This window comes from Mya arenaria, chromosome 10 (genome assembly GCF_026914265.1).
Source record: "Mya arenaria isolate MELC-2E11 chromosome 10, ASM2691426v1".
Taxonomy (NCBI): Eukaryota; Metazoa; Mollusca; class Bivalvia; order Myida; family Myidae; genus Mya; species Mya arenaria.
The window spans coordinates 11,763,834-11,973,983 of record NC_069131.1 but is presented as its reverse complement, the minus strand read 5'-3'; the positions used below and the strand labels follow the sequence as shown (position 1 = coordinate 11,973,983).

The window sequence follows — 210,150 nt, the reverse complement described above, 5'->3', positions numbered from 1 at the left end:
AGACTTTCTTTTAAGTCTTTACTGATTCTAACCACATTTCTTACACTTGTATAGATCCTGAGTTTTATCTGTAGACTTCAAATCAAACAACTTTTTTTTCATAGTTTTCCAAACATAACATGACCTCTTTGCTCCTCAAGTGTATCCAGGTGAACATCCAATTTCAAGTCATGATTCCAGGTGATCAGTTGATAAACTGCATTGCTTAAGATTTAGAACTTCACATCAGCTGTCACCGCCATAACTACTCATATGAAGCATTGAAGGCTGGGGCGTAGCCAGCATTATGCACTTACGCATGTGTGTAACATCAATTTGAAAAATGAAAAAATAAATATGGGAAAAAATGGCATCAAATTCAAGGGCTAAGCTAAATATTGATATCAGAATAAAGGGAAGATCAGCTATAGTAAGCATTTTTTCTCTGTGTTGGATAGCTTACTGAGCCTAAATCAATCACTTGGTTACTACAAGGTCGGCGGCCCCGAACCTATATATCCCTCCAATTACACATCAGTGCCCAACATGTTAGTTCTATATTTCATTTTTTTTCCTTGGGGAGCCCCCCTACAGCTACAGGGATATTCCTCCTTCAACACCATCCCCCTTTCGTGCGTAACATTCAGTAAAGCCTGACTACGCATCTGGAAGGCATATACCAAGTAAACTGAATGCAGTACTTAAAAGTGACTCGCTTTTGTTTTTGGACCAAATATTAGTTTTCACGGTAATGCATCTGAAAAAAACTATTTTTATCATTTTTTTATGTTATGAATAATGCAGAAAAAATTCCAGTGCATAAAAATTTATTTTGGTTTTTGTGGGGTTCAAACCCACGCCAGGAAAAACCAAAGTGAACAGTAAAAAAAAACAGCCGGCTAGTCAACACAGCCACCGGGACTTTAACAAAAATGGTGGATATGTTGGCCCCTTATGGAAACATTCATTATATCACATGATACATTGTCAATCAACCAATCAAACAACACATCAGCCGTAATTAATTTTGAATACACGTTTGAAATTGTGGTCTTCAACATTATTTTGCTAAAGGGTTCCAGCTTTTGCTATTTTTGTTTTAACACTCCTTTCCTTATGATTTAACACTTAACAAATTACGTGTCCCCCAGCTATGACTACCAGTATAAAGATATATGGTCATTTGATAAACTACAGTGCTTTAGAACGTGTCCCCCAGCTATGACCACCAGCATAGAGATATATGGTCATTTGATAAACTACAGTGCTTTAGAACGTGTCCCCCAGCTATGATCACCTGTATAGAGATATATGGTCATTTGATAAACTACAGTGCTTAAGAACGTGTCCCCCAGCTATGACCACCTGTATAAAGATATATGGTCATTTGATAAACTACAGTGCTTTAGAACGTGTCCCCCAGCTATGACCACCTGTATAAAGATATATGGTCATTTGATAAACTACAGTGCTTTAGAACGTGTCCCCGAGCTATGACTACCTGTATAAAGATATATGGTCATTTGATAAACTACAGTGCTTTAGAACGTGTCCCCCAGCTATGATCACCAGCATAAAGATATATGGTCATTTGATAAACTACAGTGCTTTAGAACGTGTAACCCAGCTATGATCACCAGCATAAAGATATATGGTTATTTGATAAACTACAGTGCTTTAGAACGTGTCCCCCAGCTATGACCACCAGCATAGAGATATATGGTCATTTGATAAACTACAGTGCTTTAGGATGTGTCCCCCAGCTATGACTACCAGTATAAAGATATATGGTCATTTGATAAACTACAGTGCTTTAGAACGTGTCCCCCAGCTATGACCACCAGCATAGAGATATATGGTCATTTGATAAACTACAGTGCTTTAGAACGTGTCCCAAAGCTATTACTACCAGTATAAAGATATATGGTCATTTGATAAACTACAGTGCTTTAGAACGTGTTCCCCAGCTATGATCACCAGTATAGAGATATATGGTCATTTGATAAACTACAGTGCTTTAGAACGTGTCCCCGAGCTATTACTACCAGTATAAAGATATATGGTCATTTGATAAACTACAGTGCTTTAGAATGTGTCCCCCAGCTATGATCACCAGTATAAAGATATATGGTCATTTGATAAACTACAGTGCTTTAGAATGTGTCCCCGAGCTATGACTACCTGTATAAAGATATATGGTCATTTGATAAACTACAGTGCTTTAGAACGTGTCCCCCAGCTATGATCACCTGTATAAAGATATATGGTCATTTGATAAACTACAGTGCTTTAGAACGTGTCCCAAAGCTATATGATAACTAGTATAGAGATATATGGTCATTTGATAAACTACAGTGCTTTAGAACGTGTCCCCCAGCTATGACCACCAGTATAAAGATATATGGTCAACTGTTAAACTACAGTGCTTTAGAACGTGTCCCCCAGCTATGACCACCAGCATAGAGATATATGGTCATTTGATAAACTACAGTGCTTTTGAACGTGTTCCAAAGCAATGATTGCTACAGTCATATGATTTACAGTCAAAATACTTCAAAACGTAATGGATGTCTTAAATTTCAGTGTCAAAGTTGGATGCTTTTCATGATGAACATAAATAAAGGATTGATAGGTATTAAAATTAAAGGCATGGACCTTTGTTTACACCTTCTAAAATACTAGGCACAATAATGCGATTATAGGGAACTTTCGCCTATTCAAAAACCGTTAAAGACTCAGAAGCAGCTGTTTATATGGAGTACTAAAATACTAAATTATACTGTATTAGCTAAATCTAAATCAAAGATAAAGTACAGTGTAGATCTTCCTTTATTTCTTAATTGTTTGATTTACCCAAATTATTTCATAAAATAATCATGGGAAAATGTGGCAACTACTTACATTATTATTTTATATAAACACAATCAAAATTGAGTTCATTTTGACAAGAGAAATTTATGATAAACATTGTCAACCTTAATACTTTGCTGCAAAGGCAAATTTTTCTATTTACACAAATATCTATGACGTAAATAGACCATCCAAGCACCTGCTGAAATCCGTACTGTCGTTTATCTGGCAATACTACAATCCGTACTGTACCTTAGGCTAACCTTCGAGTGTGACATGTATTTTTGATATAGTCAAAACGGACACTTTACAGACGGCGTGTCTCATTTTCTTTATCCCCAAACTCGAATACGACGCAGGCCGAGCTTAGAAAACAAACATGTGCAAGAATTCAAATTATCCCAGAAATTTTGTAAAAGGAAATTTAAGAAAGTTGAAATGAATTACACTTACCGTGCCATACAAATGCCATTCTTATTAGGCCATTGAACTTCAAATCGTCCCACCAGGGAGTAGGATAAATTGGTGGTCGTAAATTGGTCCCAGGTCGCACTAGTTAACATAACTTGTGTGAACATGATATTGAAAGAATCCAGATCTAGAAATAAACATTTCCCAAGATCCCAAATAGCCATCTTATATCAATTAATTCATCCAAAGGGTTAATTTGACCATGTTTTTAGAAGGAAGACTTGCCTATTCGACTGCATGAAGACAGCATATATACCTCTAGGTAGATCATTCTTGGGCAGTATATCCATCACCTGGGACCCATATCTAGGCAAACCCTGAATGTGTCCAGAGACAAGCCGTAATATTCATAACTTAGCACGACAGAAGTATGAAACCTATGATGAATGAAAATGGGAGCCGGGCGGGGAAACAAAGATGCTTGCCAAACTGAAACTGCCTCGACTCCAAAACTAGCGTAGACAGAAACATACTGATCTTGTTCATAAAGGTGGTCGAGGGACTGGTGCTATCTTGGATCAATAACAAATACTCCTACTCCTACAAATGTAGGTGCCATCTATATATTTATGCATCATCAAACATTCTGAGCCGATAACCGTATTTATCTTGATCATACAAATGGTTAAGAAAGACCGTAATTTCCGACTTGAAAGTCTTCAACACCATATAAATTATAATATATATTATATGAAATAGTTCAAGTGTATGTGCATTGTATTAAGTGGCCACCTGCGGGAGAAGGTCGAAGTGGCTCCTTAAGACAGGTGACCACTTAGTCCAGGTGGGAATTTTCCGCCACCGAGGCTTTGTTTTAACACTGGAGGTCGATCAGATATCTTAACAACCACCCCACACCACCATCTGATGATCATTATCATGATAGCTGTTTAAATCCAACATTTATGTGAACAAATACAGAAACAAACTCAGTAGCCAAATGTTTAAACATAAACCCCATTTAATGCCACCGGGTAAACGCCAAAGACATAGAACACAAGAACAAAAATAATCACAAACAAGAAACATGGAACAAAAGCACAAAACTCCACAAACAACACAGTGCATATATATTATATTAAAAAAACTAGGTATGTTTATTAAAGAGTTGAGGTGCCGCCTTGGAGCGGTCAATAAAATGTAAACCAAGTCAAATGTAGATAAAAATAACTTTAGTCCAAAATTATAAAAGTAGGATGTAGTAGATAAATGTTTATACGCAATTGATAACAAAAAAATCACTAATTAAGCCCACGAATACAAGCACAACTACATCAACAAGTTCACTTTTTAAAGTATTCCGTCATTTTCATTTGCTTCAAACCAGTCCCTAATCTAAAGTGCATGAATTTAACAGAGCCTATGCCGACATTATCGTTTTCAGCATTTCACTCTGAGAGCGTTGTAAGGCAAATGTTTTAAGTAGTGACCATAAAATAAAATAAAATGTCCTGCCGTCTTCTAATAATTGAATACACTCGATACGTTCTTTCACAGTCAGACACTAACGATTTGTTGTATTATCACCCATAATCAAAATTAAAAAAATCACGCACAATGAAATGTCAATATTTGTTCGCAAAAAAATATGAAGAATTAAAATGAATACAATTCGTAACTTTATTCATCCCTTCAAGTGGCAATGCAAACTATCGAGTGTATTTAATAATTGGTTAAACGTTATGATTTTAATTTTTAATAATTAATTACCCTTCTTTAGATGAAGATGTTCCTAGTTCACCATCATATGGTGTTTTTATTGCACAGTTGATAACATTCGCTAGATCAGTAAACTTATGTCGAAATAACTTTCTAGAGCAGGGTTTCAGATATCATAAATAGTTTCTTCTTTCTACTATCAAAATACTTGAACTTGGAAACCCACACATTTTAAAAAGGCACCTTTAAGTGACAATACCCGAGCAATAAACGGTAGCGGCCTCTTTTAAAAGAGATGACAGACACGCCTGACAACAGTAGCCAATAGACAGCGGCGGAACAGTTTCATAATTATTAATCATAGTCTCGGATGACATCATTTATTTAATAAATTCGTCTTATTCTTAGGTAAATTTTGAAGCGCTTCACCATTTTTACATGTATTCCTATATGTATGCAAAACATTTTTTTGCGCATTGTATCTATTTTTTTTCTCAATATCTTATTTTCACTAAAAAAAGCTTAAAACGTTTTATTTTCTTGATACCAATGATCACATTATAGAGTGTTAATCCAGTTTCATCAGTGTATTGAATAACAATTATAAACATGAACTCAGGTCACTTCTTTTATTTCTTGAATATTTCGCGTAATAAGTAATGCAAATTTTAAAACTTGCTATATAACTTTTATAAATGGAAAATGCTAACCTTATTTTCGCCGACGATACAGGGCAAACTTTGTACGGAACATACTGTTAAAACTGAATGCTTAAATGTAAGTATTCACTAAAAAATCAAACCTTATTTATTTATCAATCTTCAACTTGACTCTCTTTCAAGATGAATTTTTTAAATACATGAGACATGTTTTAGCTTATTTTCGCTCAAAATACCCTCATTTTCACTAAAATAGTCTTTAAAATAGCTGTCTTTATAAAGCTTAATAATTATCATCTTTATATCGACTAATTTCGAAAATGATATATTTCAATTTTTACTATTATTAAAAGAAAAATAGACTGTCAATAATACCAAACATCGGCAACAAAATCCTTTGCCTGAAGCTATAAGTTATTTCATTACCTAGGGACCGGGAATTAGGAGACCGGAAGAGACCGGATAATACGGTGGGAGATCGGGAAATAGTATCGCCCGCATTCGAGACCATGCGGTGGCGTATTTTAGAATAAGTTAAGCACGCGCGATCATTCGAGTTATGTAAACAAACAAAACTTTACACTTTAGTATTTATCGAAATTACAATGTGACCAGATAATACCTGCCGTCGCAGGTTAAAAATGTGTACTATTAATGAAATTTAGTCTGGGGTGATGTGCTGATACCGCCTACTGGCTATTCTCTAGTTCAGGTGATTGTATCAGGTCAGGGTGCTACTATAAAAAAGGCCATATCACATGATATGTTTATGGAGTATGGACTATGGGCAGATACATTTGACACAATATTCACACCACCAGCATTCAACACTAGAAATCTCGCGATTTATTTTTTTTGCCATTTTTTTCAATGAATATTCAAACAGCTTTTTTAACATCATTGAAAGTTATGACTTGTGTATCTTTTGGACCATTCCTTATTTGTTTGCAATCTCATTAGGCTGTAACGATTCATCGTTGCATCGTGAAATCACGATTCAGTACCCGACGATATACTGTTGTATCGCATTGTAAAAAATCATGTGTATCACGTATCATTAGATTCGTTACCTCGACTTAAGATTTGTATGCTAACAACACTTTCGCTGTTTTGACAGTTTTCAGTCGTCTGCAAAGTCAAGAATGGCGGAAGGAAATACTACCTGAGTAAAGAGAACAAAAGACAAATAAATAATACTCATTTAATAACAATAATAGGCTCAACAATTAACATTTAACAAAGAGGCAAAACTAAATGAACAATTTTCATTTAATAAAAATATGATCAATGGCAAACATTAACAAATAATATTCATTTAATAATATAGCAAACAATTTACAAAATAATAAAAAACATTAAAAAAATAGTTTTGGTAAGGATATGCTCAAAAATTTACAAAATAAGCAAACATTAAAGTCCTACATAATATATATATATTTATAAGCGTATCGTGATATATCGTGAATCGCGTACTCCGTATCGTGATACGTATCGTATCGTGAGTTGAGTGACGATACACAGCCCTAATTAGTAGATACTGGTACCACTAAAAAATATTATAACAGACTGTGTAATGGTTTAACTGAAAGAATTGCTGAGTATAATTTTTATTTAAACATGAATATTGAATAATATTCAACTGTTATAAATTTCAAATGTTTAACTTGTTTCAAGTCCCTTTCAATAATGAAATATTAGGTACAGTTAAAGTAGACAACAGGAATATTCCTTGTGGGCCCTCTTTCAGATTGCTTCAATAAAATTGGTTTCATGCAGAAGTTTGATTGCAATGGCAACCAAAAGGAAATATTTTCAAAATCTTCTCAAAGGCCACCAGCCTAATTTTCAAAAAATTAAACAAAAATGTTTCTTAGGTGATCATTAGCCAAAATAATGCACATTTAGGGAACTTTATTTAACATTTGGATATTCATTTTGTTCCCTAAATGCCACAAGTCGACTGATCCATACCAATGTAAAATATATTCTTCAATTGTAACTCCACAATATTTAACATTGCATTGTTTAATAAAAACACAAAAGTTACCGTACACATTATTTATTTTAAGCCAATACCTTTCTCTTATTACACTTCGTTGATTCATGAAATACAAATTCAGTTCATTATCTTTGCGCTCAATATACTTAGCACTGGGATCTGTCATTCTTGGCTAGGAAAACAACAAGTGGAAAATGGACGCGTAGACTCGCCAAAACAATTAAATCAAAGTCTGTATGAAATTCCTTCTACCCACGTTGATTCATAAAAAAAAACATGGCTGCCAGGAGTGCTGCTTCTTTTCACTACAAGTCTATTTAAGTAAAAGTTTGAAAATCTTTTCATCAGAAACTATGTGCTAGATTCAAAATAATTTCAGTGACCCTCTGTCAAATTTCTTCACCCCATTGTGATTCATAAAGAAAACGTGGCCGGGGAAGCTAGTTTTCACTATACGTCTATAATTTATGGAAAACTTTGAAAATCATTTCTACAGAAACAATTGGTCCGATTTCAAAAAAACAACACAGAAATGTCCAATTTTTAAAGTTATCAACTATAAACTTCATGAACTTATTCACAGTAATAGTAGTAATAATGTGCTCATTTGTGACAAGTAATATAACTCCAACTTAAATATTGTAAGAGTTATGAGTTATGGCCCTTTGTATCATTTAGACAAAAATATTTTTAATGTAATTATACGCCCATTTAAAGAATGGGACATACTTATAGTTTTACGTGCGGTGTACAGAAGGGTGGTGTCCAGTATGTTGACCGATTTATAACTTTAGGACCCTTTATCCAATCAAGTGAGCAATAGTGGGTAATCTTGGCCCTCTTGCTAAACTTTTGCAATGTGTGGACTGGCATATTATGCATACGTTTGATGAATTAAGATGAACAATCTACTTAAGCGCATAAAAAGTCTACTGCCTTGCATGATAAAAACCCCAGATCTATATTTAAAAATTTCATGGACCAAATACTGTTTGATTGTTTATGAAAACATATTGATATCTTATGAGCTGCTGAATACCTACATACATGTATATCAATGCTGTGTAAATAAGATGTTGATTCTTTATTACAAATAATGTGCGAGGTCATGGAACATTATGTGAGTGGCAGGACTTTGTGGTAAAATAGTTGTTGCAATCTTACTCTGAATGCCTGTAATTCATTAAAAATGATACTTGATTGACATTAAATTGGAAAACAGCACCATAATTTAGGTAAATGAAGTCATTGCTGAAATGATGACATTGATTTAATTTCTCGCCTGGTTGTAAAAGTCTAAAGGGCTAAAATGTTAAAACCAAGAAATTGTATTATGATAAACTGATTCAAATGATATTAAAAAAAGAGAGAAAACATTGTAATAACTGTTTCTAATTTTAGATAATCAAGGGCAGACCAGTACCACTATGTCTCAATTTGATGTGCTGGATGTGGCATTAAAGCGACTTAGTCATGTGCCAAGCATTTTTTCAAACCATCAAAAATTGGCTGCTTGGACTGACATAAAAGAAGTGTTCCTTTGGTGCCCATACTCCAAGTGTAAGGTCGTCCTGACAGCTCTAAAATGTCTCCTGAGGTTTCCTGACTCAGAGAGGTGCATGCATGCCTGTACACAGTTGGAACACGTCTTGTTTCTGAGACAGTACATGATTGTCCCAACTGGCACGCTCCTAGTTGATGTAAATGCTCTGAAGAATCTCGAAGTCGTTGCTACCTTGCATGAAATGGTGCGACGGAAACATGCAGCCTCGTCTAACTCTGTGATTGTCACTTGTGGCAAGCAGAGAAAAGACATGGTGTCAAGATATGCACATACAAGTTTCAAAGTGCCAGTAGATGATGTGTTGAAGAAGTCTTTGCTACCTGCAGTGCAACAACAAATACCAAGCCATGACTTAGATGTGAGTAATGCTAATGTTTCTAGAATATAACAAACCATGGCTTTGCTTAATTTAACTAAAATACTTTTTTATTTCTAACTTTAAAAAAAAAAAAAAAATGATAACAAGCAATAAGAGCATCATTTTCCCAATTCCCTGACATTTGAGGCCCTGTGAGTAAAAGATTTTATCCAGATTTATGTTATTAGTGCATTGATGAATGCTATAAATAATTTGGATTTAGATAATTTATCGACATCTAGACATTTCATTGTGGCCTCATGAAGTGTGCCATAGGTCGGCACGTGGACCTTGTGCTTTAAGCAGTAAAAACTATGCATTATCTCATTAGATATAGAAGGAAAACAACTCTAAGAGATAAAAACTTTTGAAAAGTAATTTTTTAATAGAAGACAACTTTGTGATCAATGGTTTCCTATTGCTAGTCTAAGAGTTTATTTTCAACTTTTTTCAGTCCTCTGACCTAGGAGAAAATGATTCACAGAAAAAGCAGATGTCAAATGTTCTTGTTCCATTAGCAGTTTTACAGGTGGGTAGGATTTCAAATCAAAGTACAAAATATATCTTTGTCAGAGATTCTTTTTACAGATTCACTAATTATGAAGATGTTTAGTGTATGGTTCGTCTTGATTAGACATGTCTGTATTTTAACAAATGCAACTTTAATTTTATACCTGTTTTACCATCAAATTTAAATTCTTTAACATGAGGAAGAAGAATGAACCATTAGTTACTCACCTGAGCACAAAGTGCTCAGAATGCTCAGAAGGAGAGCTCTATTAGGATCTCCCTGTGTCAGGCGTAATGCAACTTTCATTCATGAACACTTTGTTTCAAATGAAATTCCCCTTTTAAACCACTGGATGGATTTAATTTTGATGGATTTCAACCAAAATTAACATTAATCCTTGGATGGTCTCCATTTTAAAATAGCGAAAATAATTGAATTTCATGCAAAACTCTGGAAAACAGGAAAATCTGTGAGAATCTTTTTGCCCAATATCATTAGACCAAGAGCTTAGATATTCCGTATGTAGCATCTAGACAAGTGGTCCTCTATCAGGTTTGCTCCTAATGTACCCAAGGCGTCATAAATTTGCTGAAAACATGCTTGTACAGGGAAAAAAAAAATGTCCAAACCTACTAGGCATAGAGCTTAGATTTTGGTATGTAGCATTGACTAGTGGTCCATTTGTGTTTGCTCATATCCTGCCCCAAAGGTCAAAACTGGCCACATCCTGGGGGTCACTTATTAAGTTGTTTTCCAAAGTCTTTTTAGGGAAAAAACGTATACATTGCCTAGAGATTAAATATGAGCGATGCCTAACTATCAGAAAAATATACAATAAATATCCAATTTAACATGCAGGCCTGATAGATTTTGTGGGTCTATTTTTCAAATCTCCGACTTTAATGTTTCAGACAGTGGTTCCGGGTTGTGCAGGATTCCTGTCCGAGTTGACTGAACAATACATGCTGGGACGAGCAACACCAGGCTGTCCGTCCGTGTTTCTGTGTGCAGTGATAGAGGGACTACAGCTTACCAGGTTTCTCGCCAGCCAGTATGGTTATGGTATGGAACAAGAGAAAAAATTAAGTTATTTCTCAAAAAAACATTATGTAGCCTTAGTATCAGGGTCAGTGATGTTGTGCAATTGTTTACACCTTGGCCATTCATTTAAATGAAATATATTACACATATTAATTATGGCTGCACAAAAATATGTACAGCAAGGCCAGTAACTCTAGCTTTGATAATTGTCGAGTTATGCCCCGTGATGAGCAAAGTAATTAAAGTTGTGGTGCTTTCGTTATAACATTGTTTGTGGTTTTAGATTGATAATTTATACATGATATCTAAATGGGAATTTTCTCATTTACTTTGTAATGTAATTTCATGATATGCGTTTAGCATAGATACCAAGTTTCAATATCAATTAATGAAAAAATATTTTCAATATCAATTAATGAAAAAATATTATTAAAGGGTACTGGTACTGGCATAAGTCTCTGGTCAGTGAATGGTTAGATCCATGTAAATTTCCACTAGTTTACAAAACAAGGATTTAAAGCAGTTGTATATTTATTGTTTTGATATTGAAGCTGATCAGTGGCGTTGTGTCACATCAAGCTGCCTGCTGGTGGAGTGGGGCGGGTTTTGGCTGGCTTTCCAGGAGAAACACGGCCTAGTAGAGTCACCTGACTTCTCCATTGTCACACTCGACTGTCAGGTATGGTACATGCTTCAGGTGATCACTTACAAGTACAGCTTTGTTGTTTGTGGTTACCTAGGACGACAAGTGGGTTTCCTCCTGGTACTCCTGTTATCCTTCAATACACATGACCACACCCTGGCTTAAAAACAAGAGTGATTTATATAATGTTGTAATGAGTTGTTTCACTATCATTGTAAAATAAATAATTTTAAACTAAACTATGTGGTCAGTAAGTGTCTTTGCTGAATGGAATATCGTGTGCATTTAAATGTATCTGAGGGTGTATGGGATATACACCTTCAGTGGTTTCATACCATGTGAGATGGAACCTTTTATTTCAAGAATGTCATAGAAAGAAATATTTTCACAAGTGTGGAAAAATATTGTTTTTCTTTTATATCATGATTCTTATTTTTGGAGATGTATTGGTAGTTTTATCTGTTTTCTAAATACTTTCTTTATTGTATACCCCCTTGCTACCCAGCTACGCACTGGACATGAATCATGCACAGTTTTGATTGCTGATGACCAAGATTTATTCGTACGCCAGCTTGTAAAAAAATACTTCTCCTAGAATCTTTATTTAATGCATGTTGATTTGTGGCTGCCCATTTAGCAACTGTGTGATTTTGAATTAGAAAATGCAACGTTAAATATGGTAACCCTTTGCTCAGATGTTGATATTTTTTTTTTAAATCATTCAATATTTTAGACAGAAATTTAACATCTATGAAAAATAAAGTATTAATATTCAAACAGGTGCACGATGTTAAACAAGTTCCAGCAGGAAAGTCAATGTCTGCGGAGATGAAAAAAGACATCAGTCTAGCTAGTCTGGAGATCAAACAAGAACCAAGTGAGACAAGGAAACATGAAAAAGAGATTTTGGTAAGAGGTGGAAAACAAGCAGAAAAGGCCAAATCTGATAGTAAGGTAACTGTCACTTTTGATAAGACTATGAAGAGAGACATCAACACCCATAAGATTAAAGAGACAATTAAACCATTGAAAAGAAACATAGTAAGCAAACCATCCAAAATTTCTGTGCAAAGTAAGCCACTAGAAACTGAGAAGAAACAAGTTGGAGGCAAAGTACCAAAGTCAAAGACAGAATGTACAGAAACAAAAACGACACTTGAGACAAAAAATGTTTCCAAAACATCTGCTACTTATAGCAAAAAAGATGGAACCAAGAAGCAATCAAGCAAAATTGTTAAAAGTGCTAATGGTTGTCCAAGTGGTGACAGTTCAAAAAGGAAAACACTGAAACAAAAGACCAAAGTGAAAGACAATGATCAGGAAATAAGTACAAACAAGCCAGAACATGTGAATGAGACAAACACAATAACACAAGCTAATAAAACTAATAATGCTAGTGAACAGGACAGTTCTAAGGCTACCAATACTAAAAGGGATTCCAAAAATTCAGCTGTTTTGGTTGACAGTGTCAAGTCTGCATCAGAGGACTGTACTGTTTTGGGCAAAGTTGAGGAGAAACTAAAGGGGACAAGAAGTATTCCAACAAAGAATCATTTGCCAGATGTCAGTGGTGTAATATGTATTGGCGTGTCTAGTAGGCAAACAGGGGATAGATATAATAAAAATATTAATGATGTTCACTCGACAAACAAATACCAATCCGTTGATGTGCCTGAACAATTACCACAGAATCAATTGATGGAATCATTTAGACATGAAGGTATTGAGGTTTCTATGACGTCAAAACATTTGGAAAAAACACAAATGGTCAAGGAGCCAGATCACAGTGTTGAAAATCCCATTTCACATAAAAGAACAAATCTGAATGCAGTAAATAGCAGTGAAAGACAGGTTTTAAAGCTGAATTATCCTCAAATAAATGATGGCATACCTCATGCACTCAAAAATAATGAACTCTTGAAACAGCAAACTAAACAATTTGTGAAGAAAATAAAACCAAAGAAAGAAATGGTGCAAGTTTTTCATGGAAAAAATATTGAATCAAACAATAAGATTGTTTTCTCGGCAGATAATGAATCAGAAGAGACCGAAAGCATTGGTAAAAACACTGAGAATGGTGCTAATTATGCCAAAGTTGTTCCTATTCAACTAGATTTAGATGAACCATCTTCAATATTGCCAGCAGTTTATAGGAAAGAACATGATGTTTTCCCTTACAAGGCAATGAGAAACCTAAACACACATGCACTTAGTAGTTATAGTAATTTATCTCCATTAAGCCCAAGAAAAAGTGCAAAACCATCAGTGTCAAGTGATAGTGACTACCCTGTAGTTGAAGGTAGCTCCATTCCTAATAAACAAAATCCAGAGAAGGTTTGGAGTCCAGCACAATCCACACAGATTCCAAGCAAGAATGCCAAAGTGTTTGTTTCCCCGAAATCAACATCACCAAATAAGTCAGGATCTGTAACCCAGATAAGTGGATTAACGGAAGAAATCGTTACAAACCAAAATGAAAGAGCTGCCAACTCCATCAACAATATACAGGGTAACTCAGACATGACAGTGGTCAAGGATATTTCAGTCAGAGGTAAATTGTTCACAGCTAAGAGAGAGAGTGATGAAGCCTCCACAGAGTTCCTTAATGAGAGAATCACAATGTGGAAAGAGAGAACAGTGCAGACACCAGGTCCGGAAAGACAGGCAAAGTCAGCAGATATAAGCAGGAGAAAAGAAAAACGGACAGAGTACATACCAAAGTCAAGTATTTACACCTTGAACAGGCTAGATTATGAGAACAGATTTAACAGTCCAACTTTCAATGCAGCAATTGCGGCAATCTATTCAAGAGACAAATCTTGTCAAAAATCAACTGAATTTGTGACTGAAAGTCCTTGCAGACCATTGTCATTAACACCAAAATATTTGCCCTCAATCCTGAATGTACAGAGTTATGGTTCATCATCGTCAACCACACCTGACATTTATGATGAGTTTGCTAGAAAGAGGAAACCAAAGCAACCAAAGACTGAAACTTCTCCAAATTCTAAATCATTAACCAAGCCAGTAGCACCGAACCTTCACCAGACCAGGAAGACAGTTCAAAGTCCCCTCACAGTGGTTTTTAAACCAGTATCTCCAAATTTTCATAATGTTGGATACTCATCAACAACAAAGCAATGGTATCCGGATGAACAGGTTGTAAAGTTATGTAACCCAGAGCGGAAGGTGAAACAAATATATCAACATTCAACTAAACCTTCAAAGAACAATTTGCCTTCATGTTCAATACTTGACACAGTAAATCAGACTTCCCAGAAATTGTCTGCATGTGTAGACACACATTCAAACAAAAATGCCTCATCATCATGTCCTATGTGTGTAGACCAAGTTGGAACACAAGCCCACTATCTACTCCAAAGGCCAGGAAGTACAAACAATGAGAGAAAATCATTTGTGCCAGAATTTCCTCAATTTGCAGCTGCTCGGAAAGTAAAACATTTGATAAGTGCATCACCTTGTGAAACAGAATCTTCCTCATCCCTTTCTTCAGGAGTATCCAATATTCCAGCTGCCAGGCCAGAAACAACCTATCCAGAGAGTCAGAACCAATTAGTTAGTTCAACTGATAATTCAAAAGATGGTGACAAGAAGATTTCATTGCTTGACAAAATGACAAAGTTTGCTGAAGGTGTTGTAGAACCAAGGCAATCAGATTCACTTGACAGTGTTGATAATATAAGAAAGATTCTCCAAACAGATCCTCTACAGACTGCAACGTATGTACAAACCATTGGCCCCTATCAAACTGTGAGGAACAGAGGAAGGTCTGCTGAATATCCAAACAGAAGTACTAATGCAAAGAATGTTGAAAAACAAAGACCAATTTCTCAAACTTTGTCACGTATTAACTCTCAGATGTACTTCCAGCTTCCTGGAAGTAACAGCTTGTACCCTGTATTTGGCAATATGTTGATTCCAGGGAATGCCCAGTTCTTTATGCCAACTGATGATCATGGCATTAAAAACCAGCATATGACACACACTGTAACAGAGGCAAGTAATCTCAGTGGAATACAAACAAGTACAAGCTATAATGGCTCAATTGTAAACAGACCTCAAGAAAACTTACCTGAGGAGAATGTGCATGAAGGAAAATCCACATGTAATGTGCAGTCTGAACATAACACAGAAGATATAGCTCTTGATGATCTTTTGAAAGCAAAAGCCAACTATCTTGATATGTATAAGGTTGTAAGAAAACTTGACAGTCATCATGATATTTTTCTGCAAACAACAAAACTAAAAGAACTAGCAATTAATTATCTTGAAAGAAAACAACAAGAAGGCACAGAAAGGTTTTCTGAAGAATTTGTTGATAGAAGCAGTTTACAAGTTGCTGATGAGAAGGTTGAGTCATATTGTGTTTTGAAACCATCACAATATGTTATAAATGCCAGTAAGTGTACAAGTCCTAGGAAGTGTTTTAAAGAAGTTGTTGAGGAGAAAAGAGCACTTAATAGAAGAGAAGAAAAAGAAGCCTCAGACAAGACATTTTGGGAATCTGCACAGAAAAATAGTTTGACACAAGCCAGAGGATCTTTCTCAGATGTGGATGGAGCTTCTGTGAGAAAGAAAAACCAAGTTGCTGAGTATCTGATTGAAACAGGAGAATCAAAGATTGCGGAAAGTAGAGACAACACTAAGGGTAAAATACAAAATGTTGACAGAACAAGACCAAAAACAACTGGAAGTGTCATACCTCGAAAGCCATCAACCACAAGGAAAACTGGGAGACCAAAAACTAGTGTTTGCAAAAATTTGGTTAAAGAACAAAATGAAGGTGTGAAAAATCTACCAAATAAAAGAGGATGCTCAAAAGCATTAAGGGTTAGGGGTAATCGAAAAATATCAAATCTTAGTAACAAAGAAAGCATGTTTCCAAAACAGCATATCAGACAAGCCGAGAGCAATGACTGCAGCTACAAAATAATCTCTGCATTGAGAAGACTTGCAATTGAAAAACCCGAACAGAACATATCTCATTCTGAAAGAAGTTGTTCAAGACAAAGGCTTCTTCGATCTCATGTCAGTAGGAACACTTCTACGAATACAAGGTTAGCAGAAATGTGTTTAGAAGGTACATGTATTAGAAAACCAGAGGAAGAAGTAAATGAAGCAATGAACATACAACATGGTAAGATTCATCAGAAGGTTGAGAGTAGTAAAGACATTCAAGCAATTGAAGAAACTAATGACGGAGATGCTTCAAAGTTTGAGTCAGGAACTGAAGTGGTCATTGAAGAAACATTAATCCCACCTTCTGATTGTTATGTTCTTCTTGAGAAACTTGATGAACAGGGCACTGATGTTGATTATACAGATTGTGAAGATGAAAATACAAATGGGGAGCAGCAAGGTGGTGAGAATAGCAAAGAGAAGAAAAAAATAAATGATGATGAAAATTCCCAGAATGATTCAGAAGGGTCAAAACATTCATATTGCAATGATTATAAACAGAGAACATTTATTACCCAGACAAGCAGTCAGCTGCTGAAAGAAGTTTCCAATGAATTTGAAAGTGTTAGGTCCCTGCATGAGAATGTATTGGAGGTTATAGCAAGGCTGAAGCAGCAGATATTGATTGACCATCCGGATGAAAACTTTAATATGAATAACCAAGGTTCAGTGAGAAGATGTCAAGAAAAAGTAAAAGGTCATAATATATTTGAGTTTGCTTTAGGAATGCTGGAGAACTTAGCTGTGAATGGCATACCAGAGCATATGTATAGCAATGTACTAAATCTTCTGGAATTGCTTGAAGAAGTTTTAGCTGGAAAACCAATCACAGTGAACCTTGAACAGATGTTAGGAAATGTTTTAAATCAGAGCATTGACCAACAAAGTCAGATAGAGAATAGCAAGGATGGTTCTATAGTAAGAGAAGAGTATCCATTGGGTGGTGACATTAATGAGCTTGCTCCATCCACTGATGTTGAAACTGAAACTGATGAAAATCAGATAGCTGTAGTATCAATAGCATGCCTTGCATTAGATAATTCAGAAGAGGGTCAGATCATGGACATAACAGATGAGAAGGGTCAAACATATAATGTACATGAAAGTGATCCTTTGTTTCCAACATTGCTGACATTGTATCAAAGCTCTGTTGAGACTGAGGAGGATAAATCAGATTTCTCCCTTGAACCACACTCTCAGGAATATGGAACTGAAGAAGTGAGTCAAAAAGAAATGGACAAAGTTCCATTTGAATGCCCCAGGATAAGCGATGATACTGGAGGAAGTTCTAAAAAGGAAATTACTTTTGTAAATGTTTTAAATGAAGATGGGTATGACTTAGATGAAAAGACTCTAGTCATTGATGAATCGAGTGGAAACAAAGAAATTGCCACTGAAAGAATTGTTCCAAACGAGCCATGTCATAGTACACTAAAAGATATTGAACAACTAAAGACAAAGGCTACCAAAACAAAGTCACAGAAACCTGGTAAAATATTAAAGTCCTCAACAAAAAGATCAGGAAAAACAACAAAAGTTAACACAACAAAACTGAAGAAAAGTGAAAGTTCATATAAAACTGTGAGTTCTAATCTGAACTCTTCAGGTTTGATTGAAAATAAGAAAAAAGAGGATAGTCACAAGAAAAACAAAGCTGAAGAACTGCAGGTGAAGGTTGATGACAAGGAAATTAAACAGAGCCAAGTTCCATCAGTAGCTATGAACTTTTACAGGGAGACATTAAATTCAGAAAATGTTTTGTCCAAAAAAAAGTCACATGAACATAATTCTGTTGACATTGTAGCTTCCAATGAAATGCTGTGTGGAACAAGTGATGATGGAAAGAAGACATTGAGTGCAAATGAAAGCTTACAAATCAAAAACTCTAAAAATATTGAGAAATTGATGGAAACAGATTTAGCTGAACCGAGTGAGCCGAACAAAAAGGAAATTAACAAAATGATTGATTCCCTTTTAGTTATGTTGCCAAAAGAACAAACACTTACAAATACTGTGGCATCAATGCTTCAAGATTACAAATCTGTTTTGTCTAACCTGTCATCAATGGATACAAAAGCTTGCTTTGAAAACATCAAGAATCAGAATGATAGTAGCAAAACAGGTGTTGACAATGAAAAAACTGAAAAAATACACACAAAACCCAAGAAACTTGGTAAGTCTGGAAAAATGAAATGGAATGATGGCAAAGTTTGCAAACTGACTTGCAAACCAATAAATGATGATATTATCATGAAAGGCAAAACACAAACAATTGTCAATTGTCAATTATCTGATATTGAAGACAGTGAGGCTCCAGTCTCTTCAGGTTCTAGTTATAGTCAAAGTTCAGATGAAGATTATAAACCTTCCGATGAAGAAGGACCTGAATCTGATACAACTGACACAGAAGGTGAAGTGGAGACAGAGTTTGATATTGGTGGCATATATGATGATGTTGCAAAAATAAGAGAATCCCTAGGATTACCAGTCCAAAAGAAGTTGACCAAGACAAAGCGGAACAATTCCACTTCATTGAACAACAATTCCACTTCATTGGGGAAATTACGGAGGCAGCTACAAAAGAAATATGATGTTAGAAATACAAGTACAGTAAAACAAAGACACAAGATATTTAGTGGACATATTTCAGATGTGAAAAATTTAAACAAAAATGAACAAAGAAGACTAGTAGTTAGTCAACATGCCAAAAGTCACAACAAAATAGTCAATAAAGAAATCAAAGATGGGCAGGACCGGGTTAGAACTAAAATATGTTCAGAGAAGGCAATATGCCACAAAGGAAAGACCTCTTTAAAAAGTGACATGAGAAAAGAAATGAAAAGCGAATCAAATACTAACATGCAAAAAAGAATCATTGGTCTTGATTTAAAAAGTGTTCCAGAAGAGGCAAAAGAGAAGAAAATTGATGATCCGTTGAGACAGAATAGCAGCAGAAGCTTGAGTAATATCATTGCAGAAGAAAAGTCAGTTGATTTAAACAACAACCAATTAAAAGAACATGACTGGGAACAAAGAAAACAAAGGACTGGTGGTCTTAAGAATAATGCCTCAAAAGTAAAATCCAATGAAAGTGTGTATATTAACTCTAGTGAGAATGAAGGTAATGGTGAATGGAGTGATGGCTCACTAAGATTTGAAAATAACAGATTGATAACTAAACGAAAAAAGCCAAAGAAAAAGAAGTCTGTCAAGATTACAAAGAAAGATGGCAATGAATCTGATGAAGATAAGAATGGAAAGGAAGAAAGTGTAGCTGCAGAAGGTTTTATTAAAACACAGATGAAGTACTATGACATAATAAGAAGCGCTTCGAAAGTGGTAACTAAGCCTAATGATACCAATGCACTGGAAGAAATCCACAGGAGGTATTTGATTTGTTAATTGATTCTTTTATGCTATAGCCTGATTTCACCCATTGAGCCGTGAATATACTTTTCTATTTATAGATATTCGTGGGTTTCCATAGAATGGGTTATTTGCTTATTTCAATCATTGCTCATGATGGTAAAATTAAACCTATCAGGCACAAGGTGTCATAGCTGTGGCAATAGCGCGCTGGATTTCCAATTATATGTTATGTATAAGGGTTGTGAGTTTGAAATTCAGTTGTTTCTTCCATTTTTTAATGTCCTATTTTCATATGTACATGTAGACATATTACAAAATGCCTGTGAAAGGTGTGTAAAGTTGCCAGTTAGTTTTTATCAAACATAGAGACCATTTGAAGTTCAAGTCATTAGTGCTAAAATATCGCTAGGGATGCTTATTTAAAAATATTATTTTATAATTCATTAAATTCATAGATTTACATTACTATGATAAATGGATGAAGATGGAAAAATAAATAGCATTTTAAAAAAGGAAGAAAAATTGTTTTGAATAAAAAAGCATTTGTTTTAAACTAAATTGAAATTATGAAAATCAAAGAAACGAAAAAAAAAAACATGATTAAAATGTTACCCTAAACAGATTCTACCTCACAACCTTTCGTATAACAGCGTGACATGTTACCTCCTGCACTATTTGTCCTATCTAAGTAACTACTGCGTTAAGCAGTGTAATAATGTAGCTGTATACTATAAGGAAAGTAACTCTGAAAAGGTAACTCTTAATTGACACACACTACCTATTAAGGAAAATGTGGACTTACAAGGCCAAAAGGTCACGGGTCAAAATCGGACTATACTTTGTTTCTTGAATAAACTGTTGGTTTAGCAAGCTTAAGCTTTTCAATATTTTGCTTCATTTTGCTTTTGATGTTACTTGATGGTTTATTTAATCTAATATTTGGTTAATTTCACATACTGCATATCTTATCATTACAAATATCGATCTAATGTAGTTTGTTAGTAATGTTGTAATTGATGATTTATTAAGTAATTCATAAATTGCGCATGATTCAAAGACTTTATTAAACATTTACAGTAACAAAAGAAGAGACAGTAACAATTTTGAAAACTGTATGTGGTTCTCTGATTTGATTTTAGATAAAATATTTTGTTATACAGTCATCGAAATTAGACTTTTGGATGAACAAGCCCGAATTCTTATACTATTGCTTGGCATCAATTTATTTAACAAGCCCTGCTATATAAAATTCAGAATTTGAGCAAGCCCTGAAGACATTTTACCAGTGCAGGGCTTGCGGGCTTGTGCTAATTTCGTCCACTGGTTATACAATGCTAGAAAATATAAATTTAGTCTTCTTAGCTTGTCTGATTTTCTTTAATGAAAAAAGTAATGTTATTTCTTTGTCAACTTAATAGTACGAAACTTGGCCATGTCTAAAGTAATAATCAAGAAACTTGGTACATACATTACCAACTTGAAAATACTCACATGTGTAGCAAGGCCCATCACTCTCTCTGGCTTAATAGTTATCAAGTTATCCTTAATAGCTGAAAAGATTCTGGTCCATAATAATTAACTCAAAAACTATCAAAGGATATTTAAACTTATAACACATTTTATACTTTTCCAATACCCACATGCATATCAAGGCCTACAACTCTGGCTTTCCTAATTTTCTTTTGTGGCCCTTTACCAACAGAGAGTAATGGACATGCATTGCATAGATGGATATGGTTATCTTGTTCTGGTAAAGTTTTAAGTTGAATTCTACAGGCCACCATCCCTGAATCTTGGCGAGGTTCCTACCGGTGTGCCTGTGCGTGGGGAGCGATTGATTACAAGGGCCTTAGCTGATGCTGAGAAGGCACTGGAGGGTACTGGTGGAAAGACTGGAGATGGAAGTGATGACAACCATGATGATAATGATGATGATGATGAAGATGATGGTGTGGTAATTGAGGACCTCATCAACAGCTGCACGTAGGTGTATAGACAGTATAATAATACAAAAATAAATCTTTTTACTTATATTTATGACCTTTTGTATGATGAAATGATCAGGTACTCAGGTAGAGAAGACCAAATAATAAATGATTTTATTTTTTTCCCTTAAATTTGGACAGTAATTATTTCAGTAAAAAATTTATATTATAATTGTTTTCCACACAGCAATGTGCTGAATGTATGGTCAAAGTATTTTGAAAGCATATAAAATGAGGAGGAGTTACAACAGTCCTGCTTTTCCATTTGTTTTCTTCTTTAGAGTTCCTTAATATAAAGGCCTTAGATTGCTTTCGAAGGATCATCCTTCCAGAATCTATTTACATCAGAATTGTTCATATTATTGGGTTGTTCAATTGACATGATGCGTTACTACCCTGATATGACAATTACAACCATTTAGTTGTTATAAGGCTTACGGCTATTAAAACCAGTGGTGAGATTTACTAGTCACATGAACATGAGCACAATCATGGACTTATCAATTGGCAGGTACAAGCTGATAGAAGATGAAGACAAATTGCAGCTGGGTGGTATTGCCTACTTCAAGGAGTTTGTTCTGCCGTTTGTGTACATCAACGGATACAAGTACACTCCCCTGAAGGATGTTCTCCCCATGTTCCAACCAGAGTACTGTAGCAAGCAGTGCACAATTCCCAGGAGTGTTCTTCAAAAGCACAAACCTCTGGTGAAAACTTTCAGTACATGGGAACAGGTACAATACAGCTTTGGTTATGTTCAATGAAAGTGATGTTTTGTTGGCAGTGGTTTTATTATATTGTCTGTTTTTCTAAGGTACTGTCATTGTATGGCAGTGTTCACATGCAAAAAAATAAGTTTCACATGAAACTTGGTACACAAGTCCACTATGACTCTATGCACAATTATGTATTATAAGAAAGTGCTGTAACTCTGAAGCGTTTGTTCAGTTATGTCCCTTGATAGACTGAGGAAGAAAGATAAGCCCATTTGTCTCTGTTTCAAGTCCTCTGGCCCCAATTTCTCGAAACTTCTTAAGTCTCTTATAACAGGATTAAGCTAATCTCACTATTTTTGTTGCTCTATAAAATGCGTATTATTTACTTTTTAAAGAGTTTTTGGAAATTATGTAGGAATATTCTAAATAATAATGACAATAAGATAGTTCTCATTTATCAAAATTCATTTTTAGTATGTATTTTGGCTCATTGAAATAAGCTACTTAAGCCTGTTAAGCTTAAGAAGTTTCGAGAAATTGGGGCCTGTTCTGTATCCTCTTCAGGCCATTATAAATTAATTGCTAGATTTTCATCCATTTCTTTTTTTAAATGGGAGCAGGAGGTAGCATTTTATTTTTTTAAGATTACTGTTGAAAATGTGTTCATGCTCTTTCTGATTGCATAAGGGATCATACACATGTGTTTCTAGATGAACCACGATCACGATTGTAACAATTCACCTTTCTTACGTGTGAATGTTATACATCGACACCGTATGAAGGTGTGAATAAACGCCGCTCCCGGACAGTACCAGCTTGATATGCGAATACAGATCCCAGTTCGTTATTCTTATTTGAGTCAGTATTCTTTAAGGGGCAAACCACAAATAAGATTTTGTAACAATTCACCTTTTTAACATGTGAATGTTATACATTGACACCGTATGAAGGTGTGAATAAACGCAGCCCCCGGACAGTACTGGCTTGATATGCAAATACAGATCCCAGTTTGACATTTTTATTTGGGTCAGTATTATTTAAGGGACAGGGATGAAAATCTAGCAATTAATTTGGGGGGTCGCCTTAGCATCTCCATTCAGAGTATAAATGTTTTCACTTTTAACAATATCTGATAGTTATTCAATAACTTAACATCTTATATAATGTTTTCTAGGTGTACAAGATTGAGCTGATCAAGATGAAGAAAGGTCCACCAATCACAACTGGGGACACACTCCTGAAGCTGGACTCTGTGATTGGAGAGTTACACGAGCTCATTGACAATATAGTTGAACTGCACAAAAATACCAAGCTCAAACGCAGTCAACAGTGTAATGTTAAAGCATATAAACTGTTAAAAGAAAAACTGACCTGAGCTTAGTGGTGCCAAGCATTTCAGACAATGAATTAAAACCTAAGAAGTGCATGGTTTATTCCTTATTTAGGAAAATTTAGCATGCAAAAACTAGTTATGATGTTATCAATACTATGTACATAGAAGTTATAAATTGTTTAACACACAGTGATAGCTTTCTGTGATGTGTTTAAGTTTTTATTGTATCAATATTTTGCTAAATCCTTTTCAAAGATCTGTGATAATTTCATGTTATATGTACGGTATGTGTCACACTATGTGCTTTGTTTAAATATTTTATTGTTCCATTATAAAATATGTTTGTTAATTATACTTATGATTGAAATTTGTATTAATGTGCTATTATCCTGTGAACCAATTGTATTTACTTTCTAGTCAATAACTATATGACTGTGAAAAATATATATGTTATGTTTTAAATATGGCTTCAGTCCTTGTTTCTAGTTAATGCAAGCTGTTCTACTCACCAGAGCATAGACATTATCGTCTGGATTGTTATGGAACAGCCCCTTGTAATGTTCATTCCTTTCAGCTATTTTGTTTTTCTAAGACAAAATGTCAGGATAATGTGACAGCCTTGGTCTCCTTGGCATTAGTGTCATCAATGTAATGCAAAATCATTAAACTTGGCCTAAACTCAAGAATATCAAAACATACAAAAAAATAAATGTGTTTCCAGCGACAACACACATTATGTAAGTGTTCTCTCCACTGTGCTCGAAGTACTGTCAACGAAATTTCAATTCAAGCGAGCCTGCTGTTCTCATACTTTGGACAGAGTTTGTGCTTTCTCACAATCTCTCCTCCCTGACCAATTTAAAACTATATACTCTGTGCTCTTGTATTTTGTAACACAAATTCAAATCAAATTCATTTTTCAAAATAATTTCACAGAACTGTTCCTTAGGTGACCATATATCAAATTTCTTTACTCTATAGTGATTCATAAAACTTCATAAACTAATTCACAGTAACAATGTGCTCTTTAGTGACAAGTTATATAACTCCAACTTAAATATTGTAAGAGCTTTGGCCCTTTGTAACATTTTAAACAAATGCGTATTTTTCATGTTTATATAAGCCTGTCTCATAGTTTCAACTGCGGCATACGAACGGGAGGCGTCAAGTATGTTTTTCGATCAATAACTGTCGAGTCCTTTGTCCAATCAGGTGAGCAATATAGTTCCATCTTGGCCCTCTTGTTTGATAATAACAACAACAAAGAATGAAATTTATCTAAACGTTTTATTTGTTTTATAATAAATAAGGCATATATGGTAAAACAAATATAAAATCATTGTATATAAATAAATTCAAAAACTGATGGCAATGTCAATGCATGGTTTATACTATTAAATAGTATAAGTTAACCTCATATCACAATCAATTATCACAATCAACAGATTCATTCATTAATAAATAGACTGTCATACCACATAAGCAATATGGGCTACCTAGTGGTAGACAAACAATCAGCAACACTGTACGAGGAAAATATACAAAACATATATATATATATCGGCAATATAATACAAAAATTGTTCCATACACATACCATACCATATATTATATGTGGATTTAAATCAAATCAAACTTCCGCAAATTTGTTAAATGCACTAACTGATAATTACAATACATGTATATGTATCACAAGAATGAATGAACAAATGTACCGACGGAAGAAGAATAGCAATAAACAATGACAACCTTGTATGAAAATACCCCTGCACATTGTGTAGTTACCAAAGACAAAGATACAAAGTCAGTTTAAAATTACAATGATACATAAATGTACCACATGATGTGCTGCATTTTGGAGGGAAGAGGGGGAGGGGGGAGATACAGTCATACTTTATTACAGCTAAAATGCAGCTTTAAATTGGTTTTCAAATAAAACAGTTTTACCAATAACAGCACAGGGAAGCATCAAGCTTGTCTTAAATTAACAAAATTGACACCCTACATCTCTCTACATATTTGTTAAACATCAATCATGAAATTGAAAAAATAGTCATCAACATAAAGTCATTCTGCATTTAATTTTTATTGATTGTATTTAATTAACACCTTTTTAATTAATTTGCTACATTTAAGAAATAGTATGCCTAAATCAAATGAGACAGGGTTGGATGAATATAGAATAACAGTCCAATAATCATAAATTATTTTTATATATAACTGAAAAATATAAAGGCTAAACTCAGCATTTTATATTGGAAGATCAAGTGTCCAGAGAAAAAAAGCTGTATGTGAAAGAATTGTGATCATCTGGAATAGTCTTGACAGCTGCAGTCAATTGTATAAAACTTTGATAAGTTGTCCTCAGGTTATCTTTTGACTAATTGACTGATAACACTATTTGATTGGTTAGTAATAATTCTTAGATAATAACTGACCAATCATTAAACAATTTGGATAACTTTGACCAAACAGAAAACTTAATCGGTACTATACAATTGGATGCCAAGTTTAAAAAAAAGGCTACACCAATAAGCACTAATATTGTGTAAATTTACATTACTGTATGTTTCATCATTATAACAATTGCATAGTTTTATCATGAACTATCATTATTAAGTTTCCATGCATTTTAGATTCATGAAATCACTGGGTATAAGACCTTTCTTTTCAATGTTCAGAGTTATAGACTCCATTATAGCCAGTCAGCTCTCAAGGAAAGCAGCTTTTAGGCCTTCAAGGAAAGCAGATGGTCAAAATAGTCCATTTAATCATGTATGAAGTCTGCTGAAACCCAGAGAATATCCCATACGTCCATGGCTAGAATGTTCCATATTTCCATGGCTAGAGTGGTCCATACATCCATGGCTAGAATGTTCCATATTTCCATGGCTAGAATGTTCCATACATCTATGGCTAGAATGTTCCATACATCCATGGCTAAAATGTTCCATATTTCCATGGCTAGAATGTTCCATGGCTAGAATGTTCCATACATCCATGGCTAAAATGTTCCATATTTCCATGGCTAGAATGTTCCATGGCTAGAATGTTCCATACATCCAAGGCTAGAATGTTCCATATTTCCATGGCTAGAATGTTCCATACATCCATGGCTAGAATGTTCCATGGCTAGAATGTTCCATACATCCATGGCTAGAATGTTCCATACATCCAAGGCTAGAATGTTCCATGGCTAGAATGTTCCATACATCCATGGCTAGAATGTTCCATGGCTAGAATGTTCCATACATCCATGGCTAAAATGTTCCATATTTCCATGGCTAAAATGTTCCATATTTCCATGGCTAGAATGTTCCAAGGCTAGAATGTTCCATATTTCCATGGCTAGAATGTTCCATACATCCATGGCTAGAATGTTCCCTACGTCCACGGTTAGAATGTTCCCTACGTCCACGGTTAGAATGTTCAAAACATCCATGGCTAAAATGTTCCATTCCAATTCTTTATAAATGAAGTTGTTTGAATCTCAAGGTCAGAAGAAGGTCATTCCCCGTGTCCAGGCACTTTGAGTCCTCTTATCTGGAACATGTCAAACCTTTTATAACAAACAGTGACTTAAGCTACAAATTATGATAATCTTATATCTAATAAATAACACTTACTAACAAACATGAAAATCATGACATCTCTTTAGTTAGTTATACTCAATATTTTAATTTGGAACGCTAAGAATGTTCTAAATCTACTGAGGTACTGCAAGTAAGTCCTTTGATAATCCTGATTGTAGTATTTAATTAACAATCCATGAATTAACATGATTTTATATTGAAGTTATATCCGCATTTCGAAAATAAAAGTAGGATGTCTTATAGAATGGGTCATCAAAATCATGGATGCCAACACCACAAGTTGACCATTCGTGAACAATCTGCCACACCACAGCAAAAAAACAACAATCTCCACAACACAAGGCTTAAGTTAAACATTTACATCATATTAATGATAAGTCTACATGTAATGTATAAATATTTCTTATTGAAATTTATGCATTTATATACTTATATTGACACTTTATGAGCCAAACACTTTTTGATTGGACAAAGGCATTGACTTTAAGGCAGAGTGGCTTTAAAAAAACACCAAGCCAACCATCACCGCGAGTGCTTTGATTTTTCAACACCAGTGCAATATTTGCTTGTGCAGTTTTTTACGTTATATCATTGGGTTGTTCTTTATTCGCTCAAGGAGGATTTTCATGTAATCTTTGGAAAGGTTCAGGTCCGACCTTGACCTCTGGATTCTTGGAAAAGGGGAGGGTGAGGTCAACTTTATCTCCTCCTTGGGTGGGGTGAAAAACTGGTGGCAAATGGAAAGAACTTGTTATCCTTTCGTAACTCAGCAGAAATCGTACTTATCTTAACTTTAAATTATGATGAAAGACATGATAAAACAACGCCAGTATTTGGGTAACTTTGAATTATAATGAAAAACAACATAACGTTTTAAATCATAATTATATATACATGTTTGTACACATTTACATGATCTTATACGACATTTATTTGAAATGAAGACTGAAGATTGAGTGCAAGATAGAGAAGTTAATCTGTAATAAAGTCATTGAAAATATTATTATAAATACAGCATTTAAAAGGAAAATGAAATATGAATAGTTCCAGGTTACATAGCTTTGACAGAAACAATGCATTGTTACGATGGATGCATCATACATTTTGAGGGTTCTTCAAAAAATATGTTATAAGGGCTATAACATGCTTAAATTCAACACATCCTCAAAACTTCTATGACAACATATTGGTCAAGCCTGTTTATACAAAAAAACATTTTATAAAAATTGAGTGAGAAATGATTTTTTTTAGATTTTTTTACATACCCTTGCGAATATTTGGACTTTGTTCTGATGTGCCAGTAAGCACTTGTAGTTAAATCAAAAATCAAATTGCAAAGCTATGCATATATGGAAGGTGTACTAGTGTTGTTTCAATGATATTGACACTATAACAGACTATTTTGAAGGACCCTCCTTCGTGGATAACTATGAATTGACCTAAGCCACTCAAGTAATTTATCCTATTACTCAATTTAAATCTTTTATTACACTATACTATATTGCTGTTATAATAAATGCATCTTATAATATATAATTAAAGAATTTTTTTTTTAATAAAATTGCTATGATAATTGTTCAATCTAATATTACCAAACCATGAGCTATGAGTGGTCACATATTATGTATTTTAGTATGCATTACTCAAACATTTTAGGTGAAGTGATAACATATTGCTACTATGTACTACTAAATTAAGAAGTATTTATAGTAGGGATGGCACCGAGTAGTAAAATTGGTACTCAAGTACTCGGACTATCTTCCGATCGAGTACTCGGGTACTCGATTACTCGGATAACTTGAATTGGTTTTTGGGAAAGAAAAGTTCATGTATAAATGTATAGTTCATGTATATTGTGTGTTGGTCGTAATATTGGCCCTTTTCATCTTTTAATAAGACTGTCATTATGTACCTTAACAGAGAATCAATAAAAAGGAAACAAATGTTGTTTCATGCTTTTAATTTGTCCTTTTCATTTCGTATTATACATACACATGTACTTCAATATAAATGGAAAGGGAAACATATTCAAGCGTCAAAATGATCAGGAATAACTCAATAATGAACAACAAACAGAATTACAATGAATGAAAATTATTTATAAATTTGTTAAAGTTGTTTTCTCTACAAAATAATATTTCAAAATGACAGTTTTTCATACTGAAATATTGTTGTTCGCTTCATTAATACGCATCATTCCTGAATCAAGATATCCAACAATCAATTGTGATAAGCATTGCAAAAATATGCCCATTCAGGAATCATTGCTCATAACGGTCGTTACTAATTGCCTCGTCAACATCCATTGTTTGGTGAAAACACAATTGTGTAGGAGAGGTACCTTTTATCAAAACTGCATTATTTGACATCAGTGCTATTTGAAAATAAGGGCTGTTTGTTTGCAACTCTCACAACAACTGTCAATTAATTTATTAGGGTCAATTAAGTACACAGTAAGGAATAAGTGGGACCGTCAATTGTCGTCTTGGAAACACACCAGATCTGATACTTACATCTGTAAATCGTGTATTTTTATTTTTTTCGAGTACTCGAGTAGTCATTTGCTACTCCGGTACTCGGTCGATTGATCGTGTACTCGGGTACTCGTTGCCATCCCTAATTTATAGTGACAAGTGTAACCAAATATTAGTATGAGGTGAAGTGGTAACATATAACATATTACCAAACTACTACAAGTTGTAGGTGACATGGTCAAATCCATACATTGTAAAACCCATACTGTAGGTGAATACATGATATAACCCGTATTTTATTACATAGTAAAACCCATACTGTATGTGATAACATGGTAAAACCCATACTGTATAACATGGTAAAACCCATACTGTATAACATGGTAAACCCATACTGTAGGTTAATACATGGAATAACCTGTATTGTATATGAAATTAAACATGGTAAAACCCAAACAATAGGACTGGTAAATACAAGGAATAACCCATATTGTATTGTAAAACCCATACTTAAATACATTGTAAAACCCATGCTGTATTACATTGTTAAACCCATATTGTATTTCATTGTAAAACCCATACTTAAATACATTGTAAAACGCATACTGTTACCACATGGTAAAACCCATACTGAAGGTGATAACATGGTGAAACCCATACTGAAGGTGATTACATGGTAAAACCCATACTTAGGTGATAACATGGTAAAACCCATACTTAGGTGATAACATGGTAAAACCCATACTGAAGGTGATTACATGGTGAAACCCATACATAGGTGATTACGTGGTAAAGCCTATACTGCAGGTGAATATGGTGGTAGAACATTGAAGCAAAAAGTCTCAAACATGTAAACCATACTCTATACATTTTTAATCTTAATGTATCAATTAAGACATATACATTATCTATATTACAAATTTATAAATCAGTACATGGAAATGAATATCCTTTGCAAAATTAGAAGCTTTTGAAATCACTTATACAGTGGCAGTACTTTTTGACATTCATATATTTATATTAGGGATGCAAACAAATATTTGAGTTTTGTTGGTGAATAAAAAGAATAATAAAAATTCTGCCCACAACTCTGTTTTTGTATATACAGTTAGTTTGACTTGTTTTTACAACGATTGGTCCATAATTCCAGAGGTGTGAATATGATGACAGTAAACTAAACACGCGTCGTATGTCATTTAGGGACATATCGTCTGGCCATTCTTATTTTACAATATTTGGCTATTAGACAAGTAACATAAAAAATTTCAATCATTTTCGGTAAATTTAAATGCCTTTGCCAAATAAGGATTCTAGGAATCGGCCTTCACATCAATGTGTTGTCGTCTGTGCAACATTGCTCAAATTGCATTTCAGTGGCCTTTCCATAGTTATATTTAGTATATAGAGGTCAATCTGAGAAGGAGGCTGCTCGTCCTACCGAAAGACCTTCTATTGCCGCATACCGCCATTTGGCTACGACGAAGTAGGGTTAAAATGTCTCGGCTATTAACTTTAGCAAATGAAAATGATAGTTTACTATAACTTCTAAAATATGTATTTTGGTAATTGAATATTCGATCAAAACAATTACCGAATATTCGAATATCAGTTTTGCCATTCATTTGCATCCCTAATTTATATATAGAGAGATCAGGGGGGTATTATCACCATACACCTACAGTCATTATGTTGAATTTGTTTGTGGAATATTCTATGTTATGCATACTACTTGATACACAATGTTGCCAAACATTTTACCTTAAATTTGTTAAAAAGTGATAGTGGCTGAAAAGTGGTAAAAATCAAAAACAAAATATTAGTATGAGAAAAATAATTGCTGAAAAAATGGAAAAAATCAAAACATTAGTATCAGAAATAATTAATAATTATTCACAACAAAGAAAGAGGGGCAGATCCAGGAAGGGCTGTTTATAAAGGGGGGAGGGCTGACAGGGGTCTGGGAGTGGTGCCGTCTTTAGTTGGACAACAAAAACTCTATGTAACAGTACAGGTTCCTGTTCCTGTCTAATATGGGAAAAAATGTATGGGAATTTTAGGGCTCAGCCCTTAAAAAAAGAAAAGTACCAGCCCCGCCCTGTAAAGTGACTCTAGGCTTTGTTTGGGGCACTGCATACCTGAAGCCCCGGTCTGGATCCGCCACTGGAAAAACAATGACACAAAAACACTTGCTAGACATCTATTTCTGACTTGCCCTCAATTAAGAAGGTAAAGTGAAAGCCATTAAAGTTGACTAAACACCAAATAAAACTACAAAGTCAGAAACTGTGAACCATATAGTTTCACTAAAACCTCTTCCATTTATAAATATTATATGCTCATATACCTGTCCTGTTTTCGAAATGTTTTCACAATCATAGATCATTTGTCCTGCCAGGAGACCATAGTTTTATTGGATGGCCCCTATTGGTTGAGAAAGACCCGGGATTTGACTTTCCGCCAAATTTGGCACTTAATAGTTGCCTTTCCACAACGTCTTCGTTACCATTGGTACAATTAATTTCGGTCCTTACAGCTAATTGGTCTGATTTGATATGTGAAATTTCATTTTTCAAACTTATGGTCTTGCTTTCTTGTCCGGGAGCTTTTGCCAGTAATGTACTAGTCTCCCTTGGAAGCAATAACCGTTCAGTATTTGATAAGCCAAAATCAGGCTGAGACCTTAAAGGTTGAACTCCAATGTTTGATTTGGGCAACCAAAACTTAGTCAAGTTAGTATTTATCACTGTTTGTTCGCTTTTTCTTGAATCGTTCAAAACAATGATTTTCTGGCTCCATGTATCTGCTGTCGAACCTAGACACCATTTTGTTTCCCCTAATTTTTGACCATGTTTTTGCTGCAACCAAAATTTTAACTCCTGTTAATGTCACACAAACATGTTACGGTACTCAAACTGTTAAATATCCAGTTAGTATTGTGAACAACGCAGAATAAAGAAGTAGTTTTTATCCAAAGTTGTGTTAAATGGGGTGTGCATGTTTTTCATAAGATACCTTTGGAATCGGGTCATGATCACCAAAAAGGGTCTGAAATTTAGAAATGCTTTTTTTGTATTCTAATTCCTTTTTTATCATTTCATTTTACTTTGATTTGAAAGTAGAAACACACTTTCTTTACATTTTGTTATACTTTGGGGCATCATTAATAATAATAATAATAATAATAATAATAATAATAATAATAATCATTATAATAATTAAATTGATAATAATAATAATAATAATAATAATAATAATTATAATAAAAATAATTATAATAATAAAATCCCCTATTTCTTCTTCCCCCCCCCCTTATAAAGGGCAAAATCCCCTGGTTTTCTTTGAAAATCCTCCCAATGATATGGCATATAATGATTTTGATCATGTCCAAATCCCCTGGTGTTCTGAACAAAATCCCTTGGTGTTCAGAACAAAATCCCCTGGCATTCTGAACAAAATCCCCTGGTGTTCTGAACAAAATCCCCTGGTGTTCTGAACAAAATCCTGTGGTGTTCTGAACAAAATCCCTCGGTGTTCTGAACAAAATCCTCTGGTGTTCTGAACACTGTGTTCTGAACAAAATTCCTTGGTGTTCTGAACAAAATCCTGTGGTGTTCTGAACAAAATCCCTCGGTGTTCTGAACGAAATCCTCTGGTGTTCTGAACACTGTGTTCTGAACAAAATACCCTGGTGTTCTGAACAAAATTCCTTGGGTGTTCTGAACAAAATCTTCTGGGGAGATCTCCAGAAATATCACATGTATGCAACAATAAATTTGATTATGCAGCAAAAAGTTATTTTTACAAAAGCCATGCAAGCGAACACACATATTTGTATGAATCCACAGCAATTTCAGCATACTGTATTCAAATAGTTAAGTAAAAGCTGTCTCCTTGTTCAAAAAAGTGTAAAAAGAGACATTTCTGGTCTACGATTATCTTTATTTTTTGTAATATCTTATTCATTGAATAACATTGAAGCAGAATTAGTGTTGTGCAACGATACATGATCTTTAAACATTTAGCAGAACTTAAACACGGCAAAATGACATAACACAAATTGTACAACATTTCATCTAAAACTGACGCTGACTACATTTGAACAAGGACATTTTCATACTAACAGAAGCATGCACATGCCACAATATCAAACACTCCATATTCAATCTTACCCTTCGGACTTATATCAATTTGTGACTGATCGACCGACAGATTCTGTCTAGGCATTTGATACTAAAATATAGTGTAGTACACATTACTTCCTGTTACTTTCTAATTTGCATTCTATTGCTGCAAATTCATATGTAATTTTTAAACTTGTCAATTATTGTCGAAATATGCTCAACTCCACTCTGAATACATGTTCAAAACTAAAAAGCAAGAATTATTCATAACTGATAACTGAATATCATATACTCGGTCACATCACAAGATATCTGGCTCAGAGTCAAAGCTTGACTTGGATTTTTTTTTAGACACTGAATTTTCACTCATAACAAATTTTGGGCCAAACACCTTGTTATGTGACACTATAGAGATGCACGTAAGCCGTCCTTTACCTTTCCAAAATTAACAGGACATGATATGCTCAGAAGATGTGTAATCATAAAGTAACAAAAAACAAATCAATCAATATCATACCAGGGGTCCGGGTGCACGTTTTTTGTCCTCATATTTCCGCTGGGAGTCATTTGCCGGGGACATGTCACTTCTCGTAAGCTGTGTGGCTGCATGGTGGCCGTAGTTTAAGCTTCCCTGGGCGCTGTTGGTTACCTGACGACCCATTGATGATTTCATGGACGGCCCTCGTAAACTGAACATACATGTTTTAATTATTATAGAACAAATTATTTACAGTCCTGTTCAGCGTTATTCTTGTAATCAGCTGCAAATCATCTCCATTTTTGAATGATTGGTTTTATAGGCTTTGGGCTCAAGTAACAAGCCAACAATATTTAAATAGCTTGGCAACAGCAGAAGCATTTAGTCAGTTAGTGTCTCTGTAAAATATTAGCAGAATCAAAACAAAACAACAGGAATAAGCAAAAGAAACAGACAATATGATGTCAACAAAACACTTGAATAATCTAACATTCTGTTGTCAATAGTAACTGAATTTATTTTTGGATATGGCATAAAGTCCAAGACATCTTGATCACCGCCATTTTTTACTAATATATTTGTCTTATTATTAATTTACCTAAGATGCTTTTTGAATATATGGTGAGCGTGTGTGGACGTAGTATGTTGGAAAGGGTGAGTTGAGGCAATCATGGTAGCATTCTCGTGTTGGAAAGGCGTGGCCCGCGCGCTCACCGGTATGGAGTTATGTACCAGGTTTTCGTTTTCACTATCGCTAGGCTCTGAGCTGCTGTTAGAAAAGTTAGAGCAACATGTCAAGCGCAACATCATGTCAATACAGCAGAAAAGCAATGTTAATCTAGTTCGTCAATTTCAGCACTGTTAGTAGAGCCAAATTATATGTTATATACTACAAAACACTGCCTGGCAATACTACAATGTAAGTAACTTTAATCCACATCACTCAAATAATATCCACAGTAAAATCCATCACCATTAAAAGAATACTCTTGTAATATCTGAAACTATTCACTATTTATTGGGACAAACTTGAGGTTATAAAATCAAACCTTTTTGAACAACTATTACAAGAGTAACCTTATGCTACAAACTAATTAAAGTCTTAGTAAAATTAAAGTCTTAGTATTTAAGACAACGAAGGTCAGTATCAAATGCTGCAATGTCATTTTTGTTAAGCATCAATCATTTTATGATCATAATGAAAATAACAGAAGATTGTAACTAATATTGTTTTAAATAAATTAACAAATTCAAACAAACCAACAACACAATATAAAGAATTTACATGCAACAAGGACAAAATTAAAAATATGATATTTGAAATTTTACTTGTTTATTTAAAGTAGATTTACCTCTATATTGAAGATTTTCCTCTGTATTGTGGATTTATCTCTGTATTGTAGATTTACCTCTGTATTGTAGATTTACCACTGTATTGTGGATTTATCTCTGTATTGTAGATTTATCTCTGTATTGTAGATTTAACTCTATTGTGGAATAATCTCTGTACTGTGGATTTACCTCCCTATTGTTGACTCACCTCCCTATTGTTGTGTTGATTTAATTCCATATTGTGGACTCACCTCCATATTGTGGACTCACCTCCCTATTGTGGACTCACCTCCCTATTGTTGACTCACCTCCCTATTGTTGTGTTGATTTAATTCCATATTGTGGATTTAATTCCATATTGTGGATTTAATTCCATATTGTGGATTTAATTCCATATTGTGGATTTAATTCCATATTGTGAATTTAATTCCATATTGTGAATTTAATTCCATATTGTGGATTCACCTCCATATTGTGGATTTACCTCCGTATTATGGATTCACCTCCATATTGTGGATTTACCTCTGTATTGTGGATTTACTTCTGTATTGTGGATTTACCTCTGTATTGTCGATTTCTCTGTTATTTACCTGACTATATGTTAGTTTTGTATAATGATAATGTTTCATGTGCTGTGTGGCCTTACCTGTTATTATTATTTTGTGGGGCAGTGGCTGGCAAGACAGCGGGGGCTAAGTCTCGGAACGAATCTGGAAGACAAGATAATATATAAAATCATGTTTTTTCTCATGAAACATGTCCAATAATAGCATACCGTTCATGCAAATAACTGTGTCAGGGTAATTGTGTTTCATGGTAGCTGTGTGTCAGGGTAATTGTGTATTGGTTATTTTGTGTCAAGGTAATTAATTGTCAGGGTTATTGTTTGTCATGGTAACTGTGTGTCCTGGTACTGTACGTGTGCTTGGGTAACTGTCTGTCATTGTAATAGTGTGTCAGGGTAACTTTGTATCAGGGTAACAGTGTGTCAGGGTAACCCTTTGTTTGGGTTGTCAGGGAAATTGTGTGTCAGGGTAACTTTGTGTCAGGGTAACAGTGTGTCAGGGTAACCCTTTGTCTGGGTTGTCAGGAAAATTATGTGTCAGGGTAAGTGTGTGTCAGGGTAACTGTGTCAGGATGATTGTGTGTCAGGGTAACTGTGTGTCAGGACAACTGTGTTTCAGGGTAACTTTGTGTCGGGGAAACTGTGTGTTTCAGGGTTACTTTGTGTCAGGGTAACAGTGTGTGTCAGGACAACTGTGTTCAGGGTAACTTTGTGTCAGGGTAACTGTGTGTTTTAGGGTTACTTTGTGTCAGGGTAACAGTGTGTCAGGGTAACCGTTTGTCCGGTTAACTGTGTGTCAGGGTAACGGTGTTTCAGGGTAACTTTGTGTAAGAGTAATTGTCATCAAGGCAACTGTATGTCAGGGAAATATCCTGGCCCAAGTTTCTCGAAAACACTTAAGATGACATTTAAAATGTTTTTACTCCATTAGAAACATATTCTCTCATTGATTATATCAATATAGATTTTGAGCCTATTCTTGTTTTAAAGTAAGGAATGTACAAGAGTTATTCAATGCTTAAAATATATTTAATAACAGTATAAACAAGGGGCCGATTGTTCAGAACTTTGTAAAAGTTAATGTTGTTAACGTCATTGTTGTTCTTTATAAATTGTTACTGCTCTGGAATTTTAATGGATACCCTTTGACCTGCTGTATTTCTAACAAGATTTGAGACAACCATTTCAGTCGTACTTGTTTATATTTAAATATGTCAGCGCACCATCAAATTGTTCACATTTGAAAGTTAACAACAATGTTGCTAATCATGCTGTTAACTTTAACAAAGTTCTGAACAATCAGCCCAAGGTAAGATAAAATTAGGTTAAAATATAAATAAAACAATAATCAAAATATTAATGCACCAGAATGAATTTTCTTTTTATTTAATATGTAAACAGGATTTGAATAGTGTCCCCAGTTGAGTAAGAACTTTTATTGATTTTTGAGAAATTGGGGCCAGGTTTTTAAACAGTAAGTCCCATTATATTTTATTTTTATATCGTACAATATTTATAATTATATTTTGGCCTCTGTATTGTTTGCTTTTTAATAGCATGTTGATCAGGAAAAGTTACTAACATACATGTATATACAATTTTAGTATGTTATGATCAACATTAAAGATTTCCCATAATGCAACTGCAACAACAAAAACAAAACACAAAGCATACTCGCCAAAAAAGATAGAGTTAAAATTAAATGTAGAGCAATTATCTGCAGAAAAATAAACATATTTACTGAATGGCATCACAATTATACAAAAGGCATACTCAAAATACATAAAAGGAAGGTTTTTGTCACTAAATCTTAGTAACCATAAAATATTGTTCATTATAACTCTAATTACTTGTACTGGTAAATGTTGGTAGCAAATTATAATGAAGTTCTTTTAAACTGAATTTATACGGTAATCACACATTTTTTTAAAGCCACAACAGAACTTTACTTCAGCTACATTAAACAGCACAATCATCACTTTAAAACACAAAGCATGCATGTTATAATCTATGACTTGCAAAGACAGAATAGGCAAATAGAAATGTTTTATTGTCTTTCAATCAATTAACTTCCGTGGGAAAACATGCAAATTATCTATTAAAACACAACATTAAATAAACAACATTCAAACTTAACATCCTTAAATCATGGTTTTAGCAAAGGTATAGCATCAACCAGAGCATCGCTGAATGAAAGCATAACGCTTGTTTGGTAGGAGCAGTCAAACATGGGGGATAACTATATTAAAACCAGAGTTATGGGCCTTGATACATGTGAGCACATTTTTTCTTCAACATTTGTTCCATTGTAAGTAACTTCTATTTTGGCCAAGGTTAAAAACTTTCCACATCAATGGCACCATTTCAGCTATGACAATACCTCTACTTTCTTCATTCAAACCAGATAAGCTAAAAAAATGGCGAGTCTTTTCTTAAAATGAGCAAGAAATGCATTTTGTTATCTAAAAAACAAAGTTGTTCTTAAAATACCGGAACTATATAGTCCTATACATTATGTATTTTTACAACCTTTTTTATTCTCTTTTTTATTCTATGCTCTTTTATCACTAAGAATAAAAATATTTCATCTTTAGTATTTAAAAATGTAAAGTGTGACAATCATACACTTTAAAGTAAAACAAGTTGTCATAGCAACAGAAATAATATGTTTACAGCAATGACTCTGTAGCAATCTATGCCAAAACAAGGAAACAGAATATATCTTATTTTACGATAGCTCCTTTTTACCGAAGAATTTTCCAAATATTGGAATCTTATCCGGATGAAACGGTAACCCTGAAATATATTTATTTTATTTACTGAAGAAAATTTTATTTTCATATTATTTGCAAAATATAACAGAAAACAAAGTTCTGATTTTGTTGATCAATATTTTCATATCAAAAGTAGACAAATAGACATAAGCAAATTAGCTTGCAATGAAATTCTTTTTATACCATTATATATCCAGAAGTTATATCAACACCTTGCAGATTTAAACAATATTTAAAAATTGGTTTTATTTCCATAAACATTGAGCTTACCATATAATTATGACTAAATATTTCAAGCTACAACATTAATCACAAATTCTGTATTCTATGTGAATCATTCATTGTTAAATAATTGCTAGATTTTCATCCATTTTTTGTTTTTAAATGGGGGAGGCTGAGCTGACTTTTTTTCTTAGATGACTGTTTCACTGTTAAATATTTACACCTCAACTTCCATTCCTTAAATGAACTGCCTTTCGGCAATTGCGTTCATCAATCGATGAACGCAACATCTTCGGATATGTTCGGATAGCAATTCATCGCATAACAATATACATGAAAATTATTGATCTTGTTATTGTTTATATTTTGTCAGCAGATCCCGTAAAATATAAATCAACATTTTAGAAAGTGCTAAGTTATTATATTTTAAACATTTTGTTGCCAAAAGTGTTTCAATTTTACGTTTAAAAGTGATTCCAAGTGGTTGATCTTTTCCCGCGTTATTGTGACGTCATTTGAAAAAAAATGTTTCCGGTAACAGTCGGGTCGTCCTATTTAAAGAATGGTTAAGAAAGGAATACTAAAAGGTAATCCGAAATGAAATTAAGTATTTTTTAGCATTTCTTGAATAAAATAATGAACCATTGGTGTAAATATAAGGAATGAATTGCGGGGGTTAATGTCGGGATATGAACGCAATTGGGCTGGTCAAAGTACGCGTGGAGTCCGAAGGACCAACCCAATTGCGTTCATACCCCAATAATGACATCAACGCCGCAATTCATTCCTTAAATATATGTTCTTGCCCTTATTGCATAAGGGGCCATATACGTGTGTTAAGATGAATCACAAACACCATCTAACAATTCTCCTTTTTTATAGGTGAATGTTTACATTGTCACCAGCTGGTTTGAATAAACCCTTTTCCTGGACAGCACCGAACTGATACCCAAATAAAGAGCCAAGTTCAACATTTTTTTTATTTGAGTCAATAAAATTTCAGGGGTGGCCAAAAAACGAGGGGGCAGGAGGGATGAACTTCAGCAATTAATTTTAAAAAGGAAAACAACATGCAGAAAATAGTTTTCATGCGATTGAAGTTTAAATGTTTACGAGTGTTTAGATCATTAAATCTGAACTACTTTCAATCTTTTTACTACAAAAGTCTTATTAATAACAGTTATTTTTTACATTCTTACCAATGTGATCAATATCTATAGGTCCGAAGTCTAAAATAGGCATTAACATAGTGTTTTATCATTTGTTCACTTCTTAAGTTGTAGAAAATTTATATTTTCTTTTACAAACATCACAAACTACTTGCGGTTGCATTGTATATTATTATATGTTATAAAATTCAAACACAAAAATAACAATATCTGGCAGAATATAACTACATGCATTATATATTTTTCTTAAATTGAACTGTTATGATTCAATTAAAATCAACATGTAAAATAAAAATACAATTAAATTGTAGTGAAAATGAAAAATTGTTAAATTTCCTGAGATAACCAGTTGTAATTAACTCCTGGAAAATTGAAATAAGAATATATCACACCTCCAACATGAATGACGTGACTCAATTGGTCAAGGACTAGTCATGCGGTGACCATGACTGCATATTTTTGCATATTGGGTCTCTAATCTTGAAGTCGTACCAAAATGGCATTTTTCTCCGATTCCGATGAATAAATCAAACATTTACCAATTTAAAGAGGTTGTCGATGTGATATATACATTATGGGGTTAGTAGGTGACCCTAAATGAAATATATGGTGCGCAGGAAAACATATGGATTCCTTTGCCTTATATATCCCATATTGTCTCACCTTCTAACCCCTTAACTTATGCACCAGTCAATTGTAACCACGACCCCCCCAGGTCCGGGGGTATACTGGGGAAAGGGGCCATGTTTTTACCTTCCAGGTGGCCCCGCAGTGCCGGGTGAATGTGGTGGTTTTGTCTTCGCGCCAAATATAGCAGGGAATTTGCCTTACTTAGGGTCCATGGGGTGCGGGGGCATTTGGCGGGGTTTTACCACCAGTTTGTCCCCGCAGGGCGGGGATTTTGCCCGGGCTTTGCTGGACCGAAAGTCAAAGTCCCCGCTTTTCCCTGGAACTGGGGGGCTGTGGTTACAATTGACTGGTGCATTATAATATAAAGGCCATGACTTTTATACTGTACAATCCACCTTTTACCTACAAGCCAGCCATATTATCAACAATCATATCATACGATCAATTTTTCAAGTTGTAATTGCGACATATTTTAAAACAAATTCTTTGGTCGAAATAATGACTTTCGACTTATTTAGACAAACAAGTAAAAATTTCAAATTTGCTTTCAGACACTTATTCTATTAAAATTCACAATCTTAAGATATTTCGATGGACGATAATTAAATAAGATGGCCCCAGTGAGTGTGGATAAACCTATACAAACAGTCATCAATAAAACAAAGCAGTTTCTGTTTTTCTTTATTTTCTTTATCATCAAAATAGCACACTTACTCTAAACAAATACACATACATTTCAGGGAATCTGAACAGACTTCTAAAAAATATCTTGTCTTGAAGACTTAATGATAAAGTTTCCTACAGAAGCTGGAGATGAAATGTGGTTATGCAAACAAATAACTGATACAGAAAACATTGAGCAAGTACATCATAACTCAATAAACACTTACAAGAAAGAATAACATTGTTTTGTTAACACAGTAGCTAGGTTATAGCTTTTGAAACATTTTCAGTACAGCTTATTAGTCAAAACTCACTGGCATATTGTTATATCTGTTCTATCCTATCTATAATTTGGTTAATATATCTATGGGCTGAATTTCATTTGTTTACTTTATTAATTAGCGACTAAGACCCTTACAAGAATAGTAAGTACAGGTTTTCTAGTTTCTTTACTTACGAGGAATTCTAACGTTTGGCACATAACATGTCCCTAGAATAAATATATCATCATTTCAGAAAAGCTAAAACTTCTGCTGAGGACTACATTAATCATTCTCTTTTAGGTTAATTGATTAGCAACCATAGATTTGAAATATTCATCATGATTTAATAATAGTAATCATAGAAACAATGAAACATGAATTTCTAAATTAAGTTTCCAAGGTCTTATAATGCAACTTAATCATTCACTTCTAAAACATCAAGCAGCTGCTGAAAAATTAATAAAGCAAAACAATCAAAATTAGTCATTGCAAAATATTAATTTTCCAGCATCCAGCTAACAATAACACATATAAATCCATTTAAAATTGTGTCCATGGAAACACTTTTAAGAACACCTATGGTAACCTATGTTTCCATGTCAACATAACTTACAAGCATTCCCCAGTGTCACAGAATGGTATGCCCTAGGCTTCATTTTTGCCAAAGTTTCAACAATTGTTGGCATGCGCATACTTTCACCATACGACTTTGGCAATGGCCTGGAGGGAAGCTCATTTCGAATAATAGGGGAGACAGACTTTGGTAGATCAAGTGGTTCGATTGGTTGAGGAGTGACACAACCCTGGACAGACACAACTCCTCGCACAGTCCTACAGCCCTCCATAAAGAATTCTTCATCTTCGTCCGTCTGTGTTTCAGAATGAAGTTGTTAGATTTACTTTGTGTTATTAACTGGCTTTTATTTGACGTGGAATAGTCATGTCATTCCTGAAACCATCTAGCAGCTCCTGTACACAAAACTTACCTTTAAGCTGGAAGTTAAGAGATAATTAATACATGAACTAAAGTACAAAGAATATAAGCAAAAGATAGAGGGAAATGAAATCATAAAAATATTTCCCTATTACCATAAAAGTTTAAGTCATATTCTTTGTACCTTTATCAAGCAAGTGTAACCATGGTGATGGTAGTGACATTTAAGACAATGGTTACACACAATACGTTCCATGATCCACAAGGGTACACACACATATATAAATATATCTATATATATATATACATGCATTTTTTTTTGATGCATTATGATGTTAACAAGCTTTTTTGAAAACAAATACTCAGCTCAAATTTAAATTGCAGTCGATTGTATAAAACCCATTTTCACTTTGGTCATCATCCAAAGTTTTCATTGATTGGTCATTATTTATCCAATCATAACTACTAACCAATTAAATTGTTTTAATGAGTCAACATGTCAAAAGATAACCTGTGAATAACGTATCAAAGTTTTATACAATAGGCTGCCGAGCGGTACACATGACTGAAAATGAATGAAGATGACTCGTAACTTCTTGTCCCTACAATTATTCATATATGTAACTGTATGCCCCCTGTGGGTCAGGGATACTAATATCTAGCTATTCTACCCTGTACATTGTGTACATACCAGCATGGGTGTATCCAGTTCTAACATTAAGACCAACGAGCGTCTGAGCTATATTTGACGTGCCTTCATTGAGCGCAACCTGCAGACGACGTTGCAATTCATCATTGGTTAGTGAGCGTCTCAGGGTGGGCATGCCGGCGGGTCGGTTCGGCCCACATTGACATATGCCCGCCTCCTCAACACACTGCAAGCCCCAGCAGGACAGAAAAACAAACAAGCTCCGGTTATACAGCGGTCTAATTAGCAACAGCAAACAATTCAAGCAAACTAATAAACATACAATATAATAATGTTTTATCTGGAATATTTGAATTTTGTGGCATTAACCATGCAGAGCACTTTTAACATTAGATTTTTGTCAGGGATATGATCTTTTTCAAAGTGCATTTAAATAAATATTTACTTAAAAATTAACACCATTGGAGCATAAATAAAATTACAGGGACATGCCCAGAAAAAGGTTGAAAACCAAACAAATATACTTAACCATATAAAATATAATTTATTAAAGAATATTTATTAACAGTTTTCAAATATCAAGTCTTCAAAAAATGCTCTGATAAAAAAGCCACAAATTTATAACCACAAAGTTGTTGTTGGTGTTTTTTCTTCAAATTTACTTTTTGTGGCAGTTTTATATTCAATTTATACTTTATTATTATCACTTGGTTGATTTTTTTGTTTTTGAAACAAGTACATAAATGTCAAATATTTGTTTATCACTGATTTTATCAGAAATACGTCCAATCACAGAGTAATTTATTGTCCAAGAGCATTGTCCAATCAGGTGGCTGGATTTCCAAGAAATAAAAATAGATAACTATATGTGCCCTGTCAAGCTGATATTATAGAACTTTTTCTTTTCTCTGCCTATGTAAAATCAATATTTTTGGTTAACATCTAAATGGGTTAGAACTCACATAGAAAATATCAGAATGAGTTCTGATCTGTATGTGGACTAGATTTGTTAAATATTAATAGAAATTACCCATTAATACAAGTGGTGTTATTCATTTCAGACAACCAGGGTACAACATAGATTATTAAGTGGCAAACAGTTAATTATGATAGTGATAGAATCAGCAGTATTGTAACAATTCTTAGTATTCAACACGCTATGTATTCATTTAAAAGCAACTTAAACAAAATATAGCGAACACTGAATGTAAACACAATTAATGGCTTTTAAACTGCAACTCAGAGCAAAGGTACTAGCTATCAAAAAGCTTAAGATTTTAAGAATGTTACATCTTCTGCAATGAACAAAACATTTTACCCTACATGGTACTTATTAATCCAACATCAAAATCATGATTTTTTTGTGTACTATATAAAACACTGCGTGAATAATAAAATGTGACCAAAACTTTGCATAAAAGTTTGGATGAATGAGTTTGCTTTCAAAAGAAAATTCTTAAGTTCAGACTTAAATAATTCTGAAAATTATTCAAAACTTACATATCAAAATACATGATTCTTTAAAAGCCATTTGTAAAACTACATTTACTAATTAATGAAACAGGTATAATTCATTTCAAACAAACCAACACTATTTTAACATTTATTAAACAATTAACATAAAACTACATTATCCATAAGTTATCAAAGTAATTCACAGACATACAATTCAATTCTATAACAGTTAAACATAAATGAAAATCTGCCAAGCTAAGGTCACAATTTTTTTTCTACGATTGTTACAAACGAATACCTTTTCATAACTTCTTAACCTATGCAAATCAGGCAGGTCCAGAAAGTCTTCCAAATTGCAGTAGGACTAGAAGATATTTAAATGATAGGCGTGCAATAAGTTAACATGTTAATCTGAAGCAGCTTTTGTATTAGAACTGGATACAATTTCAATAAAATATCATTTTTACGTAATAGCTTTTCTGTTGATATAGGTCTTCATTTGCTATATTGAACATCACCTACTGACTTATAAGTATGATGTTTTGAGCCATCCCTACTGTTTCAAAACTAAAAAATTCTTAAAAAATTATGCACATTTTTTTTTTAATGAAAGCTATGTCATACATTTTAAGTGTGAAACAGGAAGTTATGTTCATAGTTGTGAATTCATATGGTATAACATTCAACCAGTGTGTGATTTTAATCCACATATAATTGTATTTTTCACATCACATTTTACCAACCGGAAATAAATCACAACTAGGATTTGAGCTAGAAAGTTTTCTTCCAGGAAAACGGTCAAATTCATAACAGCTTTTGGATGTCTGGGAAAACAGAAACAGTTAGAGTCAAATTAAGGTAAAGTTTAACAAAACATTTCTCTCAGTATTTTCTGCCAAAGAAAACAAGAACTCTGTTATGAGTGCCAACACTCATCCTTTGTTTGTTATGGGGCGTAACTCAAGTTATATTTTAAACAGAGTTGTGGAACTTGCTACAAATCTACGCATTGGCATTGATAACACATGCACCAAGTTTAACTTGAATATCTGCATAAACTTCTTAGTAATGTCATAGTCAATATTAAAGCGTATGCATGATGCTAACAGCCATGACAACATTTTGCCACCATTGGTCAGACACCAAATCTATGATAATACATCAACTTTCTTCAAAAAACAAAGAGGCTAAGTATAACTTTAAGAAAAAATACTATTTTCAATAATAATTTGACATTGATTCAATAATATCGTAATATCTGAAATTTGTACGGCAATACAAAATGTGCATTATGAGAGAAAGGTTTAGAAATCCATATTGCTTTTGTAAGGCAACTTCACAATGGTTTATTTTCTTGTTGGGTGATTACATCTGTAGGAAAGATGAAAGCTCTAGGAAAGTTTAGTTATTATAATATTCCATGCTGTAAGATGAAGATGAAGAGACCAAACAAACAACATGTAAGTATGATCAATATAGTTTTATTGATTTGGCAAATGTACAGATCTAGCCATTTTTATATTTAGCATTATTTGTTTTAAAATGCACATACATGAACTGACAATTTATATAAACAAGAGCCCTCGTAAGACAGCGCGCTCGACTATGACACTTTGACTTAGAATACAATAACGATGTAATAATACCAAGTTTGGTCTATTTATGTCAAACCTAACTAAAATTATTGGATACATAATGCTGCCCTCCCACCAGCCCGCCCAAACAATGATGCAAGTCATTCAAATAACTTGATTTCCCATTCTGAAAATGTGGTTAAGAATATACAAATATGCCTTTCAAAGGATATTAAAAAAAATAAATCAAGGGCCATAATTTGTATTTAGACTTAAAACGGAGTTATGTTTCTTGTTGTAAGATGGTCATGCAGATGTAAGTGCATTTATTAAATGGTATAGAAGTTTTTTTATTAAAATCCCAACTTGCCCTTAACTTTTACTTGCCTAAAACTTTAACCTAAGTCAATCAGGGGCCATACCTTGTATGAAGGATATGGTGTTATGTAACCTCATTGGGTGATGGTCCTGAACAATTGTGTGAAGTATTAAGTCAATTGAATGAAGGGTATAGAAGTTATTAAACAATATCCCAACCTGCCCTAAAACTTTAACCTAAGTTCAATAGTCAATCAGGGGCCATAATTTGTATAAAAGATAATATGGAGTTATCTAACCTCATTAAGTGATGGCTCTGAACATCTGTGTGAAGTATTAAGTCAATTGAATGAATGGTATTGGAGTTTTAAGTGAAAATCCCAACTTGCCCTAAAACTTTTACCTGCCCTAAAATTTTAACCTAAGTCAATCAGGGGCCATAACTTGTATTTAGGATAATATGGAGTTATGTAACCTCATTGTGTGATGGTCCTGAACAACTGTGTGAAGTATTAAGTCAATTGAACAAAGGATATAGAAGTTATTAATAAATATTCCAACTTGCCCTAAAACTTTAACCTAAGTTCCATAGTCAATCAAGGGCCAAAATCTGTGTAAAGAATAATTTGGAGTTATCTAACCTCATCATGTGATGGCCCTGAACAACTGTGTGAAGTATTAAGTCAATTGAATGTAGGGTACTGGATTTATAAGTGAAAATCCCAACATTCCCTAAAACTTTAACCAGACGCCGACGCTGGGGCGAGTAGTATAGCCCACCTATTCTTCCAATAGTCTAGCTAATAATGGTTATTTTAAACAAACCATTTGCCAAATAAATGGGTCTATTGAAAATAAGTTAATTTATTAATCCATTCATGAAATACAGAAATGATACATTTTGATATGTTGCAGGCCAAAACATTGTTTTGAACACAGACATATTGTTATTGTTACAAAAGGTAGAAATATAGAATAATTTTAGAGTTTTTTTAACTAAAATAAGTTATATATAATTAATGTATAATCATTCACATTATAACCCCTCTCAAAGTATTAATAAAAAGAGTTGTGCATATTCTCAATTTAGTCTACATTTCATCTACCCCAGAGTTCACATCCATAATTCAGTCAAAAATGGATTAATTAAACACCATGTATCGATAAAATATCATTTCCACACTAGGTGCCATCATGCAGGAGATTGCATTAGGAGTTGAGCATTTTAACCAAACATGGTACATGCACATACACAATGACCATGTCTGGTTTGTAGATTATACCTTAACGTGTACTTGTGGCATTGCAATTTGGGCAGTAGAACTTGGAATCTCTATTTCCATTTTTGTATCATTCAGATATTCCTTCATCTGTATCAGGTACCAAATTCCAAATTTAGAAATACATCTAATTATATAAATTAAGTTTTGCTATTATGTTTCTTAAGCAGAGGAAAAAAAACAGCATTGTTCTATATATAATGTACATATATTGATTAAACACATCTATAAAATCTAATAATATACATACTGGCCAAAGAATTGATATGTTAAACAGTTGTGTGCATTCTACTTGGCATATTTGTTTTGTTCACATAATTATCAGGCAGTAAAACATCTGCGAAGTTGAAACTATTGGACTGGAGCCTAATAAAATGCACACTCTACCATATCATAAATAATTATTACAAAAAACATAAAATATATATGAGAACAAATAATGTAAAAATATATCATAGGATGAAAAAAGGCAGAAAAGCTGAAATTTTATTTATGTATACAAAGGTCTTAAAATATTCACTTGAGAAATATTTTAACTCTATATTTACTTAAATCGAACTCTCATAAATAGCTTGCAATCACCAACTTTATTAAATAAGTTCAAAGAAGAAAAAAGATGAACAGAGTAAATAGCATAAAATAAGAACTATATATTCAACCTTTAATATACTAAAAAAACAAAAACATTTCTTAATACAAATGTATACTTACGAAGAAAGCCATTTCTCGTTGCTTTTCTTCTTCTCCCCTTTTCTTCATTTCAGCCATTCTCTGTTAAAAAGAAGAAAATATAATACAGAGAAATGATATACCAATGAAGATGTTATTTATCTTATTAGGCAAATACCAAATATATGCATAACATAAGGCTTGTGTACACATCAGCATTGACTGTCACATATTTCCATGTACTTTGAACAAGATACCATGAGGAGTGTTGCAACCTCTTTCTATGAGCATCTGAAGAGCCAAACAATAAATCATGAACTATTATGTGAAGCCAAGAATGTGTTCTACCTTAGCTGCACGTTCTACACTCCTCTCCTCCGCAAAGCAAGGAATTCCGCCATTTTTCCTTCCCACATACTTGCTTACAAAATGTGCGTTGTCCTTTTTCTCTTTCAAATATCTGTCTTTGCTGCTACCCTGCAATGTGTTGAATGTTCAACATGAAAAAATGTTCACTTGTAACAGTTTAAATGAGTACAGTATTGTTAGACCAAACTTGACACCTTTGTGCACTTGTAGTGCACTTCCAGTGCACTACTAGTACCATAGTACATGCTACCATGTAACATTTCTTTCTTGACTTGCAAAAAGGCAACATAGAAGCTGTTGCCTTGTATATTGTAAAGATGGCAATGTAGATCATGTTTAATATTGTCTAAAATTGAAAAAAGGGCAAGATGAAACAGGGTTTCCCCCATTATTTATGACAACATTTTTTTCTGTTTATTTTATGTAAATTGTACAATTTCCTGTTTTTTAGCAATTTTTAAGCAAGGTTTTCAGATTTCAGATAGACAGCATGTAACATTGTGTCACAGCTTGTAGATCAGTATATACGCATATATTTTGGGCGACAAATGAAACAGTCAAGTATCAATGTCTTTAATACTCAACTGACAGATTGTTAAATTTAGTTCAGAAAGTTCTATCTATAAAAATATTTGTAAAAAACAGCTATTCTTTTGGTTAAAATCATTTTGAAATCTAGTTTTAACTTATGTTAGTTAAACAGATTGTAACTGTAAAATAAAAAAAGTAGTAGCAAGTCTTGTAAATAAATGTTAGGATAGGAAATAAAAACGTAAGAAGATAAAAGAAATTTATCTGAGAAAACAGTTTTTAAACAAAAGATCAAAAAAATAAAATATGACTGACAAAAAAGATGTTAATTATTACCTCTGCAAAAACATCATCACACTTGGTTTAAAGGTTCATTAATATGATGAGAAAGTTTTATGACTCATTTAATTCACTCAATATTAATACGATCTTCTACATTAAACACAATAAGGGCACAATCCATAATAACACTTCACAAAAAATGTTGAGATCGTTGCAAAACTGTTCTACCAATAGATGTCTCCAATAGCTCATACTATACTAACTGAAATATAAATGAGTTTTGCACCAATCCCAATATTTAGAGATACAACATTACAACATGTGAACGCACCTGTCCCCTACTGTTTGCGCCATCATTACGAGGGTCCATCCCCTGATTGGCCGAAATTGTGGGTAGAGCCTAGGAGACAGAGGGACACACAGTAAGGAATAAATCCAGTCTAGATCCGAGACTAATTTCTGAGACACAACATCAAACAGGAAAGATCAAAAATTATAAAAAATATTTCAGTCAGTCAAATTTTAATAATGCTGTCACTTTAAAAAGAAATCGCCATGTAAACTGTAAGAGCCTTATGTATTTTGTTACCGTGATTGTTGTGTATTCTTACATCGTTAGCATTATAAATTATTTTCATATTACAGTTACCACTTTTGTAGCCTAACATTCATAAATAACAACTTTGAAATGCTACAGTGTTTTCTTATTAATAATTTGATGATGCTTTCTAACACTAGTTGCTGGTGAATCGCTGGTGCACACTATAAGCTAATGGTATGTGGAGTGTTTGCTTCTGAGCTAAATAGACAATGATGTACATGTACTTCTTCCATGAACAATAACAGGCAAATGTTTAACATGGTTATTTAATATAAAATATAAAATGTACAATTATAATTTGTACAAAAATGTATAGATGAGCAGCACATGTATTTCTTTAAGTATCTAGCATTACATATAAGACTAGCTGACAAACAAATGAGTCTCACCGTGAGTTGGATTGCATGGTAACACAGACACAGGACACATACAAAGCGAGACATACTCAGTTGCAACAAGGTATAAGAAACAATGACGGGAACTAAGCAGGATTCTCTTTCTTTTAAACCATTCCAATAAAATGAATCATTTGAATGTTCATGATTTTTTTTAATCTTCAAAAATAGCATATTAATGAAAATTGTTATTAATACCAGGGCTGTCACTAGGCTGAATTTTTTTAAGAAGTGACTTCTCCCTCCAGTCAAATTAAGGAGAAGTGGCGATACTTTTAGGAGAAGTGGCGATACTTTTAGGAGAAGTGATACTTTTCATATTATACTATCATCTGAATATCATTTTTGTTTCAAAGTCAACTACTGTATGTTCCTGATTTATTTACTGTGTATGTGGAGGTGTTTTTCGAATTTTGTTTCATTCTAAAACCTGAACGTTTTGGAATCATGTCAATGCATCAATAGCTGTATGTTCATGATTATGTCAATGTATCAATAACAGTATGTTCATGATTTATGTCAATGTATCAACTTATTGTATGTTCATGAATTATGTCAATGTATCAATTAATTGTATGTTCATGAATTATGTCAATGGTTTAACACCTATAAGTTCATGAGTTGTGTTACTGTACCAATACCTGCATGATAATGAATTGTGTTTTTAACCAATATCTGTATGTTCATGAATTGCGTTACTGTACAAATACTTGTAAGTTCATGAATTATGTTATTTTAACAGTAACAGTATGTTGCTGAATTGTGTAACTGTATCAATTATGTTCATCCATTGTGATACTATACCAAAACCAATATGTAGAGGAATAATGTTCATGTATCTGTTACTATTATGTTCATGAATTGTGCAACTACAACAATACCTGCATGTTCGCAAATTCTGTTAATGTATCTGTCATTTCTAAGTTCATGCATTATGTTTACACATTAGTAACTGTATGTTCATGAGTTGCCTGTAGCAAAGCCTGTATGTTCATGAATTATGTTGATGTTCTGACATCCACATGTTTATGAGCTTTGATCCTACTTCGATACAATGTTAATGATACTGTCAGATGCAATTTCATATCTGCTGAAATATTATGTGATCATAAATGTTGCTTTAGTAAAGAATCTCTTTACTGATTTAGAATGTTTTACTGTTTTAATGACATAATCTTGTTATTTCTTTTGGAATTTCCATTCTCCTTGAACCTACCATTAATGCTTTATTCATTTGCCCCTTCTAAGACTAGCCAGGGAAGGATTTTATGCCTAACAAAGTGTTTGGTTGGTTGGCTTGTAGAATAAATATCTAAATAATTAATACTTTCTTAATTCCATTCTAAAGTATTACCTTAAGAAAAGAGTTGCAATAAAATGCAAAGCAGAACAAAACGCCAAACAACCTTACTTTTTACACCAGTTAACTTTGTTAAGAATAAAACCACAAAATTGACAGGGACCCCTTCCTGATTAAAAACTTACCGAATGACACTTGGATGTGGTGCATTGGAAACAATTTGTCTAGTTTAAAGAACAAGAATTGAGATAGAATTTAGTAATCTAGCAAAATAATAATAATAATAATATATAAGTAATTGTGTCATAAATAAATGTCCCTACAGAGAACTAGTATTTGAGAGTTGATATATTATATGTTTCTGAGAAAATATCCTAGGACAGAGTTGCGAAATGTTATTTATCTAGAGAAGTATACAGGCTGTTAATTGCAAACAGTGAAAGCTTCTACTGCAGATAAACATGCAAAACAAATGTAAGAATATGTAATAAAATGTAAAAAAAAGAGTAAAAAAATCAATAAATTCAGAAAAATCCAAGTCTTTACCAGGGGCCATATCCAATAAGCATCTTCGTGAGAATTTCGTAATTTTTGACATCAATTATTTTAAATACTTTTCATCAGATTTATTCATATGCATATGTTGTTTAGCTTAATTTCATATTTTTAGGGTACAAAACATTGTTCCTTTTCTTAAAATTCAAATTAGAAAAAATTTTTTTTTTTAACTTAGCTGAAAATTGTTACTAAGATGCTTATTGAATACGGACGGCCCCAGAAAGACAACAAATATAATATCAACATGTAAGTAAAAGATGTAATCGGTTAAGTATTTTGTATGTGAGTTAAAGTGAAACATTTCTTAAAGAATACTGTAAAAGATACACTGAGGGCTGATTGTTTAGAACTAACAACATTGTTTACTTCATTATTGTTAACTTTCAAATCATTACTGCTCTGGAAACATTGTTAACTTAAACCTTGTTCTGAACAATCAGCCAATTGAAAGTGACAAAATACAAGGTGTATAAGGTTAAAAAAAAAAATATGTTTGTTTCAGGGTTTTTTCGTCCAAAATAAAGGGTAGGTATGCTGGAATATATATATATATATTTATTTTTAATCAATTTATTAGGCAAATTGTTTCTTGAGATTTTTCAGTTAAATACTAAAAACTTTAATTATATGCTTAAGTGTTTTGATTACAATCAGTATAAGCACCACTGGTATTGTAAAGCCCAAAACATTGAACAATTGATAAAAAAAATATTTCTCAAGGCAATAAAATTGTCGTGGTTCAAGGCCAAAAAATTGGTTAGGTCTGGAAACCTTAAACAAACATTTTTTATGCCTAAGGTAAAAAATAGTTCTATCACACCATGTATTAAAACTTACGCTCATTCTCCGCTCCTCTTTCTTATCGGAACCTCCTGACCCCCCTTTTCGATCCTGCTGCTCTTTGTCACGTTGCTTCTTTGATTTACGTTTCTTCTTTTTCTGTTTCGGTTCTGGCGGTGGTTTCAGTTCAGGCTCAGATTCTGAGTCCGAGTCACTTGAGCTGGAATGGGATCATGTTCTAGGATTATATATGTGGATAAAGCTAATCTAAAAGGAAAACAAGGATTGCTACTTCAGGAGACAATTGAAGAACTTAAGTATTACAGCTACCATTGGCAACCCTTGTGCTAGTTATAAAAATACATGCCTTCTTAATTAACATAATGCTAGAATGACATACATTTTTCAAATCTAGAACAGGATTATAATCTAAATTTTAAAGATATCCACTAAAAATGATATAAATAGACACAATTCTGTTGTAAAAAAGGGGTATGATTAAAATGTAAAATAACAAATTGGTCATAAATTGAGCACAGATTATTAACATCCATTAAATGATGAGAAAAAAATAATTACTACCTCTTAAAGCAGTTATTTCCCTTTCATACTTTAATGACAGAGACTACTAAATAAATGTTCTATATATTCTATCGACAATAATTATTGACAAATTTGCATTTCAAATAATACTGATTTCATGTGCTTCACAACCTCCAACACCATAAAAAAATTTTTATATGGGGAGGAAGTTCCACATTTGCACTAAACATTAAAAAAACGTTACATTTCTTATAATAAAAATAAAATTGGCTTAACATCACCACCTTGTAGTTGACAAAGTAACCAAATCCGGAGTAGGAGTACAAATGGAGTACGAACAATATGGTAAAAATTAAAAAAGAAAAAGATCAAGAAGATCAAGCATGTTCAGTCGGTTCTTTGAAATCACAAACCATTCAGCTACAAAACCTATTAAGATGGTAGGTAGCCAAGTCTGTGATGGTATAACCATGAATTGATTCACTGTCTTGTATTTATTAAAAGAAATAAGGCATGAAACAATGAGTAGTCACTTCAGAATTAGTGTTATTTGCCCTTGAGCCGTTCTTTATTTTTAAATTTAAAGCAACTATTTCCCTTTAATTATTAAAGCAGTTATTTCCCTTTAATTCTTAAAACAGTTATTTCCCTTTAATTCCTAAATCAATTATTTCCCTTAAATTCTTAAAGCAGTAATTTCCCTTTAATTCCTAAGACAATTATTTCCCTAAAATTCTTAAAGCAGTTATTTCCCTTTAATTCCTAAAGCTGTTATTTCTGTTCAATTCTTAAAGCAGTTATTTCTCTTTATTTCACTTACTCTGATTCCTCTAAGGCTTCTGACACATTCAACTGAGCTAGAATTTTCAAACAACCATCCATTGTCTTCATATTCTCCGTATCTAACAAGTTTTCTACATCTAATTTGCTGAGATTATTAACACCATTGTTTGTATTGCGACTTTCAACTCTCCTGTCTCGTCTTTTAACTTTTTCGTCTCGATCACTCAACACAGGATCTACAGTTTCCATGGCAACAATAGAATTGTCTTCATTTGGAACACTTCTACTCCTCTCTTCATCCATCGCCTGATCTTGACTAGATGTATTCTTGTCTGGAAATATAATCACATTTTCTTTTTCTTAAAGAGACTTAAACATTATACAAATGTTTTTCATCCTTTTAGATGAAGTATTACTGTATGATTTAAACTCAATAATAATAGCATTTTCAAAAGAAACTTGAGACATTTTTCCACTTGTATGAAGGCTTTCAGATGCAACATTTTTACCTGGGCCATAATTCATAGTTTGTTTGGAATTTCCTGATCAACTCACATAAATTACCATGACCCTTTCTTTTTCATTGTCTTCAGTAGTCAAAGTTATGTTTTTTCCATTTTTCAATGGTAAACAACAAACAATTTTACCTATTAAAACATCTTTGAAATGCTAGCCAAACTGTTTATTAGTTTTGTCTGTGCTAACTTACAATTATCTTTAAGTTGATCATACTAACCTTCCTGTATACAAACCTTCAAGAGCTCTGTCAGCTGTATCAAGAACACATTTAAGTTCAACATCTCGTACAAGACCCCTTGCTTTACCTTGTTATGTTTAATTTAGTATTGGACATGAACCTCAAGAGTATCTACAAACCTTCTTCTATTGCCTTCCTGTTGTTAGCTTCCTGCTGCTTGAAGAAGTCTTTTAGGTTTGGGATATTCAATGAGACACCTTGCTTTACCTTGTTTTGTTTAAACTCATATTGGACAAAAATTCAGGAGTATCTACCAACCTTCCTCTAATGCCCTGTTAGCCTTCTGCTGCTTGATGTAGGCCTTCAGGTTCGGCATCATGTACAACTTTGTTTAGTTCAATTCCATATTGGACAAGACCTTCAAGAGTATCTACTTACCTTCCTCTATTGCCCTGGTAGCCTCCTGCTGCTTGATGAAGGCCTTCAGGTTCGGCATCTTATACGAGACCCCTCTCCTTCTTTCCAGCACCTGGCAAGTCAGGTATCGAGTCATCTCCAAAACAATCTCCGTCTGACGCCTGCAAAAACACATGGACATGCAGTGAAGTTATTTCAGCCAATGGATTTTTTAGTAATTTATATACACATAATAGTAAATGCATCATATTGACTGCAGATGGATATATGGGTAACTCTAATTGTCAGTAAATGTCTAGCAACATTAACAAACATTAAGCAAAGTGGTGAATCTTGCTTCTGTATCAATCAATAAATTTGAACATCTGTATTTCATCAATCAACCTCTTACAGGATAGCAACCTGGGCCTGTTGTAAATTGATTTACAAGTACATCAGTTAAAATTGCATTCAACAAACTCATGATAAAATGAGCATTAATATGAACATATCATGCATACAAAGGCATGGAAAAATATGACTTGCAACTAAAGCTCCTCATAAATAAGTGCTGTTCAAAAAAGTAGTATATATATTAAATAAATTTGTAGGCTGGCAAACTAACATTTAAGATAATGAACAGTATGTGATACCATATGCTGGCAAAATCTTTCTCCACTTTCACTTGTCAGAACCTACGGACTTCTACTTGTCAGAACCATGCGGCTTACACCTTGTCAAAAACTAGTGACTTGTGCCTTGTCATAAGCTAGTGACTTCTACTGGCTGTATACTAGTGACGTATACATATCATGAACTAGTGACTTCTTCTTGTCAAAAACTAGTGACTTCTACCTGTCAAAAACTAGTGACTAATGCCCCTTGTTAGGAACTAATGACTTACACCTTGTACAACACTAGTGATTCACTCCTTGTCAGAAACAAGTGACTTGTGCCTTTTCAGAAACTAGTGATTTCTTCTTGTTAGAAACTAGTGACATCTAATTGTAAGAAACTAGCGACTTATGGCTTGTCAGAAAGTAGTGACTTCTACTTGTCATAAACTAGTGACTTCTACTTGTCATAAACTAGTGACTTCTACCTGTCATAAACTAGCGACATCTCCTTATCATAAACTAGTGATTTCTCCTTGTCATAAACTAGTGATCTCTACCTGTCAGAACCTGTGACTTCTACTTATAAACTAGTGATATATGGCTTATTAAAAACTAGTGACTTACGCCTTGTTTTCCTGAGTATTATGGTATTCTAGCACACACTGACAGAGTATATGGCCCATCTCCATGTAGTCTGATATGTTGAAGTGCCTACACTCATCCCTGGAAAAAGACATATAAGTTATTTCATTTAGCATTGAAGAGACATCAGTCTATTTAGGATTAAATGGTTATAATGGAATACAATACATTTGGTATATATAATTGGTTTAAGGTTGTTTATCTAAATTGTTAACATTTTTTATAAATATGAAATTATACAGAAACTGTATAACAAATATCATTTTGTATTGAGATAGACATAAAAGGGTCACATGCATAAATAGCCGCATCGCATAATTTTGGGAAGAGAAGTTAAATTATTCTTTTTTTTGCATTTTTAAACAACCGGGCCATTAAGCATGCAGTCAATTAACTTATTGGGACAAAATTTGTTGCTAGTAAGGAAAAACATGAGTAAATTAATTGTCATATTAATCGTCAAGAAAATGATGAGCCAATGACAATCCATAAGAAAGAAGTATTTTAAACATATTTTTTTTGTTGACTTAAGACCCCAAAATCATGCAAATGTGGCTTGTTTTATACACCATAATCCTTATTCACACAAAGGAAAGGAGTGACCAAATAATGAATTTAAAAAAAACAATGAGATGGTATATCATTTTACAATGTACATTAAATTTTACACGTATAGATCATGCCGGTGAAAAATGAAACATAGCCTAGTAATTAAGAACCCATAGAACTTTAGGTTAATTAGTCTTTAAGCATTCAAAATTAGTCAAGCAAACATAAAGATAAAACCTGTATCTTAACCCAACAAGCACTATAGTTTAGGGAAAGCATGTTTTAAAGGCACTAAAATGAAATCGAAGATTAACTTAAAACAGATATTCAATTTAAAATCACAGGCATTCAAATTAAATAAAGATTATCAAAATTAAAAACCAGAAACACTTATTGTTAACAATATGTGAAAAACAATCATAAAGTATTTTATTTGCAAAGCATTGATTACAAAGCATAGGATATAAAAATTATGCCATTCATATGAAAAAGCATAAGGACCATAAATAAAAACATACAATAGTAACATGTATATTATGCAGGGATCAAACAGTTATAAATGAGGAATACAACTAGCTTAACCCTTTGCATGCTGGGTAAATTGTCGTCTGCTCAAAAATGTCGTCTGGTTTATTCTAAATTTCTTTCAATTTACTTAAAACTTTGGGGATATATTGACTGAGTGGCAAACAGCTTGGAACCTGACCAGGCGCCGAGTTACTTGGTGTCTGGTCTGGTTCCAAGCTGTTTGCAAAGCCTTTAAAATTGCCATCAGCAGCTTAAGGGTTAAGATGTTTTAGTTTTATCGTTATAAGCAAACCATGGACACATACATTCATTCATGAATTTAGCATTGTTACCATGGAGATTAAACTTTTATCTCAGACGATACATTGGGCAGATTGTTCAGAACTATGTTTAAGTTAACAACATCGTTGTTAACATTCAATTGTGAACTATTTGATGATGTGCTCAAATATTTAAATAAAAGCAGTACAGCTGAAACAATGATGGCAATTTTAAAGGCTTTGCAAACAGCTTGGAACCAGACCAGACACCAAGTAACTCGGCGCCTGGTCAGGTTCCAAGCTGTTTGCCACTCAGTCAATATATCCCCAAAGTTTTAAGTCAATTGAAAGAAATTTAGAATAAACCAGACGACATTTTTGAGCAGACGACAATTTACCCAGCATGCAAAGGGTTAAGTTAACAACATCGTTGTTAACATTTAATTGTGAACTAGTTGATGATATGCTCATGTATTTAATAAAAGCAGTACAGCTGAAACAGTTGTGTCAACTCTTGTTAGGAATATTGCAGATCATAAGACTAAGTGTATCAGTGAAACTTATTTATGAATAATGATTTGAAAGTTAACAATGATGACGTTAACAACGTTGTAAACTTAAACAAAGTTCCAAACAACCGGCCTCATAATGGTCTACACACAAAAGTATATAGCGTACATGCACAGTCATTCACTTACGCATCTAAATTTCTGCCATGTAAATTAAAAAGCAAAAGAGATTTATTATAGATTGTTTCTACAAACTATAAAGTGCAAATTAACAAACTAAATGTAAAGGAAATCATAACAGTTCATTGAAGATTGCCTTACAATGGAATTCTTCGACAGCTACAAAAATGAAGAATTGAAAATTGTACATGGTCTGATTCAATATTTCAACATCTTAATTAAATAAGTAGACTACAGCTTTATACCGCATACTTTTTTAAAACATATCTTTATAAGCAATCGACTCAAGCTCTGTTTTGAATCAAAGAAACATCTTTCATATCTTGTTCTTTTCATTTTGATAATTACAGAAATGAACTAGATTAAGCACCAATAATTTTACAGAAATCCTGTTTTTTACCAACAAATACATTTATCAACTCATTATCAGTGAACAAAGGACTGACCACTTACCCCCCCCCCCCCCTTAACCCCCCGACCCCTAAGGGTGACACAAATGTCTTCCCTAAAATAAAATAATAAACTCATCCATTTTAGCTTTGGACTGAACCATTTATCCTAATATGGGGGATACCTACTTGTTCATGGCAGTTCCACTGAATGTGGCCTCAAGCGTGAAGCTGTTGAGGATTCTCATCTGACGCCACATGACAACACGACCTGTCGCCTCCTTGCAGCGCTTGATGTTGAACTTACAGAATGGGAATGAGAACTTCTCTGGCGACTGCAGTATAAGAATATTTTAATGTGAAACAGGCATAAACTCTGGTAAAACTGGGCTGATTCAGCTCCCGATAGAACTTGTCAACATTTTACCCGCAAACCATTGTCGCCAAGTTTCATCGGGATTGGGTAAGAAATATTTAAGTTAAGGTCTCCTCAAAATATAAACAAACAATATTTAGATAAAAATTAGGGGATTTATCTCCCTATCAAAATAAAAAGTCAATATGTCCAGGAACATTGTCACCAAATTTCATCGTAATTGGGTTAACAAATACTGAAGTTGTTGTCTGAACAAGGATCAATTCAGACTCCCTGCTGCAAGAAGCTATCTAAATGCCGTGTACAAAGTGTACAAAAAAAACACAAAAAAACAAACCTTTTGAGCCATAAGCCAGGGAAACAGCCTCTCGTTGAGGAACCCTCGAGCACCAACAACACCATTGCCGTTTGTGTTGTTGTCTGGGTCGTCCGTCGACGTGTTGTTGCCATACATAAACACATTGTGTTTTCGACTGTGCCCGTGGAGGTCACAATACAATGCAACCTGGAAATTATTAAAAATGTAACTAACAGACATACCAGGGAAATGAACAGCACTGAAGCTTGAAATTTCATTTTTTTTTGCAATAACTACCTGAATACACAAAGTTACAAGGAGTTATTGAGGACTTTCTAATGTTTCAAAGGAGTGCAATAACATTTTTTTAAAATATCATCCGATTTGTTGTCCTTATCAAATGTCAGTGCGCACATAGATGGGACCAAACGACAATGATATCATGTCCCAAGTTGATTTTGCTCCCTTCAGATTAAATATTATCTATGTTATTTTATATGTTTCTGCATATAATAAAAAGAAATTTTGTTTACTTTAGTGGGAAAGAAGATACATTTCATCTTGTGAAGACCAAAAGTTGATATTTTAGAATGTATGTACCACATTTAAATGTTAGATTATAAATCATTTGTTACAATGAGTTACATAATGAAGTATATCTCTCATTCCTTTTCATACGTTCTTTCAACTTTCAGAAATTCCGAATAAAGTGGACTAGTGGTAAAGAAGTCTGCCCCTCAGGTACCACTATGGGTCCTTTCTCACAGTCTCAAAATGGACACATTAGTAATGATCTCTACCCAGGAACCAGACAGGAGAGTGGTACATATCAACCTTCAGCTGTCTTCATAATGGGGCTAGAATGATTTAGTACGAACTAATGATATTCCATTATTAAGAGACTTTAATCACATCTCTATGTAAGTCTTTAGCGTAACTGTACAAACCTCATGTTTTTCCATCACTTTCTCTATCATATCCTTCGTACTCCATACCGTCGGAAAACTTTCTTTTCTCGGACGTCGATAATTCCGATTTAAATCCCTAGCGGCGAGAGAGCACCGGTAATTCCCCACAATTACACCATCAGGGTTCAACATAGGCACAATTTTAAATATAAACTTGTCTCTGAGTTCCTGTGCGGCCAGGGATGGCCCTGTGATATAGTCTAACACGCCACGCATCATCCATGAGGCTTGTGATTCCCCAGGATGTACACGCCCAGTTATCACAACAGCCTTTTTCTCTTCCTGTATAGACTCTGGTTGGTCTGAAATGGCAGATAATGGAATAACTTGAGGTTATTAAAAGTGCAAATTTTATTACTAAATAACATATAATGTCTTATTCTTATACAATCATGTTGTTGTATTGGTGTCATCATTGTCATCATCATCATCATCATCATCAATCATCATCATCATCATCATCATCATCATCATCATCATCATCATCATCATCATCATCTTCGGCGTCATCAATATCATCCATCGTCATTGTCTGCATCATCATCATCATCATCATCATCATCATCATCATCATCATCATCATCATCATCATCATCATCATCATCATCATCGTCATTACCTTTTAACCCCTCCAATGAACATTAAAATAATCAATATAAAACGCTGCAATGTAACGAAACCAGGTTTTTGGTGATTGACAGAAGAACTTCAGCATGTGTTGCGAGGGTGCATAAAGGATATTTGTTTGTTTAATTTGTTTTATAAGATTTCAATATATTTCCCCTCATGAACTCCAAAGTCAGTATTTCTATAATTGCTACAACACTCGTAAAATATAGGGTGTTGTGAAGGGTGCCAAATGGTCTTCTGGCTACATAAATGTATTGAAGCATACACTTATTGAAGATTTTGCAATCAATTAACATTAGTGTTCGAAAATCGGACTCCATTTGCTATCGATAATCGAATCGAATCGGACCAAGCATTTCGATTTACTATCGCAAAATAATCGAAAGTTAATAATATCAGTAAGGAATACATTCGTTATACATCATCATCATCATCATCATCATCATCATCATCATCATCATCATCATCATCATTTAATTGGTTAAACCTGGAATCAGTACATGTGATACTATAGTCCTGCTTTTATCAACAGTAAGTAAATTTCCAAAACCCTGTCAATAATAACTCAATGAAAAAACATAGCAACACAACACATACTTCATAATTGCACATCGATTGCAAAATGATGAACACCGCATCAAATAAGTTTTTTTCGCATTTTATCCATATAAAAGCATATTAAATATTTGTGAACTTGCTTAACATTTAATAACCTGTTATATTGAACATTTCATTAGAATATCTTAATTTCATAAAACTTTCACAAAAAAAGTAAATTAGTTGAATACAAACGATACCAAAAGAGGTTTCAAAAACAGAATGCATCGACCCGGGATCCCCGGTATTTGCAGGTAGGAACGAACCCACTACACCATAGAGACAGGTTATTGAGGATGGTGTTATGAAATATATTAACAATTAAAATTAATTTGTAATTTTGGGAAAGTTGGGAAGCAAAAAGGTTTACATTTACCGCATTTGTGTAAGAGAGTGACCTACTTTGTTTAAATGAACTCAACGAGAATTTACTGATATGAAAAATTGACATTTACTTGACTTTTACCACAAAACGAAAAAATATTTAGTTACCGGAAGTAACATTACCGACATCGATTTTGGACAACCACTATCGATTGTCGCCGACATTGCATTGACTCGATATTCGTTTCATCACTAATTAACATTATGTCGTCAATCATCAATACTGCAAGGCCACCTCAACATAAGGAAAATGCTTTTGTAAAATCTCAAACAACTGACAGTCAAAACATTCGCTTACCAAAATTCGTAACTGTGACTAGAAAACAACTATTGCCTGCCCTCGTCTCACACAGCACCTCCCTCTGCATGTAGTGCTGGCGTGCAGAGTCATTCAGGAGGTTTTCAAGGTCGTCCTTTAGGTCAGTGAACGTGTAAGGGTAGCAGTGGGCGAGGTAGTAGGTGTCATCTGCATTCGGGAAGTCCTGAAAACACAGCCACACAATAATACTAATCATTTGTTTGTATTTTATGTTACACAAAAATTTGATTATTATGGCACATTATATTTTTATTTCAGTAATCCCCCACATATAATTGCTCTTCATGTAACAGTCATACTAGGAATCTTAATGCCTCTTAATGATAATTATGCAACACATATGTTTTAAAATTTCCATATTTGTTATCAAGTCCTTATTTATTGCCTTGTATTACATACTCATGTATCTTACACTAGCACGCCCCCTCCCCCCTCCCCCCTCCCTAAAATCATCAAAGTTTACTTTTTATTTCAATGTGGGAGAAAAAAGTTATACAGTAATGCCCAAAATGCCCGATTTCAGACTAGAAATTGATAAAATTTTGTGGTGGAGTAACCCACATGCCCCCTGCAAAAACTATTAAACAAATAGATTTTGTTCTGAGGGAGGGGCGCAAGTCAAAAGGTTACGCTCCTAAGTTATGTCCCCTCTAATGTCAAATCCTGGATCCACCCCTGTCTTACCATTTGGAACTCCAGCTCGTAGAAGGGCACACCTCTCATTAGTAATGGGCAGTGTAAATGCATGATATTGCGCGAGTAACTGGAATAGAGAACAATGTAACAATGTAACAGAGGGTGGGAGTTGTGTGATGGTTAATTTGTCCACCTCTCACGCAAGAAGTTGTGGGTTCGAGCCCCACCAGGGGATACTTTCTCATGGCCTCTGAAAATGGACGCCAGTACTGGTTTCTACCCTGGAAACAGACTTAGGGTCACAATTGGGCTAAAGGGAATTAGTATAAACTAATGTAACTTCAACAGTCATTTAATTTATGTAGATACATGGATTATTATCAAATATTTTCGGTGTACAAAGCTTTGAAATAAACCCTTTCTCTTTGTCTCCTGTATCTCGTTATAATCTGTGGTGATTGCATGGTTAGGGTACCAACTCTGGATCAGAGGGTCTGTGGTTCAATCCACAAGTGTCATCAGTTCTCTCTAGTTATTCATTACATGTATATGGCAGATTGAAACACTATGACAGTTGTAAAGTTGCTGTTAAAGTGTATGTTACTTGTCTGAAGCATTGCAACATTACGACCATATTACCTTTACCTTTGGCAGAGTCAAAAAGCCACAAGAAAATAAATGTAACTCAGACCTGGAACATTTAAAGTACAAGATTACATGTATATGTTCAGCTAATGCTAATTTTTAGTCTCATTGTGCAAGGGATTGCTTTCAATGATCATTCATATCATTCGGAACACCTGGACCATTTTCCATCGAAAACAACCTTAGATGTATGCCGGTACATCAGAAGAAGTAGTTTGTGAAATTTTAAATAACAGTATTAATAAATTGAAGTGTTTTAACATGTATTCTGTATTATTAAATTTAAATTGATTGCCAATGAAGTATACTATTGCATAAATTAAGATTCCCAAGAGTAATGTCGTTCAAAGTTTGACTTAACTGCAATTACTAAGCGATCTTTTTGCAGTGTATAGTTAAGTATAAAGATTTCTGAAATTGTAAACCGCCCATATACATCCGAGGTTGTTTTCGATAAAAAAATGGCAGAGGTGCTGCAAAAGCATTCATCTAGAGTTTTGAAGGATAACGTTACCTTATATGGTGTCCTGTGCGTCCCCATCCCACACCCTTATTTTTGGCATCAAGTTCTGAGTACAGTAGAGGTCGCATACCTGGAATGAAAGGTTTCCTTTTTTTAAAAATGTGAAAAGTATCAAATATATATTTTCACAGCTTCAAACAGTGAAATATTACTTTTATTTCACTGATAAATCTCTACAAACAACCGGAAAGCAAATAATTAAATTATTTATATGTAAAATCAAAGGAAAGAATAAATTAACTCATCTCACCATAGTTGTACAGACTGTCCCTCTTGAGTAGATTAACAATTCTGAATCTGTATGTGACGCCCGGCACAGCGTTCTGGACCCGGAAGTAGTACCATTGGGTGTGTCTGTTCGTGTACAGGTCCGTCTTCAGGACAAGCTCATACTCAAACTGACCCCTGGAATATACACAAAAAACGAATGAATCATTCATATTTTAAATTTGGTATTGCATTAAAATTTAAAACATAACTGTGCCCTTGGACAAAATCTCCCCAGCATTTTAGCAATATTGGACAAATTCCCCCTACCCCCGTTTTTTGCAAAACAGACAAATTCCCCCTACCCCCGTTTTTTTGCAAAACAGACAAAAAAACCTATGATAATTAAACTACCCTTTATGTTGTTTTTTTTCTGAGTAAAAATCTTGATTAATTTAGAAAAGAAAAACTATTTGACATAAACTATATGCATACATGGTAAATAACTGACAAAAAAAGAGAAAAATTGAATATCATATCGGGAGGAAATTTTTCCATCTATTCAAAAATTGCCTATTATAACATAACAACCATTATTCATTTAAGGTCATCTCTATGAAAATCAAGTTACATGATTTTGACTTAAAGTCTGAAAATATTGATCAATAAAAAAATATTCGCTGTTTAAATTAGTTTTAGATGATCTATACAAGTGCATTAAGAAAATCCTGTCATCCACATAGTCATTTGATTGCAAAAGGCCGACCATGTCTTTGATTTGTTGATATTTCTGTTGATTTCCCATTGACTGAGATGACTTTAATTATAGAGTCTTAACTGCTTTTCATTAATAAATTCTAACGTTTTGAAAATCTTTGAATCTCAAATCATTATTTTTATAAGCCTGACTCAACTTTCTTCCTCTTATTTTGTATTTTCATTCTCATGTCACATTGCTAAGTTTATTTATTTATTCAGGTGCTGCATTGTACCACACACACACTTGGCCTATACAATGAGGCATTAGAAATTATACATTTTAAATATGTTTCTAATGAAGAGCAATAATTAAAGTTCCTGGTGCTTAATCAGTAGACAAACCAATCTAAAATATATTTTTTTATAAAGAACTCATTTTGAAATAAAAAAATCTGATTAAAGATTGAAAGTCAATCACATTTCAAAGATGTTATTTTTACTTTTCAATTATGTTTCCTTACTTTTAACTTTTCAAAATAAATCGATCTCCATGGGGTCTCATTACATCATGATGAATGCAATTTATATTTAATAGATCATCAATTAAATCGGAAAATAATAAATTTGATTTTTTTTTTCCAATCTCCAAAATCTTTCCAGCTGCCAAATGACTCCATATAACAATGGATTTCAAGCTTTTGTTAAATTGTCAAAGAAAAGTGAGAGCAGAAATTTTAAGTGGATTTTCATTTAAATTAATACTACCAGCAAACAATGCAACAACTTCAATTGGTATATAAATTAATAAAATAATTGCAAATTTAAATACATAAAATAATTGCAAATTAAAATACAATAAATTATTGCAAATTCAAATAAAGAAAGTGATTCCTTTAACTAAGTCATTGCAAAAACCCATATTTACTTTTTTTACAATGTCATGAAGACCTTTAACTGCACTGCAGATATTAAGAGATTTATGAAATGAACAGCGGTGTAGCTTCTGTTAGGCCATTATAAAGGCCTAGGCATTTTTTAAGCCTTTTTTCCCTCTTGTTACACGGCAAAATGCACCAGTTGCAAGCTACGCTTTCAAAGTTTTCAGGGGGGGGGGGGGCAAATTTTCTGGGGGCCATGCCTATGACCATGACACCCCTACTTTTGTGCCTGCCCATCAAACTGGCTCTTCCTACGCTACTGATAAATATCTAAATTTCGGAAAAAAATACTGACTTTAAATTTCAACTTTTTTCTGGCAGTTTTCATTTCAACATTAATTCTATAAGATTTTTTTTAAATTTATACTCTATAATGTAATCTTCATTAAATAAACTGCTATCTTATATGTTTGAACATGGATCAAATATGCATTTTCACTTCTATATATTACTTAATTTTTAATGTATTCTTCAATATCTTTTTTCAGTTTTTTCATCTTCTCCATAAAATTAACGGATTAAACTCACTTGCCCCATCTCCTGTGCAAAGAAAGTTGAGAATCAATGGAGTTATTGCCGGGTATCGATTTCGAAGCTCAATCTTAAACAAATAAGAATGAGAATAATACCCTGGTCTTTCGCTTTCATCCACCTTTATCAACCAGAAAAGGACGATATCATTTCATAAATCAGCGGATTGAATGCAGTTATTGAGTTTGAAACAGAATACAATTCTCGAGTGTTGGTGCCATTATATTAAGACAAATGATCTTTGCAGGGATTCGCCATATTGTACGAGAAATTGTGATAACTATTCATAGCCATGTTCCAAATCCCGTCACATGCGTTTGTTAATCCGCACAATTTAATAGCAATGTCAATATTTATTTATAAGATAATAAATGATTCGATTTTATTAGCCCTTGAAAATGAAAGTATTATACTCTTGAGGAACATTTATTTATTTCTTAAATTGATTGCATTGTTGTAAGGATTTTATTTCCATTTGTTTTGCCATTAGTCTTGTTATTTTTCAACCAGTGTCTAAATAAACAGTTTCATTACTAGGTGACTAGTGAAAGAAAAATGAACAATAAAACAGATTGAAGTAGATTGTATTAACTTGTTACATTGAACCATCAGTATATATATATCTATTCAGAATACAATCTATATTTTCAGCCAATGAAATTGCAGATAGGCAATCCTTTAGTACTAGGCTTAATAATTAAGAATTTAAACTTTCGCGGATGTTAAAAGGTGCGCCTACTGCCTGGACTCATGCGATACACATTCCCTGCTTTATAGGCAATGTGTCAGCTAGCAAATGAGGTTGTATTCCAAGTCAATTAGATGACCTGAAGTAGTATCTAAATGATTAAGAAGTGCTAGTTTACTACAATCACTCTGCCCATTCTTAATCATTAAGATACTGCTTCTTGTCTTCTTACTATAATATATATATATAGAGATAGATTTACTTTCATTGGTTGAAACTGTTTGATATAAAAGACGAATCCGATCCAGACAACAACATTTTTCCATTTAGTCTTTATTCATGGCATATGACGACATTCATGACAAACACATTCAATTGCCAACAACAATTTTGATAGAAGATTAATTCAACCACAAAATATAAATAGTCTTTTACAAACAGTGGTCATTTTAATCAAAATATTTATGATTTTATGACATCATGATTTTTAACTTACTTTAATCTTATGATAATCTTTTAAAAGATTAATCGTCTGAAATAAGGAGTGGAACCCAAGGACTCTTAGTGTGATTTTGACCTTTGAAGTACAGACTTTTCACCACCCATGGGATGATATTAATTTCCTTCTTTATGGGTAGAATACATTTGAGCGAAGCTACCATAAAATACCCCCACCCCCTCCCCAAACACACAAACTGATGCAGGACAGAGATACGTTAATCATAAAATACCCCCACCCCCACCCCAAACACACAAACTGATGCAGGACAGAGATATGTTAACATGAAATACCCCCACCCCCACCCCAAACCAATGCAGGACAGAGATATGTTACCATAAAATACCCCCACCCCCTCCTCAAACACACAAACCGATGCAGGACAGAGATATGTTACCATAAAATACCCCCACCCCCACCCCAAACACACAAACCAATGCAGAACAGAGATATGTTACCATAAAATCCCTCCACCCCCTCCCCAAACACACAAACCGATGCAGGACAGAGATATGTTAGCATAAAATACCCCCACCCCCTTCCCAAACACACAAACCGATGCAGGACAGAGATATGTTAGCATAAAATACCCCCACCCCCTCCCCAAACACACAAACCGATGCAGGACAGAGATATGTTAGCATAAAATACCCCCACCCCCTTCCCAAACACACAAACCGATGCAGGATGGAGATAAAATGATGACATTATGACACTTAGCATGTTTGCACCATTGCATGGTGATTTTCCTTGTAATAAGAGATATGGCTCCTTCCCATGCCAACACTTCTGGCTAAAATCTGATGCCAAGGTCACATATTAAGGCATCCCCACACAAGGAATCTTCCAAACTCCTAAATGCATGCACGCCCTTCTGAGCTGTGATGAAACATTACCACAATGGACATGAGCATGTAGGCTCAAATGCCTTCAAGAACCAAATGGTTTATCAGTGGAAAAAAACCCACCTTCATCCACATTAACCATGAGACATGTCAGGTACATGTTTTCTAATAAATTATTCTCTGGTTAAATACTTCATGTACATACATTTTTTCTTTTGATCTACGAAGACACTGGGAGAAAATAGTTCACAGACATGATTTATGCCAACAGCCCAAGAGACATGCAGGACATTTTTTTTATAGAATTTATGATTGTTGTTTTTTTATTGTTTTTTTTATAGTTAAGATCTGCCTCAATTCCATTATGACCAAACAAAATAGAATCCAATGCAAGGGAATGGTGATGCTTACTTCCGTCAAGGCATATAACTCAACAACAGTTAACATTAAAACAGGAGTTATGGGCCTTGCGAAATATGTGTGCACAGTTATCATACCCTGGCAATGATAATACCTCAATATATAGTTTTTATAAAAAAAAAAACTCAAGATGAAAATGTAAAACCAGGGAATGTATGTGTGAAGTGTTGCATTCATTGCGCTTAACCCCATTGGCGTTCTTCTATGCCATTCTCCTAAGAAAACATTGAATTTAATATTCATAAACAAATTCAGAATTCAATAAACTGAATTCACTTTCATCTTAAAAAAAATGTGTTTATCTAGCCCACTATTCATGTTTGTTCACAATAATAACGACAAACAAACGTTGTGGAAATACATTATTAGGTATTAATAACTACTTTTACCTACAGTCTTTGTATATCTCCTATCATTTGACTTGATTGCTCTACTCTCTGGGTTCAGTATAAATGTTTCAAAGTGCAGGGAGGCAATATGATTTATGTTTATTTAACCCACTCTGTGACATTCGGTGAATAATTACATCCCACCACATTGCATAACATGTCTTTGAATGCATTAAAGGTATTTAAAGATAAATAAATTTTCATTGCATGTCCAATTCACACGGCTTAAATACAGTTGAGAAAGTCTGTGGACTCGTTAAAGCTATTTATTCATTCCTCACAACTAAAGAAGTACTTTATTACAAATATAATCAAAGATGAAATCTTTTTTTGGAAAAGTGAAAATAAGTAAATCTTGTATACGATTGATTTTCATGAAACTGTTCATAATAGAAAAGATTGCATTTGAATTTTATTAAAAAGAATGTATCAGGAGGTTTGAAATTTAAATCCACTATGATAAAAACTTCAAGAGCATGTTAAGTGATTTATGAGTGATAGCTTCACTTCATAATCCAAGGTATTACTTATTATTTATCCAGCCTTAAGCCCAAGTTTTGTGTGTATAGAAACACAAATTGCGGTAGGTTTTGCCTAGGACAATACCTGAAACAAGAGCTGTAACCGCGGACCAAATATCAATGATTTCAATGGGAAAAGAGCAAAACTTTAACTATTAAGGCAGAGTTATGGTCCTTGGTGTACATTTTCCAATGCCCAAAATTCCAAATATATCTGGTAACATCTGTATTAAATTTCAATTGAATTTTTTGAAATTTTTTTAGTTATCTTTTTGCATGCCGACAGGCCGCCAAACTATTTGACAGCAATGCAACCAAGGTTGTTGAGCTATGAATAAGCTTAGCATTTCAAATTAGAATTATAGTCCATTTAAAAAACAACACCTTTTAAATATTAAAATATTTTTCCATCATTACAATAGATACATACACTCTACGAGCCTGTCGAAGGTTCCCACACTCAAATCGAGACTCGAACAGCAGACTAGGACAACAGCCCTGGGGGACCGGATTCGGAAAGTGGTCTCGGCTGCTCCGCTCCGAGTCGAACACGATCAACACGCCTCTCCATTTTGACGTGTACGAGGTGACTTGACTCTCCACGGTTGGGTAGTTTTGGTCTAAAAAGTGAAATGAAATGGAGCATATTATGCAATTGTTGATAAATAATATGTATGGTCCAAACTTGGGGACAAATAGCCATCAAAGATGATTCTCCTTTGCTGAAGTCACTAAGTTTCTGAATCAAATAGTTTATAATAATTCCATTTCATGTCTTTTTAATTGCTATACATTTTTTACACTTAATATACATTAATTGCAGATCAAAACATTATTTTTGAGCAAAATGAACACTTTGATCTTTTTTCTGAAAAAGACAAGACAAGTTGATTTTTTAACAGAGCAGAGCAACCTTTTTTGTGTCTTATCCTGAAGAAACCATTAAATGCATGGAACTATCTGAATATATACATTTTCTAAATAATCTGCGCTGCAAAAAAGAAACTTGATCAGTGCCCAAATAACAAAGGGTTCAATTAATCGTAAAGTGTGAAATGCGTTAGTGATTGATTTATTAACGAGCATTAAGTAAATGTCAATAATTGTAAATAAAACACCTTTGACAGACATACCCATACAAAATATTTGAACAATGATATCTTGAAAACAATGCATCTAAAATCTGAGGTAGCTGCATTTATTTCACAACAGAATCAAGATAAATAGTCTGAAAAATATACCATTCGTCTGCTCAATAAGAAATGTAGTTCAATAAGGAATATTGGATGATGATTTTAAAGGAGAAAGCATATACCGGTGTCTCTGAAATAGGAGTAGCTATTCAAACGACAAGAAGTCATTTCTCAGCCAACTGAGGAAGTTGACAAGTGGTTGAAAGAATACCAGATTTTCTTTTCACTTTCTTGTTAAGTCGTCAAATGTGAATGTTTCTTTCGTATGCTTCTTTTCAAAATGCAAATAATGGATGCAATATGAATGGCTATTTTTTATGCTTATACAAATTGTTCCCCACTTTTCAACACCTGCCGATAATGTTACACAAAAAATAACTGGATGATATTATTTCCCTAAATAAGTATGGTACTAAAAAGTACACAAATACAATATACCCTTGTGAATTTAAACTACGGTAAGTTTTTGGCCATTTTCAATCATCATTTGCATTACCATTTTGGTTTCTATTGACAACATATTTTGTCCTTGAAAATTACATCAGCTAGGAAATGTAAAATCAAAAAGATATAATTATTCTAAATTTTCATCACTTACCATTGAACCTAAAGTGGAATTTTTCCTTTTCATCTGGGCAAGTATTAATTAATTTTGGTGTTTCTAGAATCTCACTTTCGAAATATTGCGGCCAATATGGCCCATACGGCCAGAATTTAATATCCCTCGGCCTCGTCTTGTACTTTGTAATAAATTCCTCGAGCTGTTTTGAGTAGTTTATAAAGCTCGTGAGAGATCGTTGTGGTCGTTGCTGTATGTCCAATGATGGAAACCGCAATTTCAAAGTTTGCGTTGCCATGGTTTCTGATATTGCTGTTGTCAAGGCAACCTTTCATTTTCATACTTCACATTTTTCTGCATGGAGATCATTTACCAAAACGTTTATCCACTTACAATGTGATCACCAAGTGCTTCTACTATGTCTTTAAATTCTTACAAATATCCAGTATTTTGCGATCATAATTAAAATAATCGTCGATTTATTTTTTATTTATGTCATTCAATCAAATACTAAAAATCCTACAAAACTCCAATCTCAGCTAGAACAAATCTTTTATTCCTCAATGTTTATTCCCAGTCATCACAATGCACAATCAGCTCACATGCTCTAATTCTTCTGCAAATATGAATATTTAATACCAGTTTCCCATTATCACCGCAATTTCATAGTAGAATTTTCAATTTCCTTTCAACAGAGCTTTCTCAATATAGCAAAAGGGTGCCTTAAACCTAACGAGAAATAAATACTCTCTACATAGGTTAACATGATCTCCAAATGTATCACCATATTTAGCACTATACATTACAATAAAACTTTCTAAAACATTTTCATTCTAGACGTTTTTAAATATCTATGTTAGTTTACTTGATCAAACATTGATTGTTAGCGTTCAAATATTTGCTTTTAGCGTCGGTTCATTCCTTTACTAACAGAATCTTTCTATCATACGGTCCAAAAATCGTTGTTTCTACTATACTCTGTGCAGTATCTGTACAAACTGTAGATATATCCGTTATTAACAAAAGATTTTCTTTATCTCTTTTTGTAACCTACGAAAGTAAAATTAAATTCTACCGAGTAACACATGTCAAACACACGAACGCCTTTGTTTGGCGACAAAACAGCGCTGTCAAAAGAAAGTGTGTAACATTATCTGAATGTCTTGGGCCATTAATTTCAAACCATTGTTTTCCACTGCCAAATTGTTACTTTTGAGTAAATACTACAAACAGCTTGAGATATTGCTTTTACAAAGCAAATCAGAGAGAAGTAAGGAATTATCTTCTGGTAGAACAAGCTTCATATAGGTCTGTTATGCATTAGCTGTTATTGCAACGATAATAGCAATAATATTAGTATTACCTATCACATTTATGTTTACATTATTTACTCTTCAATTACAGTAATTGCAATTAATATAATAAATATCTCATTCTTTGCAATAATTAAAAATATAAATTCATTAAAATTACTATGGTAACCATGGAATTCTTAGGGAGATTCATATTTAAGCAACAAATGGACTTGATTTCTTCTTAACACATATTTTGTTTATAAACAATAACAAATTTAAAAGTCAGTACAACCTTAGGTAAATTATGCAAAAGAGAGCTTTTAACAAGTTGTGATCCTTAATTAGTTTTCAAAGAAGCCTTACCTCCCATGCACCTACCCCAGGGTGGAGTTGTTATCCCCACATGCAAAGATCATTATTGCCACATTCTTTAAACACAGTAAGAGATCATTAACCCCATACACCTACCCTGGAGACCTTGCTGATTCTCCTCTCCCACATGCCTTCCTAGGTGACCTTGCTGACCCTCTTCCACTACATATTTACCCTGGTGACCTTGCTGACCCTCTTCCACTACATATTTACCCTGGTGACATTGCTGACCCTCTTCCACTACATATTTACCCTGGTGACCTTGCTGACCCTCTTCCACTACATATTTACCCTGGTGACCTTGCTGACCCTCTTCCACTACATATTTACCCTGGTGACATTGCTGACCCTCTTCCACTACATATTTACCCTGGTGACCTTGCTGACCCTCTTCCACTACATATTTACCCTGGTGACCTTTCTGACCCTCATCCACTACATATTTACCCTCGTGACCTTTCTGACCCACTTCCACTACATATTTACCCTGGATACCTTTCTGACCCTCTTCCATTACATATTTACCCTTGTGACCTTTCTGACTTAGATTGAATGGTGTAAGACTGAGATTGAATGGTGTAAAACTGAGATTGAATGGTGTAAGACTTAGATTGAATGGTGTAAGACTAAGACTGGATGGTGTAAGACTGAGATTGAATGGTGTAAGACTAAGACTGAATGGTGTAAGACTAAGATTGAATGGTGTAAGACTTAGATTTAATGGTGTAAGACTAAGACTGAATGGTGTAATACTGAGATTGAATGGTGTAAGACTGAGACTGAATGGTGTAAGACTGAGATTGAATGGTGTAAGACTAAGATTGAATGGTGTAAGACTTAGATTGAATGGTGTAAGACTAAGACTGAATGGTGTAAGACTGAGATTGAATGGTGTAAGACTAAGACTGAACAGTGTAAGACTGAGATTGAATGGTGTAAGACTTAGATTGAATGGTGTAAGACTAAGACTGAATGGTGTAAGACTGAGATTGAATGGGGTAAGACTAAGAATGAATGGTGTAAGACTGAGACTGAATGGTGTAAGGCTTTGATATTCCAATTGCGAGAGTATACTTTATATATATTTATATATATGCAATACTCTGCAATAATTATTTGTGATCAAAACAATGTCAAAGTAAGACAATTATACCATGCATCCATGATCAAATGGAATTTTATAATGTTTTCAAAAACAGTAATTTCAGAAGAATGACGAATGAAGTCTTTACAAATCTTGAAATTGCTGATGATAATGGCCGGTGCTAATATCACTTTCAAAGCTGCAATAATTACAACAAATAGCTGGCATATAAAAGACAAGACATAATTTATGCAGAACAATTATTTTGAAATTAACCATACTTTAGATTTAATTTTTTACCAAAACACTAACTAGCCCGTTTATTTCTTTTGACGTATGTTTTTGATAATTATGACTAATTATGAAATAACTTGCGTCATACTGATCAGTATATATTTATTTGAGGGCCAAAAAGTCACCAGTCAAAATTAAAGTTGACTGTCTTATGCATTAATGTCTTTCGAAATGCCGTCTGTTGGGATTTAATAGCTAGTCCCTTTTACGCCCTGCCCAAAGACACAAAAAATAGTAGTTACTGAATTGTGTTTATTTAACAGATTCCTAGTTCAGAATAACTGGGAAATAAACGGCAAGAAGTCAGATTGTATAGTATAACGGCATTCACAAAATCATGATATAAGTCTGATGTGACAATCATGAAATCAAATGAAAAATGTAACGAGAAAGTACAACAATCATTTTCTTTAATCCTCGTTTCATTAAGGGTCGTTACGCTCGTTCCTTGAGCAAATATTTATGTTTGATATCAATGATGAATATTTGACTTTGGTTTTAATGTATCATTTGAATATTTATTGTTCAGATCAACTATGTCATAATGATTAAACGTCAACCTTTTAACTAACAATGTATCCGCTAAAATTTAGTTTGAAGTAGACTGATTAAATATGAAAGTCACTTTTACGATGCACTTAGAGTCTATTGTAAATTTTGAAACTCTATTCAAATCTGTGTACCTACAGGACTTGAGATTTACAAACATGGCTCCTGTTTCTGGACATTAGTAACTGTTGTCAATTGGATATTATTTTTGTTTGTCTTCAAAATACCCTCAATGAGACTGAATTGTTATCCCCTTGTTGGTATGCATTATGAAGAATTATAAAGGGATGTTTGTTAAGCAAGAGTTTAGTACAAGGTTCACACAGGAACTATACAAGAGCGGAACGCTGACTCTAGTTTGTTTTAATTTCAGTTAGAAAATTTCAATAAGGCCACAGTTAGTTCCCTTGTCATTTATGTGTATTTCATCTCTGGTAATGTGTGTACCATACAAATTTCATCAACAAAAAAATTGAACATTTTTTTGTGTGTGTTATATTGGCATGATAAAAAAAATATGTAAAAATTGGGCAGTATTTGATATGCAAACTATTTTTTTTCAGAATTACGGTATTCAGATGGACTTATGGAGAAACTCTTTAACCAGAGAGAGAGAGAGAGGGGATTTACACAGTGTGTGAACCAAAATGAAAAATTTGCAATTAAAGGCTTATTAAGGTTGATTTTCAAAACTAATTTTGAATTTTAATGTATTTTCATGTAAAACTCAATTGACTTTAATGATAAAAACAAGAGGCACATCAGTGCCTGTGCTCCACTGGCCAAAAGGTTCAAGCAAAGACCACCTAACGAACATTTTCGTCAAGTTTCATAGAAATACAATCATCAATTTTTAAGGAGAAGTTATTAAAAATTTTTTTTTACTTTAATAGCTCTGGCTGCCATGTTGTGCAGTGGACCGAAATGATTTGGGCAATTTGAGTAAAGGAGCACCAAACAAACATTTCTGTCAAGTTTTATCGAAAAAAGGTCATCGGTTTCGACGACAAGTCGTATAAAGTTTTTTTTATTTTTTAGCTCTGGCAGCCATGGTGTGCAGTGGACTGGAACCATTTAACAAATTTTGGTTAATGACCATCCAAGGAACATTTCTGTTAAGTTTATCAAAATCTGATCATCGGTTTCTGAGAAGATGTTCTTTAAAGGTTTTTCTATTTTTTTGCCCTGGCAGCCATGTTGTGCAGCGGACCGGAACCATTTGAGCAATTTTGGTTAAGGACCACCCAAGGAACAATTCTGTCAAGTTTCATCAAAATCTGCCTATCCGTTTCAGAGGAGATGTCGTTTAAAGATTTTGCTATTTTTAGCTCTGGCGGCCATATTGTGCAATGGACCGGAACCATTTGAGCAATTTTGGTAAAGGACCATCCAAGGAACATTTCTGTTAAGTTTCATCAAAATCTGATCATCGGTTTCTATGAAGATGTTCTTTAAAGGTTTTTCTATTTTTTTGCCCTGGCAGCCATGTTGTGCAGCTGACCGGAACCATTTGAGCAATTTTGGTTAAGGACCACCCAAGGAACAATTCTGTCAAGTTTCATCAAAATCTGCCTATCCGTTTCAGAGGAGATGTCGTTTAAAGATTTTGCTATTTTTAGCTGTGGCGGCCATATTGTGCAATGGACCAGAACCATTTGAGCAATTTTAATAAAGGACCACCCAAGGAACATTACTGTCAAGTTTCATCAAAATCTGCCGAACCGTTTCAGAGGAGATGTCGTTTAAAGATTTTGCTATTTTTAGCTCTGGCGGCCATATTGTGCAATGGACCGGAACCATTTGAGCAATTTTGGTAAAGGACCATCCAAGGAACATTTCTGTTAAGTTTCATCAAAATCTGATCATCGGTTTCTGAGAAGATGTTCTTTAAAGGTTTTTCTATTTTTTTGCCCTGGCAGCCATGTTGTGCAGCGGACCGGAACCATTTGAGCAATTTTGGTTAAGGACCACCCAAGGAACAATTCTGTCAAGTTTCATCAAAATCTGCCTATCCGTTTCAGAGGAGATGTCGTTTAAAGATTTTGCTATTTTTAGCTGTGGCGGCCATATTGTGCAATGGACCAGAACCATTTGAGCAATTTTAATAAAGGACCACCCAAGGAACATTACTGTCAAGTTTCATCAAAATCTGCCGAACCGTTTCAGAGGAGATGTCGTTTAAAGATTTTGCTATTTTTAGCTCTGGCGGCCATATTGTGCAATGGACCGGAACCATTTGAGCAATTTTGGTAAAGGACCACCAAAGGAACATTCCTGTGAAGTTTTGTCAAAATCCGCTTATCAGTTTCAGAGGAGATGTCGTTTAAAGTAAAAGTTCACGCACGCACGCACGCATGCACGCACGCACGCACGCACGCACGTACTCACGACGGACAATCTGTGACGACATAAGCTCCATGGCCTTTGGCCAGTGGAGCTAACAATACAGCATACCATTCTGGTACAGATGAACAAATAGTAACCTTTATAAATGTTTCCTTTTGTTAATGAATAGCTATGTGGCCACAAAATACCCAGTAAAAAAAGCGCCAAAGCATATAAAAACATGGATTAAAGAATAATGTAAATATAAGAATTGTTTCTTAAATTTTGAGCGTTCATGCAAGACTCTGGGCCTTGATTTTGTAAATTTTCCAAGAAGCCCTAGCACGCTAAACAGATTTGCAAACAAAGCGTTAATACTGCATTACACATGATAAATTAGAATCAATCCTTGAATAGTAAAATTTGCACAGATATCTTTTAGTCCTATCATGGACTCTATTATTACAATATAATTAAGTCTTATCAATGAAAAATACAAAAAATGGAAAGTCACAATAGTTTAAAACAAACCACTGCATTGAATAACCTAGTGCATATTACTTCATATATTATATCATTAATGAATATATGGTAATGGAAACCACAAAGGGGAACAACTGTGGTAGATTAGTGCCTGTGGTAAGAGGGAGAGTTATATTTTCCTTATACAGAGAATTGTTCTTTTATCTTTAAATTATATAAAAACACTTGACCTGGCTGTTAAAAAGAAATTGGATCAGGTTAGAGTGATATTGTAAGTTTTAGAATGAAAGCTTGAACTAAGCCTTAAATTCCTCTGTCTAAAGGTTTTTATACATGCTTTAAACGTTATAACATTATTTAAAAACATACGAAAGGGCTTGCTTCATTATAAACTATCGAAAACAATATTATTTGAAGTTAGAGGCAAACAACGACTATTACATATGATTATCAACCCACACACATATTTACCAATTGCCATTTGAATAATCATCAGAAATTTGCGAAGATTTTGTAATTCTAATAATCCATCCAACAGACATTTCGAAGTGTACTCCATGTGTATAATTCACATATGAAAAATCATAAGTTTTCATTCAAAAAGGAAAACAGAAAGTGTGTAAATATATTTTCACATGCTTCCTTTCAGGAATGAGTATAAGTATAATGCTTTCTCTTTACGAGCTTTTGTTTTCATTTTCACTATTTATGTCTGAGTCTCTCAAAATGGACGGCTCACGAACAAAAGATGCCGGCTTGAGATACAAATGCGCCATAGCGTAATAGCTTCCCCTCCGAGACTGAAATCGCGAGGTGACGTCGTTCAGCGTTTGTACTTGAATAAACTGCTTCTTAGGTTTCATGTCTTCAGGAGTCAGCGAAAGTTTTCTGTCTGCTTGGCGGCTTTCAACTTTGTCTTGTTTATGTTCCCGCGACATTTTTGTTTGTTTCAATATTTGTTTTATCAATAGTCATTTATTCTTTAAAACAACGTACAATTTTTTCCATTAAACTTCACAATAAGTATATACGAAATCTCTAATCTTAAACAATCTGTAGCATCATATTAAAACTGCACACAACTTTCATTTTAATATTTCACATTCATTTTTTTTTCATTTTACCTCACAACATAGGTGTCTGATTAAGCTCATTTATTAATGTTTTTGAATTTTCCATTGCCATATTGTATGATTATAAAGGGAGCGTTCTAAAGTGCGCACTATTCTTTTCAGAACCCACACTGTGAGAGACATTTCGTATCCATCGAATATTACTTGAAAGTATTCATCAATTATTTTAATCTGTTCTTTGTTCACTTTCAAACGGTCTCAGCTTAACAGACACTTGTCATTATCTGTGTCTGAACTAAAAAATGAAATTTCACAAACAAATTCAATACATAGTTAAATCTATGAATAACGAAAACAAGTAAATGGTACTCTATTTACAATATTACATTGATAATATTTAAGCACAGGATTTGACATAACAGATTTTTGTTGTATTAAAAAGTCATTTAAGATTAATTTAGTGTTTATTAGTAAAACTTAGGTCAAAAATAAATTTCACTTTAAGAACCTAAGGTTATATTAATATTGCCATTTGTTGAAGCACACTAAATTAGAATTTTAGAATACCCAGAACAGTTCAACATGACAAAAGCATAGTGAAAAATAAACTGATTTTTTTATTGTTTTCTCCCATAATCATGTCACTATTCAATGTTTATGTTTGCTTCCAAGCATCGAAATCCATTTTTTACTTAATTTCACTTTTATAATTTGTATACACTGTAAATTAATGAAATATTTCCTCTATAAAACTGCTTTCAAAAATGATTAAATTTGATATAATCACAATTAATGAACAGTATGAAAACATTTTTTACTTAATTTCACTTTTAACATTTTTATAAACTGTAATTTAATGAAATATTCCCTCTATAAAACGGCTTTCAAATATAATCAAATTTGAAATAATCACAATTAATGCCGATAATTGAACAGTATGAAAAAAAAAACGAGAATGAAAGCAAGTTCAATATTTTATGAACCTGGAGGATCAGTATGTCTGTTTATTTAAACAAATCTAATGGTCTCATAAAGTCTTGAAAGTGAATTTAATGACATCCACTTCATGTTCGCCATAGATATCACTTTCAAGACAAACAGTAATATTAAAATTGCTATTGATATATCTGCTTATGAATGAACCCTGTTTAAGCATCAAAGGAGCTATAAGCACCAAATCATAGAAATGAACAGTTTTGGACATGATTTGTTTCTTGCTGAATTTCATGGAGTCATGGCAATATCATGTTATTCACTTTTTAATTGCTTAATGTTTCATTTCAAATCAATTTCCATAACGAATAATATTATCATTGTCCAGTATTGTACTTTCATCAGTGGCAAAATCTATGTCAACTTTATTTAGATTTTTATCATTGCTTTTAGAATACAATGTATTTATAGTTTAGTCGATGGTAATACAATGCTGTCATGGTTTAGTCGATGGTAATGCAATAGTGTTGTGGTAATGTCAATGGTAATGCAATGCTGTTATGGTTAGGTCAATGGTAATGCAATGCTGGCATGGTTTTGCCAATAGTAATGTAATGTTGTCATGATTTAGCCAATAGTAATGTTATATGCTGTCATGTTTAGCCAATGGTAATGCAATGCTGTTATGGTTAGGTCAATGGTAATGCAATGTTGTCATGGTTTAGCCAATGGTAATGCAATGCTGTCATGGTTTAGTCAATGGTAATGCAGTGCTGTCATGGTTTAGCCAATGGTAATGCAATGCTGTCATGGTTTAACCAATGGTTATGCAATTCTGTCATGGTTTAGCCAATGGTAATGCAATGCTGTCATGGTTTAGCCAATGGTTATGCAATTCTGTCATGGTTTATCCAATGGTAATGCAATGCTGTCATGGTTTAACCAATGGTCATGCAATTATGTCATGGTTTAGCCAATGGTTAGCCAATGGTAATGCAATGTTGTCATGGTTTAGCCAATGGTAATGCAATGCTGTCATGGTTTAGTCAATGGTAATGCAGTGCTGTTGTAATTTAGCCAATGGTAATGCAATGCTGTCATGGTTTAGCCAATGGTTTTTCAATGTTGTCATGGTTTAGCCAATGGTAATGCAATGTTGTCATGGTTTAGCCAATGGCTATGCAATGCTGACATGGTTTAGCCAATAGTAATGCAATGTTGTCATGTTTTTGTCAATGGTTATGTAATGTTGTCATGGTTTAGCCAATAGTTATGCAATGTTGTCATGGTTTAGCTAATGGTTATGCAATGCTGTCATGGTTTAGCCAATAGTTATGCAATGCTGTCATGGTTTAGCCAATGGTTATTTTATGCTGTCATGGTTTAGCCAATAGCAATGATATATATTCATGGTGAAGTCAATGGTAATGCAATGCTGTCACGGTTCACCCAAAAGTAACGCAATTTTGTCATGGTGAAGTCAATCGTAATGCAATGCTGTCATGTTTTAGCCAATGCTAATTAAATGCTGTCATAGTTTCGCCAATAGTAATGCAATGTTCTCATGGTTAAGTCAATGGTACTGTTTAGCCAATGATTATGCAACGCTTTCATGGTTAAGCCAATGGTAATGCAATGCCTTCATGGTTTAGCCAATGATTATGCAATGCTTTTATGGTTTAGCCAATGATTATGCAATGCTTTTATGGTTTAGCCAATGATTATGCAATGCTTTTTATGGTTAAGCCAATGGTAATGCAATGCCTTCCTGGTTTAGCCAATGTTTATGCAATGCTTTTATGGTTTAGCCAATGATTATGCAATGCTTTTATGGTTTAGCCAATGGTTATGCAATGCTTTTATGGTTTAGCCAATGATTATGCATTGCTTTTATGGTTTAGCCAATGGTAATGCAGTGCTTTCATTGTGTTATGGTGAAGCCAATGGTTATGCGATGCTGTCATGGTTAAGCCAATTGTTATGCAATGCTGTCTTGGTTTAGTCAATGGCAAAGCCAATGCTGTCATGGTTAAGTCAATGCTGACATGGTTTAGCCAATGCTGTCATTATTTATCATACGATTATGCCAATTTCTGAATGGTTATGGAATGCCTTCATGCTTAAGCCATTGCAAATATATAGTCTAGCCAAAATGTAGAGCCAAAGCATTTATGGTTTAACCAATGCTTATGCAATTGCCTTCATGGTTTAGCCAATGGAAATTAAATGGTTTCATGATATACCCAATGGTTATGGCAAAACCTTCATGGTTTAGCCAAAAGGTAAAGCCAATGCCTTTATGGTTAGCCAATGGCAAGACATTGCCTTCATGTTTAGCCAGTAGTAATGTAAATGATTTCCACAAACTATCCTATGGCAAAGCAAATGCCTTTATGGTTAGCCAGTGGCAATACATTGCCTTCATGTTTAGCCAGAGGTAATGTAAATGATTTCACAAACTCATATGGCAAAGCAAATGCCTTTATGGTTTACTCAATACTAATACTGATTCCATCATGGTTCAGACAAAGATTATGGAGTGCATATACATTATTATCAGTAACTTTTTGTGTTTAAACTTCTGCTGTCAATGCTCACTAATTGCCGTTATCCTATACTCATGTCATTTTTTTAAGATTCTCACATGATTGCCAATATTTTCATTTTTCGTCAACTCAATAAGCAAAGACCTTGGTATATATCTGATCTAACAGAAAAATGTCTGTATTCCACCATGTCTGTCAATGGGCGGCTTTCAATGTTTGTTTTTCATAAAGTTAAAGTACCAGAAGCCAGTGAGTCTCCGCTAATGAGCCTCATTCTAGTGTAAGACAATCTCCTCAAGTAGTGTAAGTGGTTTTCTAGATTACACTCAAGACTGATTTTACTGGTACATGGTAATGCAATAGTTAAATGTTTGCTTTTGAGAACAGCTTGAGAGATTCTCTTTAAATATCATGAAGTCATCCCACCCAACAAAAAAGGACACCAAGTCAACTTAATCATACTGGGTTCGACAATGACTTGAGACTATTCATGAGGTCGTTCTACCAACGGAAAAAGACCCCTAAGTCAACTTAAACATACTGGGTTCCACTACGATTTGAGACTATTCATAAAGGCCATTTCATCCAAGGGAAAAGACCACTAAGTCAACATAATCATACTGTATTCCACGATGACTTGAGACAATTCATGAAGTTATCCCATCCAAGGAAAAAGACAACTCAGTCTGAGCTGAACTTCATTATACTGGATTACACTATGACTTGATACTACATATGTTTGGCTAGGAGGGTGTATACACATATGGTTCATACAGACTTGTCATCATCAAATTCCAGGCCTTTCCAGGACTTAAAATATTTTTTCCAGGAGTGTATACCATGTTCGATATAAAGGTGCTAGTGTTGGTTACTTACCCTGCCTAACATTGTTTAAGAGCTGTTATAGACCCTTGAGTTTGTATCTGATTTGTGGGTGGGGGAGGCACGGTTAGTTCACTTACAGTATCACCAGCCTGTGGCGCTTCATCCTTGGAAAACTTGTAAAATGAAGTGATCTTTGATGAAACATTGTTATTTTGATCCCTCGACATGTTATTTACATGCTTATCTCCCTTCGCATGCGATTTCAGTGCAGCTTCTCCCATATTTGATATGTCAAACAGTTTATCGCAAACAATACAAAGCACTTTTGTCTTGTCGGTCTTAAATGGACGAAGCCATCGTCTATAGTTTTCATTCACCTCCCATTCACTTCTAAACACACATTTTCCTCACGAAGACATTTTTATCGGATTATCGGAAGTAAACAACCGGAGACATGCTATTCTGCGCGCGGCACTATAAAGGCAGTGTTAAAAAATGGGTTTAAGACCGGGAAATCACTGCGCTTTTTACGGCGTCTATTTCGTCGATGAAATTTGACTTCCGATGGTCAGAAATGTAAATATTCATGATTATTTTGAATAGACAGTGTTTGTCCGACCAATTTCAAGGAAAATTATAAATTTTCATGGGAAATTTTTATTATTCCAGGACATTTCAAGGATATTTCTGACAATGTAATTTTCAAGGAGTTTTCCAGGACTGATGCCAAATTCAAGGAGTTTTCCAGGACTTTTCCTATCCTGTGCGGACCTTGACACATGCAACTTTTCATTGGTTAAAGTTTGTCGTAATTTCACTGACTGACAGGCAGGTTCCAGAATCATGAGAATGCTTGAAAGTGGTTCCTTCATAACATTTAATTCTTAAACAAAAATCCTGCAGGAGGGGACCTCCTCCAACAGCCACACAATTCAACTTATCCAGACCAAACTATTGAAGTTAACTGATGAATAACCTCCAAGTGTTGACACCTCACTTACTTTCAATAGAAATATGGATGAGAGCAAATATTGAAGACAGTTGGGTCACGTTCTGTGACACGCCAAGTCAACACTAATTCTTTGAGCTTAATTGTGACTAAGGTTTGTAACAGAATCAGCCTTAAGTCCCTAATATCCCTAACATACGATTTGCATTTACCGAAAGCAAGCATGCAATATAGTCTGATTGACAGAGTCTGATATGCATTTATAAACAATACTATATCCCGTAGGGATGATGCGAAATGGTCCAAGACTTATATAAGAGTTATAGCTGTACGAACAAGGAATCTGTTCTTCAAGATAATGTATTGATGCCTTTTTCTTATTCTCCATGTAGAACAGTAGCTGACAGCTTAAGAATTTCCAACATATGTTCAAGGGTTCAGCACACCATGATATATTTAAACAAGCATTGTGATCAATACAGAAACAATATAAATGACAATTTTATGAGGAAAGAAAACAAACCCACCCGTGAACCTATCATATAAGGACTGTCAATGTTTACTTGATAATATGGATACATGGCAAAAATCAATCACGGACCCCATGAGTTATTCTCTGAAAAATAATCACTGGAATAAATGGCTCAAAAAAGTAAATACTTGATACACCCAGATAAGACACATAAACCCATTATATCCAACCTGTTCTTATGGACATGTATTTCCTATTCATTTCTGCTCAATTCACCAACGGTGCTTTGGTTAAATCTTTCGATGCAATATTGTCCAGCGCAACAACAAGTCATGCATCGGAAGAGGCATACCTTTATTAAAGTCTCAGGGGCATGCTAAAATTGAGGACACTTATATTCGGTTTATTTTCACAAAGTTTTTTTTTATTTTTATATATCATTTATGATGCAATATACAAATCAGCCATATGAACATTACATTTGAACCATTTATCAATCCTGGACAATAATCATGGAGGCTACAAGCAGGGATTAAAACCAAGCCCGTCTGATACAAAGTCTAAATTTTAAGCACAGCTTAATTATAAAAATTGCTACCAAAAAGACAACCTAAAAACATACAGGCAAGCTTATCTTTTTAGAAAAACTACATTCATAATTTAAAAGTTATACTTTTATAAATTTGTATTTAACCTACTTTAAAATATGTTAAATGTCAAATCCTTTCAAAGTTAAATAAAATCTTCTCAGACCTATTTTGTTAACATCCTCAAAGCTAATATTTATTTAATGAGAGTTCACTTAACGAAATAACTCATATTTTTGGAATACATTAGGAAAGAGCTAAATAAATATGACTTTAAAATGAACACAAAGCTGTTATTCATTGAAGTATTTGCGTCTTAAGGTACAGCTTAACCTATTTACAACTACATGTATTTATAAAACTAATAAATGACAATGGAAGTTTGGTCCCCTAGATACAATGTGACAGGGAAAAAGTACCCCAATCAGTGGTTAGTCCTCATCAAGTTTAAACAGATTTGCTTAATATGTTTTTGGACCGGTTATGCATCTGAAAACACTTTTTTACTCTTATGATACCGGTATCTAAATTGCTGGAAAAATACAAATAAAGCATAATTTTTTTTTTTGGTTTTATTGAGGTGCAAACCCTTTCCGGTAAAGTCATTGAGAAATATTTAGACCTTTTCACAATACATTGATAACATGACGTTATCATGTCAATCAACCAATCTTGTGACAACAAAGCTGTAATTAAGTGACCATAAGCGTTATTAATGCTAATGAAAATTATGGTCTTTAAATACCATATTTGAGCATATATCAACATTTGCCTAAGGGCTCCAGCTTTTGGTATTTTAGTTTTGAAACTCCTAATTATTTATTCAAAAAAATTAATTGCATTTTACAATAACATGAGCAAGTCCCTTTAAGATAAATAAAAAATGGATTGTTAATCATTGATTTATTCAATAATGCAAATCAAATTTTAAGATTAGCTTAAGAGAAATTCTGATCAAAAGAACACCTACAAATTTCAACCCAAGACACAATCATAAACACATTTAAAGATGAATCTTCAAAAAATGTTTAACTGTAAATGTAATTTTGTATATTTTTATAGCAGCCAAGCAGACTAGCAAACATCTAAGGGAAGTAACTGCTATAACTGTTATACGAAAGTTTTCATGCACTTAACTGCCCCTTGAAAGGCAAAGGGAGAGAATTTGGTTTGTTCAGTGATAACATTCATAATCAGTTCTCCACAAATATGTTATGAAACTATGAAGAAGTTGTGATAAAGTTACTAAGTGAGGTTAGTTACAATAGAAGTCGGGTATTCCCGATTTAAGTACTTCAGCTCAAATTTGTAATGTTTGTGCATACAAACTCAAAACCTACCTTTGTATAATTTTTTAAAGGTATTATAGATAGAAAGATAGATTTCAGTAAGGAATGCACATACATGGATGTTTAAAATAAACAACATGTATAGTAAATAACATAATATATACATGATATTATTATTATGATAGGCACACTGAACCAAGGATGACACAAAAAAGAGAAAACTATTAAATATTTTTAAAATATATCATTCAAACTACAGGCCCCTTCAAAAGAAGGAGTTTGTTTTTCAAGAGCTGAAAAGGAAACGAGAATCTCTGAGCACAAATTCTGCTGCTCTATAACAAAACAAAAAAAAAAGCTGGGGAAAATTCTGAAAATACAACAACAAAAGGTGAATACAGTGAATGAACGCTTAAATTTACAATGACTGTGTAATTAAGTTCTAAAAATAACTGTTAAGGGATGATGGGAAATGAAGGAGGGGTTTCCATGCAGTACCTATTTCCCGCATGTGTTTCATGTACTCCCGTCGTCTTCCAGTAACGAGATCCCCTATACAAGACAAAAACTTCTACATATAAAAGGCCATAAAACTGTTTCAATAAAGTATAAGTCGTAAAGAGAAATAGTAATCTCAGCGTCATGTCATATTTTCATACTTTTCATATAATTTTTTATATATCAGTAATAAATGAACTTTATCCAGTATAAAAGATGACACATGTATCTTTATAATCTGGAGAGAAAGACATTATTCATTTTCTGAACAAAATGCAAAACACTTCATTGGACTTGCTAATGATGGAACTGAAGCAGTTTATGGGGATGAATATAATGACAGTAAAGTGCAAAAGCTAAGCAGTGAGACTTTCTCAAGAATCAAATCCACAAGCTCGAGGCTAACAATGGAGAAATTATGCCAAAATTTATCGTTTCTTATTACTCTTTCCTTTTTTTAAAACACTCTATCTTTCTGCAAAATGGTCAGACATAGTATAGACAGATATCCTACCAATTTAATTTGGTTGATAAATTGGTGAAATATTGCTGAAATTATGGGAAAAGCTCTTTATGGACTCTTTCACATAGATATTTGAATTAGACCAGGGGACAACCAGCTGTGCATATAAGCATGTCTATAGGAACTCACATTTGGTAATATAGGGAGTAGGTTTTTAGTTGATCTTTTTTATATTTTTTACAACACATTTTTTTTCAAGATATCATCTTGGAATATGGTTTTCCTGTTTAATCAACACTCAGCGTGCAAACAGTCTGCCAACAATCTATTTTTCGCATTGGAGGCTATGCACACGTGATTTAGTGTAACATAACCTAAGCAGCTTTGACACTTCAAATGTGCTTCAAAATATCCAGATTAAACAATAGAGAAGTTCTACACTAATTATGGGCAAAAAGAAAACTATCAGATTTGTGAAGGGAAAATCTACCCTGTTTCTACTTCGGGAAGGATAATATCTACTATATTTCTACTGCAATGGCAGGAGCTTTTCACTTGCCTGTAAATTTTTGTTCTTCAATCAACCTGTCAGCAGGTTCAGCTAGTATAAACAAGTGAAAATATGTCAATTCTAAGATGAATAACTCCTAGCTTTCATCTGTTTTTTAAGATGAAGTTTTCTCCCTTGAAATAGTCATGATGCAAAGGGAGACAAATTTGCTAACTGCCTCAGGCTATCAAGGGAGACTATTTGATTTTAAAATTCTTATGTTTGAACAAAACCATATTTATTCTGATTTTTCAAGATGAATATATAATACACTTTTTAATTAAATGTGTGATAATTGACTCAAATTGCTCAGGTATTTATCAAGAGCAAAAAGCATACTTACTTTTGAAAAAATAGTACAATGGCTCTACAGGGGTATCTGTGTTCCAAAGAAACTTAGGTGCTGGATATAAAGGTCCCCAGTCATTTGGCCAGAAAGGTCCATGTTGATTTCGCACAACACCAAATTTATCCTCATACGACCCATCAGCATCCCTATCTAAAACCGTACCATCGGAAAACTTCCCATTTCTAGATGCTGTCAAATAACCTTCCTTCGTGTAATACTGTTTATGAAGCTGACGTATGGTGGGGTATTTATCAAACTGTTTTCTATGAATTTCATTTAAATCTTTCACACCTTCTGAGAAGGAATTTAATCCAAACACTCCAGGATATTCATCCTGATTTGACTTTGACAACTCATCTCGAAAGACCACTTCTATCCGAGACGAATTCGTCGGATGTCCATAATTCATGCTCAGAAACTTCTGCATCTGACGCTTGGCTTGTATTGCTTTCCAGCGTCTCGATTTCAAATAATTCCTCTCTTTATCAGATAAATCCAATAGCACATGTGCATTTAGATTCTCAAGTTCACGATTAGAGTTGTTGTTCCTACCGTTGTCGCCGTTAGCATGTCCATGTGGGCGTTCAGGAGGCGGAGTTTCAAGCGCGTCGCGAACACGTTGGTCCAGCTCGGCCTCCATCTGTTCTCGTATAGAGTCCCGCCATCGCTGATCGTCAGAACCTGGAACATGTGATAATAAGATTATTTATTATTTAATATGAACTATAATCATGTAAACATTTGAACTTAACAATGTTCTAACTAAATACCTGTGCTGTGTTATGTTACTTCCACAAATAACCTAAATATACAACAGAAAAAATGTTCACAATAAATAGCCTCAATAATGTATGTGTTTTCTTCAATAAATCAAATTGGTTGCAATAAATGTAGAATCTATAGCATGTAATAAATCGTGATTTAATCATTATCCATTGGTACATACAAAAGTAAACGGAATGACATTGCGAGCAATGTGCTTCATGTTACAGTATTAAGGACAAGACAGAACAGAACAGAACAGAACAAAAACTTTATCAAAACATGAGGTTTAAATAGATGTTAAGAAGATCAAGTGCAGGTTGTTTTTTCTATTTTTCAAGACGATATTATTCAAATTCAAGAAGTTTCTGCCTTATACACTTGTAAGCTAACATAAAAATATCAACAAACAATCCACACAATTTCTCCAATAAATTAATTAAATATATTTTCATTACATTCAAGTATCCAAATAAAAAAAAAATGTGTAAAAATCACTCACACTCTAAAAGCTTGTCAATGAATGAATAATAGCCTTACATTCATTTACAAGGTAAATATACAAAGAACAAAGTATGGGAATTATAAAGTCTGGGAATATGAGGTCCACCCATGAACCAGTTTGACAGGCATTTAAACAAGCATTTTGAACCTTGCAAATAATCTTGTCTATAAAAACATTCATAATCGTCTGCCAAAACACTAATATTAATTACGAAATAAATGATCTTGGCTGACAATAAGTAATCTCTTTGTAAAATCTGTGTGTCAAAACGGAAGGAACCACTGGTTTCATACTTTGCATGTTGGTGTCAAACATAGTTGATCAAAATTTGAACAATAGTTGTATAAATTTTTTCTGGTCACAATGTTTGACAGTCAAAACAACTGTCTACAAAATATATATAGATATAAAATTTCGATTATATACACACATCATTCATTCATTTTTAGGCTGTGGTTTAGCGTTGCAACGGCTTCTCTCCTCAGTGACTCAAGTTTGATTCAATGCCTAAGCACATGTGAGTTTGACTTATATTCACCAAGCCAGAAAAGTGGGTTTCCCCCGGGTATTCTGGTTTCCCTGACAACAAAAGACCAACTTTTGCATTACATCGCGCCAACAAGACGGATTAGAATGACGTGTAATATTAACTTGTTTCACAATTGCTGTAAAATAAATAAGTTTAAAACTAAACATTTTTCATATGTATTGTGCATATTTAATTGTAACCATTATTTCTGCTTTTAAATTAGTATGATGGTTATTATTTTGAAGTTTTTTATATCAACAAGAGATTGTTTGTTTTTATGTTAAAAGCTATGTTTTAATTTTATTTGCCAGTTCCATATTCCTGCTCCAAACTGGGATTGAATGAAGGGCAGCTATTCAATGTTACAGTAATGGCAATCAGATTTAGGCTCGAACCCGAATATGTTTTCCTGCGCCCCGTATATCCCACATGGGGTCACCTACTAACCCTGTAACGTATATATCACGTTGACAACCTGTTTATATGTTTAAATGTTTCATTTATTCGTCGGAATATTCATCGTAATTAGAAATTAGATGCAAATTTGGTACAATATAAATTTGGTGATCCAATATGGAAAAATATGGTGTCACTGCGTGACTAGTCCTGGACCAATGGCATTGCATCATTTATGTTGGAGGCATAATATAGGCCCTTTCACACCCTATTTCAATTAGAATTAAACGGAAAAAAATCACAAAATGTAATAATTTTTATCAAAAATGCATTTTTGGTATTTCATGATTGTGACATATTAAAAATCAGCAAGCGATATTCTTACCAATGATACCAAAACTTTAAAGGGTCACCAACCATGAACATATGACATAATGCCAACTTCATCTGGGGCCATATATTCATAAAGCATCTTAGTGAAAAAATCAACTTAGTGAAACAAATTTAGTCTATAAAGTTAAATTTAAGAAAAAAATATTATTATTTTTTACACTAAATACGTTTAAATAATTAAGCAAGAAATCCATAAGGCATAAGAATAAATTTGTTGAAAAATATGTGTATTTTTGGATAATTAAAATATAAACTGTTAAAAATTTGACTAAGTTGAACATTTTTTATAAGAAGCTACCGAGTATATGAATACGGCCTGAGGACCAAATTAGTCAATATAATTCTTATCTTTATTCTTACATTGAATGAGCAGTAATTCAGCAAATCAAGCTTTGTCCAACATGGTTGCAACTCAGTATAGTTATAGAAGGTATCACAACAGTCTTGTGCAAGCCCTTGAAATATTTTCGCCAAATAAATCATTGAATAAGCAGTATTGCATAGGCCCCTATTTCTCGAAAGTTCTTAAGCATATCAAGGTTGAGTAACTTATTTAATTAATCCACATTTTTTACTTAATTTTATTTTGTTCTAAATAAATTTAGTTTATAGTATAAAGAAAATTTAAAGAAACAGTCCCAAAACTCTTTTAAAGGTAAATGTTACACAAATTGTACCAAAACAAAAGAGTTAGGTTAGCTTAATCCTGTTCTAAGGGACTACCAGAAATTGGGGCTTGCTGAATAGTCATCCTTTAAGACTTAACAATTATTTATTTATCACAAAAATAGTTTAGCTTGAAGTTGAAAGACCACAAGAAAGCCATCACAAGACCTCTACTTATATATTTTGGTATACAGACATTCTAAAATCAGAAGCACATATTTACCATAACGACGCCGAGAGTGAATTGGCGCCAATTTTGCCATATTTTGTTGATTTAAGTCCATCTTTCATAATAGCACTAATTTCATACTATCAACTTTTTCCAAAATAAATTTTGCCCACTTCTTTCCCATATTACATAGCACTTTGTTTAACACATTGTTTTTGTTTTATTTATCATTATTTGATTTCCAGCCTTCTCTGTAAATGCATTTCTTCATTCTTATTCAGTAAGTTCCATTTTTTTTTAAACCATTACCAAAAGCTATGGTAGAATTGTAATGTCATCTTATTCCGAATGAAAAGTATATAAATTAAAAAGAAGTCCGAAAATTAAAGCTAAACTTCCACGATATACTCGAGCACAAACTTGAGCTAATCCTGGATGTCAATGATAGTTTTCATCATTTATTCACATCAGAAAAGAGAACAAGAGGAATTTTATACCCCACTCTTGTATTTTGTTTATTTAGTCACATTTTATAGCCACATATCTATCATACACACAACTTCACTCCATGTTTATAGTTTCTTAAGTATTAAGGATGGCTCTTTAAATATCCTTCCTGATTTCTTATCATATTTCAAAAGAATTTGATGCTTCTGGCTTTGTTCTCATTGTAAGGTATAGACTACTCCAGAATTTTCAAACATTTTTCTTGTAATAGCTAAGAATCCAAGCATATTAGAAAAACATATAGCACAAAGGAACAATATTATAATATATCACTCCGAAATTTTAACAAATTGTAACACATGAACTTATACTGACATCGAACTTGTGAAATAAATCAGCTAAATTGCACACTTATTCAGCCGTTCTGATTTAAAAATCATAAATCTAATGCCATTTCCTAATCTGCCTATACATTCTACCACTGCCAGAACATTAGCATTAAAAAAGGAAAAACTATTAAATCTCAGTAGTTTTAAAGCATATAAATTTAAATGCTGGCCAATTTATTATAACACAAATTAAAGAGCATTGCCTTCCATATAATATGACTACCATTTGTTATTTTTGAATATATCTTTAAATGATCTGAACGAAGATTATTTGTAAAAAGGTTTATTTAAAATGTTGTATCAATTCATTTGTAAATAATATACAAAAGTCTATAGCCAGGTTGAAACTTGAGGAGCTACGATCACCTAATCAGGTTTTGATTAGATTAACAATTTACATTGATCTACAATCGTGAGGTTGCGATTTGATTATACACGCCAATAAATCACAGATTAACAATATTAATGTCTGAGTAGAAATATTGCTGCGAGTTGGCTGCACTTTTAATCCATACTTTAACAAACAACCTTTACAAACATTTTAACAAGATGGGCGGTGAAATATAGTGAGGTTCCAAAAAATGTGAATGCGGCCTCAGAAAATGGAACTGTGGAGAATGAATGGCAGGTAATTTCCTGCAAATCAATGGATTAAAAAGCAACATGTTTTCCGCAAAGTTCACATGAGCACATTTTACAGAGTCAATGGTGATATTATATCAAGTAAAGTCCAATACCTTTAATAATATCATAAGCCTACTTTTATCATTTTAAAAAACTGGAATAGACTTCTAGTTTGACATATTTGTCTGGTGGGAATGCTGCTCTAGAAAAACAGAACAAGCCCTGTGTGGGGTTTGAACCTTCAATCTCACACTTCAAAGGCACCCTGCAGTCGGCTTAACCACCAAACCACGGAGGCATTATTATGAGTTAAGTGTGCACAACTGTTTATATTACTAACCTATGTGCACAAATTAACTATTGTTTGTGCATGTGGACAAACCCTAGTATGACATACTCATATATGACTTTTACGTGTGCATTTATTAGCTTATGTAATGTGTGCAGATACTAGTGGTATATGTGGCTGCTCCTGCTGCTGCTGCTACAACAACCACTATACTGCTGCAGGCTCCTGCTGCTTCTAGTTTAGTTAATAAGAGAAATTAGTCAAATACTGTAAACTTTAAACTTATACAAACCTTGGCACAAAACCAAAGCTTAATTGTCAAGGTCAGGCTTAGAGACCAAAATTCAAACCTGCATACAGAATCTAGAGAGAAACATACAAATATTGAGCTTAAAGGGTCTCACTTGGGGGATGTAGCTTGGCATATGAGACCTGACACACCCCTGGAACTGAACAAAATAGGCTCAAAACGTGGTACCTTAATTTTACCATGGTATTTGTAATTGCAAAAAAACATTTTGTTATTTTGGTGAAATATGATGCATTCTGGTGTAATTTATGCATGATCTTTTCACCATATTGACATGAAAAATTCACCATGGCAACTCTAAGGAGGGCATGCACCCAAAAGGTGCCAGGTATAATAGATGAAGCAGGCATGATCAAAAAGTACATCAAGGCTGTTCACTTATTATGATCATGATTCTTGAAAAAGCACGGCCTATAGTCATCACTGAATATTGGTACATAGATCCTGCTGATCTTCCCATATAAAATAGAGATTACATTCAGATGTCTATGATTAGCCAGGAAAGTGTGGGGGGAGGATGTTGAATGGGGGTGCATATCAGCGTGCGCCTGCTCCTCCCCCCAAAATACATATGTTCGATATTGTGCGTTTGGCATTCCTCCCTCAAGAAAAAATGGCATATAGCAGTCAATAAGTGTGTATTTTGGTGTATTGTATGCATATTCTTAGATGCCAAAGAAGATATTCCTGATACACATGCCAGATGCAAACCTCTTATTGCTGATCCACCCCCCTATTTCCTGTGATGGATATGATAATATGTATAATATTCTCATTTTGAAGAGTTCTAAGATTTTTAAGGGAACTTGTTTTTATGATACTAATGAAACACCTATTCCATTTGGTAAAATCAAGTTTTAGTTAGTAGTTGGCTAATTATGAAATTAGATCTAAGCTTTAGATGTTTAAAAAAACTGGGGCAGTCCAGAACCAGATGTTACCCTCCTCCTCCCCACCCCCACCCCTGCATTTTTGTTTGTGAATTATACATCTATAAGGATTTAGAATAATAAACAGGCTACAAAATAATACTCGTAGTGTATAATTTGATTTTTAAGTGCTACATCATCAAGGTATGAGTAACTTTGTTGAAATTAATGGCTTATGGTATGATCTTGGACACATGACAATTTGTGAACTACAAGGATGAGTATTATGGTAGGCTCCTGCATGGTAGCCTCAGAAATAATGACAAAATCTCTGAGAAACGTTTTTTGCAAGGTTCTGTCAGTGTACTCCTTCATATGAAAAGATGTGAAAGAAAAGGCTTCACAAACATTCTCATGGCCAACTGCATTACTTCTGCTTGTACAGCTACACATACAAGTAGTGTTTCACAAACATTCTCATGGCCAACTACATAACTTCTGCTTGTACAGCTACACATACAAGTAGTGTTTCATAAACATTCTCATGGCCAACTGCATTACTTCTGCTTGTACAGCTACACATACAAGAAGCGTTTCACAAACATTCTCACGGCTAACTGCATAACTTCTGCTTCTACAGCTACACATACAATTAGTGTTTCACAAACATTCTTACGGCCAACTACATAACTTCTGCTTCTACAGCTACACATACAAGTTGTGTTTCACAAACATTCTCACGGCCACTTGCATAACTTTTTCTTGTACAGCTACACATACAAGTAGTGTTTCACAAACATTCTCACGGCCAACTACATAACTTCTGCTTGTACAGCTACACATACAATTAGTGTTTCACAAACATTCTCACAGCCAACTACATAACTTCTGCTTGTACAGCTACACATACAAGAAGCGTTTCACAAACATTCTCACGGCCAACTACATAACTTTTGCTTGTACAGCTACACATACAAGTAGTGTTTCACAAACATTCTCATGGCCAACTACATAACTTCTGCTTGTACAGCTACACATACAAGTAGTGTTTCACAAACATTCTCACGGCCAACTACATAACTTCTGCTTGTACAGCTACACATACAAGAAGCGTTTCACAAACATTCTCACGGCTAACTACATAACTTCTGCTTGTACAGCTACACATACAAGTAGTGTTTCACAAACATTCTCATGGCCAACTGCATTACTTCTGCTTGTACAGCTACACATACAAGAAGCGTTTCACAAACATTCTCACGGCTAACTGCATAACTTCTGCTTCTACAGCTACACATACAATTAGTGTTTCACAAACATTCTTACGGCCAACTACATAACTTCTGCTTGTACAGCTACACATACAAGTAGTGTTTCACAAACATTCTTACGGCCAACTGCATAACTTCTGCTTGTACAGCTACACATACAAGTAGTGTTTCACAAACATTCTCACGGCCACCTAAAGAACTTCTGCTTCTACAGCTACACATACAAGTAGTGTTTCACAAACATTCTCACGGCCACCTACATAACTTCTGCTTCTACAGCTACACATACAATTAGTGTTTCACAAACATTCTTACGGCCAACTACATAACTTCTGCTTCTACAGCTACACATACAAGTAGTGTTTCACAAACATTCTTACGGCCACCTACAGAACTTCTGCTTCTACAGCTACACATACAAGTAGTGTTTCACAAATATTCTCACGGCCACCTACAGAACTTCTGCTTCTACAGCTACACATACAAGTAGTGTTTCACAAACATTCTTACGGCCAACTACATAACTTCTGCTTCTACAGCTACACATACAAGTAGTGTTTCACAAACATTCCCACGGCCAACTACATAACTCCTGCTTCTACAGCTACATATACAAGTAGTGTTTCACAAACATTCTTACGGCCAACTACATAACTTCTGCTTCTACAGCTACACATACAAGTAGTGTTTCACAAACATTCTTACGGCCAACTACATAACTTCTGCTTGTACAGCTACACATACAAGTAGTGTTTCACAAACATTCTTACGGCCAACTGCATAACTTCTGCTTGTACAGCTACACATACAAGTAGTGTTTCACAAACATTCTCACGGCCACCTACAGAACTTCTGCTTCTACAGCTACACATACAATTAGTGTTTCACAAACATTCTTACGGCCAACTGCATAACTTCTGCTTGTACAGCTACACATACAAGTAGTGTTTCACAAACATTCTCACGGCCACCTACAGAACTTCTGCTTCTACAGCTACACATACAAGTAGTGTTTCACAAACATTCTTACGGCCAACTACATGACTTCTGCTTGTACAGCTACACATACAAGTAGTGTTTCACAAACATTCTCATGGCCAACTACATAACTTCTGCTTGTACAGCTACACATACAAGTAGTGTTTCACAAACATTCTCATGGCCAACTACATAACTTCTGCTTGTACAGCTACACATACAAGTAGTGTTTCACAAACATTCTCATGGCCAACTACATAACTTCTGCTTGTACAGCTACACATACAAGTAGTGTTTCACAAACATTCTTACGGCCAACTACATAACTTCTGCTTGTACAGCTACACATACAAGTAGTGTTTCACAAACATTCTCATGGCCAACTACATAACTTCTGCTTGTACAGATACATGTACAAGAACAAACATTCTCATGGTTTTCTGCATTACTTCTGCTGTACTACAGCTAGAAATACTAGTAGTGTTTCCAACTTCTGTAATACATCCAGAGTTCTTCTACAAGAGCTTGGTATGCATTTAGTGATAGTGATTGATGATAGCAAGGAAATCAGAAAGAAAATCAATGCTGTTTAGTTGAATGTAATGCTAAATACAGTGGATATTGAATGATCCTGCAATCTGAAAAGCATACAAACCTGTGAACTGAGAGGAACCCTAGAATGTCCACAGTACTTTGTCATCCACTTTACACAGGATATATATATATATGGTCCACAGAAGAATAATATTTATGTTTTCTCAATTTCACAGCATTCAATACCTAACCAAAAGTTCAATCATACTGTTTAACAGTGAAACTGTTCGCTTGATCGATAACATATATATCAGGGCAATGGTTGAGTTTTTATAAAATAAATCCCATGTTTTTAACTAACAGAGTTCATTCAGTGTTTTATCCCATGATATTAAAACTCTTTAAAGGATTAAATAGTATTAACCGCAAAAAGTCTTACAAAAATTCTCCAATGTTCAAATTTTTTCCACTCCCACAACGGCCTTTGACCATACATGGTAAAAGCAATATGATCATTTCCTATTTAAAAAGCTCATAAAAAAACTGCAATTGTTAAGCCTGTCACAGAATTCAATAATCAGATCAAATGAACATAATTTAAGGATAATATTGTCAACTACCCAATAAAAATCGTTATCTTATTTTTAGCTGTAACTGCCAGTAGGTACTTAAAGGATCCAATTAATTTAACATAACAAATTTCCATGTATTATTCAAATAACCAAACATTCAATAGGTGATATCATTTGGCATATGTTTCATATGATTAAATGTTTGTCGAAAGTCTTATGTCTGCAATCAACCATCAATTACAAATCTTTTTTGAGAGCTAATGGTACCAAAATTCTTAAAAACATTCATTTGCGGAACAGTTGAACAGCTTCAAGTGCTGTTCGAAATGAATTCATACCCTTTTATTTGTATAATTATTCATGCCTAAGAGGTATTCAAATAAGGACATATGTTGTATGCTTTCCAGTACTAAAGAGAGATTTATCAGTGAAATAGAAAAAGTATTTCACTGTTTCAAACAGTGAAATATCTATTTTATATTTTTCACTGTTTTGAAATTTAAGCCAATTCTCACGTTCAAATCAAACTTTAGCACATACAGGGCTGGTCAATTTCAACGATATCATTTCTGAAATGATTTTAAGTCCACATACAATTTTGCGTGCCATTTCTAAAAAAATGCAATTAAATATAATTTAATATCCTAAATTCCATGCATATCATAAAAAATAAAATTGTTTATTTCAATTCAAGTTCGGAATATATTTCACCTTGTGAAAACACCAAAATTGAATATTTCACTCTTGGCTGCGCCATTCATGAAATATAACTTTTGTTGCTCACTCGGTGAAATACATTACCATCTTATACGGAAGCAAACAATTATCCTCTATGTGTTCAAAAGAATATTTTCAAATTTTTCAGAATGTTTTCATTAGAAAATGATCTGCATTATTTTGGATAAATAAAAGGAACCACTTTCATTTAACATGTCTAACACTAGCATTAAAAAATGTTTTACAAGAACATATAATCCATGATACTAGAGAAACATTATCCACAGGAAGGCAATCATTCCCTAATAATAACAGCGTTTCATGCATCAACAAAGGCATCTTTTCCAAACATGTGGAGACATAAAGGCAATATATCCCAGACACAAGATATGGGATTGATGGGAAAGGCAATATATCCAAGATACAAGATATGGGATTGATGGGAAAGGCAATATATCCAAGATATGGGATTGATGGAAAAGGCAATATATCCAAGATACAAGATATGGGATTGATGGGAAAGGCAATATATCCAAGATACAAGATATGGGATTTATGGGAAAGGCAATATATCCAAGATACAAGATATGGGATTGATGGGAAAGGCAATATATCCAAGATACAAGATATGGGATTGGTGGGAAAGGCAATATATCCAAGATACAAGATATGGGATTGGTGGGAAAGGCAATATATCCAAGATACAAGATATGGGATTGATGGGAAAGGCAATATATCCAAGATACAAGATATGGGATTGATGGGAAAGGCAATATATCCAAGATACAAGATATGGGATTGATGGAAAAGGCAATATATCCAAGATACAAGATATGGGATTGATGGTGAAGGCAATATATCCAAGATACAAGATATGGGATTGATGGAAAAGGCAATATATCCAAGATACAAGATATGGGATTGGTGGGAAAGGCAATATATCCAAGACACAAGATATGGGATTGGTGGGAAAGGCAATATATCCAAGATACAAGATATGGGATTGGTGGGAAAGGCAAAATATCCAAGATACAAGATATGGGATTGATGGGAAAGGCAATATATCCAAGATACAAGATATGGGATTGGTGGGAAAGGAAATATATCCAAGATATAAGATATGGGATTGATGGGAAAGGCAATACATACCAGACACAAGATATGGGATTGAAGGAAAAGGCAATATATCCAAGAAACAAGATATGGGATTAATAGGAAAGGCAATATATCCCAGACACAAGATATGGGATTGATGGAAAAGGCAATATATCCAAGATACAAGATATGGGATTGGTGGGAAAGGAAATATATCCAAGATACAAGATATGGGATTGATGGGAAAGGCAATATATCCCAGACACAAGATATGGGATTGATGGAAAAGGCAATATATCCAAGATGCAAGATATGGGATTAATAGGAAAGGCAATACATCCCAGACACAAGATATGGGATTGATGGAAAAGGCAATATATCCAAGATGCAAGATATGGGATTGATGGAAAAGGCAATATATCCAAGAAACAAGATATAGAATTGCTGAGAAATGCAATATGTCCCAGATACAAGATATGGGATTTATGGAAAATGAAATATATCCAAGATACAATATATGGGATTAATGGAAAGGGCAATATATCCAAAAAACAAGATATGGGATTGATGGGAAAGGCAATATTTCCAAGATACAAGCTATGGGATTGATGGGAAAGGCAATATTTCCAAGATATGGGATTGATGGGAAAGGCAATATATCCAAGATACAAGATATGAGATTTATCGAAAAGGCAATATATACCAGGTACAAGATATGGGATTGATTGAATGCAATATGTCCCAGACACAAGATATGGGATTTCTGGAACAGGCAATATGTCCCAGACACAAGATATTGGTTTGATGGAAAAATCCAAGATACAAGATATCCCGGTTTGATGGAATAGGCAATATATCCCAGACACAAGATATGGGTTTGATGGGAAAGGTAATATGTCCCAGACACAAGACATGAGATTTCTTGAACAGGCAATATGTCCCTGACATAAGATATGGGATTGATGGTGAAGGCAATATATCCCAGATACAAGATATGGGTTTGATGGTGAAGGCAATATGTCCCAGATACAAGATATGGGATTGATGATGAAGACAATATATCCCAGATACAAGATTTGGGATTGATGGTGAAGACAATATGTCCCAGATACAAGATATTGGATTGATGGAAAAGGCAATATTTCCAAGACACAAGCTATGGGATTGATGGTGAAGGCAATATATTCCAGATACAAGATTTGGGATTGATGGTGAAGGTAATATGTTCCAGATACAAGATATGGGATTGATGGAAAAGGCAATATATCCCAGACACAAGATATTGGATTGATGGAAAAAGCAATATATCCCAAACACAAGATATGGGATTGATGGTGAAGGCAATATATCCCAAACACAAGATATGGGATTGATGGAAAAGGCAATACATCCCAGACAAAAGATATGGGATTGATGGTGAAGGCAATATATCCCAGACACAAGATAGGGGATTGATGGAAAAGGCAATACATCCCAAACAAAAGATATGGGATTGATGGTGAAGGCAATATATCCCAGACACAAGATAGGGGATTGATGATGAAGGCAATATGTATCTGACACAAGATATGGGATTGATGGTGAAGGCAATATATCCCAGACACAAGATATGGGATTGATGGTGAAGGCAATATATCCAAGATACAAGATATGGGATTGGTGGGAAAGGCAATATATCCAAGATACAAGATATGGGATTGATGGGAAAGGCAATATATCCAAGATACAAGATATGGGATTGGTGGGAAAGGAAATATATCCAAGATACAAGATATGGGATTGATGGGAAAGGCAATATATCCAAGAAACAAGATATGGGATTGATGGGAAAGGCAATATATCCAAGATACAAGATATGGGATTGATGGAAAAGGCAATATATCCAAGATACAAGATTGATGGTGAAGGCAATATATCCAAGATACAAGATATGGGATTGATGGAAAAGGCAATATATCCAAGATACAAGATATGGGATTGGTGGGAAAGGCAATATATCCAAGATACAAGATATGGGATTGATGGGAAAGGCAATATATCCAAGATACAAGATATGGGATTGATGGGAAAGGCAATATATCCCAGACACAAGATATGGGATTGATGGAAACGGCAATATATCCAAGATACAAGATATGGGATTGGTGGGAAAGGCAAAATATCCAAGATACAAGATATGGGATTGATGGGAAAGGCAAAATATCCAAGATACAAGATATGGGATTGATGGGAAAGGCAATATATCCCAGACACAAGATATGGGATTGATGGAAAAGGCAATATATCCAAGATACAAGATATGGGATTGGTGGGAAAGGAAATATATCCAAGATACAAGATATGGGATTGATGGGAAAGGCAATACATACCAGACACAAGATATGGGATTGATGGAAAAGGCAATATATCCAAGATACAAGATATGGGATTAATAGGAAAGGCAATATATCCCAGACACAAGATATGGGATTGATGGAAAAGGCAATATATCCAAGATACAAGATATGGGATTGGTGGGAAAGGAAATATATCCAAGATACAAGATATGGGATTGATGGGAAAGGCAATATATCCCAGACACAAGATATGGGATTGATGGGAAAGGCAATATATCCAAGATACAAGATATGGGATTGATGGGAAAGGCAATACATCCCAGACACAAGATATGGGATTGATGGAAAAGGCAATATATCCAAGATGCAAGATATGGGATTGATGGAAAAGGCAATATATCCAAGAAACAAGATATAGAATTGCTGGGAAAGGCAATATGTCCCAGATACAAGATATGGGATTTATGGGAAAGGAAATATATCCAAGATACAATATATGGGATTAATGGAAAGGGCAATATATCCAAAAAACAAGATATGGGATTGATGGGAAAGGCAATATATCCAAGATACAAGCTATTGGATTGATGGGAAAGGCAATATTTCCAAGATATGGGATTGATGGGAAAGGCAATATATCCAAGATACAAGATATGAGATTTATCGAAAAGGCAATATATACCAGGTACAAGATATGGGATTGATTGAATGCAATATGTCCCAGACACAAGATATGGGATTTCTGGAACAGGCAATATGTCCCAGACACAAGATATTGGTTTGATGGAAAAATCCAAGATACAAGATATCCCGGTTTGATGGAATAGGCAATATATCCCAGACACAAGATATGGGTTTGATGGGAAAGGTAATATGTCCCAGACACAAGACATGAGATTTCTTGAACAGGCAATATGTCCCTGACATAAGATATGGGATTGATGGTGAAGGCAATATATCCCAGATACAAGATATGGGTTTGATGGTGAAGGCAATATGTCCCAGATACATGACATGGGATTGATGTTGAAGGCAATATGTCCCAGATACAAGATATGGGATTGATGGTGAAGACAATATATCCCAGATACAAGATATTGGATTGATGGAAAAGGCAATATTTCCAAGACACAAGCTATGGGATTGATGGTGAAGGCAATATATTCCAGATACAAGATTTGGGATTGATGGTGAAGGTAATATGTTCCAGATACAAGATATGGGATTGATGGAAAAGGCAATATATCCCAGACACAAGATATTGGATTGATGGAAAAAGCAATATATCCAAAACACAAGATATGGGATTGATGGTGAAGGCAATATATCCCAAACACAAGATATGGGATTGATGGAAAAGGCAATACATCCCAGACAAAAGATATGGGATTGATGGTGAAGGCAATATATCCCAGACACAAGATAGGGGATTGATGGAAAAGGCAATACATCCCAAACAAAAGATATGGGATTGATGGTGAAGGCAATATATCCCAGACACAAGATAGGGGATTGATGATGAAGGCAATATGTATCTGACACAAGATATGGGATTGATGGTGAAGGCAATATATCCCAGACACAAGATATGGGATTGATGATGAAGGCAATATGTATCTGACACAAGATATGGGATTGATGGTGAAGGCAATATGTATCGGACACAAGATATGGGATTGATGGTGAAGGCAATATATCTCAGACACAAGATATGGGATTGATGGAAAAGCCAATACATCCCAGACACAAGATATGGGATTGATGGTGAAGGCAATATATCGCAGACACAAGATATGGGATTGATGGTGAAGGCATATGTCCCATACACAAAATTTCAAATTGCTAACAAAGGCAATATATCCCAGAACAAGGCATGGGGTTTCTGATAAAGGCACAAGACATGGAACAGCAGGTTCACTGTATGGAATATAATTATTTAAACATATAATGTTTCCTGGACAATTGTCATTTGACATAGCACATCAAATGTCCTCGAACATTTTTTAATGACAAAATATCAAAAGACAGCTTACAAAGAAAACAATACAATAGTAAAGTTTTGTGCTTATATTACGTTTTGATAGTGTACTTGCTGACTCATAGAATTGAGTGCCTTGGTTTATGCATACATATCCTCAAGCTGGGGTACCAATTGTCATAAAGCATAGTAAAACTTTGAAAGCCATCAAGGGCATTTCCATGTGACTGATTTGTCAGCGTCTGCATAATTTATACTTTTTACTCACAACAGCTTTTTTTTTGCAAGAGGCACAAACAATTTCATTTTTCTGTATCTTGAATCACCAGGAGTAATGTGTGCTGTTAGTGATAACTGCCTTCATTAGTGATTAATCAAATTGCAAACTTCTAAATATGGTTCCATTTCGCTCCCCTGCATTGGCAATTAATTATATTTTTTATGTTATTGTACCCAATGGAATAAACATTCAAATGAAAAACTCTCTTTGAATGATAGAAATAAACCTTATTGAAATTAATGTTTTTAGAATGCACATTAACACCTGAAAACAAGAATTAGAATATTATCTTTTAGATGTCTTTTCTTTAAAGGGGAATACCGCAAAAACAAACAATGAATAAGCCATTTCGACTACAATGAATGACTATAACAAACTTATGCCTTGCTTTTGAAGGTACAATAAAATTGACCTTATACAACAGGGGCTGGTCTAACAGGGGGCACGATAGCCTGTGCCTCCGCCCCCCCCCTATTTGGTCAGCAAATGAACCCTTAAAACACTTAATTTCAACCTTACATTGATATCTTAACAATTAAATGCTGATAGCTTTGGCCATGTGTATGTCCATTTTATGATAAAGATGTATAAAAGTATCTTTGAATGAAGGGTTGAAATGCATGAATAATTTGTACTAGTTATCTCAAAATGTCAGTAAAACAAGAGTAGTCTCAGACTGCCATATCCCCCACCAAATTAAGAACAGTATCAGCTTCACCTTACGATTAAAGATCATATTTAAAATTAACAAAGGGCAATAACTAAATAAATACTGCACAATGAGTTATGGTTTCTATGAACTGCACTTCTCCTAAATGAGATCAATATCTGTATATGAAGTTTAAAGTCAATACTTCAAAGACTTTTCAAGTTATGCGCTAGACAAAAAATAAGTATGAAATCAACAAAGGGCTATAACTAAAAAAGTACTCAGAGGTATGATTCTTCTGAACTGCACTTTAGATAAATGAAATGCATCTGTATATGAAGTTTGAAGTAAAAACTTTAAAGACTTTTTAAGTTATACTCCAGACAAGATTTCCCAGAAGCACACAAAAACACACATGCACACCTTCAATTTATGTAACTATATCCTCTTCACCTTTCAGTAAAGGATAATAAAAGTTTTGAGGTGGTTGTGCCACCCCCCCCCCACCCATGTAAAACCACGAAGAAAAAGAGGAAACTTTTAATTAACCTAACACACTTACAATAACTGTATTACAATTGAATGTCTTGCCTTAGAAAGGAAACATAAAATCAACTTAATACGACAACAATAAATGTATGACAATCCAATGCCTTGTTTTAGAAGGGAAACTTGCAATCAACCTTACACAATCACAATGAATGTATGAAAATCCAATGCCTTGCTGCAGAAGGAATACATAAAATTGTCCTAACACAACCACAATGAATGTATGAAAATCCAATGCCTTGCTTTAGAAGGGAAACATAAAATTGTCCTAATACAGCCACAATGAATGTATGACAATCCAATGCCTTGCTTTAGAAGGAAAACATAAAATTGTCCTAACACAACCAAAATGAATGTATGACAATCCAATGCCTGCTTTAGAAGGAAAACATAAAATTGTCCTAACACAGCCACAATCAATGTATGACAATCCAATGCCTCGTTTTAGAAGGAAAACATAAAATTGTCCTAACACAACCACAATAAATGTATGACAATCCAATGCCTTGCTTTAGAGGAAAAAACGAAATTGTCATAACAAAGCTGCAATGAATTTATGACAATCCAATGCCTTGCTTTTTAAGGGAAACATAAAATTGTCCTATAACACAGCCACAATGAATGTATGACAATCCAATGCCTTGCTTTAGAAGGGAAACATAAAATTGTCCTAACACAGTCACAATGAATGTATGACAATCCAAAGCCTTGCTTTGGAAGGGAAACATAAAATTATCCTAACACTCCCACAATGAATGTATGACAATCCAATGCATTGCTTTGGAAAGGAAACATAAAATTGTCCTAACACAACCAAAATGAATGTATGATAATCCAATGCCTTGCTTTAGAAGGAAAACATAAAATTGTCCTAACACAACCACAATAAACAGCTGCAATGAATGTATGACAATCCAATGCCTTGCTGCAGAAGGAATACATAAAATTGTCCTAACACAACCAAAATGAATGTATGACAATCCAATGCCATGCTTTAGAAGGAAAACATAAAATTGTCCTAACACAACCAAAATGAATGTATGACAATCCAATGCCTTGCTTTAGAAGGAAAACATAAAATTGTCCTAACACTCCCACAATGAATGTATGAAAACATAATGCCTTGCTTTAAAAGGAAAACATAAATTGTCCTAACACAGCCACAATAAATGTATAATATCCAATGCCTTGCTTTAGTGGAAAACATAAAATTGTCCTAACAAAACCACAATAAATGGCAACCTAAAGCCTTGCTTTAGAAGGGATATATTCATTTAACCTTATACAAACACTATAAAGGTTAAAGACATTTTAATGCCATGCTTAGAAGTGAAGTATACAATTAACATAAAACAACTACAATGCCATTTATTTCATGCTTTTCATGGGTTAATTTGTTGCAAAATAATGCTGGATAAAATATCATAATCATAATTTCACTGTTCTCACATTTAAGTCAGTTCTCTATGACATCAATTGTCAGATGTTTGGAAAGGTTTTCAATTTAAATATAAATTAATTGTTGTTGGTTTTTAAATAAAAGCATGAGCTAAAAATGAAAAATATAAATACTGTTTTGGTGTAAGATTGCAGTATTTTTCACCTGATGAACATTTTTTTACGCTACTCATGAAACATAGCTTTTGGTTCTGACCCTCTGTGAAATATATTGCTATCTTATGCTGAAACAAACAGTTATACTTTACATATTTCACCTTGTGAAAAAAAACTTTACATTTGGCAAAGTCACTCATGAAATATAGCCATGGTACTGATTGACCCTCAGTCTGTGAAATATATTGCTATATTACACTGAAACACACAATTATGCTCCACATATGATTCTTAACTAACATACCCATAGGAAAGACTATTTCTTTCTCATTTGGCATTTTTTTCTATAAAACATCCCTTTTTCAGTATTTCCTTTCTTATGCTAAAAATAATACTATCTATAAATACTGTAAAAAATCTGCAAAAGGAATTATTGTGTATTTAATATAGTATTATTTACTTAACCAAAAACATAAATATATTCATATGAAAAAAAAGACTTACTTTTATTATTGAGGACAAACATGTTCTATCCAAACCAAGGTGCTGTATCTTCAAATAACTTTTTCCTAGCTTGCCCAAAACAGATTCCAGAAATTTGAACAAATCCATGCGAATAATTGATCACAAAATGTAAGTGAACAATAGCTCATCACAAAAGTCAAAGTCTTTTAGTTCATCACATAGTAAAAGTGACATCCAATTCATCACAAAGTAAAGATGACTTTTAATATATCACATATTAATAAAAATGGCAATCAATTAGTCCATTCGTTTTATGCATGATATTTTTTTTTTCAAAACCGCTCACATCTTATCAAAGCGTGTAATGATTCCTTTTTGAAATTGTATCACATCATGCTTCTAACTTCTAAGGACTGCTGTTGACTTTGTAAAATAGATTAACCAGTTCCTTGGTTCTTTCACCATTCAACCTTAAATTTGTAATTTTTGGTTCAAAACTATCCATGAAAGAACAATTTGCATAATTTTCACGTTATTTATCTTTTGACGATAAATATATATACGCTAGTTCCAGGGCTTATTTAATGCATGCATAATCAGTGAACTAACTTTCTAAAGTTGTGTTTGATTTTGCAGATAAAAACCTTTCTCCTTACCACCTATCATATTGGCAATTTTCAATCTAAAGTTTCTGACTATAACGAATCGTAAGACTTTTGAAAGGGCTATTTATGCATTAACTAATATTTTTGATAGCCTTTTATCTTTCATGTATAGCATAAATACAATGTCATTACGTCTACATATAATCCAACGTACGTGTAGCTTACAAGTTTTTCACAAGTAAGGTTTTAATTTTATAGAATATTATGTAAAATGCAAGTAAATTTTGATAACAACTAAACCACTTTCATCCTGCGTTTTTCTTATCAATTCCAAAGATGTCATCATGCAGATATAACGATCTTTTGTTCAATATAACATCATCAAATCTCTAATGAATAGTCACAAACATTAACCGTAATAATTTCCATAAATAATGAATTCCATGAAGAAACGGAAAGCATTTCCGTGTTTTAGCACATGTAGTTCCAAATCTGCACGCAGGAACTTAAAAAGACTCACAGATAAAACAATTCGAAATAACTCCCGAACTATTTTCCCAGGCTCCGAAATTGTGCAAACTAATACACTGAGCTATCAAATTCCAAAGAGTTTATTAACCATGCATAAAGTCCTTTATTTTAAAATAAATGAGCAAACGACCCCCAAAGATGTCGTAGCTAAGCAAAATTTGGGCCCAATTACTTAATAGTCTGTCATGAAAACTTGGCCAACGCAATAATAAACCAACTGTCATACCATGAAATGACTTCAGATGTATCAGCTATTATTCTTATAACATAGGTTATTGTAACAATGTATCATAACGCCATGTAGACCTTTTTGGAGCCAAATTTGACGTTAGTGCAAAAATGCTCTATGTTTTCATGAAAAATTCTGATCAGAATATTGGTTCAATTATTCTTCATTTAAAAATCAGCTTGTAAACACCTCTAGTTAAAATGTCTTTGGAATAAAACATATCTCTTTATTCCATCTTACAGTGTTACAATGTTGCCATAAAATACATAGTCGGCAATAATCAAACATTGATTGCTAATAAATATCGTAAACTTTTTATCTACAATTTTTTCAAGTCAATTGATTCAATAAATCGCTATTGAATCATACAAAACTATGGTTTTGTAATAGTTTATCAGGTAGGAAAAATCAGGTCTATATCTCTTAAACAAATATGTGTTAAAATGCTAAAGCTATTGTTATGAAGCTTTATCTTGCCGATTGTACAAATATATTTTGCAAACATAAACATAATCTTCCATTGAGTCAAACTTTTAACAGCAATTATGGAGAAATTGTTACTTTATGATTTAAGATTCTACTTTTCATGAAACATAAACATAATCTTCCATTGAGTCAAACTTTTAACAGCAATTATGGAGAAATTGTTACTTTATGATTTAAGATTCTATTTTTCATGAAATAATTGAAAATTTATCATAGAGAACCATTACTGAAAAAGACTATCCAACTATCCCTGGATAGTTAGTATCACTATTTCATTGCTTTGATACGGTGGGCTGATCTATTCAGGCAAAACTATGCATTCTCAAATGCTGAAACAGAAGGTATCCATGACAAAAGACTTTTTACTTTTAACCGGTGGTAAATGTTCTAACTACATTCAGAGATATAATAGCCACTACACAATGTTTGCACCATGCTGACTATGAAAATAGCTTAGAAAACTGCAAACTCAGAAAAAAAGAAGTTAAAAAAAGCTGATGATTATTTGTGTGGATAAGTCCCCATTTTGTGCATGGATGTGTGATTGTGGATAAGTCCCCATTTTGTGCATGGATGTGTGATTGTGGATAAGTCCCCATTTTGTGCATGGATGTGTGATTGTGGATAAGTCCCCATTTTGTGCATGGATGTGTTTGTGTGGATAAATCCCCATTTTGTGCATGGATGTGTGATTGTGTATAAGTCCCCATTTTGCGCATGGATGTATTTGTGTGGATAAGTCCCCATTTTGTGCATGGATGTGTTTGTGTGGATAAGTCCCCATTTTGTGCATGGATGTGTGATTGTGGATAAGTCCCCATTTTGTGCATGGATGTGTTTGTGTGGATAAGTCCCCATTTTGTGCATGGATGTGTTTGTGTGGATAAGTCCCCATTTTGTGCATGGATGTGTGATTGTGGATAAGTCCCCATTTTGTGCATGGATGTATTTGTGTGGATAAGTCCCCATTTTGTGCATGGATGTGTGATTGTGGATAAGTCCCCATTTTGTGCATGGATGTGTTTGTGTGGATAAGTCCCCATTTTGTGCATGGATGTGTGTGTGTGGATAAGTCCCCATTTTGTGCATGGATGTGTTTGTGTGGATAAGTCCCCATTTTGTGCATGGATGTGTGATTGTGGATAAGTCCCCATTTTGTGCATGGATGTGTGATTGTGGATAAGTCCCCATTTTGTGCATGGATGTGTGATTGTGGATAAGTCCCCATTTTGTGCATGGATGTGTGATTGTGGATAAGTCCCCATTTTGTGCATGGATGTGTGATTGTGGATAAGTCCCCATTTTGTGCATGGATGTGTGATTCACTATTGCAATCAAAACACTGCACTGTGAAATGAAACGTAATGTTTTAATAATAGCGTGAACAGCAGCAAACAATCTACCTCTTTTCCTGACACTTTGTTCTGCAAAACAAAACTACTGTTATAAAAAACCCATAAAAGTCTACATACTTATAGGCCTCATACTAACATGCCCGCTACTTATCTGCCTTGTACTTACTTCATATTAACATGCCTCATACTAATATGCCTTGACAGAAAATGATGAAAGAATTCAAGCAAGGGGCTTAGAGTTATATCTTTACACATATGTTTGTATACAGAGTCCATTGACTAAAGAAATTAAAAAACTCTCAGTACATTATATTCGTATAATGCATTTGTTGTCCTCTAATGTTGCGTATTTTAATGTCTTTTTAACTTTCATCCATGTGCTTTTATTCTAGATCTCCATAAAATTTCAGACTGTCCATGTTTTCATTCCATAAACTCACCTTTCACGACCTTGCTTTTCGCCTCAGACATACGGGCAGCTTCCTCCTCCATCCTCATCTTCATACTGAGTGATGACCGTTCCTGTGCTGACATCGCTCGGACCCCGATATTTGCCGATTTTACCTCTGCTGATGTTGCACTGTGCGGTTTTATCACTGCTGACCGCAGCGTCTTTTCTCTCCGAACCATCGTTGGCTGCCGATTGTGAACTTCTGTGTGATCCTCCATGACTTTGACGCTAGAGCTCTCATCAGTTGGACACAACGAGTTGGTGCTATATGGACTTATACTGCCACTCACTGAAATAAAAAAATGTTAAAATACAGATGAATATTATAATAGCAAAACAGATTCATGCAAATTCATTTATTCTTATAAAAACTACCATGACTTTTTTTGTAAAATGTATAATAAGTGAAAACATATTTTATAGACTAAAGTTGTCTTTCAAATACCCCGAAGGCAATCACAAAAACACAAATTATATTATAACCACTTACAATTTTGTCAATTTAGTCTATATACATGCATACTTATATCACTTTTTCCGATAGAAGTTCTTCACCGTTGAGCATTTCATTCTAAACCTGGTTTACCTAGGAAGTTAATCATAAAAAATGGCAACTTATTTCTTGTAAATTATTTACCAGAAATGCACATCGATGCTTAACTGATTATGAAAATCCTTACAAAACTGAAATCTTATTTACATGCATCAATGACACTAAATGGTGACAGTTATAATCAGCATTAACATTAAAAATAAATGGCAGGTCCATGTTACCCGTTGTGTGTTGGTCGGAGTCTGGGGCATCATGTATTGTCATGGTTACCGGAGTCCACCATCACTCAAGTCTAGGTTGTCAGCATCTTTATCATCAGCATTTCACTAGGACATCAGTTGCAAGACAATATGTTACAAACATTTTAATAAGAGCTGTCACAGTATGTGACGAATGCCCCCGAATGTGACATTGACCTATGAACAAGGTCAGTACATGAAAAGTTAAAGATCAAACAAATACATATGGCAAGTTATTTTAAATTGCCTCTGAACATAAAAAAATACCACCCATACTTGACAACCTACATTCTTATGTCCTTATATTCAGCATTCCATTGTGAATAAACACCTAGGTGTATCTTTCACCTTAGAGGTACGGACATGGGTGTTGCACGTGACACGTCGTCTTGGTATGTTGAACACATGTGGCAAGTTATTTTCAAATCTGTCCATACAAGAAAAAGTTACAGCCCTGACATAACAACCAATACTCTGTATCTTTATATGCAGCACTCCATTGTGAATAAACACCGAAGTGTGATCTTGACCTTAGAGGTAGGGACACGGTTCTTGCACGGGACACGTCGTCTTGGTATGTCAAACACATGTGGCAATTTATTTTAAATTCTGTCCATACAAGGGAAAGTTACAGCCCAGACACGACAACATATACTCTTATGTCCTTATATGCAGCATTCCATTGTGAATAAACACTAAGTGTGACCTTGACCTAAGAGGTAGGGACACAGGTCTTGCATGCGACACGTCGTCTTGGTATGCCGAACACATGTGGCAAGTTATTTTAAAATCTGTCCATATAAGGTAAAGTTACAGCCCGGACACGATAATCTATACTCTATGTCATTATATGCAGCATTCCATTGTGAATAAACACCTAAGTGTGACCTTGACCTTAGAGGTAGGGACACGGGTCTTGCACGCGACTCGTCGTCTTGGTATGTCAAACACATGTGGCAAGTTATTTTAAAATCTGTCCATACAAGGGAAAGTAACAGACCGGACACGACAACCTATACTCTATGTCCTTATATGCAGCATTCCATTGTGAATAAACACTAAGTGTGACCTTGACCTAAGAGGTAAGGACACGGGTCTTGCACGCGACACGTCGTCTTGGTATGCTGAACACATGTGGCAAGTTATTTTAAAATCTGTCCATACAAGGGAAAGTTACAGACCGGACACGACAACCTATACTCTATGTCCTTATATGCAGCATTCCATTGTGAATAAACACTAAGTGTGACCTTGACCTAAGAGGTAGGGACATGGTTCTTGTGTGCGACACGTCGTCTTGGTATGCCGAACACATGTGGCAAGTTATTTTAAAATCAGTCCATACAAGGGAAAGTTACAGCCCGGACACGAGTTATTGAGCCGGACACACGGACGGACGGAAGGACGGACGGATGGATGGACGGTGCGATTTTAATATGCCCACCTTCAGGAGCATAAAAATGTTACTTAAGATCACATCTTATTTTTACAAATGAACGTTTAATGAGCTATACAATCCTTGAATCAGTAACATATGTACTGTTATAGGGTAAGAAAAGTGGCTAAGTTATCTCAGTCGGTTGACATCCATGCTTGTGCTCCAGCCTGGGCCAGTTGTTCAAAACCTCCTCTAGGTTTAACAGACCGTTAAACAGGTAACGGTCCATTAGATTTTAGCAACTCGTATTTAACAGAGCGTAATGTAAAGTCCCGCTAAGGATTAAACAGATTGTTAAGGCAACGTAGCATTATATTTAACAGAGGATTTGAACAACTGGCCCCTGATGTTGGTTTGAGCGCTTCACTTGGCAAACTTTTCCTCTAAGGTTCATTTAAGCTCCAAAGCTACTGATCAAAATAGTATTTGTTTGTAGCTGTATTTTTCTGCATTATGTCAAGCCTCTTCGTGTGCCATCACAACTTAAAGTTGATCTAAATCCATGCTTGACATGAGTTAGAAGTGTCCCAATTTTCATCCACATTTGGATATTAGCAGATTTGAAGAAACAGAGATACAGGAGATGCAATTATGATACCCTAACTCTTTTCAAATAGACCGTTGACAATAAAAAAAGCACTAATATATGAGAAATCTTGACCAATATTGAGTACTTCAAATTTGCCAGTACTGCCTTAAAATGCCAGGCACCAGGTAAGGGAGCTACTGGTACCATTTTTTAATGCTTTCATTCTGATGTGGGCCCAGGAACCTTCTGCACACAAGTAAACAGTCAATTGGCTATTGGATTTCTTAGTCACATAAATACATTTTGTAACTGAATACCACTATAATACCTCTCTAAAACTTGCATCTTTAACATGTTTTTTTGACTCTTTTTACACAATAGTAAATACAGTGAGTATAAGTTATTATTTTCTTACTTACAGGTCAAGGTAGGCAATTTCCTAAAGCCACTGTCAACCTTCTCAGTGACACATTATTTGTCTCCCCTGAATAATACAGAAAATAAATATTCAATAAATTGACAAGTTGCTCTATTCAGTCTCAAGGGATTTAATTTTTGCTGAATTTATTTTAATTTAATTTTCATTTGATTATTAACCCATAAACAAACATGCATGACCTTGAACTGCATTGAAGCCCATTCACTAAGGTGTCGTATGTTTAAATAAGATTTTCGTTTTATCAATTGATTGGCTGTAATATCAAATTTCGATGCCACAGCAGCCAAATGTATAAAACTGGTAAAAGCTTTGCTCTGGCCAAAGTTAGCCAAAAGTAAATTGATTGGTCAATATATATCAAATAATAAGTGTTAACCAATCAAATCTTTTTAATATGCAAACTAACCAAAAGATAACCTGAAGACAACTTATCCAAGTTTTAAAGAAATAGCTGAAGTGACCTCATATAATGTTGGTATTGTTTGAATAGGGCATTAATACTTGCTAATTAATAATATGTTAAATAAATTACCTTTAATTTTTATTGGATAAAGTAATGACATTTATGTATTTTTGTCGTTTATTTCAACTGAAACCGGAAGTGAACCAAATTTTAAACCCTTAAGTTCAAAACTGTAATTTTGTAATATTTGTATCTTTTTTAAATCAATAAATTCTTCTTCTACATATTAAACCCTTTTCATACCAAAATAGTATGGGGTTATACCACGAATCAAAATTTACCATTATTGTATGTGATATACCTTATTTTCAATTAATCAATCAACAAAACAGAACATGCCTTATCATTTCAAACAATTGATTTAAATATACAAATTAACCCGTCACTCAAGTTATCAAGTACCGGAAAGTAATCTCATGTAAATTCAATCTTTAAAAGCGACTGGTAAGAGGCAAGTACATAGTTAATGAAGTATTTTATCGTTCTACTTTTTTTTAATTACAAAATTATTAAACTTATGCAGACTTTAAATGCTTATGTTAACAATGAAAAAAATAGTTCCAGTTTTCATCCTTAATTTAAATATCATGGATATATCCATTTGAAATTTATGAATAATAATAGCCCTAAAATAATAAAAACAGAAACTTGCTTGGAAACAATGTTGGTTGTGTGGGAAAAAAATGCAATATCTAAGTTATACGACACTACTAGAATTTTAATGGTAACAAAGTCAGTGAAGCAAGTGATCCCTTTTAAGTCATTATGATTTAACATATATATATTCTTGTCACAGAGTAATAAAACAGTTCATTATTTTAAATATCAAAATTGATTATTTATATTTTTCTCAAATTGATTGAATTAGGATTTCTCTACAAGTCCACATGTGGAAATCATAGTTACTAATTCCTATATATTGTTATGGTCTAGTAGTAATACATAATCTTTGAAATATTAGTTACAGACACCTGCTAGTCATGTTCTTAATTACTGGACATACTGTATCTTCCATAATTAATTAAATGAAACTTGGCAAGCAGTTGTCCTTACTTAGATCAAAGCATATAACATCAAGGTGTGACATAGATTCTTATGAGTTCAGGAAGGTAAAGACAATAGAAGGTAACATTAGGGGCTGTTATGAATGAAGTTTGATAAGCTATTTTTGTATGGTTGGTTAATAATTATATGGGCGTGGCCTAATGAGAAATTGTATGTGTAGTGTAAGTGGTAGGCAGTTCTTGATAGGGAGTAGACAGGAAAGGTTAACTATACCTCTCACAATAAAACGAGTTGATATATGAATAAAATATGGAAAATGTATTTGGAGTTACGTATTAATAATGAATAGATAGGGTACGAGAACCCCGCCCGGTGACATTCTAACTGACTTATATTATAACATGTTTTCACCAGACGGGGAACCATATAATAATGGTTGTAAAATTGCATATCTTAACAATTGGAAGATGCATTTATTGAAGGCAAATAGGCAATCTTATTGGCTGGAAATGTAGGTCATTATCTAAGTGGTCACGTCGTAAAAAATCCAATGAATGGAGTTTATTGTTCAATAACGTATCCATATCAATTTGTAAATTGGTTTGGAGGGAGGGGCACATGTCAAAAGGTTGCCCCTTGAAGTTACGTAACGTAACGTAAATTCCTGAAACCGCCAATGTTATTTAATATTTACTTTTACTGCCCTTCCCTAAATAATCGCATTGAATTCATAATCAAATGAAAAATGAACGCAACATCTTCAGAAATTACAAGATAGTGCAAAAACAACACTTTTAATTGGTAATTTTAATAATATTAAGTGGCTGTAATATGAATGTGACATCGATACAACAAGTGACATCAATGACAAGCAGCCACTTCTGGTGGTGGTGGTGACAGTTGTGCTGACGGTGTTGATGATGATCCCCAGGGACTTTCCCCATGTAAACAAAACCTTCAATCAATCATCATCCATATGTCGAGCACTCAAATACTGTTTCAACAAAACACTGCCCGACAGTATTACTCAAGACTACTGAGGTCGTTCTAAAATATGCTACCCTACCTTTATCAAAAAATCTATCCTCTTGTCCTTAAGTTGTTTGCATAAGCATGGACAAGCAGTAAAGACAATGCCCGATTTGGAATGGATCTGTACTGTTGACTGGTCCAATTTCGTGAGGAATTTATTTTCACATAATTATTTTCATCAATCTTTTAACAACAAACTTTTTCTAAAGGAATGTAGATTAAAAAACCCTCTATGTATCCAAGTAGCCATGCATATTATCATGGTTTCATCAATACTTAAAACCGAACAAATCGGTCATAAGACATTATCACCGAAAAAGACGCTACCTACTTAAAAGCAATCAATTGTAACTCCTTCAAACTTCGTTGTTTATGACCTCAAAAACAATCAGGGACAACTTCACAATATAAGGTATATTTGAAAGCCACTTAAGAGTTTTCAGGAGAATCTTCACTTAATATTTAACTGCACTAAATATGCATAATGTACACACGATACTTGTCTCAAATTTCAATGCAATAAACTTTAATGACACAACGAAGGCAGTTTTTTTTATTTATCATTCAAATGATATGCAACATTTTGGCATATCATGCATTAAAATTATCTCCACAAATAATAGTAAAACAATTTTATCAATTTGAAGCCACAATTAGCAAGAAAAGTCAAGTTACGCCGAAGTTTTATCAGCATATTCAATAAGAACATTGCTAATACTCAAATAACATACTATATGACATTTAATGACAATATGAAATGAGAGAAAAGACAGATTCAAGTCCAAACATCTTGAACAGAAACCTTAGAAATAAGAAGCTTATTATTCAGAGTTGCCTTCAAATCATGATGAAGTCTTAGTAGAGCACACTGATACAATACATCAAGACGAATTTAAACAGTCGGTAACAAGTTGGAACACTGTAAGGCTTCTATCAGTGTTTGTAGGAAACATCCAGGTATTGTTACAGTATATGTAATAGTTAGTGTTTATTTTTGGTCTTCAAACCATTAAGTTGAAAACGAGCTGCGCTGGTTTGTGCTGGGTTGTGCCGTGGGCTGTGCTGGACTGTGCAGGGCACTGGGCTGTATTGGCTGTGCTGTGCTGTGCAGCTCTGGGCTGTGCTGGGTTCTGTCGTTGGCTGTGCACGGTGCTGGGCTGTATTGGCTGTGCTGTGCAGTTCTGGGCTGTGCTGGGTTCTGCCGTGGGCTGTGCAGGGTACTGGGCTGTATTGGCTGTGCTGTGCTGTGCAGCTCTGGGCTGTGCTGGGTTCTGTCGTGGGCTGTGCTGGACTGTGCAGGGCACTGGGCTGTATTGGCTGTGCTGTGCTGTGCAGCTCTGGGCTGTGCTGGGTTCTGTCGTGGGCTGTGCACCGTGCTGGGCTGTGCTCAGCCTGTATCGGCTGTGTTGTGTTGTGCAGCTCTGGGTTGTGCTGGGTCCTGTCGTTGGCTGTGCAGGGTGCTGTGCTCAGCCTGTACTTTGCTGCGCTGTGCTGCGTTGGTCTGTGCTTGACTTGCAGACTTAATTGTTTAGTACATCAAAAATGAATGTCGACTTTCTCAGTGCTGAGCACAAATTTTCTCTCTACTAGCCCGTGTGCATGCGCGTGCTTCATTATAACCCACTTAATAAAACAACCTAATGTCAAAATGGAAATATAGCAGTTGTAATCTGGCTAATGGATTTTGGGTTGAATGATTGAGTATCAATCTGTTTTGCAATCCTATACAACCAGCATGCATCTCAAAATTGAAGTGCTTTCTTTTAATTGTTTAAATACAAAGTTTTGAAATTTAAAACACTAGTAATCATTTTGGATACATGACCTCCATGAGTCAGATGTTTTTCAAGTAGACTCAACATTCATTTTTTATGTCCAACAACTTTACAGTAAATCTTTAACATCCTTCTATAATAATATTTTTTGGGGTTATAGTGGGGTGCGAACCCTAGCTGGTATAAAAGTCAAGTAAAAAAACAGACAATAATTATCACCTGAACCACTAGACCACAAGGACTGCTACACATATTGTCAATATTTTGACATCCTGATCATACATTTATTACATCACATGATAATGTCTTATCAACCAATCAGGCAACAGCAAAAAGAATGAAACTTGTGGTCTTCAAAGACAATATTTAAGCAAATATCAACATTTGCGGGTTCCGGCATTTATTATCTTAATTTTAACAAACCTTATGATTTGCCACACTTTATTTTGGCATTCACAAAAAAGTGCATGTTACAAAAACATGAGCGAGTACCTATGGGCGATTTTTCACTTAACAACATTGATGCCATGCTCTGCCCACTTATCTGCCTCATTAGAATATAGTAAGTCAGTGGACCAGAGGTATTTCCCATACATTTCTTTTTAATAAAGCATCAGGTGGACCTCAGGAATTTATCAAACATTATATGAGACTCTATATCATAGTTATGTAGTCACTTTTAATTTTTTATCTTATTATTTAATCCTAAACGGATGCCAAGAATTCTTTAAGCTTTCAAATACCTTTTATTTGAAATCAACCATTTGTTCGATAAGACATTAAAAATAAAATTGTCTATATTACCTCACACTTCATGTGTACATCCATTCTCTGTCCAACATATAAATACATATATTTGTTTTCCATTGATGATTCACATCTTGATATTCAGTTTATTTCACTAAACATTACTGGAATTCATTAAAACCTGATTCTCATAAAAAGTAACATTTTAAAAATCATGGTATTTTTTTTTTTACTTGGCACTAAAAGCTGCCACACTTGAAAGTTCACATGAGGCAAACAGTGTGGATGTGTAAATGAAATTTAAAACCAATATCATGAAAGAAATGCATTTTCAATTAGATCAATTTATATAAACTGTCATGATTTCAAGGATATTTGATTAAGACAGACACTGACTCAACATGAAAGGTCACTTTTATTGAAATCAGACCCGAATTAGTTATATCCCCAGGCCCAGATTCACAAAAGCAACGCTATATAATTAGTCTATGAAGGATTTAAAAAGATTATTTAATTCAATTGCAGAATTGTAATCTTTCATCTGAATAAATGTTACTTGACAATATATAGATCCGAAATAAACTGTGTTTAAAAAGTCCGAATGTTTCCATGCCCATGTTTTCTATCTATACTGAGCTGCCAGTGATGCCTTATTTAGATTAAAAATCCTAGTCTTGACCGTTATATATAAGTCTTTCCTGCAATTTCAATTAAAGCTAATCCTGTACACAGATCAGATAAAAAATGATTTAGTTCAGGAACATCTTTGTTCTTTTTTTTCAAATTCAAACATTACGCTTTAAACAATGGGACATACATTTTCTTATGATTTTCCTGAAGGTGGCAAGTGAAAATAAATTTTTATGAGGCCTAAGCCAAATATAAGAGACGTACATATAGATTGATTGTATTTTATAATGGCTCAAATTATACAGAAGGTCAGAAAATAGTAAAACAAATGTAAAAACGCTGTATCATTTAGAAGAAAATTTTATGGGATATGAAAATCTCTTAAAATATAGAATTACCCACGTACTATGAGATAGTATTACATACACTGAGCAAGTCTTCCCTCACTCAGCAAGTCTTGCCCTCACTGAGCTAGTCTTGCCCTCACTGAGCTAGTCTTGCCCACACTGAGCTACCCTTGCCCTCACTGAGCTACCCTTGCCCTCACTGAGCTGGTCTTGCCCTCACTGAGCTACCCTTGCCCACACTGAGCTACCCTTGCCCACACTGAGCTACCCTTGCCCACACTGAGCTACCCTTGCCCACACTGAGCTAGTCTTGCCCACTAAGCTACCCTTGCCCACACTGAGCTAGTCTTGCCCACACTGAGCTACCCTTGCCCACACTGAGCTACCCTTGCCCACACTGAGCTACCCTTGCCCACACTGAGCTAGTCTTGCCCACACTAAGCTACCCTTGCCCACACTGAGCTAGTCTTGCCCACATTTAGCTACCCTTGCCCACACTGAGCTACCCTTGCCAACACTGAGCTAGTCTTGCCCACACTGAGCTACCCTTGCCCACACTGAGCTAGTCTTGCCCACACTGAGCTAGTCTTGCCCACACTAAGCTACCCTTGCCCACACTGAGCTAGTCTTGCCCACACTGAGCTAGTCTTGCCCACACTGAGCTACCCTTGCCCACACTGAGCTAGTCTTGCCCACACTGAGCTACCCTTGCCCACACTGAGCTAGTCTTGCCCACACTGAGCTACCCTTGCCCACACTGAGCTACCCTTGCCCACACTGAGCTGGTCTTGCCCACACTAAGCTACCCTTGCCCACACTGAGCTAGTCGTGCCCACACTAAGCTACCCTTGCCCACACTGAGCTACCCTTGCCAACACTGAGCTACCCTTGCCCACACTGAGCTACCCTTGCCCACACTGAGCTACCCTTGCCCACACTGAGCTACCCTTGCCCACACTGAGCTACCCTTGCCCACACTGAGCTACCCTTGCCAACACTGAGCTACCCTTGCCCACACTGAGCTACCCTTGCCCACACTGAGCTGGTCTTGCCCACACTGAGCTACCCTTGCCCACACTGAGCTAGTCGTGCCCACACTGAGCTGGTCTTGCCCACACTGAGCTGGTCTTGCCCTCACTGAGCTAATCTTGCCCACACTGAGCTACCCTTGCCCACACTGAGCTGGTCTTGCCCACACTGAGCTAGTCTTGCCCTCACTGAGCTAGTCTTGCCCTCACTGAGCTACCCTTGCCCTCACTGAGCTGGTCTTGCCCACACTGAGCTGGTCTTGCCCACACTGAGCTAGTCTTGCCCACACTGAGCTAGTCTTGCCCACACTGAGCTACCCTTGCCCACACTGAGCTAGTCTTGCCCACACTGAGCTGGTCTTGCCCACACTGAGCTAGTCTTGCCCACACTGAGCTGGTCTTGCCTACACTTTACTAGTCTTGCCTACACTGAGCTGGTCTTGCCCACACTGAGCTGGTCTTGCCCACACTGAGCTGGTCTTGCCCACACTGAGCTGGTCTTGCCCACACTGAGCTGGTCTTGCCTACACTTTACTAGTCTTGCCTACACTGAGCTGGTCTTGCCCACACTGAGCTGGTCTTGCCCACACTTAGCTGATCTTGCCCACACTGAGCTGGTCTTGCCCACACTGAGCTGGCCTTGCCCACACTGAGCTGGTCTTGCCAACACTGAGCTGGTCTTGCCTAAATTGAGCCAGACTTGCCTACACTGTGCTAGACTTGCACACTCTGAGCTAGTCTTGGCCACCCTGGGCCAGAAATGCCTACACGGACCTTCTTTAAGCTAGTCATTTCTTAACAACCATGAGATCATTGAAAACAAATAAGAAACTTTTTAACAATGATTTGTCACTAATAGTTATTATAAATTGAATTATCAATAATTATAATCAAATATTATGATCATAGAAGGCCGTTTAAAAGTGAAGTTGAAATTAAATCAAATTGCCTTAGCATACATTAGACAGGATTGACACCGTAATACATTATTCTGTGAGCTTCAAAGTCACAATTCCAATATATAATATCTTAAGAATTTCGAAATGAATTTAAGGGTGGTATAGTGAAGAGGTCTATTATGAAAGGTCAAACACCTTGCACAGATTTGTGCCTGTAATAATTATAATTATACCTTTAATACACAATGCAGGGTGATACATTAGAAATAAATCAAATATCTAATAAGAGATATCTGTTGTAATTATAAAGCAATCTCACATCTCAAACATTTATATCACAAATAAAATAGTTTAAAGTAAGCACTCAACAATTTATGAAAGATTAAAAAGAGAATTAAGTCATTGAGTTTGATATTTTAATCAAATTTTTTATCAAAAATTATTTCTGCAGACCAAAGACCTAACATATCAAACGAAAATCACTTAAGTCATTTCCGTTTGCAGAAGATTTTGATAAAGTTTTATAAATAAACATTGAGGTACAATTATGTAGAATGTAAAAGACTAAGAGCGAGCCATTTCATTTAAATTAAATAAGTACTTGGTAAACTATAAATTTTTTAGAATTCCGCCAATGGCATGTGCACATGTTTCCATAATAGTCAACGTGAGACCATGATTTTATTGTCATAATCGTGAGACGCACAGCGAAACCGTGAGACTTAACAGGTATGCTGTACCGGCATGGTTTGGTACCCCATTGCAACCAAATTTTTTTTTTTATATAAATTAATTGTATTTTTTTTCTGCAATTTTGGTATCAAAAAGTAAAATAATGATAGAATAAGAGGTTTCAGATACATTACCGGGAAAACTATTTTTTTGTTAAAAAACATGAGCAAGTCCCTTTAAATTACATAATATATTATTGATAAACGTTTTATGTGCCATATTCAGTGATTCTCATTATCTATTGGTTATTCACATTGAAACAAAACTGTTGTCAGATTATTATATTCCTCTATAACAGTATTGTCATGCATATTATTTTAAAATGCAAAATTTGTTTTGATGTAAAACTGACTCTAAATACAATGCATATATAAACCACCAAAACAAAAACATATCCCAAGAGTTTTGCATGCAGATGACAATGCTCATTTGCAAGTCAATTCAGCAAAATAAACAAAGACGAAAACAATATCATGTCAAAAACAAGGCATGTTGAAATGACAAAACATACCTTGCTCCAGTTTCTTACCTTACACAAATTTTTTGTTTAATATGGGGACGAAAACATGTTTGAATGAAAATAAGTGTCTCTTGTTAGTAAACAAAAATGATTTAATATATGCTTTCCAGTGGTTTATAGAGATCTATCAGTGAAATAAAATTGATATTTCACTGTTGCAAACAGTTTCAAACACCATTGGTGACCATCTTTTGGTGCTCACATGGTGCTCACTGGGTGAAATATTTTATGATCTTACACTTAAACAAATAATGATCCTCTTTTTCTACCGTCTTAATTAAGCATTCGCCTAGCTGCGCTAAGCTTTGATGTTAATTTCAATTAAGACCTCCAGATCAACATAATGTTGATCTTTTAATCGTCACAATAAATTTGACAGCTGTTCGTCAGATCGTTAACATTAAATTGATTATTAGTTTTATGCTTGATTTCAGAACATTCAAGATTAAGTTTCCATATTTTTCTATTTTGTATTATTAAAAATATGAATGCGTCTTAATTAATGATAACAATCAAGCTTCCTTTATAGGAAGTAAAGAAATGCCAGCAAATATAGATATAAACCCAGATAAACCCATTCTAATTTATTACCCAAACATTATTTTCAAAAGGTCCATGAAATATAGTATTTAGTTATCATTTATCAGAATTAATTTTAATTACAATATACCCAGGTTAGGGCTATAAGACGGTAAATACATAATTCATTTTTCAAGTTTCTTGATATTTATGTAACTTAAGGTGCACCATCAAATAATTACATAAGACCCTTTAGAAGAAATAATCAAGCTAATTATAGCTGCACTCTCACAGATTGACTGTTTTGGAAAATGTTTTATTTAAAAAATTGATGTTTTATGTCGAAAAACTCATTTTTAGCCATAAAACATTAATTTTCAAACAAGTTATAAAAATTGCGGTCTGATCATTTGTCAGCATTTTTATATCTATGAGAGTGCAGCTTTAAATCACATTCTATAATTATATTGGTACAAAATTGTAAAACAATCCCACTGAAATTTATTTTGAAATATGAGGTATTTTATTCAATTTCCTGTAAGACATATTTTATTCTTTGAATAATCCTATGATGGTGTTCCACTGAAATATTCTGCTAACATTTTCCACTGTTTAAAATAAAAAAGTCTCCCCTACCTATGCAAATATTCAATGTAGATTTAATCCAACTTTAATAGCAGCAAAGATATTTCCCTCTCAGATAAATCTTAATCATCAACCAAAACTTCAGAAATCCCCTTTTTATAAGATTTTCACCGTGCTCATCCAATGTTGAATATAAAATGATTTACACCATTCTCTGGGCATGTTTTTATCTCCTAGTTTTCTAAAGTACTGTTTACTCCTTATCACACAATAAATATTGATTTCGTGCGATCGCCACTTTAAATTTTGACGCATTTCATAGCATTTCTGTACAATCATGTTCCCTAAAACAGGCCTATCAAAGTTTTTAAGCAATTGTTTTCTAAGGTCATCTGTGAATAATAATGATAATTGAAAAAAAATTGAATCGATTTTGTGAGAAAATTATCATCACATAATAACCTTGTGCACCAGAATAGGAAAACTGATTACTGAATAACCCCAAAATATCTTCTATTTGAAATTAGATGATAGTGTAAATGAAATATGCTAAATATGGTTAACAACATCTAATAAAATTTAATTTACGGCCTTAATTGATCCAAGTGAACTCAATGCATTGTCTTTAAGCAAAGTGTTGATTCAATTAGCAGGCAATCATTGGAGCCACACCATTTTGTTGCTGCACGTCTTCCATTGTAGAGCAAATGAGTTGTAAATGGAGGAAATGGTCTGTAAGTTTTCTTCTCAGAGGTTTATGAGAGTAAAAAAGCTAGAAGCTCTGCAATGTGTTTTAACCAGGTTTTTAATATGGGCAATCAGAAATTACAGCCAATATATTTCTTGTATGAGTTAGGATCTAGTAGCAGCCTTTATCTTAACTTTTATCAAAAGAGATGCTACTGAAAATTACTCTAGGTAATTAAGTATCTCAAGTATTTAGTTCATACCATCAATTCCAACTAAAGTTGTTAGGCAGAAACCATTTTTCTACTTAGAGTAACTGTGACCTTGACCCAAGCCCCCATCAAAAGCAATCCTATTATAGCTCTTCACATAAGACGCCTGTCCTCCCATCTGGTCTGACAGCGCAACGACATTCCCATGCTAATAACCTGGTTTTTAATACACATTTTTAAGCTTTTTTTTCTATACTTGGTGCACTAGGCTCAATTTTGTATAACAGAATTTGATTTTTGTTCAGACCTCTTACATTTAACACAACACATAATAAATCCTATTGACACACAAGGGCATTTTCAACAGGTAACAAAATTTTGTGGCTCCAACAATGCTCATGATGATAAAGAAAGGTGGATCCAGCAAAGCAAGCGTGCTTTTCTTATTGTCCTAATGATTTTGCACAATATATTCCAAATCACTTAGATTTTATGCATATTAAGCATGCTTGTCACCGGTTTCTAACACTGTAAAGAGTCCTCAAAACGCTACTTTTCAACCGGCTCCATAATGGGAAGTTAATGTCAAAGATATCTCCGGAACAACGAATGCTAGGAACCAAAGTATGACGTCATCAAGTCTGTTAAGTCTTAACAATTAAGTGTGGTAGTTATTGGGGGCAGATAGGCAATCCCATTGGCTTTGTTTGTAAGTTATAATGTAAGTCCATAGTCTAAGGCCTCCATACAATTGATAAAAATGTGGGTATATTAGTATTTCAATTATGGCCCCCAAAACCAAGTTCAAACTGGAATAAAAACAATTTCTGTTTTTACCTGAACAATTGCAGCAATCAGGCTGTTAATGTGTGTGTCTACACGCCATCTTGTTACCCATACAACAAAACATTTGCATGAACCTATAACTGCTACTAGGCATAAATTTGTCAAAACAATGCATTTAGAATAAAGTACATTTATTATTCCCTCTTTCATCAGAAGGAAACCACTTTCATCTGCTCCCATAATGACTTCAGACTATTATTGTCCAGGCTGGCATGTTATAACAATTTCAATCAAAAGTAATTGATCATAAAACATGCACTGCAAAGCAGTAATTATTTTCATTTATGCTGGAAAAAAGAACAATTCTGAGAGCTAAATGGTCCAATTTCATTGCAAAATGCTACCACTATCTTTTTCTTGCAGATGTTTTTATCATTTAAGGATGTCAGTGAAAACAATGAATGTTCTATTATCATTTTTTTATTCCTGTTTGTTTCGTTTTTAAGGCATTTACTCCATATATGGTTATGCATCAATTACTCCATACATGGTAATGCATCACTTACTCCATATATGGTAATGCATCACTTACTCCATATATGGTAACGCATCACTTACTCAATATATGGTGATGAATCACTTACTCCATATATGGTAACACATTACTTACTCCATATATGGTGATGCATCACTTACTCCATATATGGTAATGCATTACTTACTCCATATATGGTAATGCATCATTTACTCCATATATGGTAATGCATCACTTACTCCATATATGGTAATGCATCACTTACTCCATATATGGTGATGCATCACTTACTCCATATATGGTAACGCATTACTTACTCCATATATGGTGATGCATCACTTACTCCATATATGGTAACGCATTACTGACTCCATATATGGTGACGCATCACTCACTCCATATATGGTGATGCATCACTTACTCCATATATGGTGATGCATCACTTACTCCATATATGGTGATGCATCACTTACTCCATATATGGTAACGCATTACTTACTCCATATATGGTGATGCATCACTTACTCCATATATGGTAACGCATTACTTACTCCATATATGGTAATGCATCATTTACTCCATATATGGTAATTGCATCACTTACTCCATATATGGTAATGCATCACTCACTCCATATATGGTAATGCATCACTTACTCCATATATGGTAACGCATTACTTACTCCATATATGGTAATGCATCACTTACTCCATATATGGTAATGCATCACTCACTCCATATATGGTAATGCATCACTTACTCCATATATGGTAATAAGTCACTTACTCTATATAGGGAAATAAGAAACTTACTCCATTTATGGTAATGCATCACTTACTCCATTTATGGTAATGCATCACTTACTCCATATATGGTAATGCATGACTTACTCCATTCACGTAATGAGCAACTTATTCCATATTTGGTAATGCATCACTTACTTCATATATGGAAATGAGTAACTTACTCCATATATGGTAATGCATCACTTGCTCCATATCTGGTAATAAGTCACTTACTCCATATATGGTAATGAGTCACATACTCCATATATGGTAATGCATCACTTACTCCATATATGGTAATGCATCACTTACTCCATATATGGTAATGCATCACTTACTCCATGTAAGTTAATGAGTAACTTACTCCATATATGGTAATGCATCACTTGCTCCATATCTGGTAATAAGTCACTTACTCCATATATGGTAATGAGTCACATACTCCATATATGGTAATGCATTACTTACTCCATATATGGTAATGCATCATTTACTCCATAGATGGTAATGCAGCATTTACTCCATATACAGTAACAAGTTTCTTGCTCTATATACAGTAATGAGTTACATGCTCCATAAACAGAAATTAGTTATTTGCTCCATATACAGTAATGAGCCACTTGCTCCATATACAGTAACAAGTCACTTGCTCCATTTACAGTAACGAGTCACTTGCTCCATATACAGTTATTAGTCACTTGCTCAATACATAGTAATGACTGACTTGCTTTATAAATATGAATGAGTTACTTGCTCCATAAATGGTAAGGAGTCATTTGTTGAATATAAAGTTATGAATCACTTGTTCCAAATATGGTAAAGAATCACTTACTCAATGTCCTATGCAGATGCTAATGTTCATTCAGTTTATATTTCAGCTGACCAACATCCAAGGTTAATTATTCTTAACAAATGCTTATTGTAGTTGGCAACCAGTTCACCAAGATTGTGATTAAAGGATTTGAACATTTTCGATTAGTGATGGTTTGGTAAAAACAATGCTTAATGCCAATGCTTATAACAACCATAATATTGCTGACAATTATGGAAAGCCTTAAAAAAATCTTCAAAAACGTGGAAAACGCTAAACAGACCAGAATCATTATCATAAATAGGAGAATAATCGTTTATAATCTGTTACAAGCTCTTAATTTTCACATCTGAGGCATTTTGATCTTAATGTGCAAAAACTATGCACAAATTGCAAAACGTGAAGGGCTTATTCAGATAATAAATTATATGAAATAGATAGCTGTGATAAACACGGCTGATGCAAAATATAACAATGCATTAGACAAAATATGGTATCCGGTGTCATTTATTTTAAGTGAAGAGCATCCTCATTTTGTTGTATAAATCAAGTGTACCGATAAACTTTGATTTTCACAGAAGGACAAGTTTTATATTGCATTATCTGTATTTAAATAAAACTAGTATCGGATTTCTGCGTAGAAAAAATAATTACATGCATTTAGACACAATGGTCCTTAAGTTCATAGTTTGGAACCTGACATGTTCAAATGAAGAACACTATTTAAATTTCATTACCCCAAACTGGCCAATCAGAGCCAAGTATAAGTTGCACTCTATTTTGGTTATTTGTGTACATGACTGACATTCGTGATACACTTTCCTGAGTTCAACCATAAGTCAGTTATAGTTAATGAATTACATGAAAGGGATTTATTTTTAAAGTCCCTGTTGCTCGCTTGGAAATAAAATTGTTTAAATTGATATATATATAGACTATAATTATAGAAAATAACCTATATTTTCAGCCAATGAAATTACTGATCTTTAAGTACTAGGCTTTTCATTTAGAATTTCAACTTTCATGGGCGTTTAAAAGTTCGCATACTGCAACTCATCCAACCTACCCTCACTGCCCCCATTCTTAATCATGGTGATTTTACTTCATGTCATCTCACTATTACTTAGTGGTCAACAATATAATTTTTTATATTGTTCAATTAGAAGACAGTATTTTTTAAGTTTTCCAATACATATATAAGAGAAAATAAGCAAGCAACCTTTTTTTATTTAAATAAAGTGAAGTGTTAAATATAAACAGTGGCTGGCCAAGTAAGTTGGCAGTTTGAACAATATATTGTAAACCACAAAAAAACATACAGATAGTGAGTATTTATTGACACAAAATAAAGGGTAAGGGGACATTTGCTTTTTAAAGTACCGGTATATAATAACAATCTTTAACAATCTTTAATCATTAATAATAAAATAGAGTTATTAGTACTGCGTTTGATCCGGGAGGTTGTTTTCGACTCGAGTGGATTTTTGCAGATTCAAATTACACGAGCAAGCGAGAGTCGAATACGACATTCCGGAACAAAACACAGTACTAATAACCTTTTTATTATATGCATTACTGGTTAGATCACTGACAAAAACCACATGTTTTCATAACAAACAACATTTTAACAACACACTATTTTGTTTTATGACATCATTTTAACATGGCGCAATGATACTTGTTATCACGTGACATTACAAGAGTGGAATACGGCCATATTGCACTGGAGTAGAATACGGACTTCGGTATTTTGCGATATGTATTGCATGTGGATTTATGATGGGTATATAATAATGGCCTTTATTGGCAACCATTATAATTTAATTTTTGATATCATTCATAAAAGATTAAAAGTGTAAGATGTACAAACACTTATATTTAACTATTCTCATTTGTCCTAAACATGGGACAAAAATGTTCTGGTTTGCAATAAATCTACTCCTTAATCACCAAACTAGTTACTTATTAACAGTTATGGGGCCGATAATGTTCCGTTCAAATCTCAACGTGAAGTATCGACAAGATGTCCTCAAACCTGCAGGACCACAAACTTATTCTTTGTTTTGACATGAGTTTGCAGTATCCAGTTTGGATGAACGAGATCAATGAATCAAAATAACCTTACTTGACTGCAAACAAAATACTTGTGGCAATCAATTTGTCACTTACGACTTAAGAAGTCTGAGAAGGCAGATTAGGGACAAAAATTGTGGATCTTCCACGGATTATACTTCCATTGATTACGGATTACATCAAAACTGGTTTTCTGGACGACCAATGTGATGGAAGACATTTTTCAGACTTACAGATTATGAAAAGAATCATTAAAATGACATTTGATAAGAAACAAAAATTATGGTTACACAAGCAATAGGCTGTTGATTTCAAGTGAATGTATTCGACATCCTCAGTCCATATGTGCAACAAAGGCACAATTTGAATACTGTTGGGTCTATTCCATGTGTCAATAAGAATTGTGACCACAATATCACAACGAACTGGTCCTGCTAGATGGGTCTTTGGGCAAACAGGTCTAACAGGGGTGTAGGTGGATAATTGACCTGCCATGCTAGGTGGGTAGACCTGCCATGCTAGGAGGGTAGACCTGCCATGCTAGGAGGGTAGACCTGCCATGCTAGGTGGGTAGACCTGCCATGCTAGGAGGGTAGACCTGCCATGCTAGGAGGGTAGACCTGCCATGCTAGGTGGGTAGACCTGCCATGCTAGGTGGGTAGACCTGCCATGCTAGGAGGGTAGACCTGCCATGCAAGGTGGATACACGTGTCTTGCTAGGTGGGTAGGCCCGTCTTGCTAGGTGGCTAGACCTGCCATGCTAGGCGGCTAGACTTGTCTTGCTAGGTGGGTCTGACCGGTCTTGCTAGGTGGATAAACCTGCCATGCTAGGTGGCTAGACCTGCCATGCTAGGTTGGTAAGCCTGTCTTGCTAGGTGGGTAAACCTGCCATGCTAGGTGGGTAGACCTGCCATGCTAGGTGGGTAGGCCAGCCATGCTAGGTGGGTAGGCCTGCCATGTAAGGTGGGTAGACCTGCCATGCTAGGTGGGTAGGCCTGCCATGCAAGGTGGGTAGGCCAGCCATGCCAGGTGGGTAGGCCTGCAATGCTAGGAGGGTAGACCTGTCTTGCTAGGTGGGTAGACCTGTCTTACTAGGTTGGTAGGCCTGTCATGCTAGATGGGTAGGCCTGTCATGCTAGGTGAGTAGACCTGCCATGCTAGGTGGATAGACCTGCCATGCTAGGTGGGTAGACTTGCCATGCTAGGTGGGTAGACCTGCCATGCTAGGTGGGTAGGCCTGTCATGCTAGGTGAGTAGACCTGCCATTCTAGGTGAGTAGACCTGTCTTACTAGGTTGGTAGGCCTGTCATGCTAGATGGGTAGGCCTGTCATGCTAGGTGAGTAGACCTGCCATGCTAGGTGGGTAGACCTGCCATGCTAGGTGGGTAAACCTGCCATGCTAGGTGGATAAGTGACCTGCCATGCTAGGTGGGTAGACCTGCCATGCTAGGTGGGTAGACCTGCCATGCAAGGTGGGTAGGCCTGTCATAAAAAGGTGGGTAAGCCTGTCATAAAAAGGTAGGTAGACCTGCCATGCTAGGTGGGTAGACCTGCCATGCTAGATGGGTAGAGCTGTCATGCTAGATGGGTAGACCTGCCATGCTAGATGGGTAGGCCTGCCATGCTAGGTGGGTAGGCCTGCCATGCTAGGTGGGTAGGCCTGCCATGCTAGGTGGGTAGACCTGCCATGCTAGGTGGGTAGACCTGCCATGCTAGGTGGGTAGACCTGCCATGCTAGGTGGGTCTGACTGGTCTTGCTAGGTGGGTAGGCCCACTATGCCTGGTGGGTAGGCCTGTCTTGCTAGATGGGAAGGCCAGCCATGCAAGGTTGGTAGGCCTGCAATGCTAGGTGGATAGGCTCATCTTGCTAGTAGGGTAGACCTGCCATGCTAGGTGGGTAGACCTGCCATGCTAGGTGGGTAGGCCTGTCATAAAAAGGTAGGTAGACCTACCATGCTAGGTGGCTAGACCTGCCATGCTAGGTGGGTAGACCTGCCATGCTAGGTGGCTAGACCTGCCATGCTAGGTGGGTAGACCTGCCATGCTAGATGGCTAGACCTGCCTTGTTAGGTTGGTAGACCCGTCTTGCTAGGTTGGTAGGCTCGTCTTTCTAGGTTGGTAGGCCTGTCTTACTAGGTTGGCATGCCAGGTTGTTCTGAGGGCATAATACATACAATATAAAGGAAACTATAGCTTTTTCATTAACATGAGGTCAGTATAGCCCCGCAGTTCAAACGTCAGAATCTGACAGTGACGTCAAAACTTCTCAAAGTAAGAGCTGTTCGCCCATTACAATGTCGATGTCTCCCTACCCACTGCCGGTAAATGTCACTGAACCACTCTGACTTGTAAGAATACAGTTGTGTCTGAGCTTCATTCTGTAGTTCCTGAAAGTCATTTAAGCGTTTACCTTTCAGTTCACATTTAAGTTTCGGAAATAGGGCAAAATCGCATGGTGCTAGGTCCGGCGAATAAGGGGGTAGGGAAGGATTTCCGCTTCAAGCTGGATTGAGGTGGTAGTCTTGGCCTCCTCCGATCTATGCCTTGGTGCATTATCCATTGACTGCTTTGCTGTTTTGTCACAAGATCGTAATAAAACAGCCAGGTTTCATCGCAAGTGACTATCTTCTCTAGAAAACGTTTTCCTTCCTTTTCGTACCCATCTTCTGTCAGCAGCCGTGAAACCCAACGCGCACTCACTCGACTCATTTTCAAACTGTCTTTCAGTTTCCTCCGTACCGACCCATTATTCATGTCCAACATCTTGCATATTTCTTAAAGAGTGACTCGACGATCAGCGTCAACGATGTTTTTCACAGCCTCAACGTCACTCTCCGTAGTTTGTGAAACCGGTCGCCCAGACCTTACATCGTCACAAATGCTGTCCCGCCCCTCACTGAACCGCTTGTGCCACTTGTACACAAGAATTGGCTTCAATGGAGTTTCACTCGATGCTTCCTACATCAGTTTAAGTGTTTGTGATGGAGTTTTTCTTAGGTTTACACAGAACTGTATCATTGCCCGTTTTTTCAATCAGTCTTCTGGCGTCATTTTTAACAAAATTTAACTATACCGTTCAGTCTAAAATGCTTCCTTTGAAATCAACAAACAAACGCACTGACTTAAAACTTCACATCATCGCACCTTATTGACGTCACGTCAAATGTACAAACTTTTGCGCAGTTTTATTGGTTTTAATGTGAGTGGTCAACAAAACAAGATATTGTCGTGGGTTATTTTAGCAACTGCGGAGGAATGCGCGACCAGCTGTTTCCATAGTGATCACAACGTTGTCGTAATAACATGCTATACAATGAAACTTGCATTCCTAATTTCAAATTACCTGACTATTATTGTATGAAAGTTTTAAAGATATGCTGCATATTGTTTTCATTTTACCAAGCTTTTCCATGAACTTCTGGCTATGCTTTCGTATTTTGTTAGATCAATTGTTGATATAACTTTTGCAACCATTTTTTAAATAAAAGGAGTAATATACAGTGTGACGTCATCACCAGGGGAAATAGTTGCCAAAAAATCTCTTGCAAATTGCTTGCAAAAAATGGAACCAGTGAAATCACCTCTGATGTCTTTTAGAATATATATAAGTTACATTTCCATCCAATGAAATTGCCTCTGATGTCTCTTAGAATATAAGCTTCATTTTCATCCAATGAAATTGCCTCTGATGTCTCTTAGAATATAAGCTTCATTTCCATCCAATGAAATTGCCTCTGATGTCTCTTAGAATATAAGCTTCATTTTCATCCAATAAAATCACCTCTGATGTCTTTTAGAATATAACCTACATTTTCATCCAGAGAAATCACCTCTGATGTCCCTTAGAATATAAGCTACATTTCCATCCAATGAAATCGCCTCTGATGTCTTTTAGGATATAACCTACATTTTCATCCAGAGAAATCACCTCTGATGTCCCTTAGAATATAAGCTACATTTCCATCCAATGAAATCGTCTCTGATGTCTTTTAGGATATAACCTACATTTTCATCCAGAGAAATCACCTCTGATGTCCCTTAGAATATAAGCTACATTTCCATCCAATGAAATCGCCTCTGATGTCTTTCAAAAAATAAGCTACAGTAAATGACTGGGTATTAGACAAACTTTTTTCCCTCAGATTCTGATGTAAAAAATTTCCTGCGTCTAATAACCAGTAACTAACTTTTGAACTTTTTTTCTGAGGTCGATTTCAGGCCAAAGTTTGTTTAGATTTATGTAGAAAGGGATGTTACTCGCATCATATCGATCGAGTATATACGGTTTAAAACGGCAGTTGAAGATCGGGTATATCGTAAGCATTTATTATTTAAAAAAAAATGTTGTACAATATTATTTTGAATAAAACAATAATTAAACTTGCAAAGCAAAGTTGGGCACTGTCAAAATATTTTTTGTCAGTTGTACGATAAGGGGTGAAAAACTCGCACTGCCTTTAGACCTGTTTAACATACCAATACTACAAACTGATGCAATAATGGTCTTGTTTTTTCACACTTTTCCATGTTTTTTATTCTTTTCTGTAGGTGTTGACATTTTGAGAACAAACCCGTACAATATAAGGTTTTTGCATAACTTAACTTTTCATTCTCGACAGGTTATCGTTTACTGTATATACGGTCAGAAAGAAATCTTGTTGTCATAAAAGGTACTTTTCAGTGCCATCCAGAAACATATTGTCACACTCAGTACTTTTCAGTGCCTATCCTAACATGAAAAGAATAAAAATGTGTCATAATTTGCTTTATCATTGTATGGTTTTAAAGATAACCATCGCCATTTTCACGAGAATTTATTTTTCTTCACTGTCAACAAACATGGTGGTTGAAATTGGTAGATGATTTTTACATTTTTTCTATGTGTCCTTTAACACAAAACATAGATTTAAAGGTTTTTTTCAGATTTTTCACGGATTTTTTTGCCTGCGTCTTATACCCCCTATCGTCTTATACCCAGTCATTTACAGTACATTTCCTTTCAGTGAAATCACCTCTGATGTCTTTTAGAATATATAAGCTACATTTCCATCCAATAAAATTGCCTCTGATGTCTCTTAGAATATAAGCTTCATTTTCAACCAATGAAATTGCCGATCAGCCTCCAATAAGTACACACTTGTTACAACAATACAACAACACCCCCCCCCCCCCCCCTCCCCCTTTCAATCTAAGACAAAAGAACATGCAAGATAAAATCTGCAGGAATATCAGAAGGACTCACTTACTTGTCTCGATATCTCCAACCTTCAAATAATCTTAAGATTCTACCTTTTAGGTTCTAACAATAACTTAACACATCGCTAAATAATTAATTTAAGTGTGTCCAATTTATGGCTCAATTCCTGTGATGACAAATATTGAGACACTCACCTTTACTATTTAAAATCCAATTCCACAAAAGAAACAATCTCCATATTTAGATACTTCCAATCTTTAGTTTTGTCAATAGCTAAATTTATTTCCAAATAAAGAGAGTTTAATGTCAATTAGAGGTAAATCAAGATTCTTTTAAAAAAGCTCATTAAGAATCATATTGTTTTTTTCGTTGTACATTGTGTTGAACTGCCGATATTTCAACATGATAAAATGGTGTGGACGACTAAAATACAATATTAATCAGGATTAAAATCAAGCCATTATATTTTGTGCATTGAATTTAAGACTACCTGATATATACCGCAGTATAATGTGTTAATAGCTTGGATTAAATAAACAAATATTGCATTTCTTCGACAAATCATATTAAAATATTTTGACAATTTTTTAAGTATTCCACGCAAAAACAAATAACAGAGAAATCTAATACTTTTGATATAGTGAAAATATTTTACTAGGTGTTTTAATAGCCATTAAATACCATCAATAATGCACTGATTTAATCACACAATTCATTGTTAGAAAACAGATAATGTAAAAAACAGAAATTCAAAAGCTGAGTCTTGCGAATTATAATATCTTGCAAATAACAAATTTGCATTTAGATTAAAAAGGGCTTTTTTGTTTGAAAGAAAACAATGTTAAGGTTACAATTAATTTGCCCAATGGATGACTTGAGGAATAATAATTACAAAGACTTCATCATTTTGATTCTTTCTTGCCAATTAAAAACATGATGTAGTGAATAATATGACTTAAAAGGCTAGCCCCACTTAAATACCTAGCTGTCTTGACTGTAAGGTTTAATGGCCAGTCAACACCATAATGGGTACAGACCAATTCATCTAGTATATCTGAGGTTGAATTAACCCCCTCTCCCTTCCTTAATCTATGAACTTCTTTTATATGAATCCTTCAGTAACAAATCATTTTTGCCAATAGTTTCATGTGAAAAAGTCTTTTTTCCACTGTGTATTTTTTAATGCTGGGCACATGTCAGGTTAAAAAAAATGCTGGTAAGCTTTTCAAATTCTGCCCAGTTTTTAGGTTCTGTGTACCCTGACTTAACCCCCATAACAATTATATCGCATATTCATTAACAAAATTGTTGAATAATGCATTCCAAAAAAGCGGGTTTCAGCTCGGATCTGCTTTTATCCCATAAGTGATAAAACACTGCACTAGTCAAGTACTATGTCCAAATATATTGCATTTTTTTCTTGTTTCTACAACAATGTCACTATAAATAATACACTAGCAATTTCTTTCACTGAATTGGGATTGGGTCCAGGTACCAGTGACATTGAAATCGAAAAAAAAAATATAATGTAGATACAATCTTTCAATGACATTTTTTGAAGACGTAAATTGGTCCTAATTTTACAAGACAAGATACAAAAATCTAAGTTATTTAAAGCCGGGTATATGGTTACAAGAAACATAACAGCTCAATGAACTGTTTTCCGACATGAAACCATTTTGATAAGAAATTGTTGTAACTATAAAAAATTCATTTGTTCAAAGAGTGTGAAATATTATAATACTAATCCGACCTTTCCTTAATCAGTCTTATTAATTTTCAATTAAAACCATTATTTTAATCTCAGTCACCATGTTATTAGAACAATAGTAGTAGGTCATGCAGTGGAGATTTAGGCTCAAGTATGTTGTTATAAATAAAGGCTCTCACTACTGGGTATTTCAAATTTTACATAATGGAATCAATATTCATTGTACTATTTTATTTAGCGGTTTAATTATATACAATGATATATTATAAACAAAATTGACTTAGACCTAGGATTTTGACACTTTTTAATCAGTTCGAAAAACTTCAGAAAAACAAAACGATAGGCATTTAAAATAGAATACGGCAGTCATATGAAGCACAAGTCACTGGAATACACCAGTCAAATAAACCACAAGTCACTAAAGCATGGCAGTTCATTTTGAACCACAAGTCAATAGAATATGCCAGTCAAATGAACCACAAGGCACTAGAATACAGCAGTCAAATGAACCACAAGTCACTAAAATATGACAGTCAAATGAACCACAGGTAACTAGAATATGCCAGTCAAATAAAATACATGTCACTTGAAAAAGACAGTTCAATTTGAACAACAAGTCACTAAAATATGGCAGTTCATTTTCAACCACAAGTCACTAGAATATGACATTCAAATGAACCACAAGTCACTAGAATATGACAGTCAAATGAACCATAAGTCACTAGAATAAGGCAGCCAAATGAGCCACTTGAAAACAGCAGTCAAATGAACCACAAGTTCATTTTGAACCACAAGTCACTAGAATAAAGCAGTTCATTTTGAACCACAGGTCACTAAAATATGGCAGAAAAATAAACCACAAGTCATTAGAATACGGCAGAAAAATAAACCACAAGTCACTTGAATATGGCAGTCAAATGAACCACAAGTCACTTGAACATGACAGTTCATTTTGAACCAAAAGTCACTAGAATACGGCAGAAAAAATAAACCACAAGTCATTAGAAAATGGCAGCCAATTAACCGCAAGTCACTTGAATATGGCAGTCAAATGCACCACAAGTCACTGGAATATGGCAGCCAAATGCACCAATAGTCACTAGAATATGGCAGCCAAATGAACCACAAGTCAATGGGAAATGACAGTCAAATGAACCACAAGTCACTAGAATATTGCAGCCAAATAAACCACAAGTCACTAGAATACAGCAGTCAAATGAACCACATGTCACTTAAGCATGGCAGTTTATTTTGAACTACAAGTCACTAGAATATTCCAGTCAAATGAACCACAAGTCACTAGAATACAGCAGTCAAATGAACAACACGTCACTAGAATACAGCAGTCAAATGGCAGTCAAATGAACCCCAAGTCATTAGAATACAGCTGTCAAATGAACAACACGTCACTAGAAAACAGTAGTCAAATGAACCACAAGTCACTAGAATACAGCAGTCAAATGAACCACATGTAACTAGAATACAGCAGTCAAATGGCAGTAAAATGAACCACAAGTCACTAGAATACAGCAGTCAAATGGCAGTAAAATGAACTGCAAGTCACTTGACTAAGGCAGACCATTGAACCACAAGTCACTAAAATAAAGGTATTGAAGACATTTATGACAGACAATGAAGTGACAGTTCCATTATCATATCAAATGTAGAGACATTTAATTGTGTGAAAAAAGCTACCTTCTCTTTGTCACATTTCAGCAATCTTTTCCTTACAGACTTTGATGCATTAAAAAGATATGTTTATAATACTATATATATACGGTATAAAGATAACATCAGAATTAAGTATTAGATTTGCCACAATTGTCAGACATGTTAAATCTGAACCGTAAATGTTGTAAACAAGTAACTGACACTATTCAATAGGGCGGACTTGAGACAAATGATAACTAGAGTTCATTTGCAAGTCACAAAACAGATGGCCACAAATTAAATCATTAGATTGATAACATTTACAAGTATTCAATAAGGAATCTTAAGAATACTATTTTCTTAGGATACAAAGTCAGGTGGAACTTGGGTTACGTCACCTTATCGCTCCATTAGCAAAATTTGTCAGTAACTTAAAACCAGCTTAAACTTAAGTTATATCGTGAATATTACCTTAGTCTAAGGTACCCCCATCAAGCTGTTTGCTCTCTCTTAGTGTATTTCTAAATTATGGCATTTTGGGAAATACTGGTTTTAGTTATAAAACATGCAATAATAATGATACATTTAAAAAAAATCTTAAAGAATACATCTTTTAACCTTTAAAACTTATTTTTTCTAACATTTTTATACCTTGTGATTATTATGGAATTTTATGTTTAATCATATAAGTGGGCTATTGGTTGTAATTAAAGTAGTATCCATTACATGTAGTACCTTTAATATGTGTGATGTCGTAAACATGTATATTTATAATTTGTTTTCTCTGTTATTTATGTTCAATAAGTTAAAAACCCTGAAGGAATTAAAAAGTAAAACAATAGCGCCAATTGCAGCAAAAAAATCCAATCCTATTTTTAGGAGGCCAAGTTTGATGATAACTGTACAGTTAGACAAATTTAGAGAGCTGACACTGTTAATACATTTTTTGCCATATCAAGGGTCATAACTGAGGTGACATGGCTGGTCATCGATTGCAACCGAGATATTCTGCTCATACATATTCTGACTCAATTTGGTGATGACTTAGATTCTTATAAGTTATTGTTCGGGCAAAACCAATTTCAGGTAATTTTAATAATAAAAGGGTAATAACTCTGGACTGACTCACCTGTTATGGCTTGTAAACAAACTTGTCTGAGAAATTATGCCTTTACACATTCTGAAGATATTTTGTGATGATTGGACAATTCTAGGCTTCTACAGTTATTGATGGGACAATGAAGATTTAAGGTAATTTCTACTATTGAAGGGCAATAACTCTGGAGTGACTTGAGCGATATGACTGGTTATTGCTCCACTCCGAATTATTATGCACATACTCATTCTGCCCAATTTGGTGGTGATGGGACTACTAATGTTATTGAATTGACAAGACCAATGTTAGGTAATTTTAATCATTAAAGGTCCCATTAAACTCCCGATATGTCTGGATTTTGAACTTGTCCATATAAAGATGCCCATACACATTTTGATTTTTTTTGGAGATGATCACACGAAGGCTTCTTAAGTAATTGATGGGACTACATAGTTTTAATTTGCATTTCATGAACTTAATTTCACAGTTAATGAACTCAAGTTCAGTTACTGAAGTGCATAAAGTTCTTAAACTTTGGTCCATGAACAGAAATTCATTTACTTTTAGTTCACGAAGTTCTTGGACTTGTTTCATGAATAAATGAGCAATTTTATCTTAATGAACTTTTCATCAAAAGCGTATGAATAATTCATGAACAATTAATGAACATTTTTCACAGCGCAACTGGACACTGCCTGCATGTACCCTGCAGGTGAAACCATGATATGTCCCATTCTATGAGCGAGCTTATCACAAGGGGTATACAAACTTATGTTTAGTACCGGCTGCCAATCTACTTCAAGTGAAACTATAATATGCCCCGTTTTATGAACATGATTATAAAAAGGGGGTCTGAACCTTATATTTTGACCGCCTGCCATGATACACTGCAGGTGAAACTATGATATGCCCAATTATATGAACAGGCTTATCAAAAGGGGATTTCAACCTCATAATAAATTACCATATGTAGTACTAACTGCCAGGTGCGTTTTGTTCTGACTTTTTTTGCTTGTCTTTGTTATATTTATATTGATTTTTGATATTTAAAAAGAAATAGTAAAAAGTAATGACCTGCATTTTTTAATAAATTACTTAAAGACAGGTTAGCTCTGGATGTTCACCAAATAAATCTTAAAAAGGCCTAAAACAACAATACATTTGGTGTGATTTACCCGACCCTACCTACGAAAAAGTGCTTTAATGGTCAGTTGGTAAAAAACAAACAAACAAAACAAACAATTGAAATGAATATTTATAAGGGTGTGTTTTAATATGTACTTTAAAACATTTAAAGCTTTATAAAGAAGATTACTTAAACATCATTCTCCAATAATGACAAAAACGCTCTTATGTAAAGCCTAACAAAAAAATAAAATAAAAAGCCTACCTACCCTGCCTGTTTTTTAAAAGGATGTAACCCTAACCAAACCTATTTTTGGGGGCCTCAAAATTATATCTGAACATGAACTGATTTAAAGTTTTAAAGAGCTTGATTGCTCTGCTGGCAGAAAAGTGAACAATACAATGTACCTGAATGTTTGGAGATTATTACCCAAATGTTTATGGAGTTAATTATAGCAGACTTTCTCTCACAATACCGAACATAAATAAATGCTGGGGAAACTCCAATATAGTTTGTTCCTGCAGAAAAATAGCAATGAATATCAGGCAATGAATGCACAAATCAATATGATACATCAATATAGCTTTTTTTTTAAATGTTATCCATTATAATGACAAAACCTAATGGCAGAGTAAACACTCAGCTGTTCATTTTGTTTGTTTTCTAAAAAATATAACTTCCTTAACTTTAATTACTTTTCATTGTATTTAAAAGAGTAAATACAAAAGTTATACGTTTGGAAATACAATTCTCAAATAGCGGTGCCAAACTTTCTGCATTCTGTATTTCCCCCCAAGAAAGTGTTCAAGATCTTTCCTCTCTCCCCTCATTTTTTTTTTTATCTTAAACCAACAAATCGGTAATATCAGACGACGAAGTTGACCCTTAAGTCATGAGTACCTCAGTACACATTAAAGAACAAAAATTCATTTACTTTTAGTTCACAAAGTTCTTGGACTTCTTTCATGAATAAATGGGCCATTTTATCTTCATGAACTTTTCAAGTCTATGAACAAGTTCATAAACAAATAATGAACATTTTTTCACAGGGTGATTGGACAATGCCTGTCTGTATGCTAAGTAAACATCAGTAAACATTTATTATTGTATTTTAATCATAATAATTTTTCATAAACCATACTAACTTGATTCACAATTCTCCCCCCCCCGCCCCACCCCCAGCATATTTGGCATTGCACATCATTTTGGTTAGACAAACAACACAAATGCATGTTATATGCTATATATGGTTATAGCATTGCGTGAATTGAGACCGTTAGATCCACATGCTAAGTTTATATTGATATTATAATTAATAGTTTGTTTGTCAATTACACTTTCACTGGTGGTTGCATGGGAGGGGGCGAGTTGCTCTCGCCACCCCCTCCTCTTAAAATCCCCCAACTTTACTTTTTATTTCAATATAGGAGAAACTAAGTAATAAAATAAATGCACCATTTAGGACTATAAATTTTCTTAAGGGAGTACCCACAAACCCCCGACCAATATTTTAAACTAAATAAATCTAGTTCTGTGAGTTGGGTGCAAGTCAACAGGTTATACCGCCTTCAAAGGAATGCCCCCTCTAATGGCAAATCCTGGATCGGTCCCTGTCTTTAACACATCGCTAGAAAATTCCTATACAAACCACCTTAAAGTTGTAGAAATTAACTAATTATGTAATAAGATAATAGAATCATTTTTTTTTTTTTGTAAAAAAGGCCCCCACCATTATTTATATGCCACGGATTTTTTTAAAAATATGGGGGTGGGGAGAGGTGCATGGTCAAATGGTTGTGTCCAAACAACACTCCCTACACCTGTGGGTTGAACAAATACGTGTATATTAAAAAAGAAAATTGAGAATGCAAACTTTTTGCCAAAAAATAGCTTTCATCTTCTTAAGGAGAAATACCCCTACTCCTCATTTAGAAACGAATCCTGCATCCGCCCCTGCTGTACAGGCTCGTTTAAACCGAAAGCTGAAACTATTTTGAAAATTGATTGTTTATAATATAAAATCCGAAAAAGCGTATCCGAATTATGCCACCCTTCCTACCGTTTTCTTTGCATCTTTATAAAATACAACACCAATGGTTGACTGTACATGTAGAACTGCAGGAAAAAAGGTTTCTGGACCAGAATGACAGAACATTTACCCACGAAGTAATTTGTCGATCATACATTTCTGTGCCCGTGCAAAAGGCGTTCCTTTCCCCCATCTTTTGCCATTATTGATTGAATCGTTATCGAATATTTAAGGTAACAGTACACTATATTTCGAGCATTTCTTCAGGAAATTTCTTAATTTAGTATAAATTACTTTCAATCTTTTTTATATGATTTGTTTAACAAACACAATAGACAAAACATAAACTTTCCATGTAATAGTATGCCTCCCAAAATAGTAAACCCCCAAAACCATGTATTCCTTTTGGCCCCATCTCCTACGTGCCTCTGCCTTTATATCGGTAATAACAAGCATGTCATGCATTTGGTTCATGGTACGAACCAGCGTACCCTTTTCAACCTCTAAAGGAGGATTTAAACATATATTAGATATTTCTGGTTTCATAAAAATCGTAAGTCTTACCTTTTCAACGTGTATCCCTTTTTCACACTTGCTGGTTTCCTTTTCTATACACGAAAATTTGACTCGAAAGAATTTAAAATGTATTGGGCTTTAAATTTTGTAGGAGTGTATAAGGTTTCTTTGAGTAACACTGGCATTTTGTATCGCATGTTCACACACTAATTAGTGGGTTGAATATTAATTACACGATAATTGATAAATAATTGGCCCGTTTAGGACAGAGGTATTGAGCGCTGCACTCTGTATTGAATAAATAGTTTTCTTTTTTTGTATCTAATTGTTCGTTATTGTCAATTACGTCGTGTCAGATACTTTTTTCTGTACATTTCAATATTCAATTTCTTTAACAAAATATATAAGAACTAACTTCCCTTCTCTACTACTCATGCATTATTAAGTTAAGTACAGCTGTAAGTATTATGATCCTCCCAGGTTACTGTAAAAATACAAAAGAAAATACGACGTGCCTTATACCAGGGCACATATGAGGCATGTCTGTAAAAGACTGTCAGTGGTCGAAAGACCGTTGTCTGTGCATTGGTCGTCAGCAGCCAAATGTATCAACTCTGAAAAAGTTATCCAAAGGTTATTTTTGGCTAGTTTGCACAATTATGTGATTTTATTGGTTAGTGATAATTATTGGATAAATATTGACCAATCAATACACATTGCTAACATGGCTTACCTTTGCATGGTTCCGTTCATGCAATTGGCTGCTAGAGGTTAAAACTGAACAGTTCATCAGAAACATTTTACTGACTCAACCGGTCGTGGTAATGTTGTAAGTTCAGATTACGAACGCCAATTACATTTAGAAAAGAGCGTAAGCAGGAATATTTTATACTGAAAATAAAATGTAGAAAAAGAAGTGAAACAGACTGCACAAAATGCTTGTTTGAACCCAGATCTCTCGCTATGTAGGCGGACACTCTACCGCGTCGCTTCAAAAGCTAGCTCTATAGCGAGACAGTTTAAGTGCCGGTATATACATATCGAACACACGGTTACAGAAGTATACAACAAAAACGTAAAAAAACAATGAGGGTGACCAAACATACCATGTAAGCTCGTGGTAAGATGGACCAGTTCGATGACAACGCACAAGTTCAATCACATATCAAATGCCCCCCCCCCCCCCCCCCAAAAAAAAACCCACCTAAAAACAAAAACAACAACAAAAAGAAACAACAACAACAAAAACAACAACACACACAAAGAAAAACAAAACAACAACAACAACAAACAACAACAAAAAAACAAAAACAAAAACAAGATGGCTGTGGCTTACTCGGTAAAATGACTAAATTTAGCAGGTCGTGTAGACGTCATACCCGGGTGGTATATTCAGTCGTCTGAGACAAACGATAGATGCAAGCTAGTGTCATTTTTACCAATAGTAAGAAACATCAAAGTGCGAGAGGAACTGGGGACATGTTTTGTTCCCGTCCAGGTGTACATTACGTTTGATAAAAAACTAGTTTGACTTGGGACGTAGTAAGGTCATCTGCATCAGGCTCAAGACCACAGTTATCTGCCCCCCCCCCCCCCCCGATGACCAAGATCCGGATGTGAATACAGAAAAAAGAGTGCTTGTGTTCAAGTATCAATATTTTATTAAAATTGAATGAAAAAGAAGCAAAAAAATGTTCTTTTTGCAGAGAACTTGACTGAATTTGACACTCTATTGCAGAAATTTATAGTTTTCAGTGTAAATATTGGAAAAATCATAGCTTGTTGAAGTCTGAAAATTAGTTGTTTGTAGCCGATTGACTCCTTGGCGGAAGGGTTATGTATTTGAACTCAATTTTGACAGTCGGGTCAAAAGTCAACATAGTGTTTTCTTGTGATTATATTTTGTGTCTTGAATTGTTCTAGAGATGCCATGTCCTTGTTTTTCAATTGGGATGTGTATAAAGCCAAAAGCCAGGTTAGTGTCTATATGAAACATATAGTAAAAATAACTGTGGTCTCACGCCGTCAGCGCCCCGTAAGGCGATTCAGAGCAGCATGTTCGAAACCTGATATGTTTTGGGAAGTTAAAATGGAAACTTAAGAACACACAACAATTAAATATGGGACAAAGAGGAACAAAGTAATGAATGAAGTGAAATTAAATGAAATTATAAAATCGAAGAACGAGCCATCAAGGAAAAGGATATCGATTTACATATTATTGCACAAAACATAACTAAATTTCTTAAAACTAGATGTTTTTTAAATATAGGCCAAATAATGATGCGATCAAAACATTTTTGAACGTTTCTATAAAAAAAAAGAACATACCAACAAGCAACAAATATTTCTCAATCTTAAAAAAGCGCCAAAACCGAAATAATAACGTTCATTTTATTACTCCTTAGGACGAAAAGACTACAAATATTGGTAATCATAATAAGTTTGCTCACATACCAACAACCAAAAATTACTCTGATGTACAATTAAAAAATGTGAACGCATTCAAACAGATTTTGAATGCGCACAAGCTTTTAAAGATATGAATAATAAAATGTCCTCGTTCGGACGGCTTTACAGAATAGTTCCACAAGTCTTCTTGACTGTTATTAATGAAAATTTACATACAATGCAAACACTTAAAAATCTGACAGACTAACAAACAACAACAGCAACAAGTGTATTGGTTAACATTTTAAACTTATTAGATTTGAAAGTGTTACTCATCTATGTATATGCTACAATGCTTGAACCATATGAATTTTGTTTCAACTATTATCCGATGGGTTACAGCATTTTATACAGACTTACTAGCTTTAAATAAAGCAATGGTCACATTTCTTCGCCAGCTTATATCCGACAAGAAGTACAACTTGGCCGCCCCTTGTCTAATTATCTATTTACTATATATTAACAGATGCTTTTGAAATATACTGACCATAATACTAAAATCAAGGGACGTCATATCAGAGAAATAAACCAAACACTGCAGATGACTCAAAATACGTACAGAACGCAACAACGAAATCATTTACATCTGTTGCTAAAACACAAATTTCTAAAATATCAGGCATGAAAACACACTCATCTAAATGCATTATTCTCTTAAAGAATACTACTTTAACATACTGCGATGACGTTTGTTTACCTTGGACCTCTATAAACGCCAAAACCTTAGAAACTGTGTTTTTGAATAACAACGAGAATATACTATTAATTTATCATAGTTACACTCATTTTCAAACGGTCCGAATCATTAAAAATAAAACGGACACTCCCATTAAAGTTCAGTCAAGATATTGTAATATAAATATTTGTACTACACAAACTGTCACTCCTCTAACCCGCTCTTCCAAAATTTATCTTACAAAATAAAACAAGAAAAAGGAAATATTTAACTTCACATGGGATAAAAAAATGACAAAATAAAGAGAGATGCACTTATTTAACCCATGATAATAAAAGGCGATATACAAGTATCAGATATAGGGAATCTCTCTCAGGTTGTGTTAAATGTTACATTGACGAACCAGACACAACCATTTGGAAATAATGTCATAGAAATGTCCTTAAAACATTTGGTGGGAATTTGAGCTTTGCATGCCACATAGACAATTATTTGATAAAGAGAATCACAAAAGATAATGACTTTTCATTTTAATTAAATTCACGGAAGCATGTACGTGATATTTAAAACTCTGCTCAAATTTGCATAGAAAACAACAACAAAAGGTCCATGATTATCAGGAATAATATGTCTATTTAACCTTATTTTACGAAATCTGGTATGAACAGGTAAATCAATTTTTCTGACAACTATTGACTGCCGGTCACAACGATGTTATGGATTTGAAACATTTCAGTCAATCAATCAAATGAAGCAACACAACTATTTGAAATATTCATCTCTAATACATTGTGTTCCAAATAAACTGAAGATAGAATTGTCAACAGACAATTTCATCTAAACCCTTACTATGACTCATAATCAATATAAACAAATTACAACGAAAATGCCGAAAACATTTCTGTATTCAAAATTTATATGAAAAGCTACAGAAACAAGCTCAGTAGCAAAAAGTTTAAACATAAACCCGGTTAAATGGCACTGGGTAAACGCCAAAGACATAGAAACACAAAATCAAAAAATCACTAACAAGAAACACGGAACAACAGCACAAAACTTCACAAAAAACACAGTGTATATATACTATATCCTTTCCGCTACCATAGCCGCCTAATGCAGACCCTAAATTCGAGTGTCTCTATTACCTCTATCATACACCGGTGAACTACCGCAGCAGTGTAAACCGTACTTAAAATTGCGCCTCCTGGTTACCGCTATCGTACAGCGTCGGAATACCGCTAACTTTTGTAATCTTGTACATGTTTTGCTAAATGCAGAGTCTAAAATCTCACGATCAAGATGCGTTATCAATAAAGTTTAACGGTTATCAGTTTTAAAATAGTACACTTGTCCTGTAGAATAAAATAAATTAATAACGCACATAATATAGTATATAAAATTACATATTAAAACACCCCAATTAAATCAATCTTGCATTTCATGAATTTGTGACGTAAATATTATTCTTAATAAGGCAATGTTCTAGTACAAATATACATTTTTCATTTTACTCAAACTTTTTACAGACATGTGCATGCTATATAATGTACTTTATCGGTTTTAATATTTAACGGCTTTTAAAATATAAACTTATTAAAAAATATGACATATTAGCATAATTACGCTTAGGTACTCTTCGCAAAAATGCATAATTCTCATTAATACACTACGGATATGTTGAGTATTGAAAAAGTGTTACAATAACCGTAGACGTATATTGTAGTAATTAAATTGTTTAACATCCTCAGAAGGTAAACGCACATGCAATACAGCGCAATGGTAGTCCTGTGAAATGTAGATTGTGGTTTTTATCGTCTTCGGCAATACTCGCACTATTAGTTTCTAATTCATTTTTATAAAAGTACTTTAGGCGAGTTTTGTAGATATTTCAAACGGTTATAAAAATAGGGATATTATTAAATACAATAATACACTATGGTAATCCCAGAACATTCATTTCATCTTTAAATATTTCAAAAGTGCCGGAGCTGTATGTTGTCTTTATCAATCTTGAAATTAAACCAAGTGTTCGCGCATAAATACACTATGGCAGTTCTGCCGTTTGTTGTAACTCAATGTCAGTGTTTGTTTTGTTCTTCATAAATACGTTACGGTTAATATTGAATATTTCAAAAACAGCATTTGTGTTTAACGGTAGTAGAAGGAAGGGTTTCCAAAATAACAAAGGTACATTGCTTTAGAAGTTGTGAAAAGCAACGTTGCAGGACGTTTATTATTTTCATAAATTTATGCATTAGTATACTACAGTATCCGAACATAATTGAAGTAATCCACATAAACACTCTCTGGAATGCTATGTATGACAGAAATAAGTGTGCACAAATACGCTGTGGTAACCGTGCATTATTCTAAAGCAGTCATCACAAACTCACTCTAGTTTTTAGGCACATCCCATGTAATGTACAAATCGAAAAAATACAATTAAACAAATCAAACTAATGATTGCAGAAGTTTTATTGTTTTATATTTTATTATTTATAAATAGAACGGTGTCTATTCTAATACTATGAAACATCAAGGAACTAAGATAAAGATCCATTATCAAGGTATTTACATCATAAGGTCATAGCGAAACATATGGATGATGATCATCTATAAAATTATTGATTGTTAAGTAGTAAAGATCCTCTATATTAACAAAGAATACATGTACGTAATAAAAAACAGGCAAAGCAAATACCAATACATAAAACAAAGTATCTGACTATAACTATTCTCTTGTAAAAATGTCACATGATAAGGCACGGTAAACAACACCAGTCGGCAACACAGTCTAGTGGAGTTTCTGATGCGATGCAGTAACTTCGGTCTGTAAAACAAAAACACATGAATGGATGAATATTGAATATAAGGACACATTGTAAGCGACAATTGCAGTATTTATGCGTGTTTTTTGAGATGTTTTCAGTTGAAGCGTAACATGTTTAATACCATTACAGTGTTTAAAAATATTATGTGTCCGTTGATTTTTTTATTGTAGATACCTTCTTTGTAAGAAGATTACTTTCTCCTCTTGGTGGCGGCTAATTTTCGTGGAGACCTCCGCAATGGTGTATCAGTAACTAAAACATAAATTACATATATGATTAATATAATATATATTTCGGCAAAGTTAGTTGACACTTGATCAATATCTTCTTACTATTATTCCATCAATACATTATTGCAAATTTATTTTAATACCTGAGTGATCTAAACGGCGCTTTCTTGAACTTGGGTCTGAAATGTAAATGTGTGTCATTTAAATCAAATAATTAAATGTATGCATTTTGATTAACTTTAGATACAGTCATACCTTTCATTTTTTTAATTTAAAAACAGCAATATAGTGTTTAACTATAAAACGCCATTAAACAAATACAAACATTATTGTCAATGTTTAACATACATACCCCTTGATCCTGGAGTCGTTTTTTCTTTCTTCGGTGTTTCTGGAGCCGAAGTCTGGGTGGACTTGTCCTCCATTCGGCCTTTTCTAGAGGCAATATCATGATACGGAAGAAAACATTCCCTAAAAAGAAAATAATTATTATACAAGTTTTATAATAAGGCATCAAACAATTTCATTTAAGTTTTATTATATTTTATGCAACTTAAATTATTATTCTAATTATATGTTACCTGTGCAAGCTGACTCTGCACTGCACACAGCCAAATGATGAAGTTCTAGTCCGTTGCCCGCCTGTAGTTTTTTGTTTCGTTATGCTGCAGTAACGACATGCTCTGGTTCGACCTGGGATAGTGGTAAGCTCGTGTGAGACAGCAAACTCCCTGTCAAGTACACCAATGGCGCTTGTTTGTTTGGATTTTCTTATGCGTGAGCTATACCCGCCGATTAGTTGTTCCGCAACCTAAAATAGATACAAAATATAAACATTTAACAACTTTTTTCATTTTAAATATGGTATTGATGCTTCATTTTGGTATTACTTGTAATTATTTTATTTTATTTAATACGATTATGGTTATGTTTTTCATTCTGAAGCAGGTTTGCGTCTACTGTAAAAGAAGGTATTACCATTCTCTGAAACCGTTTATGGGTAGCCCGTGGATTGACTGCCTTGTACATGATGAAACTATTGACCAGCGAGATGTCCACGGCAAACCATAATAAATAGGTCCACCAACGAACGCTTGACCTTTGCACACTGTAATTGCTTCTGAGGTGGTCATGTCTGTCCACGCCACCCATGTATTTATTAAACTCAACAATAGCTGGCGGACATGAGTACTCTGATTTTTCCCACTTCCCTTCTGTATTAACCTTTTTCCTCAAAACTGTGTCCTGCCTGCTATTTGTAATCGGATTGAAACATGTACTCAGGTTGAATACATGTTTAGAGTCTTTCCATACCGTGGCCACAAGCTTTCCATCCTTGGTCTGTCGTGTCATATGATCCCCTCTGCTAAGCATCCTCACTTTGTCATCTTTTTTGTGGACTGATTTAGTGATCTTCAAATCTTGAGGCCAATGTTTCCTACCGGTGTTAAAGGAGCCACACAAATGTGTCGATTTGTCAAGCAAAGAGAGGGCGAGGGGAACTGATGTGTAAAACTTGTCTACAAATACAACATGGTTTCGTCCTGTGACGTTTTCCGTTAAATTCTCTACAACTCTTTGTGTTAAGCCTACTTCTTTCTTTCAACGTAGGTACACCTGGAAATTCCAGAGATATCCCGAGACGGCATCAGCACAGACAAAAATTTTGAATCCTCTTTTAGCTGGCTTGTTTGGAGCACCAACGATGCTCGAATGTTGACCGTGACATTTAATCATTGCCTCATCAACAGATATGTTTTGATGCATGTTGTATTTAGTCATGCTGTTTTCTCTCATAGCTTCCATAAGTGGAGACACTTTGAACAAAGGATCTCTTTCAAGTTTTTTCTTAGCAACATCATGGTCTTTCAATCTAGTTGGGTCTTGCGTTGGATCGTTTATGTGAAAGTACCTCTGTATTGTGAGAAACTTCTGTCGTGACATAGTTGATGCAATTCGTTCATTCCTCATAGAGGGATTTGTTGACCAATAATCCAGAAGTTGTGGCAGCTTGTTTATACCCATAAGTATCCTAATGCCGAAATATGCTTTAATGTCTTCTTCTGTGATGACTTTGTATTTTGCATCTGACCAATAAGGATCGTTCTTCAGTTTTCGCTGTCTATCCCTATAAATTGGAACATAGTCGTTTGTTGATTTTGTTAGCAAGGGAAACAGCTCTTTTGGAAATATTTCAAAGAAATATTATAATGGATCCAGAGAAGACGAATAGTCTTCTGTAGCACCAGAAGGAGGGCCAGTGAACTCTACATTTCCATGGTGTTTCAAAAGTTTTGTCCATTTTAGTGGCACTCCCTGCTCCTCATCAATATCTGTATCACTGCAATCGGAGCTCGACGAATCAGAAAAAGGTATGATGTTTTGAAATTCAATATCACTTTCATATTCATCTGTCAATATGTCGACGTCACTTTCTTGTTCACATTTTGGCATCTTATCTGGGGTTTTTTGTTTCTTCTTTGTACGTTTAAGGGTGCTCACTGACCTCGACATGTCTTTTCTTGCTTTTGATATTTTTTCTTTTTCTCTTTCAATCAGAACTTGAATCGGTAGCTCGTCAGAGGTAGTGCATGAATCATTTTTTGTCTTCTGTACGGTCACTCGTAAAAGTCTCATTAGGCGCAACATTCTGGCGATTTGATAATTTTGCCAATGGAATCTCATCACATGAGGAAAACATGTCGTCAATGTCTGTACATTTCGGTTCCTGAATGTCTTCTTTCGCAGTAGTTGTCTGTAGGTTATAGTAGGTTTCCTTGTCACCTGTACAACTGTCTGGTAATTGATTTTTGGTTTGTATATTTGCAATCTTAGTTGTTTCCATTTCGACATCACAGCGATCTGATAATTGAGTCGCGGTTTCTTCATCTTTAATTGCTGTGGTTTCCATGTTAATTGTACATTCATCTGGTGGACGTTTGGTTGGTAAATCAACATTCATTATGGTGGCCATGATTGAAGTGGTTTTCATATCGATATTGCAAACATCTGGTAATGTGGTTCTATTATGATCATCTTCCGTTACAGATAATTCAATGTGAACGTCCTGGCGATCTGGTAATGTAGTCCCAGGTGAATTATCTTCCATTGCAGTAGTTTCAACGTCAACTTTGCAACAGTTTGGTGGTATATCTTCAAGTGCAGAGGTTACCTTGTCAGCTGCAAAACTATCTGGTAATTGATATGTGGTTTGCATATTTATTTTTGCAGTTGTTTCCATGTCAACATTACAGCCGTCTGATAAATGAGGTTCGATTACTTTATCTATTGTGGTTTCCATGTCAACAGTGCAACCATCTGGTAATGGATTTTCAGTCGCTTTGGTGTCAATGTTAACATTATGGTGATCTGATAATAGATATCTTGTTGTTGTTTTTCAATTTCATTGGTGTCAATATCCAATGCGCAGCAACCTGATAATGAACTTCTTGGTTGTGTATCTTCTGTTTCAGATGATTTGCAGCGATCTGATAAAGTAGTTGCGGGCGGTTCATCTTCCGTCGCAACGGTTTCCTTGTCAACTTCACACCGATCTTGAAATGGCTTTTCGGTTGGTTTATTCACTGTTGTGGCGGGTTTCATGTCATCTGCAGTACGGTCTGTTATTTCAAATTCATGACGATTTTGTAACGGAATTTCAGTTTGTTTGTTTTGCTTTGCATTTGTTGTTCCATCAGTTGGTTCGCCTTCAATAGCTCCTGTTAACATCGAAAGGTCTATTTGAGATAACAAAAGGTCATCATCGCTGTCGAAATATTCCACACAGTTACGTTTACTGATAAGTGGAACAAAATGATTAGGCTCGAAAATCGTTCCACTTCTGTTATCAAGACTTCCGTCCCTACTCCACATTATATATACGGGTCTCCTGGCAGTAGAAAGATCATGTGCATTGATTGGTCTTATCTCACAGTGATACAATGGTCGGATGGCCTTATTAACATCAGGATAAATCGACCATATTTTTCTTTTTAGAACAGAAGACAGGGCCCAAAAGTGCAAAAGCGCTGACCATGATTTTGTATCACATGTTTCAATCGCTACTGTTTTAATAGCGTTTGGCAGGTCATTGTTGTCGCTAAAATACTTAGCACCTTTATCGGTCAAGCAGATAGTCTCATAACTTCTTCTTGCCAGGCTGGTATCAGGGTGTAATAATGCCAGGTCAATACATTCGTGGGTCGAGTATTCTTTCGCGTGAAGATACAATTCTATGGCAACAGCCACTCTCAAATAGTTAGCGTACGACTCATCTCCTGAATTACATTAATTAAATAGTTATATATATTTATTTAAGAAAATTAAAGCAAAACTTGTGTATCTCGATAGCTTAGTTAGATTACGACAATTACATGTGCACGATTGATCAAAGTTAATTGTGTCTATAATGTGTTACAAGCTTGCTTATTAATGTCTTACCTAGCCAAAACATGCATATGCATTAATACTTGCTAGAATGCAATAAATTGCTTATACACGTGAATGCGCCAATTAAAATGAACTTTAGTGTTATGTAGCGTCTGTAGACATGTTACAAATAAATGATATATTGTCAAAGATGTATGAAAAATATACTTTTCATATGTTTTATTTTTATATATATATACACATATATATTATTGTTCCCTTTAAACACAGAGCTTAATGAGTCTTGTTTGTTTTCAATACCGTTTTTTTTAAACAAAAACAATAAAAAGGCTAAATTTAGTACACATTTAAACAACATAAATTTCTACAAGGATATGTGCAAATATTAAAAGCCCCGATGTACATATTTCTTCAAAATTACAGTCTTTAAAATTATCATTTTAAATTATAATTGAATAATGTTCAGATCATACCTCGAATGCTAATAGAGGCGCTGTTGAAGAAGCAGTTTCCATCTCCAGTAGACTTTGCCGGGAATACATCTTGAAATGGAACATCAGTTGGCAGAAGACAAGATGCCAAATCATCTTCTTCAAGTATGGCCTGCTTAGCAACCTTTTCGTCTTCGAAGATGTGACGTTTTATTTCCCCAAAATATCTTTGGAGGACCTCTTCATTGTTTTTTTGCATTGCTGATTTTACATCAGCAAGCGACGGGCCCGTCCTAGAATAGAATCATTTCTTTGAATTTTATTTAAAACTTAAAGTGTTAATATATGGCACTTAAATCAAATATTCGGTACTAACTATACACTGTGTACTACATTTAAAAATAAAATGTTTTTATAAGTTTTGAATTGAGCTTATTTCTTAAAATGGATATGGCGGATTCCTATTTAAAAAAAGAAGATGTTTTTTTACTATTATGAGTAATATATTGTATTATTATTATCATGTGAATGTTTATAGATAATTAAAAAAGGATAACGAATGTGTTGTTGCATAAACTACCACAACTAGTTTGAAGTCAAAATAAACGTTGATATGTATAATTTAACCCGGTAAGATATACATGAAATGAAGTATCACCTTTAGATCATGATTACGAATAAAAATAGTTATAGATGTTGCAAGGCGCTCAGCTGTACGTACGTTAAAAATAACATTTGTAAATTATAGTTTGTTATTTGAATTTTAAAGAATTAGAAACATCATTAACTTACCCATCGTCCATCGCAATCCAACAAATTATGTGCGTTTAATGAAACATCGCGTAAATTATTCGAGGAATGCACATCCCAAATTGTCCGCTGACAATTAAGGGTGATAAGCTTGATATATTTGCAAGATAATTATTTAATTAACGTGAATTCGGAATTGTATTGTGGGAAAGTACTGACCAGTTGCGACTCCTGGAGAATGTTAGAGATAAAACACTAGCTAACATTTCAACAGTTTTAGGGTGCGTAATTAGCGTTCAATGACATTCAAGCGCAATTTAATTCGCCTAAGTATTGTATCCAGAGCAGTGTAATGCTGGTTAGTTATGTTTAAACCGAAAATACCGCAGCGTAGTTTTGCTTATTTCTAGAATTTAGAGCGTTACTAAAGTGCACTTATGTACATTAAAATCTTAAAAAGTCGACTTTATCGAACTAAACAAACAGGTCCGTAAAGCATAACTATATTTCACAATTATACTACAGCGCAGTTTTGCTCATTTTTTTCGAATTCGATAGTGATACCATAGCGCATTTTTGATTCATATGAAAAGCATAACCATAATGTGATATCAAAGCAGGTTTACAAAAGCCACAGCCGAATAATGTTAAATTATGATTTTTAGAGAAATACCGTTGCTTAGTTTTGCATGGTTCTTAAATTTTAAAGAAATACCGTAGTGTAGTTACTGTTTCTAAGACCAAGTACCATAGCGTACTAATGCTGTTTTTAAAATTCACAATCCTTCTTATTTTAATGAAAAACGTACCACAAATTTGTGGAAAATGTGCATTTTGCGGCTGTGGAACTGGATGTACCTATTTTTTCGGTACGTTTCAGTCGCCTACAGTATTCCTACAGTAAAACAGTAGCGGTAACCAGCACCCTTGAACAATTGGTCTGCATTAGGCGGCTACGGTAGCGCGTCGATGTACGGTAGCGGTATTCGAAAGGATATAAAATATATTCTTTTTATCTTTTTAATATATGCTGTCAAAGGATATAAAGTGACATTTAATCGTATTTTTGCAGAAAAGCCCGCCAAATTGTTTGCGAAGTAACATCATTTCGGAAATGCCGTCATTGAAATTGTGTCCCAGCCCTGTGCGCGCTCATAACGCCTGATTTTGAATTGTGAGTGGGCTTATATTTCATAACAGTGAAACATATATATAATTTTAATTCACTGACAAATTTCTCTAAATAACCGGAAAGCATATAGTACTGGTACTTGCACCACTATAACAGAAATGGCCAAACGAACTTGGTATGCGTGATGTAGATGCGCTCACGATACAAACATAAGCAGTTTTCAACGTAAAAACGATAAATAGTTTTACTATTTATGCAAAATAATTGAAACAAGTCTGTAATAGTTTTGTCAACTCAAGACAAAACGATTGAACATATATATAAACACCAGAGTTCATCCACTGTAAGAAATACATGATAATGAGACTTAACATGATACAAAACTGCAGTTACAAATGCTGAAATGGTACAACACAATTATAAAAAGAATCATATACTTCCTTAATGGAGTAAAATGTTCCGATGACACACGTATTTGAAAAAGAAAATTCGCATTTACCACCCCCCCCCCCCCCACCTCCCCCAAATGTGTTTACGGTAAGAACCGACCCAATGGGACGAACTTAGAACAGGTTTTGTTCGCGTCAGGTGACACAGTCATTTCAAAACCATTACTGTGACTTTGCACATCACTAGGTCGGTTGCACTTAGCGCACAAAGTGGCTTTTATGAGCGTTTCGTGAGGCGAATGTTTGTGTCTGTAGACATAACCTAGAGTTTAATGGACTTGGGGTCGGTTTTGTTCGCGTGATGATGATACGATAACTTGTTGAAAGTACAATCACATCAGTATAGAGCTAACTCCAATGGTGGCTGTAATTGTCTGCGACGGTTATCCCGCTTAGTCTGATAGAATACACAATGTATTAGTATTATAAATTTCGTACTATTGCCCGGTAAAAACACTCAATTAAGGCACGTGTATCGTGTAGTATACATGACTGACTACGTCACACGTCTAACGAGTGCTTTTATCAAAATTTGTTTAAAAAGGACTGTTAAGCGGGGTGTGAACGAAATTTTTCCCTAATCAATCTCTATTAACCTCTTTGGGAGTTTCATTAATACTGCTTTTTATGTTCAACTTTCATTTCTTAAAGTCTCGCATTTACTAGAAACAAAAACAACAACAATATATGCAAATTTAAATAACGTACTGCAATGGACAACGACTATAACGAATAACATAAAGTAAAAAATGAGCAGCAAAAGAACATCTTGTAATCGAGAAGGAAATTGTTCATACATAAGCATATTAAATACATTTATAGCCGCAACCCTGATAAGTGAAACTACTTCATACAGCATTCCTTTTTTTCACAAATATGAACATTTGCTACACATTTTATGAACAAACAGCAGCATTCAAATAATATAATCACTTATTATGCCTAGCCGGTTACAATGCAAACTACTCATAGCATAATTATTGTAAAAACATCCTATATTTTTATATTCATTTCATAAACATACTCCATTGAAGATCATAACCATTGTGAAATTGAATTGCTTTTGAACTGTATATTTCTCTTTATATAAATATCAACATCAATATACTTTTATGCATATATGGTATTGTGCATAATTTAAGGAAATGACACTAAGATAGCAAAAGTCAAAGCTTAACAGACAATCAACGCCAGACACTAAAGACAGCTCGCCCACATTACATTCTTTCATATTAAACATCATTGATATATCGATTATTCATTCGTATTAAAATAATCGATAGATTGATACTACTGATTTGGAAAGGTGTTCGAAAACAGAGGCGTTTCTTACATTTGTGTACCACGTGAGAGTGAATGTGAAGAAATAGTGAAGACAGCGAGAAGAATGCCGATGTAAAAATATTTTAAGATTTAACCTTGGGTTTGCTGTTAATGATTAATGTAGTTGCTTTCATTCTCTATGCTCTTAACTTTACGTACGTACATAATCGAAATGTTTTGGTTTTCTGTTGAGGTCTAAACAGGTACTAGACACCACTTTCTATATAGTACATACGTAATTACTCAATAACTTACTCAACTTATTTCACCACTTTACCGCCCAACATGCAACATCTTAAATGTTCTTTTTTTTGTAGTCTTTTAGATCATATTCTCTGATAGGATATTGATTAAGATCTGTGGTAAAAAATAAAGAAAAGTTGCTTTAGATCCAGAAATATACAAAGTGATAAATGTTAAGTGTAATTAACAGTTTGATGCATAATAAATGCCCTAACAGAGGGAGTTAACGCACAACAAAAACGTAACAACAATATGAGACAAACGATATTTTTCCTTCTGTTTATTCGAAATAGGCATGATTTAAATAGTGTACCCAGTTGAATATAAAATTGATTTTTTGAGAAATTTGGGCCTGGTTTCCTTAATCTTTCATGTGATGATCACTTTTTTTTCAACCAGAGATGGAATTATTTACCCGTAATATAATTGACCCCTGATAATGTTCCTCAACATAACTTCTTGATTTTTGTTAATAGGGAACTCATTTAATAGAAAAGGACAAAACCTTCAAATTGAGGTGTTACCAACACCTTTCAACACAAATAGGAAGATTGATAAAATAACTCAAGGAGAGGGAGTATGCATCTATGTAAGCGCGGTTCTTCCCCTTTACAGAGCACATAATAAGAATAAGAAGTCTCCTCTGTGCAGATATACGGTAAAAACGACCACAACACAATATATAATGTATATGTTCCTTAAACTAAATATAATAACATAAAAAAATATATACGCACATTAAAAAAACTTATTATAAAACACTTTATAATTGAAGAAAATGGTAGAAAGGGTGGCATAATTCGGATACGCTTTTTCGGATTTTAAATTATAAACAATCAAAATAGTTCCAGCTTTCGGTTTAAACGAGCCTGTACAGCAGGGGCGGATGCAGGATTCGTTTTTTGTCTTAATTATTACATGTACCACCCTTAGAGGCTATAAATGAGGAGTAGGGGTATTTCTCCTTAAGAAGATGAAAGCTATTTTTTGGCAAAAAGTTTGCATTCTCAATTTTCTTTTTTAATATACACGTATTTGTTCAACCCACAGGGGTAGGGTGTGTTATTTTGCACAACCATTTGACCATGCCCGTCTCCCCACCCCCATGTTTTAAAAAAAATCCCAGACATATAAATAATGATGGGGGCTTTTTTTACAATTTTTTTTATTCTATTATCTTTTTACATAATTAGTTAATTTCTACAATTTTAAGGGGGTTTGTGTAGGAGTTTTCTAGCGATGTGTTAAAGACAGGGACGGGTCCAGGATTTGCCATTAGAGGGGGCATTACTTTGAAGGCAGAAACCTGTTGACTTGCACCCAACCCTCAGAACCTAGATTTATTTAGTTTAAAATATTGGTCGGGTTGTTTGTGGGTACTCACTCAAGAAAATTTATAGTCCTAAATGGTGCATTTATTTTTTAAAGATATTTTATTACTTAGTTTCTCCTAAATTTAAATAAAAAAGTGAAGTTGGAGAATTTTAAGAGGAGGGGGTGGCGGGTGCAACCTTATTTTTTTTTTTTGGGGGGGGGGGGTTGAAGTGTGGATCAAGTTAGCATGGTTTATAAAAAATTATGATGATTAAAATACAATAATAAATGTTTACTGATGTTTACTTAGCATACAGGCAGGCATTGTCCAAATACCCTGTGAAAAATGTTCATTTTTGTTTATGAACTTGTTCATAGACTTGAAAAGTTCATGTCTATAAAATGGCCCATTTATTCATGAAACAAGCCCAAGAACTTTGTGAACTAAAAGTAAATTAATTTCTGGTCTTTAATATTCACTGAGGTACTCATGACTTAAGGGTCAACTTCGTCATCTGATAATACTGATTAACATAAAAAAATATATACGCACATTAAAAAAACTTATTATAAAACACTTTATAATAGACTTAAACTTAAATCACACCTGCTGGAACTCCGCAGGGGACTTCCGGTATGACGGCGAGGCCGATGATTTGCTCACCTTCCCAATTGACAAAAGAACAAATTTAGGAGCATTTGCAAAAAAAGACGCATTTTCTATTAAACATGAAAACTGGCTGATGCCCTGGCTATTTTTTAAAGCTAAAGAAACAATACAAAATGCAAAAAAAGCAAAGATGGCAAAATTTCATTTCGAAAAGAAACTCATAAACAAACCTTAAGGCACTTTAGAACTTTGTACGAAACGTTAAAGGAATCCCACTGCCCGATGAACCACCATTTAAAACTAACGACAAGGTTATACACGATCCCAAAGATAAGGCAGACATATAAGTAAACCATTATGAAAGGATCAGTAGCGATAATGAATATACACAACACTTCATTGAGATAAAGAACAGGACCAATAAAATTCTTAGTGATACAATTAACGTAGAAACCCCCAGATAATAAGATTTTGACTATAATACAGATTTCAGAAAGGTTAAACTCAAAAGGGCACTAGCTAATTGTAAAAGTGGCTCACCTGGTGGAGATGGCATACATTATGAAAGTCTTAAAATAGCAACATATGCAAAGGAAACACTTCTAGGACTCTTTAACCAATCCTGGAAAACAGGTTCAACACCAGTCTCATGGAGAGAGGCTGTAATAATCCCTCTCCTAAAACCAAATAAACCTAAATATGATCCCGCATCATACCGGCCAATCTCATTAACATCAACTTTCACTAAATAAATAAAAAAAAAAATAACATGCTACTTCTTTGAAACAAACAAACTGATATAAAAATTTCAATCAGGTTGCAGAGCCAATCATCCATGTGAAGACAATCTAGTTAGACTGGAAGATGATTGTAAAGGGTCACAACTTGACAACAAATACCTAGTGGCAGTATTTTTGGAATACACTAAGAGACACAATCGAATAAAGCAACTCAGAAATTCAAAACCCTATCATATTGACCTATCTCAGTTTGTAGATGATGGAGCGATATGGACAGTATCTAAAAAGACATGAAGTATTACCTAAAACATCCAACATACTTTAAATAACAAAGAGACATGGTGTAAAAACCTCGGCTTCAAAATAAACCCAAACAAAACACACGTACTCAAAGTACACAAAAAGAAAGAAACCGGCGGAAAGCTAAAACTACGTTATCAAACATTAACATGCAACGAAAAAACTACATTTTTAGGATTATCATTCGATAAATACCTAAATGAGTCTTCCACATATTAAACTCACTCATTTCCTGATGCGGAAAGAACCCTAATCTCCTTAGACCAAAGGAAAGGATTGCGACACTTGAAAAGTCAATATACAATCTATCTAGCACTTGTCAAATACAAACTGGACTATTGAAGTATATTTTATAACTCTGTGGTTCAAATGACAAATTAAAGAAACTACTAAATACACAAATGCATACAAAGTAAGGTACACGTACAATAGCACTAGACGCAGAATGTGGTGAACTTCCAATGACCTAACAAAGAGAAATAAATATTTTAAAACATTGGGTAGATCCTCACGTCAAGGGGATGATCTGTCAATCAATATCAGATGTAACATTGACCATACCTTTGTACAAAAAAGCCAACAAACGGAAGAAATTTCAATATTTAAATAGCGAGACAACAATCAGGCAAAAAGTGGTCAGTTCATATTCATATACTGGGCGAAATCTTCTGTTCAATTTCTTGTCAAAGAACTGACCGCGTGACTTGTTCATCCTTTAAAATACTATTCTTACACATATATGGATTTAAAGATAATATTATACGTTCATGTGACATTAGTTAATACTAGTTAATTGAAACCATATCCAATAGGTAGAGCTGTGTGAAATCTCTAGACGTCATTGATCGCAAGTCTACCGGCATTTTGGGTATAATTTTTTTCCTTTGACGAATATCCCATTAACCGGTGGGGGTAGAACTCCCCGGTGTCAATATTTTGTTTAAGTCACACTTGGTAATGTGACCGGGTCAAGGGAATGGGGGGACAACTCAATAACGGTATTGACACCTGAGTCAGTTTAAAATAATTTTTTATGGCATGATCAGCGAATCCTTAGCATTTTCATCTTCTCTCTTATTGTTCTTAAGTGCATAAAATGAAATAATAACGTCAAAGAATTATTAAAACGTTTATGACGTGAGATATATCTACGAATGTATTGTGTATTAAATATAACTATGTAATGCACCAGTCAATCGCCCCCCCCCCCCAGGTCCGGGGGTATACCGGGGATAAATGGGCCGTGTTTTTACCTTCCAGTTGGTCCCGCAGTGCCGGGCGAATGCGGTTGCGGTTGCGTTGTCTTCGCGCCAAATATAGCGGAGAATGGGCCTTACCTAGGGTCATTGGGGTGCGGGGGCATTTGGCGGTTATCTTACCCGCAGTTTGTTCCCCGGGCTTGGCTGGACCAAAAGTCAAAATCCCCGCTATGCCCGGGACCTGGGGGGCGTGGCTACAATTGACTGGTGCATAAGGTGCATAACTGCTGCAATGAAAAACAGTCCACCCACTACACTGATGGAGATTCCTGACAGTCTGCTACGACATATGGCATACAACGTTCAGATATTACTTGGACATGGAACACTATAAATGAACGGAATGTAATTCTTATTTTGTGAACCTAATAGTAGGGAAACGTTTTCCCTGTATTATGAGTCACTTGTAACCCAACACAGCAACGCTTCTTTGAATGCTTGTATTATATAAAGTTTTTGCGGATGTGACATTTTTGCGTATGTTATGTGCATATTAAATGGATGTAATTGTGCATCTTGTTTTCACTTGGAATGCTCCCAAATTGCACTTGTATGCACTTTTTTCTCTCTAATTTAGAAAGAAATCTTTGGGGTGGGTATCCCCGAATGATTTACCAGACTGAACAGCCTACTCCCATGATTGGGTGTCTTATGTTTTAAGTGAACGTCTGGTCATATTTTTAAGTTCCCAAAATTTCACCTTACAATCGAACAACTTAATAGCTGTAATTGTGTTATGTAGACTGTATATAATATCGTCTCGCCAGATATCAAGCGAACAAGTTTCTAAAGTGAAAAATACTATGACATCAAAGACGCGGCTGAATTAATTTTATTGAATATTAATATTTAAATCGTTATATATATTGGGGATATTATGATAGGTAAATTTTTGGTGACCTGTATCCCGTCAAGTTCGGCGTCTTAACACGTATCCGTCGAGACCGCAGGTTTTGATTATGACTTTTATATATTAATAAAGAGTTATAAAAACACACAAAAATTACTATTGATGACCAACCCTAATACTAAGAGTACTTAAGCCATGAATTCTGACAGCTCTATTATCTTAATTCTTAATGATATTGAATTGATATCTGAATTGGTTAAGATCATGTGTACCATCTATGAATATTTTTTTCAATTTGACGACGGTATGTGCAAGCATTTTCAATTGATATTTTATTTGGTAAACATTCATAATAAACACAGAAATATCCGACCCATAACATATTTATTAAACGACAAAATAGCGATACATTATTGCAATCGTAACAACTCGTCCATGTCCGGCAATCTTCGGAATATACCTCGTTAAGTCTGTTGTATAATGGCCGAGATGTTCCGATTGACATTATTGGGTGCGGACAATATTTTTCACAACTCTCCCAATCGTAGTTACTCGGACGTTATTACGGAAACGGTACCTTGCGTTATCACCGATAACATTCAGTGGTGTCGGGTCATTAAGGCCTAGTTACCTTTCGGACTTGTCCTTTCTGGCCTACATTTTTATCATTAATGTTTGTTTTAAGTCGTGTGAATTGCCTTTTGAAATTTCATTTTATATTAGTTAATAAATAACTCATATGTTCAGTGTCCAACCTTAAAGAAATCAAAAGGGAATCGAAGATAATACGAGGACAAGCCAAGTCGAAATGTTCTGTGCGTTAAAAGTGTCATGAATAGAAAAGCAACGCTGAGGAATTGTTGTTTGCTATTTCAAATCACCAGGACTAAGATTGGCATCTTGGCTGGTACAATTGTCCCCCTAGTTTCATTTAAAAAGCAGTATCCTGTCAAGCATTGACAATGCAAAAAAAAACAACAACAGGGAAATAGAATGTTGATTTTTTCACATTGTAAAAATACTTAAGAATACGGTTATCGCCTAATATGTTATTATTTGTTTTTATTTAAGGTTATTTTTAAATCATTCCTTCCAGTTTGTTAATTTATGTTACTTTTGTAGGTGCAGTTATTAATCTTAACATATAACTATAAGGATTTCTGTCTGGCATGTCATATAGTCTATATTATTAGTTGTAAAAAAATGTGAATCATAGGGAAATTGAATTTGGGTTTTGAATTAGTCATAGGAGTTTGGGCGTTTATATACTTCCTGGTTACAAACATTACTGTTTTCTTCAAAATGCAAGATCCATTAAACGGTATCAGTTTAAAGATGACCTTCAGAGCCTAGATATTTAAAAATATTCTTAAAAATAGAAATTATAGTGAGACGCCAGGCAGTAAACAAACAACAACATTCAGGTTTAAAGACTTAACAGAGGCACATCGCGGGCCACAAAACATCAACACGCAACAGACAAATATTGAACCAACAGAACAACATTCGTTATCTTCACGACAGTCTGACTTAAGGACTCGATACAGAACATCTGAATTTCAGTTTAGATTTTCTAGCAGAGCATTGAGAGTGTATGATGTCACTGTTATTTACAGTTATTTCGGTACAGCGGTTTGTAAATAGCGATCGGTTGCTTTTGAGAATGCACATTTGTCATACTCCAGATAAATATTAGTTTCGATAAATAGGTTTTAAACAATCTTAGTAAGATTTTATCTTGAAACAAAATCCCGACAGTGTACGAAAATATAACAAAACTGTTTGTTGTTTATTTCAGAGGGAGACAAGAAGGTTTTATTTACATTAGAGTCTTTCTAAAGTTAGCTTAACTATAGTTTAGATGTTTTATAATTTAAGAACTATAATATAATATTCTATGTAATTAACACTATAATATGGGATGAAATGAATGAATGGGTTTAAGGTGAGTATGATATTGTAAATATGCCACGAAGAAAATGATGAGAAAATGTCAATGTCGTTTTTGGCTGTTTCGTATTCTTGCCTCCGTCAAAAATGAAACGAGGAACAATAGCATAATGATATTTGTATATTGATATACTCTTCCAAATGCATTTACACAGCTTAAACACATATAGATATAGCAATAACTAATTCAAACAAATTTAGAAAGTGGATCGGTTTGAATAAAATATTTGTTCGTGCAATTAAAAATTGATATTGATAAAATTTACTTAAACACGTCGAGAGTATTGAACATATTTTTTTAAACAGATAAGCATAAATGGATCCATTGTCATCTTTTACTATCGTTTTAGTTTGAGTTGAGTTACTTTAACATCAATAAAAAAGACAACTCATTATTAATGTTTGGTGTTTATGAAATGCACTGTAGCACAAGGTATGTATATCCCTGAAGGGTAAAGACGATTAACAGAACTTGCACAGACATCGACCATGCCGCTGAATGTCTTGTTTCAGGTTTTAGGGATTTTCCTTTGTAGTACTTGCATAGTTGAAGGTAAAACATTTCAACAATATATTTTAGTAGTAATATTTTCGAGAAGTTGACAACAATGTTACGGGTGGTTTATGACTGGTTAAAAGAGATTTGGTTAAAGTGTCTTTTTGCCTGATAACTCTCGTTAAATGATTGGATTTTTTGTCGATTAAAAACATTTTTTATACAGTGACTGGTTTAAATTGTCTGAAAAATTAGCAAAATACGTGTAATGCGATGTAGAAGACTGACTGTGGTTTGAAATTGAATGTAAATACAAGTACAGATTGCAAATTAAAGGTCGTACAATTACGCGAATGCTGATTGAAAATAATTTAAATATAACATTGAATAGAACTCTACTGACATTCTGGTACATTTGTGTTGTAAAATTTGTCTAATTCATCGTGAATTATGCATGTGGTGGTTATTTTAATTCGATGGTGAAAGTAAAAAAAGACAGATACTTAAAAAATATTTATTTAAACCAGTTTTAGCAAATCTAAATTCACTATATCATTTAAAAACAATCTATTTAAATTACACTCATAATTGAGGAATGTTATGTTCTAGTATTTCGTGGAATTTCTTGGTAAGAATGAAGAAGATTAACTGAAACTTAAAGTGAAACTCTTATTCAAAATCAGTACATACACATGTATAACAAACATCATTTTGAGGGATGCACCTTTAACTACCTGCTAAATAATGCATTTATGGAAATTACTAATTACTGATTACACAATTATAACCGTGTATTTAAAAACACACAATTATTAAATGATTGGTGAATGATAAATTATTTACTGTGATCTACTATAGTCTCATAAGGTAGAACTACCATATTTTCTCTGCACTTTTTTCTAAATTAAACTCGGTATCCTTCATAAGTACCACTGTTTTCGACATCCTTTTTGGTAAAACAAAACAATTGTATGCATTGTGGTAAATCTATTAAGGAGTAAGTGTGCATCTTTAAGATTAATTTACATACGAATAATCAGTCGATTACATGTGTTGTGAATCGTTATAAAATTGTATATTTTGAGCATTTCCTTGATTTATTTGGAAATGAACCCTAAACACTATGAAAAAAATAAAGATGAAACCAAATTTAATCGAGTATTTCTCGATTTGCTGGCCTAAATCAATATATTTCCATTTACATGTTTATAAACTCCGTTTCTTGCACTTTGCTTCTAGGGGGTTCCTATGCTGATAACGTAAGAAACCTATTTGTGAGACATTTCAACGACAAAGATAATAAGTGTTGGAAAGCGACAAAAGCAGATCAAACAACGAATGACAAGGACATGGCAATAGCGCTGGTCAACGTGTACACGCAAGAATGTAAAGATTACAATAATAAAACCAATGCAAGTCCATTTTACAAGGAACTGAATGCAAAACTTCGAGCCCAAACAAAAGAACAAATTTGGCTGGACACGGAACAATTGCTTAATCAAGGATTGGGAATTATAGGCATCAAAACATGGGATCTACTGTTCAGAGCTTGTAAATGTGACAATATCAAACAAGGACACTCTTTTCATGTGTATAGCTACTGGAGCACATCGTTACTTCCATGGGTGGCTAACGACTTCCTAAATGATGAGGCTATATTCTTTAAGATGTTGAAGACTCCACGTGGCGCTGACGTATCGCAATATTCGAAATTTTCATATGAAAAAGAAGTTTTATTACAATCCAATCGAGAGTTTTATGTAACCGAATATGTTACAGATAAGCAGGGCATAGCAAACAAGACAAAAGAAGTTGATGGCAAATTAAAGTGGAGCGAAATGTTGGCGTTTGCTGTCGTGACAGGTGATATTCCAGCAAGAGGTTCCAGGTCGGCTCCCAAGTCAGGCTATTGTGATTGCTCGCATGGCACGACATCTGGTGCTTCGATGCCTACAAGCTTCTTAAGTGCCTTGTTTTTCATTGCATTTACACTAGTTTGATGAATGAAAACAGCGTATCTTTGTAAATACAAAATATCACATTTACGCTTTACCAGTTTAGAAATGACAAATTTTAAATGTGTTGAGCGAATCTGATAGAATAATAACAAATATATATTAATGCTAGTGTATATCCATCTTATTGTCATAATACTTTTAAAAACTTCATGTGTTTTAATTGATGATATTTTTAAATACTTTGTATTGTTTTATTCAATTTTCATTGTTGTTTTTTTCTCTTGGTTCGTACAATGATAATTGCTTTAAAGAACAAGAACTGTCAAAATCGTTTGCCTATGATGTCTGTATCCTTTCGCTGTGTTCTTGAAATTCAGAATAAGTTTTTATGTTGTGTTTTATTTTATTCTTTCTTGTTTTCAAGTTGATGCTGTTCTTGATCAGGCTTATATTTCCAATAGTGTTTGAGCGAGTTTGTATTACTTATTAAGAAGTTTGACTACTGGCGTGGCCGTATAGTTTTCATTGTCTTATTTTTTTCAAATTAGACCTATATAGATGTTCTACGAACTTCTCAAGGAATAATGCAAGCTATCTTGGCAAAAAAAACCCCACTGAATAATAATAATTATTATTCAAATGGAACTTGGTTGCAATGCATTATGCTTTCAATCGCTTACATGCGTTGAGTACATTGTTATTTGAATAACACGACAGAACTGTAATTGACTCAGACAACAAATATGTTGCACGTTTATTTTTAAATATAACGCAAATTACATGCAGTGAAGATTGTTTTGTCATACCTACTTGTAATTTTAAGCAGAATACTGTATTTTTGGTTGCATGATATATAAAATTATTTTCAGTTATATAATGAAAGTTTATTTCTCTACTAAATATATTATCCTTTACTCAAATATAAGAATCATATGATTTTAAATTGTGTACATTTTGTATTTATTGATCATTTTGTTGGTAATGCGTAATTGCTTGTAATGATTGTAATAAAAGTTTATACTCGGTTTGGCAGGTATTTTTTCAGCACTGGTAATATGTTTATTCTTTGTCTGATTGGCGGATATTGCTGAAACATGAAACTAGTTCAACCGAGTTGTATGATCTTCAATGAGTTGTATTTTAAACTACGGATTTAAAAATGCAGTTATTATGAAGAACGACCTCGCCATGCGTTTGAAAAACAGATCAACAAACAAGGTTTCTCACATGCGTAATCCAAAATAGTTTGCCGCTGACAATGCATTGCATGTGTGAAAGCTAAATTAACGATAATTTTCGGCAAAGTCGTCTAGTTAGGTTTATTAATGGCCAAAACAAGGTCTACAATAAAACTAATCAGAAACATCTCGTGCGCGGCTTGTCTTTGACGATGTGGGTATATACTGAGATGCAAATGGGCACGGACTTTATAAACTCCAGTTAATACTAGTTAATTGAAACCATATCCAATAGGTAGAGCTGTGTGAAATCTCTAGACGTCATTGATCGCAAGTCTATCGGTATTTTGGGTATAATTTTTTACCTTTGACGAATATCCCATTAACCGGTGGGGGTAGAACTCCCCGGTGTCAATATTTTGTTTAAGTCACACTTGACGGGGTCAAGGGAATGGGGGGACAACTCAATAACGGTATTGACACCTGAGTCAGTTTAAAATAATTTTTTATGGCATGATCAGCGAATCCTTAGCATTTTCATATTCTCTCTTATTGTTATATCTACGAATGTATTGTGTATTAAATATGACTAGGTAATGCACTAGTCAATCGCCCCCCCCCCCGGTCCGGGGGTATACCGGGGATAAATGGGCCGTGTTTTTACCTTCCAGTTGTTCCCGCAGTGCCGGATGAATGCGGTGGCGTTGTCTTCGCGCCAAAAATAGCGGATAATGGGCATTACCTAGGGTCCCTGGGCTGCGGGGGCATTTGGCATGGAACTTACCAGCAGTTCGTTCCCGCAGGGCGGGGATTTTACCCGGGCTTGGCTGGTCCAAAAGTCAAAATCCCCGCTATGCCCGGGACCTTGGGGGCGTGGCTACAATTGACTGGTGCATAAGGTGCATAGCTGCTGCAATGAAAAACAGTCCACCCACTACACTGATGGAGATTCCTGACAGTCTGCTACGACATATGGCATACAACGTTCAGATATTACTTGGACATGGAACACTATAAATGAACGGAATGTAAATCTTATTTTGTGAACCTAATAGTAGGGAAACGTTTTCCCTGTATTATGAGTCACTTGTAACCCAACAAAGCAACGCTTCTTTGAATGCTTGTTTTATATTTTGGACTTTTTGCTTTCATAATTTCAAGACGCATATTTAAGTTGTAAATAAGAAATACCATTCATTCTACCTCCCATGGCCATCTTTCCCTTCAAATTAGTTTGCACTTCAAACCAGTTTAAGGCTACATATCCGTGAGTGAGTTATGATTTACCAGACCTAACAGCCTAATGTGAATCGGGCTGAATTGGATGTTTTATTATTTAAGTAAATATCTGGTCAAGTTTGTGTAAGTTTGGTAAATCCCAATAGTTTACTATACAATCAAACAAATTAAAAGCGGCAACTGTGTATTATAAACTGTGTAGGTTTACGTCTCTTCAGATATCAAGCGAACAAGGTTCTAAAGTGAAGCAAACTAAGACATCAAGATTTATATGAAAAATTACAGAAACAAGCTCAATGACGCGGTTGAATGGATTTTATTGAACATTAATATCCAAATCATTATTATATATATGAAATTTATAGGGGATATTATGATAGGACGATTTTCTGGTGATCTGTATCACGTCGATTTCGGTATGTAAACACGTATACCAAAATACGTCGAGACCGCAGGTTTTAATCATGACTTTTATATCAATAATGACTAATAAAACACACGCACGCACGCACTCACGCGCGCACGCGCACACACGCACACACGCGCACACGCATGACACGCGCACACGCGCACACGCACACACGCACACACGCACACACACACACACACACACACACTATTCATGACCAACCTTACTATTAAGAGTACTTAAGCCATGCATTCGACAACACTATTATCTTAATTCTTAATGATATTGAATTAATAACTGAATTGGTAAAGGTCATGCACCATCTATGAATACTTTTTATTCAGTTTAACGACGGGATGTTCAAGCGTTTTCAATTGACATTTTTTGGTAAACTTTTCGAATTAACACTGAAGTAGCCGAACCATTACAAATTTATTAAAGATGCACTCTTACTACCAAATAACATTTACCACAAGCAGTACTTTGTTTAAAATTCCAAAAAGGATGTATAAATGTAGAAAACAATGGTTCTTATGAAGGATACCGTGTTTAATTTGAAAGAAATGAGCATAAAACACAGTATTTCTACCTCATGACACTATAATAGACTACAGTTATTCTTTTTGGATTCACCAATCATTTAATATTTTAGAGCTTTCTGCTATTAAATACATGGTAACAATCTTGTTATCAGTAATACATATTTTCAATAAGTGCATTATTCAGTAAGGTAGTTTAAGGTTTATCAGTCAAAATTGATGTTTGTTAAACATGTGTACATGTATTGATTTTGAATAAGAGTTTCACTTTAAACGACAAAATAGCGATACATAATTGCAATCGTAACAACTCGTCCATCTCCGGCAATCTTGGGCATAGACCTCGTTTAGTATGTTGTATAATGACCGAGATGTTCCGATTGACATTGTTGGTGTGCACAATATTTTTCACAACTCCCAAATCGTGGTTACTCGGATGTTATTACGGAAATGGTACCTTGCGTTATCACATTCAGCGGTGTCGGGTCATTTCGGCATATCTACATTTTGGCCGGGTCCTTTTCGGCTTATATTTTCATCATTATTGTTTATATAATCACAATATTTCCATATATTCTCATATGCTTATTTACTAGCACAGCGTGGATATAACTTAAAAAGTGGATAGTTCTTACATAAAGAACTGGTATGACCAGCGTCCAGCCTAAAAAAACAAACAGCGAACATTGAAGACAATACAAGGATAAAATAAGAGGCAATGTATTGTGCGTTGAATATGCAATGAACTGAAAAGCAAGATATATGTATACATCCCCAAGTATTGTTACGTCCACTTGATATAACATATAAAGTGGATAGTTATAACATAAAGAACTCGTATGACGGCAATACAAGGATCACAATGATGAAAACACGACAGTACGATGATGAAAACGCGATAGTACGATGATGAAAACGCGAAAGTACGATGATGAAAACCCGACAGTACGATACTACGATGTTGAAACCGCGAAAGCACGAAACCACGATGATGAAAACGCGACAGTACGATGGTGCAATCACGATAATTTATCGCATTATTATAATCGTACTGTCGTATTATCGCGTTTTCGTTATCGTTATGTCGCGTTTCCATCATCGTACTGTCGCGTTTTCTTCATCGTACTTTGGTGTATCGCGTTTCAGATCAACACATTCACAGGTGATGGCCCTAACCGTATTCCATAACATAATGGCTGGTACGCTTATCCTTTAATTTCAATTTTATTTTCAAAAGCAGCATTGTTTACTGTCAAGCCTTGACAATGCAAAAAAAGACCACACAGGCAAATGGAATGTTTATTTTTCATATTGTAAGAATACGGTTATCGTCTGTGATATTGATTTGTTTAATTTATTCAAGGTTATTTTTTAAAACATTTCTTCCTGTTTTCATAATTTATGTTACCTTTTGTTACCTTTATTAGTCGGCGCCCAGAAGGGCGCCGACTATATTTGATATTACTTTAGAAATATTCCAACTTAAGGACTAGTTCATAAATTGCAGAACAATGGATTTCAATAGTTTCGACGTTGCATGATAAAATATAAAGTTTAGTATGTTTTATAAAACTTAACACTTTAATTGATAATGAAACCTTAGAATATAATAGCCGTACTTATCATTTTGAATTTTTTTATTGCAAATACCAACTCAATCATAACAACTCGGCCATCTCCGAGATAGATACAGGCCGAGGTGTTCCGATTGATATCAAAAATGAATGAAGGTTACACGGTACTATTACAATCTCCTTTATGTTTGTTAACCTTATACGCAGTAATCTCCCTTGGTGGCAACCAAAATGCCGAGTTTTGAAAAATTAACCTTGAGCTTAATTGTTTGTTTTGAAAATGTCATTCGAAAGAATGAACTCCAGATAATTCCCTCTTGATGTATAGTATTTTAATCCCCGCTCTATATACTCATATGAGTGAATTGTGTTACAAAACCTTACCGGTATACAAAATATAAAGCAAGGAATTCACATAACATGCCAGTACAAATAAAAGGTGAATTACATGCTATTGAAATCTATGTATTGGACCATTGACTCTTTTTCTTCCGAAGAAACGTATGTATATTTTTGTTATAATTTAGTTTGTACCTGAGGATTAAGTTGGAAAAATAAAACAGAATATCTATAACTCCGGGCTTAAACTATTGTAACGATATCATTAACTATCCCTTGAGCATATGTACACCCAACATAAACAAAAAAATATTATTGAAATAATAAACATCTTGGTTATCTGCACGCACGTTTTTCTTCTAATTTCATTGCGCCGACTTGATGCTATGCATCAACTTTTTTCTTGTTATCTTTAAGATATACTTTATACATAACATTTATTAATGAGATGCCCCTATAATTGTTTGGGTCTTGCTTGCAACCTGATTTAAAGATCGGAACAATAATATTTTCACTCCAAAAATCTGGAAATCACCTGTGTCTAGAATGCGGTTGAATAACATATTGAAAATCGGTGTTATACTAGGGATAGTGTTTTTATAGAATTCTGCCCCTATTCCATCTTTACCGTGTGATTTGCCTATTTTTAATTTCTTTAAACTTTTCTCTATCTCGTCATTTGAAATAGGACGATTTAAATGGTCGTTGACGGCAGCGGTCGCGTTTTGGAATACTATCAGAATTAATATTTTCAATCGGTACCTGATTTTGCTTGTGTTACCTTTTGTTACCTTTTGAATTAGTCATAGGAGTTTGAGCGTTAATATACTTCCTGGTTACTAACAATACTGTTCTGTTCAAAATGCGAGATCCATTTAACGGTATCAGTTTAAAATTGTCATTCAGAGACTAAATCTTCGAATATTCTAAATAATAGAAATTGTAGTGACACACCGAGCAGTAAACGAGAACCTTTTTGCTTTGTTATGAATATCATACTATTTCGAGCTTTACAAAACTCATTTAAAAATATAATGTAATTTTCAGCAGGCGGGTTGGAATTGAATAAGCGTTTGCATCTATATAACTTATCTCGACATCGTTTACAGCTAGTATTAAACCAGCCTAACTTTAATAACTTTTTTAAGGTTAGTAATTTTAGTAATTATAGAATTGCCGTCCATGAAGACGAAACGAAATATCAAATATAATATATGACATGTTATTTACACACGTCTTAACATAAATAGTATTTTATAGTAAATCATTTACTTACTTATCTAAGTGATTTTTGCTATAGTTTAAAACATCATACAATGAGTCCAGGTTACAATTTTCCCCATAAAATGTTATCGTTCACAGCATCTTCAGCAGCTTGGACATAGCGATCAGTTTAAACATTATACTGAAGGTGCGAATTCCTACCACAACTAGAATGTTCCATTGTTCTCTGCATCACTGGAATACGCATACTTGTCTACACCAGGTCAATAAACTTTTGGATAAATAGCATTAAAACAATTTTATGGTTCAAATTAATTTAAGTCTGAATAGTTTTATATCTTTGATCAAAACTCATACAGTAAGCAACAACACAAAAAGACGAAAGCGGTTTGTGGTTTAGAAAAGAAAAATACTTGAAGGCTGTATTAACATAGGGGTCTACCTAAAAAGTAATCAAAAAGTAATCATTTTTGTTTGTTTTATAAGCACTGAAATTACAATTGGTTGTCCGGTTAGCGCAGTGGTTAGCGCACTCGCTTTTCTCCAAGGCAACCCGGGTTCGATTTCCGGCCTGGGAGCATGTGAGTTTGGCAAGTGGTCACCAAGCTGGACAAGTGGGTTTTCTCCGGGTACTCCGGTTTTCCAAACATCACAAGACCACACCCTCGCGCAAAATCGTGCCAACGAAAATGACTCACTATAAGTTAGCATAATCGTTGTAAAATTGATAATGTTTAAACTAAATTAAAACTTTTATATGGGCGAAAATAGGTGAATGGGCAAGAGTTGAGTACAATATTTGACACAATATGTCGCGAGCAAAAAGACGCTTTTCTTCTTGCATCAGACAAAAACGAAAAAAAAAAACGATGGCATAATGAAATTGTACGTTATATATTCCTCTAAACAATCTTACACGGCGTATAGAATAGCAATACTAAATTAAAACGCATTTAGAAATTTGAACAGTATGGATTAAATATTTGTTGTTGCAGTTAAAAAAAACCCCGATATTGATGAACTTCACCAATATATGTCGAGCATTAAACAGATGATATTTGTGATTTTTGTTTTCAAATAAATTTGCTTAAACGGATCTATTCTTATTGTTACTGTCGGTTTAGTTTAAGTTGAATAAATTTGTTAAACAGACAACCTATTGAAAGCTTAATCATTATGAAATGCACTGTAAACCTTACCAAATTCCAAATAGTTAAGTGCGTCGTTGAACAAAAACACGAAAATCATAACGTGAACAAATATAGACAATGAAGGTTAATATCTTGTTTCAGATTTTCGGGATTATCATTTGCAGTTCTAGCTTAGTTGAAGGTAAAACATTTCAACAACTTATTTTAATGGTCATATTTTCCGAAAAATTGATAACAATGAGTTTGTTACTTTCAAGTCAATGAGAGAAATACCTAAAGTTTCTTTATGTCTTTATACGGGAAATCATTCGTTAGATGAATCGATTGTGTGTCGATGAAAACAACAGTTTATATCAATTTTAAATAAACCAGACCATTGAGCAAAACAAATGTTATGTGACGAAAAAGAATGCTTGGGGAAACTGTTTGTATATATGAGTACAGTTTGCAAATCAAAAGTTCTTACAATAACGCGGGTGTCGAAAGCAAATAGTTTGAATAACATTTAATAGATTTATATCGTTCTGGTACATATGTGTTGGTAAATTTGATTAATCGTAAATTTATTAAATCGTCTTACTAATTAAATTCTTATGATATATTTGACACATTATATGAGTACTATTTTAATCTAAAAAAACTTTCAGAATAATTCCTACAAAAGGTTGATATATAATCCTTCCAGAATAGTAAAATCCAAGATTATAGAAATGTTTTAGAATTAGTGAATAATGAATAAAAACTTTCACTTTTACCATATTGTTCCAGAGCATACATAACACATAATCAGTACCTTTCCTTCGACTTTAAACATTAAACCGGGTTTATGTTTAAACTCTTGGCTACTGAGCTTGTTTCTGTAGCTGTTCATAAAAATATTCTTAAAGAATCTTGTGCACTGTGCTGTTTGTGGAGTTTGTGCTGTTCTTCCATGTTTCTTGTTTGTGATTTTTTGCTTTTGTATTCTATGTCTTTGGCGATTACCCAGTGCCATTAAACCGGGTTTTTGTTTAAACTTTTTGCTACTGAGCTTGGTCTACTGATTACCTATCACGGGTTGATATTCAAAATCTGTTTGAAGTACCATGATAACATTTGAGGATTATTATTGACTCAGTATTTCGTGGTTTTTCAAAATATGAATGAAGAATCTTAACCGTTACTAAGAGCTTCTTTACAACCAAATATGCAAGATTGATTATATGTGGCAAATCGTAAAGAACTGTCGTGTATCGTTATGAAATCGTTTACTCAATGGCATTGTTCATGAAAGTATACAGAAAAAAACCCTTAACTCTATACCCGACAAAATATTAAAATAAAGCTATATATAAGATAAAACCAAAACTAGTCGAGTCATTCTCAATGTGTTTGCATATATCCATGTTTTTTTCCATTTTATATTCTGATTCCAATCCATAACTTGTACATTTTAGGGTTTTCCTACGCTGATGAAGTCAGAGATATCTTTAGGAGACATTTCAACAACGAAGATAATGAATGTTGGGAAAGGACAAACACAAATCAATACACGGATACCATCGGTATGGCAAAAGCCCTGGTCAACGTGTACACACAAGAATGTAAGAACTTCAATAATAAAAAATATGGATGGTCATTTTACAGAGTATTGAATGATAAACTTCGAGGTCGAACAAATGAGCCCATTTGGCTGGACACAGAAGATTTGCTCAATAGAGCATTGTCAGTGTTAGGCCTCCAAACGGGGAATACACTTTTCAGGGCTTGTCAGTGTAGCGATATTAAAAAAGGATACATCTTAATGAATTATGACTTCTGGAGTACATCATTGGACGCAAGCCAGACAACCCAGTTCCTAAGTAAAGACAAAATATTTTTCAAACTTACTGCTTCTCCAGCTGGCACATACATAGACAAATATTCAGCATTCCCTGAAAAAGAAGTTTTACTACAATCGAAAAGTCAATTATATGTTGAAGAATATATAACGGACACGCAGGAAATAGAAGCCAAAACAAATGAATTAAAACTACCAACGGATACGAAAATGAAGGCGTTTGCAGTCGTGACAGGCAATATTCCACCAAGCGTTTCCGGGTCGGCTCTTAACTCGGGCAAATGCGATTGCTCGGGTGGCACAACATCTGGTGCCTCGATGCCTACGAGCTTCTTAAGTGCCTTGTTTTTCATTGCATTAACACTAGTTTGGTGAATGAAAATAGCGTATCTTTGTAAATACAAAATATCGAATTTACGCTTTACCATTTTAGAAAAAACAAATGTTAAATGTGTGGAACGCTACGGATAGAAAAATAACAAATATATTAATGCTACTGAATCTAGTTATCATAGTGCTTTTAAACACTTCATGTGTTTTAATTGATGATATTTTTAGATGTTTGTATGGTTTTATTCCATTTTCATTGTTTTTTTGTTCTCGTGGTTTGTACAATGATTATTTCATGAACTAGAACTTTCACTCCGGCATAATTTCATCGTTTGCCTGTTATGTCTGCATCCGTTCGTTGTATTCTTGAAACTACCGTACTAGTTTTGATGTTGTGTTTTACTTTATGCTTTATTGTTTTCAAGTTGACGCTGATCCTGATGAGGGTCCTATTTCAAATTATTGATAAATTTTCGGATAAGTGTGAGAAAGTGGCCACATAAACTAGTTAAAGCCCATGTAGACTCGTGTTCAAGTGAACTCGAGTTTCACTGGTCAACCAAAGGTGGTAATTTCATCATTTATCGGTAAAGTTATGTTGATGCGTGTGTGGCCTGTTTGTGGTGTTTGTCAGTGTGTATGTGGTGAATGTATGTCTGTGTACGTTTAGGCCCTTGCCTCTGAACAAGGTTTGTATTACATTTTTTTTTTATTGTTTTCAAGTTTACGCTGACCCTGATGAGGCTTCCATTTCCAATGGTGTCACTATTGATAAATGTTGGGATAAGTGTGAGGCAATGGACACATAAACTAGTTAAAGCCCATGTAGACTCGTGTTCAAGTGCACTCGAGTTTCACTGGTCAACCAAAGGTGGTAATGCCATCATTTATCGGTAAAGTTATGTTGATGCATGTGTGATCTGTTTGCGGTGTTTGTAAGTGTGTATGTGGTATATGTACGTTTGTGTACCTAGTTCCGCGTCGTGAAGGTCCTTGCCTTTGATAGGGTTTGTATTATTTTTTAGAAGTTTTGACTACCGGCGTGTCCGTAGTTTTCATTGGCTTGTTTTTCGAAGTAGACCTATATTGATGTTCTACTAACTTCTCAAGGAATAATGCATGCTATCTTGGCAAAAAAAAAAACACTGAAAGAGTAGCTTTATCTATAAATGAAGAGATGTCCACCTAATAGACGAATTTTCTGGTCAGGAGCAAGTTTGCTCAAATAATTATTCAGATTGAACTTGGTTGCTATGCATTATGCTTTCATTCGCTTACTTGTATTGAGAACATTACTATTTTAATAATACGACAGAACTGTCATTGACTCAGACAACAAATATTTTGCACGTTCAATTTGAAATATAACGTAAATTACATGCAGTGAAAATTGTTTTGTCATACCTTCTTGTAATCTTAAGCAGAAAACTGTATTTTGGGTTGATTGATATCTAAAATTATTTTCAGTTAAATAATGAAAGTTTATTTCTCTACTAAATGCATTATCCTTTACTCAAATAAAAGAATCATGTGATTTTTATTTGTGAAAAAATTATAATTACTGATAATTTTGTTGGCAATGCATAATTGCTTGTAGTGTTTGTAATAAAAGTTTATACTCGGTTTGGCAGGTATTTGTTGAGCACCGGTAATATGTTTATTCTTTGTCTAATTGGCGGATATGGTTGAAGCACGATACTAGTTTAACCGAGTTTGTATGATCTTCAATGAGTTGTATTTTAAAATACGCATTTAAAAATACAGTCATTATGAAGAACGACCTCGCCAAGGGCGTTTGAGTTTTTTTTTTAAAAATACAAGGTTTCTCCCATGTAAAATCCAAAATAGTTTGCCACTGACAATGCATTGAATATGTGAAAGCTAAATTAACGATATTTTTCGGCAATGTCGTCTAGTTAGGTTTGTTAATGGCCAAAACGTGATCTAAATTGAAACTTCCTTGAGGTGTGACTAATCAGAAACGTCTCGTGCGCGGCTTGTCTTTGTCGATGTGTGTATATACTTAGATGCACGGACTTTATCAACTCTCAACCACCATCAAGTTTTTCTCGTTCATATTCTTTTATTCTTGAGTTTCTGATAAGTTTAAGAAGTATGCATGTTTTAAATAACTCCAGTCAAACACGTTTTCTTTTTGGAATTGCAAAAACTGAATATCCGTATAATTCCTTTAACGATTTTATAAATTCAATACATGTATGTACTCAACATAAAGAAATACAAAATGACAATATGATAATCGGACTGTGATGTTCAATTTGGTTTAGATGGGCCGTATCCCAGAGACTCGTAAGATGTCGAGCGTTTCAACGGTTTGTTTAGTAATTGTTTCATTTAGTACAGCATTGGCCGTTGTATCATGTTACTGCCAAGAAAGCATTTCAGTAGAGCCAGGAGCAGCAGGCGGTGTTCGAAGCCCTGAACTTTGCGATTGGTGTTGTACTGAGCTAGATCCAGGATAGGGTATAGTGGGTTGTTGAATTGTTTGTTTCATATGGTGGTTACTCCATTGCAATGGTTTACCCGGCAACACCCCCATTATCTTTAGGGGAAGATTTTTATTGTTCGTACTGATCAATGAAGTAGTTCATGGTTGGTACGGTCTGGGATCCACAGGGTCTTTTGGGCGGGTTGATGAAAGAACCATCTCAGTATAACTTGGTTCTCTGTCATAGACCGGGCAAAAAAACACATGAATATGGATGCTCTGTCTATAATTCCTGAACAGGGTTTTCTGAGTTAACTGATGTAGTCGGCGATGCAGTTTTATTGACATTCTCAGGTATCGCAGTAGAAACACCCTGATCAAGTTGATAACGGTTCAGGGGACTGGCGTGGTGGTTATGGGCTCGATGACACTTGTGGAGGTTGTTTCGTAGTTGGTTGGTAGGGCGGATAAGGCGTTTCGAGCAGATGATGCGGCTTCTCTGCGGAATACTACAGTACTTTGTAAATATTGAAACGAAAACTATGCTCTTCTATTTCATCAGTAGTGAGATTGTGTGGATTTTACTGTTTTTCTTTTTGTATTATTGTTTTCTTTACGACTAAGTGTTTGTTTGTCGAACGACTTTCAATTTTCGGCGGAAGGAACACATCGGTACTAGCTTGAAGAACTACTTGATGGTCCCGACTGCAATGTCGTCGATGATTTCTATAAACAAATCGCCTGTGGTTATTAACTGCAGAAGCTGTGCACGATCATTGAGTACTGGCAGAGCGATGTCGAAGGTATTCTGGTCCACATCAACGTTCCTGGTCGTCCCCATGGGCGCATAAGCTTAAACCGAAGAAGCATCAGTCAAAAATGTCATCTGGAGATACCTCGTCTGTGTTGTAACAGTCCGTACCTAGAGGAACTACAGTTATGGTTTCCGCTAAGAATGTGCCTGTGAAAACAAAATATTATAAATTGTAGATTTAATGCACAGACAATTTTGTGAAAATGAAACAAATAGGTCCAAACAATTCATGTTATTTAATAAATGCAGTCTGAAAATAGCGTTATTAAGCTGATAATCTCCTTTCAGATTTGTAAGCACGTTCCATAAATATTTAATATTATTTTTGCTTTCTGTGTAATTTCTTTCACGATACATTGTAATTGACATGTAATGTTTGATTTTCAATGCGTCTAACAGTAAAAGACCTACGTAACCCCTTGTTAAAATAATGCACAAGTCGCAGCATAAAGCATAGATATACAAACTGTTAACTAAAGACACATCAGTCGAAGTGCTTGGGGCAAAGGCAGATGCAGACATAGAAGTCCTGTTGACCGGCCATATCCCGCACGAAACACATACACTCCGGATGTTAGTTTCTGAAAATGCATGCTACTAGGTTTTATTCAGCAGTTAGGGGTAGGTCCACTTGTCTACCACATGTAGTTGATGTTCTGACATGAATTCATAACAGTGTTCTTTGTATGACTGTTTGAATAAGCCAAAAACTGTTCCATCCAATGTGTTGCAAATAGTGTGTACAGTGTGGGGGCTGAGATATAAGAGGAATATTTTTGCTATTGCTCTTTCAATAATTGCACATGTTTCTTTGGAAGAATGCCCTTAAAAATAAACAATATTGATCGTTTAGGACCACAGTGTTTCAAGAAATTTATTTTCAAAGTTGAATCCATGCAATGACTTGACTGTTGCTAGATTTCTGACTGGTTTTACCTATAACAGAGTTAGAGACACGTTCTGTAATAACCCTCACAGGACAAAGCTCAAAGTTTAGACCCGTTTCATCACAGTTCCATACATGGTTTTCACTGATATAAAGGTCTGAAATCCCCTCCATGTCATTAAAATAGTAATGAACTACATTTGAATTCAATGTTCTTGCTCCCAAAATTGATATCTGCTTTGGTTTCCTAAGTGTCATCGCATGGTGCCGGCGCTTCACCCCCTCCCACCAATCTGCCTTGAAATTTGAGTAAAAGGTTTTGATTTTAATGCAGTGGCACATAATATTTGTTCTGGCTAGTATATGTTTCAGGCACCCCTTTTTACTGATTCAACAATTTTGTCCTCAATTTTAGTTGGAATTGTGGGATGTCTTCCATGCACCACCAGTTCCTTAATATCAAACCGGCCCGAAATTCGATTACCAATGATACTTCTTAGTAAGCTGTACATTGCGGATGTCGTATCGAGTCAACTGCTTCGACAGCCTTAACAGCATTCTAAAAATGCTGCTTATTTTATTGCAGTTTCTTCCCTAGTTTCAATGGGGCACGGTGCATAGCTGAAAGCCAAATGATAAAAACGGTGATGATGATAGGAAAACGGATGGATGATGGCAACGATTATTTTACTTAACGAACTTTAAGGAATGAAATAAAACAATTTATTCACGGGACAGTTAAGCATTTGGTTAGAAATATTTAGACGTACAGGGTTTGAAATAAACTAAAGCATAACGAACAAAACTGAATCGACGATGGCAATTTACCCCCCCCCCCCCTCCAAAAAAAAAAAAAACCAACAACAAAAAAACAAAAAAAACATTTCAAGTTTATTTGTAATCCACACTGGCTAAGGTCACAAATCCGAACACTTTTGGAAGTTTTTTTTACAATTATCTTGTGGAGATTTTGTTGTAGTAAGTTAAATATCGCGTGAAACATCTTTGGTTAATGTGACAGGATCTGTCAACGTACAGATTCACGATCTTATCAATTTTATGTCGAAAATCGTTCATTTTATGGACAGTTAATCACCCGTCAATTTGTGCTATTCAGAGAAAAAATACCGAAAACTTGAGATGCGAAAATGCATGGTCATATAGTTATAAAAAACTATGATTAATATGTATACTATATTAAATAAACACTTAACTGCAAAGTTATTTATTATTTCCGCTGTTTTTCAAAACATGCTATTTAAATGTAAAGCGTGATTTCTTTTTATAAATATCTTGAATGTAGGTCAACATTACTGTAACTGTAAGACCTTAAAGATGCGCTTGCGCCCTCTGACGTCATTCCCCCGTGTGTTACATTTTGATTTTTAAGCGTAATAGAACATTGATTGGCATTTTTAGAAAAATACTCAACGAAACACGATGAAACTTTGTAAGTGTGACCAAGGCAAGCCGCTTTATTGATCTAGATCATCGAATACTCGATCACCGTAAACAAACGCGTGTTTTAACAGGTGTTCGGGATTTGTGCCCTGTTCGGCAATGCACCGTCAACTAGTAGTCATTTTAAATATTCTGTAGATCTTCTCTAGATCTTCAGTTCTGCTATCGGAAAACCAATGCTAACGTTTGGTCCCTTTCTCTCACTGATTTTTTGAGCGCACATTTTGCTCTTAAATAGCAGTTTAATGAAACGTAAATTTCATCTTAGAGTTGTTTGGTAACGTTGGCATCGTCTCTTCATGTGTAGGCTAAATTCTTGATTAGAATTTTCTCTTGGAATATGGCAACTGCATGTGCATCAAAAACATTTGACCCTGTTCTACAATAAAACCCGGACCGATTTTTAATTGTTTTCCATACCAATAGTGCATTTCCACATCGTATAAATTTCTTATAATGACGTTCTTCATTATGACAAGAAGAGTAGTTGTCTTGCAATTCATCTCCCTAAAATCTATTTAATATTGAGATATCAGTAAAAAGGTAATTCATGCATTCAGCTTGGGTGACTGCAATTTCTGTTGGATAATAGTGAAATTGAGATTTAAGTATGTATTTAAAAATAGATAGGCCCTAACTATGACATTTTGTGTAGAATGGCGGCCGAATGATCATCGCTGTGATCTATAATCATCGCCTTCGTAATTATAAATGCTTATTGTAATAATCGTGTATAACAGATTATATTGGTTATATTAGGTAACGCTATACTGTTAAGTTTTGTTATGTTTTATTATCATTCTACAATGTATGATTATATTATTATGTTATTTTTATGAAGCAAACACAAACATGTCACTATATTTCAAGTTTATTTGGTAAAAAATGTAAATCTATAGCAAAATTTAACTGAGCAGCTCATATACTTTTAGTAGTCCGACTTTTAAGAACGTATCAATACCGATCGTTATACTTCGAACACTTCGATTGTCCTGAATTATTCATTTATTTTCCCGATATTTTGCCACACGATAACATATATTTTAACATTTTGAGATAGTATGGCATTTATGTAATCATAACAAGTCGGATATCATTTCAAAAAAAGCGTGAAAAAAGAATCCGTAACGGTTCGAAAAGAGCCGCTTTTGCAAGTTGAATTGACTGAAAGAAAGTGTGTATTGCGCAATTGATTACTGTGTATACGTAAACGTGCCAAATAACAGGACAGTAATGAAATTGGATATGATAAAATATTTAAAAATGATTGTTAAAAAATGCTTAGTTTTTGAGGGATATTCAGTTGTTTGCTGCTTTTGCACATTCTTAGAAATCTGGGCATCAAAATAAATAAACTTTCTACAGCAACGCCTTAAAGTTTAAATTGCTCTTCACAAGCAATAGTTTAATTACGTATGCTGAATTGTTTAATTTTTTTAACAGACATTGAGCCATCTAAAATTGCTTGAAAATTGTCAGGGTTAATAAGTCTTCATTTGATATAAAGTAAACCAGTTTATCAAAATGTTACTTTCTTCCTCAAGAGTCGTCTTGATAAAATCAGGATATTTATCACACACAGAAAGAGTATTGTCATCTGCATAATTATACAAGGCGGCCTTATTGATAAAGTAAAAGATGTCATTGAGAAAGTTGTTGAAGATAAGAGACCCTTATATAGATTATTATGGTAAGCCTTTCTGGATGGAGGCCTACTCACTAGTACTTTGACCAAGTTTGACCCGTTTTATTTCAGTTTACATGCTTGGGCTGAGAGACAATATTATGCATTAAGCTTTTTTAAGATGAGATCAATTGGCAGGTAGTAGAATGCGTTTAAGGGATCCATTAGAACATATTTGTTCTCATTTTCCAGTCTTTAACACGCCTAAACAGGATAGTTAAACATACATATGTTGTTCTGAAAGCTGCCAAGAAAGGATCTATTCTAGTTGGATTTAATCTGTCTGTTAAATATGTTTTCCAATATCTTTATCGGTGATCGAGATGAAATAAAGATCAGCTGGAATTGGGAATTTCCCAATTAACATGAACCCTAGGTACCGTAATCCTATTTACAACATTTATATGAAAAACTACAGAAACAAGTACAGAAGTCGAAAGTTTAAACATAAACCCCGTTTCATGGCACAGGGTCAACGCCAAGAACATATAACATAAAATCAAACAATCACAAACCAGAAACATCTTATCCCAACAACCCGAATAAAGTGAAAACGTAAATGGTAATTTTTATCAAAGTATGCATTAGCTTGAGGAAACTTAATAATAATACAAATAATAATAAACCAATAGGTAAACGCCAAGTACTTCTATAATTAGGGATCCCGACTCTAATACCTCAACGCTTCAAAACAAGGAAATTGCAAGATAATTAAGACTAATGAACTCAGTATTCGATGACCTGCAAAACATCAGGCGATGCTTCATTGCCTGATGTTACAATTGACAAATACTTTACCCAGTGCAATAGCAATATGCACATTTTCTGTTTCATGACATACTAGAACGACAGGATTTACCGTAGCTTGCTGCTCGATAACTCTTTTTACAGCTTTGCCAAAAACATCAGCAAGTTAACATTTTTCTTGAAACTCAATTTTCCTGACCATATTCCGATCGCCTGACCAAATATTGTTTTCCCTAATGCTGCTGTTATAATATACGAGGACTAGAAAGTAGTGAGACTAGACTTACAGTAGCATTATATATGCGATAGCATAGACAAGGTGGCGTCTAAACGGGGGAGGTACCACTCATAATTAATAGCTTCCGGTTGGAACTACACATTGGATACCTCAGATTAAAAACTGCATGCAAATTTTCTTAAATTGGAACGATGAAATTGTGAAGAGCCACAATGGTGTCCGATATCGTCATTTAATGACCTGGTCTCTTGTTTCGGTGACCGTTCCAAGGCAGTTACCCAAACCTTTATTGATAAACATATGTTGATGCATGCATGACGATTCTGTTTTGTTTGTACGTCGTGTTTCTCTATTAGGCCTTAGCCTTGTGCCTTTAATCAGGGTCTTTGGTAGAACCTTGGGTAATGGGCTTGTCCTAGTACGTCACAGTGTACCTTCCCTGAAATCCAAATATTTCTACCAAAACCGTACCACAGGATAAAATCTTGTTTCCATAGCACTTATTTCATGTAAGGTATATTGTCCGGTTTGTGCAGTAGTTAACAAACTCGCTTCGCATTAAGGCGTTATGGGTTTGAGTCCCGGCCTGGCCTAAGTGTGTTTGGTATGTGGTCACTAAGCCAGACGAGTGAGTTTCTCTAGGATACTCCGGGTTTTCCCCAAAACACAAGACCATACTGATAAACCCCGGCATGCGTCGCTCCATACTGCATTTATCTTTATTAAGGTAAACTATATGTAATTCATACTTACCTTTGTCTATTCAAGGAAAGATATTTTGAAGTTTTCAAACCTTGGCATTTTAGGCCAGTGCTTAGCGCCATCCTGATATTACAGACGGGCTAGCCCTGTGTCAATCATGCCAAGATCATTAATAGTCACTAAGTGCTGTTAGCAATGTAATCCTGGATAAAGTCCATTTTTCTTAAGCATTGCTCATGCAAAATATTTAATAAGTACCAAGTTATTCCGTAAATTATGAATGTACAGGTTTAACTTTATTTGCATAACATGTACTGATCTCAAACCTGTTGTCTTATGGCACTTACACAGCAAAACGAAATAACTCTTGTCGGGAATTTCACAAAGTTCACATATTTTCTTTGTAATTCAGCGTGTACACCGCCATTTTACCTTTGAATCTTAGGTTATCCTGAGATAGTTTTTGACCTTTCAAGATTTCAAAACTTGACAGGTTATTCTTACTTGAGCGTTTGAATCATGTCGTTTCACAAGGTGATAATGTCTCTTAGTTAATAATCCATTATTCACATGAAATGCATTGATAATTTATTGTTGTAATCCAGTGTGATGTTTTAAATCCTTTTTCGGAAACTTCACGGTCATTTGACAGTTCGTCCGCCATCTTGAATATTTTACAATGGCTGTCAGCCAATCGGGTCATTTGACCCGATTCTGGGTCATTTTCGGTCTGGTCAATTTGGGTCAGGTCATTTGACCGAGATTTTCGGGTCATTTAACCATAGGAGTATATAAGGCCGTGAATTTTCAGTCTCAGGACAGTCGAATTTGGATCATTGAACAAGCTGCCTGCATATTATTCTTAAAAGGTTAAAATCAACCTGAATATTTAAATATACAATAAATAAGTAAATAAACTACTTACAAGTAATAAATTAACAGGCATCGATTTTATATTGAGTTTGTAAACAACTTTATACTGATCATACTATTTTACTGTCTTACTTCGACGTGCTGTGCCAACGTTCATATAAGCCAACGCGTTTTGCTGTGTACGGTGCCGCTGATTACTACCGTATATTATATCAGATGTTTGATGTCTTGATGCATATATTTATTTGCTCCAAAAATAAAACGTAAAACGTTCATTGCGTCGTCATTTTGGCTAGGTAGTAACATTTATTGCTTCAAATACTTGGTCACCCTAAAAGGGACAGTTGATAGCATTGACGGACCACGGGGCTGGGTCGTAACTTCTATTGCTTCAAATACTTGGTCACCCTAAAAGGGACAGTTGATAGCGTCGACGGACCACAGGGCTGGGTCGTAACTTCTATTGCTTCAAATACTTGGTCACCCTAAAAGGGACAGTTGATAGCGTCGACGGACCACAGGGCTAGGTCGTAACAATACCCTCGTTTTAGATTGTGCCATCGAGATTTATTAAAGAGACACTCATATTCAAAATTAATACATACACATGAATTACAAACACAAATTTTGAGTGATAAACCATTAACTACTTAATAAATAATGCATTTATGTTAAATACTAATGACTGATAACATGATTGTAACCGTGTATTTAATAGCTGAAAACGCAAACAATATTAAATGATTGGTGAGTGCTGAAAGATTTACTGTGTTCTACAATCGTCTCATAAGGTAGAAATACCGTGTTTTCTGCACCGCATTTTCAAATGAAACTCGATATCCTTCATAAGACAGTGTTTTCGACATTTATTTATCCTTTTAAGTATATTAAAACAATTGTATTAATTGTGGTAAATATTATTTTTGAGTAAGAGTGCATCTTAAATATAATGTTGTTGTAATAACTTTGGAAAAACGTTTAAACTAATTCTTATATAGTCATAATAAAAAAAATATTGTTTGCTCCTGCTAACGTTTTTGCGAATTGATGTATTTGTAATTTTACAAGCATTGGTTTCCTGTTTCTCTCGCACAGAGTTTTGGCCATACTACGAGTATAAAGCGCAATATCGTTAGAATCGCAGCTAGAGAATTGATCGAAGTTGTATACTGTCCTGGCGTCAATATTGATTTCGGTGGCTCGGTTAAAGGTCCGGGTGGTATGTTATTTGTAAACACCTGGAATGGAACGTCAAACAAGCAAGCATTAAATTGATTAAAAGACCAAATGTTTTGAGATTTCGGCTAGCAGAGACTGTAACCCGGTCTAAATCAACTAGTGTTTTTTATACGGTAGCCCCAATATCACTAGAGAAGGTGTCTGTGTATACCCTGGAGTTCTTGTTATCGTCTGGGTAAGTTAATGATTGTTTTCTGTTGGCCCTCGTCCCATCAGAGGAACGCGAAGCGTCAGTTTCACATAGTTGCAGGAATTTCAGGGTCCATTGTTTTGATGGGTCATTTTTTGCGATATCAGATAATTGCTTTGATTGTTAATGTGAACAGAATTGCAAAATCTTGCTCCTAGAGGATCAGATTGAAAGCGACGAAGCTCCATACCCAGTGTCGCAAGAAATGTTGATAAAGTTGACAGGTCTTCCACGTAAAGCAATGCAACCGAAATTGCCACAGCTATCATAATACAACAGTTTTTTTTATATCGCTGCACAGGCAGATGTCGAACCAAAACGAAAAAAAACAAAACGCTATTGACATGTTTTGGACTATTGTTTTGTTCATGGTCTTTACAGGGTGATTAGACGCAGCCCGTCTATAGAGATACATGTTTACAGTTTCCAATGGACAAGTGTCTATTTATATTTTTTTACATTGTAAGAAAAGTGAATACTTATCAGTAACACATTTATTTAAACTGTCCTTATACTATATTGTACAGGAACCATATTGATTTCCGTGAATAGATTAAACATTGAAACAAGACATGTTTTATAAGGAATTTTAGCCAGAAAGCTATAAAGAAAAACAACAACAAACTAATTCGTTTCTTTTTTAATTGAGACCGCTCGCTGGTCAGACGTAGTGGTTATTGCCCTTTGCCAAGGTCGAGCACTGTACGTGAAAAATAAATTGTAACATATTCGCGGGCACACCTTTCGAAAATTTTAACGATACGGAACACAGGATACAAGATTCGGGCTTATACGTTAATGCTCAGGTTATTAACATAGGCAGACATTTATAAACTCAAAGAAGGCGATAACGCACCGGATATCCACTTTACGTGTATGGAACATTTTCCACATATATCCTTAAATGTCTGACATACATTAAATGCGAAACTAGTTATTGGCTGTCATTCGAGTTGAAGTGTATATATATTTTATCTAATCTTAACATGTTTCTGACCCCATGGCACTGATTTGATATGTTTTATCGGGGTATATCAATTCTTGTCATCCCTTCTTATTTCCATCATTTATTTGAACGTTTAAACTTATGTTTACCTTCATTCGAATTGTGACACTTATTTAGCACCGCCTTTGACATCTTTGGCCTCAAGGTAAATTTAAAATTTGTTTGCTGATGGCGTAATACAAGCACTCGGACTAGTGGATATTTTGTCAGGTATTTGTTTGACATCGGCATTGAGTTTCATTCTTTGTCTGACTGACGATTAGGGTAAACATATACTACTCTGATATTTGATATCAACTGCAAAACAATTGCCTCAATTCATGCTTAAAAGACATTTTAACAGCCTTGACAATGCCTCTTGACGATAATCCCATGATTTAAATGACAAATAAAATACGTTGAATGACTTAAATGTTTATACTCAACAATGTGACGACTTCAATGGCTATTGCGATCAGTACTTTTATACAGATATTAAAATTAAAGTTTGGAAGTGAACCAACTGAACAAATCTGGCTACAGCGGGTAAAATACCGAACAAAGCATTATAATTGAAACACGGTCTCAGGTGTATACAGCTTGTCCCTGTTACAACTTTAAACATTGGTATGTTTCACCTCTTAAGGGCTGCTGGAGTAACTCAGTACTCGCAAGCGAAGCCAACGAGATTCTCGATGAAAGCAATATTATGTTCAAGATATTAAATGCCCCACGTGGAATAAACGTTTAGAACTATTCTAGTACGATTTGTATGTTAAAGAGTATACCAAAAACCAGGCTGGCAAAACTTGGGAAAAAATGGGTCTTCGGGTTTACAACATTGGACATCGATGAAGGTGTTTTCTGTCGTGACAGGTGATATCGCAGACGTGTGAATGTTCAGAAATTGTGGCATCTACAGTCATAATGCAAACAGTATACTTTAGTGTCTTACTTTTACTTGCATTTGCTTTTTTGTATCGTGAAATCGAAAAAGAGGACACGTATACTAAAGCAGGATAAGATTTGCTTAATATTCATCCACTCATCACATTTTTATTGCTACTTATATACAACCTATCTATGTTTTGTAGTATGTGGCATGTTGAATACATATGCACTTAAAAATCTGTTTATCTTCTATTTTCTATGTACTTAATTGGTACTCGTCGAATAAAATTCAAAGGCCTGATTCATAAAACTGTATTTTTTCTTAAGAAAACTGGCTGATCTTAATTAGGATATTGAATTATCAAAGTTCTTTTCAAACAATTTCTACGAAGTTGATTATTCTCAACATAAAACATTTGTAGGATTTACTGAGGGAAGTTGACAATCTTGACAAGAAAACATTGTCCTAGTGCATACCGTATTTCCGAACCTTAGTCTTTGATATGTTTGAGTCAGTACGAAGTCATGAATTTGATAACGACATGAGTACTTAACTCGATGTTTACGTTGATATTTCTTTTCAAACGTTTTGTACGTTAGTACTTACGCTAGGATGGACACATTAACATTTTGATGCAATGTTTCAAACTGCAAAATTCTTTCTATTTATTGAATTTGGAGATAAATCCACAGTTTAATTTTTGCCTATCCGCTTTTGCGTATTTCTTTAGTCATTCTTTAACGTCAGCAAATGTGCCGATCATTGAAATACTGAACGGGTGTAACTAGTCCAAATACTGGTAAGAGACCGTTTGGTCGTACCAATTATTCGCCCATCTTGTAAATCCCTTGTTTAGTAAGTTCATTATGATTGTTTTTTCATTCAATTAAGAATTGTATTCAAATTAGGAATTGGTTTTCTCCCTGAAAACCAGCAATTTATCAGCAATATTGATAATGCACCACGTTGCACTATTTTTCTTAGAACGAGATAAACTATATTTTTTATCGCTTAACAACATGGAAAATATTACACCTCAACATTTAAAAACAGGGCAACATTATGTAGAAAGAAATACAACAGTTTATTGTGAGTCGGGATTTATTTTAACCTTTTTTATTTAAACAGTTACAATATTCTAAAGCGGGTGAATTACTGGCACACACCAATGTCATTTTAGTGCATTTTATAGTGTATATATGGAACATTAATTTGATCTTAAAATAATCCAGCGTTTTCGTAATGGTTTTATGATCAGGGGCCTAATCCCTTTCCATGTAAAACTGCATTTAAAATTATTTATAGTTCTCGAGTAATTAAAAGAAAAAGCATAGAACACAAAGGAATAAAAATTGATAAAGAATGAATGCAAACAGACTGAATACTGTTATAACTGTACTTAAATTCAATAAGTGGCAATTATTCACATTCCAATGATAAATGTGGATCACACATTTAGATACCGTTCTGAAATGCATGGTATGGAAGAGGAGGAAAGAAAGCGGATGGGCACGAAACCTAGTCCTACTCCCCAATGCTCTGTCATTAAGACCGATACTGTATGATACAGTTCTGTTAATGACATTATAACATGGCTTTTCAAACAGGTTTCTTTTACACTTCAATATCTTTGTTACGTGTATATAAACCACACAAAAAACAACTTGAATCAGATAATTAGATCCTAAAAGAATTTTTAAATAAATACATCTTGACACAATGAAATATTGTTGAAAAAGTTGCACGGAATGCATTGTCTTGCAAATATCAGTGTATGGAATTAATCGTAGTATGTATTTTTCTAGCTTTTGACAAAATCAAATGCCTTACCTAAATTGCTTTATTTTAGAGGACAATGGAAACATATTTTAAATGCCCTCACCTCCAGTAAATAGTTGTATTCGGAGACATTTCATAAGTTTCGAGTATATTTTGAGGGTGCTACATGCAGTAAGTTTGCAATGTCTTAGTTATTATTTTGAACGTATAGAATCTGCTTTGTGAGACGATTCATTGTTATATTCATTGATATAGGAATTGTAGGCGTGCGTTTGTGTGTGTTTGTAACCGTCTCACCTTTTTGTCGGGAGCATTTCTCCGTAACCGTTCAGGGCATTGCATTAAATCTTTGATGATTGATGCTTGTTTTGAAAAAAAAAGCGCAGAACGCAAGAACCATAATACTATCTCCCTTAATTACAAATTGATTGCTCTTTGTTTAATTTTATCAATGAAAATTGACCGGTGCATAACTCAAAGTCTTTACGAATTGGTTTCAGACTTAGATAAATCACATGAAGGGGTATTGCAGTGGACAGGAACCATCACTCTGTGTTTTTGATAAGTGCCGTTTTTTCATTTAAATAATTAATTTTAGTATATTTGTATACATGTAATCAGGGCATAACTGCACGAGTCTTTGAGGTAATGACTTCAACCATCAAAATAAACAGATGTGTTACATTGAAAAGTGCAGTACAGTGACTGATACCTGATGGCATTGTTTTCATATATGATGAGTATGATGATGATGATGATGATGATGATGATGAGTGATGATGATAATGGTTTTAAAACTTAACTGACACGGCGGCTATTTTCAGAATGCCATTTGAGAAAGCTGCTATTACATCAGGGTAGAGTTTACTCCAATGGTAACTGTTTTTCTATGCAGCGGTTATATCTTTAGGTCCTTTTTAATACATAATACATTCATATTTTTAACAAGTAAATTAAAATATGTTTGATTACTGCAACCATGTATTCGATATTGAACAGGCAATTTTTGTTAAAAGACAGTATAAATAATCACCATCACCATCATCCACTGCCCACAATCATTCACCAAACATTCTAACCATCACCATCCATCATCAACCACCTAACGGGGTGTTCGCAATGGCACCTTAAGGTGCTAATTTCAAAATGACCTAATAAAGTCCCAGGCCAAACTAGTGTTCAATCGAAAGTACTTTGCGAATAAAACCAGTCCCAAGTCCAAATGAAACTGGGACTTTTCTTACCGTTCTTATTCTACAGGTACGACCACGCAGAAAATATTTTTACTGGCTCTCGCAAAGTCACGTACGAATACCTTCAAATTACATGGCATGGAAAACTCTTTAAAATAGCACAATAAGCAAATATCTCGATCTAAGATGTTATTGCGTTGACCGTGCATTGGGTTTTATCCAGTTGGAGGAAATACTTTGCTCTATACCATCATACGGAAGTGCCAATTGAATTTGAACCAACGGGATTCGATTGTATATTTGCTTATATTAGAAGGTCGACGGTCAGGTCCAAGATTTGCTTCAAAAACATTTTAATAGCCATGACAATGCTTGCTGTAGTCCATCCAAAGATGTAGCTGACAAATATTATTCGTTGAATGACATGGACAGATAGACGCATGGTGATACGATTGATAAATTTATGCAAATAACAATGTGACGATTTAATAAATTATTCAGATAAATTAGTTTATTCTGAACCAAATTCAAAGCTTCAAAATGAACAAACTGAATAGATCTGGCTAAACACTAAAAAAATGAAAAATTAAGGTATACATCCGGGAATGACGGTTTTTGATATCGTGAAAGGCGATATTCACCGCGATACTTTATCTGGGTATTTTGACTGTTCCCTTTTTACTTTATTTCATTAAGATACTCTTGCAAAGAAACGAACACCGTATTTTAGCCTAAATCTTCAGTATATCTTGAAAAAACATTTGCATTTTTTATTCTTATGTATAATAACATCTTTTGTTTTATAAAGAAAAAAATGAATGTTTACTGGTAGTTATCAATCTTTCATGTACTCTATAACGGTATTCTACAAGTTTCTTCGATAACATCAATAATGTCAAACAGTAAGAAAATGGAGTTACGACTCCTGAACTCACGATGACGGGACATGCAATACATCAGCTGATTCTTCACTGCCTAACGTAGGAGTTAGTAAATATGTACCTGAGTAAAGCAATATTCCACATGTTTTGGACTGATGACACAAAGGAAAGACTGACATATCCATACAATGCTGCTCGACAACTTTGTCCGTTCCTTTGCTCCAAACATCAGCAAGATTATATTTTACCTGAAACCCATTTTTTTTTCTGACCAAAACCCGGTCGCCGGGACAAAAGTTTTATGTCCTAATTCTGCTGTTGTATTATTAGCTGACCTTGTCAGGGCTTTAACGAGTGGAGGCATTTACAAGCATCTGCTACCTGATCATCCTAATTCTGCATAAAATAGGAAGGTACACATCCGGAATAACAGAACATAATTTATGTTGGTGCTTCATTTCAATGGCCAAACGAGGACCGAAATGGCAAAAGACCAGTCGACTGATGAACCGTAGCATTATACTCGATATAAAAGACAGGATGACGCCTTTTTACATCACAGTCCGGTCTTAATCATGGGTCTCATTTTATACGCGGACCCCAAAATCACTAGAGAAGGCGTCTGTGTGGAACAACGAGCTTTCTATGGTCTGCGTAGGCCAATAAAAGGGTACTGAACAGCTTATCCAGTAGTCAGTGAAAGTTTTCTGCTGGTCCTCGGCCAGATGAACGCGAAATGTCAGTTTCGCACAGCTGCAGTCGTTTCAGAATTCGTCTTTTTTATTTCATTTTCAGAGACCACAGGTTGCCGATCTTCAGAACACCGCTTGGAATGTTAGGTGACCTAAATTGCAATAGGACAGGAACTGTTCATAAAGAAGTGCAACTACGTTTGTCACTACTCTCGGACATAAACACTACAGTCAGATGTATTTCCGACCCTCACAACAAAAAAGTAAATATATATAAAAAATAAATACTAAACCTGTTTTGACCTTATATATTTTTCACGGTCCTAAGAGGGACCATGCAAATATGTTCAGCCCAATGTTACAACTGAAGCCCTATGATTTAGCCATATGATTCATATAAAGCATCCATGCTGAATACTTAAGCCCTATGCTTAATGTTTCAGCCTTATGCTAAAGTTTTTAGTTTCATGCTGAATGTTTCAGTTCTTTGCTGAATGGTTCAACTAAAAATTGTAGCTAAAACTTTTAGCCCCATTCTTAAAATTATCGCCCAATGCAGAATGTTTAAGCACAACGCTTAAACTTCAGCCCAATGTTGCTAAATGTTTTAGTCCAATTCTTCATGTATAATCTCAAAGATGAAACTGGTAGGTCAATGCTGAATTTTTTAGGCCCACACTGTATGTTTCTTTTTAATACTGTTGTTTCAGACCCATGCGTAATGGTTCAGATGCAAGCTTAATGTGTTAGCCCAATGCTTAAACCTTTAGCTAATCTGTTTTAGCATACTTGCTGAATCCACATGTTTCCGATGCTAAAACGTTTAGCCAAATGCTTAATGTTTCAGCCCCATGCTGTACGTGTCGGCCAAATGCTAAGAGTTTTAGCCACATGCTGAATTGTTTTGCAAAACGCTGAACCTTTCTAACCCCATGCTGAATGTTTCTGTCTCATGCTGAATGTTTCTGTCCCATGCTGAATGTTTCTGTCCCATGCTGAACCTTTCTTACCCCATGCTGAATGTTTCTGTCTCATGCTGAATGTTTCTGTCCCATGCTGAATGTTTCTGTCCCATGCTGAATGTTTCTGTCCCATGCTGAATGTTTCTGTCCCATGCTGAATGTTTCTGTCCCATGCTGAATGTTTCTGTCCCATGCTGAATGTTTCTGTCCCATGCTGAATGTTTCTGTCCCATGCTGAATGTTTCTGTCCCATGCTGAATGTTTCTGTCCCATGCTGAATGTTTCTGTCCCATGCTGAATGTTTCTGTCCCATGCTGAATGTTTCTGTCCCATGCTGAATGTTTCTGTCCCATGCTGAATGTTTCTGTCCCATGCTGAATGTTTCTGTCCCATGCTGAATGTTTCTGTCCCATGCTGAATGTTTCTGTCCCATGCTGAATGTTTCTGTCCCATGCTGAATGTTTCTGTCCCATGCTGAATGTTTCTGTCCCATGCTGAATGTTTCTGTCCCATGCTGAATGTTTCTGTCCCATGCTAAAAGTTTCTGTCCCATGCTGAATGTTTCTGTCTCATGCTAAAAGTTTCAATCCAATGCTTAACATTCTCTTTAACACGTTAAACATTATACGTTTATTCGACGATTGCGTCTCTGTTATAAATTTAGAAAACAGTTACTTTCAAGAACCTCGAGTATGATGTACTCTCTGACTAGAGTCCTAAAGACTGATTCTTTTTTAGGGAATCTCAATGCCTCTTAAGCTAGCGGGTTCGTACGCGCACAACCACATACCTATACATTTATACCGAAATTTAATCCAATAACCCTTTAAAGCCATGCGCCGGCAAAGGAGATAATAGTATCGCATATCTTAACGTTTTTCTGTATGACGCGATCGGCTATTGGGGTAAAACTAGGTTGCTGATTTATGTTGCTTTTAAAGCTACACTCTTATTAAAAGTCAAAAATACACATATATAACACACAAATTTTGACTGATATACTTTTAACTACTTACTAAATAATGCATTTATGAAAAATAATTATTACTGATAACAAGATTATAAACGTGTATTGAATAGCAACAAGCGCAAAAATATATAATGAATGCTTAAAGTTTTACTGTGGTCTACTATAGTTTAATAAGATAGAAATACTGTGTTTAATGCTCATTTCTTTTAAATTCAACTCGATATCCTTCATAAGACCCATTGTTTTCAACATTTATTCATCCTTTTGGCAATATTAAAACAATATTATTAATTTTGGTAAATCTTATTTGGGAGTAAGAGTGCATCTTTAAAGACACACTCTTAAAAACACAAATAATACAAGACAGTAAATAAACGAAATGCTACAAACATGTATATCAGTTCAATACGATTCGGGTCTAGTATTTATGGTGAACATTTGTAAACAAATATTTACTGTCTTAATAACACAACACATGCTATATGGACACGCCAAGCAGATAAGGAATACACGTTGACATCTAAAGGCCAAACAAACACTGAACGAGAATTGTTATTGAAAAACGATTTAGAAGACTGTTGATATAAAACAGTTGTTTCACACAACTACTTGTTTCAATATCGCTTTTCTGATCTTGAGTCCAGAGTAAGATTTAATATTCGTAAAAATGATATAATAACAAAGACGATATGATTATGTGACTGGATAGTCTAACCACACTGTTTAATGAAATGCCCAGAATATAGTTATTAGCGTTCCATATAGAAATTAACACAAAAGGACAGCACATATAAATATCTAGATGGCGAATTATTTAAAAAAAAATCAAGAAAAAAAACTCATATTGGCTGTAATGTATTATTTATATAATATAATTAATGTACACTGCCGAATCTTTTCGATAAACCGCGTTACTAGATGATCGCCTATATGGAAATTGTTCATATGTGCTCGTTTTCGTTTGTGCGTTTTTCACCTTTCATCTTTCCATCTGACTGAGCCAAGATAGCCTTTTGCCGGAAAGTCGCCAGTGAAAGTCCCTAATGAAAATGATACACTTATTGTGATGTCCGATTGTTTCTGTTAAATTGTTTTGTCCACTTGGTTGCGTGTCAGTCTGTCTGTCCTTGTGTTTGTGCAAGAGAGGAAGCGTCATTTTCATTGCGCGTTGAACTTCCTTATGGGAAAAACGTACGTGAAATCGTTGCTTCTTAAGCTCACTTGTATCTAACTTATACTTTATACTGTATTGCTGGAGTCTGTTGTATGTTTGTAATTTAATATAACTAAATAATAAATGTAAGTGTAAATATTTAACTAAAATGATGAAACCCACGCCCAGATCAGATATATGAGTATAATCAATACATATTAGGATAAAGTGCAGCCTGTGACATTTGCTTTCGTATGTTTTGTAGTTTTGTATATACCGATTATCGATAAAATATTTCATTTATTGGACTTGTGAACAACTCTGTAAATATAGCCTAATCTCACCTCCTTCTTAAACCATGATTTGTGGAAAATGTGACATTAAATGACGTGATTGAGTTTTTACGAAAATCATCTACTGTATATAAAGGACAAGCATTTGTTCTTGGTATTGTCAATATTTAAAGTATAAGATATTTTATTCAGTAATTAATTTATGAAAAAACAGTCTGTATCCATATCAGACTCATCAGAAATGGGGGTGGTGGGATATATAAACAATGAACGCGATTGCTAACAAAAGCGTAAATCACAAGAGATCCCATTTCATCGGAAACAACGTATTCTTATGATTTGGCCACTGTTATCTATTAAATTAGCTTCCGCCTCTAATTCGTGGAGTATTGCGTATTGGACAATTATTAGAACCTATGACTAACAATATGGATATGGGCCGACTCATACATAGTATGCGTATCTTAATGATCCAGATATCATGAATAGGTTTATGTCTCGGTGGAAATAAATTAAATATCATTTGTATAGTTTAAAATGAAAATAAGGTATTTTTCATGATTTCTGCTGCTTCAAAAGGGGCATATATATCCGAGTATTCAAATCATGTAGGGGAAAAAGAAGTTCTACCTCAACCGAGACAACACTTCTATGTGAAAGAATATGTTGAAGATCAGGAGAAAATAAACCCCAAGAAGGCTGGAATAAAAGGAGGAAAAGAATTTAAAGAAATGAAGGCGTTTGCAGTCGTTACAGGCGAGATTCCCGCCGGAGCGTCCAAATCAGGCTCTTGTGATTGCTCGGGTCGCATAATATCTGATACTTCTATGGCTGCATCGGCTGCTTCTATGACTAAACCCTTCTTGAGTGCTATGTTTCTCTCTAAGTATATTCTTGTTAAGTAAATGACAAAAGTAACTTTTTTAAAACAGTTATTTTGTAAATACCAGCATAATGTTAAGAGCTCTATATCTTAGAAATGTGCTTGATTGTGTGTATATACGTTCTTATATCACAATACTTTAAAAAGCTTTATGTGTGATACTTGCTTGTGTTTGTGTGTAGATATGTTCCTGTCATACTGCTTTTAAAAGCTATATGTATTAAACTGTTTTTGTTTATATTTGGAAGAAAAGATTAGCTAATATATGTCGCTTTTAATTTTAATAATGTTTTCTTTGTTTTGTTCCCAGTTTTAGTACAATGATGTTTTTAATTATGAAACTCTATGGTTAAACAGTTTTAAACCTTTTATTTTCTAAGGCAGACTGTGTCTGATGCTCATAGTTTCAAACAATGACTGCATCGTATCTTTGAAAAGTTTTTGTATAAGGTACTCTGGATTGTATTCATCCGTCTGCAGATAGAGTTGGGATCTCTAATCACTGAAGTACTTGGGGTTTACATTAGTTTATTATTATTTGTTTTATTATTGAGTTTCCTCAAGTTAATGCATACTTTGATAAGATTTACCCTTTATGTTTTTTTCTTTATTCAGGATTGATAGGATAAGAGTGAGGGTTGTGCACATAAACTGGTTTAACCCCCCAGTAAATTTACATTTTACTAACCGTTCCAAGACGGAACCTAACAATCCTTAATAAACATACCTAGTTTTTTATATAATACAAATGCACTGTGCTGTTTGTGGAGTTTTTTGCTGTTGTTCCATTTTTCTTGTTTGTGATTTTTTGTTTTTATGTTCTATGTCTTTTGCGTTTACCCAGTGCCATTAAACGGGGTTTATGTTTATACTTTTGGCTACTGAGTTTTTCTATAGTTTTTCACATAAGTATTTATAAAGTAAAAACATATTTGAACTTACTTTCCAAGGGATAATGAATGATATCTGACCGAGCATGCAGTCGATTTCGATCATAGATCTTACCGTTTTATGTTTTGATTTTGCAAATATTTGATTCCATTATTATTGTTCCACAACACAAGGATATAAGAGGCACATACCAGACGTGATATGTATTAAGACAAATGTATCAACACATTTAGGTTACCGATTTAGAATAGTAATATCCAACCATTATTCAATTGGAAATTAGATGGCATTAAATATGACATTCATTCGCAAACGGTTTTAAATATATAACAACGTAAATAAAATGACAGAACTGATCTCACCTGGCTCATCCCGATCAATATCAAATGTATAAAACTAGCAAAATTATGTAAGTGATATTCAGTCAGCAATGCTTTGTTATTCTTTCTTGTATTCTTGAAAACAGTATCTTTCGTTACATGGTATCTGCAGTTTTACATATTCAATAATACTAATTAAACATGTCATTGCTCTTTACTCAAATAAATTTAACTATGGTATATTCAGTTTTTTGAAAATGTTAATAGACTATATGTGTTTGTAATGTACTGGAGTTTATATAGATTGTAATAACAGTTTATACTCGGACCAGTAGACACCTTTTGTCAAGTATTCTTTTAGTACCTGTGTAATGTTTTATTCATTGGCTGTTTGGCTGATATGGTGGAAACATAATACTTGTTTACGATTTAAGCTGCAAACCAGTTGCCTCAAAGTACGCTGTTTTTAAACAAACCACCTTTTAATATGAATAACTTACTCTACAAGGCCGTTTGTAATAAATCAAACATTTGTTTGCTCGCTTAAGAATATTTTGCAATTAACAATAGATATATAGATTTCAATTAATCTTTTATATACATGTCAATACTTACCTGTTTGCACGTTATACACTTCTTTTCAGTAAGGTTCGAATTTTTTCTGCATAATGAACAACCTTGGGTGCAACCAATCGGAAATATAAAATGTTTCGCGGCTGGAAAAAGTCTGGATGCACTTTTATTTAACGACGCCACCGGACACTGGTGAGAGTTGTAGTCGAATTAAGTGCACTGTCTCCGTGGCCTAGTGGTTAAGGCGCAGCCTACGGAGCGGGAGGTCGGGAGTTCGATCCCTGAAATAAATACCGAAAGACGTTAAAAGTTGGTTCATGTAGCTCCCTTGCATGCCGCTCGGCATTTAAAGGGAAGTACATGGAAAACTGATAAACTGAGTACTGGTTTAACCCAGGAAAGTTTTACCCCGTGTATCGATGCTTAATCACACCGAGCACGTAAACTAACCAAGGGGTCTCTTCGAAAAAGGGCTAGGGTATCGCAACCGGCTTCCTTGTATCCTTGCATTCCTTGTATTCCACGTGCTGTCCCTTCAGCAAAAAAGGACCCCGTCGGAAATTAGTGCTTTCACGGGTTATCCTTGACCGCAAGGTCTAAAAAATAAAAAAAAGAATAAAAAATGTTTTGTTTTGTTACAAATATCTACGCACCCAATCTAAATATAATATGTATCGCAAAAACATATACAAGATAAGGAAGTGATTTGTGTTTCAGTGTTTCAAAGAAACCGTATCTTCTGATTGTCATAAGTGTTTTGTTACCATACACTGTTTTAATTAAAACATACAGCAGAACATTGGTTCTAAAGTGTATGTCTCGGAACTTATCCTTAGACGGGATGGCTGTTGTATTTCTGTCTTTTCTATTAGAAGAACCTAATCAATTTAATTTTAAGTTGATCAATTATGATCATTATATGCACGACTTTTTTGCATTCATACCAATGCAGTCTTATATGCATTTTTTGTTGACATTCGGTCATACCTTGATCAAGTCTGTTATCTGCGCATTATTACCAAAGTGGTACTTTTTCTCATCTTATCTTCACAAACATAGAATTGTTCTTAAGCAAACATGGACTATGATGGTACCAAGTCAGTATTGTTTTTTTCAGATATTTTGTAGACCAAAGTTGGATAAAATGTTTCATTATTTAGGTATGTTGATCATAACTGAATGCATGTGTATATACTAGAGCTCAATCACACGTATATGTATTCAAAGAGGCTACAGTTCTTTTACATTTAGTAATTTTATGAAAATTATTGTTAATGTTTCGTTAAAATGCTTCCGATTCAGCTTGTTCAGAATGTCTGTTTTCTTTCTGACTGCAACAAAATTCGTTCATCTTTAAGTGTTTTTTTTTTTATAGACGTAGAGTACTGACTTAGATTACTGGCAGGTTGTGTCATTTAATTTTCAATCAATGATTTTAATTATTTTGACAATAACTTGTAAAGCTTTGTATAAGTTGTTTCATGGCACAATAACATTGTTTAAATGAGTGTCATCATACAGTTCAAATGTTTAACAAATATCCTTAAATGGCTTTGAAAAGGTTACGAACAAAAGACGAATCAACGTTTTTGATCATGTATCGAACAGATAAGTGGCCCGTTTCATTTAGGGCTTAATCATTACTTGAATAATTTTTAAATGGGTTAGACGGAACAAATGACAACACAATGACATCTTATTTTCTCAACTTTGCGTTCAGTTTTACTTTGAGGTATTTTTGTTGACCTCAGACAATAATCAGTTCAACTTTGTTAACTGTCGATAATTTCAAATAGTTTAAAAATAAAATATTTCCATCCTTATACCAAATAACGAAAATAAAACACGAAGATACTCTTTTACGACTAAGATTGACTGAGGTTATTACTAAAGCGGGCGCCTGGGAGGTAATAACATAAGCTTCAGGTTGTCCGGTTAACTGAATAACGCACTCGCTTGTAACCAAGGTGACCCGGATTCGATTCCCGACTTTGGCGCATGAGAGTTTAGCTGGTGGTCACCAAGCCGGACAAATGTGTTTTCTATGGGTTCTCCGATTCCCACAACAGCACAAGACCACACTCTCGCACAACATCACGCGTACCATCGAGAATGTCTTTGCATTAGTTAATTTAGCTATATTCACAATCGTTGTAAAAGATAACGTTTAGACAAAACTAGCTTCAGGGGCTACAGTGTGATTACTTTTCAAGTGGAGATATTTATTCAGGTTTCACGCTTCTTTCTAATTCATTTCTATGTCTAAATAAACATCTTATCCTACAATTTAAGATGTTTTTGAGCTAATGCTTATTATGACAACCACTCATATTCTAAAAATACAACACCTTACAAACATTTTAAGCATATAAAACCATAAATATATCCATTGAAAAAGCAACAACAAAAAACACTGGAAGCAAATAAATTTAGTCCAAAACGACCTTCACCTCTAGGGCACCAATGCATATTTTAATCGCGATGGTTTTTAATGTAAATAAAGCCATAAGAGAAAAGTTAAGGTACCGTTCTTTCAAGAGTAATAACATTTTTATATTAACAGTGAGTTCTTGATGTGAAAACAAGTCAACACTACAACAACAGCGTTTATATGTAGAGATATGATCACTTAACAGAATAGACAATATTTTATTGTATATACAGATTTTGACCCAAAACGAAAGCAGAACGTATTCGTGACGCTGTTCTTTTAAGAGAACCCATCAAAAAGTTGTTATAATAAAAACATTCGACTAGTCATACAAAAATTAATAAACCCTAAACCACTTCAACCTGATAGGCTGTGTTAGTTTCCCATTCTAGCTTACTATCCTGAAAGTGCCGTTGCTACTGCAAATATAAGTTGTTTTTTCCAACAGTGCATTTTTCTTATATTATAGCTCAACATTGAACTGAATGGCATTAAAGCTTTAAACGGTGCAGTTCTACTTATTTCTCCAATGTCGATGCTTACTTAATTTAGTTTGTTAAATAACGCTAAAAAATCAATGATCAAACAATAAAGTACATAAACAGAGTGACTTAATATCGGTGCTATAACTCATAAATGATGAACGTTATATCAGTGCAAATCTTTAATAGATAAGATACATGTTTCAATATTAGTAACTTGATAAAACTGGACATAACCGCACACTTTACATGTGAATTCAAGTAGACCAGATTACGAGTTTATTAATGATAGCTTTGTGTTTTGTTTCGTCAAGGCCATTTTCAAACATAGTACGTGCGTAACAATCTTATTTTCAGCTTTATTCAGGTCCATTATTTGTATATGTTATGTATGCATATTTATTTATAACCATGCTTTTTTCGTAAATGAAGGATTGTCCCTACTGTGTTTGATCTTTAAATGTATTACCTTTTTCTTTTGATCATTCATTATAGTATTTATAATGGGGGTTTTCTTCGTTGTCTTTAAAAACAAAGTTTGCTTTTTGGAACAGATGACTATCAGATCTTCAAATATATCATATTGTTTCAAAGATTGCTTCATTGTTGCAAAACTTATTACCTTGATTAATTATCATATAATTACTGTTCTGTTCAAAATGCCATCAAACGGTATTAGTTTTACGTTTATCTACAGTGCCGGATTTTTATGAGCATTCTTTAAATAAGTTATAGAGACACAACCAGCAGTTTAACATTAACAAAAAACAAGCAGACACAAAGTAACACAACGCAAAGACGCATTAAACATAGCCTACATAAACATCTAAGTTCATATTCTTCAATCAAGTCTGAGTTAAAACTTAAATATTCGAAACCGTTTAATCTCAATTTTACTGTAGACTTTCTTGCATGTGACTTTTGTTCCACAAATGCCACAAACAATAACAGTTTTTTCATAAAGTGTAGAAATATTTGTTTCAAATCGTTTTTCTGAGTTTGAGTCCAGAGTCAGACTGACATCATGCGTAAACATAATTTAATAACAAAGCCGATTTTCGACAAAATGGATAAATTAAAACGAAACGCACATCTGTTTCTGTATTGTCAAAACTGAGCAAAAGGAAGACTAGACACGTGACCTGCCGATGTAATTGTTTCATATATATATAACCTATGGTGGCCCGCCACATATATATATATATATATTATTGCTTATAAGGGGAAAAGTCACACAAGGTGTCGAGGGTTCACATATCTTTAATGTCCAGTCAATGTGTGCATCTTATAACAGTATACTGAGTAATCAAACACTCGAATACTCAAATAATCGTAGTCGAATAGTCAACACACTGAAAATAGACAATATACAATAATTAATAAATGAGAACTATAATACTTGACATATCTTACTGTTTTTTATTTGATAACAGTTATAACACATCCTTATATTCAATAGTCTCATAATAATGTAATTATGTGTCTAGTGGCCAGTTAACATAAATATGGATAAAACAATAAAACATGATTCAGATTACAATTCAAATCACACAATACAATACACATTTTCTACTTACAGATTTATGGAATCAAGTGCCATCAACAATAACTTAGTCCAGCAACATCTATGGCTCTCACTGTCACACTACATCTCTCACAGTGCTGTTATAGTCTGCAAGTTAATAAACAATTCATGCACAAAACTGTGTCAAGTAACTGCCATTTCATCCATCTCAAGAAAATATGTAATTTACTTGGAAATGTCCAAAACACAAATTCAGAATAAATGCAACACAATGGTTATCATTTATGATAATATCAAATCATAAGTGAATACATACCAAATATAAAATGATCCAAGGTCCTTATTAAAAACTTATAAAACAAACATGTCTTCCACAATGACCTGTTCTGGACAAAGGCTCTCATCAAACTGGTTTTCTAAAAAAAGCTGTGTCCAACCAAAATTGGTTTTGGATTAAGTGGTCAATTTACAAAAAGGGAGATAATTGGTCAATGGTAAGTGATAGGTTGTAAACCACTAAAATCTCACTGGGCTACATATACACGATATTAGCCAATCCGTATGGTAACCCTGGTCTTATAACACTTTTCATCGGATGATATTATCAATGTTACCAACGCGTGGGTCTATAATAGACAATTGGAATTTACAATAGATCGAGTCGAATCTTGAAGAATTAAAACTTTTGGACCAACATCCTTGTTAAAAAACTGGTTGTGAACTGATCAACAAACTTGTTATTTGATGTTTTATTAATAATAAATTTTAAAATGAATGAAGTTACTCTTTATGTGTGAATTGAATTTCTAAACAAATGAATCAGAACATTTGTTAAATTGAAAATCCGTGTTAGAAGACGTAAACAATAAATACTTAACAACCTAAAAAAAGGAATTTCAGTTAACAGGAGACAGTGTATCATATGACGTAATAATAAGGCCGGAAAAATCACTTCATAGTTGATAATTCTGATCTTGTTGACTCCTTGTATATATTCAGACGTAACCAGTGTAAACATTTGTGCGGTATAATGAAATATATATCAGATGGTGGGTGATATCATATAATGTTTACTTTCGAAACATTAATGTCAACCTGGGCTCTGTTGACATTACCGTTCTCGGGTTACCATTACAGCTATTACTCCCCATGATATCTGATATTTATATGATAAAAATCGAGTAATCCCTGATTATAAACGGTTTATTAGGGATCAATTTTAAGCAGTTTGTGAACATACGGAACACATCGGACAACCACACAAGTTCAATATGACTTGGATCACAGGTAAAATTGTACAGTGTTCAACAGATGCATTATGTTTAACCTAATACTTCTATTATATGTAAACATAAGGATATTAAAGTTAATGAAATAGATTGTTTATTGAAATATTATGGAGCACATAAGTCCTCAAGACAAACCAACTGAAAAAAAACAACATACGCCAATTATTTATTGATAAAATTGAATGTTTATGCCTACGTCTCCATCAGGGTGAGTACTTATTTAACATCAAACACGGATTAGATATCCTGGTGGTAGAGAACTTGCATCGAGTTCTGAATAATGTGGGTTTCATCCCCGGCAGTGTCAAACCGAAAGACATTACAAATGGTACCATTAGTTTCTTTCCCTGACGCTTAGTATAAATATTATTGTGTGAAACTATTAGACTCCTTACTGATTTAAACCTTTGAACATGTGTCGTTGTTTAACACCGAGCACGTTAAGGAATCAAAAGGTATATTCACAAATAGCTAAGAAATCGCACCCTCATACTCTATATCGACCATGCAGGTGAATGTCTTCTTTGGTTGTTCTGGAATCTGCTAAGCAGTAAGCAGTACTTGTATAGCTGAAGGTAAACTTTATTATTCGTAAAGTACTCACACTTTGTTCATCTCAATTTTAAGATGAATGTCCAGACACCTTAGTTTAAGGAGTTTTTACAAATTAAAGTCATAGTGTAATGTTCCAAATTATATTCAATTGCAACGATAATAATTTCGGATTATATTGACTAAGTATTTAATATTATTTCTTGGTAAGAATGAAGAAGCTGAACGGAAACGAAATACGTACACGCCATGATATGTGGCGATTCATTA

General features: G+C 34.5%; 5 protein-coding genes across 16 annotated transcripts in view; 3 read left to right on the top strand and 2 right to left on the bottom strand.

Annotated features, from left to right (window-relative positions):
• Positions 1 to 25,385: 25,385 nt before the first annotated feature.
• On the bottom strand, positions 25,386 to 145,852 carry LOC128205605 (uncharacterized). 12 transcript variants are annotated; one of them, XM_052907354.1, is made up of 33 exons: positions 145,716 to 145,851; positions 116,152 to 116,216; positions 113,748 to 113,852; positions 112,963 to 113,262; positions 112,571 to 112,591; positions 89,985 to 90,671; positions 89,651 to 89,692; positions 71,733 to 71,922; positions 65,816 to 65,970; positions 65,557 to 65,635; positions 64,446 to 64,524; positions 63,741 to 63,924; positions 61,811 to 62,133; positions 60,903 to 61,070; positions 60,379 to 60,524; positions 59,942 to 59,959; positions 57,757 to 57,855; positions 56,558 to 56,697; positions 55,460 to 55,754; positions 54,154 to 54,316; positions 52,944 to 52,982; positions 50,794 to 50,862; positions 49,629 to 49,757; positions 49,323 to 49,382; positions 48,615 to 48,701; positions 44,027 to 44,210; positions 40,876 to 40,905; positions 39,429 to 39,476; positions 36,762 to 36,825; positions 35,382 to 35,552; positions 34,823 to 34,994; positions 33,197 to 33,229; positions 25,386 to 27,660 (listed from the first exon to the last, which is right to left on the bottom strand). In XM_052907354.1, exons 3-33 carry the CDS (start codon positions 113,788 to 113,790, stop codon positions 27,625 to 27,627), a joined length of 4,254 nt encoding a protein of 1,417 aa, XP_052763314.1. In that variant the 5' UTR covers positions 113,791 to 113,852; positions 116,152 to 116,216; positions 145,716 to 145,851; the 3' UTR covers positions 25,386 to 27,624. The 12 variants fall into 12 exon arrangements, with proteins under 12 accessions (XP_052763314.1, XP_052763304.1, XP_052763309.1 ...); XM_052907344.1 differs by lacking the exons at positions 33,197 to 33,229; positions 39,429 to 39,476; positions 40,876 to 40,905 and adding exons at positions 32,529 to 33,039; positions 42,596 to 42,628 and having other exon boundaries at positions 145,716 to 145,852; XM_052907349.1 differs by lacking the exons at positions 33,197 to 33,229; positions 39,429 to 39,476; positions 40,876 to 40,905 and adding exons at positions 32,529 to 33,039; positions 42,596 to 42,628 and having other exon boundaries at positions 44,027 to 44,105; positions 145,716 to 145,852.
• Positions 145,853 to 153,457: 7,605 nt separating this feature from the next.
• On the bottom strand, positions 153,458 to 154,369 carry LOC128204326 (piggyBac transposable element-derived protein 4-like). Its single transcript, XM_052905739.1, has 2 exons — positions 154,083 to 154,369; positions 153,458 to 153,983 (listed from the first exon to the last, which is right to left on the bottom strand). The coding sequence occupies exons 1-2, from the start codon at positions 154,367 to 154,369 to the stop codon at positions 153,458 to 153,460; spliced, it is 813 nt and encodes a 270-aa protein (XP_052761699.1).
• Positions 154,370 to 168,017: 13,648 nt separating this feature from the next.
• Positions 168,018 to 171,074, top strand: LOC128206363 (uncharacterized). The gene is made up of 2 exons (XM_052908758.1): positions 168,018 to 168,148; positions 169,331 to 171,074. Exons 1-2 carry the CDS (start codon positions 168,085 to 168,087, stop codon positions 170,089 to 170,091), a joined length of 825 nt encoding a protein of 274 aa, XP_052764718.1. The 5' UTR covers positions 168,018 to 168,084; the 3' UTR covers positions 170,092 to 171,074.
• A 6,674-nt stretch (positions 171,075 to 177,748) lies between these two features.
• On the top strand, positions 177,749 to 181,474 carry LOC128205049 (uncharacterized). Its single transcript, XM_052906452.1, has 2 exons — positions 177,749 to 177,883; positions 179,139 to 181,474. Exons 1-2 carry the CDS (start codon positions 177,820 to 177,822, stop codon positions 179,894 to 179,896), a joined length of 822 nt encoding a protein of 273 aa, XP_052762412.1. The 5' UTR covers positions 177,749 to 177,819; the 3' UTR covers positions 179,897 to 181,474.
• Positions 181,475 to 209,310: 27,836 nt separating this feature from the next.
• Positions 209,311 to 210,150, top strand: part of LOC128204325 (putative nuclease HARBI1) — a 7,589-nt gene continuing 6,749 nt past the window's right edge. The window contains exon 1 of the mRNA XM_052905738.1: positions 209,311 to 209,326. Coding sequence (XP_052761698.1) covers positions 209,311 to 209,326 — 16 coding nt within the window. The remainder of the gene's footprint in view (positions 209,327 to 210,150) is intronic.

Coding starts and splice junctions, on each gene's coding strand:
- LOC128204326 (XM_052905739.1), bottom strand. CDS start 154,369: ATGTCGAGGTCAGTGAGCACCCTTAAACGTACAAAGAAGAAACAAAAA. Junction 153,984..154,082: donor GGTGCTACAGAAGACTATTC/GTCTTCTCTGGA, acceptor TCCAATTTATAG/GGATAGACAGCGAAAACTGA.
- LOC128205605 (XM_052907344.1), bottom strand. CDS start 113,790: ATGACAATACATGATGCCCCAGACTCCGACCAACACACAACGG. Junction 64,525..65,556: donor CGCACAGGACACCATATAAG/GTAACGTTATCC, acceptor TCTCTATTCCAG/TTACTCGCGCAATATCATGC. Junction 48,702..49,322: donor AACGAGAAATGGCTTTCTTC/GTAAGTATACAT, acceptor TACCTGATACAG/ATGAAGGAATATCTGAATGA.
- LOC128206363 (XM_052908758.1), top strand. CDS start 168,085: ATGCCGCTGAATGTCTTGTTTCAGGTTTTAGGGATTTTCCTTTGTAGT. Junction 168,149..169,330: donor TAGTACTTGCATAGTTGAAG/GTAAAACATTTC, acceptor CTTTGCTTCTAG/GGGGTTCCTATGCTGATAAC.
- LOC128205049 (XM_052906452.1), top strand. CDS start 177,820: ATGAAGGTTAATATCTTGTTTCAGATTTTCGGGATTATCATTTGCAGT. Junction 177,884..179,138: donor CAGTTCTAGCTTAGTTGAAG/GTAAAACATTTC, acceptor TGTACATTTTAG/GGTTTTCCTACGCTGATGAA.